At 40.2% G+C, this 209,896-nt stretch overlaps 1 protein-coding gene and 1 long non-coding RNA gene across 10 annotated transcripts; one reads left to right on the top strand and one right to left on the bottom strand.

The window, feature by feature from the left end:
* The first annotated feature begins 7,343 nt into the window (after nt 1–7,343).
* On the top strand, nt 7,344–141,877 carry akap13 (A-kinase anchoring protein 13). Of its 9 annotated transcripts, none has more exons than XM_028013909.1 (40): nt 7,344–7,429; nt 33,352–33,395; nt 38,638–38,791; nt 43,878–44,041; nt 44,485–44,656; nt 52,265–52,448; nt 54,703–54,892; nt 55,117–57,139; nt 59,502–59,587; nt 76,238–76,292; nt 89,097–89,242; nt 95,608–95,984; nt 99,816–99,863; nt 103,919–104,096; nt 105,223–105,325; nt 108,086–108,128; nt 108,344–108,455; nt 112,229–112,388; nt 114,718–114,785; nt 114,915–114,990; nt 117,271–117,421; nt 117,533–117,642; nt 118,610–118,756; nt 119,606–119,862; nt 120,005–120,130; nt 120,291–120,408; nt 122,331–122,579; nt 122,665–122,741; nt 124,285–124,466; nt 125,352–125,434; nt 125,551–125,739; nt 128,800–128,946; nt 131,006–131,079; nt 131,631–131,675; nt 133,173–133,223; nt 134,322–134,594; nt 136,093–136,272; nt 137,332–137,632; nt 139,273–139,330; nt 139,499–141,877. In XM_028013909.1, coding segments are annotated over exons 1-40 (7,215 nt in total). In that variant the 5' UTR covers nt 7,344–7,416; the 3' UTR covers nt 139,500–141,877. The 9 variants fall into 9 exon arrangements, with proteins under 9 accessions (XP_027869710.1, XP_027869711.1, XP_027869708.1 ...); XM_028013910.1 differs by having other exon boundaries at nt 7,402–7,429; nt 38,635–38,791; nt 133,176–133,223; XM_028013907.1 differs by having other exon boundaries at nt 7,402–7,429; nt 38,635–38,791.
* On the bottom strand, nt 141,774–145,870 carry LOC114142572 (uncharacterized). The gene is made up of 2 exons (XR_003595054.1): nt 145,465–145,870; nt 141,774–143,092 (listed from the first exon to the last, which is right to left on the bottom strand). It is a non-coding gene; the product is annotated as an uncharacterized LOC114142572 (long non-coding RNA).
* Nucleotides 145,871–209,896: the final 64,026 nt, after the last annotated feature.

Genomic DNA, 209,896 nt, shown 5'->3' with positions numbered 1-209,896 from the left:
TCCCAGGTGTGTCTCGTTCCCTGATTACCTCCTGTGTATTTAGTGTCACCTGTGTCTCTGAGCTCCTGCTCTTTCCAACACTCCGCCTTCAACACATCATCACTTTAACTTTTCTCCATCAAGGCTTTACCGACATTTTTAGGAGCGTTTGCACAGAGAAGTTGTTTGCATGATGAACTCAGCAGATGTGCAGTTCCACCAGGTGTTTGCTGATTGCTGCTACCGCTAGTCTGAAGGAGCAGAGTGGGGGAGACGTAGGGAGCTTGGAAGCTGGAGTGCCAAGGAGGAGCTTTGTGGAAAAGGCAGCAACGACCGTGAATGGTTGCCACGGGAGATTCAAAGTTTGTCAAACATGCATGAAAGAATCAAAACAACACTCCAGATATATTTCTGATGAGGAAATAATGTTCTGATATAATATACATATAATATACAGCTAAAAAAAATCGATCGATTTTACAAACTACTTTAAGTAAATATAAGTGAGTAACGGTAGCTAGTTACTAACCACTAATGCTAGTTAGCATGGCCACTGATGATGGTTTTTCTGTAACAGTGGGTTGATTCTCCGCCATTAGCACATTTAGCAGCAAGTACATGGGGTTGATTGACAGCACTAAGACCCGCCTCGTGGCTCTGATTGGTTGTTTTTGAATCTGGGCGACTCTGCGGAATCGGCAGAAATAGTAGCTCAGAGAGGAGGTGGAGGTCATCTGTCTCATAACATACCATCAAGACAGTTTTGACAACTATGTGAAAAAACTTCTTTTTTAAAAATAAAAGTTACGTACTGCAGCTTTAATGCCAGGCAGGTGGAATCCACACACTGATGGCAGAAAAAAATGGAAGCAACACATGATGTTATATTCTTCATTGGTGTACATCTGTTGCTGTCTTATGTCAGTAGGTATCATTTTGTCACCTGTGAGAAGAAGCGGAGTCCACTTTACGACAGAGTACAACGAACACGTCATGTAATTGTGCTTTTGGTGTTTGTGCAAAAAAACTTTAAAAAAAAAAAAACTGAGGGGAAAAAATGAAGGAAATCACCAAATTCATCCCGTGTATAAAAACTGCAGACAGAATTTACTGCGGCGTTTTATCTGTGCAATTACACCTCATGATGATAATGATAATTTCGAGGCGCGCTTCGATGCTCCGAGATGTTTTTTTTCTTTCTTTTCTTTTCGTTTTTACACAGCAAGACGGAGAAAATGAGAGGCTGTGTGAAAAATCACACATCCAGAGTCAATTTAAAGTTGACAGCTGCAGAGAATTGGTATGAAACATCCTGAGAATTGTTGTACCTGTACAGTATGCATGTAAAGAGCTGCGCTATGACAAATGGAGGGTGGCAGCTGAGTGAACAGTGCTGCCAGGGAAACAGACACTTTCAGCCCAGAGGAAGCTTTTGGAGCTCTTTTTTTTTCTTTTTTCTTTTTTTTCATCTTTTTGGTGTCGGAGCATTTTAGGCTGAACATCTGTCAACTTTCCCCAAAGTAACAATGAACTGAAACTTCAAAGCACCACGGCTTCTGGTGTTGCAATCACTTTGTTTCAATTCATGTCCATATATGCATAAATACCGAAAGATATTTTAAGTTCTGGTGTTTTAGTTTTATCAAAGCTGCTCCAATTGTTATCTTCAATCTTATAGTGAATCCCATAACAAGACATGATGTAACACAGGTCATGCTTTGTGCTGAACCCCCAATTATGTTTTCACTAAGCTCTGGGCCTTCCCTCAGGTCTCTCTGCGTATTTTATCATCTTTTACTGTCCAATCTGCCTTAGCAGCCCGCAGCATCACTGTTCGGCTTCCAAGCTCCAGGTTTTGCTCACTACTTATCATCCACATATTCAACAGCTTTGGATATTATAGAAAAGTTCATTTATTTCAGGAACTTTATTACTATTTAATTCTGTTAATTGTGACGACTTTCTGCTTTCAGTTAATGAAAATGTGATGTTTATAGTTAGAATATTACACCAGACCATTTAAAAAAAACAAAAAACTTTATTGCAATGCAGAAATATAATGAAAAGTAAGTTTAATACCTCCTTAATGGTTTCTGCTTTTAATCTTTCAAATGAGTCTCATTGCAATGCATTGTAAGTGATCAAATATGACTGCATGTGCCTGGAAAAATAAGTGCTTTTTTTATTGTTGTTGTTGGCATGCAGATAATAAGAAAACTGATTATATTTAGATCCATCCATCTTCCCTGTCACTGCTGTGGAAATTTGACTTTGATAATTAACTCCTTAAAATTGGGCCTCTGTCTCTTTAAGAAACTCCTGCTGTTGCTGAAACTCCGCCTTCAGGAAGTCGTCACAACACAGCTCCTCTGTTAACCCTTTAGCAATGTTTTTTGTAATTTATTTATTTATTTTTTACCAGCGTTGCTCTAAGAAGTAGCTCATGTGATGAGCTGTATGCTATTGGCTAGTCTGAAGGAGCTGATTGGGGGAGGGATGCTCTGTGAAGGGGAAGCTCAGATGTTTGGAAACAGTGGCTCTGAGGAGGACCTTTGTCCTCGAAGGCGGGGCTAAGTCTGCCCAGGCGTGTTGCACAGCTGAATGGTTGTCACGGGAGATTAAAGGATTTCTCAAACATAAGCATAAAAGAATCAAAGCAACTCTTTTTGATGAGGGACTAACATTATAACATGTTGTAAAGCTCAAAAACAGTCAATTTCACATATTTTAATACATATGCATTTCACAGTTTTCTGGACTTGTTTGAAAAAGTTGCACACCATATATAATTTTCCTACAACGTCACAATTATGCACCGCTTTCTAGTCATCTACTGGATAAAATTGACATGTAAGAGTTGGGTAGTAATGGCACTAAAATGTGAAAAGGGATGCGAGTTACTTTGGAAGGTGCTGCAGATAAGGCAGTAACAAAATGGCCGCCACTTGTGCAGAATGAGAAAGCAAGTGCAGTTAGTCCTGAAAGTACTTCACCCAAGTGACGCACTGCCACCAGCTACCGTCGCTGCCCGCTTTCAACTTGCAGGGTTATTTTTTGTTTGTTTGTTTGTTTCTGCGTCCGAGTGTTTACTCAGGGTGGGGGATGAGGAGGGGCTCAGCTCCATCTCTTCCATCCAAGGCCTCCAACTTACAAGACCTCCTTTTGTCGACACACAAAGGCAACTATGTCCTCCTTTGTGTCCTGCTTGTTACCCCGTCTTGCTCATGTTCCGCCCCACTTCATCGTTCCTCTCCAGTCCCTCTGCTCTTCCTCCAGACTGCGATATACTCTCTGAGTGCGGCTCAGCGTGGCAGCGAGTGGGGAGCCTTTTCACCACCACCTGGCATTTATCTAACCCTCAGCTGGTCGTCGAGTCCCTCTGATGGCTGCGGGCGGAGGGACTAGATGCCTGCTGGGTCTCCAAAGCAACTTTCCCCCCCCCTGTGCTGCAGCTTCACATATAAAGACAGAAATAGCTGCTGCTGCTGCTGCTGCTGCTACTGCTGCTGCTGCTGCTGGTGTGCATTTGATGTTGTGTGCATGTCTCAGATGTGCTGGCAGACACCAGCCGGTGTCTGGGAAAGCTGAGTGTTGAGGACGCCATGACAGGGCTGTGAAAACGTCTTTAGGCCTTTACAAATTTCTCATCTCTTTGCTTTTTCCGTTTCAACGTGTCAAACAAATTGTAATGCCAGACAAAATGGTAGCCTGGGATATACAAAACGTGGTTTTCAGATCATGGTATTGTGTGAAATCGTAAGAGTTCTCAGCCTAATAACTTGTTGTTCCATCCTCGGCAAAAACAGCCAATATCAATTGTTTGGGAAAACTGGCACTCAGTGTTTAACATCCTTGTGGTAGAATTGTGGTTTATTATTCTTTCCAGAATTGTTCTGAAAACATTGGATGGTTTTCTAGCATTAAAGCTGCAGTATGTAACTTTTATAAACAGTTTTTTTTTATCTATAAATATTTGTTAAAACTGCCACTATGTTGTGACAGTGTAATATAAGACGGATAATCATTTTAAAAAATAGAACTCCTCTGCCTCCTCCCTGTTGTCCTACTTCCACCTGCAGAAATGAAACGCTCCCGATCAGAGACAACCAATCAGTGTCAGGGGGAGGGTCTTAGCGCTGTCAATCGAGGTTGTGCACGCATTGTTCAATGTGCTAAAAGTGGAGAAACAGCATATCGTTACAGGAATGTTGTTTATCCGCTTTCAACGGTGGCCATGCTAACTAACTTTAGCATTCATGGCAGACTCCAGGGTGGAGAACTAGCTGTAGCTGTAGCCTAGCAGAGATTATGAGGGTCAGTGATTGACAATGTTTCTGAAAACCAATCAGATACACAGAGCTGTGTATTTCTGCAGACGACAATAAGACCACAGGAACAAATGAGCTCAAATTTTTCACAGATTGTCTGTCTCATATTGTACTGTCACCACTTATTGACGGCATTAGCAAATATGCAAAGAAAACATAAAAAAGTTACACAGTGCAGGTGTGAGGTCCTATTTAAGGGAATGCCTCTCATTCGAAATGAAGTCCAACTTTAACTAGACCACGCAAAAAATGTAAGCATGTTAAGATTATCGTGGTACAAAAATATGTCTTTTCCATTCCCTGTTCATGTGTGTGATTTTAAACTTCTATCATGTTCGAAATAAATAAAACAAAAATAAGAAGATCTTGTGGTAACAAGCAGAATTCAAGGTTCCATACATTAACATCAGTGGGCCATAAAGCAGCTATAACCTATAACCTATAATCTATAACTGTGTTTGACTTTTGATATAATGTTTCTGTTTTGTTGTTATAATTCCTGCATTAGTCAGAAACGGTAAAACGTGTAACGGGGCGCCTTCCAAAGAATTCTTTGTCTTGTCTCGTCATTCCCCAAAATATTTTCAGAAGGCTCCGGAGGATCACTGAGGAGTTTTTGTGGGAAGTGTCAGGTGGGCCTCTGTTGTCTTCTTGGTCAGCAGATATTTTCGACTCTCACTGTTGCCATTCCTGCCGAGTCTCTCTCTCTTTTTTAAATTTTTTATAGCTGAAACATAAAAACTGACCTAAAGAAATCACGCCTGGTTGTGGCTTGTAAAATTAAAAACAATTTTCCCAAATAAATTTTGGTTAATTGAAGGAAGTTTTTCCCTTTTTAGGTTTTTTTTATTTTTTATTTTTACAGTTAGCCAGGTCTGTAGAGATAGCTTTTCCCCTATTAATAAAATAAATCACTACATAAAGACAACGTTTTGTATTTGCTCAGGCTCTCTCTAACGTTGCATTTTGTGAAAAATCTCTAAAGGGACAAATACTTTTCTTTTTGATCAAATAAAGGAGCTTTTACCTGCTAAAGTCTGAATGAAATGTTCCGTGTCACCTCTATCGCACGATTCGCTCTCACACGAAGCCTAGGACATGAAAGCTCTTATTCTCTTCAAAAGCACCAATATTATCATTTTGTTGGATGCACCAAAGTGACGGAGAAAAAGAAAAAAAAAACTCCGAAAGCTTCCCAGAAGAAGCCTAAAAATGGACTAATGTTCATTTTATGCCTCTCCATCCATCCATCTGTCTTAATGGAGGTCCTGTATGTCCTGAAAGCTGCTGCCGAACCAAATGCCTGCTGGAGAAAACGGGGAATTTATGATTATTTTCACCTCCAACAAACATTTGCTGTGGGGATGGCGGAGGGGTAGAAAAGCTGCAGAGTGTAGTGATTTATCAGCGAAACTTTAATCTTCGATGTGGCCCAAACCACAGGAGTAGATAAGCTACTCTGTGAAAAGCGGAAATCTGATTTTTGTTTTTATTATTATTTTTGTTTGTTTTTATTGCCTGACTCTTACAGATAAGTCTGGTCTTATAAATAAAAGCCATCAATCTGGACCTGCAATGAGTTCACAAAGTCATAAAAACACACTTCTGGGGGAGGGGGGTTCTGCGTACCTCTGAGGGGCAGACATTTAAAAAAAAATAATAATGCAAGAAACAGATTTGAATTCATGTTACTCAAAGGATTTTGAGACGCTAATTTTTAACTAAAATGCATTTGTCGTGAATGTGCAGTTGCTTTTTACAGAATTCTTTTTTCCACGCACTGAGACAAAGTCGTTTGCTTTCTTTTTGCTCTGAGCAGACACAGATGTGGAGGAAAACTCAATCCAAGTTCATGAAATCCGCCAGGCCTCGGCTTCTGCACCGTTTCCTTCTGCCCACGGAAAAAAAAAACCCCGAGTCTCATTTCACGGGTTTCAAGGAAACAGATGCACCCGACGGTGCCCGCTTTGCAAAGTTGCTTTTCTCTCCCCCCTCCCCTTTTATAGAACGGTGTCCTTCCCGCCTGATCTTTTGTTTTCCCACATTTTATGTTTCAATTCGCTGTAAATGTCAAACCGCACCGCGGAGGCAAAAATGTGTTCCTGCTTACAGAGGCCTTAGTGGGAGACCCTCAGAGCCAGCAGAGGGCAGCTGAACGCAAACAGTTTGAGGTCCCTCTGCTCGACATGGAGTCACAGTGAGCCGCTCTGCGTAACACCAACATGTGCTTTGCGTCAATGTATTTGGTGCTTGGCATTTAGTCTTATTAATAAATGCACTTGCAGAGTTCTATAAATAAATCACAGGTTTTGTTTTTAAGAAGCGTATTTAGTAATAATAAAAGCTACTAATATGTGTGTGTGTGTGTATAATTGAGTTGATGTTGCTCTCAAGACAGAATTTTGGGGGGATATTAGTCCTCCATGTGACACTTTTGACTGCCCTTCCTCTGACGTATACAGAGCAACAGCAAAATTGAATCTCAAAATTGTTTTTCTGGCCTATGGTTTCGATGCGTCGTTCCATATCAGTGACCCCTATTCGCCCACTCTTTCAAAACTTCAATTTTGTGCTGCAATGCGTCAGCTGATGGTTACTTTTACTTTGTAACTTACGTTGCCTCATTCAAAATAAAAGCTGTACTCAAACATTTTGTTTAGGTTTTTGTATTTCAACCTAAATTACTTGAATTTTAATTAAAGCTCGTTGCTTAATTTGCACAACTAAGTCACAAGACAAAAATAGCTAAATTAAAATGGCGGATGGTCCATAGGGGGCGCCCCTTCCTGACGTGAAGGGGTGGAAAACAAATCTAAACATGATTTGAAACATCGCGTTAGCTTGCTTTGCTTAATATTGTGTGCCTAAATGTAATCTGAATTATTTGCATTTCCACAGACAGACCAATCGTGTGTTGTTACTGGAGTGGGGGACAAATATTTATCCAATCAACTTTGCTAAATTGAATGTTTTTGTGGACCTCGCCCCTGCCTTTAAGATGCCGAGAAGTTTGGGGTTGCTATAGTGATAAAGCTCATAATGGCGTCGACGGCAGCCGAAGCTTAGACTGGATTCTCCTCCTTGAATTACGATACAGAAGATTTTACAGATGTTTTGCAGAGGTAAGCTACACCCTCTGTTGCTCAGCGTGTTTTATTATTGTTAGCGTCCATACTGCTCTGCTTGCTTTTTTTGGTTTATCAGCCACTATTATTTGGTCTTTGTTGCGGTTTATTTGCTGCGTATGTGGCTCTGGTTAGCATAATGCTCATAATGCTAACGCTGCTTTGGATAAATGTTACTACAATTTCTCTTTTGAAAATGTTAATGACGCTTCTATTTCCTTTTTGGAGTTGCTGCTGCTACTATAATGGTAATGTTTGGTTGATGTCATGATATTTGCTAATGTGATGTACAAAGAGGAGCTGAAGTCATGTTTGCTGACAGATCTATGAATATTCATATAATATTTTGCTGAACACCTGATTGTCAGGTAAATCCCCGGGGTTTGCTTGGTGTTGTTATTGTGGCAGAGCCTGGCCACGTCCTTCTGATTTCTGGGTAATTTTTTGTGATGCTGTTTTCCTGTGCCAGTGTTTTATTTCTATTGAGTAGGAAGTCCTCTGCTGGCTGGTGTCATTCGGTGATTCTCTTCTGTTTTAATCAAATTTAGCCTGTTCAGAGTTTAACTTGTAGGCAGTACATTAGTTTGGTGTTTTTCACAGTTCTGATTGGATTAACTGTTGACAGTTAATGCAATCTGCATTCAATCTGCGATTTAATGATTAAATTGTGTATATTTAGCAAGGTGCTGAACAGACCTTTTAATTGTAGCTAATCTAACCTTTCATGTTATATTGCTATGCGAAGAATGTTATGGAATTGTATGTATATGTCTCTTTGGAGGCTGGTGAAAAAAATCTGAAATAAAAAGATTCTTTCCTAATCCATAATAAGGGTTTTAATGAACGGCGTGTTTGTTTGTGTGTGAAGAATAAGACAAACAGCAGTCAAGTTTGGTAGTTGAGTGGCCTGTTGCTGTTGCTTCATTGTGAAAGGACAGCACGTCACATTGTAACATTTTTCTCAGGACAGCTCGTGAGAAAAGTTGGTAACGAGCGCGAGATTTCTCTCTCTCTCCGTGTCGGAGTGACGCAGTTTTTATTTAAATGCTCAACTTCACGTTGCTTGTTTAACCCAGCGAAGAGCTTCAGATGTGGAAAAGTATTGAATATTGACTTCCTGTCGTCTGTAACTAAACTCCAAGGATAGACTCCTCCTCCTCCCTCCTTGAGTTGTCCTGGGAAACACTAACAACTGCTGGAAAGCCGTCCCTGCTCGCCAAGGAGGACACACACGGGGAGGAAAAGTTACCCAGTGGTTCTGATTCCTGTTGCTAACCCAGGACGTTTCTGTCCCAGCTCCGAACTCTGACTGCGGGGCCCCGTATTGGGAGGATTATTATGCGTTTAAAGGCTGCACCCTCTTCACACTGACTGAGCTTCAGCTGCCTGAGGTAAGAGAGAGCAGCAAGTTTCCCAGCTTAGCTCGGAGTGCTGAACGTGATAGGAGTGGAGCCCGGTTTGCTTGCGCTTTTGTTTGTTTCGCCGGTGTTTTTACGCGCTGGGAGAAAAAGTTGGTGAATGGCCGCGGCGGCGCTGGGCTTTAACTTGTTGCTCGGTAGCCATGACATCCCCGCCGCTCACACCGAGCCCGCTCTGCTCTGCTCGGCTCGGTTCTGCTGCGGCCTGTGAGGGGACTTCTCACGTTTCTGTGAGCTTAAGGACTTCACCTTCATAAGTCTGAAATAACACTACGCAAATAAGGGTTAAAACTAGTTGTATCTTCTCATATCGTACGCTATGTTAATAGTAATTGAACCAAGCGAGGAATCGCTCTGTCTAACGGTATTAAACACATTTTTGTACAACTATGGATGGATATAATGATGCTCATGAGAACTACCCCCTCCTCTACGGTTTGCTATGGAATAATTGCAATGACTTTTTATGCTGATAAAACCTTTATTAGATGAAACACACTAAGATAATCATAATGTAATCGATAGGAAGCAGGCATACTGTGGCTTGCGGGATATTTTCATGATACAATCACAAACTTATGTATGTTTGATTGGGACATCAAATACAGATTAGTCAGGTCTGAACTTTGACTGGGCCATTCTGGTTTATAAATAGGGTTTTAAAAAAAAAAATCTAATTTAATTGTAGCATTAGGTTTGAGTTTAGGATCTTTTAACCTGTTAGAAGGTGGACCTCCACCTCATTCTTAAGTCTTGCTAAGAGTTAAGAGGTGTTTTATACACCTACCCATCCATTTCCCTATTGCTGCAAAAAAAGGAAAGAAAAACATCCCCACAACATGATGCTGTCTCTACTGTGTTCCAGTACAGTATACTTTGATTTCTTCTTTCCAGTCTTCTATAAAGGTCACGTTTGCTGAGTTCCTGAGTAATAATCGTTCTGTTAATATAATATACAGCGCTTTGTACAGGCAGGTGCTCGAAATCCTTGAAGATGCTTGAATTTCAGTTGGGTGTTTTCAAGGTTTTCAGAGTCTTTGATTTCTGTATAAAGTGCTTGATATTCAAGCCACACTGTTTTGTAATAAAGTGAAATCTGACATTTGGTGAAAAACCTCAATTTGTAAAATGTTTACAGTTGAAACCAGATATTTTCATACACCTGATAAAAAGACATTTGTAGTTTTAGTTGATTTGTGACTTAGCATTTCTTGTTTTAGACCAGTTAGAATTTCCAAAACTATTTCTATTTGCCAAATCCCAGAAAGACTTGGTAAGAACATTTTTGATTTTGTTTTTGAATATTTATTATTCCTAATGGTTCAATGACTTATTTTTATATGCAGTTGAAATAAAAGTTGGCGTTAAAGTTATCAAAATTGGTGATTTTTTTTTGTTTGTCAAGTTAGTGTTTTTGTTCTCAGACCAGTCAGGTGTGTAGGACGTGTGTGTGTGTGTGTAAGACATTTTCAAAACGTAACATTTTGCTATATTTTAGTCTACTTTGTCCCTGCTACTGAATTTAGAATACTACAAGACATTATTAACAGTGATAAATTATATATAATTGTGAATTGAAACTGTCTTCTTCTTTTATTTTTTTAAAGTTAATTTCTATGATTTTTTTTATCTCCAAAGTGTGGAAAAAGTATAAAAACGTACCTTAAAAATGCTTGAATTTTACTGTGGGAAAACTGGACAAATCCTGAATATCCCATCTGAGCTGTGAGTCACCACTTCTCTGACAGTTGAAGATGCTGTTTGCTCACTAATGTTAATCACGCCTCAAATTAGAAACCCTTGTTAGACTTTTATTTGCAAAAACAAAACAAAAAAAGTAGCATTTCCTATCAAGTTTACACTTCTCCACCTCCTTGTGCTGATCCATCATATAAAATCCAAATAGGAATATGTTGACGTTAGTTATTCTAGTGGCTCCAGGGGCATCTGAAGGTTTCCCATCTGCAAGCAGGGACTTCACTTGGATCTAATTCATGCTCATGAGCTGCTCTGCACACATGTGGAAGGGGAAAACAGAGCCCCTCCTGATTCATTTACACCCGCTTGACCTCATCCACTTAAACACGTTCAAAGGGACCGGGGACATTAACATGGCCGCCCTCCGGTTCCCCTTGAGTTTGCCCTGAAGTTTGCGGTGCAAGCCTCATCTTCCTCACCATCCACAGTGACTTAGCTTGGATTTTGTCCCACTCTGCCTGAGCCAGAGTGCAAACCACTGCTGTGAGGCCCATCTGCTGCCTTCTCAAGAAGAGACTGAAAGTTCCCTCGCTGACCTGATCCACACTGATGCTAAAATTCCTTTTATGTGATTATGAGCCTAGTTTTTATTACTACATTGAAAGGAGGAAATCCCCCCTGTATTTTAGGTTGCTTTTTTTATATTCATTTATTTTTTTGCAGAATCTGGCAAGACATTTCATGCAATAATACTAGCTTATAAATCTGAATCTATATCAATGATTGTAGGTTAGCTACTTACGGTCCTCATACTTATATAAGTTCTCACAAGGTTACATTTTAGAGGATTGTAATAGAGCTATGACTTCATCCGGAAATGTCTTACAACATGGGTGCGTCGCATTCATGGCATAATTGTACTTCTTCTGATAGCTACATTTTAACCTGACCGTGTCAGAGGAAAGTCAGGGTGTTCGTGTGTGTGGGCGTGTGTATTCCAGTCTGGTGGAGACTCCTTAACTAGACCTGGGTTTTTGGTATCCTGGTCTTAAGGACTGAAGCAGTCAAGGATGGTCAGAGTTATATTGTTGGAGCTTCATTTGATAAAACAATATAAAATAGCACATCATTAAGAAGGGGAAGAAGATCAATGATGCATTTGATTTATTATTACTATTTTTTATTTTACAATTAACATAGAATACTACTAAATAAAATCCACTGACCTTCAAAGGTCAGAAGATGGTAAATGTAGCAATTATTGTGTAGTTTATCATTTATTGAGATACATTTTTTATTTTCTCCACCGGTTGTTCAATGAGATCAATAAATATCACAAACTTTGAAAATATGATTAAATGCACTTTCTGTGTGCAGTTAAGTGATTTAAATCAAACTTCTTTATGTGACTGGCGTCCAAAATGGGAATGCAGGTTTTCCCTCAGTGCATTATAAGCCTGGTGGGCCACCAGGCTTTACCAGGCTAACTCCAACAAAGTCCACAGAAGTTTGTGTTTGCAGATTTACAAAAATTAAGAAAAGGTTTAGGTGTTACATTCACATCTTTTGCAAAGCGCTGTATGTATGGAGAACAAAGGATCAAACGTGAAAGCAAAACCTCTTTCTTGTGGCATTCTTCTTCAGTCTTAAAGATGTGTAAACAGTTTTAAATCCCTCATCTAAAAATAAGATATCGCTGCCTCCTGTTACTTTAGCTGGTGCCTTTAACCATTACCATTGTGTCAGAGAATGGGTGCAACACAATGGGTTTTGCTCCAGCGTTCTGACACAGTGGTGTCCTCGCTGCATCCAAGTGGCTCAGCTCGCTTTCCGTTTAACCAAATGCGTATTAGTCCGATCTTTACGTCCCTCCCAGCAGAAACCCAGGCTCACCCATGAGGCCGCCGCCCCCAAAAGAGAGAAATATGTATTTATCTCTGGCGCTAAACACAAAATGAAAGAGGAGATGGCCTCCCATTTTAAAGACTGTAAATTTCCATGAGGATTCTGCTGGCTCCAAGCTGAACCCAGCCAATTTCTCATGTTGACAAACCCCCTAATTTAATGATGATGGAGGATGCGCGGCGTGTCGGCCTTATAATTACACTGTATTTACCATAGGATGGAAGCTTCCAGGTGCTCATTCATCAACGGGCTCTGTCTCACGGCTTGCCTTCTCTGTTTGCCAGGGTGGGTGACGGCTCAATTCCCTGCTGATGTTCACAATAAAGCCTTGACTTAGTTTTTGTTAGGACTGGAATTGCCGGAATCCTCTCGGCCCCGTCAAACAACAGCCGAGCGTATTGCTTCTGAAACAGCGACCGCCGCCGCCGGACCTCGAGTGGCGTTTTTCTATCCTCCTGGAAATTGTTGCGTTGGCTTTATGGTTGACTTTTCTTTTGGTTGTGGTGATTCTTCCAGGCTTTCCACTAAGATTGGCATTTTTCTTCTTTTTTTTGGGGGGGGGGGTCCCCTGACGTATTTGTAGTTCGCTGACATTGACGTATGCATGGAAATTAGGCGTAGGACGATTCTTGCTGTCAAGGCTTTAAGACGTTACGGTTTCAAAAATTCTTCAAGTTTTCCGTCATATCATCACTATGGCTTAAAGTCTTCTTAAGGAGATACCAGAGAAAGTGCCGGGCATGACCGGACTGTTCTCCGACTTTAGGGAGTGTAGAGTACCGGCACTTCAAGAAATGCACATTTGACCGGTTAGAAAAGTTTCCTTTTGCATAAAAAACAGATAATAATGTTGTGGAACTGATGGAGTTCACTCTTATAAATAAAAATGACATAATTCAAACTACAAACAGCTTATCTGTTACTGTAAGAAGGAGACTGCAGGCTGGCAGATTTTACTCCCATAAATGCCCACAACAGAGTTATAATTAATAGCTTTAATGCATACAAAAAGTTTTGGTGACATTGTGATGAAAGAATGGAAGAAAAATAAAAGGTTTATTGTTATCCATATTGCCATTGCAACATTCGACAATAGTTTCTCAGTTACACGTATGGCCGATATTGTGCAACGTTACTCCTGCTGTTCTCCTTTCTGCCTCAAGTTAAGCTGTTAAACCTCCGCTAAGAGCGTAAGCTTTACAGTTTGAAGAAACTTAAATGTTTGACGATGCCAATGTGTGCAATGTTGATGTTGCAAAGGACTCATGAGTCATGTACAGGTTGTAATGAAGTCTCTCAGCGGTATCTACACCAGATAGTAGCGCCCAAGATGCTAAAGGTCACACACGCACAAGGAAGAGCGGAGGGAGGAGGCTGTGTTTTTATCTGAACCAATACTGTCATCACAACATTTACTAAGGATATCCCTATTGTATGATTGTGTAGCCCTAATCACTAGGGTTTCCTCCAGGTGGATTTGTACAAATCCTATTTAATATAATTATTGTAGCTTTTACACAATATAAATACAAACTCCAAACATTAGAAAAGGGGTGAAGATTTTATTTTTATGGGCTAGCATGCTTAAAACTCACTTGTTTACTTTCTTTTTTTTAGCATGAACTACTTGTGCTATGCTATCATTTTTGACTTCTCTGACCCAGTAGAATCTCTTTAGTGTTTCAACAAAGTTTAAGGATATATTTCACCCTGTCGGCTTTATTTGTTCCAGCTTAAAACCACCATTTTGAATACAAGCTAGTAGAGAAAAAAAGCTTTTGTTTCAAAAGACAACACATTTTTTTTTCACTTTTAATTACAGAAACCGCTTTCTATTCTACAAGTGGGGAAATTAGACTGGATGTGGCTCAGCAGAGGAAGTTTTGCCCAAGTCCCTTTAAATAAGCTATTTAATTTGAGCTTCATTTTTTTTCCCGATTCTGCGCTCGTGTTACGCCGTCAAAGGGTAACATTTGATGTCTGAAAAGTCACGTACGACACTTGTATGCTTTACCATTCCTCATTAGAGATATCTTTACAAGCAGGTGGAGCCACATTCCCAGAACAGCAGTTTTTATCTGGATTTAGTGGCCGTTTTATCTGCCATCGTCCTGGTTATAAACGCAGGATTTAATCAGCCAACTCTAGGAAATGACTTCCTTGTATGTCAACCTATTAACCTGCAATCATAATGAGCTACGATTGTGTCATTTATGAGTTTATCTGTTGTTGAATAACACAAGTAAGAGAATGCAGAAAAGGAAATAGCTTTTTTTTGTGTGTGATTTGGCTGGATCAAGATGGAGTCTGCAGATGTAGAAGAAGCTAGCCGAGCCTGTTTTGCATAGTTTCCAAAAAACTGACATGTAGCTTTTCCAGCTAAATAACATGACTCTTTTGAATTACTAGAGAGATATATTTGGAATATTTTCACTGCCTCACTTGTCATCAAATAGATGCTATCTCGCTCTGGCGTCAGAAAGCAGACTCAAGTCGGAGAAAATAAAAATAAACAGCGGTAGTTTATCTTGCAGTGTATGGAAGGCGCTATTTTCTTTACTGCTGCCTTGTGGTTAGTTTATCTACAATCGTTCTACTATTAATTAAAGTCATAAAAATGCTCATAAGGGCCTTAGTGACACAAATAAATTGACAGACAAGGCAGCTATTAATCAGCATCTTTGGTATTTATGGATGCAATATTGGGTTGGTGTCTGATCTAATTGTGGGAAAGAAATCCACAAATAAATGTGACTGCTGCACAAGAGGAATAAACAATTGGACTAATGCCAATAGTACGTAAAGGAATCATCTGAGAAAATCTTTTTAAAAACATTTGGTTTAAAAGTAATACATTAACAGTTGGAGATTTATTGAATTTCCCTTTATATTTTAAATTGTTTCCTTTTTTAAGAGGTGTACCATTTTGTTCAATTCCTTCCAAGGGCTACAATCAATCTTAAATCTGCAATTCAATCTAAATACTGATTATTAAGGCAAGATAAAGTTTCTTTAGTAGGTTCCTGATAATTTTACATTTTAATTTGACTTGCATGGATTTTTTTCCTGAGATGACCAAGGAAAAATGTCTATATTTTGTCAAAAATAGAAAAAAAAACTTGAAAGCTCTACATTGTATATCAGCAATGTAGAGCTAATATACATCATGTATCATATCAAATTGTGGGACAATTCAGTGCACTCTTAAATTAGTAGGCAGAGTGAAGGAAGATTTACATGATCCATAATGCTACACCTCTTACTAAAAGTGTAGTTGCTCCTTTGCTCCAGGCAAAGACCTGACCTGTGGCCCGTAAGCCCCGCCCCTTCCCTCTGACATCAGGGCTTTGATGAGCCTCCTGTCTGCGTTAGCACAAAGCCATATTTAGCTCAGTGGAATCATTGTGGCGAGAGCTTGCGTGTCTGCCGAGGATACCTGCCCAGCATAAACACACCTGTTCTCTGATGGGCTTAAAATGAGTTTCACGTGCACCTGAAGGAGCCTGCTCACAGCCAACCTCGTCACCCAGGTTGTTGGTAAGGTCTCTTATCGACGCCCACTCTCACGGCTTTAGTTAACCGAGGCGAACACGCTTTAAACCGTGATGTCGGCCTCGCTTCTCAGGGAAGTTGCAGATTGCCTTGATTTTGTTTTGATGCTTATCCTTAAGGAGCGGTTTTCACCATCATCTAGCAATGTCTGTGTGAGTCATTACACGCATGATTTTATTTTTAACTTTTGGCCTCTCCTTATGGATTGTAGCATGTTAGAAGGTACATACTTTTTTGATAGCCATTTCCTTTTCTTTTTTTTTTTAATTCATCCTCTCTTGTTGTACACAAAACAATGTGCTTTAGAAGAGCTGCAATATGAAACCAGGTGGGAAAATCCAGGTCCCAAAACAAACCGCTTTGGTTTTAGTTTCAAATGACACCGAGCTCATGTTGTTTTCTTGCAGGATTAAAGAGGGCTATCTGTCATGGGGCTGTTAGGAATTGTTGTGGAATTGACCCGAAAGAGGTCAAGAGTTTATCCTGGGGTAAACATGCATATTTCAAGGCAACTCAGAGTGTCTGATTGACCAGGCATGCCTCTTCTTTTGGCTGCTGCACACTTCATCTCTTTGTGTATTCCTTTAGCCTTGCATAGTTGCTTTCTTTTAATACATCTACATTCTATCTGTATTGCAGTTTCCCTTGTGCACTTCATTTCCATATTATCTTCTTCATGTCTCTGTGTTATATAAGTTCATTTGGGAGGGTTAGTATGAGCAGTGATTGACCTTAAAATGTTGTTTTCATCATGTTGAGCACCCGGTGTTCCATCAGAGATTGAACTGAGACCCTCTAAAGGTTTTCTTTTAGTTTTACACCATTTTATGCAGTGTGGTGTTCTATGATTGCTAAGCTATTCCTTTAAAGGTCGGTGGGGAGGAAGGGGAGGAGGTGATTGCATAAAAACTGGGGCAGAGAGTTGATCAAGGACCAAGCCCCGATTACAGGCTGGCCCCCCGGTGTGCCTCACAGAAAGATAATGCTATCTAGGCCCACAGGTATTTGGTTTCAACAGAGAGGGTAATAACTGTCACCAAACACTGAAGAGACCTTTCATCCCTGGGACTTGTGTTGTCAGCCAGCGTTTGTGTGCAGTCTCTGCACAGAGGCCGCTTTTGTGTGCCGGGCCGGGGTCGTGTCACTGCCACGGCCTCGTATCTGTCCAGAGAGACAATAGACAGGTTTGATTAAATCAAACATCCGTGACTATCTCAATGGTGGTCAACACGGCGCGGCCACGTTGCCGCTGTTGGTGTTGCCGAGGAAGTGACGCGGTTCTTTAGCTCAGTGCCCTGGAGGAGCAGAACTGATAGTGAAGCAAGGCCTCAATGCAAAGCAGGTGCACTTTGGGCTCTGGTTCCCTTTTTTCTCTGCTTTTTGAGTCTCACTCAAACATCATGTACGTCTCTACCAAAAGGAAGGCTGGAGTGTGAAAGGTGAAACAAATGTTGGGGATCATCATAAAACCAGACAACCAAACAGTTGGACAAAAGAAAATAAGTTTTAATAATACAACGAAGATAGAAATTAATCAAAGTGTACATACTCTACATCTTAATGTATCTTTACCTGAATAACCTTATTTAAATACTAAGCAACTTTAATGCTTTATTAGTAGTTTGTAGTGTGCAGCACAGTTTGGTAAAAACTCTCCATTTCAACACCTTCTGCTTAACCTGTGTTGAAGTCATTTCCAGTTTCAGCCACTGGAAATGAAACTGGCCCTTGAGGCATCTCAGGCTCAAGAGAAAACCCTAAAAATTAATGGGAAATTAAAGCTCACAAAGACAATTGATTTTAAGTGGCGATTAAAATGAGAAAACAAAGTACAACGAATAAAATGCAACAATGAAGAGTGCCAAACAGAACTAGGACTCATCCATTAAAATGGAATTAGAATAAAACTTATTTTTTAGTCGTTCTCACACATATTTGTTTGACGCAAAAGGTCAAAACTTTAGAGGAAACCGACCCATAAAATCACAACAAGTTTTGTTTTGCTGAGGAAGATTCATTTGGAGGCGCGTATTAAAACCAAAAAAAGTTACATATTATCACAAATTAACAGGCTTTTAACACCTGCTGTTCAGAATGAATCATTTTGGAAGATAGACAGATGGAGCACATCTTCGTTGCTTTTTATTTAATCCTTTTTTAATTTTTTCAAAGAAGCTCAGTGTTACTTCAGTATTGAGAAACAGCATATGAAATGGTACTTTGTTACAGTTTTTTTTGTCTGCGACAGTAAAATTAACTTCAGAGGTTCTCACTGTCCCTCTGAGCGGCACTAATAGCTGCTCTCACACAGCGCCGAGCAAATATGTAATTGTTGTATGGATTATATCTATAAACACCCTTCACAAATTTTATTACATGTAGTTATGATTACTATGATTATTATGATTTTTTTATGAGCCTGTTTTGTTTTTCTGAGCCCTACATGCAGTGTGTGATCTGTGTGGACGGAGCCCTTTCACTTCAATATCGGCAATCAGTGTGTGCATTAATAATATTTGCTTAAAACTTGAATTGTAAATTGTTTTCTTAAGAATCTATTACTAATAGTTTTCAGCAACTTTTTTATTCAGTTGACTGAACAATCACTGCTGTTACCAGCTGCCTACACAAATCATATTTACAGTTCATTATGAAATGGATTTTAGAAATAATTACTATCCTCAGTAATCACAGTCTCTTGAAGAGGAAAAAGGACGGTCTGTTTTAACTTATGACTTGCTGAATTGTTTAGATTCTCTCCATTAAGTACAACTATGCAGTTAGAGATTACCCTGAGCTTGGCCCCAGTGTGCACTGTTTGACATTGAGCTCATGTGCTAATTTCAACCTTCTCTGCTTTCTTTACAAGATACAAGCAAGGAACCCTGGCCTCGCTGTGGTACTCTTGAAGGCTTTAGTTTCAAAGATAATGTATTCATTCTGGCAATGACCAGCCGGCCTACAGCGCATTCTTCCTGACTGATGCGAGCGTCTAGTGTTTTAGAAGCCTTGCGCGATGACTCAGACGGCATTCATGTGTGGAATGAAACTCTTGTTTGGGCTCAGATGGCAAACAGCATGGATCCACTTAGCCTTAAAACCGGCTACTTTCTCTCCGGACCTCGTTTCGACAGCAATTTGTACAAGTAAATCTCTGCTAAATAACCATGTGACACTTGCAGAAGCACTAAATATTGCAAAAGATATCTGCAGATAAAATCCTTTTGAGGATAAAATATAGTTTGAGGGAATGTTTTCTCTTTAGTGCTCTTACGGCTTATTTTGTTTGAAGCCCAAAGCAGGTTTTCCAGCAGTGACACAAATGGTTCTGTGGTGTACTAGAAAACTGTTCAAATGTTTGTAGTTTTAGATTTTTATAAGTATATGCATCAAAAGTATATGAAGACTGTGACAGTGTTTTCATGCAGTAAATGGTATAAGGTATCACCACTGTTATCTCAGGATGAACATGTGCAAAATGACAATCCCAAAGGACGGCTTTCATGCATTATTTGGTAGGGTACGTTATTTGAAGCGTGATGCATTCTGATAATGTAGCCGACCAGTTGGATAGAGTTTGACTTTTGAGCTTTAGTTTCTACATGATATAAAAAGTAGGGAGTTAGACATGAAAGTACATTGGGAGTTATGATGATGGAAAAACAAAGTGAGGGAAGCAGTAGTTGCTCTCTGAGGATATTTTGACCCCACAATTGTTTTCTTTGAACTGTGTTCTGGCACCACTTGGCAACTTTGACTGAAAGATGGTGTCGTCTTGCCATCGGGAGGTTGTAGGTTTGATTCCAGCTTTCTCCTGTCACATATTAATGTGCTTTTGGGCAAGGCACTTAACCTCAAATTGCCTCCCAGTTTGCCTATGAGTGAATGTTGCTGTAGTTTAAAGCGGCATATAAATTCAGTTCATTTACATTGTTCCCTTATTCTGACTGATGATCTAACATATATACCAATCTGCTGGTAGATATTATTTATTACATGTATATAATCACATTTCCTTACAGAAGGTTATGTTGAATATAGGACTCCATATTATCAGGAAAACACATCATTGTAAAACCATTGCTGAATATTGCAGTGTTGTCAATTACGACTAATATACATTTTCCAAATCTTTTGCCATTGCAGTTTCCCAACTATTTTTTTTGTGATGTGTAGCATCTTAGCCACCAAAAATATACATTCTGTGTGCATTGAGGCAGTAGGAAACATCCACATACCCAAATATATTATTGGCATGCAGAGTGGAATGCATGGCACTTGAAATATGTCAAGTGCCATATTTCAAAACCAGATATTTTGTCCAATCAGTCCTTCGAGATTGCGACGATGAAAACCTTTTGGTTTTTATTGCTTCTGGTTGACTATAAGAGAACAGTTTTCATAAATGTTGGCCTTGTAGGTAAATATTAATGCATGGTTGGTATGAAATTAACTGTGGTCATTTTATGCCACTCTTTTTCCGTAGAAAAGTCAAGTACAGAATGCCCAAGACGGAAAAGGTACAAGTTGACAACCAAATCGTTGCCTCGTCATGGCAGAAGGAGTAGTTCATACCTGCAAATTCAACTTACTATCATTGTGGTTAACTCAAGGCATCACCATTTAGTAAATGATACTGCTACATAACATGAACTCAGGAAGTGTACTCTTCATTGAGGGCAAAACCAAATGCAGCAAATTTGAATTTATCTTTGCGTGGCCAACATCAAGTTTAGTAGTAAATAGTATTTAATGACTGAAAGCATTTTTTGAATAACCAAATATACCTCAGTATTGTATTAGCATCCCACCCGAATAAATCGACCTTTTAAACATTCACTCTCTTTTTTTCCCCTCTGGTTTTCCTATCAGATAAAGCTGGGGACTTAAAAAGAAAGCCTGGGCTTCAAAAAGAAAAAAAAATCTTGTTCGACAGAACAAGGTCTCTGGGCCAGGGTGTCCTCACCTAGTTAATATTGGAGGGCTAACACCTGCACGGGTGGAGGACAAAGTCTGGTATACCCTTTCGTGAAGACCTAAGCGAGGTCCTTGCGGTCTCGGTGTTGGATGACACCTCGAATCTATTTTTGGGTCCTAGTTCCCCTTTACTCATCTTCTGCATTTGTGTTATAGTAGCACGACTATATTCACCAAGCTTCACGAACTGGCAGCCACAGGTAACTGTTGTCCCAATAACACGGATCTGCATTGACATTCCTCAAGTTAATTAATGGCCTGTGGGAGGCATTTGACCTAGAAAGACCGCAGCAAGAAGCTAGGTGCCTATTAAACACTTAAGTGAAGTTTCACGTTGCTTGTTGTGCTTGTATTTTTCTTCTGAAGGATCTGTGACGACGTCGTCGCTTTCTTTGAATTCGTTTTCTTCAGTGACTGAAGGTGACTTGCTTGTGGCAGTTTTTTGGGATCTTTCAATCATCAAACGTTTCTTCTAGCAATCCTTTTAAGAAATGGTTGGGATGTTATTTTTTGTTACCAAGCTGTGAGCACCTGTTGGGTTGACATAATAGTTGCTGCTTTCTACAGAAAAATCAGTCTGTGGTTGGGAACATAGTCTTTGGTAGTGATGATGAAACTTTTTAAAGAAATTCAACACGATAGTTTAGGACTGTGGTGTAGGTTTGCTGTGGGACTTGCACAGTTGGCTTTTAAATGTCAAACCATAATACCTTTATTCCCAAAAACAGTTTGCAGTCAGAATGCTCCAGTCTTCAGTGGTCCCCTAACAACTGATGGGACTTTACTAGGACTTCTTCCGTCTGGTATTTGTTTAAAAAAAAAAATAAAGTTGTGTAATTTGAATATGTTCACAGGTCTGTCAGAGGAATGAAAACATGGGCTTTTTGTGGAGGTATCATTTCCTGTATAGTGAAGTTTCAGTCATTCACTGTTTATTAATACTTCCATAGCATTGTTGTACATTAAAATTTTTCTTCTAAATAGCTTTCAGGAGGTTTACATTTCAAGGGTTTGAGGGCAAATTAATTTGCTGGTTTGTCTGATCTCTTACTAAACAAATGCGTGTTTTTATTTGTACTGAAATTTGGAAAACTAATATTGGTAAATATTTGCTGAGTAGTTTTTCATTTCAAAATTGTAAAACTTTTATTAAAAGGTCAACTGTTTTTGAATTTGTTTAGATTACTGATGTCGCAGCCTTGCATATTTGCTTACTAGCCTTTCTTATTTCCAAGTATGTTATCAACTTTTTGTTAAAATCGGTTATCTGTATTTGTTTAAAAAAAAAAACGTTAGTGTGGATCCCTAAAGAAGTTATAGAAGACTCGGACACTCAATTAAAATAATGTTTTTTCCAAATTTGAGCTTTATTATTATTATTATTATTATTATTATTATTATTATTTATTATCATCAACTAATTAATTCCTCGAAACCCCTAAATGCCAAGATTAATAAAAGCTATGGATATGGGGCCATAAAATAGTTCCTTTGTGGGTACAAAATGCAAGTATGTCAGGATGAAACTAAGACAAATAGCAGACTGAGCTGTTTTCTTGCTTGGTAAGCCTGTTTCTTTGAGTAACATAGAGACAATGTTTCCTTAAAATTATTGTTTCCTCTTTGTATTTTTTCCTGGTGGCTTTCTGTTTCCAGATTTGAGGAACGGTCCAGTTTAGGACAATTTTGAAAATATTGTGCCACTGGCAGTTTATCCGCTTTGCAAATGACAATCAAGATATGGGCCATATTTTTTCCTAGCCGACACACACAAACCTGAAGGAAGAAGAAGCGCCACAGCAATGGCAGTCGTTGGTTTTCTTCTAGCGATAGTACTGGTGAACCTTCGAAAGTCAGTGAAAAAACTGCTAGGTGTGTTGATTAATGTTTTCAAGTACATTGATGGTTAAGTATTTTTGCAGATTTTTCTGTGGAACAAGACTCCAAATTATTTGTGTATTAATGCTTATTATAATATATTTGGTGTTTGACCTAGTAAGATAGGAACTTATAAGTTAGAAGGGTTCTCAAGTATTCACCGGCAGCTGTGCTTTCCTAACCACTATAAATACCACTGTACCCATGTATAAAAAATAAACAGTATTGATATGTGACCACTTACTTTTTGTAGCTCTGAAATTTTTTTGTTGATTATTATACCTGTTACAAAAAACAATAAATAAATTAATCGCATTATAAAATAAAATGAGCTCAATAGTTTTCTTTCGCATCATCATTTTTGTCTTTTCTGTCTCTTTTTCTGCCAAAAAATGGATGACAAAAGTCTTCATTCTGGACCATTGGTCCACACTACCATTCTTTGTTTTGAAGAACAATTTTGTTTAGAGAGGCTTCACAATTACTTTTATTTGTTGTTCCTGCTTTTTCTGTTTATTTTGGTTATTTAAAATGTCTTTCAGTTCCAGTGTTAAATGTTCATTAGAAGTTAAAGTTTATATTTGATAATGTGTTTTTGCGATATTATGCCATTACCATTATGATACTTAAAAATGACCTGAAAACACCATTACCGCTAATCGCAATAACTTCTGGGACAAATTACTGTTCGGCAAAATTTATTGTGACAGGCTTTATGATCATAAAATGTGATTAACTGATTTATTTCAGAAGGACAGGAAATAATGACGTTATTTGATATATTTTGAATAACTTGAAATAAATCAAATGATTTGCTGCAAAGCTTAAATCTCTTGAAAATATAGCAAACACATTGAACATGGAGTTCAGTTTTCTAGGTAAGGCTGTTTTGAAACAAACAGCCTATGAGAGTTAGCAAGTCTGTCGGCCAAAATAATTAGACCCAGTTAATTAACCAGCTAAGACGAACCTAGTACTATAGCTGACAATGTTGAGTTTAAAGAAAGTGATTACCTATATGAACCCTATTGCCTGTCTTCTTGCCATCTGTTTTTGTAGCATCTTCCCATTAAAAGAAAAAGATGGCTCTTCACAAGCTACATATTCGCATGACAAGACTAATGCCAAATATTAGCCGATACACAGCCGCAGGGCGTTTTGTCCATGTGGCTGCATTAGAGAATCCTCAGCTGATTATTAAGGAGGGTCAGGAGACAGTCCGATTAATGACTTGTGAAGCTAATCCTATTCATTGTCCCATTCATGCTGAAGTCACATGGCTGTAATGGTTTATTTTGATAGCCCAGTGAACTGTGAAAGACATGGCGGGTCTATATTACCTCTCTTCAACCAAAATCCCTTTTTCCCCTTTTGATTTATTGACCCATTTGTCACATCCAAGCACTTGATTGTGGCTGTGTCTTTGCAGCTTTTTTTCTTTCTTTTCTTTTTTTTGTTTGCATCAGAGAAAGAAAACTGTGTCATAGTGGCAGTTTGTGCCATAACGGAGACATGTAAGAAGCTTGGCTGAAAGCTGGCGGCACCCAGTGTTTTAGATGGAGTTAATGGCTTGTGTAATCTCTCTAAGCAGGTGTTGGGTAGCCGTAGGGGGAGTTTAGGGGATATTATTTCCCAAGGTTCTTCTATTACCAAAGAATGACTTTGGATTTAAAAAAGTGGGGTTTTTTCTCCCCTAAACGTCTTTTTTTTTTCTGCCTTTCTGAGGAACCAGCATTACTAAGATAAAGAGGCAAGTTTAATAGAATGCTATGGCATACCTTTTTTTTTTTTTTTTACCAATTGTTATGCATTTCACACACACACACACCTGGAAAAAAATGCAAAAACGGCTGTGGCTGGGACATAAAATTGTTGTATTCTTTGTTTCTTGTGGTTACAACAGAAATGCCAGTTGAAGGACTGGTTTCAGAGGTTTCCTTTTCAGTTTCAGAAGATATTATCTTACAAGCAGACTGTAACTTGACTTCAAAGTCCAGATATTAGCCACAGCATGCAGCATATCTTGTAGCAACCAATTGTCTTGAACTTGCTCACCCTTTCCGCATTCGGGCCAAACTTTCTGCAGTTTCCTACAACAGGAATTGAATTTGGAGATGACTAACATGTGCATTGCTATTTTAAAAGTCCCCTGTCTTTTCTTCTTGAACTATTGTTGCTCAAGAGGAACCGTTGGGCTGGATGAACCGTTCTGCATGGAGGAAGAAAATGTATCCGTGGCCCTAGAAGAGCAGATACTCAACAAGCATTTTTACATTTTAAGACATAATCATAATCGGTGACTTGTTCTCCTTCCACTGAAAGAAGTTGTTGTGGCCGTCAGATCACCATATTAGGTTGCGCCATTTTGTTGCCTGTTTTAGCTCATTGCTGTAATTGGGTGGGATTTATTCTGGACTTAATTTCAGCTCTGAAGATTAAGAACCAGAAGTAATACCAGGAGTAGAGGTTAGGGTTAGCAACCCTGATACTTCTAGATATGAATGAGTATCGGTGAAAGCAACATAACTACAATGCAGATATTTTGTTTCGTCTTGTGATGACATTATCAGGTAGTTGACTCAAACGTTTGTTAGCTTCTCCGATTAGCTGCAATTGCCTGAGTTTTCTGTTCCCTTGTCTTGGCACAGCTAGCATTGTGTCACCAATTGTTAGCCGTGTAAGATTGTAGCTGTGTAGAAGTGTGTATCATGTGGGACGTACAGTTGGAAAATAAAACTTTTCCAACTGTATTTTAATTTGAAGTATTACTCAATGTGATTGTGTTATCGAAGGGCTATGAAATTATGTTCCCGGAACACGGTACAGCTTTATATCATGTCTAATATTTTCAAGCTACTATAAAAATCAAGTCCTCGTTTCCTTGCTAATGTAAAAAACAAACAAACTGATCTTTGACCAAAATACAGGGGCAAAGAATGTAAGTGCTGCTGAACAATTCACATTTGTTAACCTTAGCAGTTGTAAAAGCTGAAAGATTTTGTATAACTTGTGGTACACTTTTTAAAATTGAATATAAAGAAATCTAAAAACAATGAAAGCAACTGCGTGTAAGAAGTATCTGTAAAATATGCATTCACTGATATTTTAAAACAAAGTGATCAGCATAGCTAGAGCAGTTTACGTTACAAAAACAGAAGTTGTTATCTGTTTTTGGGAATGTAGACTCTTAGTTCAACTCTGAGATTGCCAAAATCTGTCATTCCTCATGACTGTTGAAAGCACAAAAGGATAAAAAGAGCAACTTTTTTGCACTTTGTTCAACCTTACTGTTATCTCATTAAAGTTTTCCTATCACTCTCAGTCTTTCACAGCCTGAGTGATTCCACAGATATCTATCAGTGCTTTGCAGACAATGCAGGATTTATTTGAACGTCTTACTTCTCTGTGTATTATCTGACTTCATTCTTTTTAAAAACACCTCGGTGATCTTGAAAATGAATGAGTTTTGTTGTCAGTTTGACCCAGTAGTGCTTTGTATGTTGTGTTTATTGAGCTTAAAGGGAAAAAATTAACTTTTGAGTGACCAACAAGACTGGTCATCTTCCCAGGCTGACTGAGTTGAAAATCATCCAATTGTGGTCAAGAGCCTTTTTTTTCTTCGTTTTGAGTCCCTTTAAGGAAGCAGTGATATGAAGCATTTCTTGTAGCGCAAATTTAATAGATTTAGTCAAATGTCTGGACAAAATCTACACATTCCTAACACACAGGGTTGTTAGCTTAACAGACTTGTTTTACCTGACCTGTCATTTAAAAAGATATATTAAAAATACACACAACATATTTTGATGGACACCTCACCGTCAGAGGAATGGAGATTTCAATTTACATCCACTTGCTACATCGACCAATGAGAACTTGACCAACTGCAAATGAATGCAACTCTGACATTAGGCGCTCTGTGTGAACTGTAAATGACTTGCTAAGAAGTGTTTCATCGGCGGAGTGTTTGCACATGCATAACTTTGAGTGTTCATCCACGAAAGCCCGGGTGAAAGCAAAACAACCACGGCACGTCCTGCAGCAGCGAAGTATTAGAAATGTTTCCATGGGTGGTGTAGAGAGACACTGTTGGAGATTGCTAGGCGGTATCTATGTATTGCATCCATTTATTTGTGGTGTTGTTGTACATTTTGAACAAAGCTTTCAGGGTGTTGGTTGACAGTCTTTGAATGCTCAACCTACCCTTCATTAATCATCGGTTTGCAGAGGTTTCTCAGATGGATATTTTTGTTTTTGTGCTCAAACTTCTGTTGTTTACTCCAGTGTTTCGGCCTCAGAAAGCTGGAGGTCATATGAGAAAAAAAATGCATAAATGAAATGAATTTTTCTGAAAATTTTAATTGTAATTTATTACAAAATTTTAAGTTTTAGTTTTAAAATCAAAAAATATAACTAAGATTAACTTATTGAAATATTATATGCTTTCCTATCCTTCTGATTGGCTGATTGCTAAATTTATCAAGCTGCTTTCTTCTCAAGCTGGCACAGCAAGCGGAAAACGGAAAGGTTTCTGTAAAGAAAAAGGCAGAAGCAACCGTCCAGCAGCCCCGCTGTGAAGGACGCTGCTCCAAAAAAAATCCCCTAAGAACTCTTGCCCAACTAAAATCAGAAGGTAGGAGGAGACATTTATGCTAACCTAATGTAATCATTACAGACTAGAGCATAAAAGTGAGAAAAAAACATTCTAAAAGTTTTTGTTTCTTTCCACATTTTCTAGCATGTTGTGTTGTTTTTCAAACTGGGTCTCTCAGAGGCTAATGCTGTTTAGGGGCCAAGGCTTGGAAAAGTTTGGGAACCCCTGGTTCAGTTCAAGTGGGGCATTTCAGTTGCAATTACAAGGGAGGCTATGGAAACAAAACAAAAAGAAATGTAAATGTTCCAGCTTGGACTATCTCAGATGGCTGGACATTTTTGGTACTTCAGACTGACTGGGAAGTTTAGCTCAGCAGTCACACCCAAGAGGAAGTTGGGGAACTCTGGCTTAGCTGTGGAATGGTGTAATACATCCGGACAAACCAGTGGAGGGGCAATTACATCTACACACAATGTGGCAAAGCTGAGTCAATTTCCTTTAATCGTAAATGGTCACCCATCTGAAGGTTGCTTGTTTTTAAATGGTCCTAAACTCATAATGTTTGTTGATTAAGTGTGTTGAACTGTAATTGTTTATGTTGTACCTTTCGACTCTGCAATAATGTCAACTAAAATGTGGCAGCTGACTTATCTCATTAATACGTTTCCCTATAGATTGATCAGAGAAAATGTTCCAGTTTCTCTGTAAAAATACACAGGACCTTGCAGCTTATTGGAACTGGACAGTCTGTCGGCCGGAGATCAGAATTGATCTGTTTTTCCTCCTGTCTTATCAATGATTCCTAGTAAAATACTGAAAAATCATTTCATTTTTCCTAATTCATTACATGCATAAAAACTAAGATCTCCTGCCATTTTTGGTCTATAAATTAAGATGAGCAGTTTAATACAAGTGCTGTTAAATAAAACAATTCTGATAATTAGTTAAAATATAACAATGCTAAAAAAAAAATAATCAGTGAGACAGACAGGTAGGAATGCACCAATAAATCAGCCCAGATTTTCTTCAGTTTGGGAGATCGGCAGTCTGCCGATATTTGCATGTCAAACCGATGTAATCCACTGATCTTAAATAGCTCGCTCTTTTCCAACAAAAAAATCCGCTTTTGCAGAACTACCCTTCACTGCTAGTGGAATTTCTTTCTACCCTCAAAAATGTTCCGGCAGTGTTGAGCCATAATAACGTAGACGAAGGTGAAGTAAAGTCTAGCGTGGTCACTGGAACTCCAAGAATGGCAATTAGTGGGTCCCTTTGGGTCTGGGTAGTAAAAAGGCAATGATTTGACTTAACAGGGAGTGGGCAATTTTAAAAGAGATTTAGAAAAAAAACCTAAAAACAGTTGTGTAAAATTAATTTTCATTGTTTTCTGCTTGTATTCAAACCAGTTTGCACTTTTGTACAATAGAAAGTGAAGCTTTTTTTTGTTTTACTTGCAGAAACTCATAATTCAAAACCAAATCGAGATAATCATCAAAACCGTTCAGTAGAAAAGGAAATATTGTAATAACTCAGACGGATTCACAGTTTTTGATGCTCCTGCAGATTTCCCCCTGCCTGTCTGAGATCCCAGGTGTCACAGGACTCTTTCTTCTCCCTTAACAACTATGAAAAAGCGGCAGTCACACCGGCAGCCTGAGCTGCCGTCGCCGCTGGTGCGAATGTGTGGAGAATGTCAAACAGGACGGGGGGCGATAAAGGACACAGCAGCCATCCTCAGGTGAACAAATGTTATCGGCTCCATTCTCGCCGGTGAATACTGTGAATGTGGCAATGCATCTGGTAAATATTTGCCCTATTGTGCCACAAGCTGGATCACACCGTGGCCTCGAAGACGCCGTCAAAGTAAAATAACGAGGACGTGAGAGCCAGCAGATGACAAGGGGATAGAAATGTAAAAAAGCACAAAGAGCCGGCGGACATGATTTGAGTCTTATAAGTGAGTGCTGTGTGTGTCGTGAGGGAGCTGGTCCCTGGCCCAGTGCACTTAAGGCAAGAGGATTAGCCTCCAGAGTATTAGTAGAGCTGCTGATTATCCCCTTACCTGATCTGCCTAATTCGAGCTCAGGCCTGTACATTTAGCAGAAAATTGGAAAAATGTTTGGACTGGGCTGCAGAAAGTGAATTGTGTTGTGCTCTGTTGACTCTGGAGCTCTCTGTCGTTCCCTCTCTCTCTCTCTCTGCTGAACTCATTAGGTCCTGGCCTTTTGTCGCCGCCTCCCCCGCTGTGTGGTTGATGTGATTAATGCACCGCTAACCACCGGGGCCAGAAGCAAGGACTTGTTTTAGTGCCAGGGAACGGCAAACAAAAGAAAATTGTCTCCGCAAATAACAGAGGAGAACACGGGGGCTCGGAGCTGAACAGATCCTTGACTCTTCGGCGAACGTGAGCTCGAGCCAAGCTCTGTTCGGGAGGGTTCAGCAGAAAGGTTTCCAACCCATTTGTCTTCCAAGTATATAGCTGTTACACCTTTTGTTTTTTAAAGCAATTACACACCCACTACCTCTGGCCTTGTGTCCAGAAGTCGGCTTTAGGGCCTCGCGTTTCCAGACTCGGGAGTAGAGGAGTCAAACATGTTCCGTGTAATTCTGCCAAGTGATCCCGGGACCGCGTAAGCCCTTCTAGAAGAGACAAACTAGTGTTTTTGTTGCTTTGCTGTCCCGACTCTGCTTGCTGAGAAACCAGTTGGCGATTGGAAGAGGCAGGTTTGTCCAAACAAACAAACCAACACAGGTAGGGAACTGGCAGCTTCGTTCGAAGGGTGTGAGAGAGTGTGGGCAAGCGAGTTTTGCTCTATTGACACCGGTGATGAGAGTGGGGGATTTCCAGGTGCAACTTAACTGGTCACACTACTGTTCTTTCTGCACGTTCTCAATATTACTGTTTATTTAAAGTAAGATCTATCAATATTTCTGTTTATTTTTTTCCAGTGTATTTACCAATATTATGTTTTTTTTCTGCGATGCCACTACACTACTAACGTCGCTTCCCTGCTTCAGTGAAACACCTCCATAATCACGCACTGCATCACTGTCACAAGGCCAAATAAATGCCACAAGGCCAATGCCCTCCTGAAACATAAACAGCAACAAGATGAAAATGAACATCAGCCCAAGTTTCGCTTATCGGACCCATACTGATATGTTAAGAAATTGCTTGATACCGATGTTGATGATGTGCTCATCTAGTTACAGCAAGTATTATACTTCATATCGGTGACATGCGGTCAGGGGAGGCAGGTGAGACAGAGCCTCATCCTGTCATCATGGAAAAATAATATATAATGATAAAATAATTTATATTGCTATTTTCAGCCTGCGATTTGTACTATGAAGTACCTATTTTTCATTTAGCTTAACCAATTCTGATTTTTTTTTCTTCAAAATTGCTGAATTTTCGCATTTCCCCATTCAAATGCTCGGAAGCGAAGCCGGTGAGGCAGCAGTGAGCTGAGCCTCACCTGGGATTTCTAGATATTTACTATCGGGCTGAAACGATTAATCGGATTAATTGTAGTGAGTCAGTTATTGAAATATTCAGCTAACTTAGCAATCGATTAATCACTAACTGGAGTATACATTTGCTGAAAGAACAACATACACAGAGCAGGAATTAAGCTGTTTAAAAAATTGTCCTGTTAATCATTGTTGGCTAACCATTTATTAACCGGTTGATTAAAACCAAAAAATGAACAGCAGAAGATGCGCCCTTTGCTACACATGATCAGGTGTTCACTAAAGGAAGGCTGTTATTGCATTTTAAGCAATAACATTTTCCTTTTTCTTACTTAAAAAAGGAATATATATTTTTGTTTCATATATGTATTTATTACACTTGTTAAATTGGGACCCGAGTCCAAATTTCGTAGCTGGTTTGATACTAAAGTTCCTTGAATCTTTGAATCTTTCACTACCATATTTTGTTTTTCTAATATTGTATAAAAAGGCTTAAATAATAACAATAATAATTGATATAATAAATGATTAGTAAAATAGTCATTAGTTGCATCCATAGTTTACTATAGTAATTGTATTGTTTTGATGAATTGTTTTATCTTTATATAACATGTATTTTTTTCCATTAGTTTAGTAGTAGTGTGTGTTTTTCTGGTCTCAATCTCTGTTTTAAACCTGTGTGACGCATTCTGCTCCACATTTGGCTGTAATTATAAAGATTGATTGAAGGTTCTTCCACTAAACTTGTAACAAAATGTGCTGCATCACTGCAGCATATCATAGCCGCCTGGTTTTTTATCAATTTGATCTGCCTTTACTTCTATGTCACTCCCTGACAGATAATTGTTCTCTTGCATTAATCTCACATCTGCATTTGCTCCTGCGGATTTTACTCATTCAACGTCAAACATTAGTTGTTGTCATGGTATTTCAGACGAATTTTGATTCGTCTGAAATACGTGGGTTTCGCCTGATACCTTGACGTCTTGAGACGAGAAGTTACCGGAGTGTGGGTGTGCGATCTGATAAAACTGGGATTAGCAGAGCTGTCTGCTGAATTATGCGCGGCGTCGCATCACATTAAAAGCGCGGCGTTCTCTGCAGCTGACAATATTTGATGCAAATGATACAAAGTTGATCATCGCCGGTTAGGATGACAGTTCTTAAACTACTTTGTAGATTCTTGGATGCTGTGTTTTGACTTTCACTGTAGGATAAAAAAAAGAAATCATTTTTTAAAGATTCATTTTATTTTATTTGTTTTTTTTTTTTTTTACTTGCATGGACAGATGTATCTTTATCTAAAATTTATTTATTAAGCTGTTTCTGTTGATTAGAAGCGCCAAACTAATCCAGCAACAACAGTTCCAAAGATATAAAATTTTTGTAGATTTTGGTCAGCAATGTCTATTTTCCAACCCGCATTCAGTCTCCATGGTAACCAATTGCTGTACTGGCTGAGGACTTCACATAGCATACTCTGCGCACAATAAACAACTAGAAAGTGTCAGAAAACTGAATTTTATGGTTCATAGATTGTAGATGGAGCTGTAACTCACAAAGATAAATAAATTTTTTTCGTGCCATTAGTTTCAAGCAGTTATAGTTTACAACCAACTTTTCGAACTGTAAACGGCTCTCTCTCTGTGTGTGTGTATTCTAGAGAGTGAGGCATAAAGCAGGAGCGTCTGCTGTACTGCCTTCAGCTTCCCTGTTGTCTGCTGAAAATCTTCTCCCTTTCGGTGTGAAAAGAAAACCCCCTTCAAATAACTTCTCTGTGTTTTGTCTCTTGATGACTTGGAAAAAAATCATTTAACTTGAGTTGCAGTGACTCATCATCGGCGACGAAGTATCACGGGGACATACTGGGAATTAACCATGGGGCATTCACTGATTGCAATGTAATTTTCTTGTTCTCTCAAAGCTGAACTTGTAGGATGAGATTGAGTAATTGTGAGATAGGTATGTTTACATTAAACCTCTCCCTTTAAAATCAGTTTGTCTGATGTGAAAGCTGTGTGCTCTTCAGCATTCATGAGGCCACTTTCAAAAGCTTGTCTGAATAGCAGGAAGGAAACTCCGTAAAGGTGACTGATGTCTTAGTGAGTGAATCACAAAGAAACAAATCAAGGCATTGAATTTATGGGATACATTTTCTGAAAGCTTCGCTGCGAAGCCTTTCTTGCCATTTGCAGTTCCATTGACGTCGAGCTAAAACTTAGCATAGTCTCATCAGAGAGGAGGCTTTCTTTGTCCAAGTGTTTCCGTCAACAAGACTTCCAAGGTGCTAAAATGATCATCTCGTGTTTACAACCCCTTTTTTGTGCCCTTCTGAAGAATTTCCATTGTTTTTGAAACAGAACGCGGAGACAATGACGAGCATCCCACAACCGCTAACCCGTAATTTGTTCTTCTCTTTTCAGTGTCCAGGGACATGAAACTCAATCCACAGCAAGCTCCTTTGTATGTAAGTATCACTAATCACAATGGCTCTTGTGTGCACTTGATGCAGTTTCTCCAGCGTGCCCAGTTGTGCTTCCTCTTCTCAAACAAACAAACACCGTGTTGTTTACATATTTAAGTCCTTTCACTTTTCTGGCCCGTGTGGCTGCTGCTCTGTGTGAATGGGGACGCCTGTCAGGTCAGCGCAGCGGAAACTTTAACCAACTCCGTCTGTGATTAAAAAAGTGTTTTTGTTGTAGTTTTATGAAAAACCCAACTTTTTATACACCCAAAAAAACTACATCATTCTGGGGCTAAAAACGTTTGAGCAGAAAACATTAGTCTTTTTTCTCAAAATCAGCATGTTTCCATTAAGCAAATTTAATAATTAATTATTTAAAAGGGCAACATGACTATTTAGCAAGGCATTGACATGAGAAATATGAAAGACATTTGCTCATCACTACATCCACACCGAAGAGTGATGCTGTCAAAAAAAACCCTGGTTGTCCTGCTTCCATTTGGTGCGTTCACTATCGAAGCAAATATTGAATTTTTGAGTGTTGTTACTCGTCGGGGTCGTTCAAGCTAATAATTTGTCTGGTTTCCTGCTCAGGATGCGTGTCTGTGTCGGCTCTGAATGGGACGAATTAAAAATTCTCCAACACGATTTGCTCACTTGGACGAACTACCTCACTTGTTCAAACAGAACGTGTCCCAAACCCTGCAGATGCTCTAATATCCACTTAAAGCCGGCTTCATTCTGCTAATTACCTTTGGTTACACATTTGCTGCCTTTACTTGTCATACATTAAGTGTTTCAGTTTGATCTCCTTACAAATTACTCCAAAATATATGCAGTTGCTCTTGTGGCTCCTGAATATATTGATACAAAATGAATGAAGTGTGTGCATGTGTGAGAGCACTATGGATATTTCTGAGTTGGTGCTTTTGTGGTTCCACTGCTCTCCTACTCACTAGACACACACGGCGCGCAGATATAGGATATGGAAGAGAGGGCGTGAGTGTGTGTGTGTGTGTGTGTGTGTGTGTGTGTATTTAAAGAGTTGACTTACTAACTCACTTACCAGCCAGATAATGTTATCTGTGATTTACAATCTGACTCTTCACTGAGACCGGGCGGGTGGTTAGGCCTCATTAGGCCTCAGGTTTTAGGAACTGCTTCAGTCTCTCAGTGCTTTAAAACAGAAACTAAATGTGTTTAATCATCTAAGTCGAAGGAAAATGCTTATATTGTTACAGTGTCATTCAAAATATTCATACCCTTTGGTACGTTATCGCCACAGATTTCAGTCGGTATTATTTGACTTTAATATAATAAGCTGACACATAATTGGTAAGTAGATGGAAAGTAATTTTTTTGGGACATGTTAAATTGGGTGTTCACTGAGTACGCTGACATTGAAATCCCATATTAATACTGCTGTTATGGCTCAATTTCCCAATATTTTATTTTCTCAATTCTTTTTATTCAATTACTCAATTAACCATCAGGATAATTGATAGATTACGCAATTACTAAAATAATTGTTTACAAGAGCCCTAATATAGTCATATCAAAGCTCTACATGCTAAAATAAATATCCCTGAACATTTTGTGCAAAACTACGTCTTATTAAGCATTCCCACTGACATGTTGACTGTTGTTATTCCAACAACATCATCCGGCGTGAATGAATACAGGGTTTTACTACAAAGTAGCGGATGTGTTGCTGATTTAAAATGAACCCTTTGCTCACCTGGACAAACAGCAGCTGGATGTCGGGGAAATGGCTTAGCTCATACATGCGTACTCAGAAGCGGTGAGGGAGGAGAGGCTGAGGTCTGTAGCCTCCAGCTGTGCTTTTCATGTTGCTAAAGAGCTGCTTGCTTCTTGTTGAAACTTTATGATTAGCAGGTCAATACCTCAGCAAGTCACTTTGCTCTCCGCTGGTTTGAAGTATTTAATGTGGCAATGCAGGCGTCCATTTACACACAGGGGCGCGCTTTACTTGGCTTTTAAACATATTTTTTCTTTCTGTCGTTTAAGTCGGACAAATAAGTCATTTTGATGTCTTTTTGCACAGATTTTAGCCTGCAGCCAGTATAGTTCCTGTGTGGGCGTGTGTGTGTGTCTGCTCTTTTGTATGTTTTGCAAAGATGGCTATGTGTGGAGCTCTGTTTCCTGCCGTCTCCAGCAGATGTTTCACATCTCCCGTCTCTTCGCCTGCTGCCAACACATTCGCCTCCAAAAAGGGACTCTCAGCGATCTTATTCAGCTGACTTTCTTCTCAGCTTTCACTTCTGTTTTCTCTCAGCACCAGCCTCCGTCTCGGCTCTCGTTACCCAATATTGGTACATGTATAAATATTTTTTATGAATGTTTTTTCATTGAATCGGCTTTCAGGTGTTCTTCTGTTAGAGAAGATTCCTCCATATTGCGTCGTTTATCAAGGGGTCGAGGATTTGGGGAAAACGCGAGGCCCGCCAAGTTGCCGAAAGAAGGCCGTGCTGCTATCGCTGCAGAGTGCAACGGGTCGGCATTCTGTCTGAAGTGATCCAGAGGAAGAGAGAAAATCATTTCTCCTTTTGCTTCTCCTTTGTTCGTGGCTGAAAATGTGGAACTTATTTCACACTGATGTATTTTCATTTTCCCACGGAGCACAAAACTGCCAAAATCACTGAGGTGTCAATTCACTCCCGACGCGCCAAACCCTAATTTTCAGTCGGAGCTGAGGATAAGAAATGAGTTTTTAATAGAGAGGATGTCACGCCTGCTGGCTTCTGCTGGGCCCGCGACTCATTTACTGCACTTCCTCATCTCTCCTTGTTAAAGCCGACACGCTCGGCGCGCCGCTAAACACGCCACGAGTCAGCTTCCTCACTTCTGGCTCTCTGAAGGTTCCTCCAGGCTGCCTCTCTCTGTCCGTGGCCTCTGGGCTGACTTTCAACAAGTCTCCTCCACTCTCAAACTGTTCAAACGGTATTTCTGGCTTTGCCAAACAGAGAGGCCTGCCGGTCCCAAGGCTGCTGGTTAGCCTCGCTGCTGCCTTCCAGACTGGAAGAAACACGGCCCTGAAGGAGAGGAAGGCAGCACCTTTGACCCTCTGCTCAGCTCAAACGTTGGGTGAAAAAGCTGCAGCATCGCTCAGAGTAAATGGGTTAGACGTTCTCCATTCTGTTGACCCCAGTGGGAAAAGAAAAAAAGTTTAATTGAACAATATCCCTATTTTCTGTCCCATCTCCTCCCCCCTTTGGTCTGTCCTCAGATGACACCATCATTCCACAAATTGTGCAACCTCACTCTGGGCCTTTGTTGCGTTAGAAATAAAGCAGCCAGCATTTATGGACAATTACGCTTTTGAATATTTGCGCTCTGGTAATTCAACGGTTATCTAGTTCACACAGTTGAACTGAATGTAGCTGAAATGTTGTGCTGTTAAAAAGATCCAAACACTGAAACAAATGAAGTAACTGACTGTCTGCTGGTGTCCTAAACAGGGTTGCCACATCTGAGTTTCCAAACCAAAAACAACGTAAAGCCCATCCAACTCCAAAATTAATGTAATGAAATTCATGTTGATGGCACCATGAATTGTCCTTTGTTATATTCTGACCAGAACCAGATCCCATTGGGACTGCAAAGGACTTGACTGACCACTATGAGACTTGAGTTTTTTATGGTGATACATCTTTTTAAAACTTGATATTTCCCTGGGACTTCTGCTTTACAACACTGCCACGTAGTGACACTTGATTAATCATTGACAATTTCATGTTCAACAGATTCTAGAGATTTCAAACTAAATTAGCTAGTAAGATGAGTAATAACACTGCATTTTATTTTGTGTTTTTCTGCCACATCATGGCGACTATTTCAAAAAAACTGTCCTCTGAAACCCTTCTAAAAATCCGCCAAATGTTGTGAAAAGCAGCCCAAATTTTAACAACCCGCCCAAAGCTGTTTTTCCCCCCAGCCAAACGTATTAAAAAACAGCCTAATTGGCTAAAAACTTGCCCAATTTGCCAACACTGGTCCTAAATGGCCAACACTTTTGTGGTATTTTATTAAACTGCTTGTATTTTGTAGTGCTGTCAAATCGATTAAAACATTTTAATCAGCTTAATCACACTCTGGCCCTCTGATTAATCACGATTAATCACTATTAGGAGTGGACATTTATTATATTGTTTACTATTTATCATGGTAAGTTTCTTATCATGAAAAGATTTTGATTTATCGCTGTCACAATAAACCAAAGTAAAATCAAAGGTAAATCAAAAACTTTTTTTTTAAAGTCCCCAAAAACTGATCGTATTGTCAGGATTGTTAATTTTACTATTTTTCTTCTATTTTCCACTTTCTTGCTGTGTCATGCATTCACAGCCTTATAGTTACTTAATAAAAAGAAAGGTTGAAACAATTAATCGGATTACTCACAATTTATTGATAATTGAATTAATTGTCATCTAATTTAGTAATTGATTAATCGTTAACTGACATGTGCAGTCTCAAGAAAATAGCATTCACTGAAAAAAAACAACATATTCAGAGCAGTAATCAAACGAAAACTGTACAAAACATATATACTGTATATATATATATATATATATATATATATATATATATATTGTGCCTAAGATAAAAACGCCATTGTCACTGAATTTGTTTTAGGGAAAATTTTAGAAGTGAACCTTTTATTTTATCTTCACTCAATTCAGATTTAATGCTAAGTATTGCATTTTTGGCAGTAAAATGTTTATTTTCTTATTTAAAAAGGAATTTATTTTTATTTGCATCTTTTAATGTGTTTCTAATAATGTATTAGAAACCCATTAATGTTTCTAATGCATTCGTGTATTAGAAACTTTAGACATCAGAATAATTGATAGATAAATCGATTACTAAAGCAATCATTAGTTGCAGCCCTACAAAAAAGTAATAAATAGGTCCTAACATCACTTTTATTGTTTTCAACAAAATATCACAATGAAATGTCAAGTCCACCCCTAATCACTGTGCTTGACTTTGTAAGGTTGAAATGCAAAAATGCACATTTTCAAAAAAAAAAATGTTGAAGAAAATGTTTTATTGTCTCAAACCAAATCTCAGTTTTCCACGTTTCTATATTCTGGAAGGTTTTAAAGAAGTCACTCGGCAAGTCAAAAATAAAACTCTGCTAATAATTTTGCACACATTCTACTATATGAAGATGCCATTTTTTATTTTCTCTTCCTCTCACTTACGGTCCCGTTTGTCTCAGCAGGGTCGATGTGTTGTCACAGTGCAGCTTTCCGACGAAGAGCTGGCTGCAGATGATCGGGGAGTGGACTACTTCCTGCTGTTCGCCGGCAGCACACAGAGGCATCTAACCAGCACCCTGAGGAGCAGCCATGACACCTTACAGGCGTTATGTCCCGGTGAGCCACCGCCGCAGCCAAGCCTCCACAGCCCCGGTTACTCCCAACAGGAAGAGAGAGACAGTAATCCACACATATGCGACCTAACGTCTCTCCTGTTTTCGAAATTTCCATTTTCAATGGATAAAATGGATGAAATTAGATTAGAGGTGCAAAACCTGAAACTCAAATTGTGCTGCATTGAAAATTATATTATACCAGTTAAATTTTCTTCTCAGTTTGTGTCCCTACAAACCTTAAAAGTATTTCCTTTGTATTTCACACATAGTAGCGAGTGATCACTAAGCAGAGAGAAAAATTATACATTGTTGTTGGATGCATTATGCTGTTTATTTATGTACTCTGAGACAATATAAAAGATTTCATTACACTGCAAAAACACTAAATTTTAGTGGTTTTTATCTAGTGGAAAGTATTGTAGTACACTGGAATTAAAACTAACATAAAGGTAACTCTTCAGCAACATATAAAAGCTTGTTTTATGTTAGTAATCCTTGAATACAAACTGTACTAGTTCCACTGACATTATTTCATTTAAAACTGTAAAAATATCTTACCATAAGTGAAAAAATCTGCCAGTGGAACTACAAGTTGTTGTTTTTTTTAAAGCTAATATTCAAGAATGTATCGTCCTAGCTGCTGTTTGATTTTGCAGCAACAGAAATCTTTCTCTTCCATTTAGTCTGACTGATGAATTACATCAGGCTGAGCTTATATTGAGTAAATTCAGTCCATGTTTGTTGAGCTACTGACTGCAGAGTTGGTAAATGAGCAACAGCTTCAAACACATCATATAGCAAAGTTCACTGTGCAACACAAGTTCTTGTCAAGAATTAGGTTTTAAAAAAAAAAGAGTAACAGGTAATATGTTTTCCAGCATATAATAACCAGGGTTAATAATACCAAAAGATGACTACCACTAACAGTCATTTTGCCTTTTGGGATAGTTAAGCATTTGTGATTTTTAGTGTAGTTCAGTTCCTTCAGATACAGTCAATCTGTCCTGTTGAGTGTCCAACTAATTCTTTGTTCCTCACTTCTGATTATTCCTAAAGTCAATACATAATCAAAATAATAATAGTAATATTGACTCGAAACAAACTGATAAATTATCAGTTTTAATATGATGTGCAGTGAAGAGATTGAAAAGTAAAAATGGGTTGTCTATAAAAACCTTTTAAAAGTGATTTAGAAGCTGCCTAGTCTGTCATACTGGTTGTCAACTATTGGTATAAATCTGCTGACTGGGCTCTCAACTTTAGCACCATCTCCTCTCTAGTCTCTTTCTGCCTTCTGCTTTTCAACAGGGAACAATTTTTTAATGGTTCCCATTCAACACCATTTAACCAGCTGCTTGGTAGCTTCGTTCTGATTTTAACCTTTCTCAGTACTGTTGAGTTGGGTATCGTAAAGCAAGAGTTACATCGCAAAAAAACACAAAATCTGACCAAGTATATTTTGTCTAGTTTATAGTGCAAATTGAAATTAGACAAAACTAACTTACAAGTAACGTTTTGGAAAATATAGGTGCTTGTTGAAAATAACTAATTCCTTAATATTGATGAAAAAGTATGAGTTTCAATGCTAAATTATTTCACTTATAACATGGAAAAATGTCTTATTAGTGAAATAATCTTCCAATATAACAAGTAACTTTTCATCAATATTAAGGAGTTATTGATTTCAAATGAGCTCCCATATCCTGCTGAAAAGTTGCTTCTAAGTTAGTTTTGTTTTATTTCAATGTACTAAGATTTTTGCTGTAGAAAACTAGACCAAAATTACTTGGTAAGATTTTGTGTTTTGTGCAGAGTAGAGCTGCTTGAAACATATTGGACAGTCAACTAAAAACGCTAAACTGTATTAAAAACTGCTACAGTAGTTGGCAAACAACAGAAGATATAATCTCCTTTTGATGCTTTTCCACATCCAACAATAAACGATGTGAGCAGCAGCACAAAGCACGAAGGACACGAGGAGGAGCGGTAGCTGAATTTGTTTTCCTCTGCGTCTCCCTTCCTGACAGGTAAAGAATAAAAGCAGGACATGATAAACGGCGTTATCTTATTAAGAGCTCAGCTGAATTACAGGCGCTGTTGGGGGTTGCGGAGAGGTGTTACTTTCTTTTCACAGATCAGCTCCGCTTCGCCGCTTCTTCCGTCGGGCCGATATGGACTCCAAAGGGCTGAGCTTGGAGCCGGCCAGGATGCCGCGGGACGGATTTCCCAGATGGCTTAAAAAAAAAAAAATAGAAACGGCGGTGCATTCTGTGAATCACTGCTATTTAAATGCCCTCGAGTAAAGCAATAACACAAACTTGGCTTGCCGTCAGCCGTCTCAGGTTGTAGAGCCGCGCGGTGGTAAATCACACACGGGGAATGTTGTCAGTTGAGGCGGTACTGTAGTTGTTCAAATGATTACAATATTTCAGAAGCAGGAAACCTGTCAGGACTGGATACATTCACAGAGAAAGCTATTTAAGAGAGATTTATAACCCTAAGACGGCTTGTGGACAGTGAGATTATTTAATATCATTAAGAAAGTCAAATAAATCAGCAATCAGAACTGAAGAAAATATCTACAACTTGAAGACATTTACGACAACTACCAACATGACCAGATCCAAGGAAGACCATCCTGACAGCAGACCGCAAGATGGTAAACCCCCCCCAAAAAATCCTAAAACATCATCACAGCATCTACAGCAAACAAGTTATTACTGCCGTTGCTGTAACAATGCTTGTCTGTGTAATAAGAGCAGACTTCACAAATGTAACTTTCTACAGAGATGTGCAGGGAGAAAACTTGACTAAAAACCCCACAGGAAGCCAGACTATCTGCTCTCTAACAGATTTCTTTTTTCAACTGAATTTGAACCATAAACATTTTTTCAAAGTTTCTTTTTATCTGCAAAAATATCACAATTAATCCGATTAATCCTTTGAGCTCTAAAACATTGATCTGTGAAGGTTTCTTTAAAAAGAACCAAATATTTAACGGGTTCCCCCAATGTTTCATGTAACTGCAGTGTATTCGCGTAGACCTCGGTCCATTCTGTCATTCTGTTGTTGTGATAATCATTCATTGCATTCATTTGCATAAACAAAATATAACTGATGGCACGGTGCATTGTTAATTTGCTGGAGTCTGACTTGCCAACAAAGGAGATGGAGTTCAATTGGACAAATGTTTCAGTAAGATAAAGATTACTGGTATTTGCTTTTAATTTTTCTGTGAGTTGGAAGTATTCCAGCTTTGCAAGTCTGAAATGATGAATATGTAGTGAATACAGTTTTCTTTTTTTTTTAGTTTTCTGTTCTGTGCCCAGGTTTCATCCTCACAGCCTGGGAACAAGCATGTCTGGTTAATCTGTGACTCTGAGTGTCTTTAGTTCGGCAAATCACATTAATGAGCCAAGCGTCGGTGGCCGCTGGAACTGTAGAAGTGTTGCCGTCAAGGAAATGACTAAAGTGTCCCTGGGAGCCGTGCGAGTGTGACAGGGAGGCAGCTCCAAACTGAAGCATAGAGCGTTTTAATGAAAATCATCAGAGCATGTCATGAATTCAGCCTCATTCTCCTAATATTTCCACACTTTGTCAACATGTGTCTTGTAGATGAAAATAAGTCAGGGTTGTTGTTACTTTGTCAGACTGCGATACTTTCAGTCAGCACCAATCGTCTGTTCATCACATCTGCTTTCATAAAACTGCACAACTACAACGTCTGCAGGTTGCATCAAACCCATCTTGAAAGATTCTCATGGATCGCTAATATCAGGTTATCAAGTCCTCATTGGCAGAAATGTTAAATATTAATTCATTTTTTAATGAGTCAATAGAACAGTCCTCTTCTGGGTAGATCATTGATCCAAACGTAACAACTTAACGAATTTTTAAAGACCAGAATTAGGCGTACACATAGCAATTTATTGAAGAGCCTTTCTAATACACAAAGGGAGGGAAGTACACATAGGATTACACAGTAATACATGGTTAAATGTCCCAAATGAATTCACATAACATTTGGTAGCCATTAAACAACTTGGCTGTAATATTAGTTGGAAATGTGGCAAATGTGTGTCCTTATCAGAAAAAGTAGAAATTATTTAAATTGTTTTTGTTTTTTCTAAAGCTCAGACGTGGCTTTTAATTTTAAACATGGTTCGCTAATGCGGAATGAATGTTTCACCCACTGTGTGACATTTGCCCAATTAGTGTCATTTTGTTTGAAAACATAACTTTGACTCCATGATTATTTCAGGAATTGATTATTCTGACAATCGATTAATCGGATAAGAAAAATGCCGCATTTTGCATATTTTTGATTTAACCATTTAAGCCTTTTTCTACAGTACTAGAATGCATTAATAGATGCAAATAAACATGTGAATGTTAATCAGCTGTATTAACGTTGAGTTAATCAGAAAGAGCTGAGGTCTGTACATTAGTATATTTTTTTTTAGCTGCAGATGCATTCTTTACTAAAACATATCAAGTGTACACTTAAAGAATGCCATGATTTCAGGCAATAAAATTTTCTCATTTAAAAAAGGAATTGAGTTGTTTGGATGTTGTGATGTATTTGTAATAGTCTATAAAAAGCCTCAAGTGAAATCTCTCCAGAATGTGTCCTTTTTTATTATAAGATTAATCGATAAATCAGAACAATCAACCGATTAATCGATAACTAAAGTAATTTAGCCGTGGCTAAATTTCATCTTCATAATTTCATCATCATAATTTGAAATAATGTTTATGTATTTTATGTAAAGAGACTGATGATGATTATGATAAAAATAGTCAGAACGAGTTAAAACTGCAAGTTTAATAGATGCAAAAGGTGTTGATTGTTTTTTTCTCTGTTTTTTTTTATTTTTATACAATTCACAGATAAAAATAGTGCAAGCTCTCAAAAACATTTTTATTTCCAGCTCCAGAGCAAAAAAGGGTGAAAAATCACAAGAAAGTGACCTGAACTATATCGATTGAATGGTGTAAAAAAAACAAGACAAAAAAAACAATTTAGTCCTCTCCAGGCTCGTTTTTCCCCTCTGATCTCTCTTTGTTTCTCTCTCATTGTATCGTAGCTCACAACTGCTGCGAGGTGGTGTTGGTCACCTTGTGTTCTGCCACCCAGACGCCCTCCAGGTACCCTGAGAAGCCAGCGTCCTGCCCAGGGACCGTGGCTCCATTGGCCGAGCATCGATTCAGCTTTGTCCAGGATTTGGCTTTTGACATGGCCCAGTTCTTGGTGAGCCGTCATTTCATCTCCCATAGCACTATATCTTGTGCAGCACTTGAGAGCAGGGAAAGCAAATAATGCATTTTGTCTTTGTTTGCTGCCCTAATGTCTGACATTAATACTCTATTACTGAATTCTCTTTCTCTCAGCTCGGAGTCTCTTAGAAACGTACAATCGTAGAGAAGGAAATTGATCCGGACTCTGGCGTTCATTTGCTTCTAAATGGAACATTATTTTCTTTACTTGCCGAACCCGATGTTTTCAATAACACATCCGCAGCTCCAAATTGCACTCGTGCGAAAGCGACGCCCTACATTTACGTCTTCCATTATTTATCGGCGCCTGGTTAATGCCTTCCTGCTCGACTTATGTAAAAGGAGCACGCCCCAAAAACTCTGCTCGCTCTCCTCTGCTAAAAAGTCGACTCATCTCTGTAATCACCTTCCACACAGGTGAGCACAGCGGGCCGGGCCGACGGCCTCGACGGGGCCCTGCTCCTTGATGAGTGTCAGATTCCAGTGCAAGAGTGTGAACGCCTGGATGAGAGCCTGGCACTGGCCCTCCACCACCTCGTGTTGCCTCCGGGATGGAGTCTACTGGGGAGCAAACAGACCAACAGCACTGGTGAGCCTGGAAAACCACTGCATGTAGCGCCTTGCTGAACTACTCCTACTTGGGGGTTTTTTGTTTGTTTTTTACAGTTTGTGATGTTGCTACCTAAAACAATAATGAATCACATTAGACTTTTGTGATAAACCAATTTTGTGTATGATTGTTATTAATTAAAGGTTCGTTATTATGTAAAATTGACTTTTTTGAGCTTTACATCATGTTATTATCTTATTCCCTATTCAGAAACATAACTGGAGTGTTGCCTTGAGTCTTTTATGCATGTTTGAGAAATCCTTCAATTTCCCACGGCAACCATACAGCTGTGCAAAACAGCTGGAGGGACAGAAGGTGCATCTCCTCCTCTTTTTTTAGGTACAGCTCCTTCTAGGAGCTGCGGTTTCCAAGCTCCTTCAGACTAGCCAGTGTCAATTAGAAAACACCTGTAGGAACTGCGCATCTGCTGAGCCCAGTATACGAGCTGCTTCTCAGTGTACCGCTGGTAAAAATACTGTTAAAGGCTTAAAAGAGGATCCATGTTGTGGTGACTTCAGAAAGAGCATAAACTTTTAAAGAAACAGAGGCCCAATTTCGACATGTTAAATCAGGAAGTAAAATTTCTTTTGAGTCATATTTGATGTAGCCTTTCGCAAAAACAACTCCATAAATAGTATTTCCTCTCTTACACATTTTTATAACAACTGAAGGTAATATTGTTACTTGATTATGCTATACAATCACTCTGTGCCTTGAAAACACATAAAGCTATGCCTTTAAGTCTTTTGACAAGTTTTGAAAACTACCAAGTCTTCCTTCCTGTTCACAACTCCAGTTGAAACCAGAAGTTTACATACACCGAATAAAAATATGTATAAATTAATCTCTTTCCCACTTTATTGTTGCATTCAGCAAATGGAAACATTTTTTTCAGACAGTGAGGGGAAAAAAGTTAATGTGTCTTTACTGGCTGTATGTAAACTTCTGATAATCACTTTACATTTACTTTCTGTTAGTCTAACTCCAATCGACATTAAAGTTTGTGGTTGTGATCTGCTAAAATGTGAAAAAATTCGAGGGCTATGAATGGTTTTGCAGGGAACTACATTATAGCTACACAACACAAAACTGTTGTTTTTGTTTCTATGTACTGACTCAGTGTGTGTAATTTGTATTATAGTCTGATTGAAGTAATTGCCTTTTACAAAAGAATATCGCTGTTCCATCATAAATTGCTCTCTTACTCACAAGCACCATTAAGCGTAGAAGCAGAGTGGAATTAACCATATTTTATGTCACAGCAGCTAGAGCAGTAATGTCCGGGGTAACTGTGGTCTGAACCACTTGTTTGAATTGTCTCTAATACATTTATAAAAATTCTAGCTATTCAATTATAAAACAATTTATCTATAACAAAAGAAAAGGTTATAATCCATTCCATGCAGGGGTGGACATGCAAGGGTTTTGCTGTGTCATAGTTGTAGTCGGGAGAGGAGGCAACTCAAAGACGATCCCAGCAAATTCTGCTTTGCTCTACTAAAACTAATATGCCTGGTCTATTTCCAGCCATTAAAAGCAGATGGGAAAAGTGTGACGACACAAAGATTGCCGTCAGTTCACAAACTGCAACATGGATCACATGACTACATTGGTATGCATTTATTTTTTCCTCGAAGACTGAGTTTGGATTTAATGCACGCGAAGCCGCAGCGGACACTTCTTTACCAAAAAAACACAAAATGATGAGCGATAACAAAGTGTGGAATTCACCAGGAGTGAGAGCGACCAGTCTGCAGAGGCCATGCCTAATAAAATCTCCGTCTTACATAGCTGTCATGCTTCACGGTAATGCAGCTACAAAACAATGGCTCTATAGAGATGATGCGCGTAAGCAGAATGGTGCTAGATGAAGGGTGAACACTGCCTGGGAAACACAAAATGTTCATGGGAATTTGCCTGTAGGGTATCCGTTTCTTCCCGATATCCGGCCTGCATACCAGAAACTGTTGACAGCTTCAAAGCATCGTAGAGGTATATGTACCTGATGTTAATGCTAGTGAGAAGTATCAGCATCAGTAACATGAAGGCATGTGCTAATTTTGGGTTTCTAAAGATGCATTTCAAAATTTTTTAGGGTGAGGTAATACTCTGTCAAACACTTTCAATGCATTAAAAAGAACAAGAACTGGATGCCCAAGTAAGATTTTATTGTAAATCTTTTTTCTCATCCACACAGTGTCAAAGAAATTTAAAGAGGCAGTATTGTGTTAAATCAACTTTTTTGAGCTATATGTTACGTTATGATTTTATTCCCTCATCAAAAACATACCCAGAGTACTGCTGTGGTTCTTTAATGCACGTTTGAGAAATCTTTGAATCTCCTGTGGTAACCATCGGGGTGCCTAAATGCTTGCTCTCACTAAGAACTGCCTTCCGTGCCACTCCTCCTCGGAGCTGCAGTCTCCAGCCGAGCTTCTGCCTCACAGATCACCCCTCCCTGCCCCTTCCCTTCACAGCTCCTCCAGACTAGCAGCGGCAACAATTGGCAAACATCTGGTGGAACTGCTTACCATACAAATTACTTCTCAGTCCAATTCTCCAAAGAACATTTGTAAAATTGATGGAGAAACATTGCTGTAATGACATGGTGAAAGCAGAGTGTCGGAAAGCACAGGAGCTTCTTAAAGTGACAGAGGCCCAATTATAGTCAGTTTTGTTTTAAGTATGCAGCATTTTTATGACAACTGAAGGTAACATTTACTGGGTTGTGCTACAAATTGTGGCTATAAAATATATAATCCTAGCCCTTTAATATTCAGACAAATATTGTCTGTATATTAGCAAGTTGTCTGAATCTATGCAAGTTGCATATAAACTCCAGGCTTTTTATAGCTGTAAACAAGATCCTGATTTGATTCTAGCTGGATGTTTTTATTTATTTTTTAAATTTTCAATGTGGTTAGGTCAATGTCATTCCAGAATATGCATGTTTGTTTGCAAGTTTTTCAAACTTGTTCACATTTGTTTGGAGTTAATTTTCCAAGCTGACAAAATGGTTCAAATGTGTCTTTGAAAGACCAAATCTAAACTTATCGGCAGCTCTGTACCTTAACCTCCATAAAATAACATTGTTTTGTTGCTATGGAAGTAGCATTAACTACTCAGTGTAAAACACCTTAGACACCTCTCGTCCTCATCTTCTCTGGGCAGAGGCAACAGCAGCTTGGTTTGTCAGAAGTGGCTGTATCAGTGCAAACTAAGACACGGTTTTATCGAAATTAAAGTGCCAATTTTCTCCGGCAGTTGACTCATTTCACTTTAATCAGTTAAAAGAAGCTAAATGAGCTGATGTGGATGATAAACTCTGCGAGGTAATTGCTCTGTGTGAAGCAGCATAAATAGGACTTCTGGGAGTAGTTAGTGTGCTGCCTCTGCCTCTGGCTATTGCGAAGATAATATCTCATGGTTCAGCTCAGATTTGGATGCTGGACCAAGGCAAAAGAACCGGCGAAATATTTCAGCACGACTGAGGAAAACAGGCTGACAGGACACAGGAAGTTTGTAACGCTGGGATTGAGAGCCTCCGCACTTCTTAAGAAGATTCTATTTGTCGTTGGTGTTCAGTCGGAGAAAGAAACGGATGAATTCAGTAATGGGCTTCCTCTCAATCAGATAAGACCCACTTTTAACGTAATTGACACACACAGACACACCCTCTTCCCCCCTTTTTTTTTTTGCATCGCAATCAGTTGTCACAGTTTGGACGTGGAAGGCTGCTTCCAGCTGCGGTGAGTGATGTGCGCTCTAATAGGCTCTGCTGCGCAATATGTCACCTCTTCAACGCGAGACGTTCTGCAACGGTGAACTGCAGGGGAGGGGAGAGGAGCACGGCCCCGCTCTCCCATTTATCAGATCTGTCAGATGATGGATAGCGGAGGAATGTAGGTGGAGGTGACGGTGGTTTATCTCAGTCATCCTTCACGCTGTGGGCCCACAGCAGCCACTGATCTCACACCACTGCCAGCTATTTATTGTTGTCAGTGGATGTTCATCTCACCTGGGAAATCTTGCATGTCATTAAAACGGTTTAACAGTTCCCAGTTTGGCTGAGCGGCCTGCTGCAGTAGGTGTCAAATTATCTTTGGACAGTGAGCGACGGTTCACAACAAAAATCGATATCTGTCTGAAGGATCCGCAGTTTCGATCAGCTCAGTGTTGTAGAGTTGATCTTGTATCATTTCATAAAGCAATACTGGGCAGACATGCTTTGTGCTCGTAGGAGAAATATTGTTCCCTCTTTACGAGTTAACACCAGCTTTTATGGCCGCAGTGGAATTAATGTGATGTGCTTTTATCAACATACATCAACTTTACATTACCATAGCACCCATATATAACTTTGTGTTTAAAAAGAAGCTGTGTGCTTTTCAAGCACACAGTGCCATTTTATAGCATGATCAGGTAACTATGTTAACTTCACTTGCTATAAAAATGCTACATACTGTATATCAAATATGACTTAAAAGAAATTTCACTTCATAATCTAAATGCCTTGAAATTGGGTATCTGTCTCTTTAAAAAAAAAAAAACTGCTTTTTCTGAAACTCCACTTTCAGGAAGTCATCACAACATCTCCTCTGTTAACCCTTTAATAGTTTTTACCAGTATTTAACTGAGAAGATGCATGACAGAATCAAAAAACACTCCAGGTATGTTTTTCGTAAGAGAATAATATTATAACATGATGCAAAGCTCAAAAAAAGTCAATTTTTGCACAATGCTGCCCCTTTAAAGCTTTTTTGTAGCAGCTTATTTTAGAACATGTAATCTGCAGTTATGCTGCCCTGTTTTTGTTTCTGGAGATTGTGGGACGATTTTATCCTCCCCTAGCCCCTGAGGAGACCTACATTAAGCAGCAAAAAGTCCTCACCAGAACACATAGTAAATATGTATTTCATCTGTATGCAGTGCTTGGATGAGAGTCTGGAGTCAACTGGTTACATTGTAATGTAGATTTGTGTGTCATCTGTGTAGTAATGGTAACTAATCTTATTTCTTGTTATGACCTGAGTTAATGGGAGTCTGTAGATATTAAATAGGAGGGGGTCCCAGGACTGAAGCTTGGGGTACAATGTGACTTTTTCCACTCCAGTAAGAAGTTACAGGTTCTTTAGGTAAGATTCAAACCATTCGAGTATTGTACCAGAGAGTCCTACTCAACTTTCCAGTCGTTTCAACAATATGTCATGGTCAACCGTGTCAAATGCTGCGCCGAGGTCCAACAGAACCAGCGCTGTGGTTCTTTCACAATCTGTATTTATATGGATGTCACTGAACACTTGGAAGAGGGCAGTCTCTGTACTGTGGTGAGCACTTAAACTGGACGGAGAGTTGTCAAAGCATTTGAGGCGGTTAGGGGTGCTTTTTGTTAGAAGAGACAGAAAAGCTACTCGGAGCTTCACGGGATCATGGATGCAGAAAAATACAGAGCAATACTAGAAGAAAATCTATCAGAGGCTGCAAAGTACCTGACTGCGCCGTAAGGTTTAACATCTAGCTGGACGTTGACCCTAGAGATACACCTAGAGTAGTTTAGATCAATGGTTTCCAAACCTTTCTGTGTCCAACCTTCAAAATACAGCACAACACTCCATATGTTATCTTATCAGTTGAGTATGCAGTTAGTGCTACTTTTTAGTTAGTCAATTTTGTTTACTTGGCCTCTTGCCTAGTCTTTTTCTGCATGGATTTTGCCTTCTTGGGTTCTCTCCAGATACTCTGGCTTCCTCTTAAACTCCAAAAACATGACTGTTGGTTTAACTGTTGTGTTTGTGTGTGGGTGGGTGTGTGTGTGGGGGGGTGCGCGTGCATGTGTGTGTGTATGGCTGTTTGTTCTGTGTGTTTTTGTTTTGCCCCATGATGGACATGTAGCTTGTTGCCCTATGACCTACTTCTCGCCCAATGACTGCTGGAAATGGGCACCATATGACCCTGCAACAATAAGTGGGTACATTGAGTAGATGGATCCACAGACTTGTTGATCTGCAATCCTAAGCAGTGTCTCAACTCCAACTGTGGGAAACCTTTGATATTTTTAGATCAAAGCCTATCGGTATAAGACAAATCTCTACCAAAAAGATGACATTCTTTTTATCCATCCAATCTGAGGGATGGATAAAATCCCTCAGATTTATCCATACTCCCTTCTTTTTCCCAAAGATTTTCATTTCCCAAAGAAGAAAATGTGAACATTTCAGTCTTAAGATGTGCAGAGGTGGGAAAAACAAACCCTATGCAAGGTGAGAGCTTTGCTGTGTTTCTGCCAAGCAGCAGCAAACCTTTTCGTCCAGCCTTCAAACTGAACTAATTTGCTGAGTTTCTGGCTTTTTTTTTTTCTTCTTCCATTCCTTGTGTGAAAATTTCATGGCTTAGGACGGCAGCCATCTTCCAGTAAACCCACCAACTAACCCAACAGCCAAGCATTTCCTGCCACAGTTTGGCATCTCACATTCCAGTCCGGCCCCGGCCCGACCAAGTGGAGCGTTACGTTTCAGCAATTAGATTAAAAGTTCATCAGGGCAGGGTGGTTGGGACCGGCCCAGGCTAAATGGACTGTAACCATTCATCTGCAGACGCTACTGATTATATAGAAGTTGCTTGATAATTACTCAGGTGCTGATAAGTTTCCCCCCTGTCCCCTTTTTTTTCATTTCTGGGCCTCCACTAAGCACTGCAACACGCTTCCTGTTTTTGCCACACAAATAATCACACACGCAGTTCAAAAGAAATTTCATCACGGTTTGCAGGCCAGAACTCATTTTACTAAGATATTTCTTTAAAAGTCCGTAGTCTTCCATAGACTTTTCTTTGTAAAGTTTTTACACAGAAGTTGGATCAGCTTCCTTTAGAAGCAGAAATGTTTTTTTGTTTTTTTTTACCAGCCACACCAGGGAAGATGGACAGATGTTTATTTAAACAGACTCGATATGAGCTGGTTTGTGGATCAGCTGGCAGTTTGGTCTTTAAAGCTGGAGGCAACCTTTCTCAGAACCTGTTGCTTTGGCAGACATGAGGAGGTTTGTGTTTGTGTGTGTGGACATAAATCATCATTGTCTCTGTGGGAATTTAAAAGGCCCCGTCTCAGCAGTTTATGGTGTTATTAGGAGGTCGACGGAGGCAGAGGGCAGATAGCGGGCTAAATTAAAACTGGGAATCTGGTGCACTTGTATGTGGCTCACCTCTACTGTGGTGAAACTATGTGAAGCGGCTTTGGTAATTTCAATGTTCTCGTGTGAGACACAGCTTCAGAATGTTTTTATGCACGGCGGTCATGTTTTTTTGAAATTTTTTGTTGCATTTTTTTCACACCTTATTCACAAAAGAGTTCGCATCAGTTAATTCAGCATAAAGCTGCGGCTTTATCACTCAGTAAATATCTGAAAAGTCTGTTGTTTACCGGGCCGCTGCCTGTTTCTGCTGCCAGAGTTTCTGTGTTGCCAAGATGATGGTATGTGGCACCGACAAATCGGTTTCCCTGGTCCGCTGCATGCTCTTTTCAGCCTCTCTTTGTTTTGTGGAGGTTGTATTTATTGGTGCATTTGTCATCTTCTGTCTCTTCCTCTGCAGACCTGAGCCCTCAGGAGACTCTGCTGCATTTCTCGGCGCGGCGTGGCCTTTCTCGGGTGACCCGCTTTCTGCTGTGGCAACCCGGAGCCAGGGAAGCCCTTCAATTGGTCAACAAAGAAGGTCACAGCCCGGCTGCCGTGGCGGCACAGCGAGGACATGAGCATCTCCGTGAGCTCCTCACAAAGTGAGTGCAGCTTAGACGTGGGCATGGTTTGACTTTTTCATGCTGCTGTGACCTCAGATGAGTGCATAAATGCTCAAAACAAGGAAAGCATATTCTAATTAAATAACTTTTAAAAATTTGAAATTAATTGTTCAACATTTTTTAAATTTTTTTAATTGTGATAAACATGCTATTAGGGATCAACGAATTGTGATTAGTCAAATTAAATGTGATTAATTGATTTCTGAAATAATCAACTAATTTAGCAATTGATTTATCATTAAGTGGGGGACGCAGACTATAAAAAAGGCCAACAGTCAGAGCAATAATTGAGGAAAAATTGTGCAAAAACTATATGCATTTTGAATTTATGAAGAAAAAACGTAAAAGCATTCTTTCAGCCAGATGACTGGCAGTGTGTAGCAAAAGTTAAAGAGGAATGTCTCTGGAAGAAATTCATGGAGCACTGAAATGTCATTCCCCAGATGGTCAATTGAATGTTTTAATATGAACAAATACATAAAATGATATTTGTATATCATAGGAAAGAAGCACAGTAGGTTGTCACACATTTGAATACTGTAATTTCCACACCATTGATCTCAGTATACACCCACTATTTCAAATTAGAGCACACCAAAAGCAGCACGTATATCTGAAAGATGTAACAGGACTTTATACCAAAGAAAAATTCCCTTCATTATTTCACATTCTGACTCATGTGTACCCTGTGTTTCAAAAATGGTCAGATTGGTAGTAGTGAGATATTTTTCTGTGTTTTATTTTATTTTTATTTTTTTACTATTTTTTTTATGGGCACATTGCTCAAAAAATAAGCCACGGTTCATCCAAACCTTCCTCATGCTATAACCTGGTCATTTTGCCCCTTTCGTAGTTTTGGAATTTTGGTTCATTTTGTACCTGATTTCTTTTTTATCTATGTATTTATTTATTCATTCATGTTTTTTTTTCCCAAGTACAAAATGGTACCAACTCCTGCAAGACACTTCATACGAACCCTCCATCAGTTCATACCTTCCTCACCTGACATTTTTAAGTTATCTTTTGCATTCTGCTGCTGGGAAATGTGACTATGTAACACTATAAATCTACCAAGAGGATCCACTTGGAGGTGTTTTGGTTTGATACACATTGGTTCCAAGCCATATTCCATGAGATCAGTATTAAAATAACTAGGAATAGGATGAAATACATATTTTTCAGGCAATAATATACATATTACTTCAATTACCTTTGATGCCTGAATAATTTTTTGAAATTTATCTTCAAAACTAATGAAAACATTTAATTATTTAATTAAAGAAAAATTAGCTGATACTGATGGATTTAGAGCACAGGTTAGAACTAATGTGTCTACATGTACAAAATGAGTGTGATGTACAGTGAAAGGGCGAATTGACGGGAACTGAATGACTGCACAGGGAAGAAAGTGATGATCACTGCAAACAATTGTATGGCAGCATACCAGAAGGCCGCTAATTTGGTTCCTCCTACCTTTGTTGCAATGATATTGTCTTCACAGAACAATAGAAGTATTCAAAGAACATGGGCACTCAGCCCCCAAAGCAACCCTTCTCGGCACTTCCAACTCAGCGCATAGAGACAAGTTGTAGGCAAGAGGCATTCCCATCCCAGTCACGGAAAGTAGCTCAGGAATTTTAATTGTTCTCTCATTGAAGTTGTCGGGTATTAGCCACAATATCACTCGGGCATAAAGACTCGTAGAGTCAAATTATGCCAGTCCTCTATAGATAAACATATAAGTACAAGGAAGAAAAAAAAAACAGCTGCTGACTAAATGGGTTGACACTCTTAAAGTGGAAATGCTACGTGTTTATGGCAGAATAGTTTGCACTTAACTTAAAATGAGGATGCCACTAACTGAAAGAAACCCGCCACTTAAAGAGCTTCCCCGCTGCCAGGTGTAGTTTTAAAACGTCCAACCCTCCCTTTATGTGTTGATGATGACATTTGGCTCTTGCTGAGAGTGAAGTCACTCTCAGCACGGGCCGGTGACTTCAGCCAGTGGGCCTCGGCGTTGAGCTGAAGCGATCCACCCAGGATTGCGCAAACAGATCTGCTCTACAAAGAGGTGCGTCCCGCTTTACGGAACCGTCTCTGCAAGCAAGAAAAAAAAGTCGGAACACGCTTTAAGTCGGAACACTTGAGAGGAGGATTTAAAAGTTTTCCTGGAAGGTTTATCGACCAGGAGTGGCCTTTCAAGGACGTTATCACAGCGCTTGTTTCACGGCAGGGCCGAGACGGAGGCGGGCGAGGCGCCTGAAACTCTCCAGCTGGTGTCTGCGGATGCTCGGGTGTGCTGCAACTCCCCCACGCTGAACACACACACTCTGACGGTGAGCATTCGCCCTGGCCGCAGCGCGCCGACCCTTCAGGAGAGCGTGGAATATCTTCTGCACTTTTTAGGCCACCTCCATGCCAAGGTGAGTCGCCTTACCCCTTATCTCCTGTCCCGCTGGTGTCATCCAGCAGCCCGTCTTGTTTGTCTTTTCTTTTTTTTTAACCTTCAGGCTTCAGTTTGTTTAAGCAGTGGAACACCTTATGTAATCACAGAAGCTGGCTGTTGATAAGAGTCGGAAAGAGTGCAGCTCTGTTAGTTTCTCTACTAAAATAAAGCTAAAGTGTAACGTTTTTCTGTCCTTTACAGGGAGTTTCTGTCTTGGAGCTGCAGTTGGACTCACTCCACACTGCTGCTGAGTGTTGTGACGGTGTGAAAACAGACTTAACCTGTCAGGAGCGACTCCAGCAACTCCACTCAACGTCAGAGTGCTTGCTTTCAGAAATCGGAGGGAGCAAGGGAGAAAGGATCAAAGAGGAGAGCGGCAACTCCATCGTAGGTGAACTCGGCAAGACTCGTAACTCTGAGAAAGACGAAAGTTTGCCTCTGGCGTCAGAAATCCCTCGCCAGCATCACGACCTGGAACCCCAGAGGGACGGGGTGTGTCTCAGTTCAAACTCTGAGGGAAAAGGCTGCCAAGGGGAGCGGGAAGGGAGGGGTGACTCCTGTCCCGGGTTGAATTTGTGTGACAGGAGTGAAGGGGCACAGGGTGAGGCTGAAGGGGAAAGCGTCACTGTGGGAAATGTCCCAGCAGAAGGCTGCGGTAAACAGACAGAGGAAGCTGTGATCCGGGAAGAACAGGAGGCTGGGGAGAGAGAGGAGCAGGAAGCGGGAGACGGCGCAGCCACGAGGGGAGAGGAGGAGGGCGGATCAGAGCACACGGTTCTGACAACAGCCAGCGGAGACTCTTCGGTCATGGGCCAGTCTCCGTTGTCAGGTAGTTCTGAACTTTTAAACTCCTCTGAATCAGAAACAAAGCTGAGATCTCAAGATGGAGATAACATTGAGGAAGAACAAACAGAACTTCCCCAAGAACCCTTTGATGGGTTCAATCCAGATGAGAAGGAAGAAAAGGAGGTTGGGAAGGAAGAGTTAATGGACCCCATTTCAACCTCAAGAGACCTCCCCGACCCATCGGCAATAGCCTGCGGTGATGTAATCGAGCGGCGTCAATCTGCTATTCCACTACTGCTGATAGAAGGCCTCCGTGAGGGGGAACCTCCGCCAGACATAAACAGCCAAGAACAAAACCAGGGAACAGCTGGTCAGGATTACGCAGCGGAGCAGGAGCAGGGCTCCGGTCCAGAAGCTGCCCGTCATTCTGGGACTGACACTGGAGCTGAGAGCAACAGCGAAGACGCCACCAAACTCCAAGATTTTGCTCTGGACGAACCCAAGCGCTTCGATTTTTGGGTTTTGAACAGTGCCGAGGAAGAAACACGGACTGACCAGTCTTCACCAGGAAATATGCTCACTAAGAGGAAGGCTGACCAGGATTCAGGCGTGGCACACCGTGTCTCCAGTGACGACGAAGGAAGCTTTAGATCTTTTGGAAGTTCTTCAACGGAAATATTTCACCCTACTGAGGATAACAGCACCATGCAGGAGGGAGATCAAACTATGAACATAGATATATCCTCAACAGGATGTACCGAGGACTCAAATGATCTAACACCCAGCGTAAACCATGAACACCCACCAGGTGACAACAATGAGCTTTTGTTGAATGCTGGTACCGTCAGTTCCCTGAACCCTTCAGTTGGTAGTAGAGATGAGTTGGAGTATGAATCAGGGCTGCTAGATGACTTTAAGACAATGGATTGCTTGATTCCTGAAAGTTGTGAGGAACTGCTTATAGAATGTCCTGAACAGGATTCAGTGTTGGAACCAATTCCTTTAGTCAGTGAGGATGTCCCTACTTCAGAAGCTGGTGAAGGTGACATGAAGCAGTCTTGCAGCTCTGACGGGAATATTGACATCCAGTCTGAATCAGACGTCAAAGTCAATGGCCCCGTCGAAGACGGTCAGCAGACTGACGCCAATGATAAACCAGAGGGAGCAGAGGAGAGCAGGAATGTACAAACGCAACCTGAACAGGATGACTTAAAGGAGACTGAGGACACGGGGTCGACTGAGGGTCAGCACACCATCTCAGCACAGGATGCTAATCCTTCGTCAGACACCGTAGATGGTATCTCTTTGGAACTGGAACCACCTGCTGCTGTCGCTGAGTCATCTGTGGATACTCCTGTCAAGGATCAGATGGCTGGCAACCCAGATTCTGCCGATTCACTGGATGGAGCGACGGAGAGCTGTGCGACTGCCGACCGAGGTTGGAAACGCTGATTTATTTACTTTTGTCGTTCGCACCCTCATGCATCACGGGGTGATTTGTTTGTCAATGTTTCATTCCTAAGCTCATTTTCTAAATCCGATTCAGTGCTTTTCTTGTGATTAATGGGAAAAGCTCTGCTAAGTTAAATGCCATGCAGCTCGCTTTAATTGTGGTTGGAGTGGGTTTTTAGCATATTTCTGACATCTTGCTGATATATCACTGTCACTAAGACCTGCTGCGTTTACTTCGTGAGCTTCTGAGATCCACTCTGAACAACTATATTCATACAGGACCTTGCAAAAGCTTCAATACTCCTCTAGCTACGTTTTGTTACATTACAACAACTATCTTGAACACGCTTTATTTGGATTTCATTTGACAATAAAACAAAGTAGTGCAGACCAATGAAGTGACTGAAAGAAGGAAGCAAAAAGCAAAAAATGTATTCAACTCCTTTTACTGTGAAACCAGATAAAATCTAGTGCAATTTGAAATTGTTCTAAGAAGCAGCTTAAACAGTCAGCATAGTCAATCTGTATGTCAATACTTCTCAGTATCTCCAGCTGTTCTGTGAAGGCTTCAGAGGTTTCATACAAAGCATTAGTGAACAAACGGCTTCCTGAAGACCAAGGAACACGTTGCACCACACGGGATGTAAGCATCCCTCAAAGCGATGCTCTAAGGCTGAAATGATTAATCGCGATGAATCGATTACTGAAATAAACAACTAATTTAGTAATCAAAAAAAAAAGGCAATTTGCAGAAAGAACGATATACTCTGAGCAGGAATTAAGCCAAAACCTGACAACAGAAATATACATTTTGCATTTAGGATATATAACAAAAAATGTTCAACCCAGAACTGTGGCATATATTTGGCTTTACCTGGTTCAATTTCTCTTAAAAACAAATCTCAGTTACGAATAATAAACAAAATAACGGATTAGCTCTATGCTGTACTGATGTTAGGTCAAGCAGAAAGGACTGAGCTTTTCACATGTTGATGATATAAGTTTTTTTTGTTTTTCTAGCTGCCGCTGCATCCTTTGCTGCAAATGATCAAGTGTACACTAAAGGAATGCCAGGTTATTGCATTTTAGGCAATAAAATGTTTGTTTCATTATTTAAAAAAGGAATTGAATAGTTTATTTCACTGTATAAAAAAAAGCTTGGTATAAAAATCTGCAGATTGTGCCAATGTTCTTTTTTATACGATTAATCGTCAGAATATTCTGTGGAATAGTCCATTACTAAAATAACCATTAGCTGCAGCCCTACATTGCTCATCTGTTGCACATTAGTGAGAGGAGCAGCCAAGAGATCCATGGTAACTATGGAGATCTACAGCTCAGGTGACAGGACAACTATTAGTCTTATCCTCAACAGATTTGGCAGGCGGCAACACTTTCACGTTCTCCATCCCATCTGACCGAGCTGGAGCTGTTTTTGGGAAGGAAAACGAGCAACAATTTCCATCTCTAGATGTACAAAGCTGACTTATAGGAGTAACTCAGGTTAAAAGTGTTTCTACGAAGCATCCACCGTCGTTTTCCTTCCCCTTCACAACTGTGCTCTGGTTGTGCAGACCCGTCACATGAAACACATTAAAATGTGCGCTTGTTGCCTCTCAAAAGTGGGAAAATGTTCAAGGGGTATCAATACTTTCTATGTGCGCTTTTAATGTGATTACATGCATTGTTCTGGCTGCAGGGCGTCACATATGTCAGCAGACGGCAGTCACATTACCTCAGCACGTGACCGGCTCTCAGGCACGCAGCTAGGAGGCAGGATTGTGCAAAACAAACACTCCCAGGCCAGCTGGCGTGTGTGTGCGTGTGTGTGTTTGGAGCAGGAAGTGAGACTTTTAAAAAGTCTCTCATCTTCTCAGTGAGCTTCCAAAACTTTTCCCGTGTGCAATTTTCACTCCTCTGAAATAATTGTGCAGAATAAAGACAGGTAGAGAGGGCAAGGTTGGCGCTTTGTGTCACTCCTGCAGCGGCGTGTCATTGTGAAGTGGGAGGATAAATTTACAGCACGACAGCGGCCTCGACCCCCTGGAACATCACTGACAGGGTCTCTGATTTTTCTCAGGTTGTAAATCAACATTTTGGACATCTTATCGTAGTCAGTTCCCTTTTTTGTCCGTAGTTTTTCACTTCCCCTCATATTCAACACATATTTTCTTGAGTAGGAACAAAGTTTTTTCTAATCTTCTTATGAGGACATTTTCTTGTTTTTTTTTTCAGCCTTAACAGATGCTGGACATGTGCCCTTTGGAAGCTTTTTAACACGGGCTCTTTGTGTATTCTGAAGATGTGCTGTAGGACTGACTGTGCTGTGTTTGCATGCATTTCTCCAGAGGTGGAAGTCGACAAACCCGAGGACGCCGCGAGATGCACGGGGGAGAATGAAAACGGCCCAGCAGAGGGACCGGACTCCTCGACGGTACGATGAGAATCTCCGCTCTCGCTTTGAGGCTTGTTGTAAATGTGGCTTTGATGATAAAGTGTGTCTTTAAACGCATTAGGTAGCATTTGGCAGGAGGATTTTTTTTTTTTTTTTTAGCACAAAGCAGAATAAAGACGCTGTGGAAGAGCAAAAGCCATTTTTGACTATTATGAAAACACAGTGTTTACATTTATTTTTAATCATTTTTAAAGTGTTTTTATATGTTGTGCAGACCATGGTTGGACTGATTTGGATTTGTCTTACTTCTGTTGAGGATTTGTGGTTTATGCATCTGTAAATCTAAAGTTTCTGATCCGAAGATCATCTGGTTTTCATAGCATCTTAGCTGAAATTTACAGTAAAATCAAACCACGCCTGTCCACCTTACTTACAAACTGAGTGCATCTTTTTAAATTATTATTATTGCTGCCAAATTCCACTAAAACCCATGTGGTGTTTTCAAATGTGGCTCAAATATTTAACTGCAGCAGAGCAAAATGCAAACAAATCCCGTTTTGAAGGCGGAAAAAAAAGTCCGGGCCCCTTTTTGTTTGTGTCATTGTCAGGATTGCTAAGCGGGTGAAGATTTCAGAAAGCATTAGAGTGGTTATTACAATGGGCATATTTTGTGGTCGAATGTTGACAACTTTGTGATTTGAGAAAAGTCAGGGTTTCCAGCCGTTTTGGTCAGTGAATAACTCCACCAAATGTTTTTGAGGGACAGCAAGAACCCAGAGTGTTTCTTGTAGGTCGAGTGGCTCTCTGACTTTTATTAAATCCCCATATGGTGTTGAAGACCTGAATGACTGTTAGGACCGCTTTAAGACCAACAAGGACTCCTCTGCTGCTCTGTCCCGTGGGGCGAGCCTGCTCTCCCCCTTCCTGTCTGCTCAGCCTCCGAACACATGGATGCAATCCTTAGCTAGACGAAGCTTTGCTCCCAAATGTTGCTGACTGACGGATTCCTCTGCAGCCGTAGACTGGAGTGGCTCGGCTTATTCCTGGGCTGCGGTCTGGGTCAGCGGCTTGTTCTGAATGCCAGATGTTTTGGGAGGAACGGTGGGAGGGGGGGAAAAGGTGGGGTGGAAATGAGAGGAGCCTGCAGGGCGGCGGGGTCGTCAGCAGAGGGCAACATAACCTCAGTGGCAGAAGCTTCTCCCCCTTGCGCTTTGATTTTCAAAATAAGCCTCAGAATTCTGTTTGATTTCCGGACCTAATAATAAGCAGCAAATCCGAAGGCAGGTGGGATTAGACCTGAGATTAATGCAGGAATCAATAATCCCACACCGTGTGTTTTGACTTGTTTAGACAGCGGGACACTTTAGCTTTGCTTGATTCAACATGCCTAGCATTCTTCCATCATTGCTGTGGGGCAAAAACCTTGGATCTCCCTTTTTAGCCATGTCAGTTTTCTTATGGAAATCAGCTTATATTGATCACCATCCTCATCTGTCTGGACTTTTGTTAATACATTTCCAATTAAAAATATCAAAAGAGCATGTATCTTTGACCAAACAGTATATATTTACATTTAGAAGCCAGATGCTTCTTTTGTATAATGCTACGCTGCTTAGCCACACCTTGATGCATAAAGTGTTTAATCGGTCCTGGTGTATAAATAAATATAAAACAACATATACAATATATATAAATATATTTAAGTATAATAAATATGCCAGGACCGTATTTATTACCAGCAGCCAGACCTGATGGATAAACATGAGATGGATTCGGATCAGCATTTTCAGTGTGGGTTTCTGTATTAAAGAGGGGTTAGTTGATGTTAAACAAACTGAAAATATACCTAAGAGAGTTCCCCTAAAGCGGGAAACGTTACAATCCGAAGAGTGAAGGCAAAACCTCCTTGACCCTGAGAGAAAAGAAATGTTTAAAAGTATAAAAATATATGTTAAAGTGGTTTATTTTGAGATGAAAAAAGTCACTTTTTTTTTTATTAAAAGAGTTTTCAGGGGTTCATATTTGATTCTTATGGACCTCAGATGAAAGTTATATGAAAAAGCTGGAGAAATCATTCTCATTTTAAGTAAACCATCCAAATCTGTTATGACAATTGGTAAGATTTGTTCTGCAGTTCATTGTTAAGTGTTTGGGAACACTTTTATTATAGTTGGATGTTCGGAACATTTTGTATATTGTAATATTCCATGAGTGGTTCACATTTTTATATTCATAGTCTCACTGTTTTTGCAGTTGAAGTGGAATAGATGCAGAATTTTGGTGTGTAATCAATTCAAGATGTTGTCAGTGTTTAGTATAAATATTTAACTTTTCTTTTAAAAACTAAAAATTACTCATTGTTAAACATTTTTTCCAGATAAACACAAATTTGAACAATCAATTATTATCATACACATTATATGTCTTAAACTGAGCTACATGAACCTAAGCAAAACGTAAAAATAAAAACATTTCAAGTGTATTTATGATATATGTTATATAATTGCTAGGAGTACCGTTCTGTTTTAGACATTACATGGAAGGAAAAATCTGTTTCAGTGTCAATTCAATTTTTTACATATCAGGAATTGACCCCACCAGGTTAATTCAAATCCGGTCACGCACCATGCAACAAAAAAAATGTGACGGGGCGTGCTGTGGTGGCGCAGGGGGGTGAACGCCCCACGTTTGGAGGCCTTAGTCCTCGTCGCGGACGTCGCGGGTTCGACTCCCGGTCCCGACGACCTTTGCCGCATGTCTTCCCCCCTCTCGTCACCCTCCTTCCTGTCTGCCTACTGTCGAAAAAATACGAGCCACTAGCACCGCAAAAACTCTTCGGAGAAAAAAAAAAGAAAAATGTGACAATACTTATAAAAAAATACTAATCAAGACATTTTTATATATCCGCAAAATCCATCAGATTAAGAATCAAAATTGTCTCCTGTGTTAAAATACAGTCAGAATGAAGCCAAGCTAATAATACTAATCTGTTCGTGTTCTGTTTTTCTTCTTTCTCCATTCCAAGATGAATACGATACAAATGTGGGCAGATTTCTTTTGGAGGAGAAAAACCGTTTGTGATGGTGTTCAGTTAAAGCAAGGCTTCCCCTATTGGTGGAAATAACCCGTGATCAATCACTGCAGGTCGCAGCCGACCTGCCCCTTATCCTGGCTGTCTACGACAGAGCAGTGTAGGGATTTTAACACCGACACCTAACAGTATAACAGTAGGGTGCGCTAGGTTACGCCATGGAGGGGCTTTATAGTTGATTCTTTGATTTGATATGACCAACTGTTTGGTTGTATTCCCCTTCATCCTTGTTATATTTGGGAATTTTGATCCAGTAAAAGTGTCTATGCCACTTTACTTCTTGAGTTGAAGTAAAGTGTAGGAATCAATTCTAACAGCATTCCCCCTCTTTTACCAGTTGCTAGGCACTACTCACTATATTCTGCTGTTGGAAATATTTCCTGTTGAATCAATGGTACCAATAGGCTTCAAATACATATTAAGGACTGACTGTGATCCAGTGGGAAGAGTAGTCGTCTTGCAGTCTTAAAGTTGTGGCTTAATTTCCAGATTCCTGCTGTAACATGTCAACGTAGCTTTGGAGAAATTGATTTGCATATCGGTGTATTATTGTTTGCACATTAGTGAGTGGGACTGGGTGAACATTTAATAAGACGGAAGATTTTAGCATCATAAAATTTAGTTGTGGCTTGCTTTTTGAAATTCTTTAAATTTTTTTGTTTAAAATTTAAAAACTAGGTACTAGATGCAAGGTGTCTGCACATCCTTAAAATGTCTTGTATTCATTTATCTAAAACTAAGGATTTAAAATGTCTTGACCTTAAATATGTTAATAGCAGGATCTAAATGTTGTCGTAGTAGCCCTATTTAATCTCGGGACTTTTCTCTCAGGCAACAGTTTGAGTCGCACGCAGACATCTTCACTGCAATCTGTGGATCGAGGTGGTTGAGGATACCATTAATTTACCCTTGCTAGCGAGCTGGCTAGCTTTCTTGTGTCTATCATTGTTAAGTTCAAATGGGTTGGCGGTTGGTTGAACGATGTTCGTCTTTGCCACCAGCTCACTTCTGTTGCCAACCAAAGCAATACGTATGAAGATATAAACATGGGATTTTCTTTTGTACATTAGTCGTGATGCAGGTCTTACATTTTATTCATAATGGTCTTAAAATTTAGTTGGTCTGCAGAAAGAAACCCTGAAATGAGAATTTTTTAAATAACAGCTTGTTTTTCCGATATCAAGGTAATTTTATTGATTTGGATTAATTCAAACATAACCGAAAGCCGATGGACTCACCAAAGAACGTCAGGACGCAGAAGAATAAGAAAGGATTTTCCCAGAAAAATAGTTTTTTTCTCCATCTTTCAAATGCAGTAACTGCTACTGTTGCTGCCGCTCCTCCAGTAAACGCTATAAATTCTTCATCAATGAAGTCTGTCGGCTTCATGATGCCTTCAGGGTCAGCTTTCGCTGCAGACACACCCTCTCAGACGGGTTTCTGTTTTCATCCCGCGCTATTGGTCTCATGTTTTAAACAGTCTCTCTGGTGCTCATTAGGCGTTAGGATGGGTGAGGAATGTTGCCAAACCTTTGCTTGATAGCTAGCAATAAAACACTTGGACACGTCTGCCGGGACGTCGTTCCAGAGGATGATCATTGTCTTCTGTTGCATTGTTATTCTGCCATATAGGCAGAAGAAAGCTGCATAGAAAACCCCAACAACTTCCAACCTGCATTGTGCATGACGGATCCAGACTAGAGCCAGCACGAGCAAACATCCTGGTTTCATGGCATTGCAGAACAGCAATTACAGCTGTAATATATGTTATTGTATATATTTACAATTGCAGGATGTAAAAAAAAACAAACTGTTCTTTTTGGAAATAGGTAATGCACAGATGAATTTTGACCAATCCTCTGTCAGACACGACCTGCAAGAAACAACAGACCGTTCATAAAGAAGAAGAAAAAAGTTTCAACACATGTAGAAGAAATAGATGGGCGGTGCTCCTGGGAACCATCTGTGTTTTGCACAGACTGCTGTTTTGGTTATAGCGGTTGCTAGAACGCATCACTGCTATCTGTTGAGATCCTCATCTATGGCCCGTGAACTACATTAAAAATAAAACAGTTTGGCACTTACACAAAAATACATCATTCCTCTCATTTAAAACTGTATCGTAGATAATGCCTACAGGTGCAAAATTAATACACTGGCTGTTACAACTACATTTATGTTAGCTAGACCATAATCTTTTTTTTGTTGTCTTGATTTTGTCATGCATGCCAACATAGATAAAAACATGCAGTAAAGTTAGTAGCAGCTTGTAATCAAACATGCATGTTGCACAGAAAATTAGACCTTTCTGCTGCTATTTTAAATCATCATTACTCTGCAAACCAAAATATTTTTAGTCCTGAAAACATGTTGTTTTCCAGTTAGCTGACCTGTAGTGGAGATGAAATGGATTAGGCTGCAAAGCGTATCACGATGTAAGCCTTCCATATCAGTCTATATCGGGTCATTTTTTAACAGATTTTTGTTTTACATCTTTGAAATACTCCCAAACTGGTGGCATGACCTTTCCTGTTTTATCCACAGTTTTTTCTTCCCACATGTTGTTTATTTTTAATCGGTTATGAATCACGGTGGCAAAACCTGAAACATCTGCTGTGCAAGTAACGCTACGGGATGTTGCTAGATAATCAAAAAGTGAGTGAGCTCGTTGATAAGACAGAGCAGCAAAAGCCTTTCCTCTGCCTACATCTCCCAGAATGCTGTGTTCTGGATTGGAGTTCATTGAAATAATTTTTATGTTTATTGTGACATATATTGTTATTGATTCATTGTCCTGCCCTTAAATGGATGTATGAAAAGTACACAAAAAATAGTCGACTCTATTCCCAAGAATCATTAACAACAAAAACCAAACACATAATTCCTTTTCTTTTTGTGCTAATTCTATACACACATTTAAATTCATTTGAAATTTCAAGCTTTTATATTTTAGCTATTTGGGAAACCAAATTAAGATCTACATCATATTTTTAGCTTTGCAAAAGGTTGCGTTGGTCTGGCAGGGGCTCTTGTTGGCCTGGTAACTCGTTGGCACCTCATAATTGCGGAGGAAACGCAGAACATGGATTTAATCACACCAACTAAGTCAATAACGGCCTTTTGTCATCTGTCATAGGGTAACAATGCAGCACTTCTGATGGCTGCTTCACACGATGAGAGAGAGGCATTCACAGCCTCGCTAAGGCGAGCGAGAGCAAAGGCATGAGTCAGACAGAGTCTGGAGAAGTTGAGAGACGACAGAGGACGAGAAAAAGAAGGGAGGGAGGCGAAGGAGGAGGGTGGGACCGGAGCTGGAGTTTGGTTGGAGGCTGCCTCTGTGGCAGCCAGAGGTGAGGCTTAGCCGACAGCTTCAGCCTCTCCTCAAAAGCGCTCCTCGTGGATTTTCTTTCTCCCCCACTCCAATCCATAAAAACCCTGTTCTGGATATTTGTAGGAAAATGTACGAACGACACAAGCGGAGGTACAGCCTCTGCGCCAAAGGAGAGCGCGCGGTGGACGTGGTTCTCATCAAGGTAGGCCACTTCCCTGCACTTTTCAAACAAAGTTGTTTTGGCGTTACAATACGGCCGGTGCCACAGTAATAACAGTCATTTTGGAGCAGAAGCTTTGAACGCGAAGCCGTTAAGAGCTGCAGACAGATAAAAATGTAATGGCAAAAGTAGTAAAAGGCAGGGGGAGAAATTTGAAAGCGGGACCCAATTCCTAAAAGCAAACCATAAAAAAAAGGAGGCCAGAGATAAGTAATGTTCATCATTACTTTAAATGAAGTCAATTTAATAGCGCCTCGTGAAGTGAATTAGCAGCCCCAGTTCCTGAGACAGGTTGGTATCGCAGGCCTGGTAAGGCTGACTCATAAAAGCTCTTCCAAAATAAAAACAAAAAACTGTTTTTTTCTTAAACAAAGCATTACCAGAAGTATCATAAATTGCTTCAGTGTGCTTTGACAAATCTGTGGGGGTCTATCATGGGTGTTTCAAGGGTTTTCTGTTGTGTTGCACGCTGGTGCATGATTGCACGTTTGTTGATAGTGGCCCTTCAGACACAGAGTGCTTATTATTCGAGGCGTAGTGTGGTTTCTGCATGGAAGCTCGTGCATATGCTTATGCTTTATGTGACACCATGGCGGATGCCTGTTCTCTGTCCATCTCTGTGGAGCGACTGTGCATAAAACTTAATGAGGCTGAGGCTGTTAAAGGTCTTCCCAGGGTTATTTGGTCAGCACAGCGGGTACTTGTCCGACAAACTGCAGCTTATACAGAGTATAAACTTCTCTGAAAATGGCTGTCGTACTGTAACAATATATCCTCTCGAGTACTGAACTGTAAAGATTTTGTGTCAAATCGGTTGAAATAAGAGCTAAGTGGAGTTTTTCTGTTTTTTTTTTTTTTGTAAATGGGCTTTTGCACGGCTCCCAAAAGGGGAATGCTATTTAAAGCCCTAAATGGCACCTTTTCTTTTCTACACACAGAACTCTACTGTATAGCAAGTTTTTTTTTGTCCACTGTGGAGTTTTGTTTGCCTTGATTGCTGATTTGGGTCTACACTATTTCGACATTAATCACAATCCATTAATTTTTGCAGTGTACAACCTGCTCCAAGCCAAAAATGGAGCAGGTTGGTGACAAACAAAATCACACGTCGCGATTTAGTGATCCACACAAGATGTTTCAGAGGATCGAACACCACCTGATCGAGTCATAATTTACTCTCACTTAGGCTTGGAAAACCAATCTGTCATTTGTCAACAATGCTGCTCCCAACTGAAATCTAAACCAACATATTTTGCTCAAATTAAATATAAAAGTGTAGTCACACCCTTCATCCCCAGTTGTTCCGCAAACATGCAAGAGAAAGGCCTGGGTTGACATATGTTCAATTATTTTACTTTTTATCTCAAAACCAAAAAGTTCGCATTGGTTTCTAGCATTTAAGCTAACCAAACCCTGCATTTACTCAAGATCTTGGGTTTAAAACATCAAGTTCCAGGGTAATGCTGCACACAGGCAGTCAGCTGCCAGAAAAGAAGCTCCTACATTTTCTGTCATATTAATAAGACTACTGTTGTGAAACTAAGCAAACGCCACTCCATGTTTTCAATCTGTCAATTTACAGTTAACCTTTGCACTAATCGATGCTTTCCCTGCCGGTGGGACCTTCACTGATTTGGTTATACCTCATGATCATTGGTGATTGAAATAAGTAGCCAGAGCAGCAGATCAAAAGCTTGACCTTTCTGCTCATCTCTTCCTTCATGAAGCTACATCTTGGAGCATCTTTGCCATTGACGATCAAGCCATGTTCATAACATTCCTGGCATAAAGTCCCCACAGAAGCTCCGAGTTGTGTCGAACTCTGCGCTTCTGTGGCGCTTGCAATACATACAGCACAGAGAAAACCAAATGAGAATGAAAGTGTAGAGTTGTGTTAAACTCCTTATTATAATGTAAATAGAGGAGTAGATGGTTTAACCTGTTGAGGATATAAAGAAAGTAAGTAGGGTGCAGAAGTTAGACTGTAACAAGTCCAGCGCACTGCATGCGCACATTTCCCCGCCCTCCTTTGCTTCTGCCAATCACACATGCTTGGCAGAAGCATGTGTGATTTGATATGCAACGCTGGCCCCCAGTACGCTTTGATATGCAATGCTGGCGATGATTTGCACTTCACTCACCTAGGTCTGTCACGATGACAAATTTTGCTGGACAATAAATTGTTCCAGAAGTTATTGCAATATTGTTGTTTTGAGACCTTTTTCAAGTAATACAATGGTAATGGCATTATAATACAAGATCATAATAATGCAAGATTATGGAGCTCAAAGATCAATAAACTTTCAATTCTAATGGACATTTAACACTGGAACTGGAAGACATTTTAAATATCTAAAATAAAACAAAACAGAAGCAACAAAAAATGAATTATAAAGACTGTGTAAACAAGATTGTCCTTCAAAAAAAAAGGGCTAGTTGAGACCAAAATAAAAGAGTGAAGACTACAGTCATCCAGTTTTTGGTAGAAAGAGAAAAATGATAGTGTAAATGGAAATGAATGATTTTGCTTTATCATGCAATTAATTGATTTATTACTAATTGCGAATGGCCTAGACTGACCCTGCCATTACAGCAAGCAACAAAATGGAAGACGCTAAACAAAAGCTAAAAAGAGAAGTTACTGCTTACTTAAATGGTGGTCTAACAACAAAAGCAGTAAAATCTTAATTAAAATAACGTGGCGTTTACTTCTTGCTCAGTCCTATAATAAAAGTACATTTGTCGGGTCGGATCAAGCTCAAACATAATGTCTATGACCTCTTCTCGGGATGGATTTTTTTAGCTGTGGTCTCAACTCTAATCTGTTTTTAAGATCTTGAGGGTGTCATCTGTGTTTTTCAGCATTGATGGACTTTGATCAAGGAATGACCTTTATCGCACATGCAAGTACTTTTCTGTTGAATGTGAGTCATCCTGAGGTTCACATCTGGAAGAAGGTGGACTGCTCCCTCCGTACTGGAAATTAGTCTCCGTCACAAACAGACAATTTCTGTACAAAGTTCACTTTAAAAACACTACTGGGCTTGTCTGCATTTGCCCATAGCTACCGGTTGGGACTTAGGGATGCGGGCACATGAAGGAGAGTATCTGGGAAAGTTTCCCTGCTACACATAACGCCTCACTTTGATGTATTTTTTCCTTCCTGGACTTGTTCTAATGTCAGCCTCTCGCTACAAAACAAGGCTAGAATAGCAACAGTGTGTGTGACAGAGAGAGACAGACTGACAGAGGAGCAGGGAGGAAAAGAGAGTGAGCGATATGATGGTGTGGGAAAAGGCAGTGGCTGGCTAACGGTTTGCTCTGCCCTCGGAAGGAAACAGGCATTTGGCCAAATGACTTCATTCCAACCAGCGTTTAACATCCCAGCGTCTCTCCTGGCCAGGAGTCACAGAACACATCATTACTCTACTTACCAAGTACAGTCACCGTGAATGAGCCTTTATGCTCGACTAACTAACTTAGCAGTACAGTAGATCGATGTGTAAGTACTGCATGCGGTTGCACAGATAGATGGGGAAACGCCCAACTGGCTTGGGAAAGCTATTCAGTAAGTCTTTCTTTCCACTTTTGGGAACTTATTTCCTGTTTATTATTCAATGTTTTCAGGGAAAATGGCAATGCTGCATTGTTGATTACTGTTTACTTTGAAATATAGAAGAAAAAATGATATGGATGAAATATTTCTGGAAATATTTCTTACTGTGCTGTGGTCAACTTGACAAATTTCAGAATTTCTAAGAAGTTGCTCTGGAAAGTGTGCTTCTTCTGATGGTTTTCAAATTACTAAGTTGTTTTCATCCATCCATTTGTCCATCTATCCATTAGTCTGTCCTCTCTATCCATCATCTGTCTGTCATTCTCCCAATTCATCCATCTGTACGTAAATACTTTTTTCGGCCTGTCTGTCCAGACATTTTCCTCTCATTCTATCTATCTGCCCTTTTCCTAAATCATCCATCCATTCATCCATCCATCCAACCATCTTTCCATCCATCCATCCATCCATCCATCCATCCATCCATCCATCCATCCATCCATCCATCCATCTTTCTAACAGTCCATCCGTCCATCCCATCCTTCTTCCAATCCATTCTGCCACATATGAATCCTTTTCAGTCCATCCATTCCCCTCCCAATCTTCCATCCATCATCCATTTCTCCTTCTCCCAATCCATACATTCATACATGAAACCTTTTCTGTCTTCCCTCCAAGTCCATCCATCCTTCTTCCAATCTATTCAACCATTCTTTTCCCATCCATTCATTCATCCATCCATCCACTCTTCTCCCAATCCATCCACCTGTCTGTCTTTCTTATCCGTTGGTCCATCCGTCTGTATGTCCTTCTCCAAATCCATCCTTTTCTCCATCCATCTCTCTTTCCCTCCTACCTGCAGGTTCCATCCTTTAGCTTAAAAGAATTGACTGGGAACTCTGGGGATGTTCATCCAGGAAAGGATGCATTTTGTACCTTGGACAACGTGTAGAATATTTCATGTTGACCAGCCATAGCATTGTTGCCCAATGATGGATACAGTAACAAGGTCTGCCTTGTTACACGTTCATGTGGTTGTTATTTTGACTCCTGGCATCCATATAAACACTCTTCTAGACTAACCAAACATCTCACAGAGCAGCGGCTCCTCCTACAGTTGCAGCGTCTGCCTGTCAGCAGGACACAATAAAAACTGCAGAGAAGAGGCTCAGAGAACACAAAGAGTCGAGATGTTTCATTTACCTTCAACTTAGAGGAGGGGGATAGAGTAATGCTGATTATTGTTGTTTATGATTTCAGGGGGAAAAAATTAGTCTGTGCAGAAAGTGCATTTCCCAGGTTCACCTGAGAATAGCTGCATCCCGAGGCCGGCTGCTCGCCAGTGTTGCATATCAAAGCGTGCCGCGTAATCACGCCTGGCTTGGGAACAGCCATGCTGTCTGCCATGGCATCCTTCAGTGCTGCACAACCTCTCTGGCTGCACGCCTGTTTGAAAACAAGGCAGCAGTCCAACTTCTGCATGCTCTGCCACGCACGCACACACACGCACACACTCACTCACTCAGCAGTCTGTCTTTTATTTTTAAACCAGATGTGTTTTTACTGGGTGCAGTTTAGATTCCCCCAATACTACAAATATGCACAAGACTCAGAGTACGGGCTGGCAGTCGGGGTTGATCGGCTCCATCGCCGACTGACTCGTTGTTTTGCAGGCCTCACTGGCCGACGCCTCGAGACTCTGCTGATCACAACATCCTGAAAATAATCCTGCTTTATTTCCACTTTTCTTCACCAGCGTTTTCTCACGCATCCTTAAAAACGCTTAAATTCAGTCATCTGAAATGAGGCCTTAAAATGTCTTAAATGCATTCAGAAATTGAATTTAAGACATTTAAAACTCATGGGTCTTATATTTTTCTAGTGTATTATATATTGTGGTTATTCCATCACACTTGAATAAGTATGTTCATGAAATAATTATTAAAAAACATGCCCTGCCTTCATTCTCCTACTGTTCCTGTCGCCGTCTTCATCTTTTTTCGCCACTAGTAACATTTAATTACGTTTCAATACAGCCAAAAAAAATCACCTCATCCTTGCACAAAATGTTTTAGTCAGAAAACATGTTTTTAAAAAATTAGCATGTTTACATTAAACAATATCGATTTATAGTTAATCTAAAAAATAATAAAATTTTTCTTCAATAGTTTCATATAGATTTCCATATATAGAAATCGTGTGTGCAGTTTTGTTTTGTATATTGTTGTGAAGCGGGTCGTAAATTTCATACATAATGGTGTTAAAAAGGTTTTAGAGTCTTAATTTTGAGTTGGTGAAACCTGCAGAAACCCTATTTGTGATAGTTAGTGATGTTGAAGCTGTTTTATTCAAGAAGTTAATGACGTGAAATCCGAGGGGTTTTATTAACTGCCTTCTCAGCTGTATCCTGTAATAGTCGCTATACATTTTTATTCCATCAACTCAGCCAAAATAAAGAGGCATCAGTTTTTGGTTTCTCAATGGTCTGATCAATTCACAGCTGTACATTTCATTCCCCATCACTCCAGGTCATTCAGCGCCAACAATCTTCTAATTTTGTTCTTTCTGTAAACGTATTTTATTTTAGCTCCCATTCCTCATTTGAGTGTGTTTCTAACATTCCAGTGCCACTTTCCCTGATGAGGTTAATCCACACCGGCCCCTTTGTAGCAAGCAGCAACGGGAACCCGCGGAATCTGTGCAGGCATTTACAGTGCATCTTTCACGTCTGTGTGTGTGTGTGGGTGTGTGTGTGTGTGTGTGTGTGTGTGTGTGTGTGTACCGAAGCCCTCTGTGACCAGCTAATCTTTCCTCGTCAGCATGTTTGTTCTCTCTCAGCTGGCCCTGTTTGATATCTGAACACAGCTGCAAGGGAAAGGAGGAAAAAAAAGAAAAAAGAATCTGCATCTAAGTGTGTGGGATTTGTTGTGTGCACGTGAGATTTGATGAAGGAGCCAAGGCAACACAAGCAAGCTTTTATCATGTGGCTCTGCTGAACAGGTTGCAGGTAGGAGTGTTTTATGTAGGCGAATAGGGGTGTGTGTGTTTGCAGGAAAGCTAAAGTATAAAGGCTCTAGCTCACTCCTCCCAGGCCTGGACAACAGAGCTCAGTGTTTCTCTGGGTCAGTGGGCTAGTCGATAGCGTGCGCTGGGAGAGCAGAGGGTTAGTTTCTCAAACCCCCACTGGAGTTGACCTTTGTGGTAGTGCCGAGTCTCTCATCCGGTCTTGGGTATTTATGTTTTTTTTGTAATATCTGATGAAAATCTATGGGAAATCAATGGCAAACATAAAAACTGTCAAATGTTAAAAAAAGGTAAGCCTCTACATTTATCCATGCCATCACCAACTGTTTTTAAAAGCTGCAACTGTGCAGAATTAACTCGCAAAGACGAATGGTGAAAATAAGCACAAAGTTCACCAGGTACATGGTTAGTAACGGTTATTTTGGAAATCGATTAATCTTTTGATCTGATAATCAGGTAAAAAAAAAAACTGGCCCATTCTTCATTGAAGATTTTTCATTTAACCACTTAAGCCTCCTTTATGCAATATTAGAAACTTGTTAAAAGATGCAAATATTTCAATTCCTTTTTTTCCAAGTGTCAAAAATACCCTTGATTAATCAATCAATCAAATATAAATGTTTTTCACTAGCCTCTCCCAGCCTCTTACTTGAGGCACTCTCAACTTAAATCCATCTTTGCCTCTTTGACCCTCGCTTTTCTGCATCTGAATTGTGCATGTTAACACGCACACACACCCTAGCCCATCATCTACAGTCTAATGTTTAATTCATATATCATAAAAATGGGGATTCCTTTTCTGTAAAAGCTTCACCCTGGTCTTTAATATCTTTGTCCAGAGGTGAGATCTCTCAATGTCGTTGGCGTTGACTTGAAGGCTTTTCTTTACGGAGACTATTAGCCAGAAACATATTAACCTTAAGTAAGACGTCAGTCTGTATGATCCACAAGTCTAAATTATGTTGCCTGTGCAAAAATATTTCTTCTACACCAAAATAATCTCCTCATAGATATTCTGAGCTTGAAATGTAGAAACCCTCCAACTTAATAGGAATATGTCACAATCAATAAAAATATATTTTATTTCGTCTCAGAAGGAGTGGAAATTGGTGAATAAATCTTCTCAGTGCCTCCGGACTATTCCATCTGTGGCTCGCATTCTTACAGATACGCTTTCTTTTATTTTGCAGTTGCATTTTTTCTGACTATTTTTTTCTACACTTTGTGCACAAGGACTCTTATGACGGCGTATTAGTTCCAGACTAAACATCGTTTTGTTTTTTAATTATGAGGATAGAGCAGGGGTGGGCAATCCTGGTCCTCGAGGGCCGGTGTCCTGCAAATCTTAGAAATCTCCCTGGTCCAACACACTTGAATCCAATAACTGAATCACCTCCTAAGTGCAGTCAAGTTCTCCAGAGTCCTGCTAATGACCTCATTATTTGACTCAGGTGTGTTGAAGTAGAGATGCATCTAAAAGTTGCAGGAGACCGGCCCTCGAGGCCTGGAGTTGCCCACCCCTGGGATAGAGTCATAATTTTACAAGAATGCAGTCATAACATTGGCAGAATAAAGACTCAGTATTGCCAGTTCATTCTTTGACATGGACAAAGTCGTTGGCTCAGTTGTTTCAAAACCCTGCTACTCACAATAATTTGATGCCAATGCACTAATTTTTCTTATTTGTGTGACTGATAACTTCAACTGTACAACTTTTTATTATTTTTTGTGTTGGCATTCTCAGAAAATTACTACTTAATTGTCCTAATATTACAACTTTATTTTGGTAAAATTATGACTTTGTTCTCAAATTATTGCGACTTTATTCTTATGGGTGTTTTATTATTACGACTTTATTCTTGTATTATTATGACTTTATCCTTGCTTTATTATGACATTACTCTTTTAATATTATGACTTTGTTCTTTTTTATGGCAACTTTGTTCTCATATTATTATCCTCATATTATATTGACTTTGTTCTCTTATTATTACAACTTTTTTCTTGTAATATCTCAACGTTATTGTCGTATGACAAAATTCTTGCAACATTTTGACCTTTTTTCATTTTATTACAACTATTCTCATATTATTCGAACTTTATTTTGTAATAAGACTTTTTTTTATCAGAATTTTATTCCCGTATTTTATTCCTGTATTCCTTGCATTATTTTGACTTTGTTCTCATATTATAACTACATCTTGCATTATCACAACTTTTTTCTTGGATTATTTCAACTTTATCATTGTCCGACAATGTTCTTGCAATATTACGACTTTATTCTTGTAATTAATAAAAAAAGCATCTTAGCCTGGCCTAAATACTCAGCCACAGACGCTGGAAAACCTGACTGTGTCAAAAATGTGACAGCCAAACAGCAGGAAGTTACGTCAAGTGAATAGAATAGAGAGCTGAACAGGAAGATGGTCCGAAAATTCATCTCTTCTCCGGGCCCCAGAAAATCTTGGACCGGCTCTGAATAATGCTCCAGAGTCCATTAACATGCCTGGCGTGCCAACAGTCGGTGAGTGAAATTCGACCCGACTCGTGTTGGACCAACACCTTTTGTTTTCCCAGAAGAAAACAGGACGTGGCCTTCAGATCATAAAGCTGTTTATTCCCAACTCAAGACTCCGTTTTTGTACGGGCAAGTTTAAAGGCTAACGCTAAAGCTTGCTGATCTGAGCCAGACTTAGCGTGAGCTTACCGGGGGTGGAAGCTAAATGGGGCGAATTAAGGAGGGGAGGAAACGAGCTAAAGAAAGACTGGAACAAAGCAAAGAGAAACACAGTAATGAAGACAAAAAAAGAAGAGCATCTCTGTTCGCAGATATCAGATTAACAGGCTGTGCTTTTGTTGTGTAGTTGTCAGCTCAACAACCAATGGCAAAGTGGGTTGAAATGAAAAAAAAAAGAAGTTATTTGGTGATATTTATAGTAGGAAGCAGCTCAAAGTGGGAGCAGTTTTATTTCCCTTTCATGGACAGCCTTAATTAAAAGTTAGGAAGCTTCTCTGAGGCTAGCTAGCTTTTGAGTTAGCTGTGGTGACCTGCTGTCTCTCTTCCTCTCTGTAACACACACACTCACCACCACAGCTGTTGTGTAGACATTAATCCCACAGAGGAAGCAGCGCAACAGCGTTGTGACCACACATCTCAAATAGATACGCATCTCGTGCGTATCTGAGCGGCGGTGTGTTTTGAGCGGAGAAAAAAGTTGGATCTTTTTCAAGTAACTTCCTCTGTGGGCCAGACGAAGACCCTGGCCCCCCGACGGGAACCACAGAGTCCCACAAAGTCCCACGAACATTCGAGTCGTTTACGTTCGCCACGAGAGGCGAACGTAACTGCTGCATATTAGCAGCAGCAGCGCTCTCTTTAACAGACAATGTCGTTCTGCATCATTATTTCTTTGTGGGTGACGGTCACATGGTGATGAGGCTGATTCAGTGTCTTCCTGTTTCTGCAGATCCACCGAGACAGAGAGGCGTCGTTCCACCAGACTTGCAACCCTCAGCACTCAGGTAGGAGGCTCCAGTTTCCTCCATCACGTTAGAAAGATGGCCTACTGTTTTATGATTGTTGATATTTTTTTAATGCTCTTGTTTTGTTGTGAAGTTTTAGATATTTCTATAAGCTTGCTGCTTTGTTTAACGTGTGGGTGTTTTCAGCTAGAAGCTCATCCTTTCAAAATTTAGCCAATCGATGTCCAACTTGACCGCTTTTCAGTCTGCTATCGCTTAGACAAAGCAAAGGCACAGTTTTTAGAGAGCATAGGTTACCTTGAACATAACTTAAAAAAAAACAAAAAAAAAACAGAGAAGGCCCAGCAGTCTGTAGGGCCATTTTTTTTGCATCTCAGAAGAGGAAATGAAGGCAGATAAATACAACATAGATGTTCAAAAACACTAAGCTGAGACTTTTTCACATGCTGGTGGTTTTTGGATGTTCAGATCAAAGCGACAACCTTTGAGTTGGGTAAACATCAAAAGTTTTCTCAGGTCTTCTTTTTATGCAAGTGGTGCAGCTCAGGAGATTAGATTACAATATTGTATTCGCAGTAAGGAGATGAGATTTTAGCTACGTTTCTTAGAAACGTAGCTAAAATAATCCAATCCGTGTTTGACAAGACTATGTAGTGTGATTTTTGGGCTAATTTAATTCTAAGGTGGTTATGGTGTAAAAAAAAACATCGGAAATGTGTTTTTGCAAATAGATTTTTTTTTTTTTTTTTTAGAAAAAGTCTATTAGTATTTTAGACTTTGAATTATAGATGATCAAAGGCAGTCCAAATTCATAAAAAGAAATCTTTAGTTTAACATCAGCATTACTTTATCAATAATACGTGATAATTGTTTTTGGTACAAAGTTTTTGTTTCTCCACTCTGTTTCTCTGTATTTAGTTTTTCCACTAAGTACACTAAATGCTGCAACATTAGCATGACATTAAATATGAATATAATATAGTCAGTCGGAGTGGTTGGCACTTTACCAAGTATTGTTATCCAGACTGAGCTGAAGTTTTTACTTTATTTAACACAACTTGAGAACTACTTAATTTCTACCTTCAAAATAAGAGAATTAAACATGGATACATGGTGTGAAACTTAAAGCACTCACCATCATATCTACATAGAATACTTTTTCACTCTAGGCTCACCAGGCAAAGTCACTTGCTAACAGCAGTTAGCGCTTTGTCAGACGGCCTTCAGTTTTAATGTGGCATGTTAATATAATTGCTTGCGTAGCGTTTTGTCATTTAAAAGTGCATTTTTTTTAACAGTGCATAAATTTTTTTTGTATTTAACTTGACATTTTCTTTCCTTTTCCACCACCGTGGCTGTGTTTTCACTGAAAACATTGTGATGTGCTGCTGAGCTTTTCCTGCTTTCTTTTTGGTATGTTACTGCATGCAACGAGCAGGAGAAGAATGGAATGCATTATTTAGCTGGCTCCACAGGGGTGATGGCATTGGGATTATTTATGCACGCAGTTGAAGAGAGCTGAATTTCATTAGACTTAGAGAAAGTTGAAGATGAAGCAGGACTGTGGGAAGAGATGTGATGTAAACCCAGCTGAAGTCGAGGCAATAGTTGAAGTAACAGCAAGTGGCTCATGGGGAAACATGTCTCCACGGTGACTCGACTTCTTATGCCTTACATTCAGCGCTAGTTTAGGCTGACACTTCCCATTTCTCACGGTTGTGTTTCTTCACTCGCTTGGTGTTTTTGAAAAAAGACTGCGTCAAACTCTCAGCTAGATCCGTTGTGCCTAGGCCAGTATCGTTCTCATGGTATGATAACCCACAGCAAAAATAGCATTAAAAATGTATGCAGTAATCTGCAATTTCATCTAATAGTTTTTATTTGAAGTTATAACAGAAAATATAGGGTCTGCTGTTAGAATAATCTGCACCATGTGTCTATTTTCAATGGGAATACACCCTAATATCAAAACTTGGAAGAAATCTATATTAATTTTCAGCTAATTGAAATGCAGTGTGCATCAACAGGTGGGGGAGGGGGCTACCAATGCTTCAATTTGCTGCAGAAAACAACAATCATTCCAGCGTTTCCTCTGGCCTCTCATTAAAGGGACTTTAGATCGTTGGAGATTAATAGTGAAAAATCTTAGAGGTTTAAAAATGACCTTTTTTAAACCTTGATGTAACTTGATATCAATTTCTTTATTTATATTGTTCATATAACATTTGCTACTGAAATAGGAAAGTTGGCTTTATGGTTTACATCATCAAAAGTACATCTGAACAACCTTTTTTTCGGTGGAAATTAATGTCCTTTGAACAAACAAGACTGAATTATTGATCTATAAGCAAAATACAAAGCAGGCAATAGACCAGTATAAAATATGAATGGTTTTATAGTTTGACACAAAAATATATTATGGAGTAGTTTAGTGATTCCACACTAATAGTTATAAATATTCCTACCTATTACACCAGTTCAAACACAGAACAAACCTTAATATTCACAATATACAGAGTAGATTGTATATCTCCTCCAAATAAGCTAACATTTGCAGTTTTTCTTATTTCTGCTATTGGTACATCACTGAGGTACCTAGATCTCTGTTATCTTAGCACTACTAAAGAAACTAACATTTACAGTTTTACTTATCTCAGCTCCTGGGTGTACAGCCAATCAGCTACTGTAAATAATAACATGGCACTCCAGGATTGGCTGCTTTGCAAACATGAACATATAGCATGCAAAGTTGCATTACTGCTCGGTATTTCATTTTCCAAAGATGCAATTTCTTTTTGGCATACGCTGTAGGTAAAAAAGAAAAAATCTGCAAATTGGTAAAATTTCAACTAAATATTTGGAGTTACCTTCAACAGAAAAGTCAAATACTAAGACGCAAATAATCTAGAGTTCACTGTATGTTCCTCTGGTGTTACTTCTACATATTTTTAGGTTCGAGCTACACAGAGTAACATAGAGGGTAGGCGTGATTCTAGTAGGCGTGATTCTAGTCCTACAGCGTTTCATATCTATTAAGCAGTTGACGTCTTCAATAATAGTCTAAAAATATCAAAGACTTTTAAAGTTTTTTAAATCAGTTGATATAGCCAGCGACTGGTTCTTCCTTCCTGCCGGTCATGACCCCTTTTTTTTTTTGCAATAAAACAATGTCACGTCAAATGCGAGGCTATCTGACTGTCACAAGGGTGTGTATAAAATTATGACTGCAGACATTCTCACCTCTCAAGAGGTGAGAATTCACAGTGATGAGACTTGGTTATTATTGAAAGCAGTTACTGCTGCTAAAGGTTTTTCGACAAGCGGACCAAAGTCTTTCACACACTGCTTCTGCATTTCGACTTAGTTTTGTTTCAATAAAGAAGACGGTGTAATCTGCACAGTATGTAGCAAAACTGAAGGCAAGGATTCGGTGAGTTTTTATTTGGTTCTTATAAAACTTTAGAACCGTTGTACATAACGTAAGTACTTGACAAATGGCAAAAAGATAGAAAATATGTTATTGGCCTGGTAAGTTTGCCCACACAGTCTAAATTACAAAAAAAGGGACAAACAATGCTTTATTTGTGAAGGAAAAGAATCAAAATGTGAATCAGTTTGATAATAACGAAAGCAGCAGCAGTGGGAAGAGAAAGCTAAAGACAGCAGCAGAGGTGTCATGCGGAGGTAAAATAGAAGGGAGGGTAAAGGTTGATTTCCTCTGCAGCAGCTGGACAATAATACTCCCTTCCTGGTGGAAATCTTTTCCTCTCAGCCTTTCTGCCTTATTTATTTGGTGATATAATAACAGACAGGAAATCCCTCTGCCAGCTAATCCGCAATCTGCCCATGATGGAAGACTTGGATACAATGCTTAAAAACAAGGAAATCAGCCCTTTCTTTCCTTTTTTCGTAGTACACCACCGCTTCATTTTCCAAAAATATCTAGTAGTCTGTTAACTGAGGATGATTTCATGGGATTGTGTCATTCAGATCAACATCAGTAAAGTTACACTAGCATTCATCATTTGTAGCTATGACAAATTTAGCATCTTTAAGCGACCGAATGGAAACGATACTAAAATCGTTTTGCTCGGGCATCAGAAGTCACTTTCCTTTAGCTCTTATGTTGTGGATTAAAATACTGGCACACATAAAATAAATTCTCTTCGATGGAGAACATGAAATATGGTTTTCCTGGAGAACAAAATGTGTAGTGTTCTGGTTTTATCTATCTTTTATATGCCTCTCCAGGCATTTGTTATTTTCATACATCTTAAGCAGAGAAGGGAGTCCCACTCTTAATTGGTTAGTGGTGATGGTTGCTAGTAAGCACGAGCAACTTTGGCTTTATGTATCCTCCATCTTAATGTCCTCATTTCACTGGAGCCCCAAAAGCGTGTTATCGATGAATGCGCTCAACGCGTGCAACCTGGTTGTTATTAAAGATGCTTGGTTAGGAGCAAAGATAAAGTTTCACTTCACTTTAATTGAGGTTGTATAGCGGAAAATCACTAGGGTGTCATTTATCAGTGTCGAGGTCAGTGTAATTGACTCTGGGAAAGTAATTTGTAGTGTGTCCTGAATCAAGATTAAGGTTTAGATGTTAGATTTACTTATTTATTTTAACTCTGAAACAAATTCACACTGCGCCCCATTTATCAAATGCTGGCAAAGATTTGGGCACAGCAATGATTATAGGAGAAGTTCCACTTGTGATTTATGGAACCATGAATTTAATTAATTGTTTTGAACAAATGAACATTGATAGTCTGGTAGATGGAAACAGTCGTGATATACATACCATATATTCATTGTTCTCCTGGCCTTGCTCACAAAATTTGTCACTAAAGACATATTTCTCTCATATCCTTAAAGCAACAGCATCTCAAAAAAGGATTTCTTACACAAACAAGATCTCTGCAAATGTTATCTCTTTAATTTCACATTGTAGCTGGCAAATATGAGTGTCGACTGAGGTACTGTCTCCAAATGGCAGCTTAAATTATATATAGTTAAAATGAAATCCTACTGTCTGGCGTAATATTGTGCAGAATGGCTTTTACAAAACACTTATGGGTGTGATTAAGGCGCCTTTCTGCCATCTTGATGCGTTTTGTGAACACAACAATGCAGTTAGAGGTATTAAAGTCAGTTGGTACCTTTTATACTGCAATCATATGCCAATCGAGGTTGTCAGAAGTCGGGCCTGCATTGTCTGACTTGTTTACAAATCAGCAGAGGTACGCCTTCAGAGGAGTGATGCAGTGATGACGTACGCTTTGGGTGACTCTCCGACCGCAGTACTTACAAACATAAACAAGACTTGGGAATCATTTCCATAAAAAGGGCAAAAACATCTCGAAGCATTTGTGTAGCCTAGAAACCGGATCATTTCGTCCGCCGTAATTGTTTTTTAAAAGTATGGTGTCCGTAAATCCTGACGTCAATTTCACACAATATCTTCAGTCTTCCTGCGTTGGTGCCTTCTTCCGTTTTTTAAACTCACAACTATGAGAGTTGTGAGTTTAAATGTAATGTTTTTTCACTGGTTTCTCAATTGTTGACAGTATGTGTCTTCATGATGTGAGCTGCCTTTGAACTGCCTTGTTCCTCAAATGTGCTACGCAAATAAGCTTGATTGATTGAACTCTGTGGGATATCGCCGTCTCCCCTGGTGATTCATAAATGGCCAGAAGAATCGGTTCATCTTTGCCGGTTTACTAGAAAATGTTTTATAAGGCAGAATTTTTCTGAATTTCTCCGGAGCACACCCATCTTGTTCTCATTATCTCCTTGAGTACTGTGCTTTCTAGATGTCCAGTTGAAAAATCCCAATACCTAAAAAGCCCATTGTAGAGAGCACCAGTGTAGAAATCCTTCTAAATGCCTAGTTTCCTTATCCTTAAATCTGTTTCTAGTATTTGACATAACTCTATCCTGCATGCAGGAAACCCTCGCCTTCTATGAACTGTTATGCACAGGAGCTCAGCAACGCTGACTGTTTCGTTTTCCTTACCTGCTGATCATGACCTTGCTGTATTTAATGTTCTGCTCCAGTCAGCAGTTACTCACAACCAGTCCAGATCCATGCAGCAGTGTGTTAAATACAACAGCAATCCTCCTGAGAACACCTGAGCTCAGTCACAGCTAGCAAAGCGTATTCTAATTTTAACATGCTTTTGTTTTGATTATTGGTGGTTAGGCTACTGCAATGAAACATTTAATGCATTCAGCTTCTCTAATATGACTGAGGATTAAAAATTATTCTTTTTTTTTGATTATAATTTATTTTAGACATCAACAAACATAATAATAATACTTTCATGTTTCTAAGTGTAAATACAATACCATACTCAAATTTACATACTAAAATACATGTAAATACACCACTTATTTGGTGACTGTAAGTCTGAAAAGGAGTGTGATGAAGTTTAACTTATATAATCATGCCCCTTTTTCATTCATTAATTCATAGCATATGTAGTCTTCCTATTTCTAGTATCCTTTCCAAAACAATAAACCAATAATAATAATAATAACTCATTAGTTGTAACCCAGAGGAAACAAATCACCTGAAATCTGGTGCTGCTGAACACTGTTTCTCTGAGACATGCTGGACTAAATACTGTCCAGCACAGGAATAAACTTCAGGACACAATGTGAGAAAAGGCGTGGGGTTGGATCATCTCTTTCATTGTTTGAAAAAAATATTGGCTGATTAATACAGATTTAAGTCTACCGCTGCCGGGGTATGAATAATTTGGGCCGTTGTGTGAAATGGTAATGAAATGTCCGACGAATTCAGATTTTCTCAGTACTCGTTTCAACTCTCGTGACAGAAAGTGGACTTCTGAGCAAGTAATAAAGTTTGTTGCAAACCTAATTACAATGGTGAAGAACTGCCTTGACATTCACAGACGCAATTCCACAAACAGAGAGTCGGAGAAACGGTGAACAAACAGCCAAAGTTTCTTCACTTCTGTGTAGGACAGGTCGTGTTTGTGGTGTAGGAGTGAACGCGGAGCAGCGTCTCCCCTGACACTTTATTACTGGCTCTTTTCTTTGCCGGAGCAACCGAGGCTGGGAGCCTGCCAGGTTGTGTTGCGGTTTCCTGGTCTACACTGAGTCATTGTGTTGCGCCGCTGATTGGGATGTTCCATGATATTCCTTCTTTTCTGGGCGAGGCTGTGTCCTGTTCAGCTCAGTTTTATTCAGTAATGTTAGTCATGCAGGAGTGGAGATGCTGGGTGTCAAAGTAAAAACGAGGCATTGCAGACCACAAACACATCAACCCTTTAGTTTAACATAGATTCATGTTAAATTTGTGATTACTGATATTAAGGTCAACCAAGAATTTAAAAGTTATGGTCTCAAAACTCCTAAAATATTCACAGTTTAAAAGATTTTTAATGGAATGCCATAAGAAAGTGATGTAGTGAACAAAGCTTCCCCTCCCTCACTTGTTGCTGTGCATTGCCAGACAGCTGGCTTAAGAAGTGTTGATGTTCTGACATGTGTCTGGCCAGAGATTAGTCTTAATCTTAAAACTACCACTAAATGTAGCATTTACATGTCAAAAATTAAAATGAAGAATTAATGTTATAGATATTCTAACATTACCAATAGGGAAGACTCATTATGAAAAGACGTAGCGATATCAATATTCAATAATATTGCTGTTATGACTGTGAACCAGTATTTACCATTCATCCATCTCATCCATTATCATACACGCTTATCGCTAGTGGGTGTCGCAAGAGGAACTGGTGCCTTTCTCCAGCGGTCAACGGGCCGATACCGATATGTTAAAAAAATGACTAAAAGGTCCGATACCGATGTTGGTACCGATTAATTGGGCATCCCTAATTAATCAGCAAAAACAGCAGTTGCTAAATTTCCTGCTCTTTTTTTCTGTTCAATAAAAATAATTCGATCACGTCTACATTTTTTTTATTTATCAAAACTCTGAAATAGTTGTATTTTTTTTGCTCATGTTGCTTTATTCACTGGCAAATGTAACGCAGCCTTTATATGCTTGTATAATATAGGGAGCAGCAAGGAGATCGCTAACTCATTTGGATCTGTTTTGCTCCAAGCTTCCACTGAAACATCCGGCGGCTTCTCGACTTTTCACCTTTGTTTTTATTCAACATGCTGACTCGGATTTAGATGTGCATAAAACACACATAGCTGCAGAACACAGCAGGATGATTCAGCAGGATGTTTCACTAACGGCAAAAAAAAAAAAAAAACAACAAAAAGACAAGAAAATGCAGGCTGGCAGAGAGAAAAAATAAAAATTAATCCACAGCTTGTGATTTTATCTGATTTTATTTTATTTTTATCTAGCCACTTTAGCTTTAATAACATAAAGCTACATAATTTTTTAAAGTTTAATCAGTAACACTTTTATAACAAATTTATGTCAGATCATGATTTCTTGGTTAATGTCAAGTTGTCATAACATTTTGAATAATGTCAACTTTGCATTAAAAGTGTCATGATTTACTAAATGGCACTTTATGACAACAGTCATAAATATTCATGAAGACTTCCTCATGTTTATGACAGGTGTTATGTCATGTTTATGACGGTGTCATGACAGTCTTATTCACAACCTGTCCAATAAAGTGTTACCAAAAAAATATGTAATAATTAGTTTTTCATCATCATTTTTATCTCTATTGCAATAGTACCACAAAATATCATGATACAATTCTAAGTCCATATCATCCACCTCTATTTGCAATTTTTTAATTAGCGTAACTTCTCAAAATGAACTAAAAACTCCTTAACATCTGTCAGATCTGAATACTTGCATTGATTTGTACAGGATGCTTACGAAATGAAAATCTTGATAAAAAAAAACAACTACCAACGGTTTCATCGTATTTACACATAAACCTGATATGATCCAAAACACAAAAGCAACATTTAATCCTACTGCTTATTGACTTACTGAATGTTAAATTATTGCTATTTTTATTTAGATTGACAGACTTTAGCAAAGGCATTGACTAAATCCCTGTTAACCTTAGTTTTTAAGTGTGCAACTGTCACCATTTAAAAGTTGGACATGCCTACACACAACAGTTCAGTAAAAGACTTCACGTTTCTATTACTCTGTGACGGAGAAGCCGTCACGAGCTGGGACTTAGAGTCCGTGTTAGCATGCCCGCACAACCGCGCACACACGCCGACAAACGCATACATAATCACTAACTTACTTTTGTTGCAGCTTGGACTGGGGCGGTTCATCGTGGGTGCACACGCGGTGTTCCTGCTTCAGTTAAACATTCATTCTAACCTATTTTTAGCATTAATACGTTTTCCCGGTTTTGTTTTCAAGTAGGGTGTTTCCGGATTGTGGCGTGCCGGGAGTGAGTCACATGAGGAGGTGATGTCATCAGAGCGCACTGGGTGTTGTCTATTAAATTGAGTATTGTATTTTGTTTACAAGTTTATTTATTTATTTTTTCTATTATTATTATTTTGTATACTTTACAAACTTCAAACTGATTTGAAGTTTGACTCAAATCAGAATCAAACTTCTGATTTGAGGTGGAAATAATTAGTATTTTTGCTAGTTTGGATTGTCTGTGGGCGGAGCCTGTGGCTTTAAAAGCAGGGCTCTGCTCCACAGGAGGCAGTCTGTGGTTAGACTCCTGAGGAAGTCACGCTGGAGGTGATGGACTATTGCAAGTGAAGGTACTAATGATTATTTAACCTGCTCTGGATGTCCTTTTTGTGTGATCTGCACCTGCCATCTTTGTGAGAGCTGAATAAATCCTCTTAAACGATCTCCGACTTGCAACAGTCTTTTTTTTTTTGACTAAATCATAATAGAACCCCGTCACATACTCCATATTGATTTAATGCAGTGCTCACAGGTGTGTGAGCAGCTTCACATTCAGCAGCAACCTCCACCACCCACAGACGCATCAGAGCGTTCTCCACCTGTTCGCTCTGTCCTTTCTTTGCTGCGTGTGTGTGTGTGTGTGTGTGTGTGTGTGTGTGTGTGTGTGTTGTGGTGGACTCTGTTTAGAGCAGCAGGAGGAAGACAGCTGTCAGAGCTCACAGTCCTCTGCTAGTTTTGGTGAACAGGTGTGAGTTGGTGGAGTCTGTAGCAAACATGCTGTGTGCTCTGGCGTACCCACCAGCTTTTACCGGATAAAGGCCAGAAAGGTTTTCAAACACACGCTGCTCAGTAGAAGAAAAAAAAAAATCATATGCCAACATGGAATTAAAGGTCATAGTAGGACTTCTCATGATCTAAAAGAAGTAAGATTGTTACGAGTTGAACTGGAAACGAGATGAAATCAAGACCACCTGCTGTAAAAGTAATACATGTTATTAACAGCTGGTCTGTTTAATAGTATGTTTTAACCAAATATTGATGAAAAATGTGTCTGATAACTGAGCAGTTTGTGTTTTGGTCTGTAGTGGGATGTTAAAGACAACATTGACCTCTCCTTTCCTCTTTACCCTAACCTCACTCCAGTCAAGTCTGAATGTTTAGGCCTTTGTAGGCGCTACTTGTCAATCTTCCAGTGTGCAAATTTAAGCATTCATGAGAGTATACAGTTATTTATAGAATATTTTAGACATTGCTATTCAATGTTTCTTGTTTTTGTGTCTTACGTTCCTTCCTAGCAAAGATGTTACAGCAGCTGGCTGTGTTTTCAGCTCTGAATCTTGACGGTTTGAAGCTGCAGTATATAACTTTTATTAAAAAAAAAATAAATTTTTTTTTTTGTTGTGAAAGTGTAAACTGACATTGATAATCTGTGAAAAGATTTATCTCCTCCACCTCGTCCCTGAGCTAATATTAAACAGTTCTCCCGACCAAAAACAGTAAGAGCCAGGAGAAGGGTCTTAGCGCTGTCAATCAACCTCGTGTAATCGCTGTTCAATGTGCTAGTGGTAGAGAAACAACTTGTCATTACAGGAAAATTGTTTATCCACTATCGTCAGTGGCTATGCTAAGTAGCCTAGCATTCACGACAGACAGGAAGAAGCTGTTGAGGTGGAGGGGGACCAAATGAGCTGGTGCATGCAAAGAGATTGACAGTGCTAAGACCCACCTCCTAGCTCTGATTGGTTGTTTCTAGTTGGCACTAGAAACAACCATCGTTGTCACAGCACAATGCCAATTTGAACAAATATGTAAAAACATAGATTTTTAAAAAATCTATGTTGCAGCTTTAAAGATGCAATTCACTTGTGTAATAAACAAGTGGAGGCTAACAATAAAAACAAACCTGGGTAGTGACGCATGGATTTCAGTTGCACAAAATAAAATGAGAACATGCAGAATGAACAAAATGCTCATATTTGCCGATATCACAAGAGGTGGTGGTAGATTGAGACATTCAACTCCCATCCCCGTCCTAATTCTCTTTCTAGAGTGCTTCTGATTATTATTCTTTTCTGATATGAATGCGACACTCACATTTTGCCATACAGAACACAAATAAAAACACCTTTTGAAGAAGTTGCCTTTTGTGATGTCACCACATCACAAAAGGTGATGTGGTGGTACTTTCTTGCCTATTTTACAGAAAGTAGACTGTCAAGATGATCATTTTGCTTAAAACATCAAAAATAGTTTAACATGACATGTTCCAAAGGCAATAAAGTGAGTTCGGCTGAATTAAATAAATAAATAAAAAATCTGCTTAGTGGCTTTAAGCTACTTCCGCATCTTGAAGGATGAGCACACAGACACGTTTTAAAATAAATAAATAATAATAATAAAAAAAAAGCTACTTCCTCTTGTGCTATGAGTCCATTGAATTCAAAATGTTCCCGTGAGACAAACTTCCACATCTTTAGCTCCAAATAGGCATCTGGAATATCGCAAAAACAACAAACTGGGTGGATGACCTCATCCAGCTGTTCCTGGCTGCTGGCTAAAGAAAGCCTGCTGGTGTATCAAGCTTCCCCTTCCAGTTTGGCCTGGGATACTATCAGTACATGTCCCTACATGTACAGAAAACCATGCAAACACACTCCCCGTCCACTACTCCAAGGTCTTGGTGCTGTAGAAGCTGTGAGTTGTGTGCCGATTTCTAGACATGCTTATTTGTGGTTCAATAAGGGGTTAGGAGTAATGGTGGGTGTAAACCTTTAGAAAAAAAAAGGCTCACTGTGGGCTACTGTTAAAAAGCCGTGTTGGTTTAAGGCCACTGTAGCTTAATGAGTGGAGCTGAATGTAATTATTAAGCGGCGGGTTTGAAGTTTGGGGGGGAGTGATTTGAAACTGTTTAATGTGCTGAATTTAATTGAAGTAGTGACTGTCGTGAACATTTCTAAATTGCATGACTTTTTCCAACCTAAAAGCGTTTAAAAAAAAACGCTACAGGAAGTTCAACAAGTGTTCTGCTGTTGCTCTGTTTTTCAGAGCGTTGTCATTTTTCCTGACTTGGATTTTGCTTCTAGTTTTTGACCTCGGAGCTTTTAAGGAGCACAAGCGAAGGTTGTTAGCGGTGCAGCACAGACAGCTTCATTTAGGACGCTTAGCCATCGACCCTAAGGCTTTTCTCACCACCTCAGCTTGCTAGAAGTGTCTTCACTGCTTACACTGTAAAAACAACAACTAAAAAAAAAAAACATTGTTTTGACAGCACTGAGAGTTTCAGTTTAACTGCTGAAGGCTGAGAAAATCCTTTTCTGGTGTTGTCAGAGATTTTCCTCCTCCATTGCCAAAATTTGCATTTTTTTTTGTTGCTTCTGTGTTTTTTTTTCTATGATCCCTTCAGGAAACTATTCACCTCACAGCATTTCTGTCTTTTCATTTCCATCCCACGAGGTGTTCAAACTAGGTATTGCTGTGCTTTTCAGAATCCTCGACGTCTTCGGCGTTCCCCAGTTTACCCCGCAGAACCAGCAGTTCCACCAGCTGCCCCTCGTCCACTCACAGAAACTCTGGCAGCGACATCGAAAGCCTCCTGAATGCAGAGCCAGGATATGACAGCATCTTCGGAAAGGTCTGTAAAATTAAACCGGGGTTATGGAAAACAGCATTTTTTTTCTTCCGTAAGTGGAATATGTGAAATAAATATTGTGCTGATGCGTTGCATTAAAGTGTTACTGAAAAATGACCCCCAAAAAAGCATTTTTTTCATGCTTTAACAGTAAACTACAATGTGTCTTAATCGAATTTTATTATACAGACTAATCTGGAGCTGTGCCACACTCTGTTTTTGAATAATGAATTGAACATTTTTCAGTTTTATAAGCCATCCCTTCTCTAAACTTCCAAGGTCCTCATGGTATTTCTTCACTCATGTTCCCTAATAAACGTCTGAGGCCTTTCGCAAAACAGCTGGATTCATACTGATACAAAGATATTTGACTCTATTTTCACCTTTCTGAAATTTTGGTCCGATTAGATGTTGAAAAATAATATTGCCATCAACACCTCACTGTTACTGTCACATGACTAAGCAAAAATCACATGACCAGTTCCTTCCCCTTCTAGAAACACATAAGGTAGAAATGAAGCTATTGTTGTTATAGGCCCAGTTTTACTCATTGGACGGACACCAATATGTTAAAAGTGGCCAATACTGATATTTCGATACATCGTGCATTATTATTATTCAATAATGATAATAATAATGTTCAATTATTATTATTATAATTGAACATTATCATATTATAATTATAATATTATAATTATTATTATTCAATAATAAGTTCACTTCTGAAGTCATTTAAATTTGAGTTTTTAAAATGTATATTAGGTCTGTCACAATAACTTTTTGTTGGACTATAAATTGTTCCAGAATTTATTGCAATAAATCTTGCAATAATAATAATGCAAGAAGACATTCTCAAATTCTAACAAACATTTAGCACTAGAACTGGCAACAGAAATAACAAATAAAATGGATTATGGCATTTCTGTAAGCAAAATTGTCCTTCAAAAAAGGACAAGTTGAGACCAAAGCGCCAGACTTAATTGATTTTATTGCTTATTGCGACAGGTTCTGTTCCGATCCGATATTGAAATTGATATCGAATATTGATCTGATATCAGCCAGAAAACAGGTCTCAATCTGCATCTAAAATGTCAGATATAAGCACTGCACTCGAGCATTTAGTCCGCGCCAGCATTTCTATCCAGCAGCGCTTGTATGCGGTAAGCAGACCAACTGGTTAATAATAAATGGGTCAGTTATTCTCTTACTTTTTGTTGTTTACAGTTGTTCTCTGTTTGAGTAATATGACTTGATCAGGCCTTTCCTGCATTCCACACTAGGCCTGTCACGATAACAAATTTTGCTGAGCAATTAAGTGTCTCAAAAGTTATTGCATTAAACGATAATATAGTTTGAAGACTATTTTAAACTGATGTAATGTTAATGATATAATAATCCGACATATCCTGCCAAAAATAGATAAAAACATTTTTTCAAAAGGACACTTAACGCTGGAACTGGTAAACAAAATAAAAAAACAACCAAAAACAAAAATAAAATGGATTCTCCATGAACAAGAAATGCACTTGAATAAAAACTAAACAACATAAAATCAAAGTGGAAATAAATACTGCATTCAACCAAAAGAGTGCAGATGATGAAGTCTGTATATATTATGTTACCCTTCAGTAATAATTAGATTTAAATAGAGAAGATGGGCACATCGACTACCTGATGCAATAGTTCACTCCTGCCTTAAGCCCAGTTTACACTACACGACCAACTAAGATTGTCGCTTCCGATAATCGTAACTGATCATCCTGTAGTGTATTATGACTGATCAGGTCCAGTCGGTAGAACGTCGTGGCCGCTCCTATCTAAATTAGGCATATTCAACATGTTGGATTGTCTTGGTCAGTTTATCACTGCAGCGAGTGGGGTTTTTCCTGACTGGGATCCAGAACGCAGCCTGTTGAATGTGACAGGCAGCCAATCAGAAAGCACGGATTCTCCTCCTCGCTTTCTGAGGGGAAAGCACAGAGGGGAATCCCAAACAGCTGACATGCCACAACCCAAAGTCCAGCGGACATCGGAGATGATATGTGGAAACAACATTCATGTTTATTCAACATTTTGTGGAAAGAATATAGAAATGACAAGGGGAGGAGTTGGAGCGAAACCGGTAACTTTTCAGCTGTTCTTTGTTAACAGCAAAGAACAGGTTATAAAAGGTTAAATAGGTTATAATGATTTTCATTCAGTCAGGACTGACACTAGCCACATGCAATTAGATAGATTGTAAAGCATTGATTAATGCCTGGTTTTAAAATCAGTTAACTGGACTTGTAGCCATTATTTTGTGCCCATTGTTCTCAATGTAATTTTAAACATTAAAACGGTAAATACTAATTAACTGATGAAGCTTAAACACACAAATGGTAAAGACGGAAAAAACAGAATAACTCACCTCCACATCATAGTGCAGCAAATTAAGGCCCGTCCTCCACTCTTTTATACAACGCCTTTTCTTTTTGTTATATCTTTTATCACTTAAAATAAGCTCACAAACTATCGCTATGGCTTCTACGTCGTCAGCCGTGTTTGTTTACACTAAATTCACATGTCATATAGTGGCTTTTACGGGATTTTCTGTCTGAAATGTGAATATCGGTGAGAGAAATCAGTTCGTGTGTGGTGTGTTGCTCTTGCCGTGAGGCTGGACACACTGCATGGTCGAACCCGATCGAACCCGTTACACCTACGGTTTTTTGTCTGCTAGTTTGTGGTCTCTCAGGTTTTGAAAATGGGCGGACAATTCTAAAATCGTGTAGTGTGAACTGAGCATTACAGTAAGAAAATGAGGAAGGGAAGGGTCAGTGGAGAGCACTGGAGTTGAGCCTGTTTGCATTCAGTGTCATCAGTAGAAAGAGAAAAAGGCAGGAAGAAATTATAAAGACGATAAATTAAAATGAGGTCAATAACTTTCATTTACCGTGCGATTAATTGATTTATTGTTTATCGTGACAGGCCTATTCCACACTACAAAATATGTAATAAAGTTATGCATTATTCATGCTGATATCGCATTGGATTAATATCGTTATCGGCCAATTTTCAAAGCTGCAATATCTGTATGACATCAGAAGTGAAAATATAGAAAGTTGAATCCATCAGCATTCCACACTTTTCAGATCCGAATTATTTTCCTTCCACTTGAGCCGCCTTGTGTTGGAGTAACGCATCAAATCCAAATGAAATATTTGAGTTAGTGGTTTTGACAAGACGTGGAAAAAAAGGAAAAGAGAACTTCTCCCATGCCCTGTACGTTTCAAAATGAGAGGGAATCCGGTTTGATTTAGCAGCAGAGGTTTTACCCTTTGCTGGCTGTGCTCCAAACATCAGGTTCGCTCATGTCGAACGGCAGGAATATATTTTTGTTTGCCTCTGCAGCTGCACCTATAGGGAATATCTTCAAATGTACAACACAAACTCTGTTTCTCTCTATCTGCGTTCAGCGCCCCGAGGCTCAGACCGAGACATCAACCGAGCATCTTTCTCTCCCTCTCTCGGCGTCGAGCTCGTTGTGATGGAACGATGAAGTCCGCATGGCGCTTATCAGCGGCCTGCCGGTGTTTGGCCTGGGATGCCAAGGGGTCGGGACACGGCAGGGAATGAGTGATGGGCGAAATGCGCTGCGAGGCTCGCCAGCTTTGGTTTCAAACAAAGGCTGCAGAAGCTAAGTTCTGAAAGAGGAGGATTAGCGCCTTTGCTTTCCTCTGAAGAGAAAATGCCTTTTCTTCAGCGAGCTGCGCTAGAAAAGGGATAAAAAAAGAGGACTGTTTCATAACTCTAAAGGCCATGGCATGGATCTCATTAACACGTTAGCGCAGCGTGCATCATGTGCCCTTGTGGAAAGGAAGCGTAACATTAATTGTTGTGCGTAAAGGCATGAGAAAACCAGGAAAGCCTGAAATGTAAAAAATGCTTAATCCTATCTGAATCCTCCTCCTCCTTTTCCTCCCCGACTCCAAAAGCCGTAGCTCTCGCTGCGCCCCACGTGCAACAAACCCAGACGTTCCCTCGCTTCCCAAAGGAAGTTGCTTCTGTGGCATAAAGCGGATCTTTCTTTTTCCAACCCTCCCAACAGAAGCGGCTCTATATTAGCGCTAACACCGCAGCTGGCAGCACAATAGACCGAGTTAAAGCTCACACCTACGAATTAGCTCCAAAAGAACCTGTGAGTGTCGGCCCAGGAGCGCGTTCTCACCCGAATGCAGCTCAAAACTTTCTGCAGTGTCTTCATTAGGGAGTGTACACAACATGGTTTCTTTCCTGGCTGCAGCAGTCTTGTGACTTTGACAGTGTCTGTGTGTGTGGGGGTGTGTGTGTGTATCTTGAGCAACATCTGTGAAAGCTTTGTTTTTTTTCCTTTCTCTCCCCCCCCCCCCCCCCCCCCATCATCTAATGGTGTTTGTTATAATGTCAGTGTTGCTATAAAGTGGCTGTTGCTCGTTACGCTTAAGCCTTGCCATTTGGTCCTCATTACGCTCCATTCCTGTGGGTTAAATTGCTCCTCCAGCCTTCTCTAAATTCATAACATGCTTCAGCGAAGAAATGCTGATGTATATATAATGTGATAGCCCAGGTGATTAGCAGTGATTTGATGCGCATATGTTTTATTATTCCATTTTGCTTCATTTTATTGTTTCCTGCATGATAATCTGTGCGTTTTTTTTTGTGTGTGTGTGTTGGTTTTAAATATTCCTTCATCGATGCGTCACTGTTCTTGAGCCAGAAAGAAAAAGATTTGTTTTCCTCTGTTTTGTACCAACAGCTTTATTCTATTTCGAAGAGTTCGTCACCATCAACGTAACTCAAAAGGAAAATTGTCAAAGACAAATGCGTGGAGTACGGGTGTCCTCTGTAGAGATTTTACAATCAACACATTGTTAGCTCTCAGCAGAAGGTGTCAGCTTTGAGGATAAATAAAGCACCCACACACGGGCTTAGCGGTTCTCACGCTAGGGTGTGTTACAGCTCACCTTGAAGGCTATCTCAATTACACAGAGTATCGTTAGCAGTATCGAGGTAAATCAGCTGTTTCACAACTGGAAGAATTTCCCATCCGTGCTTGCAAACGGTTTAAAGTGCTTTTAATGAGAGTTATCTGGAGTGGCTGCAGGTTACTTTGCTGTGTACTGCTGATCAGCTGGCTGAAAGAAGGCCAGCTGATCCTTGAGATCCTGTGCTTTTCAAGGATTTCAAGGAACCCAAATTTAGGTGTTTCTAAGTACTTCCTTGGTGCTTTAGAGCAGAGATTCTAAAACTCGGCAATTTCCTAGAGATAAACTCAAAGCAGAATGGCCTCGTGAGCCAAACTGTTGGTTCAAACATTTCTATAAAACCAATTAAACATGGGTATAATAAAAATATAAACGGTTGATGTATTGGTTTTGTCTATTACTTTAATCTTTCCAACATGAGTATACTTCACAATTTTCATGTCTATTTTTAGTTTCTGCACAGGATCTCAAAACCTCATACACTGGCTTGTAAAAGTATTCACACCTCTTGTCACATTACAACCACACATAAACATATTTCACTGGAATTGTATGTGCCACGCAGATGGTCTCTATTAAGTTGTCAGGCAACTCCTGTTTGCACTCAGAGAAAAAGGGGGCTGAATACTTTATCGCACCGCACTTATCAGTTTAATTGTTGCTTGAAATGAAATTTCCACAAGCAAACTGCTCACTTTCAGGTGCATTTTCTTACTTTGGTTGGTTTTTTAAAGTGTGTTTTCACGCCTGACAGTCTGGTAGACTCGGTTCAAAATCGCAACTTTTGCTCCGTTATTCATTTGGTGCGGTTCGCTTTCACACTTCATTGTGTCAAATGAACTAATGATTGTGGTGGCGCTGCACCAAGAACCACTGAAGGAAACGACACAAAAATCTCAGAAGAAGACAGTGAGCTCCACTTCCTTTTTCACAAAATATGAACAATAATGGAGTAGCATCAGATTTGAGCAGTTGTAGGATTTCTTCTCTTGTCTTTGGTAAAAGACCACAAGCCATTTCTCCGACTAGCTCTGGACTTGCTTGTACGTCTTGATAATATTTACCCAGAATGCCTTGCGTTGTAGTTGGCTTTCGGAGCGGTCTCCGCTTGGCGTTCACATATGCATTTGAAACGCACCAGAATTTACATCAACCCAAACTGAGGCCGAGGTTTTTAGACGGATCAGAGTTTGCTTTTTTTGGTTCACATCAGAGTTCGATTGGGCATTCGCACCTCCCCAAACGCACTGGACTTTCTTGACAAACCAACTAGAGTTGGACTAAAGTGGACTAAACAGGTCTGGTGTGAAAGAGGCAAGGATGTTTGACGCTAACAGCTGTCTTTCCCTTTTTGGATGTCTGCAGAACGACGAGCCGGTGACGGGAGGAGACAGCACCAGCGAGGTCTCCGTCTCTTGCTCCTCCACAGACGACACCGCCAGCGTCGGCCCGTCCAGCTCCAGTCCGGAGGGCAGCCAGGGCCTGAGCGGCAGCTGGAGCCCAGAGGAGGGCATCCAGTCTGAGGCTACCAACGCTGAAGGCCAGGACAGTTCTGCTGCTGCTGCTGGAGGAGGACCAGGAGGAGCAGGGGACGCTGAAGAAGAAGCAAAGGACAGAGTGAGTGAGGTGCCGCGCCGTTCCGGTCTCTTCAGGAACAGCAAGCGCTCTCTGTCGCCGCTTCGCCGCCACAGCTGGGGTCCAGGGAAGAACAACGGAGGAGAATCAGAGATGAACCAGAGGAGGTGAGAACTGGAAGGAACTCATTTTGATTATAGACTCACCTATAATTCCGTTCTGACCGGTTTCCTGTTTTCAAAGAGGTCTGTCATCCTGATTGGGATTTTGACTCGTTCTGATTTTGTTACATACATTGTGACATTTTATTTACATAAATTACGTAATCTCATATTTGTCAATCGAAGGAGATTGAAGAAATGTTTAGTATTGAAATTCCCGATCACAGTTCAGGGCCAATTCAGGAAAAATTGGACAATTCCAGTGTCTTGCCAATTTATTGGCGCATTCCCAATCATTTTACCAACCTGTTGGTGTTACTTAGTTTCAGTCAGCAGGTGTCACTAGACCTGATGCCTCCAGAATCAAAGGTTGTCATTATTAAAGTTTGCTCATGTCATCTCCTTTGCACACTTTTTAGTTTAATAATGCCTTTGCTTCGACCGGCTGTGTTGCCATTCACCAGGAAGCAGTTTACACAGAGAGACACATAAACCCGGTGTTTACATACACAGAATAAAAAGTAACACGTTTTTATTCTCTCACTGTCTGATGTTAAACCAAACTTTTCTTGTTTCAGGTCGGTTAGGATTACCAGTTATTTCTATTTGCTAAATGCAACAATAATGAGAGGATGTGTCAGAGATCAATGTATTTATGTTCTTCAAAATCAGATGTTTAGAAAATGAAATGTTTCCTAAAACTTTATTTAGCAAATAGCAATAATTTTAGTAATTCTAACTAAGCAAAAGCAAGAGAAATTTGGTCTGATTGAAATTTAGACGGTGAGAAAAAAATGTTTTTGTCTTTTCAGTTGTTGTATTTAAACGTCCGGTTTTAACAACTTCCAATTAACAGAAGATGCTCCGTAATGAAAAATATAAACAAAACCTCACCAGGTGATTTCTCCCATTTAAAAAAAAGGGTCATCATATTTTTGAAGTGTTATATATTTTTTATAAGCATTCATACAAGATTTTATTTCTTTTTTCATTGCAAAGCATTAGTGAAAGCAGAAAAAAATCAGAGGAACATCACCGAGATTTGATATTTGGTGCAAAGTTGCTAATGAGAAAAAGCAAAAATCTTTCTTCACCATGAAGGCCGACAAACACAAAACACCCAGATCATAAAAAAACAAACATCCAGGCCTAATCTTACAAATTCTGTTAAGTTTGTATCTCAGACCAAATTTGTACATCCTGCTGCTCCCGTTTGGTCGAATCTAACTAGAATTATTTATTGCAAAGAGTTTCTTGGAATCGTCATGAAGTATTATTCACAAAAGAGTTGACACTGACAGCATTGTGTCGATAAGCATCTACATTCTCACACTGTCCGACTGTCTGCACAAATAAGCTGAAGGCAGAGCAGCGAGTGGTGCTTTCCTCACAGGCAGACTGACGGTGACAGGAAATGATAGCGGTGCTTGTGATAAACTCTCAGCAGGGACTGAAGCAGTGACACTTGTGTATGAACTGTAATTTTGGGCAGGAAATTCACTAAAACCATCCCTGACTGCTCTATATTAGGCTTTTAGACATCTTTATTTAAAATTTAGAGCTTTTTAAGTTGTTCTTTGAACTTTGGCTGCTTTTGCATTTCTTTAGAGTCCATTCAAATGTATTCTTGTCTCGTTTTCACAGCGTTTTGAGCAATCCAACTGACTTAAGAGTCATTTAGAAATTAAACCACCTCACTTGCAGTGAAAACTTACACATAAACTGTGAAGAAACTTTTTGGCTTTAGATTTCCCTCCTCTTTAGCATCTGTTTTTCGATGATTGCTTAAACACCCAACATCAAGTTTTCTGATCCCACTTAATTGGATTTTATTTTTTGAAAATTAAAATAGATTAGAATTCACTAGAAGTGGAGCAGGGGGGGCTTAATTCTTACATGTATCAGGCCTACCAGGATACAGGTGGACTAATACCTAAAAAAAATAAGAGGTCTTTTCCTGCAAGGCAGCATTAGAGTGTCACTTAGATGAATAAGAAGCTCTCACCGGTAGCGCATTAATTTGACATAAAGAACAGAAATCCACCAAAAAACATCTCTGAAGCTCATTAATTCTAGATTAAATGTGTTTGTGCTACAGCAGGGGGCCATGCTGGTAGCTATTTATTGGCTTTATGCAGCGAGCTCCCACCTCACGGTAGGAGTTGGCGTTCGGGACAGATTTCAGAGAGTCGCTGCTCTTGGCATGGACGTCTTTCAGGCTTTCACATCTGTTTTCACGCTAATTCAACTGTTTCCTGGCTGAGGCCTCTTGTGTATCAAACAGATGTGGGAATGGTAGAAGTGAAAATGCACCAATTAGTCGGAATTGTCCATTTTTTCCCCCTTGATTTTCTGAATAATTGGACTTTTTTTCCCCTTCCAGATGCATTTCCCCATGCAAAGCATTAAAATAAAGAAACCAACATATGACGTATACAACTCAACCCACAGCATGCACTCCTTTGATGCTATTTGTGACTTTGATGTGATTAACCGTTTACTTTGATGGATTAATGGTAAAAAAAACAACCTGGCAAATCTTTTATTTCTTGAATATTCAGGGTGTCTGTGCATCCTTAAAAGTTCTTAATTTCCTGTATAAAAAACGAAGGCCTTAAAATGTCTTAATTTTTTTTTTTTTTATTACGTTGGCCTTAACTACGCTAATCACAGACCTTACCTTCATACTAAAACGTACCTTAATCTGGTATATTCTCTTTAATGTAGTTTTGTTGACTCGTATATCTAAAATGAAGGCCTTAAAATGTCTTAAATTCATTAAAAAAAATCTGAGTTGGCCTTCAATATTTTAACCACGTCTTAAATTTCAGTACAAAGGGACTCTCTAATCTCGTATATCCTCAAAAATTTATTAATTTTAAAAAAATTAATGTATCTAAAATAAAGGCCTTAAAAAGTTTTAAGGCTTTTACTTTAGCTGCATAAAAAATTCTAAGTTGGTCTAAGATACAGTAATCCCAGGTCTTAAATTTCAGCATGCAGGGAATATTTAATCTCGTATATGATCATATTTCAACTTTCTGTGTCGTGTTGCCAGCTCACATTTTCACATCTACACTACAAGACCAGAATCTCGCAAGCACAAATGCCATCAGCCGCTTTTCAGGAAGAGAGTTAGCAGTTGTCGCCACATCATGCTAGTTCTATTTTGTCACTTCTTGTGTGTGGAGTTCAACCCACACGAGACCAGATGCATTTTCTTCAAAAGAAAAAAGAACTTCTACGTTTGGCACTATGGGGGTTAAGGCTGTAGAGAGGCACATGTAGTCTGAAAAGCGCAAAGCCGCTGTCACGACCCACAACCAAACTCCCAGAAATGTCACAGTTTTTGCTATGCTTGATTGTAAAACAGCAACCAGAAACCACCCTCTATTTTCTATTTGTTTTTGTCTTAAATTTCATTCAAGGTCTCTTCAAAATGTCTTAAACGGTCTTGAAACTTGCTGAAGCCTGCAGGTGTCTGTGCATCCCTGTCATTCTTATGTATTTTCTCATTTTGTGTGTCAAATCCTTAAAAAGGATTCAGTTAAAATTGGGACTAGACCTCAATGCAGATTAAATGAGCCATGAAACGCTTCCCCAGGGCACCTGCAAATGGACAACGTCCCAACTTCACTCTTGGGAAACAGTTGTTTCCAAACAACTTTCCATTTAGGATCATTACTGTTTTTTCTTTTTTTTACTAAGCACCAACATCACTTCTGCTCCAAAACACTCAACCTCTCATCATGCTCACCTCTGCCATTCTGTCCTCTCATATCACAATTCATCTCTCCCATCACGCACCACTTCCTGTCTTTGTTTCATCACCCCCAGCTCCATCCGTAGCCCTGGTGAGGGGAAGCCAGCCTTTCACAGGAGAAGGTATCTGACGTGTTGTCGGGATCGATTTGTTGTCTTCATGTGGACTATGTGAAGCTCCTGCTTTTCTAACATCTGCTTGCTGCTGCTGCTGCTGCTTATACCGCTTTATGCTGCATCCCTGCAGGCGACTGTGCTGAAGAATGTTGCTGTCTTTTTCACCCCTGCTGGAATGTGCATAAAGCACCATAGGAAAAAAGGAAAACTGTGGCTGAACCTCGTCTCTTTTCTTTGGAAAAAGTGAAGTGCAACTCTGGAGGCTCAGCTTCATGGCTACAGATCGAGAACTGAGAGTTGTGTTTTTTAGGATCCTGTAGGGATTTCTTGGAGACTATGAAGGCGTCAGAAAGGTTTTGAGTACAGTCCTGGTGGAGAAGACTCTGTGCCACAGCAATAAAACCCAGAATGGAAGTTGTTCAAACTGTAAAATAACTTCTACCTTCACTTTTACCCAGTACAGGGTAGGAGGAAGCAATGATGAAGGAACCAGCTTCTTCCTTCATTATTAATGATCGCACAAACCAGAGTGGAGTCGTTTCTAATCTGTTGGCTCAGTCAAAAGCCAGTGCTGGATATATTTTTGACTGAACAACCTTTTTACGGTTTTTCAAAACAGAGCATTTCAATAAAATTATCTGAACTGAAGGTTTTGTCAGACTAGGGCTGAAACGATTAGTTGGATTAATCACGATGAATCGATTATTTAAATAATTGTCAACTAATTTAGTCACTGATTAGTCTTTTACTGGAGTATACAGACTCAAAAAAGGTAATTTGCTGAAAAAACATCAATATATTCAGAGCCGTAATTAAACCAAAACTGTACAAATATATATACATTTTGCATTTTAAGCCCAGTTCACGCTACACGATTTTAGAATTGTCGGCTGATTTTCAAAACCTGAGATCACACACTAGCCGACCAAAATTGTAGGTATAACGCGTTTGATCGGCCCGATCGTGCAGTGTGTGGTGTTCAGCCAGTCACACAGCAAGAGCAACACACCACACACGAACTGATTTCTCACCGACATTCAGATTCCAGACCGAAAATACAGGAAAACCCCACTATAACACATGTGAATTTAGAGTAAAGAAACACGGCCGACAATGTAGAAGCAATAGCGACAGTTGGTTAGCTTATTTTAAACATAAAAGATGTAACAAAAAGAAAAGGCGTTGGATAAAAGCGTGGAAACAGGGGACTCAGCGGCTCTATTTTTTTAAAAGTTACGTTTTTTTCGTCTATACCATTTGTGTGTTTAGATTATTTTCTGTTCTGTTGTTTCTTTAAGCTTCATCGGTTAATTAGTATTTGCTGTTTTAATGTTTACAATTACATTGAGAACAATATGCAAAAAATAATGGCTACAAGTCCAGTTAACTAATTTTAAAAACAGGCATTAATCAATGTTTTTCGAGTGACAATTACATTCTGTGAGCATCAAGCCCTGAGTGAATGAATAACCTTATCGTTATAACCTATTTATGTCACGTTAACGATGAACAGCTGAAAAATTACCGGAATCAACTGTGGTAGCAATTTCGCTCCAGATCCTCTCCTTGTCATTTCTGTGGGAATTCTTTGCACGAAATGTTGAATAAACATTAATGTTGTTTCCACATATCATCTCTGATGTCCGCTGCACTCTGGGTTGCGCCACGTTAGTTGTTTGGGGTTCCTCTTCGTGCTTTCTGATTGGCTACCTGTCACATTCAACAAGCTGCGTTCTCACTACCAGTCAGGGAAAACTCCACACGCTGCGATAATCCAGCATGTTGAATATGTCCGATGTCAGATGGGAGCGGTCCCGAGGTAGAATAGTCGATAGCTAAGTCGATTCCCAAAATAATCGTTAGTTCTAGCCCTACTTTTTTTTTGGCAAACATCTCTAAAATTTGGCCACTCAGTTTTCCCTCTCGCAAAGTGTGATAAATCCAGATATGGACACACATTAGTAATACCATCTGCCAGGTTCTAATTAAGACATGTGTCACATTGTAGTAGGTCGCTGCGGCAACCATATGGCCACATCTGTCTCGCTCAACAGTCGGGGCTGCAGTGTTGCTCGTGGTGCCCGGCTTATTGTGGCTTTATTATCGGAGTTAGTTTGATTTTTCTTTTGCATTCTGTACTATAAACACAAGTACAGAAAGCACCCATTTCAAATCTTTCTTGATTTGCACCAGAAAACGGCTTACAGTGCCCAATCTGGACTGTTAATTGACTAAAAGTGTTCTGGTAAGCATAGACAAAGAAGGCTAGATGGAGCAGTTACTTTGTTGTTCAGCAGAAACTTTAACTCAATAGTTGCAACTCTAATAGATTTTTTTTCTTCAAATAAACACTAACAAGTATTTTAGCCATTGATTAATCTATTATTTGGATAACCAATAGAATACTGAAATGAATCGATTAATAATCGAACATTTGCATATTTTGCTAATTTTTCATATAACCACTAAAACAATACTAGAAATACATTAAATGATGCTAATAAACATAGAAATTCCTTTTTAAAGTAAGAAAATAAACATTTTATTGCCTAAAATGCAATAACATCGCATTCCTGTAGTGAAAGCTTGATCATTTGTAGCAAAGGAAGCATCTGCAGCTCAAAATAATGCTTCTAACATCAACATGTGAAAAGTTCAGCCTGTTCTGCTTGACCCAACATTAATACAGTGTGGATAGAAGGTGCTTAATAGACGTTTTTTCAACAGAATTCTAACCAGATGAAGTTAAAACTGTTCTGGGTAGAACATATTTACAGACGAAGGCTTACAGACTTTTTATTTTAAGTCTTAAATTCCACATGTACATATATATTTATATAAACTTGTCTTATTTACTGCTCTGAGTGTGTTGTTCTTTCAGCAAATTCCTTTTTTTAAAGTCTGAACACTCCAGATGACGACTAATCAATGACTCAATCAGTTGACTGTTATCTGAACAATCGGTTAGTCGCAATTAATCAGATTAATTGTTTCAACCCTAATGTGTGTGTATCTTTTTGCATGTCTCCTCAAAGACGGCGCTTATAAACATGCAACTTTAACATTCAGTCCAGCCAATCATAGTCTCCTCTTGTATGTTTATGCTGTAAACTCTCTCGTCTCTTGCCTCTATCTCCGTGTGTTTCTTTGTTTTTCTTCCCCCACTTCCCACTTCCTCGTTGCCCCCTCAACTCCCTAACACCAAAATAAAACTTCTAACATCTCATCTGTTGCTCTGAGTCGGCTCGGAACACACGACCGCTTTTAAATGATGCACGTTTACAACCGACTCGATTTGCATGAGCCGTTGTTATGGGCGTGTTTTCCTTTGTGTGCAACTTCAGCCCCGTCAGTTCCTATTGCCACAGCAGAGTCTGCAGGTGTTAGTCAGGATGAAGGAACTTCTGGGTCTGTAGGGGTGAGTATCCGGAGCCAGGACGGAGGTTTTAACGTGAAAGATATAGCCGTCCGCCTCCCCGACCCCGAGGATTACTCGGGTCGGTCGCCGATGATGATGATTCTTTCAGTCCAGCCCTCGGTTAGTGATGCTTGAAAGTGTCGGGACCGGTGGTTTGCTGGACACCATGGAGCCCACACTGCCACCAGAGAGACTGGAGGAAAAGGGGAGAGATTTACTGAAGCAGACCGAGCCGCAGCTTGCTAGCATAGCTCATTCTGAAATGTAGCTGTAGTTTTCCTCCCCATAATCATTGCATTGGATTTTTTTTTCAGGGCCTCTCATTCGCAGTCATAGATCGATGTAATTGGGGTTGTAAATCACAGCTGCGGAGCCCTCCGCGCCGATGCTGATGTTGGAAGTCATTTGCAGCTGCTTCGCCTGTAAATCTGCCCCAGAGGCCGGCGATAACTCAGCTGACTAAACACTGTGCAGAGCCCAGCTTTATGTGTGTGTGTGTGTGTGTGTGTGTGTGTAACAACAGGTGCATGCATTCATTTCAGTGTGCCGCAGGAATTGTACGTCTCCAGAAAGACGTGACGAATAGTTCTGAGAGACCTGGAGGAGTGTGTTTACATGTCGGGTTTCGTGTGTTTCTGTGCAGCTACAGCTTAGAAGGGCTCAGTGGGATCCAGGAAGAGCTGAGGGGCTCCACCATCCAGGAGCCCCGCGACCTGGAGCGCTCCAGGATGCCCCGGCACAACAGTGACGACAGGGGCTCCCTGGTGTCTCTGACGGAAGAGCAGGAGGAGCGGGATGAGGACAGCAGGCTGCAGGAACAGGTCAGTCCTGAAACACACACACACGACTTGCATAACGGTGTCCAAATCCGATCTTTATATCTGGATCAGTTGAAAACAAATTCTAGATTGGGTATTGATGACACATGTGCCCATAAGGGGAGATCTATTCATCCTAATTCTATGCTTTGTGCTCTGAGTGACTTTTTTTGTGATTTATTTTACAATATATTTAGAATTGCTAATTACACTTTCTGAACCATTTGAAAGAAGATTTGTTGCAGTTCATTTATTTCACCAAATTAACCTATTTTTTCGTAGGTTTAAGTTTCTTTATTATTTATTCTACATTGGGCGATTTACTCCTAATTGTGTTATTTTTACATGTGTGACCAAACCTGTGAAGATATCTGTGTATTTAAGTTTAGCTGTACTGGTGCAGAGTAATCAAATAAATTAGTAATTAGGTGTAGTTATATCTGTTTTTTAAAAAGAAAAGAAACGTTTTAAGTCAGTTCTGTCCTGTTTTTTTGTATCGGATCGGCACCAGTCGACGCTAATCCTCAGATATCGGTACAGGAAGTGAAAAAAGTGGATCGGTGCATCCCTATTATTGTTTTCAACTCAGCCTTTTAAAATGTACAACGTGGATCCCTTTCTTTTAATGATGCAAACCTGCTAAGCCCGTTTAACGTTTTGGATCTACAGCGATTTATATCGTGCTTTACTCATTTAAACTATTGCTACTTAGTTTATTATTGAGTAGGTTAGAAAAGGTAATTTTCTTGCTTCCCTTTTAGCCTTTTCTTTTGTCTTTCGACCTGATGATTTTTGCTTATCTGACAAAATGTTTGGACACTCCCGACTTAGACTTTTGTAATATAAACTTCATGAAATTCATCGGAACAGATAAAGATTTTCTAAACAAAGCGGGGAAACGTTTTGGGGATTAGTGAGAACTACTAATCATCATTGTCCTCTGGTTGTCTGATTCCTCCTCTCTCTCGGTGACTTTTAAGCAAATCATGAACATAACCATCACAAATCAAACATCCAGTTTCCCCTTTTAGTTTCTTGTTCCCGTTTCCAGTTTATCTGCCTCTGTTTGCATCCTCTCTGACATTGTCGCGCTGCCGATCTGATGGAAACTTTGTATTTCACGACGCAGAAATTGCGGCGGTATCGGCCGCTGAGGAACAGCTGTCCCTCCATGACCCTTCCACTCACCAAGTCCATTTCCATGGTCACCATCAGCCACAAAGACAGCGATGGTGAGTGTTTCTCTTCATGTTGGGTTCACACCTGAGTTATGATTTCTTTGCCCTTTCTTTAAATTTTCAGCCTCTCTTTTCCTTCTATAGGTTGATTTCTTTTTATCTTTTATTTTCATCATTTAAAGACAGTGTGACGCTGTGTGTCTTAAAATCACTAAGTATTTTCTTTTGAAAATCACTTCCTGTATCATGGCCCCTAAGACTTGCCTGCATTTCTTCTGTTCAAAACTGCAAACTTCAATGTATTTTATTGGACTTTCATTTGGTAGATCAACATAAAATAGAACACAACTGAAGTGGCAGGAGACATGATACAAGTTAAGATGTTTTACAAACAAAAGTATGTATTTGTTTGTGTTCATCAACTCTGATGTGAATTTCTGCCAGTTAATGTTCACAAATCAGCTTAAATCCAGCCATCGTGGACGAAGATTGACCATAAACTGAAAATTTCAAGTCCTTTCATGCATTTACAATTGGATTTTGGTCTCGATCACAGCATTATGGTGCTGCCGCCATGTTTCACAGTGGTTATGTTCTGTTGCATTTAGGATGTGACAGACAGTTGGTTGGCCTGCATTTTATTTAATATTAACACACGGTGGAAAAAATGCAAAAATACATTAAATTTTGTGGATCTAAGGTGAAAAAAACGTAGGAGAAAAACTCAAGAGGCAAGACACTTTAATTAGAAACAAACCAAAATTGACTTTATATCTAGATTACCGACACTTGGGTGTATTCCTAAAATAAGAACCACCAAGAATACACTGACTTATTGGTAACACAGTTACACGCTTTGAGCGAATGACGAGTGCTTGTTGTGGTTCCTCCCTCGTTGCCGTCGCCCCTCCGCCTCCCAGCGGTGGGACGCCTGAGACGCAAGAGGCGCATTTCCTTCTCTTTCAACCTGTCCCCCATCCTCACCAAATCTAAGACTCAGTTCATTTACGGGGACTCTTCGTCAAGTGACGATGAAGAGGAGGAGGAGGATGACTCGAGTGAGTACCAGATGGCAAACGTGGCTGCAGTAGAAACTAGATGTCATAAAAATATATATATATTATTTTTTAAACCCACAGCAGTCACGGTTCCCAGTAGAGCCCTAGAAACCCGCCTCCTCCTCTCTGTTAACCTCGCCGCCTTCTCACTGGCTACACCCGAGTGTAATGAACCGTGATTAAAAACTGCTGTTCCCACCTGTGCAGGTGTAGGGTCAGGGAGGCTTCTCCTCTCCAAAGGAGTCGTAAAACTGTCTGGAATTAAAAGAGGCTGAAAAAGATCAAACAATTTTAATATAAACCTGAGTTCAGTCCTCTGGGTTTTCATCATTTTCCTGTCCAGTGTAGGATTGGCTCCGCTAAAACAATGCTGAAGGCAACGTGGCGCCTGATTGAGCAGCAGCACCGAACATCAGTCAAAAGGAGAATACTAATTATTTCTCATATAAATCTACTGGCGGTTCGATCCTTGATGGGAGGAGGAAGAAAAGCAAACCTGCTCCTTTTGTGAACTGTGTGCTGAATTCATTATGCTGATAAATTCTGTTTGGCCGTGTTGAATTGGACCTTGGCTGCTTCTGTCACATACAGACAGTGGCAGAATGACCTTTCCGTGAATTGGCCTTTGGTGTCGTCTTTTTTAGGGGGGGGGGGAACTGGATCAATATCACGAGATAAAAGAGGAAAAGCACCATCAGAGGTGCTGCAGGTTATCTGAGAATACATGTGGGCCTGTCTTCTTCAGACCAAACCTTCCTTCATCTTTTTCCTCTACTCTCTATTTCCATTGCTGTTTTCTGTTTCATCTTGCTTACATTATCCTTTGCGGACTTTCAAAACTGAGAAGAATGATTATTTTTGAGAGAAGCCGAATGTTCCTCATTTAAAAATGACTGGAATAATCGACTTAAAGCCGTTTGCAATCGTATGGATTTCTTCAGATACAGACATATATATATATATTGGCATACATGACATACATTGTTTTATTAAGCAAATTAATTTTTCTGAAATGTCAAATCGTGTAATCTTAAGAAGCTGACATATAACAGAAGACGGGAGCAAAAATTGGTTAATGCAAAATAACAACAGCTTTTCAGATGTTAATTCTTTCTTAACATGCTTTTTTTTCACAACACTGAATAAATGTCGTCAAATGAAAAGTTTGTGAAATTACACCACCGCAATAAAAAGTGGACATTTTTCCAGACTGTTTGCAAGTTTTCAACAGCGCCAACAAATTTAGTAAAACTGCAGATGGCTTATGCACCCGCTAGAACTCTGTAACAATCTGAACCGTCAACAATGAATCTTCAATATTTAAAGTGTTTCGAATGTATTTTTAAAGCCGCTCGTCTCCTGAGCAGCCGGAAACCTTTTGGAGCCGACGGCCCTTTGGGACCGAGTGTCGCTGAACTGAAAGGCAGACTGCCTGCAGCTCTCAGCCTCGGCCTCTCCATTAGCGCGTTGCCCTCGCTCTGCAGGGGGTTCCTCAAGGCTAAGCAGCTCACTTTCAAGCATTAGAAGTAGCTCACTCCGTGTCCCGGCCAAATCCTTGCAGCCAGGGCATAACCTGACAACCTTCAGCTCCAGTGAATATAAAATGTTTTACTAGTGAGCCAGTATACTCAGCGAAAGGTCAATCCTGCTCTGTCCTGCTCACCTTTTTACCACCTGACATGACAAAAAGAAAAAAAGATTTCAAATGATGAATAAAAAAGTACTGCTCCTTACTTCCTGTCTTCTCTCCTTCCAGGTGTGAGGTTGTTTTCCAACCCCTCCGGGTCAGTAGCTTACAGGTCAGTTCACACACATTATGAAGAAATCCTTCTTCAGTGTTTTTTTAATTTTTTTATTTTTCCTCTACACCCACAACGACCTTTATGGTTCCTGTAAAGAGGAGTCGAGGAGAAGCAGCCGACTGGACCTTTATGGCGTTGTAAAGACGCGTCTGAGTGAATGTGTGAGCCGGCGTGTCGTGTAAGCTGCAAAGTAACACTGGCCTGCCTTTCAGTATATCGGAGGAAGAGCCGGGGCCTCTGCGGAGCGACACGGAGGGGAGGAACACGACCAAAGTCAGCCGGACCTTCAGCTACCTCAAGAACAAGATGTACAAAAAAACCCGGGTAAACAAAATGACTGCCTCGCCGCGTGTGGATGACCTATTTTTAGTGTGTGTGTGTTTGGGTAGACCGTAGCCACCTCTTTTTAGCAAAGAGCGAGGGAGCGGCAGGTTGCTTTTCGGGCTCCGCTGTGGTGCGTCCACATTCACCCAGGGATCGGCTTCCTCTTCTGAACAGCTGGTAGTTGCGTGTCGCGCTTCAGGGCTTGTAACTTCCTCCTGTTCACACTTCCCCAGCAGGCGCTGCTTTTGGAGTTCACAATTCATTTTGTGGTCCCGAATATACGAGTCTCTGAATGGAGATGAGCTCTGGGTTACCGTTCTATGCCTTGGTGAGAAATAACTTCCCAAGGCATGATGAGTAGCATTTTAGTCACACCACAGCCATAAACTGAACTGTATTTTATTGAGATTTTATGTGACGGAACGACACAAAGTAGGACACGACTTCTCAGCTTCTGTCTCCAGATGTACAAAGACGTATAAAAATTCTTTAACCCTGGAGGATTGAACACATTTTCTTGACGCACTTTTCAGATTTTTATTTGTTTAAAAAAAAAAAAAATCCAAAGTTGATGACCCATTCCCTTTCACTTCACAAATATGCAGTACTTTGTTTTGGCCTATTTAGAAAACAGAAAATAATTCATCAAATCTAGAAATTGGAAACATCACAGAAAAGAAATAAGATTTTGGGAATGTTTCTCCAAGCATTGTAAATTAACTTTTTCTGTGATATAAAAAACATTTTAGATAAATAATAGTCTACTTTAAAGAAGCCATTATAAAGAATTATGTTAGTTTCATTTTAGACTCTTTAAACTGTGGAATGTTTTTGAGGAATTCAACATGAGATTTATTGACACATTTTAATATCTTCTAATTAATAATCTTATTTTGTGGGTGTGGGGGGAGGATCAAATATGTTTTGTTATATTTGTCCTGCTTCTGTCATCACTTCTCACAGGACTCTCATTGAATCACATAGGAGGAATGTCAAACCATCGATGACCTCATGGTTTGTTCTTGTTACACAGAACGAGAATTATCAGCAAAGAGTTCATATCCTCCACAGGAAGTGGCGTTTCCTGCCTCTTACATTGCACAAATTTTAAAATGATTCAATTATAAATAATTCTAACCCACACGATTCCTGTCACCGTATAGCGGCGGCGCTGACGTCACCCAGGGGTTCGGATGAACTCCGTCCAGATTGGGTTTCCTGTTGTGGAGAAAATAAAAACCAGGCAGTTTTTAGCAATCTCTGCCTCCGTGTTTCTGTAAAGCCGCCTTTCACCGAGACGCCGATGGGTGAACAGGAAGTGAAACAGGAAGACAAAAACTTGCTGTAATGATTGCTGCCAAACCCCGTTGTTGTTATGTCAACCATTCTCCTCTGGTTCAGTTGCGGTTAGTCTTTACCAGGTTTAAAACCCTTAGAGCCTCTCTCGGCTCTGCTCTTCTGCACAAACACTGAAAGTGAGAACGTCGGTGGAAGAGGATGTAGTCGCTGCAGTCTGCAACAGCGTCCGCAACAGCGTCCGCTCTGCAGCGACGGCTCGTTTTGCAGAAATAGCACCTCCTGCTGCGCGGCAGTCACTTCCTCTTTGCCCAAGTTCCTGATGGAGCCTCGGCTCTGCCGGCTGTAGACCGTGCTCCTCGGGCCGCAGACCAGGGATGTTGTACGGGAGGTTCTCGGGGAGCCGCGGCTTCTCGCTGAGAAGGAAAGGTTGCCTGGAGGTAGGCTGAAAGGACCGCTCTGCTTTTCCAGTCACATCGCAGTAAAAAAAAAAAAAAGAGAGAGAAAGAAAGTTCAGTGGCTGTCAGAAGATCATATTTGAAGAGTTCTGTTCTGTGGCGGCTTGTCTTTTCTTCTTTATTTTCCAGTGAAGTCATAGTCTGTTAGACTTTCTTACACTAGAATGTCTCTTTGTTTTCAATCTGCGCTGTAGATTTCACAAGCTGTTATGCGTCCTGTGGAGGTTTCTTGTAGCCAAAAACGTCTTGCATTCCCTCTATTTTTTAAATTAGATTTCCCTGCTTCAGCAAGTAGATTTTTTTTGTGTGTGGATTTTCTCATCAAAAAGGGGTTTCCAAATGCCTTAAGTCTACTGTTTTTGGAAGTCATAGAAATCTGGGAGCGCTTTAGTTCAGGTTTAGACAGTTGTTGCAGGAAGTGAGACTTGAATGCAGTTGTGTTGCAGTGGCTCCGAAACACGCCGTGGCTCATTTAGCCCCTCTGGCATCGTTAAAAACCAAGCGAAAATGAGCCCGGCTACGACGGAGCTTTGTGGTCCTCGCAAACCGAGAGAGGCCTCAGAGCTGGCCCATTAAAAACAAGCTGGAAAACTCCATTTTTCCCATTTCCTCTGGGTTTGGGTGGAGGCTCTGTGATGCAAATCCAAAAGAATGAAGGCTCTGTTCTTTTCTGCATCACTTTATGGGATTACGATTTAGTTTTGGTGTGTGTGTGTGTGAATGCGGCGACCGACTGCTTGAGGATGAGCTTGTCCGTTAGTGGAGGAAAGAGGCGACCCTGTTGTGGAGAAGGTCAGAGACGTCTGGGAGGCTACATTAAAGCTCCTCGAATCCCGTGGATCCGTCTCCTCCTTGTTCACGCTTTCACTTTTTGTTACATACTTTTTTGTTTTGTTTTGGTAGCATTTTGTGATCATGCCTAGGCCTGATCCACCTTAACAGAATTTTGCTGGACGATAAATTGTCCCAGAAATTGTTGCGATAAACCGTGATATTGTTGTTTTTGAGACCATCTTCAAGTAACATGATGGTAATGGCTTTCTCAATGATCAACAAACTTTTATTTCTAATTAGCATTTAACACAGAAACCGGAAGAAATTTTAAATATTCAAAATAAATTAGCAAAACAACAGAAACGACACATAAAATGTGTTATGAAGTCTCTGTAGATAAAAGTGTCCTTCAAAATAAGAGCTCAAGTCACCAGACTCGAGACGTTTTTCATTCAGCTTTTGGTAGCACAAGAGAGAGAGAGAAGAGAAAAAAACCCAATAAATCATGCAAATGGAAATTAGTGAGCTCATTTTAATTTGTCAACCGATTAATTGATTTATTGTTTATTGCGACAGACCCACTGAAGACCATTGGACTTGCAGCTCTGAATGGACCACAGCACTATACAGATGTTTATTGGAATTTTGATTTTCCTTCCTCTTTAAAAATTTCAGCCACTTTTAGAAGTTATGTCATGACAGAAGGTGAAAACGTGCGAGTACTTTTGCAACGATCTATAAGTATGACTTTTCTATTATTTATCTAACCCTAAATGATGACCAAATAAGTAAAAAAAAAACATTTTCTATAACAATAGTCATAGCCGTGTTCAGCTTATTTACATTTCATTTAGATATTAAACACAGACATGTGTAGAAACAACTCACAAAAAAAGAGTGCTATTTTAAAAGTTCTTTAATAAGACACTTTGTTGACTACATAAAAATTGCATCACTTAATATCCATCCTGCCTGTCTGCCTCCCCCCCTGCTGGGAAGCACATCAGAGTAATCATGTCGCTCCGTGGGGTTTAGATTGAATTTTAACATACGCCACCAGCCGACCAGTGAAACATTTTGTCGCCGTCTGGCGCGCCAGTCCTCTCCGCGCTCAACCCGGCCTTCACTCGGAGTCTCACTCTACACTAAAATTTCCAATTTGCCGATAAAAGTGTTCCCAGTTAATTGCGGAAGCGAAGTCAGAGATGAGTCCCGTTAATAACTCGCGGAATTTTTCTCCCTCAGGAAAAAGACAGAGACAAAAGGGACAAAGACAAAGAAAGCAAGGAGAAGGACAAGAAGGCCGTGAACGGACACCTTTACACACCAGTCAGCTCGAACCAGTCCCTCCAGTGCTCCCAGTGCAATAAAGCTTTTAATGGCAAAGAGGCGTTCTGTTGTACATGTAAGTACCTTTTTCTGTCTGTTTTGCTGATTTAGTGACGTGATGGTTTTTTTTGTGACATCAGCCTTGTGCCGTTCATTACTGGAAATGCAGTCGGCGAGAGATCTTTGATCTGTTCAGGAATCAGATTCTGTTTTCTGAATTAACTGTTTCGACACTAAGAAACCAGTGCACAGCTGAGTTTTTTTGTTTTTTTTTAAACAAGACAAAAGTTACGGGTGTATACAGTAGTGCTTCAGTTCAAAGGTGGGAAAAAAAAAACACCTGCTGTGAGCAAAACAAAAACCACAAAGGCCTGCTTCACGTTTGTGTTGTGAAAGACTTTTCTGTGGACACAAAACTTAACGCTTTAGGTGAATTAATCTAACGTTAGGGTGTATGTGGCATAAATCTGGCAAAAAAACAAAAAAACTAACTCTACCTTCAGTTAAACCTTTTGGTGGTGGTAGTGTGATGGTCTGGTGCTGCTTTGCTGCTTCAGGACCAGAGAACTAACAGTAAAGGAATAAACAAAATTCAGTTCACTACCACAAAATGTCAAAGGAGAATGTCTAACCATCAGTTTGTGCCGCAGTTTGTACGTAGCACAGTGGTGTTATGTAGCAGGAACTTAATACAAAGCATGGCAACAGACCCGTCTCTTTAATGCTAAAAAACAAAACAAAGTGGAAAAGGTCGGAGTGGCCTAGCCAAAGTCAAACTTGAGTGTAAGTGACGTCTTGATGCACATGCATATATGCCTGAAAACGCTCAAATATTTCTAATTTAAAGCAGTTGTGGAAAGAAGAGAGGGGTGAGAATTCCCTTGTAGTTAATTGAAAGTCGAGACACAAACTCTTGACGGCAACATTTGATCAGTGCAGCTCAGTTTGTCACAACTGATTTTTAAATGAAATTAGCAACTAGTTAGTTGCTGCTGCCCTCTGCTTAGCTGTCTGCACCGTGCCATCATTAAATGTGAAGCAGAGAAAACAGCCGAACAGTGACCCGGTCCTTGCCATTAAATCCTGCCCACAATGCCAAATGACTGATATAACGACGCTATTGCCATCTGTGTTTGTATAGCCGGGCAAAACTATCATCAGCATGAGTAACATGTTGCTCCCTTTGTCTTACGGGGGCCATTCTTAGCATCCTTCTTGCATGTCGTTGTTGTGCTTGGCCAAATCGCTGCTGTAGCTGCACGCTCGTCTCCTGGAGGACTACTTCAGAATCGGCCCCATCAGGGTGTCGGCACAGAAAGCAAAGCCATTTTTAATTTTGCTTTTCACTGGAGAACCAGAAGAGGATGTAGCTTATTGCACAAATGGGGTGGGAGGAGTGTGGTGGGGGGAATGAAAGCAAAAAAGCTCAAAAGGAGAAACGAGCTCTGCGATGGATTACAGCCATCTTCTGAATGGTCACATTTTGCCTCAGATACTCGGCTGACAAGAAACAGCCCTTTTTGTTTTGCAGGCAGTCTGCTGCAGAGCCTTGTGAGGCTGATTTTTTTTTTTTTTCCAGGCGGTTTATACTCGCAGATGTCTGGCTGGTTTCCATCCAGCAGACAAATACAGTGTTTCTTTGTCTTCTGTTTTCTGGATCTACTTGGACGTCCACATAAAAAAAGAAAAAAACCCAATAATGTTGTAAGGTAGAAAAGGAGCAATCAAGTCAGCGTGTGAACCGGCCACCGATGGCGTCGTTGCCTTTCTTTACATAGACGTCTTTATTATTTTCTCACCCTCAGTGAGAGCGTTTGTTTACTGATGTAATCTTCAGAGCGGAAACGTTGCACGCGCCCTGGCGAGGATGACGACGCTCCGGCGGGGCGAGTCTGTGGGTTTAGGTTGCGCAACGCCTCTGATAAAGTCTTAAGTGGAAACGCTTCGGTGTGTGAAAATTAGCGGGACTGGCGGACCAATCAGAACCTCGCACGAGTTTCCCAAAGAATACAGGTAAAACTGACTGAACTGGATCAGGTGGTGCTGGCAGGGCTTATTTTAGCAGCCATGAATTATGACTTTTGTGACTAAATGATGGATATGGGAATGTTTACATAATTGAGATTTTCCCATGCAGTGCAGTATACATGTGTGTGCGTCAAAGCCTATCCTTTTTTTTCTTTTTCCAAGAGCAGTATTGCCCCTCAGTTGCATCACACACAGCGCTCCAGTCTGGCTTTCATTAGCGGGCTGGTGGAGTTTCCTGGCTGACTGTGAAAACCAGTCAGAATTTCTTGCTCCCATTTCCCTCCCACCACTCTTCCCTACACGCACTCACGCACACACACACACACCCACACACACATATACCATCACCAAGCTCACTTTGTTACTTTTCTTTCCAGACTGTAATGCATCCGTCCACAAGGGCTGCAGGGACAGCATGCCTGTTTGTGCCAACGTGAAGATGAAGGTAAAACTTTTTGCTCCCTGCCGGTTCTCCTCCACTGACCCTGTAGCGTTCTGTTGTCCTGCAGCCAAAATCAATTTTTTTCTTTTTCCTTTCGTTTCCATGCTTTTATTCCCCCGTTTCTCTGTTTAGTTGCCCAAACAGCAGTTTGCAGTGCCAGATTCCAGCGCTCCGTGCTCTGTTCCTGGCGTCACAATGAGGAACAAAGGTGAGTGTCAAACTAAACTGGACTTGAATGAATAATCATCGCCGTCGGTTATGTTTTTTTTTTTTTTTGCACAGTGCAAAGTTGGCAGAAAATCCTATACGTTTCCAATAAAGGGAAATAACGTAATAGCAGAAGTGAGCTTTAGCACTTTCATTTAGCTCTTTTGTCTGCACTTTGCTTCGGATGTTTCTCACAGACTTCCACAAAAGCGGGATGTGAGCTTTGCACACATTTCTGGGAAATTCTTTCTTCAGATTTTTCTTTCACATTCGTTATTACTCTTTTGAATGTATGTTTTCTTATGCTGTCTTGACCCCATGCATCTAAATTATAAATGGGCACCATGGATGTAGAACTCCCACCTAGTAAATAATAGTTATTTCCTTGTGACAATGACAATAAAGATTTATCTATCTATCTAGTATCTGAGCAAAAATGTCAAACAAAATCTAATCAGATATTCTATGCATTATTGTTTCAACAATTGGTCACAACCATGTTATAATTTAATGTTTGTTTTGTTTTGCTTTTATTGATTATCCATGTCTTTTTATGACTTGAAATATTTCCAAATAGGTGAATTTATCCTCCTTTTAAGTGAGACAAAAGTATGCTGTTGGACTTTGTTGTGTTGCGGTGCGAGGTTGAAAACGCAGAGATTAGCCACAGTGACCCGCAGATCAGCTGAGGCTTCGGAGCTTCAGTTCACAATATTCTGTCCACATTTCATGGCACCAAAAGTCTGAATTAGTCCTTGATATTTTGTCACATTACAACATCAAACTTCTCTGTATTTTATTGGGATTTTCTGTCAGTACAAAGTAGTGCAGATTCGTGAAATGGAAGGAAAATAATTGCTTTTAAAATATTTTCATGCAGAGAAAGAAAGTCAGAAAAGTTTGTGTGTTTGTTCTGATACAACAAGTCAATATCAGTAGGACCACCACCTCATGTAATTGCAAAGTGTTTTCAAATATGTTTATGTCTCCATTGCACATCTTGGCTGAAATTTGTGTCAGTTCTTTGCAAAATTGCTGAATCTGAGTCAAACTGGATGATATACAGTTTAACGCAATATATTAGAATAAGCTGCAAATGAGGCTCATTCGACAGATTAAAAGTACCTTTTGAAAATAACATTTAGAGAGATGGTGAACATATTAATATCTTCATTAGGTCTACATTTCTGTATAGAAAAGGGTTTATTTTTGTTGGTCTGATTTAACTTTCAGACAATTATGGTGCTTAACAATGGCAGTGAGGTATTGTTTTCCCAACTGGGACCAGCTGATTAGCATCTATAAAGCTCAAATAAGACCTGAACTTTGACCCCAAATCTCTGAGCAGTTGAAAAGGGAGGCTTCATGGATGCAGAGAGAGAAGGAGGAAGTTTAAACCATCTCTGACCAACACAGAAAATGAAAGTCTTCATTCAGAGGCTTCCTCAGAATCGTTGCGAGGCTGACCGCTACCAGAGTTCCTTCCTGCCCGCAGCATCACCATCCACAGCGACTCTCTGTAGATTCTCGGATGATACGAGTTACGACGGCGTTTCATTTCCCTTTGGGATTTTTTAAAATCAGACGAATGGAATATTAAATGTTTCACTTAGGGACAAAATTACTGCAATAAATGGACGTTTCACTAGTATTCTAATTAATTCGTTACGGCTGAATATTTTTTGTGTTGAATTGCTGCTTAAGAATAAGAACATGCTTGACCTGTCAGCTTTTTAACAAGGCACTTCCTTTGTAAACAACATTGGCTGAGTCACCGCCCACACTTCTTGAACCTCTTAACCGAGAATGTTAAGATTTTGTGTGTGTGTGTTTGCTGCCTCTTTTTCTAACAGCTGTGAGCTGCAACGTTGCAGCAGTAGGAAGTGTGCATACTGCATGCGCGTTATAAAAACAAAGTCAAAGATCAAAGATGCAGTAAGATGTGAACGATGAGTTTAGAACGATTTTTATAAAGCTGCTTCAGGTAAAGGACAGCTCCAAGTTACTCCTCGAGTCTATTAAGGTTTACCTCAACAGCACAATAACACAATGCAGAGACAACAGTCTTAATGAGAGAGCACAACGATAAAAATGGCATTTTATAAAAAGTTTTAATTGAGGCAAAACAAAAAAAATAAAAGAAACCACAAAAGAAAGTAAAATCAAAACCCTCCTGTCCCATAAATTGAGAATAAAAATGAAGGTTTTTGTGCACAAACGTATTAGACGCTGTTTCAGTTTTGTCGGGGTCTAACTGTGATTGTGACGGTTTCTCCTCTAGCTGGTGGGACGAGGGACCGTCCCAGGTCAGCCATCTTGAGCCCCGAAGACAATCTTCCCCTGATGGTCCCAGGATCACGGAGACACACCAGCATCATGACGTTCCCTGGAAACAATCTGTCAAAGAGCCTCTCGATTAGCAACATCGCAGGGTGAGCCGCTGTCTGTCGTCTGAAGGAAATATCAACATTTAGGCAGAATGGTGATGCAGATCTACTTTTTGGGTTTTTTTCTTCCTAATCTTTGATCATTTCCTCTTTCAGCCCATTTGATGACATCCCCATCAAAGGCCTGCGCTACCTTTCTCAGTCCACGGACTCGCTCAACAGAACCAACCAGGTCACAGAATCCATGGAGTCGCTCACTGATGAAGGTCAACACACACACACACGCCCACACACCTTTTTTTCTTCCTTTCTAATCTTTCCAAAATAAACAAGCGTAATTAAGCCCAACATTTTGACTTAAACCAGATTCAGGGGAGGGGTCCTGAATGTTTAAACTGTACTTCATATTACCATATTTTCCGGACTATAAAGTCGCACTTTTTTTCATAGTTTGTTGAGTCTTGCATCTCGTAGTCAGGAGCAACTTACATATGTTTTTTTTTTTTTTTTGTCTTTATGTCACTTTTTTTGACTAAAGCAACTTATAATCCGGAGCGACGTACAGTACGCAAAATGCGGTAGCTATTTCTGGACCAAGACACACCCAATGGCACATTTTTTGCTAGTGTATGTGCATTAAATGATCAGAAATCTAAAAACCGAGTTTAGATACATTAAATTGATTTCTTTCTCACTAGTGCAATTAGTTTTGCTTTTTTTTTTATCCCACTTTATCAGGCTTTAAACAACAGAGTTGAATTAACGAGACAACACGTCACATTTATCCACATTGTAGAGATTAGCGGGAGCTTTTTCTTAAAAGGAGCGTCCCATTTATCTGTGGCACACTTTAACCACCACCTGAATGAAGTACCAAGGGAGCAGGTAAGACTAGTGGTTCCCCTTTTGTTTGTCTGAACATCCTGAAGCTCCTTAGTTTGGATAATATCTGAAGAATTGAGGTCAACACTTCAGACTTATCACTGTATTCTTTCATAACTTCTATTTTTTATGCTTCTATTATATTTACATTTTATGAGGAGGCAGTGTTAGAATTTGTCACATAAAATACAGTGAAGTTAATGCTTTTTTGCTTGTGTGATTTACATCGACTTAAATGGAAGAAAAATTCTCATATTATTATGTCTGAATAACTTAAACTTTAGTCTTGTTAGCGATCAGTAGAAGGCGTGAAAGGAAACGTCGTGAACGGAAGCTGTGCTCCTCGTTCAGGGACGGAGATGATGGACGCGCAGCTTCTGGGGGAGTTCGAGGCGAACGCCAAAGAGTTCGAAGCAGACTCGTGGAGTCTGTGCGTGGAGCAGCAGTACCTGCAGCAGCAGAACAAAGAGCTGGTCAAGAGACAAGACGTCATCTACGGTACGACCAAAATAAGCAAAAACAATCAAACTCGTATAACACATCAGGGGTTCCTCTAGGATTTTTGAAATAATCAAGTAATCAATTATCCGTGACACGACGGTCATTCCAAACTGAATGTTTTTTGAAAAGCATTTTATTCACTATATTCACGCTGTGCAATTGAAATTACAACTCTGTTGTAGTAATCCAGTGGTGCAGTTTGCAGCCTGACTGACAGCATTTTAGCTCTAACGCCCTGTTGTTTGGAAAATCAGTCTGAGGGGCCCATTTAGGCTGAGGAGCATAATAATTAGGAAATGGTAGATTCATGTCAGTCACCAGTATCACACCAGGAACACTGGAAATATTTAAATGTCACACGTGTCTCATTACAGATCAGTATCGTTTCTATGTTCCTCAGAACTTGAGGGAGCTGTGTAACCATGAATTACATTAAGCATCTTCTTCATCTAACATTGCATCAAAGTCTTCCTCAGATCTCTTCCTCTTCACCTGAAGATATTATAATATCCTCATCTGGATCCTCAGCGACGAGTCTCAATGGAAAACTTACCCGACTTTAAGCTTTGTCGTGCTGTTCAAAACTTTTCTGAAACATTATTCATGAAGACCAAACTATATTAATCAAATGTTGTTCGTTTGCTGCAGGGTCGTTTTCACAGGGTTGCATTAAAAATACGTTCAGCTTAATCTTACTTGAGTACCTTTATTTCTCCTTTTCTCTCCCTCTACTTTGGACTGTTGCATTGGGTTTTACTTAGGGTTGACAAATGCAAGACATGTTTTTTTTTTTCAGGAAGTCACATACGCCTGAGCATTAAGAATGTCTCGTTTTACTTTCCGCAGAGCTGATGCAGACCGAGATGCATCACATCCGGACGTTGCGCATCATGTCGGAGGTATACAGCAAAGGCCTGCAGAAGGAGGTCCCGCTGGAACAGCACACGGCGGAGAAGATGTTTCCGGCGCTGGACGACCTCCTGGACCTCCACTCGCAGCTCCTCCAGCGCCTCCTGGACCGAAAGAAGGAGAGCCAGCTGGAGGGGGGAGGCTCGGAGGGCGGCTTTGTCATCAACAGGATAGGAGACATTCTGGTCAGCCAGGTCAGAGCAGCCACGGTTTACACTTGATTTTGCACTGAGTTGAATGAAGTTTTAAAGCTTCAATTCCTTTTTTTTTCCATTATTATTTTCCATGTCACTGTGAGTTTTGCATATTAATTTTTTTATCCCTCTCTGCTCTTAGTTCTCGGGATCCAACGGCGAAAGTATGAAGAGGGTTTACGGGAAATTCTGCAGCCGCCACAACGAAGCCGTCAACGTCTACAAGGACCTCATGAACAAAAACAAAAACTTTAAAACCTTCATCAAAGTGAGGATGAGAGTTTTCTCAAGCTGACGATGCGTTTCATTTGAATCTCTCTGCTAATTTGCAGCCTCTCTCTCCGTCTCTGTTGGTTTTGTGAAGCCCTGTCACTAGTTGTGTGAGCACGCTTCTCTAAAAGCACCTCCTGTTCTTTGTTTTCTCCCAGAAAAAGAGAAGTAGCAGCACTGTGCGGAGGCTTGACGTCCCAGAATGCATCCTGCTGGTGACCCAGCGGATCACAAAGTACCCTGTGCTGATTCAGAGAATGCTGTCGCACACGACAGGTGGGTTAAATGTCAGCCTCGTTTAACCGTCGTTACATTATTTCTCATTGGTGTGTGAAACAACAGGAGAATCTAAAGTCACCAATTTAAATATAGAGATGCATTGATGAACAATCTTCCTGAAAGATTCAGATTAAAACGCTTAATGGATTTTGAAAAGTAACAGATTTAAAAGAGGTAGCTCACCAGTGATTTGTGAAAGCATAACCATTGCTATTTTTTGTCAAATTTGTATGCATTAGCATAGATACTGTTGGTTGACATGGCACAAAGATGGCTAAAGTTCTTAGTTTTATTGCCTGTAACAAAATGGACGTCAACACTTTCAGTATTTAACTTGCCAGCCACTGATCAGAACTGATGAAGGGGAAAAACGTGGAACAAGTAAAATGTCAAAGACAAAAATAAAATAATTAAGAAGAAAATGAAAACAATAAAACCAAAACTTTTATCTCCAGTTCGAAAAATGAGTAGGAAGAAGACAAAGCTTATTAAATAGCCTCATCCAAATATATACACATTTTCACATCTAATTGATTAATTGATCGATGGATCTCGCATATTTTTTCTTTTACGTCGTGCCTTGGATTTTTCTTTAATTATATTTTTTAAAGTTTTGATCATGATCAGTGGTGCTGCCACCACTGTGTCCATCATGCATTTGCTCATTTTGTTATGATGGATGAGAAAAGATGCTGGTTACAGGAAGGTTGAATAATAGGTCGATATAACGTGTCAAAGCAGGTATGCTAAATATTTTTGATGAGGTTTCTTTTAAGCACATTAATATAGATATTTAATCCCACACAAGCTTCGCCTGAATTGTCATAAATGTTATTATTAGAAACTTTGCACAATTACAGTCTTCTGTCTTTTTACTGTGCACCAGTGTGTCACCTGGTTTAGGAAATGAACAGAAAGGAGCTTTTTTTTTTTGTTTTGTTAATGTGATTTACATGAGCTCATTTATTCTGCAAGGGGGAAAAAGGCAGTAGTTGTTTGTTCGCCTATTTTCGAGTGGTGGATCAAGCAGAACTCTGAAGAGCCGAAACATTTCGCACCGTATTTCTATCTGATTTAAACGAGTTGTCGTCAGTCGGCCTCCTACTGTGTACATTCTCTCTAATCCTTCCCTGGAGCCTCTTTACGGTTCCATGTAGGATGGTGGAGCTCTGACTTAATCCCCAAGGTGATTTAAGTCGACTCCGTTTTTTTTTTTTCTTCATTTTTTTTGACAACTCTTGTATATATTGAAAAGAAGCAGCAGAGTATCCTCGAAGATTATTTTATTTTCCCTCTGCTTTGGAGCTGCAAGTACAAAAAAACAAAAAAAAAAAACAGCAGGAGAAAAATCTCCTAAACATAGGTCAAGTTGTTACTTATTGTGTCCAAAGCTATGAGCTCAAAGGAGAGCGCACAATGTTGCAAATGTTGACTTTGGATTTTTTTTTTTTTTATTCCTCATTATGCAGAAATATAACAACTTCACAAACTGTAAGGTGAAAGTGCAGATAACACCAGGAGCTTCCATAAGTATTTATACCAGTTGAACATGTTTATAATGTTTTCACATTGAAGCAAATTATGTTGGGATTTTCGGTAACACTTAATATGAAGGGGTGAGCAAAAGACTGACATGACACTGTCGTAAACACGACATAACACCTGTTACAAACATGAATCCGTCTTCTTTAATGTTTATGACTGTTTTCATGAAGTGACATTCGGTCAATGATGACACTTTTAATGAATGCAAAGATGCATTAAAGTGTCATTATTTACAGAATGATGCTAAATTGAATGGACTTTTAATGCAACTTTGCATTGTTCTGTAAATAATGACACTTTTAGTCGTCAAAGACTGTAAATTCCACTAAAAGCTGAAGTGAGGTCTGAACACCTTGGCCGCCTCCCCTCCGCAGACACGGACGAGGACTATGTTGACCTGAGCGAGGCCATCCGGTTGGTGAAGGAGGTGATCGCCGCCGTCGACAGCAAGGTGAACGAGCACGAAAAGAAGCGGCGCCTGAAGGAGTTCCACAGCCGCATGGACAGCAAGTCCATCATGATCCTGAAAAGCGGCCAGTTCTTCGCCAGGGAGGACCTGCTGAGGCGGAAGCTGATCCACGACGGAGCGCTGCAGCTGAAGAACACACAGGGAAGACTAAAAGGTGAGCGTACAGACAGTCATCTACTTTTTTCTTTTGTTGTTGTGTCGTCGCCAACAAAATATGTGAGCGGTTTATGGTCTTCCAGACGTTCAAGCTCTCCTGCTATCGGACGTCTTGGTCTTCCTTCAAGAGAAGGACCAGAAATACGTCTTTGCCATGCTGGTAGGTTCTTACTGTCACCTTCTTGCATCTTTTTTTCTTCTCTCTCTCCCATCCTCTCCCCGCTCTCCCTCCAGTGATAAACATCAGATGCTGTCACACTTTCTCCACGCCGTGTTCTTGCTGTTAGCAGTAGCTGCCCCTGTTTATTTCTCCTAGCGAGCAGAGGAGCGGCCGCCTCCTGCTCGCACGCTAGCTTGAACCTCATAAAGCCGAGCTCCTGACCCAGCTGCGTTAAATCATTTGGGGTTTTCAGCTGGGGCTCGTCCCATGTTTACAGGACTCCCAGCTTCATGCTGTGGCACATGCTTTTCTGTTGCACATTAGAGGGATGAAAACAGAGACGGAGCCCGCGGCTGGATAATCGCATCCGTCGGTAAAGCTTGGGAGAGGTGGAGTCGGGGGTGGGGGGGGCTGATGACACTGAGAGGGGAACATCCTGAATAAGTGGCAGAACGGATTGAAGAATTAGAAGCGGACGACAGGATATAAACACCGTTGAACTGTTTTAAAAAGTTGATAACAACCACAGCGTGAAGGTAATGAATTCTGGAAGTCTTTCCGCACTTAAACAACTTAAAGGTTTTACGTGATTCTGCAAACAGAGGAAGATTCTCTGAAGTTTTAGACTTTAAAGCAAGTGTTAACTCAGTCATCTGTGTTTAAACAATGCATGTTTTTTATCTACTAAACAAGAAAGACCTCCGATTGACCAACTCGTAAAGTTAGCAGTGGTAAATCGCAGCTTTTATACTTTTAACAGAGCACAGTGCACTAGAGCTTAAAAGATTAATCAGATTAATCGTGACGAATCAATTACTCAAATAATCGACAACTAATTTAGGTAATCAATTGAGCATTAGAATGAACACTCAACATCATTAACTCTTGTGTATCTTTTTCTCTAATCTATCTATGTTTATATCTATGAACAACTCTGGAAAAAATGAAGAGCCCACTGCACTGAACCCCATTGAAAACCTTGTTGTTATTCAACCAAATATTAATTTCTGAACTTTTCCTGAGTTAAAACATTGTAACAACAGTATTGTTGTTTCTAACTTTTTCTTTGCATTATCTGAGGTCTGAAAGCACTGCATCGTTTTGGCTATTTTGACCATTTCTCATTTTCTGCAAATAAATATTACATTTTTGATTGGAATTTCAGAGACATGTTGTCAGTAGTTCATAGAATAAAGATGTCCATTTTCCTCAAACAAGAACTGATCAGTTATATATAGTATATATATATATATATATATATATATATATATATATATATATATATATATATATATATACTCTTGACCTTTTTTCTTCCTCTTTGCTTCACTTGTTTTTCCTGTACAAATAATTAACCCCCTCCCCTATTGTCTTTCCTTGGTGCTTTTTGCATCCTCTCTCCCTTGACCCTCCCACTCCCTCCTGTCTTTCTTCCCCCCCCCCCCCCCCCCCCCCCCCCTCCTCTCCTCCCACACTGGCTTCATCAAACCCTCCCTGTTTTTTTTTCTTTCTCTTTTTCTCATCCTCCCTTCTCTCCCTGAAGGACCAGCGCTCCACGGTCATCTCCCTCCAGAAGCTGATCGTCCGGGAAGTCGCCAACAAGGAGCGCGGCCTCTTCCTCATCACGGCGGGCACAGAGAAGCCGGAGATGACGGAGGTCCTGGCCAGCTCCAAGGAGGAACGCAACACCTGGATGCAGCTCATCCAGACCGCCATGCAGTCCATGTGAGTGGGATTCATTTAGATTTCTGCTGTGGTTTGTTCTTATTTATTTCTTTATTTTTTTTTGTATCCCACCATCCAACTTCTATTTAAAGCTTCTTTTCTCAAAATATATCTTAATCTTCTCTTTATACTCCTACTTGTAACTCTGCTGTGAACAAGCTCAGGTTTGCCCTCTCCTCTGCGGTATAAAGCCAGGGTGAGAATTTTTTCCAGCTTTTTTTTGTGTGCTTTTTTTCATGATAATGCACGCGAAGTTGGGACAAAGCACTGTGCTGCCAGGAGGATTAACTGCTCTCTACCTGGGGATGGGATGTACTTCGGGTCCATCTAATGCTGGACTGGCTGCGAGGGCAAGCTCGCTTATAAGCAGAGGATTATTCGAATGCAGTCAGTGGGGGGAGAGGGGTATTTGGGGGAGGGCTGTGAAAGGGGGGGAGAAGAAATAAGAGATTTAACACTCCGTCTCACTCCCCTCCCGGTCCCGACTTCTGTCGGAATACAAAACTGAAATCAAGCCATTGGCAGGAGATGAGAACAAAACTCGATGAGCGCGCCCGTCTTCTCTCTGAGTTATGCATATGAATGGGCTCTCCACGAGATAAGGCTGGAGCTCTTTTTTTTTTTTTTTTTTTTATTGTAAATCCTCCGTGGGAGGAAAAGAAGTTTGGAAAATGTCGTAAATGAGAGGGAAGTTATTAAGTAATTTCTCAGAGGTGAACGACACGGGTTTTAGTTCTGTTTTTAACGAGTGTTTGCATCGTTTGCTTATATTTGAATGTTTTACCTGGAATTTTACCTTCACATTAAAGAGATAATAATTAAACAAGTGTCCTTTTTTCGGATTTTAATCTTTTCTTTTTCTTTTTACTTTCTGCGTCCACGCAGGGAGAAAGACGAGGACGAGGGGATCCCCAGTGAGACGGAAGACGACAAAAGACAATTAGAGAGCAAAGCCAAAGAGATGAGAGGTGAGAAGAGACACGTCAGACGTTCTTCTTTTGTGAAAGGAAAAATGCTTTATTTTTTTGGTTTTTTCTCCCCCACTTCCACCTTCAAACACTCTTTGTCTGTTTCCACCGGGCAGATATGTTGAAGCAGAAAGATACGGAGATTATGTCTCTGCTGGAGGAGAAGGTGCGGCTCTTCAGGGAGATGTGGGAGGGCCTGAGCCCAGGCGAGGAGGCCTGCAGGCAGGTCGAGCCTTTCTTCAGGTCAGCCTGCAGCCAGGAGCCGCCTCAGGGGGCGTCCATCATGAAAGACGCCCTGCAGGAAGGTGAGGCGGAAAGGAAGGGATTTTTGTTGGTAAAAATGCATCTTTCATTTGGCGTTCTCGGCTCTGAAGCAGTGCAGACGTGAGTACTGAGAAAGGAAGACAGACAAGCTCGGCTCCCAGCCCTTGGATCTTCTTGTAGATGAGCAACGTTGTTATTAAATTTAGACTAGGGGTTTTGTAAGGTGTTTTTGAATTTTGATAATCTTCCACTATTTTCACGTGTGTTCAAGCTACCATGTGTTTATATGGACAAATAGTTTAGCTACAATGTATCTCGTGATCTATTTCAGGCTACGTTCATGCAGGAGGTGAATGTGACCCAAATCTGCTTTATTTCAGTTTTATTTGCTCATGAGTTCATAATTATGAAAGACGTTTATCACTGAATCACATGATCACATCACAACCCCTCCCCTCTTGGTCCTGACTATACATCCAAGCACTTCTACTTCTACAGAAGTTGCAGTCAGTGCTCCACAAAATATTCTTGTTTTTAGCTGAGAGTTCAATAGCTTCCTTCATCTTGTTCTTGTTGGTTTGCTGAATGAACGTTAAAATTCATCCATTAACGGCTCGATCCACTATTACTTCTGCAGACAGAGCGCCGCTGTGTTACGTCAACGTTCTTCTTCTGTGCAAGCCGGTCGCTTTGCGGTCGTTAACCGTTCAAATAAAAGTCTGAATTTAATTGGTAGAATGAACGACGCAAAAAGAAAAAGATCGGAATTAGAACATCAGGACCTGCTGTGCGAACGTAGCCGGAGTTCTTTATAAAGTCGACCTCCAGGCCCTGATTTGCGATGTGCGTTCTCCAGCTCAGGCTCTCACATCTGTCAAGAACTCCGATTCATTCTGAATCTGCAGCCAAGCGTTTGTTTGGCCTCTGCTTGCTAAATCTGGAACAAAAGATTGCCGTTCTGCTCAACACTTTCATTTTTCCCATTAATGCTGTTTGAACTTTTTCACTTTTTGTCACTTTGCTTCACAGTATTTTAGTTGGATTTTACATAAAGACCAGCAGATAAAGTAGTGCACAGTTTTCAAGTGGATGAAATACGACACACAGGTTTCAATATTAGTGATAAAAATCTGAAACGCTGGTGTGTATGTGTGTGTGTTTGCATTCAATCCCTCTGAGTCAGTTCTTCGCAGAATCACCTTTTGCTAACATTTGAAGCTGCCAAGTCTCACACAACTAGAGAGAAAAGGCTCTGGCAGATTGGAAGGTTTTCTGTAATCATGTTTATGTTAAATTCTTCTCAGAGATTTTTTATTGGGTTTGTCTAATGTATATAGGGTCATGTGCTGTGTTCTCAATCATATGCAGCAAAAAGTTAAATTAAAGTCTCGTGTGACAAAAACACATCCAGCTGTTTGCTTCTGGCCGTCTCGCAACAGAATCAGATCAGGAAATTTAAATGAAATTCCACAAAAAAAGGAAGCTGATAATTTACTGAAGGCAATACTAGATTTAGGCATATCAGAGTAAATGGGCTAAATAAAAATGAACAAATATAATTTTTGGGGGGAGAAAAAAAATTAAAGTCAGGTATTATTTTCTTCTCTTTTATTTGCTAAAGTCACAGGATTTGAAGAGGTTCAAGGTGTACGGATACTTTTGCCCGGCATCCTAAATAAACCCGCTTATCCACAAGAATCCTTCAGATAATTGCACATCCTGTTTCTGAGTTAATTGTCTCAGACTCATTAGAGACAGGGAGAGAGAGAGAGCGGAGGGCGAGAGATATTTGTTGTTCTGGGAAGGCATCTTTTCAAAAGAGTGCGCCGACGACACTAAAAGGAGTCGGGATGAGTTCGGCAGTCGGGTTCCAGCTACGTTTGACGCGTTTGCCGGCCCCCGACGTTCCTCAGATTTGCACGAGAAGAAAGCACAGAACTCTGAGAGACGCTGAACTGTAATGTTGTGACAAAGAGATGGGAATGCGGAGAAAGACGGAGACACGCGTCACATTCTCTGCCCCATTAGGGTGGCTTTATTTGGGGAAGACTCGGGTGTAGAACTGCTGCATGTTTTCTGAAGGCAAACTCCACTCTGCTTGTTTTCAGGAAAGTTAGGAGTAACTTTAACAGGTTTACTTATTTTAAACAATGAGGAATGCACAACATTTAAAAATTATATATAAGGAGTTTTAATTGATTTATTAAGAAAGATAATAAGATGTTTATGTCAGATTTATGGCTTTTCTGTTGCAGTGCTAGCACAGTATCACTTCCATAAAGGTTTCTTGTGTTTATTCATGTTTCAAAGTGAGTTAATGCAAAAACACAAAATCTTACCAAGAAGATTGGTAATCTTTCAAATATGTCAGTACACTTGAATTAAAACAAAACTAACTTAAAAGTAACCTGTCAGTAAGATAAAGAAGTTTGTTTTAAGTCATAATTCTTGAATATAAATGCAAAAAGTACTGTTCCACTGGTTTTTTCACTGCTTTTTTCAGCCTGAGAAACAAGCTCATTCATCTTGCTGAAAAATTACTTTTAAGATCGCTTTGTCCTACTTCAAGTTTAATAAGATATTTGCACTTGAAACTAGACAAAAATACTTGGTAGGATTTTGTGTTTGTGCCGTGCAGTTTGGGAAATCACACACTGCTCCAGGCGAAGAAAACTCCAAACCAAACCTGAAATTGGTTAGAACACCAAGAAAATGTTTTCCAGCTTGCAGCTTTGGCAACGACTCACAGCTTGATGACATTTCAGTGTTGCATTTTTTACACGCCTGCATTTCTGATTTTCTTTATTTCTCCTGTTTTTATCCCTCCGGTCTCTTGCACATGCTCCTTTTTTTTCTTCTTCCCTTTTTTGTCCAGAGACAAGATCATTTTCGCATCGCAAATATATTGAAAGTTTTAGTGAAGCAGCTCTGTGGATCAAACAGGTTGGTGGTTGTTGCTTGGCAACGGGAGCCAGGAGTGCCTGGCTGGATTCTTGGGTGCAGAACTGAGCTGTAACACAGTTAGCTGGGATAATCCACTTACCGACCTGCACATTAATGTCTGCTTGTGTGTGTGTGTGTGTGTGTGTGTGTGTGTACAGTGGAGACGTTGCAGGCGCTGGTGAACGGCAGCCTGGGGGGAGCGATGGCCAGCGTGCACGAGGGAGGAGCCTCCGGGCCCGTGTGCCTGCCCCGTCGGGCCGAGACGTTCGGAGGCTTCGACAGTCACCAGATGCACGGCGGCAAGAGTAAGCCCCGCCTTCTGACGTTGGGTTAGATTGAAGGGAAATGCACCAAAAAAAAAAAAAAAGAAAAAAGTCCCAATCCCACTGTAAAATTCCACATTTAATTGACCGAGTTGGAGGTGACACAGCACCTGATGCTTCCCATGATGCACCTCTGTTGGTGTTTTAGAAGCGGCTGGGGTTTCCTGAGGGAGGCGTGGCCTGAAGCGACGCCTCTCCACTGACCGGGCTTGAAAGCGGATGCAGCGCGTCACGTTGAGCTGGTCTAGGGTTCTGCTTCTGCATCCGCAGCCGAACAAGGACGGCTACGTTAGATGGGATTTAGTATTACTGACGGAATTTGTGGAAGCGGAGAGGGAGAAGAACGAAGCGCAGAATAAAATAGCTGCACTATGACGGAAATCAAAAATGGTTGTAAATGTTCCAATTTCCAACGGTGGAGTCACAAAGCAAATTATATAAATAAGACTCTCCCCATAAAAATACGGACCTTAGTATGTTTTTACTTCTACTGCTGAGAATCTAAATGCTCAAATCCTTCATCTTTATTTTTAATCCTTTGTAGTCTTTTGTGAGTCTCTGGAAAATATGATGTCAACACCAAAGTTGCGTGACTTTTAATTTTCTGTTGTTGCTTCCTATGCGACCTATTGATTAAAGTCACAGAGTCTCTCCTTGTGTTGCAACACAAATTGAATTTAGTCAACATAAAAATTAAAAGGAGACAAGATTTTCCAAAACAAGAACATTTTATGTGTTGAGCTGCAAATCCTTGTAGGTTTATGTTTCTACTGGTTTCCCAAACAGACAGGTTTTTGTCTATTGTTCTTCTAAGACAATGTTGTTAGGTCAGATGGCTAAGAAAACAAATGTGAACAGCAGTTTTGAAGTTGTGCCAAAAAAAATTTGATTTGCACTAGGTCTTGTTTTTGACTAGGCCACTTTTTAATTGTCGCTTAATGGTTTATTAGATTAAAATGAGTCCCAATCTATTAACTACTAACATCCACTTAGACCTTCTTTTAGTGTTATATTTTGGACGCCATCCAGAAGGGGGCACCACTGGTCAGCCTTAATCAGAGCCAGTTGATATAGAAACAATGATGGTGGTGCCATACCAGAACGGGAAACAGAAACTGTCCAAACAGTCCGGAGTGGGATTCCAAATTGACTTTATGTGGTTCTGTTTTGAAATATAAACATTCCACATTAAGTTTCACCACAAGAGCCGTCTCTCAGCCGAGCATCAGGGCAGAGCAGCGGCAACTTCTTTTTCAAAAATTACTGTCATGAAGACAAGTGCTGCGACGGCATATTAGGGCCATTGTACACAGGAGAAAAAACAGGATGAGTACATTTTTGGCAAAAATTGCAAATTTTTTTAAATCAATCATTAAATATCAGAGTTTTTAAATGTTTTTTTTTTTTTTTTTGCAAATTTTAGATTTTTGGAGCTCAGAAATGTCCATGTTTTTTTTTCTAGAAAATTTCCGAGATTAACCTAAAAAGTTCTGATTTATATTTTTTTGGCAGAAATTTACTCCGTTTTTTTCTATCTACAATGTCCCTAACACATCGTCGTAGATTGTGTTAGCTTTGTGCTACACGCAGCGTTTTGGTTGTAAAATAGACACACCAGCTCGTCGTTGTGAGCAGGTAAAACATCTCACTTGAACCTCCTCCAAACTTCAACACTACTTTCCAAAGATGAGACGGTTTTCTCTTATGGACCAGGTGTAGACGGATTTGATTTGCATTTATGGAAAAGACGGTTGATATTTGGAGGGCTACCTTACAGATAAACTCGGCGCATCTGCTTTTTGAAAAACAAAAAGAAAGCCTAAACATGATAAATCTTTTATTGCTGTTCTAACATGTCGCCTGTCTAAAAAGGTAAAAAAGAGCAAAAAAAACCCCAACTTGTCATCTTTAAAATGCGATCACATCCATAACCCTACTCTGACGATTCCTGACACAAAATAAATGTATTGAATGAACATTATTTGAACTTTTTTTTTTCTTTTAAACATGCTCCGTCTTGTTTGTTTCCCGGTCTCGCCAGGTGGAGACGGAGACGAGAGCGAGGACGCGGTGGGAGACCTGCGCAGGACGGAGTCGGACAGCGTTTTGAAGAAGGTCTGCATCTCAGCGTCCGGCTACTTCCTGACTCACACGCAGCCTGAGGCCATGTGTCCTCCTACATCAGCAACAGCATTTAGATAAATGTTCCTGCCCACCCACCACTCCTCCCCCCACCCCACTGCTGGATTAGCCTCTTGACTCTTCCTGCCAGGTCTTGTTGCCACTGACGACCATCAGCTGGATATCTATCCGACAGTGGTGGGGAAGAAGAAAGAAACACAAAAAACCCCCAAAAAAACAAATCAACCTCTGTTTATTCCAGTGCTGGTGGCATTGTTGTGTCATGGATGCAGTTTTTTCTGCATGTAATAATTGTCAGGATGTTTTATGAATCTGTTTGACAAAAAAGTAATAATAATAATTACAGAAGCAGGCAAGCCCTTAGTGGAAATGTTCAGAGGAAAATATGCACTGAGCTAGAAATCAAAGGCATGTGCCACATCTTGAAGTAAAAAATTTAACTTAAAAAAGAAAAGCTGCACATTAATAATCTTCTGCATGCATGCGACTTAAATCGGTCTGAGTTCTTGTTTTTTTGCATGCAGGGAGGAAACGCCAACCTGGTGCAGCTACTGAAGAGGAACAGTGAGGTAAGAACGCCTTCCTGTCTCCGAGCTCGCTAAGAGACGTCGGCATGGAAACGGTCAAAACAACCGTTGTTGCTGCAGCCCAGCCCATGCGTGTTGTTGCAGCAGCTTTTGGCTGTTGCACAAAGTGCTCTTTGGAAGTGTAATGAACAAAGAGACAGAGATGCAAGTGCCTTGCTAAATAGAAGATGAAGTACGTTTTTAAAAAAAAAATAGAGAGAAAGGGAGAGGTTACTAAATGTTTTTAGTTTTTTCAGAAATAATATCCAGATTTGTTTGTGACACTACATCTGGGATGAGGCAATATGGACGTAGAATTTTATGGCAATATTTTGCGGTACTATTGTGATAACAGTAAAGATTGTGATAAAAAAAAGTAATAATAAATGGTTTTGCAGGACGGTGACTGCATGGCGCAGCATTAATATCACCATAAATACAAATATTCTCATCTGAAAAAGCCTTCTATGGGATGCCACTTACTTAAATAGATGTGATTTTTATCACTACACTGCAAAAACAGAACATCTTACAAAGTGTTCTAGGTCTAGTTTTTACTGCAAATATCTCAGTACACTTTAAACAAAGCAATATACATAAAACAATAGTGGCTTGTTTTACGTGTATTGATTTTTGACTTTTATGTAACTTTGATGTTCATCAATATTAAGGAATTATTGACTTAAAACAAGCTCATGTATTTTGCTTAAACGTTACTTGTAAGTTAGTTTTCCTGATTTCAAGTGGACTAAGATATTTGCACCAGAAACTAGACCGAAAATTACTAGGCAACATGTTGTTTTTGCAGTTTAAACTAATTAAATTAAATCTTTTTTTTTTTATTTACTGATATTTATTAACACTCTTATGGAACAAAACATGGAACAAATAGCAAAAAATAAAACTTCTGATTGTGCTGTTTTTTTTTTTACTTAACATCAAGAGCTGAGATTCATCATGACAACGATAAATCAAAAGTTTTTATCACGACAAGATATTTTTCACTAAAACTGATAAGTGATACGATAAATGCCCACTCCTACATGAGGCTGCTGTGTGCCTCAGATTTCACCTCCAGTTTCAGAGGGTTCGCTTCCTCAGCTGCTAGTAACATCACATAAATCCTATTTGTATGCTTGTAAACACTCAGCAAAGTAAAGGTCAGCGGCCTGGTCCTATTTAGAGTGTTTTAAAAAGAAGACAAATGCCACGTCCGTAACATGCTAGTATGAAGCCCGGCTTCCATAAACGCTGCAGGACAGAGCCTATTCATGCCGCTTGAACTCTTTCACGTTTTGTCAGGTTGCAAACAAAAACTTTAAGGTGTTTTAGCGAGTTTGTGTGTTAAGACCAAGAAAAATGGAATGGAAGGGGAGGAAAAAAAAATTTTTTTTCAACATTTTTAGTAAGGCACTCTAAGCAGTTTAACAGCAAGCGAGATGATAGCAGCAGGACGAACGCAGGTTGTATGACGCTCGTTGTTTTCACTGTTTCCCACAGCAGGTCCTCCACAGCGTCTCCAACCTGCATCTCCTGCTCAGCACTCTGCAGGTACGCCGCCTCTCCTCCAGTCTGCATCCGCTCGCTGCAGATCAGAACTCAGAAGATGGAACATTGTGAAGCTTTGTGTTGTTAATGTACATCTGAAAAGTTTATCCTTCTGTGTGCAGATCGACATACGCTGCAAAGTCTTATTTTTGTGTCTAATTTCTAGTTCAAATATGTTAGTAGACATGAAATAAGGCAAAACTAACTCGCAAGTAACCTGTCAGCAAGACATAGGAGCTTGTTTTAATTCAATAATTACTAGATCCGATATTGGAAAAAACTCTAGATTGGTATCATTGACAGTATGCCCGATCTAGTCAGTCTATTTCTAAGCTTTTTGCTGCAAGTGACTTTATGCTTTATTACTTATTTGACCTTATATTCTAAATATAACTGCACATTCTGAGCCATTTTAAAGAAGATTTGTTGCGGTTTATGTTTTCCATGTTTGACCAAGATAATCAATCTATTGTTTGTCAGTTTCACTTTTTTTATTATTTATTTCACATTGACTGTTATGTTCCTATTTGCACTTAATGAACAAATTAAAGTTCTGTGTTTTTTTTGCATTTGACCAAGCTTGTTAAGCTTTTTGGTGTATTTAGGTGTGCTATACTGGTGCAGAATTATTAAATACATTTGTAGTTTAGTACAGTTATGTCTGCGTTTTAAACAAAATGTTAAAAAAAAAAAGAAACATTTTTAGTCACTATCGGCCAATACTAAACCTCAGATATTGATATTAGTATCAGAAGTGAAAAAGTGAATCGGTTCCTTAAAATAGATTAAGGAAAAGTACTTAGTTATGAGTGAAATAATTTGCCAATGGAACAAAACATTTTCCCCATATTATAACTTGAAATATCTTTGTCTTTTTCATCAAAATTGAAAGACTAATAAATCAAAACAAGCTCCTATATCTTGCTGAAATGTTACTTGTCTGTTTGTTTTTCACGTCTACGGAGATTTACACTACAAACTAGACCAAAATAACTACTTGGTAAAATTCAGATTTTGCAATGTAATGAAACAAACAAACAAAAAAACCCGTCTTAAATTCCAAAGAGTTTGTGTGTCTGATGTGATCTTTGCCGGCGGCAGGCGGTGGTGGTCCAGCAGGACAGCTACATCGAGGACCAGCGACAGGCCCTGAGCGAGCGCTCCTCCTCGTGCTCGTCGCTGTCGCGCCAGTCGTCGCGGCCCAGCTCGCTGATCGAGCAGGAGAAGCAGCGCAGCCTGGAGAAGCAGCGACAGGAGCTGGCCTCCCTGCAGAGGCAGCAGGCCGCTCTGGCCGAGGAGAGGCGGAGGAGGGAGAGAGAGTGGGAGCTGAGGGAGCAGCAGCTCTCCGACAGAGAGTCCACGGTGCACCTGCAGGTGAGACGACGCCTCGTCTTCCACCCACGTCCTTTTCCACGTCGGGCTCTAAGTTTTCCAGGAGTGGGGATCACTTCATGCCGGAGTAGTTCAGAACTGCAGGGGCTTTTCTTCCACATCGTGCTATAAAGTAGAAACTCTAGTTCTCTTCACAGACTTCCTTAGTTGCTTGAAATTTCAAATAATCAGTCAATCGAGTTGATTTGTATGACGCGTTTCAGCACCAACCCAGTTCAAAGTATTTTATATCATAAAAACACAAAAGCAAAAAAAAAAATTGAGAAACCAGTAACAAACATTTTGCTTTGTCACTATTCTTTTTTTTATACTTTCAGCTTGATGTGAGATGCAGATTGAAGTGATTGTTTGTGTTTATGGGATTTGGTTACGGTGAAAGGATGTGGCTTTTTAGAGTTTCAGTGTTTCTAATTAGAATCATCCACTATTACAGGTTCACAGTGCTCTCAGGTATTAAAATAGTCTCCCAGGCCTCAATATTGCTATAAAACCTGTCAGAGGTAGAAAAACACTTGAAAATAAGATAGATGTTCACCTTCCCCCAAAAGAAAACCCATCCTGAAACATTCACCCAGAGCTGCAGTAGGATGGGTTACACCAAAGCATGGCAAGTGTTGCTATTACTGCGCTATTGTTGTTTTGGTATATAAAGCAAAAATACTAGGGGTGCACTGAGAAATCAACTCTGATCTCCTTAATTTTATGAAATAGATGATCGGCAGATACTTACATGAGAAATCAATATTTTCCTGTCTTATCTGCCTCTGCAAAGAGCTGAAAATCAGCCACTGTCCCTTTTGCTCTGCCATGGCAGAGGGCTGACTGCCAGAGACTTTTCATACTAAATAATTAATTATCAGCCAAAAATGGGCAGGTTGGGCTTTTTAAAGGTGACCTATTATTCTTCCCTGAACAGGTTTTGATGGGTCTATGGGCTATATAAAATATATTTCTTAGATTTCTTAGATAATGAGATTTTAGTCTGATCAGTTCTGCTTTCAGAATGAGTTAAACCTATTGCCACAAAGTGCTCGGCTGTTTTTAGAAGCTTTAGAAACCCAAATGGAAGAACAAAAAAAAGTGCAAAATGTGAATTTGTCATAATAGGTCCTCTTTAAACATCGGTGATCGACCGGAAAACTGCAGTCGGTGCAATCCTATAAAATACTCAACCATTGAGGCTTATTTTAAGATGACAAAGTAATGAATGTGTTTTCTATGCACTGTGTGTAGTTAATTTATAGACTGATAATCTGTCAAAATTTGAGGGAGGGAAAAACCGCTCAGACATATCACAGGACACATTATCTTATTCAAAGCTTTACGTTTATCGACCTTCAAAACCCGTAGCGTGTTTTTAAAAAGCCATCTTGCTTTCCAAGAATCGCATTCACGTCTTTACCACAAATCGGCTTCAGTGAACATTTCTGAGCGGTGTCGTTTCATGACAGAGATGACTCTGCCTCTCCAACCACTGCAGGAGGAGGAGGTGCAGAAGCAGCATAAGCAGCTCGACGAGGAGAGGAAAGAGCTGCAGAGCAAGAAGGAAGAGTACCAAAGAGACCTGGAGAGGCTGAGAGACGCCCAGAGGAAGCTGGAGAAGGAGAGGGAGGCCGTGCAGCGGCAAATCCACAGGATGGAAGAGCTGCGGCCGTCTGAGGTGAGTCGGGGGGACGGATGTCAGGGAAATATGACAACCTGAGTCCTGCAGCTGGAGCTGAGGCTTGGAGTCTGACCGTCTTAAAGGGGGATAAACATGGTTTCAGTGCTCCAAGCAGTCGAAACAGATTACCTTTTCCTTTCACTCTAAGTCAGACATTATTCTCACCATTAATCAACGTTAAATCTTCAAATCACACAAAATCTTACCAAGTATTTTTGGTCTAGTTTCTAGTGCAAATGTCTTAAAGAAGACAAAACTAACTTACAAGTAACCTTTCAACGAGATGTAGGAGCTTATTGTGAGTTAATTATTGACTTTAAAGTCAATAATTTCTTGATATTGTTGAAAAACTGCTAGTTCCACTGGTAGATTATTTCACTTCTGACTAGAGATGCACCGATCTGATACTGATATCAGTATTGTTCCGATATTGCAAATAATTCTAGATCAGGTATCTGTGACAGTGTGCATAATGGCAGATCTTTTCAGTCTAGTTCTACGCTTTGTTCTCTGAGTGACGTCATGCTGTAGTATTTATTTTTACATCAAATTTAGAAACGCTTTCTGAACCATTTGAAAGAAGATTTGTTGTAGTTTATTTTTACATTTGACCAATGTCGTCAACCTATTGTTTTTCTCAGTTTCTGTATTTTTTTTTCATTTATACTCCTAATTGCACCAACTGGACAAATTAAAGTTGTTTATACATGTTTGACCAAGCTTTTGAAGTTGTTGGTGTATTTTAGTGTGCTGTACTGGTGCAGAGTTATCAAGTAAATTTGTAATTCAGTAAATTTATGCCTGTGTTATAAAAAAAAGAGAGAGATACTAAACCTCGGATATCGGTAATGGTACTGGAAGTGAGAAAAGTGGATCAGTGCATCCCTACTTACAAGATGAATACAATGTCTTATTAACCAGTACTTTTATATTTTACTGAATTTGTCAAAATTAGGAAATTATTGACCTAAAACAAGCTTCTGTGTCTTACTGAAAATGAACTTCTAATTTGCGCTGATGTTGGCACCGGGTCACGTTTCCCTCCCGTGCCTCCAGAGGACTCCCTCCACGACGTCCGACGAATCCCTGTTCCTGGGCAGCTCCCAGTCCCTGGAGCTGGACCCCCTGGAGCTCTCCTCCTCCTCGTCTTCGTCCTCCACCCTGCTCAGGCTGCAGCCCCAAGGCTCCAAGGCCAGCAGGAAGGGCCTGAACCCGTTCACCTCGTCGTCCTCCGGCAGCCTCAAGAGCTCCGAGGCCAACAGCCACATCTCCAAGGGCTTCCTGCAGCTGACCAAGACCAAGAGCAAAGACGGGAAGAAGAAGAAGAAGAGCAAAGGCGGCAGCGCGCAGGCGGCAGGTAGGGAATGCCGATGGATTCAGATGAATTATTAAGCGTCTTACAGCGAGTTGAACTTAGACTTAGACTTAGACTTAGACTGACTTTATTGTCATTTTGCATGCACAGGGTGTATACAGAATGAAATTTCGTTGCATACGGCTCAGGACAATGTTTTGAGCTTTCAATGTTGTGAGGTTACTCCAGAATAAAATAAAATACAGTATAAAATATGGATATAAATATAAATATAGAATATAAAGTGCAGGAATGACAGTAAAATATAAGTTATTTAGCTCTGTACATGTGCAAGGTATAAAGTGGAGACCAGAGTTTAAGTGTAGTCCAGTTAAGAGTTCAGCAGTCTGATGGCAAGTGGGAAAAAGCTGTTTCGGAACCTGGTGGTCCTGCACCGGATGCTGCAGAACCTCTTTCCAGAGGGCAGCAGGGAGAACAGTCCATGGTGGGGGTGTGAGGGGTCACTGATGATGTTTCGGCCTCGGGACACGCAGCGCTGGGATGAAATGTCCTGAATGGAGGGAAGGGGGGCCCCGATGATCCTTTCTGCTGTCCGCACCACTCTCCTCACGTTCTTCCAGTCGGAGGCGCTGCAGCTTCCACACCACACAGAGAGGCAGCTGGGAGTAGAGTGTTTTACCGTCAGGAGGCTGGGGGGGGGTGGCACTTAGAGTCAGATGCAGAAGGAAAATAAGATTTGTGTTTAGGATGAATAGCAGATGTGCTAGATGTATTTTAGGGCCGCAAAGTTTCAAGGTTTCCTAGAAGATTTTCTTTTTCTTTTGCAGTTTTTACGCATTCCCAACAACTTTCCATGGAAAGCCAAAACTTTAAATATGGCTCTATACCTAGAGCTCTATACCTACAGCTCTATACACTCCATTTCTGTCATTCTAAAGTAGCTCAGATAACTACTTTAGAGAATAAAGATTGTCTTTATTCTGCTAATGTGATTATTGTCATAATTAATTCAAAATTCTCACAGGCTGACCTTAATACTCCATCATACAACTCACAGTAGGGAAGGATGAAATAAAAGCCACATTTTGAAACTATTTCTGTCATTTGTAATTTTGTTTTTAGAATAATTTACTCACTGAACTCAACCTAAATTAGACGTTTCACTGAATGAACTCCAGGAAGCTCCTGCATGTCGACCGGGTTCACGTTTAGCCAAGTCGCTCCGTCCCCTGTTTCAGCCGCCTGTGAACAGTTGTGATCAAAATCAGGTCTATGGCTGCTCCTTTGACTCGTTTCATCCTCCAGAAGAGGATAAGCGGGAGATTTGAGTAGCCATATCAAAGAAAAGCTTCGTCGGCGCTCACACCAGAGCAGTTGCTTCATCCATCGCGTGAGCTACACAGACATTTATCACTGGAAGCTTCTGGGTTTCAACTCCATCAGCGTGTCGTCAGACAACACCTTCTTTTTTCTTTTCTTGCCTCCCTGTTTTCACAGAGACCCGATTAGTATTTTGCACGGGTCGCCAAGGCGACGCGCACATTTGTTGCAGGAGTAAATTAGTTTGGAGAGTAAAATATTCAGCTGTCCTACATTTCAGGAAGGGGGGGAACTGCAGCACTCTTTTTCCTTTTTTTCCCCCCTTTCCCTTTCTATATTCAAGATCCTTCCTGTGTTTACAGATCAGACAGACGCAGCAGAGAGAGAGAGAGAGAGGAATCAAGAAAAAAGAAAGATTTGGTATTAAAAGCACCGAGACATGAGAGAAGCACAAACACATTTGGAGATGATGGCTGTGAAATGAACATGCAGCACATTAGGCAGCTCCCTCAGGCGGCCTGTTGACTCTCCTTTAATGGGTCCGTGTGACCGATCCCGACACTGACTCCTCTCTTCTCCTCCCCTCAGACCCTCAACATGTTCCCGAGCCCCCCATGGACGGAGAGATCTTCTTCTGCTAAGACTCTGCAGCGGCGACTCCATCGTCGCTCTCGACAACCCGGAGTCGACGTGTTCCTGCGCACTTTCTCAGTACGACATGTAGCACAGACTGCCCCTCCGTTTGGATTTTCGTTGAGAGGTGCAACCAAGAAGCCTTTTGTTTTGCTTTTCTCGAGGCTGGTACTGCTTCCTATGTTCGGCTCATTCCCAGATTCTTTATGGAATGTAAGCGATGGAAGAAGTAATAAAAGCACACCACACATAAAAGAAAAAACAAAAACGTGCTGCATTTTGAATCCGATAGAGAGAGAAACGACAAGATGAGTCCATCCATTATGCATCAGAGCATATGTTCCGGCTTTATTCCTCGCTGTAAAAGAGCACTGAACTGGGAGAGGCATTTAAAGACCCAACGGAAAACTTAGTTTTTATGGAATTGAGGAATTTATGTATAAGGCAAAAAGGAAAAATTGTGGATTTGACATCACCAATCAGAGCCAATCAAAAGAACATGGGACAATTGCCACAACTCTTGACCAATTGATCAATGCATCTCTACTTGTAATCTAAAGTGAAAACCACTGCTTTTATTCTGTTGTCTCCACAAGCTAGACTCTTTTTTTTTTTTTTTTCCGGTGCACGAACGCCCGTTCAAATCCAAACTCAAACTAAACCAAAAATACTTTCTTTTAGTCTAGTTTCTAGTACAAATATCATAGTAAACCTGAAATAAGACAAAACCAACTCATGAGTAACTTTTCAGCAAGATATAGGAGCTTGTTTTAAATAATCTATTCCTTAATATTGATGAAAAAAAGTGCCGGTTCCACTGGCAGGTTATTTCACTTATAACATGGGAAAAATGTCTTGTTCTAAGTTTAATAAACTTGCTGAAAAGTATCTTGTAAGTTAGTTTAGTCTTATTTTATGTGTACTAATATATTTCCACTAAAAACTAGACCAAAGTAACTTGGTAAGATTTTGGTTTTTTGCAGTGCAGGAACAGATTAGCGCTTCACCGCAACATTTTTGACACTGATCACTTTTCATAACAGTTAATCGACGGCTGAAAAAAAAAAAAAAGCACTGAAGGGCCTCGTGTTGTCCTGGCAACATTATCTTTTTTATCACAAGGAGCTGCTGCCTCTCTGTTTCACTCCTAACAAATCACATCACACATTACAACCACTTTCTTGTATTTTTTGCTGCCGCCAGATTGTAAGCTAAACGGACGCGGCGAACGACGAGTTAAGCAATCCGCGGCGGCTTTACGCCGTCCATCACGGTTCCTGATGAGGTTGTAATTTATTTAAATTGGGGATGTCTCCATTTTGGAGTGAAACTCTTAAGACTCCGCTGTAATGAAAGGATTGAGACGCGCGCTATCTCTCCGTGTCAAACGGCTCAATTCATATCCTTTTAGCGTGTTGTAGAACGTTGGATGGATATTAGCTTGATCCCGGCGTTATCTGCCTGTCAATGAGCTTTTATGCGGCCCTCATCTTTCATCCGAGCCCAGACTACTGGAGGGGAGGCAGCGGGGTGGGAGGGAGGTTTTACTTTTGTGTTTTAATTGCATGTAACTCCGCAGGTAGCATACTAATGGCTGCGGTTGAAGCATTCGCTCTATTTTTTTTTATTTCTGCTTTTGGCTCTGATTAGAAAGTCTGTAAACGGAAGCTACACGGCAAAACCACAAAGCCTTTGGTCCAGTTTCTAGTGCCAATATCTCAGTACATTTGATGAGACAAAACTACCTTGCAAGTAACTTTTCAGCAAGTTATAGGAGCTTGTTTTATGTCAATAATTCCTTAATATTGATGAGAAAGTGCTAATTCCACTGACAGATTATTTCAGTGATAAGATGCTGTAGGTGAAATAATCTGCCAGTGGAAGAAGTAGTTTTTCATCAACTAATTATTGACCGATATGCTGAGAGATTCGCACTGGAAACTAGATGAAAATAACTTGGTAAGGTTTTATGTTTTTGCAGTGTGCCGGTGGGTTTAAAGAAGTGAAAGTAGGAAACACAAAAGCCACTAGACTAAAGCTTCTCATTTCACAGAGTTCACTCTGTATTTCTAAGCACTTTTTGGTCCCAAAACATTGATACATCTTTTATTTTATGTCAGTATAGATTTTTTTATGTTTGTTTATTATTTGAAATCCAGTTGAACAACAATCCAAAGAGACACCATGTGTTCAAGTGTATAAAATATGTAGTTTGTTTTTGTTTGAGTTCTTTTATTTTTTTTCCTACAGTGCAAACTGCACTGTTTGTTCCTCCAAACCTAGATTTGTAGGCTGTACAGTTTACCTGCTGGACAGGTAGGATGAAGAAACAAACAAAAAAAACAAAACATGAAGTTGTGAGAACAAAAACACAGTGTTGCAGTTTGGGAGCGAGCGGAGTCAACGCCACGCTTTGCTCTTTCGTCTAGTGTGCTCAGTTTGCTAGCTGCCCTCACTGCGTCTGCGTGCAGGACTGGAGTTATCGTAGGACGTCCCGTAAGAGGCTCACGGTTCCCGCCAATTATCTGCTTCACGTCTTTTTGTTTATGGATTTCTGTCGCAGAAACAGAAAGAAAAGGGCTTTTTATCTATTTTCTTCCTTTCTTTTTTTTTACCACTAGGGAGCACTGCACCGACTCGCTCCGTCCGGGAAACCAAAACAAACAGAAAAGTACAAACTCCGCTCCTTTCCCCCCCGCGGTGGGAAATCGACTTTCTTCTCCTGTTGTTGTTGTTTCTCGGCGGGTCATCGGCGTACGGCAGATAATGTGACGAGCGTGGGCCCTCGCGCTCCGTGACATTTTCCCCCTGCGGCATTTGTAACCGACTGAAAGAACAAATAAGTTGTCAGAACGTAATTGGTGATTCAACGCAGGCAGTCGGCAGCAGCTTTAATGTTGGAAGAGTGCGGAGGGGGGAGGGCGTTCCGTGCCAGGGACAATCAGCAGACGCAGTTCAGGAGAATGAGCTCCGTCGTCCTCCACCACGACGACCGTGATGATGATGATGGTGAACCCGCGCGTGCGTGTGTGTGTGCATCAGGTGAAGCCCGCGTAGCCTTAAAAACCTTGACGATAAAATGCACTAGAGTAGAAGCCAGCGTCTTCTCAGGACAGAGGAGAGCTTTTATACCTCTGCTTTCAATCGAAGGAAATGTTTGTACTATATAAATGGTACACTATTCATTCTCAGCATTGTAAAAACAAAAGAAAAGGGCAAAAATGTAAATATGATCTATGTATAAATAAAAACCAATCAACTGTACAAAAACAAACAAAACAAAAAAAGCAACAAAACAAAAAATAGTTTGATTTGTGATTTATTGCAACATTTTGTAAGAATATTTTATTTATGACTACCCTAGTCTGTGGGGTAGTGAAAAATGTAAAAGCATATTTCACAATAATAATAATAAAAAATTCATAACACAGTGAATGGCGTATTGTGGTGTTTTGGTGGCGCTCCTCTGTTCTTCGTTTTGTCTCTGTAAGCCCGTCTAGTGTCGTCACGACGACCAGAACGCGGAGAATCCCAGACGGATCCGGAGAGCTGATGATGCTCCAAGTTTGGAGCAACAAAGAAGAATGGAAAGTTTAAATTAATTAAAACGTATTTCACCTTTTTTTTTTTTTTTATTGTTGTTTGTTAGAACAGAAAATCTGCTAAAATAACTTCAGATCAAATGTTCTAATTTTTTTTTTTAACATAAGCAAAAAAATAGAAAAAGAAATCCCACTAAATTTAGTTATAGTTCTACAAGAGTATTAGAAAATGTTAAAAATTAAATTACGAGTAAAGTAAAAAACAAAACAGAAGAAAATCATAGTATTTTGAAAATAAAGTTGTACAAGAATATAATGCTAGTATTAAAAGAATAAAGTCATATAAAAAAATCATACAAGAATAAAGTCACAGTATTTTCAGATTAAAGTTGTATTAAGAGAATAAAATCTGACTTTTCTCCTAATACTATGAATTTATTCTAGAAATATTGTGACTTTATTTTTGTAATATTTTGACTTTATTCTTGTAGTTTATGTTTTTATTTGTTCTTAGCATGGTCCTAACATTCTGTTGTAGTAGTTCAGTAAATTCTTATGATGCAAATTTTTATTTGATTTCCTCTTTATTTAGAGACACATTCATAAAAACTGATATTAGCTAATTAAGGTGTCTATTAATCTGATGATGCAGCCAGCCTGCAGCCTGCTGCTTTACAGACTGACAGCTCATTGGGTGGAATCGTAATATTTCATCCAATATACAATTGGGTGAAATATCTCTGTTTATATCTGGCTCCAGATTATAAACACAGATATGCAAAGTCATAAAAGGCTCTTTAGACCTTTTGCTGTGACTTTTAATAACTTTGACCAAAGATGATGAGCAGTTTTTAAGAATGTAAAGGTAAAGAATAAATGTAGTGAATGTTTTCTGTAAAGTAATTTTCTTTCTCCTGCAGGTTGCAGAACGGTTTTAAGATTTGATGGTGCTATTAAAGAAAATGCATTCATTCCCTTTTATGGTAACAGTTGAAGAGTTCAAAGAAGTTGAAGTTGTTTTTTTCTTTTAATTATTTTTTTTATTATTTTTTTTTAATCCGAAAGAAGATATTGTAAAAAGTGGTTTTGTTTTGAAGGGTCTTGTCTCTGAAAAACTAACCCCTGGTTTAGACTCTGGACAATTCATGAACAGACTTTTATTCTGAAATTTTGCCTTTTATTTTGAAACTACCTTCTTCACAAACATATCATTTATGTGTTACCAGGTGGCATCAGTTCCTTCTAACATGGGACGTAATTTCCTGCTCCTCCACTTTACCCACACCAGCCGGTGAAGTGTCACAAGGCCGCATGCGGTTCACCACAGCCGCCGCCTCGTAAGCCGCTCCTTTGATCTGGTTACGGCAGCCATCTTGTCACTGCGCCGCACTGATCACATGGTGATAAACGGCATTCAGGAAAACCATTGACGCGCTCTGCCACACATGCTAACACAGAGATAAACTACCATTTAGCCTTAGCTACATAGTGGCAGACAGTAGTTTATATGAGGTTGATCACATGTCATTGGTTTGTCCTCGTTGGTTCTTGTGCTCTAAGATAGCTGCTGTTAAAAAAAAACCTGAATTCAAACTATTGTTCTACCAAATGACAGACACAGGCTGGGCCTGACTTTACAAAGAGGGCAGTAGCCCAGGGCCTGAAATCTTGGGGGTTTGGAGGTGTCCAGGTTTTTTATGTTTTTGTTTTTTTTTTGTAATGAATGTGTTTTGCGTTGTACTTTATACCAATTATTCAAGTTTCTCTGTGCAGCACATTTCAGCAACTAGCCAGATGAAAGTGCTTTACATCATAAAAACCCAAGAACACAAGTCATAGAAAAAGACAGTCGCTGAGTAAGAAACCAACGACATGTGGGTTCTTATGGCTCTCTACGTCACCAACAGCATCAACACGCATCGAATATGTCGGTCATTTATTATGGCTCAACTCTAAACAGCCTGGACTTGAAGGAACTCAGTGTTTCAGCTGTTCTGCAGTTTTCTGGAAGTCTGTCCCAGATCTGTGGTGCTTCTCCGTGTTTGGTTCTGGTCCTATAAAACCTTTTTAGACCACATCTGATGAACTGTATTAAAATGTTGAGTATTGTTTATGGAGATAAACAAAATATTTGATAATTAAGAACCTGTAGGAATTTTTTCAGGAACATCATGAAGCCGTATTCAACCTACCTATTAACGTACTGCAACCTGCAATAGCAGGAGAATTTTTCTGCCAAAATGGCTCCGGGCCAATAAAAACTTGCACTGTGTTGATTTAGTCTAGAGGTGAAGTTGGTGAGAACAAAATCCAATATCAGAGTGCATGAGGAAGGAAGGAGAGCAGAAGATGTGTGCAGCTGTTAGCCTTCCTGCTCACCTGCTGACTGGACGGCTGTGGGAGGGAAGATCCAGTCATCAAGGCAGAGCTTCTGAAAAGCTTGGAGCCGGAGCCGGTCCTCACTCCCACATCTCCCACAGCCAGGTAATGACCGGAACCTCCTAAGGCAGCCTTTGCTTCCTCCGACACAGCTGGCTAGGACACTGACGAAGAACATCTTCTCTTCTTGGGCCTTCGCTCCCTTTTCCTTTCCCTAAAGAGTCGGGTATGGAGCAGAACTGGACTTCGGTCTGCAGAGGAGGTGTGGGGTGTGTGCAGGGTTCATTATAACAACGAATGAGAGACTTTAGAAAAATCTGGAAACGATTCAACACTTTTCCTGTTTCCCCAAAACCCCAGAGCTGTAAGCGATGGATGCCACCACACCTCCTCTTCCTCCTCCTCCTCCTCCTCCTCGTTGTCTTCCTCCTCCTCTTCCTCAAAGGACCTCCTCAAAGGCACAGCAGCAGGCATGTGGTAGAAAAATACACACCATGTTGATTTTAAAGTAACACATAAAGTAGAGTTTTGTTGTCACCGTGACTAACAACTGTAGCTAAAGCAATGATTTTATCCTGGAGGTAAATAGACGTGCAGCTGGTGTGTGTTTAAAGCAGAATCCTTCCCGGTTCTCCTCTGTCCGCCGTAACAATGTGGTGTTTGTTATGACTTAATTATCCATAATAGATCCCCCATTTGGCTCTTATCCTTTAGACAGCTGCAGCACTTTGATGCCAGCAGCTGCAGCACCTATCCGTGTGTGGAAATATTCAAGCAGCTGGGGTATTTTGTTATCTCTTTTTTTGTTTTTGTTTTGTTTGCAATACATTGTGACATATTTTTATTTCTGAATCCAAGAGTTTTGAGGGTTTTTTTTGCCAATTTTAAATTTTTTTATTTCTTTTTTTTGGGGGGTGGGTATTTATTAAAGCGAGTGCTGGGCCCATCGTAATGGGTTCCCTTTTCCAACGTGCCAGGCTCGACAGCAAATGTTTCTGGTTTTGTCCTCTTCACGCCTTTTAGAGCCGGTCCGACTCACTGAGTCCAAGCGAGAGGAAAACCTGCCACCAGGAGGCGCTCTTCAGATGAAACGACGAGACACAAGACCGGGAGTATCACGTATGTGTGAGAAACAAATTACAAGACAAGTCAATTAAGAATGATTAAACTAAAGCTATTTGCACCCACTTTTTTTCACTTCGATAAACATCAAATGAATCTCATCAGTCAGAGAACAGTTCTGATCTCTGTCTGCTCACGGTCTAACCAGTGGTCAGTGTGTGCGTTCATATTGTTTGGCAGGCTAATGGCAGCAGTCTGGGTCATAAAACTATCAGGTGGTAAGTGGAAAAATCTTGTTTTCTGACGATGTGGTGGCCCCACACTGCAAAAACACAAAATCGTACCGAGGAGTTTTGGTCTAGTTGTGAATATCTCAGTACGCTTGAAAAAAAAGGCAAAAAACGAACTTTTAAGCAAAAAACGAGCAGGTTTTAAGTCAATAATTCATTATTATTGATGAAAAAAAATAATTGTTCCATTGACAAATGATTTCACTTATAACGAGACATTTTTCCTAAGTGATAAGTGAAATAATTTGCCATTGGAACAAGTTTTTTTGTGTGTCAATATTAAATAATTGTTGACTTAAATCATGCTGCATATTTTGCTGAAAAGCTACTTGTAAGTTATTTTTGTCTTATTTCATGTGTACTAACATATTTGCAGCAGAAACTAAACCAAAACCAGATTTAGTGTTTTTGCAGTGCGGCTTTAGTAATCGGTGGATTTGTTTTCCTGCTCGCCTCATCAAACCCTGGACAGATTTGTTTTGTTTGGACTTCGTGTCCAGGAAATAATGAAGCAAAACAATAACTCACTTATTTCTGTTTTGGACACGATCCAGTCCCGGAACGCCAAACTGGATTAATGCTTGATGTCCGGGTTCTGTTTGCTGCAGAGCAAAACCTGGCAGCGGTTCTGGTGGATGGACTGGATGAATGAACGTCGACCTGCTTTCAGTTCCTTCTTCTTGTTTTAGTTTGTTTCATTTTTTTGATTTTGTTTTTCCAAAATCAGTCGATGAGCACGGAGTTGCCGCAGCTTCTGACCATTTCCTGTGTTGGACTAAAAGGCTCGGTCTCGTTTTAACAGGGTCCACTGATCAAAAGAAATACAAAAAAATCAAGTCAAATTAGAATTTATTTAGTGTAACAATTTGCATACATTTACCTTGGGTACATTTTAATCAATATTTCCCAGACTAAATGATCCAAGCAGCAGCTAAAAGCCAAATAAATCAGTTAAGATGTACTTAACAAAATTAGGTGAATTATAAATGATTTATAAAATACAATATCTAAAATGAACTCGTCTAATATAAATTAATCGGGTCGTGACTCAGACTTTCATCGGGCCAGTTGATGCTAAATATTTGCACACTGTAAAAAAAAAAAAAACGTTCTCAGTGTCTGATAATAATAAAATACAGAAATATAGAACTTGTTTTCTGCTTGGTTTTTAAATAAAATAATGTTATTATACTCATTAGTTATATAGATAGATTGTTTTTACATATCAAATCAGATATTATGACCAGTCACTCGGTACTTTAGCAAACCTTTTCACCAAATGCCTTTTTGTGTAGTTTCTTGAATGGCTACTTTATAATTTTGAGTATAAATATATTGAGGTAGTGCTGCACCACTGACAGGTTTAGTCAGATTTATTTAGGAAAAAAAAGTTGTAGATTTTATCAATTCATTATTTGCTGTATTGCTTATTGTTATTTCCTAATTTTTAAAGTTTGTAAATTAGTAGTTGCATTTTTTAATTAAGCTATATTGAAAGCCAGCACACACCCTGGTTCTTGTTTTGTTTGATCTCTGGGATTGTATTTATTTTTCTTCATGGATGTGTTGCGTTCCCATGGTGATTTCACTGCGCAACATTTAGATTTGGATTTGAATCTAAATAACTCACAGGGATATAAACTGAAAGCCTTCCCCGGCACGGCGAGCCTGTCAGTGAGCTGCAAAGACTGAAAACCGGCTCCGGCTGTCAACGGCGACAGGAATACCGAGAAAAGCCAAGTGGAGGGGGGAAAGAAACACTAACTTAGATGTGGAGAAAGCGAAGTCTGCTAAATAAATAAATATTCTGAGTTAATGATTCCATCACGGCCCCGTGAGGAAGATGGAGGAATAAAGCTGCTGTGCTAATCTCGCAGATAAGGCCGGGAGGCTCCAGCGAACAAAAGAGGGAACCGCTGAGAGTTCACGGCGCTTTCTCGGCGTTCCGCATCATCTGCTGCAGATGGGATAAATGTAGCATTGTGGCGCTTAATTACTGTCGCGCGATAACTGTCTAAATCTGTTTAATTGATAGTTTGAAAAGCAGCTTTGAATCATCATCATCATAAAACAAGCAGTTTAATCAAAGCATCGGGGCTTTTCTTAAAACACTGATCCCCAACAACGCAGAGCCTCCGGTCAGCGGATGCTGATGCTGGAAGGTTTCACCCAACATCAGCAGCGGCGGTCGGTCTGTCTGCTGCGTCTCGTTTATCTAAGGATTTTATTTTATTTTTTAAATGCTGCTTCAAGTGAAAAAGCACATTATGCTGGGATGCATCAGCATTATCGTCGGTGCTCTAATTTGCTAAGCAGAAAGTATCAAAACAAAAAACCTGTGAAAACGAGTTTGGAGGTTTTTGGTGCTTGATTAGTTAAACTTTAATCTGCAAACTGACTCTAAAAAGTGACATGTTTAGAGTTCATGATGAAGCTGAATGATAATCCTGTGTCACTCTACAGCAGTGTTGTCAAACTCATTTTCATTTTGGGCCGTAACAAAAATCTGACTGTTCTTAAAGGGCCAGTTGTTCCAGATTGTATTGATAAAACCTATTAAATTGCTAAAATATCAATAAATAGCTGTTTGTTTCAGTATTCAATAAGCGATTATTAAAATGAAATAATATTGAACATCTTTTCACACTCCAGGACTTTTATTGTTTTTTTGTTTGTTTGTTTGTTTCTTGTTGTTTTTTCCAATCAAAATCACAGATTTCGTCGTGCTAATTTAGAAATATTTGTAAGGAATTTTTATTATCTTTGCACTAACGTGTCATGTAACTTTTTATTACATTTTGGTCATGGACTATAACTTCAGGTAACTCTGAGGCGGCAGCCACTTAAACCAAATGTTTTCGGCCAATTTTAAGATCAGAAAAAAAAGTGGGGATCTGTTGATTTTGTGTGAATTTTGCAGATTTGTGTAAAACTGGAGGGACTAATAGATGTAATTTGGAAGTCAAAAGGGCCGCATAAAAAGCCGCGGTTAAAATCCTTCCCCTTGCCTCAGCTGACAGCTCTCTGGTTGCGGCCATGTTCCCTGTCAGTCACTCAGCAGCAGCAGCTCGTTAAGGTCTGCAGGTTTTCTCCCCTAACTGCTCGCTCATTTGCACATAACAGCACTTTGCAGGTGCTCAATCGAGAAACGCAAAAATACGTAGTTTTTATTTTTTTTTAAACTTTTTTTATTCAAATTTCTTCTCAGAAATACATTTGACATTAATTGCGGCCGTACTAGTCGGCCTGATTTATTTGGGGCCTTGGTCATCGTTTTGTCATGTAAGTGAGTTGATTGGTTACCATTGTTGAAAAGTTTATTTGAAGATCTTTGACATTTTCACCTTTTGCCCTCTTCCAACTACAGATGCACCAATCCATATCAATACCTGTATCGGCCCCAATATTGAAAGACACTCTAGATCGGGTATTGGTAACAATGTGTCCGATTGAGAAGGGCAGATCTATTCAGTCTAATTCTATGCTTTGTGCTCTGGTTGACGTCATGCTTTATTAATATTATTATACATTATAGTTATAATTCCTAATTGCTCTTTCTGAACCGTTTGAATGAAGGTTTGCTGCAGTTTACTTTTACATGTTTGACCAAATTACTGGTGTATTTAAATGAGCTGTACTGGTGCAGAGATATTATGTGTGTAAAAAATAATAATGAATGTTTGAAGTCAATTCAGCCATTTTTCTGTATCAGATATTACACCTCAGATATCGGTATCGCCACTACCACCCACAGACTTCAACGTATCGCTTTTTATTTTCTGTGTTAAAACAACTCAAAATAATTCATAATCAGAATGTCAGGTCACATGCATGAAAGTGTCCCCGCGATGTCATTTTCTACCTCTTTGCTCCGATTCCCCTAAATAAAATCCCGGGCAGCTGATTGGCTGCAGAGGTAAGCTAATTAGCAAATGGGATCCAGCAGAGTGGAATCTGTCACTAACACTGGAAGGCAGCAGACAGGTCAGAGGTGAAGCTGTGGGCAAGTTCGAAACACAGTTTGGTGATAAACCAATATTCTAAATTTTGAACATGTAACACAGTTTCTGTGAATCGGGTCGTCATAGAGACACACAGAAGACCATGAGTCTTTTTTAATTAGTAGTAAAAACAAGTACTTTGTTCACTTAGTGCTTCCTATTCCTACATTTGTAGACAATAAACTGGATTTCTTTTTAAAAATATGATAGTAAGGTAACGCACACATATGTAGTTACAGCAGACACGCAGCCAGACCGTGAGAATCCAAGGAAGTAAAGGGAAGAAAGATGCAGATCAGCAACGAGTCTTTGAGCAGGAAGTGTGGCACAGCTGAGGTGACCCTGCCCTCTCTCTCTCTCTCTGGATATTTACAGAATGCTGACTGGATATGAATCCGTTCCTGCAGGAGGTTGAGGGGAAACCGCGGCCGTGAGCAATATCTGCACCCCATTTGGACGAGCGGCGACGTGGAGGTCGGGCGGGTGGAGGCGACGCCTGGTCCTCCATCTTGGTCAGAGGCGTGAGGATGATTTAAGAGGCCTGTCTCTGCCAGAGAGTCCTGAGAAGGAGTAAGGCCGAGCAATCCTATTACTCCCCCGTGACCCTGCCTTCCAACACACCCCCACACACACACCAGATCTTTACACCAGCTGGAACTGGGTTCATGCGTCCTACAGGAAGTCATGTCCACACATACAGACCACGCTGTGGACAAACAGCAGCAGATAGTGGACTCCAACAATAACACTTTGGACAGAATAGCTAAAAAAACGTTCACATGTCTGCTGGGAGGAGTTGGGGGGGGGGGTTCTCATCAGTGAAGCCTGTTTCCGAGGTAACGGTCAGCCCGTCTCATTGATGACCTCAGCGCTGCTCTGCCGAGCTCAGATCAACATGTTTTCCTGTGTCGCCTCGACTCCCCGCAGGCCTCCCACAGAAACAGGAAGTTCAGCCTTTGTTGCTCCTCTTAGCCGCCGTCTTCCCCGAGGAACCGGGTCGGCCGCCTCGTTTTGCTCATCTGTAAACTTTGTTGACCAAAAATCCGGCAGACGGGAAGCTGGGATCATACATTGTTCTCGCGTCGGACGCTCGAGAACAACTTAGAGGAGTATTTATGACGGGTTTCGAGCTTTAACGCAACTCTGTTTGACATGTCCAGTCTCCAGTCCGTCCTTCAGCTACAGAAAAGGAAGAGACAGAAACATCCCTTAGATTACATGATATGTTGGAGCAACACAGGCGCGCTCTGTTGTGTATCTTCTCTTTGGTCGTTGTCAGAGAGAAAACAAGGATACGTTACACGTCTCAAAGGGCAGCGGCGCTCCTCACGTGTTGAATACACTGTCAGCTATTTTCAACTGCGTCTGTTCTGCAGAAACCAGAAACTGTGGATTAAAGGCGCTGAGCTCAGAACGGGCAAGAAGAGGCTAACTATGCAATAAATAAACCTCCATGTTGTTAGTTTCACTGCAGCTGTGAGAAACTAAACCTTCTTTACTGCATCATGGGTCAACATAGGAATCTAACATGACTATTAGTTACATTGAAGTTCTCTCTTTATTAATACCAGAAATATTATTTGCAGCTGTCTTGATTTTGATTCATAAACTTTCAAATTAGCTTACGGCGTAGAATATTATCCCTTTGGATTTTCGCCTCTTTATAAACAACTATAAGAGTTCATTTTAGAGGGTTAATTATTAGTCAACGTATCTGCTCTGGAATGAGAAACATTATTTATATATTCGCATAATAAGAAGCAGTGGAGCAGCTTTAGATGGGTTAAGAAAATGTGACTGAAATGCCAATCTGAAAGGAGTCAAGAGAAGGCAGATGAAGTTCCAGAGTAAATGTTTTCATATGTTTGTTAAAACTGTCGCCATGTTGTGTGTGAGACAGATGATCTGTGAAAAAAAATCCAACTCTTCCACCGCCTCCCTGTGATACTGGTGCCGTCTGCAGAAATTCGGTCAAAAACAACCAGTCAGAGCCAGGAGGAGGGTCTTAGCGCTGTCAATCACTCTCATGTACGCATGAGCATTCATGGTATGCTCTTCTGTGGAGAGGTAGCCGTAGCGTACACAAACTTGATTGGCAGCTCTAAGACCCTCCTCCTGGTTCTGATTGGTTGTTTCTCTCTGAGCGGTGTATTTCTGCAGATGCCACTGGGAGACGACTTGTTTCCCACAGATTATCTGTCTTCTGCCAAACTGTCACAATATAGTGACAGTTTTTAACAAATAGGCAAAAATAAATAAATGAAATAAAAGTTACAGACTTTGTCTTTAAGGGGTTTGCCTGGAGATTAGTTAATCTGTAATGATTCACTTGAACCTGAAATCATATCACATGTTGAATAGTAAATTCATCCTTGGTCAGACATTTACTGACTTTTAGTTTAATTAGTCAAACTGGAAGGCAAAGTGCTAGTGAACTAAAACAATCAGCACTCTGGAAGCTCTGAGTTTAAGTATTTCTTAATGAGCTTTTATTATTTTATTGTCAACTAATAAGCAGTTTCCCCTTGGGGATCGATAAAGTCTATCCCATTCTGCTACATCTACTACTACATACAGGAACTAACTACTAGAAATGGCTACCTAATTTAGCTTTTTTTTAAAATTATTTTATTTTTCTCTTATTGATATTGCAGTTTGTTCACTCATATTTATTTGTGAAGTACAAAAACAAAAACTGAATCAAAGACAAATGACAAAAAAAAAAAGAAAACACCCCTGAGATCTGATTAAGACGACACTTTGACAGAAAATGTTCACGATTCTGAATTGCTGCGCCTTGCTAGCAGCTCATGCCTAGTTTCCAGTAGCCCATCTTGAATGTGGCAGCTGTTGCGTCCGGTTACCATGGATACATGTGTCGTCCCTGTCTGTTACCCCGTTGGTGAAAGAGTCTCTGTTTGGTTGTCAACCCGCTCAGTGTGAATGTAACTTTGCTCAGCGAACCCAGACACCATTTCCAATCTGGGGCTGTCTGCGCCGAGCCGCTGCCTTTAATCTAATCTGGAGTCTGGTTCAGCGCCCACTGAAGCTCTGCTGTCTCCGCTGCAGATAGACCAACTTACCTGCTCTTTGAAGTCATGTCTACTGTCTGAGTTATTACTGGAGGGAGTTTCTGCAGGGTTGCCTGCCACGGTGATTTATGTCCAAGAAGATTCGTCCAAACACAACCTGTTGACACACTGTAGATTTAAGATTTAGATCTGGCAGCGGCGAGGCAAGGCAGATAAGTTTACTTATCTAACGGCATTCATGAGCAAAGTGAACTTTTATAAGTAATCTCTGAAACAGTTCATTAGTCGGAATCTCTGATCAAAAGCTGCTGCAATTAAAACACGTTTTCAGTCCTGATTTAAAGGAGCACACAGTTTCTTCACATCTCAGTTTTTTTCTTTGGACAGTGAAGGTGCATTCACACCAGCCCTGTTTAGTCCGCTTTAATCCAGCTCTAGTTCATTTGCCGAGAAAGTCCGGTTCATTTGGGTTCAGTCGGTGTGAATGCTCAATAGAACTCCGATGTGGTCCAGAAAAGTGTACTCTCGAGGTCTCGATTTGGTTGAAGTGAACTCTGGCACGGTTTGAATCCATATGTGGATGCCAAGTGAGCCAGAGACTGCTCCAAAAGCAGGAAGTGGACCATAGCGCATGGCATTCTGGGTAAATACAACTTAAGCAAATGCCTGGAGCTAGCGCTAGCAAGAGAAATGGCTCGAAATCTGACTCCACTCCATTTTTGTTTACACTTCATGAAGAATAAAGTTATGCTCTGGTTTTTGTTTTTTTAGAGGTTTTTATGTTGTTTTCTTTAGTGGTTCTTGGTGCAGCGCCACCACAGGCGAGGAGGGAGAACAGCAGAGAATCATTTAATGGCAAATAAATGTGCTTAATGGCGAGGAAGTGTGCCAATTTTGCAACATAAAAAGGGGAAAAAAACAAAAGTTTTTTGATAAAAATGCTTTGGCGTAACGATCAGGTTGTTTTTTTTTTGGCCGTATCAAAATTGGTTTTTCATATGATAAACAACCGGATGTCGCCACAGGCGCAAATCTCGAAGGAGATGACAGGAAGTAGTTGGAGGATGATGGCACAAGATGGTTTCTGAACAAACTTCATCAGCACTAGCGGAATATTGACAAAGTTTCACGCACATTCGTAATGGAAAGGCAGCTAATAGGACAGTTAAGGCTGAGAGGTACATTAAATATTACTGTACACAACACATACAATAAAACACCCCCAGACGCTGCTCGATATATAAACCCTAACACTCTGTCTCAGTGTGAAATGTCTTTATATGAGTGCCAAGACAATCTGGCTCCACATGCTAACAAGTCTACAAATATCGCCAGCTCGAACCTGTGTCCCTTCGATAATTAGCGGGACATCTTCTAACATTCACAGCCTACTGCACCAGTGGAGCCGCGGCTCCTGGCTGCCTGTGCCAGGGTAGGACACAGAAGTCGACTCATTTTGCTTTCAAATGGAGCTAACAAGGTCCACTGGGATCAGGCCAGCACAGCAATTGATGTCAGTTTGGAATAGTTAAGGAGGGCTGATGATGCTCGTAGGAACGTCCCAGCGGCCCAATGTTTTGTGTTTAATTTTTTTTGTTGTTTTGTTGTTTTTTCCACACTGGATCACATCGGAGCGAAAATGGACTCCATGGATCCATCAGCATTCTCTCCGCCTGTTAAACGAAAACGGCTTTTAATAGAATCGTGTCGTTAACACTTCATCTGCTAACACACTCCCATTTAAGACGCCAAGACAGATTTTTTTGACCATCTTCAGAGTATCTAGAGCGACAGGTGAAGCCGTCTTACTGGCCCGCAGGTCTGACTGGCGTCGGCCCGGCACCATAAAGACTTCCAGTCAAAACACTGCGTTTAAATCTGGCCTCTTCTCGGCTCGTTAGGCGTGTTGCAGCCTTGCGTTGCATGCCAGATGCGGTGTTGCAGAGCGGTTCCTTGAAGTCGCAGTCCTTGGGGTACTCGCAGGCATGAACCTGTTTTTTTTTTTGTCAGATCACCGAGCTCATTGTTAGGGAAATAGGTCAGCGGCAAAGTTTAATTGAATTCACCTCGTGGAGGGCGGTGCTGCCCGGGAGGCAGTGGGGATGGAGAAAACGTCTCTGAATGGCAAAACAGCAGCCATTAAAACTTCCTGCTGCTCTGCCTGTCTGCAGGTTGGAGTTACTGGAGAAACACTCAGCTAAATCTAAGCCTTACAGCTCTCAGATGAGCTTCTAGTTGAGGTTCGTCATTGAAAGAGTGTGACTTAGCTTCAAGTTGTTTGTGTAAGACGCACGCTTTGTCACACTTGCACATTACGAGACAAAAATAACATAAAAAAAATAAAGTGCAGTTTTTAGATCATGATTTCAATCAACCTGGGCTTAAGAGATAAAGTGACAGCCCTTTGGCTGCGAATGTTGGTGATGACTAGCATTTATTCGGATACATTCATGAACCGTTTCTATTTTTCTAGCAGAGAGCTAAATTTATGCCTTCTTTGGTGACACCAGACCCACAGCATCACACTACCACCATGGTGTTTTTTCTATGTATGATATTTTTGCTGTCTCAGTTTTACATCAGATGCAGTGGGACGTTATTGGAAGGTCTCGATTCGTTGGTTTACAGCTTTCTCACAGGTTTTCGGCGTCATGAAGATGTTTTTAGCAAATGTGAGATGGACCTTTGCTTTATTGTTGGTTTTCACCTTGTATCTCTACCCTGGGTGTTATTTTCACCCACTCACGTTCTTGCTGTTGAAGCAGACTGATCTTAAATGAAGTGAGGCTTGCAGTGCTGTAGATGTCGTTCTTGGTATCTTTGTGACGTTCTGGTGAGTCATTGATGGGCCGTTGGAGTCATTTTGACTGATCCGTCGCTGTTGCATATTTTCTCCATTTGTGGGTAATGGCTCCCATTCTTGTTTGAGTCCCAAAGCCTTAGAAATGGCTTCGTAATTGCTTTCTAGCCTGATAAATGTCAAGATGGGAGACTTTGTTTCCCATCTTGGCATTTATCAGTCTATAAAGCAAAAAAAGTAGGGAGCTTTGTTTTTGTTCACCAATCCCAAGCCCGGTTAAATCGGCAAGAGTTTGTGTCCGGAAGCACATCTGACGAAAAGGTGGTTCAAAAACAAATAAGCGTTATCACCAAAATGGCAGTTTGGCTTCATGCTAAGGTCGTGCACCACAGATGTCACTTTTGCTAGCAGCCTGAGCTGAGCTCCAGCACGTTTGGTCAGCTGTATATGCTGTACAATGGCTTTTCTGATGACTTAACATCCAGAAACCACATGCTGCATTAATGTTGGTTGTGCAGGAGGCTCCACTTCTGCTTCTCAATGATGTATTATGCCAAACAGAGGTATAATTGGGCCTCTGTTTGCAGCCATTTTCACATGCCAGTGTAAATGCTGAGTTGAGGGGGCGTGGTCAGAAGCAGCTTGTCTGGACTTAAAGCGACAAGGCGCCCTAAAAACAGTTATTCATTATCTCATTATCTAAGAACAATTTTGTGCAAAAACATGTAATGGCGTCACCGTGATAAGATATAACTCCTATGGAAAAGGTCGTGGGAATGTTCCTGTTCATTTATGTCACTTCTGTTTTGTTTCTACATTGTCTTTCTTACTCTTTATGCCTTTAAACATCAACAGCTTTGTATAGTTGATGTTTCTATGTTCATGACTGAACCTTCAATAAAATTGTTTGACAACAAAGACATGTAATGAAGATGTTTGGTAAAGCCCCAATAAATCTATCCAAGCTGAAGCATAATGCTTCACGTTTAAGTAAAAATCTGGTGGCTTGGCTTTTGGATGTGTTTAAGTAAAAGAAAACAAAGAGTGAGAGATTAATCGTCTTTCTGGTTTTAAACATTCTTCTACTGTCACTTCTACTTTTGATTCTGTGCACAGACTTGTCACGTGACAACAGGTTCATCATAAAGTATGCAGATGTTTCTGTTGCTGTCAGTCTGCTTGAGGAGAATGAAAGCCGACTTACCACTGATGAGAGCAGAGCTATGATTATTGATTTTTACGAGGAAACCTCACAAGCACAAAGCGCTTTAATCAAAGGTTAAGCCATTGAGAGGCTGCAGCCTTACAAATATCTTGGGACTGTTTTAAATGAAAAATTAAACTTTGAAGCTAGCTACGACAAAAAGGCCCATCGGCGCCTTTTCTGTTGAAGGAGGCTCTGCCCTTTTACACCAGGCAGGTACGGCGGGCAGCCTTTTCTGTTTTAAAACCCAACGTTCCTCCTCTTCACAGGCACTTTCAGCGTCTTCCCTCCGGAGGGAGGATCCCTAAATGTTGAACGAGACGTTTGAAAAACGGCTCCGTTCCCACCGCTGTTACTGACGATGAATAATCTGAAATGACGCTGCTGTTCTCAATGGATTTAAATAGACTTTATTTATATTTAAATTTTTAAGTCTTACTCTCCCCTTCTGTGATTTTAATCGCTGTGAGCACTTTGAGCAATGTTACATGCAAACGGTTTTGGTTATGTTGTTTTTTTACTTTTGACATTGTGTTTTTGTATATATATATATACATATATATATATATATAAAACATGGTACATGGGAAAAATGTCTTGTTATATGTGAGATAATCTGCCAGAGGAACTGGTGCTTTTTCACCAACATTAAGGAATTATCGAGTTAAAACAACCTCCTACTTCCTACTGAAATGTTACTTGTAAGCAGTGGTGAAGAAGATACTCAAAAGATTTACTTAAGTAAAAGTACAAATACACAGACAAAATTGTACTGTAGTAAAAGTACCACATAAACATTTTTACTTGAGTAAAAGTGAAAAAGTACTGGCTTTTAAAAATACTTAAGTATTAAAAGTAGAAGTACTTGCTGAATGCATCACCTAATTGCTAATACAATATCATTAAGTGTACCTCTTGTATTTCATTTTAATACATTAGTAATGTGCCATTTTAATGAACAATGCCACAGAAAAAACATGGTTTTATTGTGTTTACTCTCTGTAACATAGTTTAGTCTTAGATATGTGATTCTATGCATCATAATTTCAGGGATGGAAACATCTCGTCTCCTGTCCTAACATAGCATCAACTTCACTTTTTTTTTTTGCCACTAGTGGGATTTATTTTGAAAGAAATCCAAAAGAAAGGGGATGGAAAGAAGGCGGGTGGGGGAGGATATGCAACAAAGGAGCCACAACGTAGCAGTGTTGTAGTCAAGACCACCGAACCCGAGACCACGTCAAGACCAGAGTGTATAGAGACCAAGACCAGACCAAGACCACCTGCCACCATGACAGGTGATGAACACAATCAAAGAGCAATGAGCATGCTCTGCATTCTTACGTTCTTGCTTTATTTATTCGCCAATTAAATAAAGCAATTTAATTGCTTTACATTCGGCCCCTAATTGCACATGTAACCCCTCCGGTTATATATATATATATATATATAACTCTTTTCTCCTACACCCCTTAAACATTTTCTTAAATACAATGCATTGTAGACATTTTCACCTTAAACAGTAATACTCACCTTTTACTTGGTTAATGTTTTTACACTCACATGTTGGAGGTTTTACACACTGTAAAAGTCCATAACAATATAGTACACACAGGTATTTTCTGTTCTCTTAAAACACAGTAAATGTAGCATTTTGTTAATATCTGTTATTTACTACCGCCAGTAAATGCATCAATTTTACTTGTCTCTACCTGACTGGTCAGTCAAGGTCAAAATCAAGTTTAAGCAATGTGACTGGTTGTGATGGGGTGAGAACGGTACCTCAGGTGTACTGCCCGCTGCTACGTACTGGCAGTCTGCCTGAGGCCCTTCATGGACCAGGTTGGACCTTTGCCTCTGTGGACTATTTTTTATTTTTGCTAACCAGTTGGAGCTACAAACTTTTCCTGAACGTTTTGCCTGGCTTTTGGAGCCACAGAACCGGACCACCTTCAACGTTTTGCTTGGGTTTTGGAGCTGCAGATCCGAACCACGCCGGTGGGCCGGAACGGACTGTTGGACCGAAGTTGTAGCAGTTTTATAGCCGTTGGTTTAAAACTAGTAATCCATGGTGGGGTGAGTAACCCAGTCCTCCTGGTGGTTCTGGGAGCCGCCATCATTGGAGCTGCTATTCCGAGGACGGAAGCTAACAGAGTCCCTCAGGCCTGCAACGTTTGTAAAGCTAACGGACTGTTTTACTAATTCAAGAAACTGAATAGTGTGGTTGATACCGCCAGTTTGATACTTTCAGCTTTGTTTGTTTTTTATGTATACGACTTTTTTAAAGGGTTGTTTTGAACAGTTCTGAGACACTCAGTGTGCTTAAAATCTCATTACTAATCTATTGGGGTTGTAATATTTAGTTGTAGCACTTCCTGTGATTAATAACTGATTAATGGTGGGATACATTCTGTGCTATTGTTGTTCTACTGTGCTGGAAGTTAACTGTGCTCCGTTACTGTGCATTGCCCTTGGTTTATTACTGACCAGTATGGTTTATTACACTGGTACGTCTTCAACTTCACCAGTTTTCCTTCCTTATTTTAGTATAAGGTCAAAGTTGCACTGCATTTACATCTTAGTTGTAGTTATCTTAGCCTTGCTCTTAGTATTTGATAGAGTGTAGGTCAGAGAATCTGGGCGCTGTTCATAGGGAAAATTAGAACAGTGGTTTCACATAGGTAGGATGCATAACAATTACACTTCAAAAAGAGCCATATAGCTACTAACCTACCAAAAAATCTGTCAAGGTTTCGCCTTTGAGTCAACTAGAAGTCTTTTCTTAACTCATTCTGCTTCCTGTAACAAACAGAGCTTACTTATAGGTCCATCTAGCAAACTAGACTTGGTTTGAACTTGAACCCGTCGCACAAGTCCTCTGGAGTCCAGGAAGGTCTTTTGGATTCTTCCAGTCAACCAAGCGTTTCTTGGGGCTGAACTGTCAACAATGAGCACAAGATCTCCAGGGACAAAATTTCTCCTTTGAGTCCCACATCTCTGCCGCTCTTGTAGCAATGGAAGATATTCCTTTGTCCATCTCGACCAAAACAAGTCGGCCATGTATTGTGTCTGTCTCCATCTTCGACGTGAGTATATATCATTACTGTCAAATAAGCCTGGAGGAAGGATTGGCTGTTTCTTTAACAACAGAAGATGATTTGGGGCCAAAACCTCCAGGTCATTTGGATCATCTGATGCAGCAGTCAAAGGTCGATCACTTATGATTGCTTCCACTTCACATATTAATGTGTGAAGACTAGGCCTGTCACGATAGCAAATTTTGCTGAACGATTAATTGTCTCAAAAATTATTGCGATAAACGATAATATTGTTTGAAGACCTTTTTACACTGAAAATGATGTAATAACGCCTGCGATTTCCTGCCAAAGTTAGATACACTTTATTTTCAAAAGAACACTAAACACTGGAACTGGTAAACAAAATAAACAAAACAACCAAAAACAAAAATAAAATGGATTCTCAGTCTCATTAATAAAAAATGTACTGGAAAAAAAACTAAACATAAAGCCAAAGTGTAAATAAATACTGCATTCAACCAAAAGAGGGCAGATTATGAAGTCTGTATATTATGTTGCCCTTCAGTAATAATTAGATTTAAATAGAGAAGATGGGCACATCGACTACCTGATGCAATAGTTCACACTACAGACTTTTTGCTCCTATTTTTCCCCTTACAACAATCTTAGATGTTGGTCTTTCTAAGATTGTGTGGTGTGTTATGGTAGATCATCGTTGCCGCTCCGATCTAAATCAGGGATTTTCCCCGACTGGGATCTTAACGCAGCCTGTTGAATGTGACAGGCAGCCAATCAGAAAGCGCGGATTCTCCTCCATGTTTTCTGAGGGGAAATTATGGAGGGGAATCCCAAACAGCTGACACGGAGCAACCCGAAGTCCAGCGGACATTGGAGATGATATGAGGAAACAACATTAATGTTTATTCAACATGCAAAGAATATAGAAATGACAAGGGGAGGAGTTGGAGCGAAACCGGTAACTTTTCAGCTGTTCTTCGTTAACGTGACGTAAATAGGTTCTAATGATTTTCATTCAGTCAGGACTTTACGCTGACACTAGCCACATGCATTGCAGGTAGATTGTAGTAAAGCATTGATTAATGCCTGGTTTTAAAATTAGTTCACTGGACTTGTAGCCATTATTTTGTGCCCATTGTTGGACACCACACGGCAGGACCGAACCCGATCGAACCGTTATCTCTAGGATTTCTGTCGGCTAATGTTTGATCTGTCAGGTTTTGAAAATGGGCCGACAATCAGCCGACAGCTCTAAGATCGTGTCGTGTGCGCTGGGCTTTATACTAAGGAAATGAGGAAGGGAGGAGTCAAGAGATATAGCCGGCATTAGGAGAGCAAGCTGAGTAGTATAAAAGTTGAATGGTGAAAATAGCACAAAGTATGCAGGAGAAGAAGCGAGGCGAAATTTACGGAGCAACCAGGAAAGTGGAACTCAATAGTGTGAATGAATGCCTGCAGCATTCACACTAATAAAAATGTGTAGGGGGGTAAAGTGGAGGGACCAATGGTTCCCTGGCCCAACCTGTTCTGGCGAAGCTGCGCAGGTCACTTCCAGTTCAGACTTGTGGGAATAATGTATTTAGTGCCCACAGATAATTTATTTTCATAGCGCATGCTCACTGTGAGCTATTAGTACCCCAGCAACAGTTGCCATGCTGCTGACAATGATGTCATCAGCCTGATTTCAAATGATGTCAGTGGGCCCTTCTAAGGATGCCTCTGTGATGTCATAGTCCATGACATCACCAACTGATCAGTTGAGTCTCCGTCAGTCAACATAAAATTCATTTGGACATTTTAGCTGACGGAATAAAGATGAGCAACGAAAGCGACGTTTATGTGAGACCCAAGGTCTCCTTTTGGAGCAAAGTCAGAAAGACGTGTTCTAATAGAGTTCATCCTGGGCAAACCACCCCAGACTATAGGAAGAAGAAATTTCTCAGCGAGCTTCTTTGGAAAATAATAGAGAAAGTGGCAGACGGCCCCACCATGCATCTCGTCAGAGAAATCTTTTTAGAACAGCACAAAAAACTTTTGGCCTTACTGCTAAGGAAAACAGGTGAAATAAACGTGGACGTACTTTCAGATGTAGCAGAGGAACTGAGCGAACGAATTTTTCAAAGTATTGCGAGGGACGCGTTCCACTATGCTTCAGGTCTTAATTTAATTGCCCTTCTTGACTACCCAGAAGGACATGCATTTATCGTGAGAAAATTCAAACGTCACTTGGAGAATCCGGTTCCTAAAAAGAAAATGTTTACGAATACAAAAATGAAGATCAGGAGGACATTGTTTCCCAATGAAGATTTGTATAGTGATGAAAATTGCCTGAGTGAGTCTTACACTCAGGCAGAAATGGATCCAGAAGAGTTTTTAAAGGACGCAAATGAAATGGGATTTAAACGGGGGACTGAAGCTCAAAGAAAAAATATGGTGGAAAGAATATTTTGGAGACTAATTTATATATCAAGTTACAGATCCAGTTATGGCGGTTATAAAATGAAGGACACCGACCCCGTCCACAAGAAGCTTGGTCCAAAACTTTGGGAAGCGGTAAAAGACATAGATTTTATATTTTTTGAGGAGATGGAGACAAAACTTGGCCAGGACATCTTTCAACTTCTGAGCGGAAATGATGATGTAGTTCAAGAGTTATTGTTTAAAATGATTAAAAGTGAAAACCCGCTGGTCATTTATAAACTAACCGAATGCTTCCGAAGAACCCTGGCACGTCCAAGAAAAATTCATTTTAAGAAAAGTTATATTAGAAAGGCGTGGAAGTGGTTTGAACAGGCAATCTGCTGTGGAGAAGATTTAGAAGAAAGTCAAGATGATTTTAACAATGGACCAAATGTTGAGCGTCGCCCTGCCGCTGACTCGGTACCAGCCTCTGACTCGGGACCAGCCTCTGAGTCGGGACCAGCCCCTGGCTCGGGACCGGCCTCTGAGTCGGGACCGACCTCTGAGTCGGGACCGGCCTCTGAGTCGGGACCAGCCCCTGGCTCGGGACCGGCCTCTGACTCGGGACCGGCCTCTGAGTCGGGACCGGCCCCTGGCTCGGCACTGGCCCCTGACTCGGGACCGGCCTCTGACTCGGGACCGGCCTCTGAGTCGGGACCGACCTCTGAGTCGGGACCAGCCCCTGGCTCGGGACCGGCCTCTGAGTCGGGGCTGGCCTCTGAGTCGGGACTGGCCCCTGGCTTGGGACCTGCCTCTGACTCGGGACCGGCTCCTGGCTCGGGACCGGCCTCTGACTTGGGACCGGCCTCTGAGTAGGGGCCGGCCTCTGACTCGGGGCTGGCCTCTGACTCGGGGCCGAGTTGGGACCGGCCTCCGAGTCAGGACTGACCTCTGAGTCGGGGCCGGCCTCTGACTCGGGACCGGCCTCTGAGTCGGGGCCGGCCTCTGAGTCGGGGCCGGCCTCTGACTCGGGGCCGAGTTGGGACCGGCCTCCGAGTCAGGACTGACCTCTGAGTCGGGCAATAGGGCGAGTCGCCTTTTGGCATTTCAACTTAGGAAAGCCCAAATAAATAGACATGGCCCCAAAATAAAACCCCCCTCAACAATGCAGACTAAAACACAACCCAAAGAAATAGCTGAAGCATTCGCAGAATACTATAAAAAACTATATGATAATACGGACAAAAACACTCAGGAAGATGTAACATCCTCTTTTTTCAAAAAGATTAATCTCCCAACTTTGTCAGAAGAAGAGTCGCTGGAAATGACCCGACCTATAACTTCACAGGAAATTATGAATATTATTAAAAACCTCAAAAACAACAAACCTCCGGGGACAGATGGACTGCCAGGGGAATTCTACAAAACATTTAGCCAAGAACTAACGCCAGCAATATGTAAGGTATTCAACTATGCACTAACAGAGGGGGACCCCTAAATCACGGTCTGAAGCCATTATATCGGTAATCTATAAAGAAGGTAAAGACCCAACTATGTGTGAAGGCTACAGACCCGTGAGCTTATTATGCAACGATTTAAAAATACTAACAAGTATAATGGCAAAAAGAATGCAAAAATACATAGCTAAATTGATTAGACCAGACCAAATGCGATTTATTCTGGGGAGGCAGGGAGCAAACAATATTAGAAGAATATTAAATATAATGTCATATACAAAATTTAAATCATTATCCTCCCTTTTAATTAGTTTAGATGCCCAAAAGGCTTTTGACAGGGTAAAATGGAGTTTTCTATACCAGACATTATTGAGATTTGGATTTTCACAGTAATTTGTTGAATGGGTGAAAGTAATCTATAAAAATCCAAAATCCCGAATTCGAATTAATGGGTACTGTTCAGAATTTTTTGATCTCAAGAGAGGAGTTAGACAGGGGGACTGTCTAAGCCCTCTACTATTCGCGGTTAATATTGAACCGATGGCAGAAGCAATAAGACAGAATAAACAAATCCAGGGAATAAGAGACGAGGGAGGGGTGGAACATAAAATATCACTGTTTGCCGACGATCTATTAGTACTCCTAACAGAACCACTCCGGTCAGTACCAGCTCTACTAGAAAGCCTTAAAGAATATGGGAATATCTCTGGGTATGCGAGTAACGAAAGTAAATCAGTAGCAATGATGGTATCAGGGGAATGCTCAGCACAGCTAAGAGATAAAATAAAGTTCAAATGGACCGATAAAGGATTTAGATACTTGGGCATAATTATCAGACCTCGAACTTCACAATTATTCAAAGCAAATTATGAGAAACTGAAGAAGGAAATTATAAAAGACCTAGAAAGATGGGAGATCCTACCACTGACCCTCAGGGGGAGGGTAGAAACAGTCAGAATGAATGTATTACCAAGACTACTGTTTGTATTCCAATCACTCCCAGTTTCCATTCCTAACTCCTTTTTTAAAGAGATGGATAAAAGAATATCAAGGTTTGTATGGCAAATAAAAAGGCAAGAATCAAATTTAAAATACTTCAGTCCTCAAAGAGTAATGGAGGGTTAGGTTTACCGGAAGTAGAGAATTATTATTTAGCTGCTCAACTGAGAGCCATAGCTCTATGGTTAGCAAAGGATCAAGAGACAATATGGGTAGATATGGAGCAAAGAGCCTGCCCAAATCTGTCCCTAGAGTCACTGCCCTTTACAACAAGGAGGGTTCATAGAAATCTCAAAATTCAAAATTGCTGGATTAAGGAAACGATTAACATTTGGTCAAGAATAAAAAAGAAATTTAATTTCCCTGACTCTATATCAAAAATTGTAAAAATAGCAAAGATTCCAGATTTTACCCCAGCTACTATGGATACAGGGTTTGAGAGATGGACAAAAGGGGGACTGGTATTTATAGCACAGCTTTTTAATGGATCAATAATGAAATCTTTTGAACAAATCCAAAGGGAATTTAATCCACAAAAAACAGATTTTTACAGATACTTGCAACTTAGACATTATCTCCAGAATCATAGTGAATGGCAAAAAAATCTCAACAGATATGACCAAGACTGAAGAAATTTTATTATCAGTAGCAAAAGGTGAATCAACAAAAGGCATGATCTCAAAACTATACAAAAGCCTGCAATATGAATCCAGTGTTAATAATAAGTAGGCCTGTCACGATAGCAAATTTTGCTGAACGATTAATTGTCTCAAAAATTATTGCGATAAACGATAATATTGTTTGAAGACCTTTTTACACTGAAAATGATGTAATAATGCATGCGATTTCTTGCCAAAGTTAGATACACTTTATTTTCAAAAAAGTTTCAAGTGTTATAGTTTTATTTTGTTGGTACGTTTTGTCTAATTGAGTTACTTTTAGTTAGTTTTTAGACTGTGTTTGAATATTCTTTTTAGTTATTATGAATTAAAAATGTTTTAGTTTAGTTTTTTCATTCATTGGTTAATTTTTAGGTGGAGAATATAATCATACTCGGTCAATAGTAGACCAAGTATGATTTTAGATGCATCGATTAGATAATGAATAATCAACAAAAGAGACCATTTTCTAAATAAAAATAAATAAATTAATTAAATTATTGTTGAACAAAAACTGACTGGTGTTTTCTCCCAGCTTCTGATGTCGCCATTTTGTGGACCAGCATAAGCGCCACCAAGAGTACGGAGTACCGTACTTTGCCGACAGCTGAGGTAAAGTATCTGTGTAGTTTACGGAAATCAATTTCACATCAGTTTGAAAAGCCAATAAATAGATTCATGATGGATTCATAAACTCGAAAACGAACAATATATCTATAATTTCCGCATGTCTTAGTTAGTTTTTATGGATGCACGATATACAGTACAGACCAAAAGTTTGGACACACCTTCTAATTCAATGGGTTTTCTTTATTTTCATGACTATTTATAAGGCAAGAAATCCCACTTATTAACCTGACAGGGCAGGTTGACCTATGAAGTGAAAACCATTTCAGGTGACGACCTCTTGAAGCTCATCAAGAAAATGCAGAGTGTGTGCAAAGCAGTAATCACAGCAAAAGGTTGCTACTTTGAAGAAACTAGAATATAAGGGGTATTTTCAGTTGTTTTACATTTTTTTGTTTAGTGCATATTTCCACATGTGTTATTCATAGTTTTGATGCCTTCAGTGTGAAGCTACAATGTCAATAGTCATGAAAATAAAGGAAACTCATTGAATTAAAAGGTGTGCCCAAACTTTTGGTCTGTACTGTACTTCCAGTTAGTTATCGTTTCCCCCCATTAATTACCGTTTTTATTTATTCGAGTTAACAAAAAAAAATGTTTACTCATGCTCAGCTTTGGTTATTCCGTTAGTGTTAATAACCTGTTATAAACCAGATGAGCTGCAGGACGTTGCTATCCCCTCAGCGCCTCTCAAGTCACGCCGCTATTGTTGCTGCTGTTGTTGATTTCACAGAAAAGCTAGCAGCTAGCAGGGCGAACGCTCCTCCTTCCTCCCCCCCAGGGCAGCAGAGGAAGTCTCGGCGTTTCTCCGTGGCTGACCGTAGCAGGCCGTGCTTGTCTGCCAGCGTGAGCGCGTTGGATTTATACGAGCGTGAAGCAAGGCGGCGCTGGCAAACAGCGTGCGGCTCAGCCGACTCTCTCTGAATAATTACAGTCAGCTTTAAAGAAGGCCGCCGCCGCTGCTGCTGCTGCTGCTGCTGGGGCTTATCTGTGTCTCTCCGCGTCGCCTCGACTCCTAAGTGCACCATCTGCTTTTGCATCGAGTCTGGCTGAACTGTGACACTCCGTCTGAGCGAACTCGTGTGCTCCTGCTCCCACTCAGCAGGTCACGCTGCAGCTAGCAGATGCCTTTTTCTCAGCCTTTGATTTGTTACTGTAGCGACGCCGCGTTCCCGCGGAAAGCTCGAGCGCATGCGGCGCGCCGCGAGTGTTGCTGGTAAAATATTAATATTCGACTGCTGCTCGCTATTGCAACAAAGACCTATTAAACCTCAATTACATATCATTTGAATCTCCACGGGGTGTGTGTGCGCGCGCGCGAGAGAGATTTCTTTCTCTTTTAAGCAAAACAAAACAAAAATCGCTCTCTGTGTGATTGCATTGAGAAAAATTTTTGTTTTTTCGTAGGGTGAAGTTAATTACCGAGTTGTAAAGAAAACTGCAGAACATTACAGCGAAGGCCTTCTGTTCCGCCCTGCTCACTGCAGGGAAGTTGGACGGCGTCCATGTGAAAACCTGCCGAGAGTCAGAGGAGAGGCGGCTCCTCCTTTAGAGAGGACAGGGGAGGCATCTGTTGGATCCTTGTTGCTTTGTTGGCTGCTCAGGAATACACTTGTGACATATTACTAGCTTAACCAACCATTCGGCTGTTTGGTGTGTGGAAAAAAAAAAAAAAAATACAGATCAGCCTTTCATAATCTCAGAAGATTAATATCAAATGTAATATCAAAACCAAGCCTCATGTCATTTATAGCAGTGGAATCATGCGCTCTGCAACAAAATCATGTTGCCAAAAAATGAGCCTTTTACTTGTGTACATCAGTGAGAAGTTCATTTTCTTTAAATCAAAACATCAGACTGGAGTGTTTATTTCTGATTATTTTAAACTTAAGCGCGGTGATTATGGACTACAGTTAAAGGGGCAGTATTATTTAAATTTGGCTTCTTTAAGCTTTATATCAAAATATTATTCCCTCATCAAAGTGTTGCCTTGATTTTTCTGTTTTTGTTCATGCAGGTTTGAGAAATCCTTTAATCTCCCATAGCAACAATTCAGCTGCATAAAACACCTGGTTGGACCTAGCTCCGCCTTCAAGATGCAGCCCCTCCTATGAGCTACAGCTTCCAAGCTCCCACCACACAGAGCATCCCTTCCCCACCATCCCCCCACTCAGCTCCTTCAGACTAGCCACCAGCAATTAGCAAACACCTGGTGGAACTGTGCATCTGCTGAGCTCATTATAGGAGCTACTTCTCAAAGCAACGCTGGTAAAAACGTTGATAAAGGGTCAATAGAGGAGCCATGTTGTGATGACTTCCTGAAGGACGAGTTTCTGGAAGAGCAGCAGTTTTTAAAGGGACAGAGGCCCAATTTTAAGGTGTTAAATTACAAAGTCAAATTTCTGTTAAGTCATATTTGATATATATAGAATTTTTATTACAACTTTAGATGCTGTATAAATAATACTATTTGGCTGGAAAACACATAATACCCCTTTAATGAAACCCCCCAGATCCAGTCTCTCAGAATTTGAAATAAACATGCCGATTTGTAGTACAGCAATGTTACTCTACGGAAAAATCTGACCACATTCGCTCAATGCTGTTACATGAGTTACTGCATCAATGCATCTTGGCATGGAGGCAAGCTTGTGGTTCTTAATGAGGCGTAAAGAAAGCCCAGATTGCTTTATTAGCGGCTTTCAGGTGTCTCATCTTCCTCTTGATCGTACTGCATAGTGTCTCTATTGGGTTCGGGTCAGTCCGGTTTGGTCTTCAAACCCTAGTTTGGTACCTTTAGAAATGTGAGCATTTGCCAAGTTCTGCTGGGAAATGAAATCAGCATTTTCTTGAAGCTTGTGAGAAGAGGGCAGCAGGAAGGGCTCTGAGATGTCCTGCTGAGCCGCTGCTCTGATGAAACACAAATCTTCACTAATATTTAGCCTTTAGGCGGCTCCTCAACGACTCTCTGCATCTCCACTCTTACTCCAGACTCTATGACAAAGTCCTTTTTCATCTTTTGACCTTTGAGCTTCACTGCAAAGACACATAATCTTGCCAAGTATTTTTGGTCTCGTTTCTAGTGCAAATACCTTAGTACACATGAAATACGGGAAAACTATTCATAAAATGAAAGAATGTGCAATCCTTTTATAGTTCTGGGGCTTTCATGTTTTGGTATGTGTGCCACGGTTTGACCAGTAATTTTACTCATCGTTCTTATCACCGTGCTTACAGCCAAGTCTTGTTAAAAGACGACTTTAACACCGAACTTCCTTCCCTAGACGCTTTGTGACGATCTAGGAATTTGACACAGTGGACACAGCTTAAAAGTTCAGAAAGACGAATGAGGGAATGGACCAATAATTGGCTCTATTGCTGTTTAACTTTTAAACGACAATCGTACAAAAGTGTAGAAAAGAACTAGAATTGATTGTGGAAATAATAATCCTACTCTGTTTATATGTTATAAAACCTCTCTATGCACATAAAGACTTCATGGTTCCCGTCTACAGGGTATAACCAAATTCTGTTGGAAACCTTTTAACAATTTAATTTTCTTACCCGTTTTCTGTGTCTTCTGTTCTTGATTCTGCTGTTTGTTCCCCAACAAACCTCTATTTGCCCGTTAGGGTAAGAAGTTAACTTTGGCTGTATTTAATTAAAAGTAGCAAAATAAAGGGGTCAAAATGGAAACTTTTAAAATGGTTTATCTATACCAAAAAAAAAAGAACATTTGAAAACACGTTGAAGCTCAACAAAAAAATGGCTAAACGGGGCAACGTCCAGAGAGTGCTGCAACGTTTTGTGACAATTTCAGGCTCCTACTTCACAGTAGACGAATATTTTTTGCCCCATTTTCCAGCGAAAGGAAAGCGAGGAGCAGACTTGCTGCCCCAGGATGTTGGCCTGGCTCGCCCGTGTTTGCAGAGAGGCTCGGCCGCGAATGCTGGGGACATATGCTGTGCCCGGCTCAACCATATGCCCCTTCTGCTGCTGCTGTTCTCCAACAAACTGCATCGCTTTAGCACAACAAGTCTGTTTTTGGCATGCCTGCGTCAAACAGCATTAATACCGAGACATTGAGGGTAAAAAAACCCAAATACATATATAAAAAGAGACAAAAACATCACCATAAAGCAGAATTAACACAACGCCACGAGGAAATCAAAACTGCACAGACTAAAATCTTCCGAGCGTGACGGTCATTACAGCGGTGAGCTTATTTTTCTGTAATTCAACATGGTTTCTTTTTTGGACTAGTTGCATCAGGAACGTTGAATTCGTTCCTTCCAGCTTTGATTTCTGACAACAATCTGAAATCTCAAGAAAAGCCTCACCAGGACGCGGCGTGTCCCTACAGTGGTTGCATTATTCAGAGCGTATGGATTAGCGTTAGCTTTTCGTCTCCAGAGAACCGGACAGCAGAGTTGCTGTTGCTCAATTTGAATACACACACACACCCTCACACACACACACATACAAATTGCAAATCCTGATTAAAGAAGGATCCAGTCACTGCAGTGCATCAATGTAACAAATGTCGACTCTAGCTGGACTGTGTTATAGAAATATTGGTAGAAATGCCTATTTATTCAGCCTAAAAATAGATGGAAACCACGGGCAACCGTATCAGTCCCCCGTATTGTGTATTCGGCGCATACAAAGCGGCCAGACATGGAAAGCTGAATATTTTCCATCTCAATGGTAAACATTCACATCCCACTATCATGTAAAGCTGTTTGCTATCAAATGCAGCCCTGAAATTGAGTATGCATGAGCACAGCACGGACTGCCAAACACTTGGCAGCAAATCCTTTTCATATTCTGAAGGGATGCCATTCCGTGAGGGTCCCACGAGCCCCCGCTACTTCCCCAAGCCGCGTCTCCCTGGTTTGTTTCCTGCTGGATTCAAGTTCCGGGGGTTTGGGAGGAGGGGGGAGCGCTGGATGCTTCCTCAGGGTGTCCGCGCCGCCGCAGCCAGTAGGGGGCACTGTGACTTTACAGCAGAAGGCAGCGCCTGTTGCTCTCTCCACCTGCAGTGTCTGAGTGGATAGCCGGTGCGCCTCGGCTACATCATATCTGTCTTCCCTCAGAAGCTTTCACGGCGGGGAGAAAATCACTGTGTTTGCCGATGATAATGCAATTAATTAAAGAGCCAATCGTTTTTGGCCCCGCACGTCTAAATCTGAATGGAACTGGTGACATATCGCGGCGTGTTGGACATTTTCTGCTTCCAGTTATCAACAACAAACTTACCCCTCCCCCCACCTCCCTTAGTAACTGACCACAACAATGCAAACCACGCATTTATATTAATTTTTGATATTTGGGGAACAGCATAGTAACAAGGAAGACGGAGACAGTGATGCACGCGCACCCCTGCTATCTTTCTGTTAGCTAGCTTGAATGTCATTTATGTTTTTTTTCCTCCATTCAGGTTGTTGAAAGGGCTTTATGTGTGTGTGTGTGTGTGTGTGTGTGTGTGTGTGTGTGTGTGTGTGTGTGTGTGTGTGTGTGTGTGTGTGTGTGTGTGTGTGTGTGGGTGGGTGGGTGGGTGGGTGGGTGTGTGTGTGTGTGCAGATGAACTTCTGCTCCTCTGATATTGTTCGGTTGGAGTTAGGAGGCCATGTTCTTACTGAGGATACAGGAGCAGGACGTGTTGAGTGTTTTAACTAAAGGCAGCAGCTGAGCGAGGCAATGAGGGGAGACAGCCCAGGCCCACATCTGCAGCCGTATCTCATGACAATGCACATCACATGTGGTTACAGTGCAGGATTACGGGTGTCTTGCCACAACACGCGCTCATTGTGCGATGTGGCCAGAGGCGCGAGAGCCAGTCAGTCAGCATTACCCGCAGGCTCTCTGATGTCAGAGGAGGAGAGCAAGAGGAGGAGGAGGAGGGATGGTAATACCGTCAGCAGGAAATGCTTCTGGGGGTTTTCTATTTTTCTTGCCTTCCAGCTATAGTGGAAAGTAGAGAGAGAGAGAGAGAGAGAGAAATCATGTAAGGTGCTCTGGCACAGCCTATAATATGAACTTTGTGTGCGAGTAATTTTTCTTTCTCCGGGCCCACAGGGATCCGATTCGCTCCGCACTGAAAGCACAGAGCAGGCTGTTTGGAAGCCGGTGCACACACGCGCACACACACACACACACGCACGCCGACGCTTGTATGCCGCAGTGTAAAACTGCATAATGCTCCTCTGATTGACTGATTATCTGGGAGCTAAAAATACACACATTTGCACACTGTATTTTACACAGAGAAATTACAGTTTGCTCTGATGGAGGAGAAGAAAGAGCAGGATGAGAATGCGTCGGATGAGCAGCAGCTGGGCTCGGATCAGTGAAGGAGCTGGGCGTGTTTCTGCAGGTGCCTCCGCGGTGTCTGGGTGAAGACCGTGATCCGGTGATTGCCGATGCGGAAGCCGGTTGTTAGCTCATTATTATCGAGTCTTCCCCGGAAGCGCTTTGGGAAACACTTTCCATCAGAAGAGCGCTAAAACACATCAACGGTGGAAAATATATTATGAACATCAACAAATAAGGCGACTTTCCAAGGTATGCAGGACCCTGCCACTGCAAAAACACTAAATATTACCAAATGGTTTTGAGCTATTTCTAGCGCTAATATGTTAGCACACTTAAAATAAACTATATTACAATAAATTTTCAGAAAATGTAGGAGCTTGTTTTAAGGCAGTAATTAAGTTCCAACTCCAGTAGATAAGAGATTATCACACTTATAACATGTTATTGTGAAATAATCTGCCAGTGGAACCTATACTGCTTTTGCAGTGCAAAAAAAGCAGGTTGTGATGTGAAAAAAAATGCTAAAAAAATTGTAAAACTTTTTGTGACATAATGTTAGACACAATCCAACCAATAAACAAATATATTTTGGGGGACATACAAATTACAAATACAAAGAAACAAATCCGGCAATAACTGGGTTGCTTAATTGATCATGCTCTTAAAGGGACAGTATTATGTATTTTCCAGCCTCTATATAGCATAATCAAGTAACTATGTTGCTTTCAGTTATCAAAAATCCTATATCTGATATGACTTAAAAGAAATTTGACTCTATTTAGTGCCTTGAAATTGGGCATGAAATAAAGTCTGTCTCTTTAAGAAACTTCTGCTCTTTCTGAAACTCCGCCTTCAGGAAGTCATCACAACATGGCTCCTCTATTAACCCTTTAACTATGTTTTTTTTACCACCTAGCAGAGTTGTGTGGGAGAGCTGCTTTGTGAGGCAGAAGCTCTCATATACTGTATATACTTGATATATTTTGGACTTTGACTAAGCCACTCTAGAAACCTTGCTTTTCCTTTCCTAAAGTATTCTGCTAATCTCCATCATAAGCTTTCTAGTAAACAGCTGAAGGTTTTCCTTTGGCAGCTAGCCATGAAGAGAACTAAGAGAACTAACCAACCCCAGTAATACAACCTACTTACTCCAATTATTGTTAACTGTCATTACTATTCAGCTAAAAGGGGGGAAAAAAGTCAGGAACATTTTGACATGATTTATCATGGTCTCATTTTTATTTTTATATCTCAAACCCTGGTACTTTAGCGGGGGCGCGTGGACTTTTGAGTGCCGGTGTCTAAGACAGAATTAGCATTTTGACCTGTGATAAACTGTGATAAATCTGACTCCTGTCGGTCTGACAGGCTCCTCTTCCTCACCTGTCTGGGTCTTCTGGTGTCCCATCTGTCAGCTTCACTCTTCATCTCCTCCACTCCTCCAGCTCTCATTTCCTCTCTGCAGTCCTGCTCCTGCAGACGATCCACCCGGGCTTCCTGCGATGAAAAATAATTAAATTTTCTCATTTTTTGGTCCAATGGCTAGGTAGATCCTAAAAGAAACACACACAAAAATCCCCCAAATGCTAATAATTCATATTTTATACGCTCGCTTATCAGAAAGCTTGACAACAGCTGTGCCTAACTACTTTGATTCAATATGATTTAAAATCTAATAGCTAAACTTGTTTTTTTACATTATGAATCTCAAGACTTAACCTGTGCATATGTTCATATTGATAACTTTTTATCTTACGATACAATTTCAGTCAATATTTTAGATTATTTCTGTTTGCTTTTCTATTCTGCTAAATGCACTAAGACTATGTGTGGCAGGAAGCTAGAGCATTGATTCCACCGAATCAATGCTCTAGCTTAATAGACCGGCGTGTTCGAGAGTTTCCACTGCCAGCTGGACCTTTACTGAGCAGGTGGAGTTAAACCCAAACACCTAGCATTGTGTCATGCTAGTGTGACGACAGTGTGACACAATAGTACAGCTAGTAGCTCTTCATCAAGCCGAGGGGACTCCAAAGCACTTGGGTCATTCACCCATGATTTTCCACGTTATATCAGGATGTATCGATACCTAAAGACTCAAAAGAGCTCACAAGAACAAGATAGAACCAGATTTTAATATTACTTTCAAGAAATCATAAGAGATCAAATAATTTAAAAACATTTTTATTTGTTTAACTCTATGCGTCAAAAAGCTTTCATTTTACATTTTTGTTGATGTTTTCCCCTCACAAACCCAACAAGCTCATGTCTATCATTTGGATAACTGTCCAAGCACTGGACAGTTATCAAGTCCGGTGCTTGATAACTGGACTGTGCACAGTTATCAAGCACAGTCCAGATAACTGTGCTTGATCTGCCGTACAACATTTCCCCGTTGCTAATGCTATCGATAGCGTGCGGTGCGATTATGATGTAGCGCAGCCGTCGTTGTTATAGCGATGCTTTCTGCCTCCTTCGATGGCTTACATATTGTTTGTGTCTTATCTGTCACTCTGTTGCCGTTTATAGGTTCTTCTGGAAACTAAATTGCTGCTAAACAAATTGATTTGAGTCGTTGGTGTATCTTATACCACAACTTCAACTGGCTAGCTCTCACAAGAGAGGCATTAGCTCCTTGTAATGTTTTAATATCGCAAAACGTCGTATGACATGTTCTCATTTGATTCTGTTTTGTCCACAGTTTTCACTCCATGCTCCCGTTTATTTTTCAGCAGTTATGAGGCACCGCGGCGAAACATGAAATCATTCCTGTTGCTAGGTAACCAAAGAGTGAGTGAGTTAGTTAATGTTACCGTCCTAGCTTATCTAGCTGTGAGAGGTTTAGCAGCTAAAGCTTTTCCTCCCAGATTGCTGTGAACGACTCTTATTAGTTGGTTCTAGAGCAGTAATGCATGCACAGGTCTTAATGCAGCCATGCAGGAAAATCCCCCCCCAAAAATAGAAAATATTTAGCTTTTCTCAGTTGAAACAAGTGCTTCGCCAAGCATGACAAGGAGGCAAAGAATGACTTCTGACAGCAGCGTCTTAATAAATATGCACCTGATGAGTCTGAGGAAGCTAGAGCTGAATCATGCTGGCTTCCTTATTGGTGAACGATTGTAAGGATGAAGACATAAAAATGCTTTTTTTTTGTTTGTTGTGCAGGTAAATTAGAGTTTCAGACGGAGCAAATTTGATTAGAGTAATTTGTCCTGCCATGAAACAGTTTGGTTTAGTGGCTGAGAACTGACTAGACAAGCCATATTTTTATGTATTAATATTAATCTAATAAGAGACGGGATGAGTAACTGGTTTGGCCGAGAATCAAAGCCCCTGAATTACAGAGCAACAAAATTATTTGCATTTGACATTGTTGTGTCCATCTCTAAGCCACACTCTCCATAAAACGTCATTGTCAGCATCAATGTGTAATTTATGACGGCATAATGAACACGAGGGTTGAATTACATCATTAAGACGTTTCCCTCTAGATGTTATAAGGAACGGTTAGCGCTTGTGTACCGAACTACCAAGAAACCGACCCTGATGGTAGAACAAGAACCACTTTGTAAACTCAGAGAATTTGATATGATTTCTTTAAGGAAGACTTGCTTTCAAAAGAAAATAACTCAACAGATTGCTGCTGAAACATTGCTTTTAGTTTCAATCAACAAGAGCAATTTGATGTAAAAGAACTTTGATATATATAAGGAAGTGAACTGAGAGGTTATGAATATGCAAAAACAATATTTAAACTGATCAGTGTCATATCTATGGAATAATTTGACTAAAGGGGGCTCTTGTTATGAAGCTACGTTGTTATTCTAAACAAGAATGTGTGGCAATAAAATATTTATTGTTGTGTTATGTTTAAATTATAATTTACTGGGCAGTCAACAATGTTGCAGAGCAAGATGGGAGGAATATTTGAGCCTTTTCACAAATATAATCAAGAATTAAATTGATTAATAATCACAAGTGTCCATTAACCTATGATTTCTTCAAGCAAATACTAAACTAAAGATGAAATATGTAAACATAAAAGTTAGCATTTACCTAAAGAGACATCTCTGTGACTGGGCAAAGAACATCCAGATGATCCAAAAGATGAAACTTATTACATTTATCCTAAATTCATGAATTTTATCTTAAAAGTTGAGTAATGATATCTGGAGGTCACTTAAAGGGGCGGTATTATGTGTTTTCCAGGCATATATTGCTATTTTGTAGCACAATCAAGTCACTATGTTAGCTACAGTTGTTATATAAATGACTTAAAAGAAATTTGTCTTTCTAATTTAACAGATTTAAATTGGGCCTCTGTCTCTTTAAGAAACTGCTGCTCTATCTGAAACTCCGCCTTCAGGAAGTCGTCCCAACATGGCTCCTCTATTTACCCTTTATCAATGTTTTTTTTTAATGAGCGTTTCAATGAGAGGCAGCTCCTATAATGAGCTCAGCAGATGTGCTACCAGGTGTTTGCTAATTGCTGCTGGATAGTCTGAAGGATCGGTGAGGGGGAGTTGTGGACCAGGTTAATCTTATTCCTGTTGCTTGCAGCTTGTGGAAGATCATCACGAAGAGGCTCGTTATCCAATCAGAGACGGGTAAAGAGAAATGTTTATATCCACATTAGGCAGCCAATAGGAGGAATGGAAGTGATTACTTTTTGTTCTCGACGCCTAAACATTACAAAGGGCAGAATGGAGGATAAAGAATCAACATTTCTGTTTAATTTCCAAATTTCACACGTTAATCAGGGTTATGACTAACTGTAGGTCTGAAACAAGGAGACATTTTATTTGACACACACTAAACTAAACTAACAAACTTTGATCAGAGTGCTCTTGTAACTTGTTAAAGACGTTGATATTTCGAAGGTTTCATGTTTCATATGTGGGGGTTGATTTGACCAGACCTGCAGTCTAAAGTTATTTTAGAAAAGCCTTGATGGGAGTAATTAACTATGTTTGAATGGCTGAGTCTTAGTGTTTGTATGCACTTCAGAAACTATGTCCAGAGAGACGTAAACAACCCTTTGGATTGATTTTTCTGTAAACCACTTTAAAACCTCTCACTTCTTTCAATATATTTCAATCCTTCGCTTTGCATCGAGCTTCTCTTGTTTTCACTGTCTAGGAAAATCAGGCTGATTCTGGTTTAGTTCTCGTTTACCGTGGAACCGTTGCAGAAAACAAAAACGGTGAAATGTGCCTGTTGCAGTAGAAACAAACCAATGTAAAAAAAAAAATTTCATTTGATGCCGCGCGTCTACGCACGGATATGCGCCGTATATAATAATCATAACCATAATGAGTTTCTGGCTTCATTCCTCCAACAAGATACAAATGAAAGGAAACGCCGTCTTCTGCTCCGTCAGACGGCAGAATGAGTGGAAACAAATTACGCCTCGATTTCTTCAGAGTGATCCCAGCAGCGATGCTAGCGTCCACACAGGCAGGCGGCGAGCGTCCTGCTCCGTCTGGGCCTGAGTCCAGGACCAACACTGAACGGTGGAGCTCCGTTCTTAAAATCCACTTCTGCAACAACAAAGACGACTCTTTGTTTTGTTTTTCTTTTCTTTGTTTTTTTTTTAAATATTTTCTGGTTAAAATAATTTGTAATTAATTAAAACAAGGCCTGTGTTGACCACATGTTGTGTCAGAACACTGGACCGTTTAATTACCGGAGCTGGGATATAATTCTTGTTAGAACACAAAAGGTTTTTTATTTATTTATTATTATTTCAACAACATTTAAAAATATGTTGCTCTGAAAGATTATGGCTTTTTAAACAAGGGTCTTCCTCTGACTCCCTCCATCAAAACTATTTCTCAGGGATGTAATTCACTGTGGCTAGCTAGCCTTAGCATTCATGACAGGCTATGCTAAGATCCTCCTCGTGGCTCTCATTGGTTGTTTCTGACTGGGTGGTGTATTAGTCCTGGGAGCACTGGGAGAAGACAGGAGCCCATTTTTCCGCATATTGTCTGTCTTATACTGTTACAATCATTTGGCTCAGGCGTGCTGCAGCAGGAGTATAACTGAAACTTTTGCTGCCTCGTGTTCACAGGAGGCACAACGTGAGTTAAAGCCAGCGGTTTTAACTTGACAAGATTTCACAAAGCAGAAGCTGCGTGGAGAATTATGCGACACTCTGAACCTGCTGTACGACTGACGCACAGTTAAACTGGGTTCATCCTCAGACGTCGTTACCTCTCTGCTTTAAAAAGGCTGGCGGTTCGGTTGAAAACACCCACTGGTGAGGCGCCACATGCAGATTCGTTTCAGCGTCCATCCACACCAGAGTCAATAATCCACGTTCACTGCAAGTGGTGAGTCTGAGCAATTTTTGCAAGGACATAATCACTATGCTGCTGCATGACGCGTCGGTCCAATCAGCATCCAGCTGATTAGATTGAAGTGGGACGACTTCTACAGCTCTGTGAGGATCCAGTGCTGCTGGACTCAATTATATCACCACTACACATGTTAACTGAAACTATGAATAACAAATATCACCAATCTGGGTTTTTTTTTTTTCTTACTTTTCTTCAGAACAAGTCTCGTTGTACAATCTTCTTCTGTCCACTAATTTAATCCATTAAAATGTGTTTACAGAAATAGACCGGGATTCAAGAAATGGCAGGACTGTAAAAAGCATCTGGACCACCGCATCGCTTTAGTTTTGATTTTTCAGGTCATAAAACAACCAACATGTTAAAAAAAAACATTTATCCTCTTTGTTAAATCATGTATTTAAGAGTATTGGGGACACACTAAGAAAAAAAAAGATTAATAAGTTATTTTGCAACAACACAGTTGCAGTAATATGAGAATGATGTGGAAGTATTAGTAATATTCCAAATTTATTCTCATTATTTTTGACTTTATTCTCGTTTGACTTTATTCTTGAAATACCATGACTTTATTTTTCATAATTTTAACTATTTTCTCACAAAACGATGAATTAATTTTCTTAATATGACTTCATACCTGTAAAAAGTCATATTTACGGGACTTTTTATGTAAATATGACTGACTTATGTAAAAAGTCTTACTTATCCTTGTTATTTACTTATTCTTTACTTTTTTAAGAAAGTAAGAATGAGCTACAAATTTTTTGTAATTTTATGACTTTATTGTCATTATTTCATTTCTTTAAGGAATTTTTTTTTTTTAAATTTTCATTAGTATTGTCCTAATATTCCATCATGCGTATTAACTGATTAAACTCTATTTTTTTTTTTTGTGTTTTCAGACATGCAGGATCAAGAAGTAACTCGAATCAAAGATGTCTGACAAAAGGAACCAAGATAAAAGATCTCAAACAGAAACGGATCTCGGTCTTGGGGGGATTCCAGGGAGAAAATTACCGACTAAACAGAACACAAAGACCATCTGACATTTGCCTACAACATATTTTATATTACTCTCAAGAACGACGAGAGATGAAAGGAGAACTGCTGAACCTGATTCATGTTTTGTAAAAGTAACACAGCATTTCAGACAAGAAAGTACATTATACCAATAGTCAGATGTGGCGGCTGCAGAGATGGTGAATTGGCTCTGCTCTGCTACTTCAGGACCTGAACGACTTTCTGTAGATCCAGAAGCTGAATTTTGCTCTGGTCTAAAAAGAAAAATATTTTAGAAAAAGAAAAGCTGGTCATTCAGTTTTGCCCTAAGTAAAATAAGAAATACATGCGAAGCACACCGGCATCAACAATAAACAAAAAACAAAAAGAACCACAAAATAAACAAACAAAATGGAGGCTTTTGGAGTAATGCTGCGTTCCAGTTAGCTGGGAAATGGGATTTCTGAGCTGAGTTTGATGTCCGACCACAAGGTTTCAACGTGGCGACGCCCAGAGACATTGTTTAAAATGTTTGTAAGACATATTGCTGACACCACTTTCAATTTGTTCAGTTCACAGTTGCCGATGCCACATGTAACATTGATTTCAGTCGCACTTTTGTATGTGTCTTGTAAAATGAACACGTTTCCACCACATTTTACTGCTGGTGATGCGAGGAGCGGCCATATTGAAACAGGAAGTCGTAACTGGATGGAGTGGGAGTTGCTCCCAGTTTCCCAGTGGCAGTTCCAGTTGATTTTTCTGAATGGGAAGTCGGAGTTTCCCACATTCAAGTACAACTGGAACGCAGCATAATAATTTTTTTTGCTTAAAACTCTCAACCTGTGTGGCTGAGTTGAAACCGTTTAGCAACGATAATTGGGCCCAAATTCCTTCAGACTGACAGTCATTCTCACTAACACTTGATGAGAACTTTAAGTAAAATATGCAATGAAAAACATTTATCCTTTGTATGATTAAAAGTACAGTAGCTTTTGGTATGTCTATATGATGGTTTAAAGGAATTTAATGAATGACATGTAAAGTAGCATTTACTTAATTTGAGAATATTCTACATATTCTGAAATTAAGTCCCATATCTTATGTGTATATATAAAAATGGTCTTGTTTTTAAGTGAAAATACACCACTTTTCAGATATTTGTGTTTGTTTCAGTTAGATATTTTTACTTGTTTTGGAAAATCTTGACGAACCTCATTTTCATCTGTTGGCAGATCTTTTTTTGTTATTATTTTAAGTCATACTTGCCCTGTTTTTGTTTGGGTTTTTTCTTGCTTTTGAAAGGCGACGTTTTGCAGTGCAGTGGTTGCCATCAGGGATTGAACAACCATTCATTGAGTTTAGAAACTACTATTATTTGACAACTGTATTTTGTATTTCCTTAGGTTATCTTTGCCTGCAGTACAAAATTGTGACCAAAGAATTTTGGTTTTTTGGGTTTTTTTTTTATTTCTGCTGCAGAAACAGCAGGAACCTGCCAGGTGGAAATGTTTCCTCCTGGCTCTGTGGCAACACTTCTCAGGTGTCTCCAAGCTGCAGCTCTCTGCTCATGATAATCCAAACTAGTCTTCAAACCCGACAGGCTAGCTCCAACCCAAGAAGCAAAAAGTGATTTTCCTTATTAAGAAATTCAGTTTTATCCACTTATTTTTCTTCATCACAGCTTATAATTAAATAGCTGTTTTTTTTCATCTCTAAAGTTTGTGAATTAAACAGATTTTAATCATATGTTTCCCACCAGACGACATGCTGGGTAGTTTTATGTTACATGATGTTAAATGCTGCATGCAGAGCAGCTTCATCTGGTGCAGTCAGACCAGCCTCTGGTAGATGTAGCCGGGGGGGGGGTTGAGTTTGCGGCGATGGTTTTTACCACTCGTGAAAAATTCTGTTTGTATTTTGCCAAAACGTTTCAAATAATCTTATTCCAAAAGTTCATTTGCGAAGCTAATGCTTTCCTACACAGGAAGGTGGCGCTACAAGGGGACCAAGACCTGATAAATCTCTAACGCTTTGGGTTGTAACTAGTTACTCAAATAGTTTTGGAAAAAATTTACTTTTAAGCATTTTTACTATGCTGTGCTTTTTACTTTTACTTGAGTAATTATATTATATTATATTATATTATATTATATTATATTATATTATATTATATAGAACCCAGAGAGTTAAATTGGCTGGCTTCACTTCTTCCATTCTTACTATTTTAAATGGTGTACCACAGGATTCAGTTCTTGGTCCACTTTAATTTTCTATCTATATAAATAACTTCAAATAAACTTCCATTTATTTTCAATTTAATTTGACAATTTGTCTAATGCTTTTTATAATTTTTATGCATATTTAGTAATTTACTGCTATTCTTCACCACTATCACAGGCAATGCAGTATTTGCAGTCTGCTTTCAATGTAGTTCAAAGACGCTTACAAACTCTGAAGTTGGTTTTGAATCTCTCTATTGCTTACAACTCCTGTAGGAGCACAAATTGGAGTTTGTCAGTAATTATAAATATCTTGGCTTTATTCTAGATAAAGAGATTAATCTTGTAAATGAGATCTACTGTAGATCTCAATGGGGTTTACCTGGTTAAATAAAGGAAATTAAAAAAAATAAATAAATGAATTATATTATAATATATTTTATTATATTGTTACAGTTACTTGAGTAAAATGTCTGGATCCTTTACCCACTGTGCGTAAACTTCACTGGATGAAGAACAAACATGTTTTAACCAAAAACTCATCAGACACAGACACACCTGCAGTTTTTGTCAAAGTTTTGTAAGTTTTTTTATTGAAGGAAAATGATTTGGGGGGAAAAAAGTATTTTGCCTTACTTTGTTTTGTTTGTTTATTGTTATCTTCTAACAATATAAAATTATTATTTTCTTTCATTTCGAAACTTTAAATACCAAAATTTGTAAAATTGACTTTTTTTAAACTTTGCATCAAGCTCTCTCACCCAGCTCCTTCAGACTAGTTAGCCGCAATTAACAAACACCTAATGGACCAGAGCAGCTGCTGAGCTCATCATGCCAGTGTTATTTTACCCTTTAACAATATTGCTAAAGCATTAATAGAGGATCCGTGTTGTGATGACTTCCTGAAGGTGGAGTTTCAGAAAAAGGAGTTTTTAAAGAGACAGAGACCTAATTTGAAGGTGTTAAATGACAATGTCAAATTTCTGAAGTCATGTCTGATATATACAACACTTTTATAGCAACGGAAGATAACAGTTACTTGATTGTGCTGTAAAATGTACATGAAAACCATATATTACAATATTAAACGATTGATGGTTTGATCAGTAACTCGGTACTTAACTTAAATACTATTTGACTCTTCAGTAATTTCTTGCATTACTAATTTTCACGTTTACTCGAGTAAACATATGTTGAAGTAATGCTACTATTTGAATACAATTTTCAGGTAGTCTACCACCTTCTTATAACCACTGCATACATTTGTCGCTCCGCTGCTTTGATTCTCCACCTGGATTTATCTGCAGAGATTTCTGCCTTTGGCTGAGTGTCTCCTGTATCAGAAACTACTGCTGAAATACTCTTGGCATCTTAGCGCCAGGTTGGATTTCTTACTTTTCGGAGAAACGCCATGCAATTTTTAGTTTTATTTTCCCCAGTGAAGACAGCCGGAGTGACAGCCCTCTCACCATGTAGGGGACAATGTTCCATACTGAGGAAAAAAAATAATAAATCGTCCGGCACTCTTATCTGTTCCCCCTTTAAAGAGTCGGCGCTGGTGGGCAGGTGTGATGCTTTGAGTGGACAGTTCTGAGTGACTTTAAAGGACTGCCGCCATCACACATCTCTATGTCAATGCAGCCTCGGCTCACCATGTGACAAACGCAAATTGGCAAGCCATTTGGCGGCTCCTTTCCCCTCATTACATTTGTATTTATTTCAGCTGCTTCTTCCTTTCCTGCCGTCCACTTCTGTCAGAGGCTGAGCACCGACGTGCATCAATGAAAGGAACATTTCTGACTCGGGAGCTGATAGCAATGCTGCAAAATGATCGAGCGAGAGAGAGACGCAGCGACAGAAAGATGGAAAGAAGGGCAGAGAAGATAACTGAGACAGACAGAGGGTCATACATTTAACGCACTGATAATAGTATCATTTTGTTGTAAAAATTTAATGTCTTCAATCTTGGTGCTGATTTGAGTTAAATCACCCCCTCACTCTGCTACCATTTCTATGCTATAATCGTTACTAACAAGCCAATTTTGAGCTCATGGAGAGATTTGGCATGGCCGTGCAATGAATTTTGAGAAGGAGTCTTATACGGTACCAGAAAGGCAAGTAAAAACAAACCCAAAAAAAACTACTTTGTTTCATCTGCTGTCAAAACTGAAGGGCAGAAATTTCCTTTGGGAAATGTGAAAGTGTATGTAATAGTTCAATTCATTTAAGTGTCTGAAACTGGGGAAATATATATTTTTTAAAGAAACAAACAGGAGAGCAAAACTAACAAGGCGGACAACAAATCAAACCAAGACGTTCCACTGGTTGACGTTGACCTTGGGCCTCCATGCATTACACCATGACCTGCACAGATAAGTGCTGCAAGAGCAAAGAGTTTCGCTCACATGCAAGGTCATAAGCTGAAGATTTATCTGTCGATTTGTCTGGTTGAGGATGAGGAAGTCAAAAGAAATGCAAAGTAGGTTGGAGATGTAACACACCGGCACTCTACCCAAGGATTTAAAAGTAATGTGTAGCGCTATGCTACATGTAGATGTTATGTTCAGAGTAGATGGTTTAAATTAGGACTGGACTATAAATCAGTAACAGTGTATATCAAGACAGACACATGATATCAATATCAATGGATAATACATCTGATATGTTGAATATTCTGCGATGGACTGGTGACCTGTCCAGGTGACCCCGCCTCTTGTCCGAAATGTCTCGCTGGAAGTAGGCACCAGCAACCCTCCGGACCCCACTAGGGACAAGGGTGTAAAGAAAATGGGTGGATGGACGGATGTATGTTGAATATTCAAATATTCAATATTTAGAATATTCACTGAATTCTGACCCAGAACCACACAGCATTCTAGAGATAAGAGATAGAGATAAAGCTTTATTGTCATTGTCACAAGAACAACGAAATTTAAAAGGTGCCATCAGTCAGTGCATATGCTTAAAAACAAAAAATAACTGTCTCACAATTCACACACAATGTAAGAATTAACAAATAACTGGAAAAAAAAACCCTAATAAATAAGAACAGCCACATTCTCACATACATCATTTATGATGATTAATGGTTGTTTTTGATTGCATTTAGTTTTGTTATTGCTGTCGGGTAGAAACTGTCTCTGAGACGGTTGGTTCTTGTTCTGATTGCTCTGTATCTTCTGCCTGAAGGGACATGGGCAGATGAAAAGATACCCTCTCATGGTGAGCTAAGCAAGGTTGGTGTTGTTGGTGGTTGTTAAGTTTTTCTGCCATATCGTCCAGCTCCAGCTTAAATAAGTGCTGGTCTTTCATGGTATCGAATCGAGATGGTTCAGTTACATAAGACACACTGACATAAAGTCACATTCACTGGCACAGTGTTCATCATGCATACTTACTGTACATACGCGTTCATACTAAAATAACTTACTAGCAATTGTTTCTCAATAGCAGAGGGCCCACACCTTCTGTACAAAGTGAAGTGTAGAACAAGAAAATGATTTTGACTGAGTTACAGGGATCCAGAAAAGGTCTGGAAAGTTTGGGCGAGTCTGAGTCTGCATTGCCGAGAAACTGATCTTGAGCAATGTATTGGAGGGCGTACAATGCTTGGAAGACTGGTCCCAAGCAGGGCCGGCCCAAGGCATAAGTAAACTAAGCAGCCGCTTAGGGCCCCAGGGCCACTAAGGGGCCCCCCCAGTGGAGCTGATTTTTTTTTTTAGTAATTATTTCTGTCATTATAATATCAAAAACACACAATTTCACTGTGAACTGATTTGTTTTTACAATAATATATATTTGATAATGTATGTAGAAATCATCATTATTTTAGTGATGAAAAAAAAAAAGTAAATTGCTCTTGGGGCCCCCTGGTGGCAGCAGTAGGTACCGCACGGTTCGCCGGTATCATGAGCCGCCGTGCAGAGCGTCCAAACGTCCAAAGCTGCGGTCAGAAGTGAAGTTAGCAAAACAATGTCTCAAAAAAGGACTTATCCTTCAGGGAAGGAGAAAATAAAGAGGAAGAATAGAAAAAAAGGCAAGATGAAGTTTGTTTTAATGTGTCTTTGTAATGAAATATAATGTAAAAGATTTGTGACGCTGCTAATAGATTTGATCTTGATAGCGACCCGGAAGGTCCAGTTCAACAGCCAAACATTTATTCTGCATTCTGAAGACCACTGTGTTCATGAAGAGCCTGTAGCCGTCTTCAAACACTACAATTCATTTTTATCAACTTTTATACGGAGCCGATTCACAACAAATGACATATTTCAATGTTGCTGTACACAAAAGTAGTCAATTAAAAAATCACACATACTGTACACAGATTAAAGGTCAATTTCAGTTCAGATCAGTCCCGTTTGTAAAAGTTCATTTTGACTGCATGGAGAGACTCATTGTCCAGCTTAATGAGTGTGGTGCCAGTTGAAAATTAACTGCAATGAAACTTTGCAGCAACTCCATTTTGAATGAATAAACCAGTAGAGCCAAACAGATCGGTGATATCCCAGCAGCAAGAAAATCAGAAACCATTTTTTTTTTATATCAATGTTGAAGTAGGGTGGGGTTTTTGTTTGGTCTTAAATTTGATTTTAAAAAAATGATAACTCCTGACGGCTAAGAGCAACTCCGTTTATTCCAGCCATTAGCTCCTGGTGAAGGTGTGGCTCAGCTTTGAGTCTGTGCTCAGAAAGAACCAGTGTACTGGTGCCGAATCCTGCGAAGCAGCACTGGGAACATGATGCAAAGCAAGCACCTGTTTAGTTCTAGAACTGCTTGGTGAAAATGAGGCTTTTTACTGCCGGCGTGGCACAGATTACAGATTATCACCGTGGAGACGGCCTGCCATGTCTGCATAAGCTGCTAAAGTGGGCAACATTTACGGACACAAATGAATCATTTGAAAAGGTTTATTCGGGGGAATAAATCAGAGGAAAACATATACTGGAAGTAAAGAGGTAACAAAATTACATATTTTCTTATTTGTTTGGTGTAGGACTTTGACATGAAGGGAGCTGGTGAGTTCCTTGCTGTTACCGGAGGTGTAGATGGTCGAGGAGAAGATGGATCAAGCCACACTGGTTTAGTTTGACAGGGATCAGGTAACTGGTTTACCTGATGCAGGTGTCTGTTTGATCTTCTGAATGCAGCAGCAGAGAGAAGAGTGTTGGAGGTCCAGGTAGGCGGGCGGAGGAACAGCAAGGAGAAATGAGAGTAAGAGAACTGTTACTAAACACTGAGCTAGGACCCGTTTTACCAGTGAGAAAACAATCTGCATCTGCCTTAGGGGTTCTGCTGCTAGTTCTGCTCTTCCGATCGACATTGATGAGCTTCAGCTGGGAACCTCACCTGCTCATCACAGCCTGCAGCAGAGGAAGGTAAGACACACACACACACACACGACTCTGTGGATGACAGCCCGATTCTAAAGAATCTCACTTTCATGTCCAAGAGACCACGTCAAGTTTCCATCAGTCTGAATTTCATACTAAACATGGCACCACTGTTTGAAAAGGTTGTTTTTGTTGACATTGTAGCCAGTGATTTACTCAGTGGATGTGCAAAGTGTCCTTCTGTTAACGTATCAATAGTGGCGGATACAAGTTCACCTTGATGCTGTAAGTGCTCCTTTATATACCAGATAGGAAACATGATATTGGTCAGAAAAAATATTATGTTCCATTTTTCAGAGGAGCAACTGTGTGATAAGAGAAATCCTGATCTCTCTCCTGCTTCTCAGGCTGCGGAGGTATGGAGGGAGGAAAGATAGATGTGTATCAGGAACTGGTTCCACAAATTTTACAAATGGCCATAATTAGACACAGACTCCAAGGTGATTTATAGAGAAGTGAGTATTTAGATGCTGGCCAGTGGAGCATTGAGTCTGTCTGCTTCACCGCTGTCACATCTTTGACTAAATAAACCGGAGAATCTTCTAACAAGCTCACATACTGAGTACCGTACCTAATAAAGACAAATGGTCTGCCTCCCTTTTTCTTTTATATATCAGGCATACATTTTAAGATTTAGGATGTTCTGTTGTCAACTTGGCAGCTAAAACCAACGGTAGTCGTCGTCACTGAGCAGCTTTTTGCCCACAGGGTCTATTGTGACGTCACGTCGCAGCGTGTCTTACTTCTGCTGCCGTTTAGGTTCAGGCTGCTAGCTGTGTCTTCCTGGAAAAGCTCAACAGACTGAGCTATTGCTGTTTTCAACCTTGAGTTCTCTCTGTTCTTCCCATTCAAGCTGTCTATCCAAGAACTAAACAGATCTGTTTAGCTCTCTCTCTCTCCTGGTCAAAACCTCTTTTGGAGCCATTAAGCAAGCATACTACCATTTTTCTCCCATAAGTACATCTGGACCAGCCGCCTTTTGTGCTTTTGTGTCGTTTCAGATGGCTTTTCCTACCGGGCCTTTCATTGAGCCTGTGCCTGTTAAAAGTGAGTGGACGTTTCTACTTTTGACACACGGTTGATGGGTCAATGTAGTCGACTGGGCTTCCTTAGGCACATTATAGAAACAATTGAAGTTGACAGAATTCTATCTTATTTAGGATCAAATTGTATGAAATTTCCCCACTGTTGGACAATAAAGGGTATTTCTATTCTAAGATATTATTCTGTATTATGTATGTAAATTAAATGTTGACCAAATAGAATGCCATTTACCTATTAAATAAACTAGATGTTCATTTAATAGGTAATGAACAGCCAGTTCTGCACAAAAAGTGGCGTTTTTGACCATGTACACTGACGCAAGCGCAGCTGGTGAGCAACAGCCAGCAGGACAGCCAGCAGGACAGCTAGCAGGACAGCCAGCAGGACAGCTAGCAGGACAGCCAGCAGGACAGCCAGCAGGACAGCCAGCAGGACAGCCAGCAGGACAGCCAGCAGGACAGCTAGCAGGACAGCTAGCAGGACAGCTAGCAGGACAGCCAGCAGGACAGCCAGCAGGACAGCCAGCAGGACAGCTAGCAGGACAGCTAGCAGGACAGCTAGCAGGACAGCCAGCAGGACAGCCAGCAGGACAGCCAGCAGGACAGCCAGCAGGACAGCCAGCAGGACAGCTAGCAGGACAGCGCTTTGTCACTCGCGGGAGTCGAATGTTGTCAATTGCGGAGTCCCATAAGCCGGGTGTGGAGGTGCGGGGGACCGGACTGGCGGGTAAGGCAAGCCGTTTTAACATAAATTCGGTTTCGTCTGCCTATCCGTAATTACATTCTAGATATCTAAAGATGCATTTTGACTAGACAAAATTACATTTTGACTATCTGGAATGGTAATTTAAGATATTTGCATTTACATTCTGACTAGTAAGAATAATAATTCAAGATATCGTCAATAACATTTTGACGAGTCAAAGTTCCTTTCAAGGTGTCTCAAATTACGACACTGGATTCGTCATTTGATGGGACACATCCGTAATTACAATTTAAGTTATCGTGAACTTAATTATGACTAGTCAAAAGTACAATTCAAGATATCTATAATTTAGTTTCGTCTAGTCATCATTTGCTTTTAAGATATCTACAATTTAGTTTTCACTAGTCAAAACTACATTTCTCCTATCCAAAAATACCTTTAAGATATCTTGAATTATGTTGTCATTCGAGATATCTTTAATTAGAATTATGACTAGTCAAAACTAAAATCAAGATATCTTGAATTTACTTTGACTAGTCGTAATTTAATTGTAGATATCTGAAATGTGTATTTCAGATAGTCAGTAATTCATTGTAGATAATTTGAATGGAAGTCTCCATACAACTCCATGGTAAATCTGACATTATTTCGACTAGTCAGAATGTAATTAGAGACATCTTAAATCGCTAAAACGTCTAGTCATAAAACAATTTGAGATAACTGGAACGTAAGGGCGGCAAAACCGAATTTATGTTAAAATTGCTTGCCATATTAGAATAGCCTAGCATACGCAAAGGCGCTTCAGCAGACCAACGTAGATACTCAGTCATTGGATGAAAAACAATGACGTCACAATTCATCACTGACATGTGATTGGTTGGTTGATGTGTCCCCATTGGACAGCACTTGTCTTTATAAATAAACCCCGCCCCTATAATTCATATAAAAATATTAATTGTATTATACAGCATTAAAAAAATGCTGTTTTAAAAAAATCTGTACAAAAATACATGCTGCATTAAAATATATTCCTGTGATGCTGCTTATATGCAACATGTTCATATATGAGGAACATTAATGAGGCACAGAACTTTTTTTTTCTTTATTTCATTTTATTTTTTCTTCAGTTTCCACACAAAATAGGACATAAATGCTTGTTCACTTCTGGACCATCTGGCAGTGTTTTTTTTTTGTCCAAACATTATCCAACATTGTGCTGCGTTCAGGAAAGGCCCGACGTCTCTCCTGTAGCGTAGACCTGACCTCACTGACCTCCTGGCTGGGGGAACTTGGGGTCTCCACCGTTAGGTGGTCCATCCTGACACCCCCTCAGGTGCCACCATCCCAGAACCCCACCTCCTCTGCTACCGGTACTCTCTGCCTTCCTCCATCAGCTGTGAACACAGAACAGACAATCATTATGAGCTACAGGCGTCTTTGTTGTCATTATGAAATTACAGTGAAATTTTGTGGCAACTCCCAGCTTCGAACGCACACCCAAAACATTAAAAACTCTAAAAAAAAAAAACATCCTTTTAATACATTCTTACAGAAGATAAAACAACTTTAAAGAACAAAAACTGGAAAACACTCAGAAAAACTGGAAGAAAAAAAATTAAAAGCACTTGGTATTGTAAAAAAATCCTCAGAAGAAAAATATGTACACAGAATGTAGCATATGATGTGTCGTTTGTGCCGAAGCAGGTTCTGAAATGAACAGATAACATGCCGTTTCTGGGGTGATTGATGACCAAGTTTTTATTATTTCCAAGGAGACCAATAAGCATTATTAAAATGAATGATTAAAAAATGTGCGATGCAAAGAGTACGACAACTTTTTTCCTCCCTGAGCTACAGCCTAGTGGTCAGTCAGAGCAAATGGCAGCAAAGTGCGAGGCTCCATCTGTACTTCTGCAGGTGGAGTCCGTAGACAAAGCACCGCGACTGCTGTTCTTAGCATAAAGGTAGCTTTGTGGACAAACTGGAAAATAAATGTACTACCACTCTGCCCACAACAGACCGGCATGAACAGATGTTTCTATGTATGACGTAGGAGCCAAATCCTGTCCTGAGCTATAAAGTCCTGGGCAAAGTGAGAGTTGATCTGTTAAATTGACTGAATATGACAATATAAATTAAAAACAGGACTATGGAATTTTTTTTGTAAGTGTCTTGCTATATTATTAAATTGATAAAATATTGGTTAATACAGCAGTATTAATATTGTATATCAATATTGGCCCAAATTTTCTAATTTGTGCATCCCTAACATTTACTTTTCTGCACTTGTAACTAACCTGTAACAATAATGGCTCACAGTCAACCTGAAAAAAAATGATACAAAAATCTGAAATGATATTCATTTTAATAACAAAGCAGTAGGTCCACAAAGACACTTATGAAAAGAATGTCTACACTCCTGTTTGTAGTTTATGAATTCAAATTCAGTCACTTTAATAGACGAACTCTCACTCTGTAAAGTCATTTATTGCTTTTGTGTCCAAGTTAGCGACAGGATTTGGCTCCTTCATCATATAAACATGTTTTCCTGTAAAGAGCGTTGAGATAACATTTGCTATTCTGATCATAAATAAATGAGCTGAAATGAAATGAATAGATTATTTAGTCTCTAAGCATGGCGTGTAAAAAAATAATGGAGCCTTTACTTTGTTCTGCTGTTTTATACCTGTTAACCTTCCAACTCCCAACAAACCAGACAAGAGCAGTAAAATGTTTCACAGAAAACATTAATGCAATTAAAAAAAAAAAAAAATCTTTTGATTTAAAAAAATGTTTATGTTAATAATTGCTTGACTATATATTTTTTTTGCTTTTTTCTCATCTCAACCAGTTACATAAAAATGATTATTAGCTTACAAAAAGTTTAAATAAAATCTTCATTTCTTTCAAACGTGTAAAATGTCAAGAGGGAAAAAGCAAACAAACCCCCAAAACAAAACAAAAAGCAAAAAAAAAACAATAACTAACAAAACACAGAACTTTCAAGTCCAGTTCTAATCGGAGTCAGGAAGACGCTAAAGATGATTAAGTCCTACGCCCAAATGTTTTGTCCAAACACGTCCCACATTATGCATATTTACACATGTAATTTTTATTATCGTGCAACATTTTAAAAAAGTTCTGAATTTTTTCTGGGGTCTTTCATTTTGTTGCGGTCACATAATTTCAGTTTGACCAAATAAAATGAAGAACTCTTGATCAATTTTGCCTTCAAGTGGTTTATTGTGTAAAATGTACTTTTCTGAGGTTTTATTTATTTTTTTTATCATGCTATAATATTATTCCCACATCAAAAATACACCTGGAGTGTTGCTATAATTTGTTTTTCATGCATGTTTCGGAAATCATTGATCGGTTGTATTATACGTGGTGTATTGTATTTAGTTCTCGATCATTCGATTACACTTTGAGGGGAAATAAAACAAAACAAACATTTGATCTGATATTGAAAACTGTACTTACAAAAACAATGTGATTCAATCGGATTCCACACACTGATCTCAGTTTGTGTATTTCTGATCAGAGTGAAGTCTTGATCGTCGCCGCGATGCAACTCTGGAAGTAATGCGGCTTTCAGCCAAGCATTAGAGAAAAAGCCTCTCTCTGAGTAATCACTTGCAAGACAAATGGTTGGCATTGAGACATCTTACATTCCCCGTCTAATTAATAGCTCCCTTCTTTGTCCCCTGTAATAATTCAAGATGAAGGACAATAAATAAATGGTGCTGCCATGACGCTGGGTTTTATCTGCCGCAGAAAGAAGGATTCAATTAAAGGGAAGATTTCGAGCACAAAGTTGCCCCGTCCTCAGGGCGAGCAAACACCTGCAAAAGAGGTGTTTGAATATTTAATTAACAGATGTCATTAACTTTCCATTGATTTTCCAAAGTGAATATATTTTCTAGGTTTTAATAGAGGCTTATTATGTAGCTTTGATTAAAAAAAATATTGTTTTTTACGTATTTCTTTAAAATGTCATATTTGTACATCTGTGGGGGGAAAAAAAGCTCCTTTGCCTTCTTTTAGTGCTAACTAGAGACAACCAATCAGAGCCAGGAGGCGGGTCTTAGCTCTGTCAATCACCTCTCTGCAGCTAGCAAAGCCTGTCCTGAATGCTAAGGCGCATCGCCACCGATGACGGCGGTTTTCCTGTAACGGTAATTTGTTTCTCCGCCGTTAGCACATTTAGCAGCGACTACATGAGGATGATTGACTGTGCTAAGACCCTCCTCCTGGCTCTGATTGGTTGTTTTTGACAGGAGGCGGTGCATTTCTTCAGATGGCAACAATAGCTCAGGGAGGATTATCTGTCTCATGACAAACTGTCACGACATGGTGAAAGTTTTCACAAATATGTAAAAAAACAACAAAAAAAATGTTGTATAAAAGTTACATACTGCTCCTTTAAAACTTCTCGGAATCGGATAACAGAGGCAGAGTGGACAGAAAAAACATTAAAGTCAGCACAAAGGGACTCTAAATGCAAATTTGGAACATGGAGGTGAACTTGAACAAACGGGGCGTGTGTGGGTGGAGCTTGTGTTCGGCGAAAGGAAGAAAAGCTTGGAGTGTGACAGTCGTGGCTGGCTTCTCAAACTGTTTGACTCGCAAATATTTAAGCCCCGAAGGGCCCCGAAAACTGATACCCTCTGAATATCAATGGGACTTGATTTAATGTGACACACATTAGTACAAACCCCCGCAGCCCGCCAATCGGAATCTGTCTCAATCCACTTATCGCGCGCTGTGGCTTTACGATATCGTCTCTTTCCTGGAGTGCGTGTCTGCGTCCGCGGGGCCAACGCCCAGAACCAAGAGGCGAGTGACGCTGAAACTTAGAGAAAGAAAATAACTAAAATGAGAGCCCTCTGCACAGATAAAACAATTATCTTTCTTTGAAGTGCTTCCTGAACCTCACCTCTCACCTTCTGTGAAGCTTCAGCCAATTAAGACAAAGAAAAAAAACACGGTTAATATTTTATATTTCGTTTTGCCCAGTGCTTTACTCGGATATATCTCCACCGCCACGTCCCACCTGTTGGAGGTGACTTGACTTCAAGAAGGGTTTTTTTAAAATAATTTTTATGTGCTGCTTGAAAAGCCTGCTGCAGCAAATACAAATACAACGCTAACTAGGAGGGGAAAAAAGACACGCTAAGGAGCTTTCAGATGGCTAGAATACAAATTCCAGTGAGCGTTCATTTGCATACGGTGTCAGACTCACAAAGAAAGCAGGCTTTATTGAACTCAAATGTGCTTAGAGTGGAATCTGAAGATGCGATGCATCAGCATGAACTTCTGCAAATATTAATATTGCGCTGTTCTGGACTTTATGAGCCTAGTTTAAAATAGGGAAATAAGAAATAAGAAGATGTGGAGGTGGGGGGGCAGAAAGCAGTGGGTGTTTTCTGATAACAGTCAGGGGCAGAGATCTTTCTCACACACACACACACACACACACACACACACACACACATGCAGGATGGTCAGTATGTAAGCTGTGCAGTACTACAGCTTGTGTGTAAGCAGGGGATGACTCTAGAAATGCTTCTGATTACTACATTAGTTTTACTGGGCAGCTAAAGGAGACTGGAAGCTGTTAGTTCGTGGCCTCTAACCAGATTTTGCTAGGTGGGCGCCAGTTTGTGTAATATGATCAGGGAGTGAGCAGCGCCTTGTAATCAGGTTAATTACTGTTCCTCTTGTTTAGCCCTTGTAGTGTGTGTGTTTGTTTCTAATACCTTGTGGGGACCATTTTCCTGACATACTACGTTGTGGGGACCCACTGCTCCTTGTGGGGACCGAAGCCTGGTCCCCACAAGAGGTCAGGGGTCAGATTTACAACTAAGGTGTCAATTGAGTTTTGGATAGGGTTAGGGTTAGGTATGCAATGGTTAGTGTTGGGATAAGGATAAGGTTTAGGCTGTAGAAATGAATGGAACTCAATGGAAAGTCCCCACAAAGATAGCCAAGCAAACATGCAGTGTGTGTGTAGCCTTAAAACAACACAGTCTGGTTTAATATGACATCTATTCACCGAGGCACAGCAGTGTTACGTTTTAGCAAAGACGATTTGCTTCAAAAGCATCCAAACACTAAGATTATTATTTCTGAGAATTAGAAAAAGGCCGATGCTCTTTTTCTTATCGCTTTTCTAACCCTGTGATTAATTAACATTTGAGTTAAACGCTTCTTCATGGGAAAATGTGATGAAATCACCAAAGATATCTGGGAGAAAATCATAGATTTCCATAAGTCCGGGCACAATTCTCAGTTTGATTTGGGACCAAAGTTGCAACATTTGTTACATTTTCAACTGCTATGGTTGGATTTCACACTGCTCTGTATCAAACTATCGAAACCAATTGAAAAACCTGTTCTCCTCCTTGCCTGTGGGGGGGGCGCTTCACTACTGGAGGAAACGACAGGAAAACCTCCGAAAAAGACATGAGCCCAACTCCCTTCATCACAAAATGTTAGCAAAACAGGAGTAGCGTCAGATTTTAGCGCTTGCAGCATTTCTCTCCTGTCGTTGGGTAGGAGACGAGGAGCCATTTCTCTCTTTAGCCCTCTTACTCGATCGTTTGTTTTGGTTGTTTTTACCCAGAATGCCCTGCGGTACATTCCGCTTCCTGCTTTTGGAGCGGTCTCCTGTCTGCTTATATCCACATATTATTTCAAACCACACTACAGTTCACTTAAACCGAACCGAGACCGAGGTTTGTAGGCAGACCAGAGTTTGGTCCGTTTGGTCCACAAGCGAACCGGAGTTTGATTAAAGCGGCCTAGGTAAGGCTGTTGTGAATGCAGCTTTAGTCTAAAGTCTAAAAATCCTCCAGAAAGCCTGGACATCTACTGATCAAAACTACTTAGAAAGGTTACGGGAAAGCTTGTCTCCTTGGATATATTTGCTCAGAATTACATGTGCACATTTCATGTCCTGCACAGACTGGACCAGCCTGTCATTGTAAGACCTCAGCCTGACTGCGTACAGGAACAAGCTCAAACAAACCCGATAGGCGGAGCTCCCAGGAGATTTTTCTTTAGCATTTAAAACGTCTCCCATCCCTGAACAAATCCCTTTTGTATTTAGTATTCATCCCTGTGAGGTCAATGCTCTGACCTTGGACCCTGCTAGTACATGTGAAGTGGGATGCAGAATATGGCAGCAAGCCAGAGGATTGGAAACTTTTTTTTTTTTTGGACAATGCTCCAGGTGAGCAATTTTCATCCGTGTGACTTTAGGGTCTGCTTGCATCTGCTAGTTTAGGCAACACTGACTGAATAATCCATCAGTAGCAGGAAGTAAAACATGTTCTTTGTTTACTTCTGCTCAGGCAGAAACTCAAGAGAAAAATTATTCCTCACACAGAATATCTAAACCTTCAAAAGATCAAGACCCTCCTTCAAACTTCAGGAGCTAAATCTGTCAGTGTCAGAGTGCAATCACATTTAGATTAATTAGGATTTCACTTTTGATTTTATTTCAAAATATTTTTATCAAATATTTGTATTTTATTTCAAGCAGACCTGTTCATTAGACTCGGCTGAACAACGGCAGCGTTTTTAACGGTAAATATGACGGCTATCCTGATTTTATTACTGACAACAGATGAGAAAGATTTTTCCAGATAAGAAAATAAAGACAATTTGGGAATTGTTTTTTTTTTTGCTCTTCTGTTATCTTGCCACTTTTCAACAAAAACCCAGATTTGGAATATAAACTAAATCTTTTAGTGCTTTTAATGCTGTTTTCCCCCATTTCTTTCTTATTTATGAACCATATCAACTCAAACACACTATGAATACCTAAAGAAACACAATGGACTCGATTTGTTACTGGATTTCCTGCCTGCATATTCAGTTTTGCTTCTGTGTCTGTTCACTTGATCTTAATCCATTTGTTTGATTCGTTTGCATCAACAACCAATAGTCGTCCCATGAACAGCGTTTTTCACCCGAGTTGTGGATCTCTGAGGCTCCTCCAGAGTTGCTGTTGGTCTCTCAGCTGCTTCTCTGATGAAGGCTCTTCCTCACCAGGCCTTTAGTTTGAAATCTCTCGCCTTGTTTCGGTAGCTTTCCTTCCATTACAAATGTGCGTAAAACGTCTTTGATATAATGTTGAGAAACAACACAATTGAAGTGTTTCCATTTTACAGGAACGCAATTAATAACACGATAAGTTTGTTCACGCCACAAATCCTTCAAAATCATGACGCGCCATCTTCCTCCTTCCACTTCCTGTCGTTTCTTCGTCATTTCCGCCAGCGGTAACGTCCGGGTGTTGATCACGGGACTCGTGTGATTTCAAAGTGTTTGCATAAAAAGTGGCTTTATGAAATACAATAATTTTGTTGCCGCCTAGTGCAAAAACTTTTTTATTGAAAACCCTGAGTTTTTCTCAAAATGTCCATGTTTCTATTAAGCAAATTCGTTTCTGTTTTTCCAATTTGCGCAATTTTACAGTCAGTGGAGCCACAGCTGCTGTCTTCCTTCCCTCCTCTACGGTATTTGAGCTCTGTGCTCCCGTCTTCTTCTTTCCCGTTGCTTGTTCGTTCTTTTATTTCATTTCCAAAAATTCTTGATGCGTTTTTCTCTCTCCTTCTTAACGGTCTCTAAATAAACCACTGATGCCTTCACAGAACCCTCTTTTCAGATTTGTATTTGTTAAAAAACAATGCTGGAAACAACCTCTCTTGCTTCAGCTGCCAAACTATTCACCACTTTGCTGTTCGATCACATTAAGCCTCGGTAGTCGGTTTGTGATTGCAGCATGATAAAATATAGCGAAGGTAATTGTATAATATTATTCACAGTTCCGAAAAAAAAAAAAAAAAAAAAAGCAGATTGTCTCTGAAACAATTACATTTTTTTTTTCCAAGTCTAGATTCAAGGATCACAATAAAAACGCAGGCAAAACGACCACAAGGTGCAAATCAAACAGACCATCTGTTACTCATCGCCCGGCAGCCTCGGGCTGATTATGTGTCCTGTTAAAAGTCTCGTTCTCTGAGTAAATATTTCCTATAGTGTAACGCCGCACCCTGTGGAAAACATCAAACGGCGTCGTCCATCTGTCCTGAATCACCGTTAGATTATGAGAAACCAGCTTGTTCTGATGTGATCCTGTAATGTCGTCCGCTTCGAGGAAAAACGGCAAATCTGAGCTTCCTTTTACCTTTGCTATGGTTGCGGCGTCAAAACCTAACGGCACACGAGAAGAGTCTGTGGGTTTGTGAGCGCTCCCTCGAGGACACACACACACACCCATTCATACTAGCATGTCGGGCTTTTTGTGAAAGTATAGCAAAGGGAGACGATCTTAAATGTGGTTGTGATGAATTATTGAGCTGGTGGAGACGGTGGTACAGCGCTCTGTGTGATTCAAAACCTCCAAATGTTTAGTCTCTTATCTTAACTTTAACATTTGCTGCATAAACCCCGCATTTTAGTTGACATACACCGGCTTGCAAAAGTATTCGTACGCCTTAATCTGCTTCATGTGTCGTCACATTACAGCCACAAACATAAACATGTTCATGGCATGTGGAAGACCAACACAAAATGCTAAACAACTGTGGAGAGGGGAGAAAATTATGCGCGAAACATCTTTAACAAATGTATAACGGAAAAGTGTGGCGTGCGAAATTATTCAGCCCCCTTTTCTCTGAGGGCAACCAGTTGCCTTCAGAAGTTGCCTGGTGACTTGCTAGCGACTAACCAGAGTCCACCTGTGTGTATTCATCATGGAGTCCAAGGAAGGTCAGGGAAATGACCACTGATCAGATACCAGAGTGGGTGATATGGACTGTATGGCTGTGACTGCGAGCCGCAAACACAAATGCTGTTCTTCGAAAACATTCGCAATAGGAAATGGCCTCATTCAAGATGGCAGCTACTGAATGGGATTTATGTCACCAAGATTCACAGAGTAGCTGCATTTAACCATATTTTCGAATTTCAAACAGTGGAGAAGTATGAAAAAAGTCGAAAATAATTGTAAGATGAAGAAAAGACTCATTATTTTGAGAATAACCTCATGATGTTATGAAAATAGTTGTAATAACACGAGAAAAAATCACAACAGTCATAATATGAGAATAAAGTCGTAAGATTATGATTTTATTCTCATAACACTATGAATTTAATATTGTAAGATTTCAACTTTATTCTTGTAATTTTATTATTTTTATTTTCTTAATGGTCCTAAGACTCTGTCGTAACATAGTTACATGTGCCTGGAAAACATGCAACTATGTAATACTGATCAAACCTTTTCTTTCCTTTAAATTAATCCATATTAAAAAAAAAACAACGTATTGCTGATCGTAACTTGTTGTTCAGGTGGCCCAGTTGTTCCCCCTCCTCCGCTCTCCCACAGTGGTGTCGGGACCAGAGACCTCCATTAGTGCTCCACAGCCCTCCAAACACTTTAAGTCTCGGTGATATCAACAGAATAAATAGATATCATATGTGCTTATTGCTCCAGAGCTGTGCTTGGTAACAGTGCAGTGAAATATGTTTTCTTTAGTTGGTAACACGTAAAAAGTGAGAAGTGCTCTGGTGGGAGTTTGCTTCTGGTGTTTCAGTGTAACTCTTCCTCACAGGGGATTTCTGTGAGCTCATTACTGTACATCACGTCTGGAGCTGCAAAGACTCTCATTAGCTTGCAGAGGAAATCTTTCTATTGTGCTTCTAAGAACAGTAAAACCCTTGATCCTGCATATATAAGCAGCATAATAAACAATGACATAAAGAATTTTTTTTTTTTTTTGGGGCGCTTTTTGCAATTCCTGAATTCTTCAGCGTGTTTATCCGTTTAGGCCTCTTGATTCATTTTTTTTTCTGCTGCAGGCATTCGTTGTCATTTTCTCTGCTTATGTATTTTACAGTAATCATACGTTTCGGAGCCAATGAATCCACACCGCATTTTCTGCAAAGGTTTATGTTGCTCTCTGTTGTGAACCAGACTCTCTCTTCCTCTAAAGCTACAGTAGGTACTTTGTATGAAAAAACTGCGCGCTGACTGATGGAGACAGTAGCTGCTCCTGATATTTTCATATTCGGTCCACTCTGTGTTTGCCCTTCCGGGTCTTCGCTATATGCCACTTTCCATGCTGCGTGTGTTTTGACAGGCGGAGGAAGAGGGGCGCTGATGGATGTTAGACGTTTTCAATCGGGAGAAGAAAGGAGGTGAGAACAGATAAGCAGGAGAGGAGGAGAGAGCGAGCGGAAAGGTCGGCAGACGGAGTCGAAGACGCGCCGAGTGGGGAAAGGCCAAAAGACGAGGACAGTGCTGAAGCAGCTGTTTTCAGACATGTGGAAGCCGGTTGTGCGTGCGTGCGTGTGTGGGTGTGTGCAATTTGGCCAGCATCCGGCTTTAGCTACAACTTCACTGCTCCACCACCACCACCACCACCCTCCCCATCAGGTTGATTAATTGTGAACAGAGCCAGGTGGGTTTCTCTCCCCACAGAGAGGTCAGGCATATGGCACATTGGAGAGCCAAGCAGTGGAATTATCATATCAAACCCGTTCCCCCCTCAAACACTCGAGAGAGCGCGTGTCTAAGACGCTGATTCTGAAAAAAAAAAAAGAAAGAAAAAAGTATTAGGAAGATCAAGGTGCTGAAGCCTTTTCTGTCAACCACTGTTAGCTTTGAGATTATGATGTTTTCTGGAGCCAGGCTACGCAGGAGCTGCAGGACCTTTTCATCTTCCTGACTATATCTGTCCTCTCTCTCTCTGCGCCGCTGTAAATTATGCATGGAGCAGCACAGCCAATTTCCCCAAATGTTAAAGCCGGCAGCCTCCGAGGCACGGTCCCGACCTCTGCCGTCCGCCGAGGCCGGCGGTAGATCTTCAGGAAGGCAGAGCTTGTAGGAAGCGTGTCGGGGTCTGTGCCAGGCAGCGCCGGCGATTAGACCAATCAGGACCTAGAGGGACGAGTGCAGTTTTTAAGCCGGTAGCAGCCTTTCTGTGCTTTGTTAAAGGTGAGTGCCGATACAACGTAATGTGGGCAAAATCAATGACTGGGAGTGTAGCCGTACATTCACCTCAGGAGATGAGGCCAAGCCCGATTGTTTTGGGGGGGTCGACATTAGAAACTTTGTTTTTAAGACGTATAAAAATCCAGGGCATTTTTGACAACCAAAGTGGAGGTTTCCAAACTTACAAACCGTGATTTAGGGAGCATTCATACCAGCCTTGTTTAGCCCACTTTAATTGAACTTTGGTTCGTTTGTCTAGAAAGTCTGGTCCGTTTGGGGAGCTGTGAATGCGCAACCGAACTCTTATGCGGACCAAAAAAGGCGAATTCTGACCCGTCTATGAACCTCAGTCTCAGGACGGTTGAAGTGAACTCTGGTGCGGTTAGAATGCATACGCAGAGGCCGAGCGGATCAAAGACTGCTCTGACAGCAGGAAGCGGACTATAGTGCAGGGAATTCTGGGTAAAAACAACCAAAACAAATGTGCAAGTCTAGCACTGCGTGGAGAAACGGCTCGTGGTCTTTTATCCGGGACAAAGTAGAAATTCTACAAGCGCTAAAATCTGAAGCTACTCCATTTTTGTTTACATTTTGTGAAGAAGAAAGTTGCTCTCAGTGTCTTCTTCAGAGGTTTTTCAATTAGTTAGGATCATTTGACACAGTGCAGTGTGAAAGAGCAGCTCAAAATGCAACAAATGTTGTGATTTTGGTCCCAAATGGAACCGAGTCTGCCAGACTATCAGGTGTGAAAACACCTTTGAATTAAGTATATTGCAGGGATTAATAGGTCGCATCTACCTGCTAGTCTGGTAGACTCGGTTTGATTTATGACCAAAATTGCATTTGCTTTCTCAATTAGTTTGGTTTTCTCGAACAAACCAAACTAGTTGAAGAACCTGTTACCCTCCTCGCCGGTGGCGGCGCAGCAGGAACTACTGAAGGAAACGACATGAAAACAGCTGAAGACACTGAGCTCAACTTCCTTCTATATAAAATATAAACAATACTTAGTCTGACTTTAATCTCAGAATAAGGAGAAAAAAAAGTCAGAATTCTGAGACTGAAGTCAGAATTTTGAGAATTGCAATTTTACAGATTTTGTCTTGTGGCCCTAATCCTCATCCGTTTTTTTCTTTTACCATAATTTGTAATGTTTGAACTGAACATTTACGTCATGTAGGTCACAACTCGCACATCTTCAAAACATCTCCCTCTGTTCCTTCTGTCTACACGCATCAACAGAAATGGCAGAGTTTGTTTTTGTCTTGGTCTTAAAGGCAAACTAACAAAATGAGTTTCGTTCTAAAGGGTATGTTTAATTCATTTCCATTAGATAATGCCGCTCATGTGCTTACCTTGGTATCTTGTTACTCTGCCTTTGAAGAAGCCTTTGCCTTGGAGAGGCCCTCTGCTCTCTCATCGCCACATCTCATTCAAACTGCACGCTGCCCAGAGCCCCTTGTGATCAGCAATCGCAAAGCTACACGATTTTGCATAAATTCAAACGGGCAACCATCGGACGTCATTAATACATTTATTACAACAAGCAGACTTGTCGTCTCTTTCTGGGGGCGAAAACTCAAACACCATTAGAAGAACGGATCCTGCAATTTGCAGCAGCTAATTGCACCTTCTTTTTTGTTGTAGTTGTTGCCTGAATGGCGACGGAAAGTGAGGGAGACCGCCTCAGTGGCAGTGTGAGAAGAAGCTACAGTGTTGGTGTGAAGATGGATGTCAGGGAATGCCACTGATTGGAAAGTGAACCATGGAAACTGTGAAAACCATTCTGGTATTGGTTTAAAAAAAAAAAAAAAAGACAGTGCTGTTTTTAAGCAGTTCAAACTGTTTCCAGAAGGACGGGGATGTAGTGAAAACATTTCCAGGATGAGATAAGAAAGAACACCAAGCTGCAGACGAGGTAGTCCAATCTCAGCAGCGGTGTGGAGAAATCTTTTTCCTTTTTCTCTGCGCTCAGAGAAATGCGCTTAATATTTCAGTTTGTTTGGGCGTTTTATTCCCCAGAGGTCTAATTTAGAACGAAGTGATCTGATTAGCCGAGCTCTCCCAGAGACCCCCTCGTGGGAGCCACCACCGACGGCACCACTTGAATCACAATCACAAAGATGCATTGACCAAAAAAAAGAGATGCATTCTTGATCTTTTTCTCAATTCGCGTTGATCGTCTATTTTTTTCCCAGCTCCTCCCTGTTTAATGGGACATTTCCTTATAACGTTCTGTCGTTAGTCATAGTTCCCATTACAGTGCATTATTACTTTCAGTAAACTTGCATGCTTTGCTGCCATCACCATTATGGCACCATTTCATCTTCTTTGCTGCTTTGAAGCCCTGCCATATTAGTGGTGGGACTCGATTAAAATCTCTTGTCGAGTTAATTGTGGGGTCAGTAATTAATTGAAAATAATCACATTTAAAGCGAAAACTGTGTTGACGAAATAAATATTTACAATTCAAAAACTGCTTTGCTGCTAAATTATTAAGGAAAATAGACATATGAGCTGAACAACATTGTTTAACTGTTATTTAGGTTGTTAAAACATCAAATTGGTGTAAAGTACTGTTACACCCGTTCAGCTTTCAAGATGTTCAAAAAACTGATCATTCTGTGGATGGTGATGTTAGCGTTGGAGACGTCTGTGCTGCTGCTACATGATTAGCATTGAGATGCTAATCTAGCCTCGACTAGCTTCGTTGATGGACTAACTATTTTTAGCTCATGTTGCACACATTCTTTTCCAGCGTCTCATCACATATTTTTTTAAAGCAGAAATTAACTGCCAGTGGGCCAAGAGAAACGGCTTTTGTCGTCCAGGTCCAACGCTTTTGTTTGCGGGATATAGCTTGTGCGCCAGATTAACGGCCATACTAGAAACATGCAACAAAGGTTCCGGCTCGAAACTTCATATGTAAAACGGGGGACAAAAACGCAATTCAGCGTTAAAATTCTTATTTAATTTGTTGAAATTGATACACTAATATCCTGTACACATATATATATAAAACTCAACTTTATCAAAAGTGGAGCTTGTCATTGTGGTGTTCCAGACAAAGAAATAATGGAACCTCCAGGATTAAGATTGTTAGACACTTTTGGTCTGATTATGCTCCTATGTGTTGGAGGCTGTTTGGTTGTATAATCTGAAGGTAAACGAAATATAACAATTCGCCATTGGTGGCGCTCTTGCTGTGCACAAGAGAGGTGAGTGAAAACCTATGAAGAAGAAGAGATGTTCTCGGTTCGAATAAACGTTGCCATGTGCTACTTCCAGTTATCTGCTTGAACAGTATTTTATTTGACCTAGTGTATCAAACACAACAGTCATATTTTTGAGTTTGTCGAAGCCGTAGCTCTCTTGTAAAATTGCTGACAATTGTTTTATCTTTTTAAACGCTGCGCAACCACTCTAATGACAGCGGCTGATGATGAGCATGCCAGTCATATTTCACGCGTTTACGTGATTTTTGACTTATTGCAAGTACGTAATTGCATTTTTTATTTAACTATTGTGAAATTTCACAAGTCCACAATAGAGGAATTGTGTTTCTTTTTATTCAACATTAGCATGACATCATAAAAGTTCTGCACACGTTTGTATTCAGCTAGAGATGTATTAACTGCTTGCAATCTTTTAATAGGACCTCACGTTAAATTTAAATTTCCTCAATAGTTTTCCGTATGCTGTAAAAAGTGTCGCAGCAGTCTGCATTTGATTAACAACAACAAGAAAAAAAAAGAGCTACTTTACCGCATTAAAACCATTTTAAGCCATAATATAAACAAGGTCATTATCTGCAACCTACACTGTGCACCCCTGGCTCCCAGCAGGGCCCTGGAGCTTTCAAAGGTATTACAGCTGAGTAGTCGCGTCAATGCAAATGTGTTTTTGTGTTCTGCCCCGTGGGAGTATTTGTGTGTTGTTGTCAAGTGATCTTAATGTCACCGTGCGCGGTTGAAGAGATTGTTGTCTACAGCGGTGAACGCCGGGCACCGCACAGCGCTGATGTCTATTTATGAGCAACAAGCTGACAAGGACATGAGTGAGCACACGGCACGTGTTGCTTATCTGCAGCATTACTCATTAAAACACAATATGTTTTACAGAGCGGCGGAACGGGGGGGGACTGCACCAAGTCACTCCGTGTGCAGGTCGGTGACACACAATGGAGACGTCAAGCGGCAGAGTGGCTATCAATCAATAGTCACGATTAATATGATCACGTTATTCTTGGGAGCTAAACAGACTGAGGGACAGCGTTAATCTACCTGTCGGCTTCCTCCAGCTCTCACCCCTCCGACTACAACGGCGACTGTCAGTTTGATATTTGTTTTGTTTGGGGGTTTTTTCTTTCTCCTCATCCTGTTACTGCTGAATCATTTAACTGAGTAACAACTATATCACCGCCATGAATCATTACACAGGGTTCAGGGGGCCTGGTGGAGGGATGGGTGAGGGGTTAGTTATGCTCCCTTGCTTCCTCTCCTCTCAGCCGATCTTTCTTTTTCCCCCCAGTCGCTCACTCACTTAGACACACACACACACCCACGGTGAGTTTCACCCCACACACCTCCGAGCGCACCAGCCCCATCCACTTTTTCCACCTGGTGTGGGAATATAAATGATCAATTTCCCCAAGTTGAAGTAGAAATGCTCATAGAGGAAAATTAAATCCCATGCCTGAGGCTGATGGGATATTTATCTCTCCCGGTTTTATCTACTGCTCTCTTCTCACAGTAGTTGGCACATTTTCCATCAGTGGCTTTCTCCTTCAAACAGTTTGCACTGTGTGTGTACACCGAGTTGCCGCTTTCCTCTCATGGCAAGTCAATGTGTATTTTATGTTTTTCTTCTTCCCTCCGTAGCAGACGCACCTCGGACCTCTGATCTTGCTTACATCGTAGCCATGAAGTTGCAATTGCGCCACACAAAGCCAGGGTGTTTGGTACATTTTTAAAGACAAGTGCCCTGACTGTTCAGAGGCGAAGACAACCGAGTCCTAATCGACCAGGGCAGTTTCAGGCACGTAAACAGTTGTTTATCTTCAGATGGAGTCTGCTCCCCGATTCCTGCAACCAATCAACTTCCAAGTAATTATACTCCCGGCTAATGGTAAACATGGCTACCTGACGTCTTTTGGGATGGGAGGGGTGGAGAGGTGGCTGGTGTTCATTGTTATTGCTTTGTGCTCTTGATTTCATTGGTGAAGATGCTGACAGCTGCCGGTATCAGCAGGTAGTTCAGGTGATGGAGCTAGTTTCTCTCTCCTCCCGTCGATAGAAAGCGGTATTGATTGGGGGCAATGATGTGGAGGGAATTGAACTGCAGGGAGCTGCGGGAGACGGTGGATGTCCTCCACCCCCCGACTCCCTTGGGTTTGTCAGCATGGCTGGCTTTCAGGATCCTGGTGATTCTGCTGACAATCAATGACCTTTTTAAGTAATACCCGCGTCCAGAGAGACGCATACGTATGACATGCTTAAGACATCATTAAAACAAGGTTTCTAAGAGCACTGAAGGACTTCCATAGGCATCAAAACCACTTACTGACACTTGGCAATTGAAGAAAAAAGATTTTCATACTTTATGTAATAGATGCCTTTCTGAGAAAGCGTTCTTCTTGGTAAGTCCGGCAATAGGTCACATACAGTGCCATGAGAGTTTTTGTCCCTTCATCCCGTCTGTCTTTGATTTCTTTTTTTTTTTGGCCACGTTTTTGTTTTGAAATCATCAAACAAAAACAAATGAGAAAAAAACGCTAAAATGTTTCTCTGCCATTAGCACATTTAGCACGAGCATGACTGACAGCGCTAAGACCCTCCTCCTACCTCTGATTGGTTGTTTTTCACTGGGAGCGGTAGCAGTATTTTAGGGAGGAAGTGGAAGAGGTCGATCTTTTCACAGATTATCTGTCTCATATTATACAGTCATGACATGGTGACAGTTTTAACAAATATGTAAAGAAAATATTTTTGTAAAGGTTACATACTGCAGCTTTAAGGGAAAACGCTATCCAAGCTAACGTCCCCTCTGAGTAAAAGTATTTGTCCCCCTTTCATGAACTTACTGCAACTAATCAAATCAAAAACATTTTTTGTAGCCAAACCAAGGCCTGAAAACTGCTTGGGCAGTAGAGTTAACAAAACTCTAAGATGGAACATAGCACAAATTTCAAGACACATGCGTTGAATAAGATTAATCTGACAGGACCCACATTTGGGCACTGACCATTTGAAGGGACCTGGATAAAAATAGTCGTGCTCTACCTGGACCAAAGGAGAGCTAAATTAAAGCTTCCTCGCCTTTTCTTTATATTGCCAGGCTCAAACATAGTGAATTGAGAAAAGTTAATTTAAATTAGTTTAATCAAATATTTAATTTACATTCTCCGGTTATATTGGCTTGGTAGACTAGTGAGAAAACACTGAAAATGGACCGAGTTAATTGATCGCCCTGCAGGCTAATCTTTATTTCTTTGTTAATCTAAACCTGGGGGCATGGTCGTGCCATGGTTAATGCAGTTCGGATGCCTCACAGGAATGGGGTTGTTGGTTTAAATCTGGTCGTTTAAGTCCCTGCCGAGGCTTTTTCATGACACATTTGCATATTGTTCTTGTATTGATTTGGGGTCAACACAGGGAAAGGAATGAACGAAAACAGGTATAGATGCTTACATTTTCCTCAAAGCCTTTATATAACTCTCTGAATGATCTCACGTTATACAGAAGTTCGCAGGCAGAGCTGCTTCTAAAGGTGCTTTCTACCATCTATAAAGAAATTAGCATTCTATACCAGTTCATCAATATATTCTGTTCAGCCTGTGGTTATAATTAGGTCTAGTGAAAGTCTAGCAGGTTGTTTTGATACTACACCTAAGGCCATGTGCAGTGTTGGTTCTGGTGTCTCTCATCTTCCTCTTGACAAAACCCAAAAGATTCTCTTTGGGGTTCCGGTCAGGCGGAGTTTGTTGGGTAATCAAGCACAGTGATACCAGGTATTGATACTTTTGGCGCTGTGGGCAGGTGCCAAGTCCTGCTGGAAAATAAAACTAGCATCTCCATAAAGTTGGCCAACAGAATGAAGCATTGAGTGCTTTAAAGTTTCCTGGTATCCGCTTGCACTAGTTTTGGATTGGATGAAAAATAGCAAACCACTGACAGCAGATGACACGGATGAAGAATGGGATGCCATTCCACCGCAATGTGTGACCAGGCTGGTGGCCGCCAAGAAGAGGAAGTGCCAAGATGTTGAGTCAGCTTGTTAGATTGATATACTCTTTGGGACCACAATGCCTTGTTTCTTCAAGTTTCAATCAGTCAATTCAGTTAACAACAGCAGACAAGAGTCGGTACCTCATCAAGCTGTTCGGCATTGGCAAAATGTGTCATGGACAACACCCATATTCTGAACTTTCCTACACAGTTTGCAGATTAAATGACCTTATAATTTATCCCCTAGAAGTTCTTTAACATCAAATGAGTTATCGACCAAATTCAACTTCCATACTTATTGTGCTAGATATATATCCAGCCCTAATCCCTGATGACCCTAAACAAACTGCAGTGCAGCCAGTGGTGCTATTTTCAGTCTATGAATGAAATGATGGAGTACTAAAGTCCCTTGATGCAAAGCTTTATATTTCTTTGACCATACTTCATATTAGCCCACTACAATAGCCCACTACAGTCACAGAACTGGTGTGTTTATGGTATCTATCAATGGATAAGGTTAGATACACATGCATGGAAAACAACCGAACAACCATCAGGAAAACTAAGCTTAA

This window comes from Xiphophorus couchianus, chromosome 4, assembly GCF_001444195.1.
Source record: "Xiphophorus couchianus chromosome 4, X_couchianus-1.0, whole genome shotgun sequence".
Taxonomy (NCBI): domain Eukaryota; kingdom Metazoa; phylum Chordata; class Actinopteri; order Cyprinodontiformes; family Poeciliidae; genus Xiphophorus; species Xiphophorus couchianus.
This window is presented reverse-complemented; position numbering and strand designations above follow the sequence as displayed.

Coding starts and splice junctions, on each gene's coding strand:
- akap13 (XM_028013907.1), top strand. Junction 57,140..59,501: donor CTGTGCGACTGCCGACCGAG/GTTGGAAACGCT, acceptor GCATTTCTCCAG/AGGTGGAAGTCGACAAACCC. Junction 76,293..89,096: donor TTGCAACCCTCAGCACTCAG/GTAGGAGGCTCC, acceptor TGTGCTTTTCAG/AATCCTCGACGTCTTCGGCG.